Source organism: Calypte anna, chromosome 9, assembly GCF_003957555.1.
Source record: "Calypte anna isolate BGI_N300 chromosome 9, bCalAnn1_v1.p, whole genome shotgun sequence".
Taxonomy (NCBI): domain Eukaryota; kingdom Metazoa; phylum Chordata; class Aves; order Apodiformes; family Trochilidae; genus Calypte; species Calypte anna.
In genome coordinates, this window is record NC_044255.1 from 311,197 (window position 1) to 599,554 (window position 288,358).

Below are 288,358 nucleotides of genomic sequence, written 5' to 3' on the forward strand. Positions count from 1 at the left end.
GGGCTATTAAATCCATCTTGCTTCACTACTGATGGGCATGCAGAATTAATCCTGGGATTAGGTATCTCAAATCTGTGGCAAACTGCTACCTCAATATTGGTCAGTGAAAGGCTTTCTGAAAAGGCTAAGAAAGAATATGGCAAGTGCACCTGGCTGGCAGAAATGTTTACTGAAGTGCTTTATCAAAAAAAAACAGTGAAGTGAGCATAAATCAGTGTGTCTGAGCCTCGCCTTATTTAAGCAGCAGAACTAAGAGTTCAAAACAGGAGAGAGTCACAGTCCTGTTTATAGAAATCATTATTGGTTGTTGAGAGTTTTTGCAAACTAGGGAATTTCACCGCAAGAAACAGTCAGACAAAAATGATTGAATCACAGAATCATGTTTATTTTAAATGACATTTACTATTTCTCACCCCCTGCTTCACCATTAACCCAGTAGAAAAGGTAAATGATCAATAGCCCTCCCTCCCTCCCAGCAGCTGTGGAGGAAACAGACTTCACAATAAAGGCACAGTCACACCAGAATGCACAGGTTAGCAGTGTTTATTCTCTTTAAAATGTTATGTGTTATTAGTGTGACATACACCTCATTCCTTTTGAGTAACGAAGAGTAGCAAGTGATTTTCAGCCAGCACAACAATCCAAGTCTGAGCTCCAAAGCAGAAGGGTTAGCTCTGAGAATGACATGGAAAGAAGTTAACACAGCAGACCAACATCAGAGGTGGTTAAAAAGCCTTATGGATCTCTGCCCTTAGCTAAGAGCAGAACATCAATTGCCAAGAATGCAGCTTCCATTGTAAGTTATCATTTCAATGAGATTCTTGCAGTCATTAGTTTTTCCAAAGTGTTCAAATGGAAAATCTGTATTGAAATTAATCAAGTAGGTAGCATCCTATAGTGAAAAATATTGGTCCTTTTGTCTGAATAAAATCTGTTACCTTCCAGTTGATCTGAGGTCTTCATATTGGTCCTTTTGTCTGAATAAAATCTGTTACCTTCCAGATGATTTGAGGTCTTCCAATGGGAAGGACTGAGATTTCCTGGATGAACCATTAGGTAGCACTTGTTATCCAGTACACCTGCCTCTCTTCATTTTTTCAAGTTTAACTAAACTATTAACATCTTTCTCACAGAAATACTCTCCATGAGATTTCTGTTATTTTTCTTTTCATTAAAGGAAGTATATCCATTGATAAAAAAAATAATTGTTATTGAATTTTAGCTATTCAGAAAGCTGTTCAATTCAGAAGAGCAGGCAGCTGCTATGATACTTACATTGTGCTTACTTAAACAATGATACTTAAATTGTGTTGTTAAGTGTGCTCTTCTGGCTGGACTGGAGCTGCTAGAGCTCCTCAGGAGCCTGTCATGCCAAAACCAGGTGTTTTATTGCCTTAGGATTAGTGAAGTCCCTCAGGCACCTGGCTCAGTGAAGAGCAGACTTTTTTGAGTGAGCCATTTTTGGGTGCAGGATTGTTCCAGCTCCTTCATTTCTAGGGAGGACATTTCAGCAGAATGGTTTCTGTCAAAGCTACAGGAATTGTTCATTTTTACATCCCAGTGAGAGATTTTGATAGTGTTTGAGGCATTATTCTCTTCCTGTTTTCTAGCTTGGTCAGTGATGTTGAAAGTTTATCAAGATTTCAACCTTGTCCCTTTATTTGATACAGTTCTTGAATTTCCATCATGCCTCAAGGGTTTAAGATCATTTTCCAGTTTGTAATCACAGACTAGGTAGTGGAAAGAACATGCCCACGTACACTTGCAGAGAAAGCAAAACATCTGTCTTAGGAATATTGTGTGTGTGTGTGTGAGGTGGGTGTTTTATTTTCAAGTTCATGGTACCTGTATTTTTAGGGTATCTGTTACTGATTTTGGTTTGCATTGCTTTATCTGTTATTCTCTAAGATCCTGTATTTGAATGAGACACTATAAACTGTGCTACAAATCACAGGACTTTTTGTAAAATGATTGTTTCATGCATCCTTGCAGAGGGATGTGCTAGAGGATGGTAAAACCCTTTAAATTGAAAAGGGAGTGCATTCATAATTAGATCCTGTAAACAGCAAGAAAAACTATGGTAAACCATAGCACATTTTACATTTGCTGGAATGGCCCTTGGGGGTGTTAGGGCAGCCTAGAGGCAGAAGAGAGAGGTTGTTGAACTGACTGGAACCTGTACTCAGCCCTGGTGAGGCCACAGCTTGAGTCCTGTGTCCAGTTCTGGGCCCCTCAGGAAGTTCAGGAAGGAGATTGAGGTGCTGGAGCAGGTCCAGAGAAGAGCAAGGAGGCTGTGAAGGGATCCAGCACAAGTGCTGTGAGGTGAGGCTGAGGGAGCTGGGGGTGTTGAGGCTGGAGAAGAGGAGGCTCAGGAAAGACCTCATCACTCTCTCCAACTCCCTGAAAGGAGGTTGGAGCCGGGGGGGGTTGGTCTCTTTTCCCAGGCAACTCTCAGCAAGACAAGAGGGCACAAAGGGTCTCAAGTTGTGCCAGGGGAGGTTTAGGTTGGAGCTGAGAAAGAATTTCTTTCTGGAGAGGGTGATCAGGCATTGGAATGGGCTGCCCAGGGAAGTAGTGGATTCTCCGTGTCTGGAGATCTTTCCAAAGAGCCTGGATGTGGCACTGAGTGCCATGGGCTGGGAACCACGGGGGGAGTGGATCAAGGGTTGGACTTGATGATCTCTGAGGTCCCTTCCAACCCAGCCAATTCTATGATTCTATGAAAGCAAGAAGGAAGCAAACAATATTAGGAGACAAAGAGCTGCAAGACTTACCTCAGTGATGGAAAGACAGTTTAGCTGTGTCTAATTCTTGGTTCTAAATTAGGAGAGACAGTCTAAAAAGACATCCACACCAGCACCAATTCCTGTAGCATTTGGATACTGAAAGTACTAAACCAGGAAATTTTCTCCTGGCTCTCTGAACCACTGAATGTTCACATTCAAGCTTATATAACATAACTTATTTATTGACCTATGAATGAGATTTATATTTAAAACACTGTGTATTTTCAAGATCAGCTCTTCCTTTTCTACTTGATGATGAGCATTTCCTGCCTGTTTTCTGTAAAACTCCCATGGGAATGAAGAGAAGCCTTTGTTCCTCTCCACTGATGAGTTTGAATTATTGATTAGCCAGGCTAATTTGTGGAAACTACTGTCAGTTAGTGCTGTCTTAGGACTGCCTTAGATTTGTCAAAAAGGATTGCAGGTACTTTGGCAAGCTAATTCAGTGAGGGAAACACTATTAAAATAGACAGGAGATCATCTCAACCAGTGTTATTTGCTCAGGTTTTACAAAACTCCTATGTTCTCCTTCAGACTTCTCTAAAATTTTAATTCTTTTAATGAACATCACTTGAAGGCTGCTTTGGGGAACACTACAGCAGAAATAGCTGTTCTTAGCAGGCATCTTTTAGTACTTGTGGCAATTCTGAAGCAGGGTTTACAGCTGGAATCCACATACATTAAAAAAAGGTCCAAAACTCTTAATATAGAAATAAAAAGTTCCAAAAAGAAGGAAAAAGTGGGCTGAGTCTCAGGTGCCAAGACAAGCCACAGAGTACCTATCATGGACTCACTTATCTAAAAGACTGAGATGATAACTCAGAGACTGCAATGTAGTAGTGTTTGAATTTTGCCTGAAAACCAGAGCTTTGTGCAATGCAGTAAACAAACCAGTGAACATAACAGGTATCTAGTGCACTGTTTAGAGTAACTAAAAATTATGGAAACATGAATTTGTATTGGAAGGAGGAGGAAACAGTACCTTGGTGTAAAGCTATGCAGACAGACAGAAAACACAGGAATTTGGGAGCCAGGGCATTCAGCTGTCAGTTAAATAAATAAAGAAATAATAAAGAAAATATGTCCTGTGAATATGGAAAAAAAAAGTTCTTCAGTCACCCTGTTTCTGAAAGAAAGTATTTGGAAGCGGACTACAAAAGGAAACCTGATCCTTCAAATATAGTGTAATGTTTCTCATTAGTGTAATACAGAAATTTGATACAGTGTCATCAAGTTTTCTTCCTTGAATACCTGAGAATTGGTCTTGTCTAAACTGCAACTCCAGTATTCAAGCAGAAGGGAGGAGTTCTGTAGCATTAACAAGCTAAAAATGAGAGCAGTGACAAGATGCACAACATGCAAAAAAAAAAAAATAAAATCTCCCAGAACATAAAAAAAAATCTCCCAGAGAATGTATGAGAGGGCAGCGCAGCTGCAGGGAGTGGATAGGGATAATCCTGGTAGCCACACATATCCTCTTAAGGGAGGTTTCTGCAGGAGAAGCCTAATCTCAACCCATACATGGAAAAAATACTGCTCAACTCCTAACATTTTGGCACGCTCCCTCATGTCATTTCATTTGGAAATAAAAAGACAAACCCTAAAATGCTTCTTTACAATAATTAATTTAACATGAGAAGTAAATCCCCAGGCATTGAGGCCTCCTGGGCATTCTGCTGTTCAGCACCTTAGATTCTTGCCTTGCATTGACTGTTCTTAATGCTTCAAGTCATAGCTACAGATAACAATAACTTCAAGAGTTAAAATTTCTTTCAAGAATGCATTCTCTGGTAAGTGGCAATGACAGGCATGTGTCTTTGAGACAAAATGCATACATTTCAATTGAGAATACAGAACTTGAAAGTATTTGCCAATTGGAAAACATCTTTCTTAACTGGAATAGAAAGAGAGAAAAGCTCCTTTTTAGCTTTTCAGCTTAGTGACAAAAAAAAAACCAGTTGAGATAACAAAGAAGCTTTTTTCATGACATGACAGGAATATTTAATATTTACTGCTTACATGTTTAAATAAATCAAATAAACCTCCCTGAACCCAACACAACAAAACCAAGAAACAAACTAAAAATTATGGCATGACGAGCACAGTATTAGTAATATTCCACATGTATTTTGGGAACTGCAGAGGTACTACTCTGAACTTCACTGCATCCTGACTAGAGCAAAACCTTTTTTTGGGTTTATCTCTTCATTTTGGTTTGTGGACCAGAGAGTTAACAGAAGAGGACAAGGAAACACTCTGAAACAGTACAGTGAGTGAAAAATTTCAGATAGTGTCTACTCACAGGAATCTGAGAAATGAAGCCCCCAATATTTGCAAAGGATTTTTAAACAATTAAAAAAAATAAAAAAAAGCTTAGCATTTCTTACAACTTTGAACTTCTAATCAAGTCTGCTCGTACTGTTACAACTTGTCACACTGTGAGTATAATTTCCTTAGAGCTCCTTAAGTTTATTCTGACTTTATTAAACCATTTGGTGAAACCAAAGGGGGTTTTGCATCCTGCTCCTCTTCGCATGGGGCTGTTCCACACCTCAGGACTTTACTACTTGGAGCCAGCTTTCCAATTTGTCAGCTTCTCTGTGTTCCTCACCAGTTTATAGACATTGCTCTGGGGGCAGAGCCACCTTTCAGTTCCCTTTCCCCCTCCCTGCACCAACCTTTGTGCACACAGATAAGTTCCCAACTGAAGTGCAGACACTTGCAGACAGGAGATAGAGGAGGTGGCTGCCCTTCCTTCCATCAGCTGCCAGACATGTGCCAGGCTGCACAGCTGGCTCTGGGTGCAGGGCCCAGGCCATAACTGTGGTAATTCACAGGGTAATTCACAGTTAGGGTTATCAGTGTAATAAACTGAAATAAAACAAATGAAGCAACTGACTTGTTAACTGAGAAAGGTTTCATAATAATTAATGAAGGTTTCCATTGTTACTGACCTAGAGATTTGCCAGGCTAAAGGCTTGTTTTATACTCCCAGTCTTTCCACCATTGACAGAGATCCCTGAATGAACCCACCTGTCAAAGCATTTAATTTCTATTTCATCCTCATTATAAGCTGGGCACCTAATAGGCAATGAATTTTTAGAGTTTTGACCACAATCTCAGCCTTGCTCTCAAGCACCTGTGGTTTCTATGTCCTAGAGCCTCTTAGCACTGCCAGGCAGTGGCCTCAATTGCCCTCAGTCCTCTCTACAGCCACTTTCATCCCCTTGTATAATGAAATCCAAATAACTGGTTGTCCACACAAACTGGAGTGACACGTTCATGCAGAGAGTGTCTTGTTATCCTTCAAAAATAGAAATTACCTTGGAGAATGAAAAGCATTCGGTGCAGGTCTCAAAAATAATCTGGTAAGAGTCAGGCAATCCAGCAGCAGTTCTGTTGCTAACAGTAAATCCCTTCTGTGCTGGGGGAGGGATTTTCTCTAGAGGGAAAATTTGAAGCTTATTTCAAATTTCAACATGCATCATCATAACTCTTTATTATTAATAATAAAATCTATTATTATTATTATTATTTCATCCCTGATGTTTTTGGTCACTAGGAAATTTTGACTGTGAAACTCGAGTCAAGAACAAAAATATTCAAAGTTGTTATTTTTGAAGTCTCTGTTTTTGTCTCATATGAGGTAAAATACGATCAAACTCAGTCTGGTCATGATCATCCCTAAACCCTTGATCTTACAGCCAAGCTCCCAGTAGGAAGCTGAAACAACCAACTAAAAACTGACAAATTCAACAAGAATAAATAAATTACCTACTCTGAAACCTCACAACAAAGAGTTTTGCTACCAGCCTGGATTTCCAAGAATGGAATCCAAGAAAAGGGATATCCAACAGCCTGCCTGCTGTTCACACACAGACTGAATCAAGGAAATTATCAGAAACTACACTTTGACATCACACCTGAAGTCACAGGGCACTGGGTGTCAGCACAGACTCCCAGCAGCTGGGAGCAAAATAGGTGGTGATGTCAGGGGCCTTGGATTGGAACCATATGGGCAAGTGCATCAAAGGGAAGTTGGCCCTAAAGCAATAATGGCAACAGAAATAACAAATTCTCACTTGGGGATCTGCTAAATGGTAATAATAATGAAATACTGTTCCCCTGCTCCAAGTGCTGTCTGACTGCTTCAGGGATACAGGTTGGTGAACGTGTCTGCCTGACTGAAAACACTGAGGTAACATCACAAGAATCTGAGACAGAAATGAAATATTTAACAGATATATTCCTACTGCCAAAGAAATGTAAAAGCAAAACTGTATTGTGATGTTATAAACAGAAAATGATAGGCAAACCACTCCAATCCAAACCCACTGGATCCAAATAACCATTGGGTGTTACATGCTGAGGTAACATCACATGATATTTGAGACAGAAATGAAATATTTAACAGATATATTCCTGCTGCCAAAGAAATGTAAAAGCAGAACTGTATTGTGATGTTATAAACAGAAAAAGATAGGCAAACCACTCCAATCTAAAACCATTCCAAAGCCTTTACCCCCCCTCATCATGGCAGCCCTATGAAATGATAAAAGCAGCTCTGCTGAGCCCATTGCCAGTGGCTACTTGATGGAGGAGATCTGTGTAATGGAATAATCAACCTTCCGGCACACAAATAAAGCACCAGGGTTTTTTTCTGATGGATTATAAAAAAAATTATTTTGTAAGCACTTTATATTTCTGTAATTTGAAAGTAAAGATAATAATTTTCATTAGCATTCAACTAGCACACTCAACAAATGAAGTCATTTTCTCTCTGGACTATTTCTCTCCTTAAACATTATCTGTCACTGGAGTTATTTCTAGAAATCATTTTGTTAGGTTACCATCCTCAGCACTGGTATTTTTGCTAATAACTTAGAGGGAAAAGCTGTGCTGTAGTTCTTTCTATTGAAACTATTTTAAATGAACCAGATTTCTTGACTGTAGAAAGCCAGAACTTTTAGACAACTTATTGCCATCTTCTGGTGGTGGGAATGCTTCTCCCTGGCTAATCCTCTGCTTTTACAGGACTAGTTCTACAACACTTCCTCAGATTCATTAATATTTTCTTGATTGCACATGTCCCCCTGAAGGAGATACTCCACAAGACCCCCCCACACACACACTGGTTACTGAAGAAGAGAAATAAATCACTGAACATCCCCCCCCCCCTTCCCCTCCTTCTTCCCCCAGCTTTACCTGAGATTTCCCTTTGGTCAATTGGGGTTACCTGTCCCAGCTGTGTCCCCTCCCAGCTGCTTGTGCACCCCCAGCCTCCTGGCTGGTGGGGTGAGAAGCAGAAGAGGCGTTGCCTGTGTCAGCACTGCTCAGCAACCATGGAAACATCTCTGCATTACTGGCACTGCTGCCAGCACCAATCCAAACCACAGCCCCATACCAGCTACTGTGAAGAAAATTCTCTCAGCCAAAACCAGCCCAAAAGTCACAAGGAGCTGCCATAAGCTCAAGCAGAAAAGGATGAGAGTGGTAACATTTCTCCCTAGAGCTGCCCAGCTTCCCAAAGCCCAGCCCCAGGCTCAGGTGCATCATGATTTGCACTGCAGTCAGCTCCTGATTTAAAGGATCACTGACACCTTTCATAGAGTCATGGAATTGGCTGGGTTGGAAGGGACCTCAGAGCTCATCAAGTCCAACCCTTGATCCACTCCCCCCGTGGTTCCCAGCCCATGGCACTCAGTGCCACATCCAGGCTCTTTGGAAAGATCTCCAGACACGGAGAATCCACTACTTCCCTGGGCAGCCCATTCCAATGCCTGAGCACCCTCTCCAGAAAGAAATTCTTTCTCATCTCCAACCTAAACCTCCCCTGGCACAACTTGAGACCCTGCCCTCTTGTCTTGCTGAGAGTTGCCTGGGAAAAGAGACCAACCCCCCCCTGGCTCCAACCTCCTTTCAGGGAGTTGTAGAGAGTGATGAGGTCTCCCCTGAGCCTCCTCTTCTCCAGCCTCAACACCCCCAGCTCCCTCTGATTCTGTCACACAGATCAACAACCTCTGTCCACCACAGAGCTCTGCACTACACCACTGGCAACCACTGACCAGCTGCTGAACACAATCCACAATTTCTTAGACAAGTTTAAAAGGTAGCCACACAAAACTACTGACATTACAATGGTGGCATCAACTTTTAAAGATAAAAGCAATCTGTCCTTAGTTTGCTTCTCTACTCTAAATGCATCTCTTAGCATTACACTTCAAAGCTCAGAAAGAGAACTCCAATAGTTTAGATCCTGTTTAAAGTTTAAGGACAAGGAAAAGTAGGGCTCTGCCAATGTTTCCTGTTCATTGCTCTCCCCTTGCCCTGCAAAACAGAATGACAACACATCTTTTGATGTTTGAGTTCTTTATGGCTTTTTCTGGCAACATAAAACCAGAGCAGCTTATTTAAATTTCTGATTTATCAAAAACAAAAAACAACAAACCCCAACCCAACAACAACAAAAAAAGCAACCAAAAAAGCTTTGGTTAATAAATTTCAAGAAAAGCTTGAACTTTATACCCACAATTTCAAACTTCAATTAAACTTGGCATTAACTGTGAAATGACTCTATTTTCACCTTCTGTCTTTCAATACCAGCAACAGTTAAAACAAGAAGTATTCCTGGACTTCTATTTTTTTTTTTAAGAGAAAATGACAGCAAGATATATGGCTATCAAAAATCAAGTGGCCAAAAAGACAGGAATTAGTTACCTGGACTAAACCAGAAAAGTACAAAAAAGGGAGAGAAAAACCCAAAAAGCTGTAGCTTATCTAACAGCCCAAAAAGCTGCAGCTTATCTAACGGCCTAGCATTAAACATTAAAAAAGAACTCTCTGAATTCTTTGAGGTCAGACCTTTGTGATCCTTATTTTGCTTCTTAAAAAAAACAAAATTAAAAACACAGCCCATTTCAGAGTGTACTCTTACATGAGAAACCAACGTGGATGGCAAATAAGATCTGTGTCACCCACCTGCAAGCAGTGAGATCTCAAAAGTGTCATTTGCAGCTTTTTTTTTAACCAGATCACCAACAGCATCAGTGTCACCAACATCACACCTCACGTTTTCACAAGTCCAGGACAAATGAATCCAGATGCAATCCAAAGCCCAATGTTGTATCCGTATTTCAACCCCCTTATTAACAATCCCCTCAAAACAATCCCCGTGGAAGCACTGATGAGACCTTTTTCTACACAGAGGAGTTTTATCACACATTCTTAAACACCATTAAGACACATGGAAAACCCCAGTCAAAAGCAAAAATTCAGAAACAGGCTCCTTCTGTTTAGGAAGATGAGCAAATACTAAACATTGTGCAAAAGAAAGAGACTTTATTTACTTTAATCCCATATTTAATTTGAAAAATCCAAGCACTTGAGATCAAAACCCAAACTGAACTCTGCTTTCCTAAATGCATCTGTATTAAGCATGGAAGCCACGAATTCTTGAGAGAAAAGAGAAATGGTTTTTATGATCTAATTACTGCTGATTGCTTTTTCAGCTGCCAATCCTTGTTTGGGCTTGGAGTAATCCCAAGGCCTCCTGTTCTCTGTGTACCCATAGAGCTTCCTCAGTGCCACACGGGCAGCTTCTTCCTCTGCAGCAAGCAGGGTTTCACCAGGACCTTCAGCAATGATCTTCTTATCACTTGGGGAAAAAAACAATAAAATTAAAATCATAAAACCCTGAGCAGTAGTGAATGAATACAGGCTGCTGGATTTCTTTTCTCTCCAGTGCCTGTGAACACTGCAAGGAGTTTCCATGTACACACAAACAGTTCTGTGTTGGCCTTTCCTGCAAATATAATATTGTCTCTTCAGCAAGGGAAACTCCACTTAGAAAAGTATCAGTTTCCTGGAATAACACTGTGCATACAGACTCCTAATATATCACCTACTCCTCACAGTGTTCAATTTCTTTCTGGAGAGGGTGCTCAGGCATTGGAATGGGCTGCCCAGGGAAGTAGTGGATTCTCCGTGTCTGGAGATCTTTCCAAAGAGCCTGGATGTGGCACTGAGTGCCATGGGCTGGGAACCACGGGGGGAGTGGATCAAGGGTTGGACTTGATGAGCTCTGAGCTCCCTTCCAACCCAGCCCATTCTGTGATTCTTGTCTGGTTTACACTGCCTGTGACCTGAAAACTGAACAGCTTCTCTGCAGTACAAAGGAAGCCTCTCTTCAGTCCCCCCTGCCTTGCTGGCTGCATCTCTTTGCCCTTCCCTACAGCCTGGGTACAGCTCTGCTCCCTCTGCAGCCTTTTGGTTCTGCTGCTCACAGGTTTCCCCACTCAGGACACACTCAGACCCTTCCAGACCCTTCCTCAGCCTGCAGAGCCCTTTAATCAATCAGAGGCCTGATTTATGTCTCATTACACCAAGCACCTGACAATGCTCAAACAGCTGATTGGATAAGGAAGCCACTGCCAAGTTTCACCTTCCCTCCTCCTCCCCTCTCCCTTAAATCCTGTTCACTTGACATGAACACTACTAACCAGTACAACCCAACAAAGTAGAGTGGCAGAACTGTGCTGACTCCCAGCTGCCTGGTAATTCTTGGTTCTGGAGAGGGGATATTCCTCTTGGTCAGCTCTTTCACAAGTAAGCCCATAGGATTTACAACTTCCCAGATTTCAAAGAGGTCTTTTCCAATCAACTGTGGAATAAAAAAATCCTAGATAAAGATAAGTAGAAGTCAGAATTAGTGGGAGAGGTAAGGAAGGCTCTGGCTTCTGGTATCTGCTAACAAAAGAACAAGATGAAAAGGCATTAAATACAGTTGACAACCAATTGAAAGTGATGAAAGCAGCCCCAGTGCTCCAACACAGCCACACACAGGTACTGGTACTGGTGCTGCTCTGCTCAGCAGTGCCGAACCCAATTCAGCCACTAAGGTGATGAGCACCTTGGGAAACGCCAAGAAACCAACCCTGGACCAAGACCAGCACCAGCCCAAGAGAGGAGTGAGGGCAACACCAGTGCACAGCTCAGGGCACCCAGGGAGCCACTGGGTGCTGCTGCTCCTCAGCAGAGCTCTGCAGCAGGGCTGGAGGGAATCCACCATCCCATGGGAGCTTCCCTTGGGATCATTCTCCTGTCTGATACCTGCTGCTTGCTCCTACAGAGACCTCTGAATGGTCTCACATCAGAAATGAGATTTTAACAAACATTTCTCTGCACAGCTAGAAGTAAGTGAAAAGGATGACTGCAGCTCCTAAAATTACAGCATTAATTAAATTAAATTAAACTAAACTAAATTACATTAAAATTACATCCTAAATGACAGCAGCTCCTAAAATTACTTTGTTACCCTGCATTTTAACTGAACATTATTGTGGGAGATACTTTCTGGTGTTTGCAGTCCTATGTGTACAAATGTATAAGTCTATACTTTATATAAAACGTTTTTTTTCTTTTTAAATTGAAGATACATTTGACTTGACACTGAATTAGTTCATTAGTTGATTGCACAGTACATGGAATACAAGACAGCTGTCACCAAGTGCTAAAACATCCTAATAGCCAAGCAGAAGCACATGATGATTGCATGCACCTGACCAGCCCTGGCTGCTTAAAGAAAAACAAGGAAACAAAACCCCCACCACACCAGACACCCGCAGCCACCACCCAACAGCTCTCATGGTTAAACTCTCTCATTCCAGGTACTTTCCAACTGTTGCCAACCTCCCTGCATCTCAGGCCACTACAGGGCAATATTGAACTTCTTCACCTTTTTCCTTTTTTTTTCCCCTTGTAACTTCTGAGACCCTCAGATCTTGTTTTTGCTGAGTACAACACCACATCACAAATAACAACTTACCCTGACAAAGATCCCTGTTTTCTCAGGCCCACTGCTGCTGAGCAAGGCCCCTATCACAGCAAAGAAGGTTCTCTGGAGCACCTCAGGTGGGACAGGAAACTCCTTGCAAAGAGTCAGGTCCTGGATTGAGAGGTTCCGAGCTATGTAGGCAACGAGTTCTTGACTGCTCAGAAAAGCCACAAGTGCTCGTACCCCCTCTGCAGGTAAATCTGGGTAGGCAGCTTCAAAACACTGGCTCAGGTAAGAACGCACAAAGCAGAGCCCCTGTTCGGCCAGCTGGCTGTTGTCTTGGATGTTAAGAGCAACCATTTCCTTGTCCAGCCCCAGCCCTCGCCGCCTCTCCTCCTCACTTGCGATGTAGCAGGGATTCACAAACGCCGTCTTGAGAACATCCAGAGAGAAATTCTCCTGCAGGCGGTGCCTAAAAGCTTCTATCTCGGCGTGGTAATCCCAGTTGGGCTTCTCTGACCTGCAGGCGACAGACAAAATAAACAAAACAAAACGGACTCAGAACCAGACCGAGTCTGCTGCGGGGATCCCTCCTTTCCCGGGACTGGAAGCAAACACCGAACCGAAGATCCCAAGCTCACGGCCCGGCGGAGCGGTGCCCCCGAACGCCGCCGGTTCCGCACGGCCACGGGAGCCCTCAAACCGGAGCAGCAAAACCCACGTGTGACGAGAAAGTGGCCGAGGGTCTGGGCTTCGCCTGCTTCTCCCCCCCCCGTGACACTGCGGTGGCTCTGCCCTCCCTCAGGCCCCGCCACCGCCACCGCCCCCCCCTCTCCTGACGGCCGCCCCGGCTCTCACCGCCGCTGCGGAGGCGTCTCCAGACGCTGCTGCTCCAGGTAGGCGCGGAGCCACCGCTTCTTCTGGGGAGGCGGCCCAGTGCTGACTGACACCCGCCCGGTCCCGGCCCCAGATCCAGATCCGGTCCCGGTGCCGGTCAGGAGGCGCCGGGAGGCCCTGAGGAGCAGCCGGACGGCCATGAGCGGAGCTGCGGGGGAGGAAGTGCCCCTGAGGAAACACGGACCCCCCGGGAAACGCAGCCGCGCCACACTCGTTCCGGAGCGAAGCGTTCCCAGCCGCGCACGGTAGCGCGAAGATCCGCGGGGGCGGGAGCAGCCCCGCGAGCGCGGTGCGTGCTGGGAGCGGGCGGGAGGCCCCGCACCGGGGGAGGCGGCGGGCGGGGGGACCCCGGAAAAGGCTCTGGGGGTGCAGGAGATCGCAGCTCCCCCCGGTGCGGCCAAACACCGACCCGCGGCACCGGCCCGAGGTGCCGGAAGCTGCGCAGGCGGTGTCGGTGTCGGTGTCACGTACCGGGCGGGACACGGCACTGCCCCGGCCTCTGCCCGGAGCCCCCCTCCCGGTGCCTTGGAGTCCGCTGCTTCTTCCCTTTCCCCCCCCGTAATGAAAATACGGAGCCCCGTGCAGAGCAGGCCTGGCCGCTCCAGGGACGGAAGAACTACAGTAGAAGCCGAGGGCACCTCCCGCATTCGGGGGGCTGAACCCTGCGCAGCGAACGCCCCGCACCCGGCAGAGCTGAGCAGAGCGAACCCTTCCGACGGGCCCGAACCGAGGCAGAGGAGCAGTGCCCGGACAGGACCTGCTCCAGCCCCCGTGGATGGGCCTCGGGGCTCTCCCGCTGGCACCCCTGAGCCCCCCAACCCTCCGAAGTCCCCCCAGCCCCCCTAAGCCCTCCCTGAGCCTCCCAAACCTCCTGACACTCCCAATCCCCGAGCCCCCTGAGCCCCCACCCTCCCTGAGACCCCCCCAACCCTCCGAAGTCCCTCAACCCCCGAGCCCCCCCACCCCCCCTGAGCCCCCCAACCTCCCTAGCCCCCCAACGCCCCCTGAGCCCCCCCAACCACTTTAAGTCCCCCAACCTCCCTGAGCCCCCCAGCCCCCCTGAGACTCCCAACCTCCCTGAGGCTCACAAACCCCCTGAGCCCCCCAACCCCCTGAGGCCTCCCCAGCCTCTCCGGGCGCTGCTCCGAGGCGGGCTCCTGCCCCTGGCTGTGAGGAGATCCTCACCCCTCTGCACAGCCCAGAAACGGCCGCGGGAGGTCCCCTTTGGGGGGTGGCATTGTCGCCACGCGTTCTCCCACGCCCTGAGGGTTGTTTCAGACCCCTCAGGCGATGCTGTGGCTGCTGCAGCACTGCACACACCCCTGGAAGGGGCAGCCACAGCCACACAGGGGCAGAGCCACCAAGGCAGAGGCAAAGGTCCCCTGGGCGATCCCTGGGCAGCTCAGCAGCCACCAAAAACGCAGCAGAGCCCGGGGACTGAGCGCTGCGTGTGGGGACACCGGGGTGGCTCCCCATACCTCTGCACAACCCCACAGAGTGCAGGGGATGAGAGCCTGCAGAGGGCGAGTGGATGCCCAGCTGCTACTTCTGAGTTGCTCAGTACCTCGCTACTTCCAAGGCCAATAGTTTAGATTAAACCTCAGCTAAATTGACTTGAAATAATATTAAATAAGGTCTTGTGATTTGTTGGTTTGTTGGGTTTTGTTTGGTTTTTTTGAGGGAGTTTTATTAAATACACCACATCAGTAGTTTGTACTCCATCATCTTTTGATCACTCACAGACTAATAGTATTTTATAGAAAAAAAAAACAAAATTAAAGCTAAAAAATTACATACTACCTATACACCTCTGGGCAATCTGCATGTTAGCAAAGAATATCTTTTATTTGTTGACCTGAACATGTGTTTAAACAATGAATATATTCATGGAACAGGACACACTCCTTGAATATGGCACACCTCAAACTACTCAGACTGAGGGAAAACAATCGTATGTAATTGCATCTAACAACAGAACAATAAAAACTACTTTTTATTCCTTTGTTCTTCTGGTTTTTTTTCCACACTCACTCCATTCATTCTCTTCCCACTACACCCAGGGGTTATTCCTGCAGATCACTGTCCTCACTTCACGTTGGCTGCCCTGTATTTACACTGAAGCATGCAAAGAAGGATGCTGCAAAAATCTGCAATGCAAATCTATGGGATACATGAGAACTGAACAGCAAGGTGTCCCTTTAACACTGCAACTCTATAGCCTCTGTCTGTCGTGTTCCAGGGTAGGAATTACAAAACAGCATACAAGTCAGAAACAAAGTTTTGCAAAGTGTTTTGTGTTTTCAACTATTAAATCTTTCTGTGCCGTGTCTAACGCCGAAACCAAAGCCAGCTGTTGAGTAGCCAGAAAGCTACAGTAATTGAGTACATGATCATTTCCCTTTTTGCACGTTCTTTGTTCTCCTCTTCCAGGAGCTGCAGGCGGCGGTTAAGTTTGATTATCTAAAAACAGATACAGCCTTTTAATATTTCATTAAAAGTGGCCAGACTTTCTAGAAGCTTCTGAATAGCCAGGTAAAATTAGTCTTGGACAGATGGATTTGAAACTGTTGATAATATGAATTTTTATCCTCAATATCTGGAGATCAGATCTTGCTGTCCCAAGTCAGCAGGGACAGAAATGGAATCTCCAGATTGCCAGAACACTACAGGGTATGTGAGGGCAGTGCAGCAGATGTGCAGAAAGGTTCCCTCACTTTTTAATATTTCATTAAAAGTGGCCAGACTTTCTAGAAGCTTCTGAATAGCCAGGTGAAATTAGTCTTGGACAGATGTGAAACTGTTGATAATATGAATTTCTTTCTTCAATATCTGGAGACCAGATCTTGCTGTCCCAAGTCAGCAGTGACAGAAATGGAGTTGGGCTCTCCAGATCCCCAGAACACTACAGGGTATGTGAGGGCAGATGTGCAGAGAGGTTCCCTCACTGTATCTGTTACGAACCCCTGTGCAGCCATGCAGAAAACCTGCCTTCCACACCCCCTAATTTAACATCACAGCTTTTTCTTATTACCATTATCACGTGCTGTACTTCACATACCTGTCGTCTTAAGGAAGCGGCATCTACCACTGTCATGTCATCTGGTGTTCCCTCAAGTGCAGTATCCAAGTTGGAAAGGCCATATCTGTCAGAGAGAAGAGAGAGCTGAGCTGTCTCACCCACACAAAGATGAGCAGGTAGAGCTGCTACAGGTCAGGAATAACAAAGTGAAGACTCAGAAAGTCTATATCCAGTAATGTGTTGTGAGCATGTAAATGCTACCTCTTAACCAGATTATTTTCCAACAGGTAAAAGTAGTTCCTGGATGCCACCCAGAGGGACCCTGACAGGCTTAAGTGCTGGAAGATCAACAAGTGCAAGGTCCTGCACGTGGGCTGGGGCAATCCCAAGAACAAACACAGGCTGGGCAGAGAATTGACTGAGAACAGCCCCGAGGAGAAGAACTTGGAGATGGTGCTGGTTGATGAGATGATCAACATGATCCAGCAATGTGTGCTTGCAGCCCAGAAAGCCAACTGTATTCTGGATGCATCAGAAGTGTGGCCAAGGGAGGTAATTCTTCTGCTCTGCTCTCTTGAGACCCCACCTGGAGTTCTGTGTCCAGTTCTGGAGGAACTTCCAGCACAGGAAGGACATGAAGCTGCTGCAGCAGCTCTCCTACAAGGACAGGCTGAGAGAGTTGGGCTTGTTGAGCTTGGAGAAGAGAAGGCTTCAAAGAGACCTCAAAGCAGCCTTCAAGTACCTGAAGGGACTACAAGACAACTGGAGAGGGACTTCTTACAAGGGCAGGGAGTGACAGGACAACAATGACAAGTTTCATACTGGAAGAGGGTAGATTTAGATTTGATAAAAGGAGGAAATTCTTCACTGTGAGAGAAGTGAGCCATCAGAGCAGGATGCCCAGGGAAGCTGTGGATGCCTTGGCCCTGGAAGTGTTTCAGGCCAGTTTTGGTCAGCCTGAAATAGTGGGAGGTGTCCCTGCCCATGGAGGGGGGTTGCAACTAGATGATCTTTAAGGTCCTTTCCAACCCAAACCATTCTATGATTCCAAGCTGCATCAGCTGTTGGGTTTCTCACTTCTTATCTTAAAACCTCAGTTTCCAGCATTAGTTCCCCTTGACTTGTCTCCTCATGAGGACATACTAACAACTTCAGAAATGGAACAAAATAGTATCAGAGCTACCACGTTCACAAGAAAATACACCTAAAAGAATGTCTTGCACTTGCTGACAGCTAACAGTGAGCTTCAACTGACATGAATACAAGTAGAATCTCTCAAGTGTGCAGAACGAACCAAAGTATAGATACTACTTTGGCACTCCTGGCTTTTTCACCACTGCCATCACACACCCATGGAATGCCCTGGGCTCAGGCAGGATCTCCCATCTGGAACAACTTGTCAAGTTTCCCTCTGTCACTGCTCATTAACATCTTGTTTATAAATATGAATTGCTCTTTCTAGATGAGAGTTCCATTAGTCTGCACTTAGAGACCAAGGAGATCCCTGAGCACCACTGTACAGAAGACATGAAGTTAATGACATCTTGATCTGTGGGGTTTTTTTCACTGAAGGGAAGAGGGAAAGAGAAGGAAGAGGGAAACCTTATCCAGGTGAGATCAGGAAAAAGACAGCTTTTAATGAGGGAACAGTCAAAAAACTGTCAGCAGTCAGAGGTGTTTTAAAAACACTCTATGGGACACACAAAAAAGTTTTGGCAACTTTATTTCAAATGCTTCTGTTAGAAACAGATTCTCACTAAGGCCATTATTCACTTTTTATTTTAACAATACTTCAAATGCTGAACTATAATTTATGCTATTTATTACTTGTCATTTGTTCCATTTGGGCAATATTAATAGGACTGAAACGTTGGGGGTTTTTTATTTCCTGAGTTCTGTGAAACTCATGGTGCTATCTCAGCCAAATTATTTTGAAATAGAGCTAAGTTCATTATAAAACAATTTGAACGTGTCTACTGTTAGAAGAAGTCTGAAACTTTGCAAACACAAAGAAATCAAGTTTTCTTTACTTCTGCAGGTCCTCTGAAAGACAGATTTCTCAGGATGGTTCTTTTGTAGACATTTTTTAATGTGTAGTAGAGGGGAAAAAAATAAATAAAATCAGAAAACTCTACCCGATTGACTGCATAGCTGTCCCTCACCATCTCTTGGAAAAAGCAGAGAGGGTCATCATTTCACTGAGATGTGCACTCCTCTCTCCCAGGCCACATAAATTTAATATAAAATATCAGTATGTCACTGCAGCTCTACCAACTTCCAAACCATTCAAGGGATTAAATCAAGAGGGCTACGAGCAAAAAATCCTTTGAGATAACCTCTTGGGCTGTCACAAAACCTGAATTCCTGTTAGAGAAGAATCATCTATTTGAATCCAGAGTCTGCTTATGTCTGCATGAATGTACTCTTCGTTTCAGTGAAAAGAGAGAAGTGCAGTGGGAAATGAGAAGAGAGATGGAAGGAACTATTTTTCACTTCATCCTGGCCATGAAATTTCATGTCAATATCCAGATCCACTAAAACTAAATCCATCTGCCAAGTGAATGGCAGTGAAAAGATATTCAGCTACCACTAACAAGCAGGCATGTTACTGAGGACATCTGGAAAACATGAGGTGATCCAAGGCCAAATTTCCTAGCAATAAAAATAAGAAACTCACTACTAAATAGAAAATGCTTGAAGTATGTTGAAGGGTAATTTAGAGTCTCCCCTCATCACCTCCTTCGAGCCAGAACTCTGTAGCACACTGTGTCCATTAGACACTCTTGGCCTCTGTGTATTTTTTTGGCAAGCCAAATTTCACAGATGATGTAGAACCAATCAATACTAACAAATCCATTCTACCCTTCCTGAGAAAAGCCAGAGGCTTGGAGGTAACTGAGAAACACTGCAAGGATCAAAAGTAGAGCACCCTGGGATCTGTGCAAATCAGGAACTTAATTTAAGGACAAGCCACAAACCACACTTCTTTGCTGGTGACTCGGGTGGGTGGGAGAGAAAGGTGTGAAGTACCTCAAGACTTGAGAGGGAAGTTAGAAATGAGCACTGCCTTTTAAAATAAGGACATTAGAAATTGTCTGACTTTTAGGATCTAACTTAGTGGATCATGACTGGCAAAAAACCCCCCAAAAACCAAAACTCTTTACCTGGTGTTGTCATGATGAGGGTTAGAGGAAGTGATAGCAGCTGACCCACCACGTAACACTGGCCTACAGCAGGGTTTTGCAGATAGAAAGGAAAAGACAAAAACAGGAGATGACAAACAGAGATAAGAGGTAAAACACAGAGCAAAGGAACATCAAAATACTTCCACTGATATTGTATAATGCTTCATAAAATAATACCTATTTATTTTGATCCAAGTTCAGTCATTACTGAATGTTTATGCAGCTAAGACATATAGGGAGTTTTTTTTATGTTAGAGCTTCATTTATGGAAGACAAACTGTTGGGATAGAGATTAGGGTGGAGACTATCAACCTTCTAAAATAACCATGGGAAACTTCAAACAAAAAAAAAACAACAACAAACCCACCTAAAAAAACCAAAGCCCCACCCAACAATAATGGAAAAAAAAGTATCTGCACATGCTTACAAAAGCCTTTTCATTCATCCTCTACTCCCTCTAGGGAAAGGGGAGATTTGTATTTTCTCTATTAATCTATGCTAGATGTAATTCAGAAAACTCAGACTAGTTGCCTTAGCACTACATATAGTCTGAACAGAGCTGGATCTTTCCATAAAGGAGTGACTAAAAGCTTCACACATAGGGTATGAACATCCTTGTAAGTCTTGCTCTTTCAATTTCTTTTCCTTTTCTTTCTAGGCCAAAAGAGAGAATAGGCAGAGTTTAAGTTGGTGCAACTATAAAATATACATTACCTTTGCAAGAAACTATTGTGTCCCAATTTACTGAAGACACAAATACCACCAGTCCCCTCTGACAAAGCCAGTACCATGTGCCTGCATCACCTCTAGTAACAAGGCACTGATGCTCCACAGCACTGATGTGGAACAAACTGTTCTAGAGCTTGAAATATTTTTCAGTTTTTTCCATTTTCCCAGCACAAACAGCAGGTGCTTGTACCATGCATTTAACCCATGCACAGTCCAGGCTATAAAATTAAAGACAGAGAGGATCTAAGCATCAAGGCCTTTACAGCAGGTACATGCAGGAGGCAGAGGTTTGGTGCTGAGGTGGCTGGGAGAATACCTGGAAATGAGCAAGAACCATGTGGAAAGATCAGAGCCACCAGATCATTTAGAAGGACAGGATCTAGGAGCCTTCACAAACTCTGCTACCTGGTACACTCCTTACTGGGACCAGGTCCTACTCTCACCAGTGCTGTAAGCACATACCAAAGGGTTTTTCATCCATCACACGAGGTCAGTCAAAGCAGAAAGCCCCATTCCCAAGACATACAATAAAAGCATATTCTTACCTAAATGCATGAGGTCTTGCTGAAAGTTACCAAAAAAGGTACTCCTATTTTTTAATCAGAGAGAATTCAGCTAGCCTAAAGTCTTGCCTGACATGCCAGAACTCAATACTTAAAGAAAGGGCAAGAAATTGAGCAAAAAGCAGCTACAGAACAGGTTGCAGAATTTCTCTGCAGACATCATTCACCTGTAATTAGTGAGCAGATAATGAACACCAGCTGGGCAGTATCCAGCAGGGATTTTCCACATCATCTGACACAGGACAACAGTGTTTGGATTTTGTGTAATGAGACTGGTAGGTCTCAAATGCTCTCTAAACTCTTGGCCTCTGTGTATTTTTTTGGCAAGCCAAATTTCACAGATGATGTAGAACCAATCAATACTAACAAATCCATTCTACCCTTCCTGAGAAAAGCCAGAGGCTTGGAGGTAACTGAGAAACACTGCAAGGATCAAAAGTAGAGCACCTTGGGATCTGTGCAAATCAGGAACTTAATTTAAGGACAAGCCACAAACCACGCTTCCCAACATGGCCAGACTGTTAAAAAGCTGCACATTATTCTTCCTTTTCTTTGCAGTTCACATTTTATTTCTTTACAGGTAGACCCCAAAGGATCACCAGAATATTTGCCTGCCTCTTCCACACTTTTTTTTTTACTTGCTTGGTTTTAAATATATCAACAAAAAAAAAATTATGTAGATGAGAGTGGCTTCATAACTGGGATGACCTTATCCCCAAATCAGCAGCAAGTATCTGGTAAATACAGAATGGCCAAGAATAATACTATCAAGTTATGAAGTCCATAGCCTTCTCTAAAAAGCTGAACCCAAGTACTCTAAAACTTGGCATTTTCTGGCTCCTTCTGTCAAATTCATCCTAAACATTACCAGATAATCAGAAGAAGCCCTAACTCCAAGGCCATGGCCACTCAACACTTAGCTGTTTTGTTGCAAATAAAGTGTCAGCCTGAAACATGAAGGGAATACCCAGTAATACCACTAAATAACAGTGGGAAGGCCACGACCAAATTAATCTGGTTGCTCTAGAGCAGAGCAGGTGATGGAAATACCACAGTGATGACACTCTGGTGTTGGGAGGGAAACCACGAGGTGTGGTGGACAAGCTGGGAACCTGGGCCAACCTTCCACCATTTCTGTGCACACCCAGAGGGGACTGAGGGCAGCACATCCTCTCTGTTCAGCAGAGGGAGGAGCTGTGTTCACCTCTCCCTGCACTTTAAACACCTCTGGAAATCTCAGAAAGGCTCTTAAGAATGGGCACTAGGAATGGGTGTGTTTTGGATGTGAACTGGGTAAGAAGCTCAGCTTCTAAAGGACAGAGAGGATTGGTGCACTGAAGAACCAGTGACTGGGTGAGGCTGCTACCCTTGCTCACCTCAGTACTACAAGTGGTTACTTGCAACCCATTTTATTTCTACCATGTAAATATCATTGTTCAATATAAAAAGTGATCTCCTAACACCTCAGGACATGATTTTTCGTGTGAAGTTTGGCATTTAAGGAGAGTGGCTCTTTAGAAAGGGCTATCCTGAAGACAGGAAATAGTAATAAATTTCCAACTTTTTTTTTTCTCCTTAATACTCCTTTTTTTTCTCCTGTTGACCCAAGCAAGAGATGAAAAAGAGTTCAGATAAGTACAGATTTCAGCACAACTCTACTCAGTTATGTAATTGCCTTTTTCCCTGCATTTCATGCATCACTATAATCTCCTTACATGAAGGCTTTTCTTTGTTTAATTTTTTGTTGTTGTTGCCTAGATCATAAAATATCAGCCCTTAAAAAAGGGTACTAGGTATAGGCAGAATTTGACAGAAACTGAAACAGGAAAATTGTTAGAACTGGAAAACAAAACTGACCTATTTTTCTTGTCCAAGCTGAAGGAACGCAAGAGTAAACAGTGATCATTAAAGTGTTGTCCATTTAAATAAACTGTTATGTGAACAGTGCTGGCTAAACTCTGCATAACTCATTATCTGCAGTAGCACAATCCACATCTACTGTTAGCAGTTTTAGTAGATTGGAAAAGTATTTTGTAAAAAACAAACAAACAAACAAAAACCAAAAAGGAAAAAGCATATAATGAAAAATATTAATAGCACATAGTCAAATCTTGTTCATTTAGAAAGATCTCTTGTAATATTAAGCATAAATTGTTAAAATAGATAAGGTTTTGAGATCAAAAGCACATTACACAGAGCAAAAGAACAGAGTGCAGGTTTGGAGCAGTTTAAAATGAGCATTATTTTGCAACCATGCAAGTGGATTATCCAAATTTCACATTCCTATGCCAGTTGTAGAGGAAGGGTGGGTGGGTATCTAAACACCCAACCAACAAGAATACACTTTCACCTTATTGAAAAGTTCATTATTTTGACACCTATTTGTACACAGGTGACTAGAAACAGTTTCACCTTTTCTTACAGGAATAGTTAATAAGGGCACCTCAAAAATTAACCCAAACCAGGAAGAGTAAAGCATCCCTTGAAGCATTCAGAACCCCAGTAATTTTCTGAGAACTGATATAAGTTGAAAGTGTACATATGCATACGTGTATGTTTTCCAGAATCCAAGAAAACATAAGGAAGAACGTGCCTAGTGGAAGCCAGGAATAAAACTTGTTAGCTTCACTGCAAACTGGGGAAAGGGCTAAAATTCCAGTCAATATTCTAGCAAGGACATTTTGCAAAGCACTGGCAATTGGTGCTATTCACAGAATTCCTGAATTCCTAGAGTTCCTCCTTATCTGGGAGCTTTAATTTGGCAAAACAAAAACAAACATGTCATTCAATTTAGTTTTTAATATTGACAAGTAAAGAAGGTATTGCTGTCCAACTGCTGACAGGCACCACAATTTTAACAATCATAGCCTGAAATTTCATGGTGTTAAGTCAAGGTTAAGCACCTACCTCACAGAATTTAAGGTGAAACTATGCAATTGATGCCTTTTGAAGCTGTTTTCTTGTTAGGTTTGGTTTGTTTTTTTAAGTCCCAGGTTAAGAACATAAAGGCCAGCAAGACTGGAGCTCTGTATGAATCAGAACTGTTAATGTGAGCATTTACATACTGCCAGGTCAGTGGTGAGCTAGAGGAGGGATCAGCTTGGAAAAGTGACTGCAAACACACATTCACAATAAGATTGGTTTGATAGTCACATTTATTACTGAAACAACTGGAAAGCAAACAATTTAACTTCACACTAGAAAGTACTAAGGATGCTGCTGAGATTTTAGCAACCAGAGCAGAACTTCCTAGCACAAGCCACACAGCAGGGCTGCAGGAAGGGTGAACAGTTCCTCCCAAAGCTTTTTCCCATTTCTTCCCATTCCCATTTCTCCAATTTGATGTCCTGGAGGTCTCAACTGGCTCTACCCTAGAGCCTATCAGTGTGCATTTTTTCCCTGATCCTCTGTGCTAGCATATTATGGAAATCAAAATTGCTTTTGGTAAATTAACCCTGCCACTGTTGCTCCTGAGAAACAAGCCATCCTTGCAACATTTAGAAGTGTCAAATCAAAACAGTCCAAGGATAAACCAAGTGGGCAAAACTCTACTGAAGAGAATGATTCCAACATGCAGTGATTGCCATGAGGCTTTTTTTTTTTGGCTCAGTGCATCTCCATAAAAACAGAGACAGGATTCATCAGAGAAGAAAACAGCTTCTCAGTAGACATTGCCTTCCTTGCTCTCAGCATCCAGCAAAGTAGTCACTACCAGCCACACATCAATCAGAGATAATTATCCCAAATGGAAACTGAAACAGCCAAACATCTTGACATATTATCAGAAAGCAGGGTCTGCAATAATACCTTGTATAATATTCCACCCTGTTTTTGCATGATTGTTTTAATGCTTCATGACAACATCAACCCAATCTTATTGATTTGCAAGGCTGCTCACCAACCAAGAGAAGAGCAGAAGGCAAAGCTAATAAATTTGCAGGCTCAGGACCAAGTATTCATCTCAGAAAACACTGAGCATCTGGGAACAGCAAAATGGCTTTTACTCACAAACTAATGTCTCCTATTTTGGTTTTGATTTGTAAGGAAACCTACACAATGCTACATGTGACTTGATTTGTAAGGAAACCTAAAGCAATGCTACATTTGACTGGGATAGAAGCATTTTGAAATGTGAATTTTGGACAAGTAGATTGCTTATGAAGAGTGAAAGCAAAGGAAAACAAAAGCAAATAATTTTCATCTCATCGTTTCGTAAACAGAAATCAAACTCCACTAAAAAAAAGGAGGAAAGAAAAAAATAAAAATAAAAAAAAAGAAGCAGCAAAAAGCTGGCAGAATCAGTGACAACCAATCACCTGCAGTTTTCATCCAGCACATCCAAGACCTGCTGGTAAGCCCTACGAGTGGAAGACTGGATAAACGACAAAATGCCACGAGCAGAGTAAAGATTAGTTCCATCTTCAGGTAACAGATTGGGAGGACAGACACGAGCCTGTTGCAGTGATGGTGTCACACTGTTCATACAAGCACAGTAAACGAAGAGAGAAATAACCATGGTCAGATTTTCAAATCAAAAACACCTTTTCAAATAGATCCCATTCCAAAATGTTGGTTACTTGCTTTTGGTTTACCCTTCTCCCACCACTGTAAGGTAACACACCCAAATTCTAGTGCTGGACTCTTCAGAAACAACTTGAATTAATAATACAAGGCCACAGTTTTTTTGTCTGTTATATAAGTTTTGACAAAGTCCTCACCCAGCTCAATCTGTACCTGTTGAAGTCAGTATTCTGATCCCCACTGACATAAATGAGAAACATTTTTACTAATAGCAGCATTAAAAAAAATATCCTACCCATAATCTCTTTTCAAAGCACAAGTTTTTCCTGTAAGGAGAATCTTGCATAGACCCCTTCAACAAAAACTGTACTTCAGGCTGTGACTAAACAGCAACAGTATTTTGATGTGCACAAGAACAAGGTTTAAAGGCAACTGCAAGAAATGTCAAAACAAGCACAGAATTCATGTCCCAGTAACAACAAATTATATGATCTGGGTTTTGGACTATGATGCAAAAATTGTATTTAAAATATAGAGGACTGAAACTCAAACATGACCACTTGGAGTATACAAACCTCATCTCTATCAGACAGAAAGGAGTTGTGAGAAACTTCTGATTTGCTTGTGTTATTTTACATGCAACCTAACCATTCACATTCTCCTTCACACACCAAGATTTACTTTTTTTTTTTTTAATCAGGAAACCTTGAAAGGCAAGATTGTTTTAAAAGGAAGTGATTAAATTTAACATACTTGCAAATATTAACCCAAGTGCAAAACAAATTTCAAGTCACTGCATCCTTTAGATCTTGAGATAATTTTTATTCCAAGAATACTACCCATATTTAAAGACATTTCCTTTTTTACTACCACTTATGATTTGCTCCAACACTTCTGGAGTTAGAATGTCAATCAGATGACTTTAGGGCATTTTTAAGAAATTAAGCAAAGCATTAGTAGCTGAGTGCTTGCAAGCTGGCTTTATATTTGGATACTCTCTAGATGGGTCATAATTCTACGGATACTCTTACTTTGAACAGAGTTGCTCTGCACCAAAACTACAAAGATGAGCAGGAAAGAAAATGAAATTGAAAAGACAGATCCAAAGCATGTTACAGGGATCAGACTTCACCCACAGAAGAGTTCAGACATCCTGTGCTTCCAGAGACTTGCAAAACACAGCAGTGGCTGATGCTTGACTAACACTGCCATATTTATTTCCTAAACTGGAAATACCTTTTCATGCTGCTGCAGAGGGTACAACTGGACAAGGGAAAGGAAAAAAGAGAAGGAGACATTGATAAACATCTACTTTGTGTTCTTTACGTCTCTCGTTGTTCTCCAAGACTTCCACAATCCATCTTGAGTTCACATTTATAATGACTTCTACTTTGCAATCACTGGTAGGAAGTCCCACCCACACATTTTCCTTTTGAACTGCACTGGAAATGCAAATATTCACTAGCAAAATATCAAGAAACAGAGTCAAGTAGGGAAATACTGCCACTAAAGTGAATTTATGAGCATTCTGACTCCTTTGTGGATTTGCTGACTTGAGGGAAATGAGGGAGGAGCTAAAGGATTGTACTAACAGTGTGGTTTATACAAAAAGTAATGTTTCCTGTTCATCACATCAAATATTTACAGGATAGGCTGAAAGCTTTAAAAAAAGGTAGCAAACATTACATATACTGAAAGCTAGGAGATATTGTCAGATTTCTTTTTTCTGGAGTATGTAATACTACAAAAATGCTATTTGCATACAAAGTCTGCTGTAGATACTGGAAAAAAAAAATATCCCCAAAAGCTGTTTAACTAAAACTGCACAAAATTCTCTTGAAGAAACTGACATTTGCTGATTAAAGAGAAAGTGTATATGTATAGCAACAACAAAAAAAATTAAAAAAATAAAAATCAAGGTGAACTCCAGAATTCTGGACAGATAATTCTGAACCCCATGGTCTAGTCTCTGGACTACTTTATCCTCATTGTTTTATAGGTGGCTTGTAAGAAAAGGCAGTTTTAAGAGATTACTTCATTCATTTTAAGCTATTATTTAATTCTTAGTTTCTTAAATTATTTAGTTAAGAGATTTAAATCTATTTGCTCCTGGATATGAACTAAAGTGTGTAGCTACATAAAATCACTTCAATTCTCCCAATGAAGGCTACTGCTAATTTGGCTCTACCTCCTAAATGCACAGTCTGGGAGAGACTTCTCTCTTACTTTCCCTCTGAAAATGAGAATAATTCTACGAAGGGCTCAAATGGCAGGATGAAGGCATATGTGTGTGTGTGGAGGGGGGGGCAGAGGAGGAGAAGGAAGGAAACAAATACAGATGACAGATTTTTCTTCTATCCTTTTTCAGCATTCAAAATTACTGCCCTCTAAATATGTGGTAGTCCTTTGGACAAAATCAAAGACCATGGAAAAGAATTATTATGAAGCAAATACCTGATATGCAAATGACCCAATATGATAAAAGAAAAAAAAATATTTCTAACATAAGGAAAATCCTCTAACATTTAGTATGACTGCTTACTATTAGACATCATCACTATCCCCATTCTCTCCCTCGTTTCTACTTAAATCCTAGGGTAATTTTGGATCAAATTTCTAAAAAAGAAATTCTGTATATAAGAATTTTATTGTTTGTATAAATTTGTTTACAAATTTATACAGATGTATACAAATATACACTTGTATAAAATTGTATATTTTATTGTTACAAAATAAGTGTAACCACTTATTTTGGTTACAAAACACCCTGGTTACAAACACAGTTCCAGAGTTTGGAACCAAACCAAACAACACGGGATTAGAGACATTGCTGTGGAACAGCCCAGTGACATCCCACTAGAGGCAGAGCTTTGACCTTAGCAGTAACCTCCCCTAAACCTCCTCAAAACATTTATTATGCACACAGGGCTTATTTCAGATATTTCTCTGAATTACAGTTCTGGAAGTATCAGCTGAGAAGTAAACAGATTGAACTAATTAAGGTTACTTTAAATTCAACCACACAGACAGACTGTATTCTCATTAAAGACATGCACACCACCACCTTTTCCCCCCACGGCTTGCATGAAGACCAGAATTTCTCAAACTCTAAAACTGAACTCTCTAGAGAGATGAGTTTTTCTAAGGGAGCAGAAAAAACATTAACCACTGTCCCTGTTTCCATGCTGTCTTGGTGGTTTGTTCAAAGCTGGCTGGCAATGGCCAGTAAAAAGCTTGCTTTTTTTCCAGCTATTGAAAAAAAGCCAAAGAATTAAACAGACCAAAGCTGTTTTGAATTTTTTTTTTCCAAATTGGTTCTTAGTTGAAGCTGTCCCTCTGCTTTTGCAGCCAGGAATTTTTCCCCATGTTGCCTACATAGGGAAATGTTTTGGTGACGTTTGAGAAACCCTGAAACAAAAAATTAGAAACCAGGTTCAGTGTAGTAGCAAAGGTTGTTTCACATTTTATATGCTGAACTACAGGTATTTAGTCAGCAAATTAGTACTGCAGAGCTCTACATAATTAAGCACACTCTTGATTTTCATGTAGCAGGTAACATTTAGGCTTACGTGTAATCCTTAGTCGAAAGAGGTGACTGGACCCGTGGCATTTTATTTCTTGGGACAGTATCTGGTCTGTGCCACCTTGAATAATAATTGTAATCTCTTAAGTCAGTGTCCTTATAGACAGAGGGGTTGCAATTTACAGAGCTGTCATTACTGCTATGCAGACTGGTATTGTACAAGCAGGTGCCTACTTGTTAGTCTCAGTTTTTCTAAAAACAACATTTGAGAATTACTGTTTTTAGTGAAACTCAGCTCCCAAAAGATTCTTGGAACTGTCTCTGCATGCAACTGGATGACAAGAGGAATAACAGAAAAACCCCAATTATTTACACCATGTAGAGAACACTGTGATAGGGAGCTCAGCCAATTCTTCCACTTCAATCTGACAACCTATTAAAAAATGTTTAATTTTGTCACTTTGTAGGTCAAGCACTGGCATTTTGTTCAGTACATTTGAACATTTTGTCCAAGGAGGACAACAGTGTCCCAGATTACAACTTGAGTATCACAGTCCTACTCAGAAAACAAAGGTTTTAAATGGCAGTACTCCATGTGCCTTTTTAATGGGGTCCTTACCACAGCACCTGAGCAGCATTTCGTGTCTATCAGGAAGCTGATTCAAGGAGGCATTTAAAAAAGATTTTTTTTGATAGGAATGAAATACTCAAGTAAAACATGGGCTCTCTTCCCTATTTGAAGATGTGAACCATATTCACACAAAAGAGTTGATCTTTGTCAAGTCAGAGGACCATAGTGTTTGTTACTGCAGAAGTAATCTACTTAAGTATGACATGAAAGTAAAACTGAAGACAGTGTTGATGGAGCAGAAATGTACCATTATAGTATTACAACTCAGATTTTTTTTTTGTTTCAGCCAACATCACTGGAAATAAGAAGTTTAGGAACAGCTTGTTTCTTGTGTCTTCATAACACTGGAGAAAACGTTTGCAGATGGTATGATATAAATGGGGTAACAGGACACAGTTACATTTTCTGTAGTGCAAAGAACACACTTGTAGTAGAAGTTGCCTCCTTAGTTTAATTTATCAACAAGGAAGCTTATCTTAAAGACATGTACAACTTTTCTACAAACCTCTAATAGAAATAGCAGCCTAAGGTGATACCCAGTACCATCTGAGGTAGCAGAACTTACACCAAGCAGGTTTGTTTGCTTGTATCGCAAATACAAACACATCCTCATGGGTAGCTTCTCTAAGTAACTACCAGAGGGAAAACAAAATGCCACAGTATCAATTTCGTTTGTAGCATCCCTACTTCTGGTTTTATTTTCATGAAACTTGCAACTTCTTTCTTTGCAGTTTACAGTATATGTCCAGTGGACCTAAACTGTGAGGAAACAAGAGCCAAGAGAAAGCTTTTTCACTAAGTACAGAAGATTTGGCATCCCTGCAGTTGTGTGAGCCATGCAAGTTCCACTTTGAACATCAGTGCTTTCCAAACTGAATTCATGGAACATTCTCCTGAGAGTTAACCAGACACATTCCCCAGCCTCAGCATCACTGAGAATGCCACAGCATGTTCAAAGTGGTTTCTTTTTTTTGGATTGCACTGAGTCAGAAGAAGGAATGATGACAGAAAAAGGAGCAATTCCTAGAAACCTCAATTATTTAGAAGGAGATGATTGGCCCATTAGGCACAGCATAACTTCTGCCAGAAGAAAAGAAGTACTTAAGAGGACAAGTGAAAATGAAGTTCTACTAAAGTATTATCTGCAGGTCAGCAAGTCTGGAATGCTGCATTGGACAGAGAGCTGCTACCACCTCTAAATGTGTCATAATTTCCTGACTTTTTAAATGATAAACTGAATGATACAAGCTCCCAGCTGTATGTTCATTGGTCCCATCCATTTAACATCCATAGTTCAATTTACAGGATTCCAAATTTGTATCCTATTGCTAAGCTTCTGAAGGACTGCTAATAAATTAATAAGCTGTCACAGCAAATTATATCCAGACCATTTTAAACCAGTAATTCTATTTAGAGCTACTGAGCAGCAACAAAGTGCCATGTGAGCTTTACAGATTTATGATTTTTGGATTCAGCAAGTCCAAACATACATGAGACATCTGACAGCAACTGGATGTATCCAGTCAGAGCTGATCTTGCCAGTTTCTGAGATGGTCTCCATGACTTTTGGAAGACTACACTAACCTGAGGAGCAAGGATAAGGTGATTTCAAGAAATTACACGAATTCATATGCCATCTGTTTGTTTTTTCATTTAAGTCCAATACATAAAATACTGAGGAAGCAGAACTTTTGGGTAAAGTCCCTTCCAGGCAGCTCCCACCACATGAAAACCATCTAATCCAGCATGCATTATGTGCAGACCACATGACTGACAAATAAAGGCCACTCCAGTCTGACCAATCCAACAGGACATCACTGGATGACCAACACCACAGGAAACCTGGGCACTTAGTGGGCTGCTACAACACCTGGAGACCAAGCTGATCAGGAGCTTATGGATAAAAATCTGGTTTTGCCACCTCAGTCAAGAGGTACAACTCTTGAGACTTGTGCTACCTGTAAGCTTGTATGAACCAAATGCCCAGTTAATTAAGATGAGGAAGATATGCAACAGTACTTGCATGAAGGTCTAGAAGAGAAGATTTATAATATGTCTGAAACATCCAAAAGAGTACATCTCACCAGTTTTAGACAAACTAAGAGACATACAGGTAGCACATATAGTACCTCATAGTGCTCCTGCTGTGAACAGAAGAAAACAGACATTTCTAGGACATAATTCACTCGATCTATTTTAGACTGAAAACAGGTAGATCATAAGTAGGTCATGCACTTATTTCTACTTATTGAAAATGAAGTTTATGTTGACTTAGCAATAATGTTATTGATGTTATACAGTCTACACTGGAACAGATTAATCCAATCTTTCCTAAACTGAAGATCCTTTCAACAAGGGAAAGCAATCTTCAAGGTAGCTGTATCTGGAGCCTTGATGAGTTTTAAGTGTTACACACAGTGCAAAAACAGTTGTTTCCAGGTGGAAAGAAGCTGTTATTCATACTAAGCTGTGATTAATCAAAGACTACTATAACTAGTAAAAATACACAGGTGTATGACTTCAGAAAACACCACAAGAATTGCTACCTCAGATGGTATCAATAGATGAAGTTTCCAATTCTAAATGCTACTTGCCACTTTGGTGTTAAAAAGATTGAGATACGTACTCATAAGTTACAAGACATTAGGCACACTAATACCAGAGCAAAAATCACATACTGTAAAATCTGAGAAACACAGAAATATCACCAATGAGAGAAATAGGAATGTTTTGATGCAGAAGGTATTCAGTTTTCAGAAAATTCAGAGGGAAAATAAAAAATTATACCAGCTCAGAAACAAAAACCTCTCGAAGAAATAATTTGTGACAACTGGTGAAACCAGCTGTGGGCCCACAAACACTCCCACCCATCCACTGCAAGAAAACACTTCACAAATGAGTCACCTCACTACACAAAAAGTGTAGAAATTAAGAAAAACGCTGGCCTTGTAATATATAAAATTATGTCCTTGCCCCAGCAATAGAAAAAAACCCCAAGTAATAAGGAGATGAGGACTAAAGGAAACATGTAACAAAGCTGTAGCTGTGCAGCTGCAGCTGCTGCTGTACTCACATGGAATCATTCCTGGCCAGCTGGCCGTTCTGTCTTGTGGCATTTTCACTCATGGAACGTTCCCTCTTCAGTCTCCCCACCGAGCGAACCTGTGTGAAAGGGGAGAAAGGAGGAAATGAAAGACAGAGAACTCCAAGACAGACTTAATTCCACTTACACTGGAGATCTGTAGGTTAGATGTGCCCTCAACTACAAATGCACGTTTCAGGGCTTTCCCAGTAATTAGGAGGAAAAAAACTGATGAGAGGATCTGCTGCTGGTCCATGTAAAACTCAAGGGCAGAGCTTACTGTGGTCCTGTCATTATTTCACCATTGGATCTGATGCCAAAAGTATGAACAAAGAGCACTTTGAATATGCAATAAAGCAATATTATATTTAATATTACTTCCTGTTACCAGAGTTAAATATATGGCTACTGCATCTTGTGATCCTATATAATATGCAGCTTCATAAATATTTTTAATCCAGATGGACATATAACTGGCATCTTAAAACTGAAAACTATTATGTTTATCCTCCTTTCAACCTGGTTTTCAGAGCCTTGTTAAAAGTCACTAATTCTATGTGCTGTTATTATCATCTGGCCACAGATACCAAAGGTTAACTATACAAAATTGTTGTCTTCTGATAACCTGCAAATTAAAAAAAAAAACAAACTTGTGGCTTTCTCTTGAATCAAAAGGATATTTTTTGCTAAAGCTATTTTGAATAGCTTTAATTATGACTTTTATTTTTGTAAGCTTACTTTGCAAGCTTACTGAGCATGCCAAGCCCAAGCCATCTGGCACTTAATGGAACTTCAAAGCTATAATTTGAACTACTAGAGTGGTAATAAAAATATTTTTATATTCTCCCAACATATGTTAGGCACCCAGTATATCTGCACCACAGTAGAGAAAACACTGGTCATTTCACTTTCTTTGGTGGAATGCTCCTCATCTAAGAAAAACCAAAAAAAAAAAATACCAGCCTCTTCATTTTGTGGTGTCTGCTGTGGAGGCTTTTCAAGGTCCAAAAAATCTAGTGGTCGATCACTAAGAGAGATAACACGAGGAGGAGTTTTCAGTGCCAGTGGTTTGAATGGAGTAGACTGAAGAAGGTCAAGGTCTGGTGGTCTGGAAAATGGAATGTCTTCAGTATTACCTGCAAGAACATCAGTTGTCAATAGCAAGCACTCTGTTCTGAGGCCTGATGGCTTCTCCTAAAGCTCAAAAAGACATCACCTGAGTTACTTACCTTTCCCATGCCAGCTAATAAAGTGTATGTTTCTAGAATAGGCCTTATATATTAACAACTACAGCTAAAGCTGTCACACAAACCACAAAAATTTACACATATTGTCTACTGGTTTCTCTGAGACCAATGATCCTGAGTAACCCTAAGCAACATCAACTATTCCTGAGGGCACCTTTGAGCTCAAGACCTAGTCCTGTTAAATGTGAATTTGTTTAGAAATATGGTGAAGATGTCACTCTCTCAAGGGGGAAAATACATCCATGTCACACATTTTGCAAATTTTAAGGCCTTCAGTGGTTACAGGTCTGTCACTGAAAAGCCCATAAGTACTGAAGAAACACTGATAGAGTCCACTCAGTAATAGACAGAACCTTCACATAATTAGCATTCTGATTATGCTTAAACACAAATTGTGTGGCTAATATATTCCTCATCTCCAAACATTTTTATTGTTACTTTAGCTTACAGTTCATAAAGAAACATGAGCTGTACACAAAAAACATTCATTTTTTTCACTACAAAATTATTTACTAAGATGAAAAGTCAGCAATTACATTTTCGGTTGATAATGGATCCACTAACTCTCCCCACTACAAGTAATACCCAAAGTACTCCCAAAACATTATCAGAGTTCAAGCAGCTTCCTCAAAGTTGATGAGCAACACCTGTTTAAAAACCAGGAAGCAGGTTACAGGTCTGTCTTTTAAAAAACAAACCAATACCTGGTTTTGTCCATCCAGAAACTCGGGGAACCAATTTAAATCATAGAATTGGCTGGGTTGGAAGGGACCTCAGAGATCATCAAGTCCAACCCTTGATCCACTCCCCCCGTGGTTCCCAGCCCATGGCACTCAGTGCCACATCCAGGCTCTTTGGAAAGATCTCCAGACACGGAGAATCCACTACTTCCCTGGGCAGCCCATTCCAATGCCTGAGCACCCTCTCCAGAAAGAAATTCTTTCTCATCTCCAACCTAAACCTCCCCTGGCACAACTTGAGACCCTGCCCTCTTGTCTTGCTGAGAGTTGCCTGGGAAAAGAGACCAACCCCCCCCTGGCTCCAACCTCCTTTCAGGGAGTTGTAGAGAGTGATGAGGTCTCCCCTGAGCCTCCTCTTCTCCAGCCTCAACACCCCCAGCTCCCTCAGCCTCTCCTCCTTAAATTTTTTCCCTGGTTTTCTCCTATTGAGATGCAAACCTACCTGCCACTACAATCCGCTCTGGCACCTGCATGGTTACACTGGCATTGGGAAATCCTTCTTGGATGCCTGTGTCAAGGTCAGCATTTTGAGGAGCTACTTTGAGCTTTTCTGGGACCCTCATGCGCTGACTGATGCCCTCTGTGTACTCCATCTCGTACTGCAGGCGACTCATTTCTGCCATCTCAGCAGCTGGAGATGGGAATGCAGCCCCACTCATTCTGCCAAAAGAGAACCAAAAGCTGTGAGAGCAATAGAGGAACCCAGCAGAAAGGAAACTCTTTGTTCTGGTTACTAGGCAAGTGGTAGGTGACCCTAACCGAATGGACTTCAACTTAAAAGAAAGAAATTATGCAATAAAATTCACTGGAAGTATAGTCACAAAGAGCTGAGAGCTGACAGCAACACCCAAAGAAAACAAGTGATGCAGGAGGAAACTTCCAAGGCTGCCCTAAGGGTCCTCAAATTCAACCATGACCAAAATCCCTAGAAATTCTGCATGAAAGGTACCATCCCTGCACTGGCTGGCTGGAAAAAAAAACCCAAAACAAAAAGCCAACAACAACAATTGGTAGGACTGGTAGGAAGTATATTTAGGATTGGCTAGAAGTCTGAAATATTTATCTGTAGTTACACAGATCCAGTGTACTGGTATTGCAGAAAACGGATGAAGTCTGACAAAACTGCCTGTTGAACAAAAGGAAAGGCTCAGCTTGGGCAGCAGCCTCCTGCTCACAGTCAGTCACTGAGGACTCACTCGGTCTGAAAAGAACAAAGTTTCTTACCAAATCAGCTTGAAAACCCAGCATGTGTATAACCCCTTCCCAATCACAAGCAATTCTGTACACTTCTCACTTCTGAATTTCTCAGTAAATGACAAATCTTACTTCTGCAGAACAGGTACAAGATGGGCAGAGAGAACAAGAATTCTTTTACCCTTACAAGGGTTTGCCAATACTTTGTAAATCCATTTTCCTAGAAAAGGAGAGGAATTTCACATAGAATCATAGAATTGGCTGGGTTGGAAGGGTGCCACTGAGTGCCACATGAAGAAGTAGGGGAATTTCTGGGCCATGAGAAACTTGTATCAGTTGCTGAGAGACATATAGAAGACAAAGATCATGATAACTGGGGGTTTTTTTGAAGTTATGTTTAAGGCTGAGAGAAAAAGAAATCCTAGAGTTGCACTTGGAGGTGGACTGGAAAGGAGCTGCACAGGGAATGTGGTGGTTGGAAAAGGAATTGGGATGGCTGAGCATTGTTCACCTGGGCTACTGGACCTTGTTGATGGCTCAGATCAAGACTGGTCAGGGTCCAGGTGAAGGAGTCTTCCTGGTGCTGCAGTTAAGTGGAAAGAAACTCCCAGAGCAAACTCTGAGTGCAGGGAATGCTCAGTTGTGAGAAACTTTTCCATGCAATGGCTGGGGACCTCATCAACAGCTCAGACTGAGATAAGGGTTATATTCAGGGTTAGGATTGAAATACATATTTTTATACACATATGTAAACACACACACTATGTAAAAGCAGTCACCCTGGAAAACCTGCCTGTGGGAAACATAGCTTATTTATTGTATCAAGAAATCTTTTAGTGGTATAGCTCAAAGTAGTTGCCCAAATAAAGTAATTTGTCCTGGCAAAAAGGGACATTTTGCCACTACCAACTGAGGCTGCATTTGTTTATTATTTTTGGCAGCAAGGCTCTGCCTGTTGCTGCCTGTGCACCCTTAACAGGCTGAAGATGCAGAAAGAACTTTGTGAACAAAACACCTCAGTGCAGAGCATCAGCGTGGCAGGTGGGATGGACCACGAGCCATCTCTCCCACCACAACACAGAAGCAAGACTTTTCATATTTATGAATATAACCCTGAACTAGGATTAACCAGCAGAGACCAGAAGGAAGCACACAGAGGATCTGGACTGTGAAACATTGCTTTAAATGCACACTTTCAGTATATTCAAGATGTGATCCACTTGGCAGTCCAATCTGGGAGCCTCAATGTTATTCTGAGGACTTCCAATCACCACAGGACAAATGAGTAACATTGATCTCAAAGTCCTGCTGAAGCACAGTAAGAGAACTGGGGGTCAGGGAGAAGGCAAGAAGGTCAACAGCCTATGCTTAATTTAAAAAAAGTTAACTTAAAAAACAAATTGTTGTAAAGTGGTGCACCTCAAGTGGTGCAGATTTAATCTATATTAATTAATTACTGCTCTTTGTATGATGTGAAAAGAACTGCAGCCACCCATTTCACTAGAAATGAACTCTTTACAGGAGTTCAAGAGGTTTTGAAGCAGCTCTGAGACACCAAAATTCTTAAGATCTCACTTTGGGATTTTTTTTTTGTCCCTGCCCTATGCTCTTACAAGCCAAGACATTGGCTAGATCAAGCAGTGACATGAAAAAAGTACACAGTCTTCTGAGATATCCAGAAAGTGGTTTCATTTCAAAATATGGTCTATGATCAGTAAAGCATTTCTAAACCACCAGGAGTAAAAATCATAATGTCAACAAAAAGACTGAATTTTAAGGAAAACTGAAGTACCCAGAGTATCTGTTTGCAGCAGCTTAAAAAAACAATTATTATTCACAAGACTTCAAAAAGGTGTTTCACTGCTTGTTCACTCCCTACTTTTGAAATACCTGTATGATTTTAACCCTTGCAGTCAGGTATCACAACAGTACAGCAGTGTTTACAGCACAACTTCCCTAAAGTGTGGCACTGCTTGTGCTGTTAAGTCTGCATGACAACTGCCTTCCAGCTGTAAGGTAAACCACAAGCTAAAACACAAACAAAAAAAGGACAGCATCAGAACAGAGACTATTTATAAATTAAATATTGTTGTGTGGGCTTAGCTGTACTTGCCAAAGACCTCTCTAGATGCAACCCCTCGATATCTTCCTACTCTTGCCTACTTCTCATCTACCCCCAGTAACTGTTAATTGTATCTTCTCTCAAAGAAATTTAAATTTTTACCCCTTTTTACAAGGCAACTGCAAAATAAAATGGTGAGAGTTCAGAAAAACTTAAAATATTTAAGTGGAGCTTGCTCACAAAGCCCTCAGCTACTCAAAGAGAACAGAAATAAAAGTTACATTTTCTGTAATGTTTTTGTTGCTCAATGCATTTTACATTAATAATGAATAAGGGAGAAGGAGAATTTTTAAACTGATATTTAAAGAACTAAGTAGCTCTAAAAAGGCATGAGAATAGAAAAGATGTCTGAAAATGATGAGACAATAAAAGTATAATTGCAAACACAGAGAGGACAGAGAGCAGCTGAAGCACAAACGAACACCAGTGGCATTTAACAAAGGAGAAAAATGAAGGGAAAAATCCAGAGGAGGAGAAGGGAAGAGACAGCAAGAGAAATGATACAGGGTGAATCATAGAACCATAGAACTGGCTGGGTTGGAAGGGACCTCAGAGATCATCAAGTCCAACCCTTGATCCACTCCCCCCGTGGTTCCCAGCCCATGGCACTCAGTGCCACATCCAGGCTCTTTGGAAAGATCTCCAGACACGGAGAATCCACTACTTCCCTGGGCAGCCCATTCCAATGCCTGATCACCCTCTCCAGAAAGAAATTCTTTCTCATCTCCAACCTAAACCTCCCCTGGCACAACTTGAGACCCTGCCCTCTTGTCTTGCTGAGAGTTGCCTGGGAAAAGAGACCGACCCCCCCCTGGCTCCAACCTCCTTTCAGGGAGTTGTAGAGAGTGATGAGGTCTCCCCTGAGCCTCCTCTTCTCCAGCCTCAACACCCCCAGCTCCCTCAGCCTCACCTCACAGCACTTGTGCTGGATCCCTTCACAGCCTCCTTGCTCTTCTCTGGACCTGCTCCAGCACCTCAATCTCCTTCCTAAACTGAGGGGCCCAGAACTGGACACAGGACTCGAGGTGTGGCCTCACCAGGGCTGAGCACAGGCGCATGATGTGTGTTCAGAAAGATAGAGGGGTACCTCCTTTCCCCTCTCCAAAACACGTGGCAGCAAGAAGCAACAGCTATGAGCGATGCATGTGAACCTGAAGGATGCCTTTTTGTCAGCTCTCTGGCAATAGCCAGACAATTGGCCACATCTGTGCTGCTACCAGAAAAGTCATGCAGGGCATTACAGGATCCACGCAGACAGGGCTGGTGTCAGAGTTACTGTGACAGGGGAAGATGAGCACTGGTAACAGTATTGCTGTGCCAGCATCCAGATGGGAGCAGGTTTTACACTATTATACCCCCCCCCAAATTTTGTAACTTCTCCATTCCTGTTTGTTCCTGAGTTGGCGACTTCACAGCAAGTCCATCCAAACTGCATGTGGACTATGAAACAGTCCCTTGGCAAGTGGCTGGATACTCTTTGGCAAGTGAAGGGGGACAAGAAGGACTTAAAGCAAAGGTAAGGACACATATTATAGGACCCAAATGACCCTAAAACTGCTGGTACACACATCACAGTGGCAATCAGGACTGAAAGCTATAAATAACAAATCATTAGTGAACAATTTGAGGGGAAAGGGAAATAGGTGTAGGCTAAATGCTGAAAGCTGCTCTACAATAACACAGTTACATGTGTTGAACTTTCAAAATACATTACCCTCTCTCCTTAGTGCAAGGAGGACACCAAAAAACCCCCACTATTTATAATACAGAAACAAGGCTATGGGATCAGAAAACACTTAAAACTGCCTTTTTCCACTTTCCTTTTCCTCCAGCCACAGGTTTTAATGCAGAACCCTTTTTTTTTTCTTTCTTTTTCTTCTCCAAGCAGAAAGAACACAGATAATATTAGCATTAAAAAAACCCAACACATTCAAAGACTGACAACCCTTTGTCTGAAACACCCCAAATATTCACCGTGTCGTGACAGCACAACAAACGAGAAGGCAGAAGGGGAGCTGGGGCCAGGAGAGCAGAGATCCCTCGCCCAGCTCCAGGAACCCTCAGTGCCCTGAAGGTTCGGGTTCCCAGAACACGGCTCAGAACCTGGTCCAGCCCCAAGCCACGGGAAGCGGCTGCTAGAGGTCCTGATCCTCAAACGCGGACAGCGGAGGGAGGGGACGGCACCGAGAAGCGTCTTGGGCAGCCCGGGGAGCCCTGAGGGTGGCAGTGGGGACAAGGCAGCGGAGAAACGAGGCAACCGGGGAGGCAGCGGGGAAAGCGGGGCCTTGGGCCATGGGGGCTGAGACGAGGGTGACACGGCCGGGGGGGCGGCACAGGAGAGACTGAGAAGAGCTCGGGGTGGGGGCCTCAGGCTGAGGGCTGTGATGGGGGGCAGTGAGGGGGGCTGTGAGGGAGATAAGGGGGGCTGTGGGGGAGGCTGTGAGAGGGCTGTGAGGGAGCTAAGGGGGGATATGAGGGAGGACTGCGAGGGGGGCTGTGAGGGAGCTGTGAGGGGGGGCTGCGAGGGAGCTGTGAGGGAGGCGGTGAGGGGGCATGAGGGGGGGGGGGGGATCAGGCCCGCTCCCCTCAGCCGGGGGCAGCCCGCGGCCAGGCTCAGCCCCTTCGGCACTGTCTAAAGACGTTGGCGCCAGGCCCCGGCAGCCCGTACTCACCCTGAGCGGCGGGGAAAGCGGTCGGTGAGCTCCTGCTCGTCCCGTCTCGTCCCGTCCGGGCGGCTCCTGCCGCGCCCCGGCCCCTGGCGCTGCTTCCCTCACCGCGCTCCTCCGGTAACCCTGGGAAAGGGGCCCCTTGTCCCCATCGGGCTCCCGTACGGGCTGCCGGGCCGGGGACCGCGCGTCACGTGACGGAGGGAGGGCGGAAGCGGTCGGTGCCGGTGCGTCAGGCCCGGGGCAGCCCGGGGGCCTCCGTTTGGAGGCAGCGACGGGACAGGGCCCCGCGCAGGCGCTGTCCCCGGCCCGCGGCTCAAGGTCACCCCTGGGCCGTCCCTGCTGCCACCCCCCGCCTCAGGCGTGGCAGCCGGCGGGGCGGGTCCCCGCAGCGGGGGGGACTCGTTCGGAGCTTCTCCCCGAAGCGTCTCCCTGCCAGTCCCGGCCTGCGCGGGGCCGGAGAGAAAGGAGCCCCGGGAGCGGCCCCAGAAGGGCGCGGTATCCGGGCCCTCCGCCCTGCTGCTTCGTGCCGGTCCTGTCGCCCCCCCCCCCGAGCTTGCCGAGTGGGCCCAGCAACGGAGCTTATAGAATCATAAATGGGCTGGGTTGGAAGGGACCTCAGAGATCATCAAGTCCAACCCTTGATCCACTCCCCCCGTGGTTCCCAGCCCATGGCACTCAGTGCCACATCCAGGCTCTTTGGAAAGATCTCCAGACACGGAGAATCCACTCCTTCCCTGGGCAGCCCATTCCAATGCCTGATCACCCTCTCCAGAAAGAAATTCTTTCTCATCTCCAACCTAAACCTCCCCTGGCACAACTTGAGACCCTGCCCTCTTGTCTTGCTGAGAGTTGCCTGGGAAAAGAGACCGACCCCCCCCTGGCTCCAACCTCCTTTCAGGGAGTTGGAGAGAGTGATGAGGTCTCCCCTGAGCCTCCTCTTCTCCAGCCTCAACACCCCCAGCTCCCTCAGCCTCACCTCACAGCACTTGTGCTGGATCCCTTCACAGCCTCCTTGCTCTTCTCTGGACCTGCTCCAGCACCTCAAGCTCCTTCCTGAACTTCCTGAGGGGCCCAGAACTGGACACAGGACTCAAGCTGTGGCCTCACCAGGGCTGAGCACAGGGGCAGAATCCCTTCCCTGGACCTGCTGGCCACGCTGTTCCTGAGCCAGCCCAGGATGCCATTGGCCTTCTTGGCCACCTGGGCACACTGCTGCCTCCTGTTCAGCTTCCTGGCAATCCAGACTCCCAGCTCCCTTTCTGCCTGGCTGCTCTCAGCCACTCTGTGCCCAGCCTGGAGCTCCCCATGGGGTTGTTGTTGAACCTCAGCTTGGTGACCTCTCTGCCTTGCTGGAGCGAGGCGGTGCTGTTGCAATGTGGAAGTGTGGAGATCCGAGGATGTGTTTGTTAAGTGGGTGGAAAACCTGGCTGGGTGTGTGATGAGCCAGTCTGGCTGCTCACATGTGGAAGGGCAGCGTGCCAGGTGCTTCAGGGCACCTTTTCTGAGAGCCAGGGAGCTGCCTCGCCAGCGCTCAGCACCCTGCTGAAAACCCACCCCTGAGTGAAGCTTCACTTCTTACCCCCGGGTGGGCTTCAGAAAGGTTGTCCCATCCAACACTACCTTTTCTACATAAAATTTGTCAGCACATCTGGCTGGCAAAGCCATCTCTTTCCTGTCCCATTGAAACCCAGTTTTTGCACATCACTCCTGCCCAGTCAAGCAGCATCTCCTGCTGGGGGTAGAACACTTCCAGAGCCCCATGAGGTGACCCTGACACTGGCTCACCCCCACACCATAGGCTGCCTAAGAGCAGCTGTTCCCTTGTGGGGTAGGTACCTACCAGTTTTCCAGTGCCATACTGAATAAGAAAATTAAATAGAGTATTACATCCATCAGGTAATCTTTTAAAGGGAGGGAAAATAGCCTCTCAGATCAGAACGAGTAGCAATGCCACAAGTGTTGAAGTGTATTGATCCAAGGCTCACAGCTTGCTAACTCAGTCCTTTCTAAGTACCAACATTGCTGTTTTACAGAAACAAGTGGTCTGAAATATAAGCATTTGATGAAAATAAAAGTTGCATAATGCTCTGGGTTGTACATTGCTGTCTTTAGATACATGATCTTATATATTTGGCCTCCTAGAAACACAAATTGTTGGTCTGAGCACATCTTGCCCTGCAATCCCCATCATTCTTAGGAGAGTCTTCCTCAGTTTTACCACTTCTCCACTTACACACTAACAATAAGAATTTAGTGTTAAAAAAAAAAAAAAAAAGTCTAAAACTCGTTCTTGAAGCACACCAGAAACATGGACCTTCCCCCAGCCAATTGTAATTTTATGTTGAGATCAGCTAAGTAACTGTTTTTGTTCCACTAAATATATCATTTTTGTTCAGAAACTGAGTCTCACACAATATAAGCAGCCACAGACCTGTCATCTGCCTTCTTATAACTGAGGAAATTTTACAGAGTAGCTCTGGTGGTGGTTTCTAGTGTAATACCATGTTGTGACAACTACATCAGCCTTCCCAGGAACTATGTATTCTGTCAGATCTCAAAAAGAATGGCATCAAGCTGTACCCTAGCTGTACCTTCACGCCTCTGGAGATGCTCCATGTCCTCATCGTGTAGCAATCCCAGCAGTTTTATTTGACAGTCTCCAGGTCTCTCTGCAGATGTCCTTGGTTTTCTTCTTCTTCTTCTTTGATTTAAAAGGCCGTCCCTAAGAATGTTGCATACAACACTGTTACATAAAATTGACATTCAGAGAAGTCTTCCTTATTTGAGGAAATAAGGAAACCTTGAAATAACAGGTGTGTCCTTTTCTTTCTGCTTCACACAATCTCCTCCTTTACAGAACTCTTCTGTCTGAGGAAACACTACAAGTCTTACTCTTTTCTACCTTTTAAAGGTGGCCAGTCCTTTCCCTTTGAGAAACTGGATTTATGGTGGTTCCCTAGGCAAGCTGTGACTTAGCAAGCTGCAGGAGGCTTCTTACCCTGGGGGGAGACATCCCCAGCCTAAGCAGGGCACTGATCTCTCTGCAGTCCCCCCAACACTGAGCACAGCAACACCCAGCTGGGCTGGTGACACCAGAAGGTGCTGGTGGCTGTCTTGCAACCATCATGCAAGGTAACAAAGCAGATTCTAGCTCAAAGACAAGAAGCTGGGAGCAGAAGGGGAGAGGGATGGGCACAAGCAGCCCTACAGCAACACTCAGCAAGGCCCAGGATGGAGTGTGAAAGCAGGTCCTGGGTGCTGAGGCAGTGGGCAGTGCAGTCTGGGGGTGCTGGTGTGTTTGGGGCCCCATCAGCCAGCCTTCATCTTCCTACTTCTCCCCCAAGGGTCAGCACAACCCTTTTTCCATGCTACTTCTGTCAACAGACTTGCCACCCACCTCAGCTTCAGGCATATCAATCCAGCAGAAAAAAAGAACAAATGTAGTAGAAGAGCAGAACGTGGCAGAGTTGCTCCAGATCAAAACCACTCTCTGTCTCCAGCCAATCACAGTATCCTGTGTAGAAATACATGTAGAAGAAACACTGGGTGCAGACATCCAGCTTGGGTATCTACACTGAAGTGCCAGACTTCTAGTGTAGTCCAAGTAGAAGACAGCTAACAGCTGAGGGCAAACTCCACCCATTACCTTTTAATAAGGTGACACAGCTTGTTAATTTTTTTTTGTGGTAAATAATATTATGCATAGGTAGTGGAAAAGATCATTAGCACTGGGAAGAACAAAAAAAAAAGTGAAATAGGTCTTTTATTTAGTAAAAATATTTTTATTTTGCTGTCTTTAGCAGAAAGTTTGCTTTCCTTCTATCTCTCCCTCCCTCTCCCCACTGTTTGTTCATTATCTGTTTTCTCATGTTTCCATTCTGTCAGTACAATATATTAACACCTTGCACCTCCTCAGCATTTTCCAGTTAAGGCTCTCAAAGCATTTACAGACATGAGTTAACTAATCCTCACAACAATCATTGGCAATAGGGAAGGAAAATGATCTGCACCTGCAGAGATCAACTCTTTTTTTCTAAGTTTTTCTTTCATATTCAGTGTCTTGATGAAGCTCTTGATGAACACGAGTGTCCCTGCAGTTGTGTTCCATGCTTTTGAAAGAAGGACTGAGTCTAAGCACTAAAAATCTAAAGCTATTTATGAAAATCTCTCATCAGTAACTTGTTGAAGGCCACGCAATAAGTGAGCAGCAGAATCCAAAACTGGAACAAGGCATAACTTCCAGTTATGTGCAATGCAATTGTAACTTACCTTTGGACTTTTAAACCCCAATCCATTCCCTTCTCTTTACACATTATCTTCCACTGATGGTTTCCAGCAGCCTTTAAGTTTAGGTACTTAAACTCTGCAAAATTAGGAAGTTTTACACGTGGGTTTGCACAGTCACCAGTTGTACACAGCATGCAGTGCCTTTGGGTGACTGTACCAAGCCCTAATGGGAAAGAACAACCCAAACCCCAACAACCCAGCAAGCAATGAGTGTGGGCTTTATCTTTGAGTACTTAAAGCAAACTTCAGAGTTTATGGAAAAAACTGAATACGTGTTTTTTTTTAAAGGCAATTGTATGTGGTTGCTTCCTCCCTGGAAGTGTTCGAGTCCAGATCACATGGGGCTTTGACCAGTCTGGTCCCTGCCAATGCATGGGGGTTGGACTACTTGATCTAAAAGGTCCCTTCCAACCCAAACCATTCTGTGATTATAGAATCACTCCCAACCCCAAACCTGGTTCAAATGGAAGACCAAGCATGAACTTGACACTAACACCTTTTCAGATCAGTAGTGCATCTGCAAAGAGATTCTTCATAAAGCCCTGCAACTTTACAGTTACATTTTTGCAAACAGAAATGCTAGGACTGTTGAAGCAAACACTGATTTTAAAGTAATGCATTCATGTCACGTAAATGAGATCTTCACAACAAGTCCATCAGAAGGTACTGGTATGAAACACAGGTTAAACTTGCTCTTAGTTAGGTTAACACTGAAATTCAAACAGTCAGACAAACATAATGCAAGTATTTCAACAGAACCAATATAAAACTCAACTGGCCTAAAAAAAAGATCTAAATGAGAGTTCTTGATTATTTCAATGACTTGCTAGACCCTACATTTAAAATGATGCATTTACAGAACTATTCAGGTGAATTAGGCTTCTTCTATAACACTAAATACTGGAATTCTGGTAGACTGTGCAAGTATTAAAAAAGATTAACATTTTAAATGTCAACAATACATTTTAAATAGCCTTGCAAGTGCAATGTTATAAATATATATATATATAAAACCCCACAAAACTCAGAGCTACAATTTTATATAAGTTATACGAGTAAATGAAAGTGCTTTTCATGTATTTATGTTCATTTATAGCTGGATTCTATTGTGTCAGTCAGTGCTCAGATGGTACAATTTAAGTATCAGTCTCCTAAATTTTGGGTGCATGCATTTAACTGGATGGAATAAATGGTTTCATTTGCAGAAAAGTGTGATAAATACTTAGTACAGAATATAATTTGTGATAAATAAATATGGAATATTATAAAACATATTATAATTCTTGTAATCTGTTAAAAATAAAAAAGAAAGAGATCACATCCTGAAGGGTGTGTGATAATGTGATAATGCCATGGAATCATTCAGCCATACAGGAACTGTTAATTCAATCAAAATCCAAGGTTCTGATACACTAAAAAGTTCTTCAGTAGAGACAAAAGCATGTGATGATAAAAAAGGCCCAATACTGTCAACTTTTGAGAATTTAAAAGATCTCATGATCTGTGTGAAAAGCCATGAAATCTAATTAAATCTTTCCAACACTTTCAGTTAGTCAGCCAGTAGCTGGAGTCACTCTGGGGAGCAAAGCCAGTGCATGTCCTCACTGTGCTGTCTGCCCAGGGCCCAGCCCAGCTCCCTTCCTGGCTGCTCAATGATCATTATTATTATAGTGATGCAGAAAAAAAAAAATTGCATTTCTGTTAGCCAGCCAGAGGAAGGGTGAGGTAAGTGGGGAGATAGCTGTTTATTAGACAAGAAAACCAAAACGAAACAACCCTCAATGAATCAATATATATTTAAAAGTGCATGGAAAATGTTTCCTATTCGAACCCTCTCTCTCAATAAGTGCCAGACTTTAATCTTAAATTATATCCACTTTGAACACTGAGCACAGGTAAGCTGGTATTAGAGCATTGAGTTTGTCTTGCAGTTTGAAAAGCATGACACAAGGCAGCATGAACATCTTTCATTAAAGATCTGGCAATGCCATAGTTTTATCTTGAAGGTGCAGCTTGCAAATGACACAGTTCAGGAGAGTCCCCTGCAGGCTGCCATGACAAACTTTCTCCAACAAAGTGCTTTGTCATTTGACCAAAGTCAAAGGGTTGCCCTACCTCACCACAGCGCTGCACTGGCAATTTAGAATTTTTCTTTCCAGGTGCAGTTGGACTTCAATAAATTATAGCTCTTCAGAGTTAGGCAATTCTTTGTGATAAAAGCAGAGTTTCATGTTCTGTCAAGAGTGGCCACTCTTAGACTGATCTCTTCATGCAGACCTGACAACGGCTGATAATATTTTCCAGTTCTCCTGCTTTCAAAGTCTGTGACAGAGGTTTCCTTAAAGAAAGAAAATGAACATTTTAGTTGATGCAGCTTTGGATATGGAATTACTAACAACACCACTGAAATCCTTGGCTCACTTAAGGCATCTTTGGGCTACAGAGTGACCCTCAACTTAACAAAGGGGGGGTGTCTAAACTTAGGGGGGTGAATAGGGGAGCCCCACATGTTATGCAGGCAGTTATTGTCTCCTCAGTTTCAGCATGGATGTAATATGTAGGGATGCAAGGAAGCTCAGTTTACCTGAACATTCTTCTTGGATTTAATGATGCCAACCAGAAGCTGTAGGAATTTGTGTAGTAGTTGCATGTCCCCCTGCCATGGCACTCTATGAATGGGATGGCTCGAAATTCTTCCAGGCAAGATCCAGGAGATGCCAAAGCTTGGCCAGAAGCTTCTGAGCCTGCACTCGTGTACTGTAACCACCAATACATGTTTTTATGAGAACTTGCCCTTTTAGCAAACTGCAGGCAAAAATAAAAATTCTCTTTCTAAAACATAACCATATATTCTGTGTTGTGTTGGACAAAACAAAATGAGGACAGATTGGTTTTATCAAACTTAGAATGAGGCACAGAAGTTGTATGAACATTCAAGCAGTTATGACTTTTCTGAAATCCCAGCAAAAGGCCTTTTTCTGCCACAAGATGAAGCATGAAACTGTAACCAGGACAAAGCCTGGAAAGTAGCTGTCTTCTGTCCAGTTGAGGGAAACAGTACCAGAGTTACAAATAAGCCAAAGCCCCTACTTTGTGCCTGCTGGTATTTATTGTTACTTTGATGGCCTCTCCAAACACACAGAGCAAAGAAGGCATTTTCTTTCTCTGATGTTGGAAAACGCCTGCAGAAATAGCTCTAAAGTAATTTTTGACAGTTAGAAAATTGGCTAGAAAATATAATTTAAATTTTCTAATGTTGGAAACAAGCAAGTGATTTTAACCAGATGCTGACATTATTCTCTCATTCTCTTCAAAGATGATGATGATGATGATAGTCATTATCATTACTTAGGGCCAAATTCCAGGAGAGACAAGAAATTTCACACTAGACCTAAGAGGGGTTTTTAAGTCTTTTACCCTCATTTGTTGACATCCCTATGATATCCCACAGGCATGGATAATCCAGATGATGTGTTGGTTCCCCTAGTATAGATACTCTCTTATTCCCACAGTCAGTCTTTACTTTGCAGGCACATTATAAACTTTCTCCACTCATATCTCATTATGGCATCAAAATTGTGAGGCAGTAGTGTATTGCATTTGTTTCCAGTTTAGTTTTTGGCAGAACTCAGCCCCAAGATCCAGTTTATGAAAGAACTGCCTGGCATAGGAGTGGTTCAGTTACCTCTGTGTATTTGTGTTCAGGACTGGTTTAACCACTCCATTGCCCAAACCTGTTTCCTAGGTCTTGGCATGCCAGATGAAATGAGAGCATAGAGTTATTTTTGGCAGACTAAAACCCTAGAGTTCTCCTTTAATCATTTCCCCTTTACTGCATGCCTCCTATTTTTGAGGACAGATCAAGGTAGTTGTTCCTATGCTTCTGGCACTGAATAAGAGTTAATAGGATTATTGTCTACTTCTTGGCTAAAGAAAAAAAACCCAACCCAAACAATTATTAAGAAACAAATGACCTATGTGAATTCCAATCAAAGTGACAGGACATAAAATTAATAATTCAAGTCTTTATATCCTTACCATAACAAAAGAAAAGCCCTTCCAGAGAGATGTCCAGCCTTCTGGACAGGTAGGAACTGCAGTTGTTTGACTGTGAACTGCTATTACCATTGCAGCTCCTTCACAGACAACACACCTGTAAGGAGAACACATGTGCATTCAGAGCAGATTTGAGGGAAAACATGAGAGCAGGCATACTTTGTAACTCCTAGGACAGTAGCTACCTTATAGCAGGGACATGATAATTGCTAAACAAAGACAAATTGTGTGAGTTATAACGAGGAGATAACTAAATAAGCCAAATACCTTGCTTTGCAATTGCTTTGCATTCTCAACTAAAATTGGTATAAGATGGGAATTAGTCCCAGAATATTTTAACTTCCTAATTTAGCTTTTACTGAAGTAACAAGCTAAATATTACTTACTTTATGAGCTCACTCTGCTGTTATGGTTTAGATCAAAGCCCTATACCTTACAAAAAGGAGTCTTTACTTCCTAAATGAAGAAAGTATGAAGCTGAGCTACTCCATTGCAACAGCTAGGTAGGGGCAGGCTAGAAGGCATGAGTACAAAGCTTGCCTCTGCATCTTTGATTTAGCTACTCTCCTGCTTTTAGAGCATCCCTTTTTTTTCCTCAGCTGTTTTACAGCAACTAGAAAGGACCAGGTTTGCACAAAAAAGTGAGAACAAATGTGAGAACCCTCAGCCTCAGCTTACAATGTTCTTCACCAAGTGCAGTGAGTGTATCGCACATTATTATTGAAAGCAGAACTTCATTTGTACTGTATACCAAATAATGAAGCTGTCTTTATTTCATTTTATTCAGCCTGTCTTGTACACAGGTTTTCCTAGAGTATCACTGCCATATTCAGGTCACTGATAAAAAAATCAGGTGGTGAAAAACAGTGGGTGAGATGGGCAGGTCTTTGCCATTCAGGATGGCCTCCATCAGCCATTCAAAACAATTTATCCCTTTGTGATCCCAGGCCATAAGAGATATAAATTTTTATACTCTTACCTGCTGATATGGGGCTCTAGTGCCCTGCCAGAAATTGGTGCCATATCTGCTGGCATTACTGTTGCAGTTGACAGCCAGTAGGAATAGTCATTGCGAGAAGCAAAACTGCAAACATCATTGGGATTGCAGAATAGGAATGGCATGGTGGTAAACCTCTGCAAGCAGCTCCCAGCTGTTCCTAAAAGACAGAAGAGAGTTTTGTGACAGATAGGAGCTTCTATTTAGTGACAAACAGAAGGGACACATGATGGCATCCAGTCTACTACAGTGAGAATGAAAACGTTTGGTAATTATAAAAAGAGAATTGTCTGTACAGTGAAATTTTCTGAAAGCAAAATGCTTATGGTACGTATATAAATATATATAAATAAGGGCTAAGAACAAAATGTGTTATAATAATCATGAATAGCATCAGCTGTTGACACAGTGGCAGGGATTCAGCTGCTGAAGCAAAAGCTTCTGGTGCCAACTTAAAGCATCACATTTTGTTTCAGGAAAAGCCAGATTTTCCCTCAGATCCTCTGCTGTTGCTGTCAGCCCTGTGCAGATGTGAACATTCCTACTAGATATGTAGCCACAAGTGAAGAAATTCCTCCTCAAAAAATGTCTAGGGGTAGCAAAAAAGGAATATAGGAGTGCAGGAAGAAGGTGTCTTTTAAGCCACACATTGTGACTGCCTCAGAGCACCACTCTGGTGACCAATGGTTGAAAGGAGTGTTCATCTCAAACACTTACTCTGAGTTTGGTTTCATAAAAACTTGGAATTACTATACTCTAGAGAAAATTATCTGAACTTTTTTACCAATACAGTACCAAGATCTTGTCCATGTGCTCGTTCATTTCCTTGTACAAAAAGCAGTGAATAGCCAACATAGATCTCTGATGTCCCAAGTGGGCATGAAGGAATCTTTGTAGATTGGCTGTGCCGGGTGAAGATAAAACCTCTTCTTTTTGGACCAGAAATGACAGCACCTGGCAGCCCAGGTAACCCCTGTAAACCTGGAAAGCCAATCAGTCCAGGTTGTCCTGTGGAGAGGAAGGAAATATGATTACAAATACTGTAATATTTTTTTACATTTTTGCTTCATCTACATTCATTTACTACATTTACTTCATTTAAATTAATCAAACCACTTGAAAACTAATAAAAAATTATCAGTAAGAAGATACAACTTGAAAATTGTAGTTTTGTTACTGGATGCATTAACTCCTTCCAACCCAGCTCAGGTAGCTTTACATTGCATAGCTTCATGGAACACTGAGTTGTTTTAAAGAACCATGGTCATTTTTAACAAAAAAGTTGTAAAGTGACATTTTATGGTGACTAAATTGGTTCTACTTTGATGTCACAAAAAGGCACACTGATACTTAGGGACTTCAAGCAGATAAATAAATGTGACTAATAACAGAGGAGGAAAATCAAGACATATTTCTGTAAATTATTATTTCAATTCTGACCAGGCATCTGTTAAAAGCTATGAATATCCTTACATGTACTTGTGGCCCTAAGGGTACTGTAAATGGTGCAGCTTCTCAGTACATGCAAGAAAAAGGATTTACAGAAATCAGGAATACTATTTATTTATAAATTCAGAAGTAGTCAAACAGACATCTGCTTCCCTATACCTCTTTGTCCTGGAAAACCCCTGTCACCTTTTGGACCAGGCAGTCCTGGTTGACCTGGATGACCAAAACTTCCTGGTAGACCTTTCACTCCTTTAGGTCCTGAATTGCAACCCAGAAAAAACAAAACAAAACAAAAACACAGAATCATACACCAGTAGTTACTCTAGATTCTAATAACTGCTAATGAATAAAGTTAAGATCTCCATGTAAATGTAGCTGTGTTAAAATAAAAACAGCAGCATCAAGTATTGAGTGTTACTGTCATCACAGTTCCTATCAGGAACATTATGAAGAAATATTGAATGTATTGCAGAAAAATATTATTCTTATAAGAAATTTTTACAGAAGAAAAAAACCCAAAGCACCTATTTTTTTGTTTCAACATTTGTCATGCAACAGAAATATTTCAAAAAGACAGTAATAGGCCATGGTCATCTGGTCACTGTTTGCAGTTTTATAGAGAAACTCTTTTGTAAAACAATGTTAAGGAAAGTTTAAAACAACAACTCTTTAATTCTTTAGTGCCTACTTTGCTGTGCTGGAGGCAACTCATTCCTGAGTGGGATAGGCCTTCTGGCATGCATTCCCCCCCTCAAGGGCCTCTTTGCTGAGGTGGAAAATTGTGGTACTGACTGCACATCCACCTTCTCCTACCTGCTCCTTGCTTCCCCATTCCTCACAGCCATGGAGAAGAAGCCTTTCCTTTTCCTTCCCAGTCTCAGACCATGACAGACACACTGGCTTTGAAACCCCCCCACAGTACTTGTATTGCATGTGGTAATTTCACCTTCAAAATGACAAACATCTTCAGCATGGTTCTGGTTATATAAAAATAATATTTTGTTCCAAGTTTACTTTTTATTCCATTATTTTGCTGAAGCTTACGTTGAAGAAGAAAAGTACTCAGTGACTGCAAGGGTCAAGGGCAGGTGGAGTGGGTGAAGTTACAAATAAAAGGTTGTTACATGAGGTACAAAGAGCTGTTTTTAAAGATAGAGAGGTATTTTAAAGCTACAGCAGTCTTCTATGCAGAAGTATGTTTGCCCACCAAACCAAAAGTTTCCTTCAAGCAACACATGCAAACATACAGAGATAAAAAAAATGAACCACCTTGTAGTCCAGGAATCCCTTGAAGTCCTGGATCACCTGGTGGTCCTGGGATTCCTGGCAGACCAGGAAGACCCTTGCTTCCTGGGATGGAGAAAACTCTTGCAGGGACTCCAGGTGGACCTAGCAGCAAAAAGATAATGAAGAGCTATTAAAAGAAAGCAAACAAACTACACAACAAAGCAAATGAATCAACTTATATCTGCTGGTATTAGAATAAGAAGGGTTGGTTACCACGCTGGCCTTTTGGTCCCCTTGGCCCCGCTTCACCTTGTGGTCCAGGGGGTCCTTGATTACCCTTTTCTCCTAAAAAAGAAGATTGGAGATATGTCTGCCTGATATAAAATGCCAAAACCACTGTCAAAGTCTCAGAGATTTATTCAAGAGTCCTGCATGCTCTGTGCAACCTTCCCTAACAGTTACACATCCTGTAGACTCATGTGAAATGTGGTCCTCCAAATCTCTGCTGTTATTATACAGTTTAGAAGCCAAGAGCAGTCAGTTTATAACATGTCTCCATACCAATTCTATATGACAGCTGGTCCCATAAACCCAGCTGAAAACCTCAACTTGAGACTATGTCCTTTTTATCTTATGTGGTTTAGTCACTGAGTTTGAGTTTGCAGGTCAAGTGCTGCCTTTGGTGATGCTCAGCAATTCAGCTCTATTGCCAGTTATATATATATAATACATCCATATTACTTTCCACAGTTCTGCTGGAAATAATAATAATAAAAAAAAAAAAAGTATTTTTGCCATAAAGTCAGGAGAATTGGTTGACTATGCCATAAAATTAGAGGTTTTTCCTTCAGTATAATTACTGTCTGCGTGGTGATGTTTCAAATGAGAACAAATTTAAAATGCACAATAATTAGCATGGAACTCAAACCAGCAGGTTAAACAGGTAATGAAAATTTTCCAAGTGCAAATCATGTAATTTAAAAATTAGAATACTGGAACAATGCAAGCCTGTAACAGATTTAAATCACTAGAAAATTGTGTAAATTAAAAGGATTTTTAGCCAGCTATCGATCCAAGTAAACCTGAGAAACATCAATTAATGAAGTCTGCCAAAAAATTGGTAAATTAGATTATAATTGGGACTTCTCTTGCAGTAAACAGATAACTCAGTGATCTGTGGTAACTAAGTTGTTGTAGGCAAGCTAAGTTGTGTAGCTAAGAGGATGTAAAAAACTCACACCTTCAAGCAGTGCTGTGACATTTCTGATTAGCAGACTCAGTCAAAGCCCCTCCAGATTATAACTCACTAAGAACTGGCTCGTTTTGAATCTGCCTGGAATGGAGGATATTGGAGTGCCAGCCCTTCCTCACTTTAACATCTTTTTGGTCACACCTGTAACACCTGACTCAAAGAAAATGCTCATTAAGTGAATGTTTTCATTTATAGCTGTTATAACACAACATGGCAATGGTTGTATTTGGCAAAAAGAAGTGTATGTAATAAATACAATAATACCTTTTACACCTGGGAATCCAATAAATCCAGGGTCCCCTCTAGCACCAGGATAACCTGATCGGCCTTCTATTCCCTGCAAATCAGGGAACACCAATAATAAGCAGGAAGCAGCATTTACACACTATGAAGTACATTTTCCTCTTGTTCAGAATATTCAAAGCATTATGTTCACAGAATATGATACAACTAGAATTATTTGGTCCCTTTGTAAGCATGTTACAAACATTCATATCACTGTTAATACTATTCTGTAATACAGAACAGCCAAGAAAATGACATGCCAGAAACTCACAAAAATTTCTTATAATTTTTTTTTTAAATCTATTGAAGTCCATGAAACCTGCTTTTCATACCCATTTTTATTTGTTTTCCCTCCCTTACAAGTTGTTTTTTTTTTGAGTATGTGCAGTTTGTGTTTTAGTTTTGGTTTTCTGTTTTTGTTTTTAGTCAGTCTGTTCGTTTTTTAATTGTTCTGGGTGGTATTTTCACAGTGAAGGCAAAATTAACAATGCATTAAGAAACAAGGAATATTCCTTTCACTTACTTTTGGACCAGGAGGACCAATGTCACCAGATGGGCCTGTTGGCCCTGGTATGCCATCTGCCCCTCTAACACCTTTGCTTCCCTTCATGCTGGGAGTAGGAATACCAGGAGGCCCTGGAAAACCAGGAGCACCTGTACAGAAACATCATGGTAAGTAAAGATTGCTGCCAACAGTATTTCAGATACATCCCCTACATTGCAGTACAACATTCAGTGACTTTGTAATGGTACTCATGCTTATCACCTTGGTGATTGCCAAGGAAATATACACACTACTCAAGAAATCATTTATTTTTCCTAGCCTGCTAATTTCATCTGAGGTCAGAGCCAAGTTCTTGCAGTGCTTTATTGCACTACAGTTTTTCATTAACTTGTAGTTGGCAAGTCACACCTGTAGTCCCACTACAGGTAGTCACACTCATGCTATCCCACCTCTCTGAAGCTGGATCTCAGCTGCCACACAGGCTTGCATGGCAGGAAAGCAAAATAATGTCATCAAGTGGACTGCAAAGCTTAGTGTCACTTCACAACACACTGCACAGACCAACATGATGTTTGCAATGGTAACACATGGCATTAGCTGTCAAAAACCTGTTTAACTATCAAGCTCTCTTGGGGGAAGACCCCTTTCAACCTTAAGTCCTGGACAGGCTGAATTCTGCTGTCAGTTTTAAGTATAAAATTTCAGACTAATAAAGAGTTATAAGAACACACCTGGTCTCCCATCTGCACCAGCAATGCCTCTATTGCCTTTCTGGCCAGGAACTGCGATTCCTCTTGAGCCTTGAAATCCAGGTACTCCCACTAAGCCAGGAGGTCCAATGGGTCCTTGATCCCCCTGATGACCTTTCATACCTGGTGGCCCAGGAAAACCAGGCAGTCCCATGTTCCCTTTGATTCCTGCAAAGGATAGGTATTACATATAGGGAGAGCTGCTGGATGGGAAGCTGATGTATGCAGAGCATGTGCACTGCCCTGCAACGGTGGAATTCACCCTTTGTTTTCAGAATGGAGAAGTCCCAAAGCCACCAGCAAAGCCAAACAGCTGTGAGAGGACAGGACTCACTGCAAAGCAATGTGCACACCACTCTTTGTTTTTCTAATTTTTTTTTTTGTAATTTCTTCAAAAACTCCACTACAGAGACTGCTAGTACAAAGGAGTAAAATTGAGACAAGGGTAGAAAGACTAGAGAATGGAATATTTCCTAATCCTGATGCATATGTAGAACAAATGCTACTTTGAGCACCACAACTGGCAAATTCTTTTAAACTAAATTCCAGCTAAAAGTGTCAAGATGAGTAAAATAAAATAAAAGATTAACCCAAAAGGGTATTGTTCAAAGGCTGATCTTAAAAGGGCATAAGCTATACATGGAGGGTATGAAGAGAGAACTTCAATTTTTTCTTTAAAGTATAGTAAATCAATGGATTTCTACCAGTACTAGAAATACAATGTAAAACCTAAAAAATTGGAAGAGTTCCTTTGATCAACTTTTCATCCCTATGAAAGGGGAGATGAACAAAATTAAAATGCAATCACTGTAGCTTTCTTACAATATGCTCAGTATCCATTATCATAATCTTCTTTCCTAAGAACATACTCTGTTAACCAAATTATCTATGAAAATCAACTTCAAAAGCTCTAGAATGTATATATCACCTTTACAAAACTGCAGAAGCTAGCTTCTTCATTTCCCTTTTACAGAAGCCTTAACTTTACAAGCAACAACTCCTGACATTTAATGTATAGCACCAAATAATCAATCAAAACCACAGAAACACTAAATTTCCTCTTACACTTGGTGCCATTTCAAGAATCCAAAAGCAGGAGGCAACTTAAAGATGATGGTTCTGGTACTTAAAAACCGAGCTGTTGCTTTCTGAAAAGACAACTCACCTCTACGACCAGGAATGCCTCGAAGGCCAGGGATTCCTCTCCCTGGTGGACCTATAAAAAATAGGTCACATTACACTCAAAGTCCTGAATAATTATTAGAAAACATCATAGTTGTCTCATATTTTATACATTTCTTCACAATTAACTGAATCAAAATGTAGATTTTATTTAGATGTGAAACATAATTTATTGGTGGGTTTTACTCCTGGAAAAGCTGTCAGCTCCCAGCTTGGACAGGAGCACCCTGTGCTGGGTTAGGAACTGGCTGGAGGGCCGGGCCCAGAGAGTGGTGCTGAACGGGGCTGCATCAAAATGGCGGCTGTGGTGTCCCCCAGGGATCAGTGTTGGGCCCGGTTCTGTTTAATATCTTTATGGATGATTGAGATGAGGGGATTGAGTCCATCATCAGCAAATGTGCAGATGACACTAAGCTGGGGGGCAGTGTGGATCAGCTGGAAGGCAGGAGGGCTCTGCAGAGGGACCTGGACAGACCGGAGAGTTGGGCTGATTCCAAGGGGATGAGGTTCAAGAAGGCCAAGTGCCGGGTCCTGCACTTTGGCCACAACAACCCCATGGGGAGCTCCAGGCTGGGCACAGAGTGGCTGAGAGCAGCCAGGCAGAAAGGGAGCTGGGAGTCTGGATTGCCAGGAAGCTGAACAGGAGGCAGCAGTGTGCCCAGGTGGCCAAGAAGGCCAATGGCATCCTGGGCTGGCTCAGGAGCAGCGTGGCCAGCAGGTCCAGGGAAGGGATTCTGCCCCTGTGCTCAGCCCTGGGGAGGCCACAGCTTGAGTCCTGTGTCCAGTTCTGGGCCCCTCAGGAAGTTCAGGAAGGAGACTGAGGTGCTGGAGCAGGTCCAGAGAAGAGCAAGGAGGCTGTGAAGGGATCCAGCACAAGTGCTGTGAGGTGAGGCTGAGGGAGCTGGGGGTGTTGAGGCTGGAGAAGAGGAGGCTCAGGGGAGACCTCATCACTCTCTGCAACTCCCTGAAAGGAGGTTGGAGCCAGGGGGGGGTTGGGCTCTTTTCCCAGGCAACTCTCAGCAAGACAAGAGGGCACAAAGGGTCTCAAGTTGTGCCAGGGGAGGTTTAGGTTGGAGATGAGAAAGAATTTCTTTCTGGAGAGGGTGATCAGGCATTGGAATGGGCTGCCCAGGGAAGTAGTGGATTCTCCGTGTCTGGAGATCTTTCCAAAGAGCCTGGATGTGGCACTGAGTGCCATGGGCTGGGAACCACGGGGGGAGTGGATCAAGGGTTGGACTTGATGATCTCTGAGGTCCCTTCCAACCCAGCCAATTCTATGATTCTATGATTTCTTCTTCTCATTCCATAAATGCAAAATAAATTTTTAAGTTTTCCTTCATGGTAGGAAATCCTACTGATCCATACTTCTCTTTTTGTATTTTCTACAGCAATAAGTTTTGTCTTTTTTTTTCAGAGAAAAAAAAAAGATAAGAAAAAAAGATCTGCATTTAAGTTACTACGAGAATAAAGGAGGAAATGTAAATACTTAAAAAAGAAAGTATGTTAATAGGGATGATTTCAAACATAACACAAAAAACTTTTGGAAATATTATGAATGCCTCCTCAGTATTCTCTTTATACAAATATGTAAAGAAACATTTCCACTGTAAAATATGAAAACACTTTCTGTAATAATTCCTTGGAGGACCACCTCTACCTATGGGCTTGATGATGTCAGGAGTGATATTTAAATGAAAGGTTTACAACTTCAGGGTCAGATCATGGAAACCTGCACTCTTTATGTGAGTAAGCACCATGATTCTTTTCATCTTATTCTCACATAAGAGAGCAGACTCCTTTAAAAGCATTTTGGTCCTTTTAATCTCTTTAAGATTAAACACAATACTTTGGCTCTTGCAAACATTAACATCTTAGGGAAAGTTAAATCACATGTAGAATGGAGCAGTGATATCTGTGTTTGGGTTTTTAACAGCATATACAGCAATTATCTAGAAAAAACTGTGAATTATGGGAAAGGGAAAAACCTCTATCTTATAAACTTATCTTTGGTTCCACAGAAGCTCCCTATTAATCTTTCCCAAATAATGCTTTTCAGTTTAACTAGGGAAAAAAACAATTGTCAAATAGAATGTAAATATTTAATTGGTGTTACCTGGTTCTCCCTTTACTCCTGGGGGACCAGGCATACCATCCTGACCTTGATTACCTCTTTCACCAACAAGTCCATTTTTTCCAGGGTATCCAACACCACCTGTAAATTATAATGGACCACAATATCATTTTCACTTCTATTATTTTGCTTTTCAAAGGGAGATATAAGTCCCCTTTATTAAAATTTAAGTAGTTGAGCTACTTCCAAGGTAGATGTAACTCTGTATAATTTTTATTGACCTCACGGGACTTAAACGGATTTAATACTCCTCTTTTTACAAGCAATAGCTTCCTGTCTTTCAAAGACATTTTAGGATCTTGCCTTTGATTTAATCCACACTGGTGTGAATCCATACAGACAGTGTGGTTTCTCTTCCTGGCTCTAATACAAATTCTAGGTATCTCTAAACAGTGAGTAGATTCTGATCTTTGCTAATTCTGCTGTTAAGTCAGTGCAAGCTCACTGGAATCTGCAAAGCCACAGCATCCTAATTTTAATGAAGATCTATGAATAGAAGAGCATTCAATGCTCTTTTTAAAGTCAGTGACTGGCACTCACTTTATTAAAGTCTGCAGTGCATACCTCTCTGTTACTGCATATTTACATACCCCCTCCTCATGTAATCTAAACGTTTTGATCTTTGCTGTTGCTTTAACAAATAACTGCAATTCTGTTCCCTCTTTCCACACCATTTTCTTCTTTTCCACATCTATCTACATCTGAAGTTGCTTATTCTCTTTTAGGAGGTAGAGTTAGTCTTCCTTAAAATTGTGTGGCTATCATATCTTGAGAACCTCTGGATGAAAAAAAAACCCTCTTGACTGAAAATAACAGGCTGTTAAGCTGAAACGAGAGAAGGCAAACAAAACTTGGAACTTCCATAAACAGAGACTGCCACTGAATTACAAATTGAATTATAAAAAGGTCAGAAGAACGAGAACATTACTGCCTTAATACAAAGAAAATAAATCAAGGGACAGATATACCATACCAGGAGGGCCTGAAATTCCCTGTTGTCCTGGACAGCCCTGCTGTCCTTTCACACCAGTATCTCCACGAGGCCCAAGCTTCCCTGCAAGAACAAAGTGTGGGAGAGGAGAAAAGGGTCTGGATCCTGACTCAGATTGAGAATCCTGACTCAGATTTTCTGCTTCAGAGAGCTGCAGAAGATCTCTAGGTGACAACAAGCTAGCCTGGTTGCACTGACTGCCAAGGAGATGTTTAGTCACATCAGCTGCACATAAATGTGCCACCCCACAGGTACCCTGTGCACTCTATTGAGAAATTACCTGCTAGAAACATGTCAACATCTCACCACCCTTCCAAAACAAAACATACCTGGGATTCCTGCACATCCAGTTTCCCCTTGCATCCCATGTGGTCCAGGTAATCCTCTCTGTCCTGGATGACCTTGGGATCCTTTCTCTCCTTTGCTGCCAGGAACTCCTGGGGGGCCTGGGTCTCCCTGTGAAACAGCAGTTGCAAACAAAAAAGAATCACATAACATTAAATACATTACATTCCATATTTCAACAATATCAAACATACTCCAGGGCTCTGCTTATTGCCTAACATGACAATGTTTCTGTTGCCTTTCTACCTTTGGACCAGGTTCTCCTGGAGGTCCAGCAGATGGGTATCCAGGATCTCCTCTGTCACCTTGAAATCCAGCATAACCTGGTGGACCAGGGTCACCTGGTTGTCCTGGAAAGCCTGGAGATCCTTTCTGTCCTTTTGGACCTGGAAAAATACAGATATTGATACTGTTCTTAAAGGGACCACAACTGTATACCCCACTGTTTTGTGAACTACTGCTTATATATCCAGATATTCATTCTTCAGTAAAGATTAAGTAACTTACACAGACTGGTTTTATTTCTAAATACATGAAAAACAAGTTCTGACACATAAAGAAGCTAATTTTATTTAAGAGAGAAGGAGAACTGCATTCTGCAAGTCATGCAAATGCTGGGGTGGCAAGTAGTCTGCAGGTACTGAAAAGAATAAATCCCAGACTAAGTTGTGTAGTCAGCTTACAGCAACTGCTCAGATCTGTGCAAATACTTCTATACAGCTCTTTGAATTTCTAATATAGATTGATGGAAAATGACCTGGAATTCCCATGTCTCCTTTGTTTCCTGGTGCACCTGGGGATCCTTGTTCACCAGGAATTCCTGGAAGACCCATAACTCCTTTGATACCTGCAAGATGAAGAAATAAGTGTCATCTTCACATCTTAACCTTACACACATGCTGGCTGGTACAGCTCTCATGGATACAGCATCTTCTATGACCCACCTTGTCATGGTTTCTTACTATTTTACTAATCAAGTTGCAACAAAAGTGTAAGTCTTCCTCAGACACAGGTAAAGTTATTATTATTGTCAGAAAGTTGAGGAAACAACATGTATTCATATGTTAGTTAAAACTAAGGTTTGTGGGCACAGCACAGAAATACACTTTTGCAAATTTTGATCAAGATCATGAATTTGCATTTACACACTGGACTTCCCATTTGTTGTTTCCCTGCATTCAGTCTGGTTTCTGGGCGTGTTGCAATCATATTATTATATACTCATATTATTATATACACCTGTCAGTATATACTCAGGAGCTTTTTGTACATTGCCTACACACTTTCCCTACCTCACTTATCTTCATCTTAATTTAGCTAAATTTAGTTTAATGACCACAAGACCTATTTGCATCTAGAATGTCCAGATGCCTAAATTTCAAGCTATGCCTGAACAGTTATGCAGGTGAGGTCTTATTTCCTTCCACAAAATGTAAGGGAGTAGTGGGGCATTTTCAGTTTTTCTGTGATGACTTCTCACACTGTGTTCCATAATGTGTTAATGACAGATGTCAGAGTGATGATACATTGACATACAGCAGAGATAACTGAGCCATTTTAATTACAAGTTTAAAATTATTTCTAATTGTCACCATCTAATCATAGTGTCATATGGTTTTCTACAAATAAGTTTTCTCAAAGAGTCAAAAACACAGAGAAGATGTTTTACTAGCATTAATTTGAAAAGAAGAGATGCATTTTCTCACTCAAGGGTCAACAAGTATCATTATGCACAAGGTGATGGTACTGGCAGAGCACAACTTTGTGAAATGGCTTAGATAGGATTTTATTTACACAGGTTCTTTTTAAACTGCTTTTTACTGAAGAAGTGATAACTTTCTAATTATAAACCAAATATGTAGGCTTTGAAAAGGGAAATAGAACAATCCAAACTAAAAAAGCTCTGAAATATTTTTGTGCTTATCTGGAATGTGAGTATTTTAGAATTCTTACCTTTTTGTAATATTGGGAATTCAAACATCACTTTTGTAAGTACCAATTTTCATTTGTTGGCCACATCAACTTTCAGATTTTAATGTTGTTATTATTGAGAACTTATTATTATTTTCTACTCATCACCCCAAACAGTAAGTGGTCAATGGAAGGGAACAAAGAATCACTTGGTCATAGCTTTTATGATTTTCAAAAAGCAGCTTTTGAAAATGCTCAGTTTCAGAATTCTCAGAAAAGCTTCAGGGTTACTACAAAGAATATGTTGCTGCTGCAGCTGGTGTTTATGTGATAGCTCTAAGGTAATATAATATCTATCCTTCATGTAATACAGTAATTTTAAACATAAATATTCTGTACCTGGTCGGCCAGGTATCCCTTCAGACCCATCAAGACCTGGAGGGCCTTGCAAACCAGTATGGCCTTTTTCTCCTCTGAGACCCATTCTTCCTTGGACTCCTAAAACAAAGTTTCATTAAAAAAATATTGCAAATATTCTACATCCTAGAATGTGTTATGTAACCTCTGAAGTTTTGTAAATCTTAAAACTAATGGAACAGAAGGGGAGGATTCTCACAGTTCATGCTTTCTGTATTTCTCATGTGGAAACACAAGGAAGTTTCTAAAAGCTCTGTAGGAAAATATCTACACAAAAAGTCAAATAGCATTAATTAATCATACAACACACGTAGAGAGCCTGTGTTAATACTGCAGAGCAACTCTGACAGTTCAGTATTTCTGAGCATTTTCTTTGCAATCCAGCATCTAGCTGGTAAGTGCACCCGTTCCTATGCCCACAGACTAGTAAATAAATGTGTGAAAACATGAACATATAGCATAAATGTATATAAGTCTCCTAGTATTACTGATTTATTAATACTATTTTAATATTACAGTAAGATTATTTTAAGGACTATGGACTTGTAATGGAAATAAATATTCAGTGTAATATCCAAGTGCTTTATAAATAAAGAGGCAATTGCAGTGTTCAGCAGTAATTATTTCAAAGCCACACGAGTACTGTCAGTCCACAGAAACGACAACACAGATCACAGCCCTAACTAGCTTCAAAATACACAACAATTTACCTTTCAAGCCTTGTTCTCCTTTAGTTCCAATACCAACCAAGGTCTCAGATGGTCCAGGAAAACCTTTATCACCTGGTTCACCTTTTGCTCCCAGAAACCCTTTTCTTCCCTTTTGTCCTGGGAAACCAGAAGAACCTGCAAGAAAAACAGAATTAAATTTTTTTTTAATAAAAAAGTAATAAATCTGACTGGAGAATAGAATAAACGAAGAGATGTAATACCTGTCTGCAGTAGCAGCTATGTATGTAAACATACATTTCAAATCAACAACAAATTAGATTCTTGAATTACTCCAGTCCTCAATAAAACATCTATAAGCACAGATTATGTTAAGAGATGGTAATTTCTTATACTGAATATATGTATAATCTTAGAACTGTTGAATAGGTGTAATTAAGAGATTTGGAACATGAATGAGAGAGAAAACAAAAATGAACAAAAAAAAAAAAAATTCCCTCTTTATTTAGCAAATCACCAGCCATTTTTACAAATACCAATGAAACACAAAAGATGGAGTTCAAAACTGCTAAAAAAATAAATAATGTTGTCATTCTGTCTGTAGACTGCACACATACAGAAGTCAAAGGAATTCTGGTATGAGACATGTACTCAGGAATGGTAACATAAATCACCATGGATCAGAAAACCACTTCAGTGTGGAATTTCCTATATTCTAATTAATGGTGAAAGCAGACACTGTGGCCACTTGCCTCTGATACCCGGGTTGCCTGGTCGTCCAATCATGCCAGGGGGTCCAGGAATTCCTAACAGGCCCCTAAAACCTGGCTCTCCTCTTAAGCCTATGAAATTGAGACAATAGGAACATATTTGTTAGTATTTGATCAGTGCAACAGAATATTACTACATAAAGCTACACATGAGCCTGTCATTTAATTAATTGCTTATTTATTTTTTCTTTCTCTGCTTCTGTAACACACTGGAGAAGCCAATTTTTCAGTCACTTAGCCACATAAACAGCACTTACACAGAAACCTCAAAACTAACCTGAAGATAAGGAGCTGCAACAGCTTCAAACAATGAATGAAGTGATGGCCTGAGGATAATATACCTGAGATATCCACCCAGGGATGAGAGACCTGTCTTGGGATGTTCTGTTTCAGGAGTTGAAGGCCAGCTGGGACATGACAACTCCCCTCAAATGACATCACAAATCTGGGCTTGCACAAGTCAGCCAAGTGCTACACCTTTCACATTAGTTCCAGAGGTCTTGCATATAAAAAGGTACATACCACCTCCCTCCCACAGAAATGAGGCAGGATTTGATACTAATAAAAAGGTCTCTATTAGAGACAGGAAGCATTACATACCTGATGTATAATCATAGAATTTTTTTGGTTGGAAAAGACCTTTAAGGTTAAATTGAACCATTAACTTTACTCAGTCCTGTGCTAAACCACGTCCCTCAAATGCCTTTCATTTTCCAAGTCAAATTTGAACACATTACTGAAAAATAACCAACAGGGATTGCCTACCTTACCTAATGTTAGTTCTAGTTACTGTGTCAGAGTTTGATCTGACTCAACTCTGGCAATGTTTAGATATGAATTTCCTTTTTAAGAAAAAGAAGGGGGCATTAACAAGCTATCTGCTTAAAAGGGATACTGAGTAACATCTGCTCAACACTTGACACTGGAAAGTTGCTTTGAATGTCAACCAGTTCATCTCCTGCTGCAAGGACATTACTGTATAAAAAGCAATGTAAGGCAGCTTTTTGTTCTCAGAACATGCAGTAAAATGCCATGACAGCTTCAAGATATGTTTGCAATTTAGGGGATGATGCTTTATTTGCTTATTGATCTCAATGATATATGAAAGCTGTAGACAAAAAAAAATATTTCAGCATCATCAATTTAGGAAAGCATGACTGGCACCTTTTTGCAGAGAGTGATTTAATTTCCATGTCAAAACAAGTTTGGAGAATGCTTACCTGGCACACCAGAGATTCCTATCCTTCCAGAAGGTCCCCTGGGACCAGGTAATCCAGTGTTTCCCTGAATACCTATTAATCCAGGTTCCCCAGGCTTTCCATAGACTCCTGGGATACTCAAGCCAGGAGGACCTTGTTTTCCTTTGGAACCTTGCAAACCTCTTCCTCCTAACAAAAAAGAATGACAATGTAAAATGGCACATCTGCCTGCAAAATAAACCTACATCTCTATCTTGCACATCATGAGCATGAAACTTCTTGCACTCTGCCTGTTTGAGGGCTAAATATTAGACCTGTAAGACAACAGACATGTTCAGGAAATCTTAAAGTTGTGGTGTTGCTTTTCTCAAGAGAGGGAAAAAAAAAAAAAAAAAGTCAGAATAGATAGTTAATTTCTTCCCCAGGAAAAGAAGAAAAAAAAAAACCAAACATGAAAACCCACCAATTCTGCATCTATTCTAAAAAAATAATTTAAAAAAATAAACACATTTAAGAAAATCATTTTGGGATCAGATCTAGGAGAAGGACTGTGATGAGTACCTGAGTGTCTTTCTCATGGAATAGAAATCATAGACAGTATATGTGGGTACTCCTGAGTCCCTGAACTGCTCTTCTGCCTACCCAAAATCTTTCCCTGTTTTGTTTCTTTATCAGTTGCATTGCACCAACAAACCTCATCTCAGTCCCATACTGGAGACATGACTGAAATACCTCTTTTTCCTGAGGAATTTGGGCCAGTTTGTGATTACTCTTTGTTCTGTACAATGAAACCTGAATCTTAATCCCTCTTAATCAGTGCATGCACATCCTCCCACTGAGGGGGAAAGTGTATCATGGAAATGGGCTCACATTTCCTGACACATTATCCTATAACCAATATCCAAAACCAACTTTCAGCTCCCTCAGGGCCCTGGAAATCAGAAAAAAAACCCCAAAGCCTCCCAACCTAATGGCACATTTGATTCAGAAGGTCCTACCTGGTGGGCCTGTAGCTCCCTGGGCACCTGGCAAACCTGGCAGGCCAATCAGACATTCAGCAGGTTTCCCTGGAAAACCTGGGTCTCCAGGAACTCCAGGTGAGCCACGATCTCCTAAAATAAAGGAGACTCGAGTCACTATGATTTAAGTAGAAGTTTCAGGCTTTGAGTGGCTTCTCTTTTCTGAAAATAATTTGCTGTGCTGTCTGACAACAGTACCTCTCAGGCCATCATCACCATCACGTCCAGCATGCCCTGGTAGGCCTGGAAGTCCTGGAAACCCAGGATCACCTTTTGAGCCAGGAATGCCATGACCTCCTGGTGAACCCAGTCTACCTGGGTCTCCAGGAATAACCATGCCTGGGTCACCCTGCAACACAGAGAGAAATGTTAAAAATCCTGGAGAACTCTATTCTGCAAATTTGCCAAAATATCTTCTCCACTGTGTGATCAATTAACTGCTTTTATTAGGTTAATTTTCTTCATTCCCAGGGGATCTTTCACATTATAAATTTTAATGGCTCCACTTCAGTAGACCACTGGATGCTCCTTATGGAACAGCTGAAGGGTCCATACCAGAGGAGTATTCATCTGGACAACTCTTGGACCCTGTCTCCTAACTCCAAGAAACTGCTACTGGTCAGTGCAAGACACTTCCCTCCATTTGGCCTTTGCTGCATTGTGATGCTTCCTGTAGCTGTAAAAACCCTTGGACCTTTATCTGAAGATCTGGTTGAAGTTTGTGCAAATACAACTTTTCCTTTCTGTGATATGACAGTCAGATTTTTAATAAAAAGTTAATTTAAATAATCAAGGTCATCACCTAGCTGTGTCTCGGAAGAGTCAAAGTCAGTTAATGCTTTTTTTTTTTAATCATTCTTCTGAACATTTTTTTCCAGGAAGACATAGTTTGGGGTTGTTTGGTTTTTTGTTTGTTTGGTTTTGTTTGATTGTTTGTTTGTTTCTTCCTGGCTAAACTGCTGGTTGCTTTGAGGACTACCTGAGTAACAAAAAATCAGTATGTTTGTAAAGCAGACACTCCATACCAACCTATTCTGTGGCAACAATAGTTTAAAAAAATCCACAACCACAACCTCCATGCTGTCATGAAAAAAAAAAAAACCACCACAGAAAAGGATGACACGTAAGCACAAATAAAGATGTCCAGTCTTCAAAATATTACTATAGTTATTAGTGCCATTATTTTGTTCCAATTTGATTCCTGATGAGTGTAATGAACTTATGGATGCAACCAGTTGATTAGCTTCTGTTAATCAGCAGGAGTGGCTGCAGTATTACCTCCAAGCTCCTTCCTCTATACATCAACAGAGCACTTGCTTAAATTAAATGCATCACTTCTCACTGACCTTCATCCAACATGTGCTGAATTGCAGTATCTGAATAGCTCTGGCCTTAACTTTTTGCTGTAAGCAGTGAAATATCCTCCTTGTGCTCTGAAAACTGAAGTATCAAAACATCTCAAATACATGGAGTTCTGAAGTCCTGTACATGAATTCAGAATTTTGGCTTGAGTCCCTTTATATGTAAAGAATATAATTTCATTGGTTGTGGATCACTGGTTAGGAAATATAGGAACTCCTATATTCCTGACACTTCATTTATTGGCTGAGTGTCACACTTAATGAGTGCAACCTATGGAAAAGTCTGTGCTTCATTTTCAAGCAAACCTTTTCTCCTGGTTGTCCTAGGTCTCCAGCTCGGCCTGGATCTCCAGTTTTTCCTTCACAACCTGGTGACCCTCTGGCTCCTGCAAGTCCCTTATCTCCTGCAAAAGGCATTAAAATGGCAGTACAGATCCTATGATTACCACTTGATTTTACAGATGGTAATTTGTATGGATGCAGTTATAAGCTTCTGAAACTGAAGTAGTTCACATGAGCTGAAGACAACATCTTTATTTCAGAGCTGATACCACACACTGCATTTGTTCCTTATTAATTCACTCAGCATCAACTGGAACATGGCTTTCTTACTCACTTCAAATCAGTTATTTAACATGTTATTCTTTTAAAATGAAGCTATTCTGATGCCAGTTCCCCACTGCTTTCTTTTAGCTGTCTGCTTGGAAGCAGTTTCAGTATCAGAGCTTGCTTTCTCCTCCCTCTCAACCCTGACAGGATCATGAGAATAGTTCTTGACATTTCTGGTGTCCAGAGAAAGGTATGACTTTGCTTGGCTAAATTCACATTATTCAAAATGCTTTCTATTGTCTGCACATTAGAGCAGGTGTGGTATTAGCACTTTATTTTTAATCAATTTTGGTTATGTGCAACACTTAGACAGCTCTGACATTCTAACATTTAATCAGGTAAAGAGAATCCACCTGAAGCAAGCATGACACTCGTATGAGCTGCACACTGTCCAGGCCATATTGCAGGAAGCACCAATGTCTTTTAAAATATTTTCCTTATTCCAGCCTTGATACTTGACTCTCCGAGGTACTTCAAAAATTACAAACTTGCAATTTAAAAGACTGGAGGCAGTAAATTTCAATAGTGTTAAAATAGTTGCCTGTCTGACTGATTTTCATTGGGTTTTTTTTTTTTTTTTTTTACTTCATTGCTTGTGGATTAAAAAAAAATATTATTGGGGGTTTTGTGGTTTTTTTCTGGAAAAAGATAAAAAAAACATATTTTACCTTTTGGGCCTGGGTTTCCAGGAAATCCAAGCCCTGGAAATCCTGTGTCACCTGTTGGCCCTGGATGTCCTGAATCACCTGGCTGACCTCTTGCTCCAGCCCTACCTGTACAAAGAAAATAATAAACTGTGATAAACCTTACTTCAGAACATCAGCTTTTAAGATCAGGAGTTTTGTAGTTTATCATTATTAATTAGAACACCAGTCTAGATCATGTTTGAATTTATAAACTATTTCCCCTCCACAGAAGGCTTTCACAATTAAAATGCTAATTGGGTTCACACCATCAAAGCAAGCATGAGCCTGTGACTTGCTTTTTTCCAATCTGCCCAGATTTCAGACACAACATTCTAGAATGGAACGTCTAACTGGACGTTCTAGAAACAACTACATGCAGAAAAAAAATCTTCCACCTCTTGAGAGTATACAAACACAGATGATAGGGATGATGCTCAGTACAGAAGCAACTGTAAGAACAGTAGCTATCAGAAAACTTCCAAGAAAATTTCTTATGCTGTTCAAGGGAGCTTTAAAGGACCCTTGTTCTACAAAACCAAAGAAAAGATGCTTCACAGTTAGCCTGACTTCCACTTACTGTGCTTTAGTGCATTCAAAAATTCAACCAAATTTTAAACACCAGCAACTCAAAAGCCTTCACCTAGAACCCAAGCCCAAAACCCCCACAAAAAAGGAAACTCAGGCTCTTAATATTTTGGAACAATGGTCAGCAACAGTCACCTCAACAAGGAACTGGGAAACTTAGTAACACAGATCCTTTTTTGACCACTATCCTGTAAAACACAAGAAGGCCCAAGGGCTTCAGAAAGATTAGAAATGCTTTAACCTAATTTTGTTCCTTCTCTTCTGAAGGTCGAAGCAGTCCAAGAATAATTTAGGATATGCTTTCATCAAAATCATGCCAGGGGCACATGCATCAGATGTTTCTGATTCTTGGAGGGACCAAGTCATAGTATAGGACTGCTTGGAACCTCTTCCATACTGCACACTATGGTCATGGCCCTGTGTGCCATCCCTATTTGCATCCATTTCCTCTGCATTCCTTGGAAGGGAACATTACAGCTAATTCCATAGTTTCTGTAGCACAGCAATCCTTTTTATAGCTATTTCCAACTAACCCAACAGTCTTCTCTGGCCACAACTGGGAGAGAAATCTCAGTCAGATTATCTCTGATTTTTACTCTGTTTACTGCAGATGCACTCACCAGGCACTCCTGGGGGTCCAGGTAAACCATCTGATCCTTGAGGTCCTGGCAGTGCAGGTAATGGAGTTATCCTACTGGTCTCTCCTTTCAGACCTTTGGCAAACACATAATCAAAGTTTCTAGTTTGGCAACATGCAATCTTAAGCATTTAAAAATATTAGTGATGAATCTCCTGTGTTAAAAATGCAGTCTTCTACAGCTTCTGAATATCTGAAACTCAAGTAGGCTTCATCAAGCAAAAATATTTTATTGACACTCATATCACCTGTAGCCTTCCTCTCAGCCACCCTGCAAGTCTACTGGGTACTCAGAAAAGGAAGCACAAAGTCAGCAGGAGAATTATGCAAGTGAGAAATGTATAATCTGCAATTCCATTTTGAAGAGATTTAATGGTTACTCTCTTTAAGAAACCTTGACTATATCTGCCATTCAGCTGGCAGGTTGTGAAGAACTTTGAGTTCTTCCAGATTGTGCTTTCCTACAAATTTCCTACACTGGTATGATTAAGTCCTTTATATTTTTCCTCCATGACTTAGCTCACACTAAAGATGATGATGACTGGATACATATTTAAAGACTTTTTATTTCCATGATGAGGACAGTAAAACACTGGAACAGGTTGTCCAGAGATGATGTGCTGTCTTGGTCCTCAGAGGTTCTCCAGGCCCAACTAGACAAAGCCTTGAGTAACTTGGTCTGATCTCACAGCTGATTCTGCTCTGTGCAGGAGTTTGGACTAGAGCCCTCACAGGGTTCCTTTCAACCTCAGTTATCTAATGCTAAGACTTCTGCTACTGTCTCCAGTGGGACCAAAGTTGCAACAATGCAGTAGAAATCTCACCCCAAGAAAAACTCCTCTTTCATAAACTTTATCTTTTACTTCACTCTGTGACTTCAACCAAGTGTTCTTTTAACATAGGTAAAACACAGTAAAATGGGATGTTACAAACCAGCTTCTCCAGGTAATCCAGGGGGACCAGGTATTCCTTTAGAACCTTTGAAACCTCTTATTCCTTGTGGTCCATATCCTGGCAGTCCTGGAAGCCCCATCTCTCCAGGAAGCCCATGACTTCCAGGCAGGCCAGGTAGTCCTCTCTCTCCTTTTGAACCAGCCAATCCCTATGATGATTACATGATTTTATATGAAACATGACTTGCTTTCTACACCAGCTTTCATAACAAAATGCCTGATTCCCTGTCTGCCAATAATCTTGCATTACTTCAGCAACAGAGTAGCCCTGCTAATTCAAGAGGAATTTTACCTCTGATTTACGTGTGATTAAAGGAATATAAATTTTAATATCAGTGGCTACAAACAGAGGGCTACCTAAGAGTAAAATGGTACAGATAGAACAGGCTGATTTTTCAGTCACTGTGGCACTATGCTGCACAGTTTTCTTCCTTTTTAAAACAGGCTTGGTAAAAAAAAACACCAGCTCAGATCTGATTCACCTTAAGCAATGTCAAATCAGTTTTAAAGAGTTATATAGGAATCACTTTAATGGTTTCTCAGCCAATAGGAAAAGGGAGTGATTGTTACTTTTTATTTCTGCTTGATCAGAGCTCTGTCCTAACAACTCCAGTTTTATTGTCAGTTCTCCCAGATTTTGTGGTTGTCTGAACAGTCAGTGCCTAAAGACTGAACAGGATCTATAAGAATTATTATTTCCTTTTAAGCATTGTAAAACTAGTCAGGAAAACTGTCTGTTGAAAAAATATCTTGTTCACCATAGGAATCCAAAGCAGTGTTCCATATAAATGTCCTGTCCAAGCTTACATGACAATATTCTGCCAAGTTTTTTCAGCAATATGTATCTACACTACCCTCATCTCTCTAGTATTACACCAAAATACTCTCATTCATCCACGTATATTGGTTATGCTCAACTATAGCAGCCAATATGCATAATACCCCTAAGTCAGGTAGAGGATATTCAGAAAAATCATCTGAACAGATAAAAGAGACTGTTGTACAAGATCTAAACACTGACTTAGGCTTTCATGAATTTTATATTAATTGCAAACAGGGCATACTCACCTCTTCACCTTTAGAACCCTTGGACCCTTTAGAGCCAGGTCTTCCCAGAAATCCACTTGAACCTTTTCTTCCTCTGTCTCCCCTGGCCCCTGGATCTCCTTGCTCACCTTTTGGGCCTTCTGGATAGACATATGCTGGCTCACCTTTGGATCCTTTAAGTCCTTGATCTCCTCTAAAACCTGGAGGTCCCTGGAACAAAGCAATAAAAAAGTTTTAAAACAAATTTAAGTGCTAGACACATGCCAGCTGTTTTCATGCTGCTTTTTTTTTTATTTTTTAAGTAAATACCTAAGAGTGCTTCTCTTTAGTCTCATCTTTATTCGTTGTAATGGCACACTTCGAGGAACAAGGCTTTTTCACTGCTTGGTTGTGGGTTTATTATAATTTCATTTATACTACTACAAGCAGGAATAATGCAGGGCCAATCAGTGGATCAGACTTTTACCTACCTGGTTGTGCTTTGGTGGCATAAAAAAGACAAGAAAGTACCTTAAAATCTAATTATAGAGATTTCTCCTGAACATGGGAATACCTCCCCAGAGACAGCAGACCTGCCACAGATGGCTCTGTTCATAGTTAAGTTCTCATCTCCCTTCTTTCCCCCCTCTGGGCAAAGTGAGGAATCTATCACAGCCAAAACGAGTCCAAGCTGAAAGTACACCAGGCTCTAGGGATTTTGGGCTCATGAACTCTTGGGAGCTTTCTGGAAAAACCTGTTTGCAGACTTTTCCCTCTGCATCTGTATGGCAACAACCACGACGAATACTCCTCTATGACGTTTTTTTATTGCACAGTGCTGACTGTATTTTTCCACAAATAATTATTAGTACAGATCCAAGTCAGTACAGCCAAGTGGTGTGTCTGTGACAGGAGGTGTCAGCCTTCCCTCTTCATAGTGTTTCCTAAGAGGAAATGTCCTTTGCATCCCTGAAGAGGGTGTTATGAGAAGCAAGCTTCCCTGCACAGAGCTTTAGCAAGTCCTGAGTATGCTGGAAACATGAAGTGCAACAAGTCTGGTGATGATCACAGCACACACAGCTCTATATATCCTTTATATCCACTGGTGTTGTTATAAAATAATGTAGATGAACCTAAGTTAACTGTAAACTACCCATACCAGGCAGTAGAAGTAGTCTAGCTATCATGACATACAGGCACAAGTTCATGACACAGTATTTCCCTGCCTCACTGCCTGAGCTCAACTTCTTGCAGCACTGAGGAAAGCAGGCTCATGTCAAGCTAGGTCAGCAAGGTCCACTAAACAATCTCTACCCAGGCCTCCTGTGCAGACATACTCAACTACAAAGAGAAAAACCATTGAAAGGATCCATATGACATTGCATGTCACACCAGCCATGAGGTTTCTCTGAAATTATTTTCATGATATCTGAAAAATAATCTGAAAAACTCAATCTTACTTGAGCTCCTGGAAACCCCGGTGCTCCTGGAGAACCTGGAGAACCTTTTGGACCTGTTGCTCCTTCTCTACCTGCAAAAAACCCAGCATATTTTGTAAAGAAAAATGAAAACAAGAACATAGTTTTGACAAGCTCTAATAAGCATACCCAGTATTGAATGTTTCTGCTTGCTACATTGACTGCATCATCACAGAGTGCTCTGGCTTCAGGCTGCACCTAAGCCTGTCAGCACTCTGACTTCATCACTTCTATGGCTTGTGCTCATATCAGTGAATGGAACTGCATCACTCTATGACATTCATGACAACCTGAGGGCTGAGTCAAGGATTGCATCCTGCAAACACCTGATTGTCATGCTAAAAGGGAAATCCCTGGCATTTCCTACTATCCTGTTAGAAAAAACTAGGTACTAATTTACCAGGCATTCCATCTCGGCCATGTGGCCCAGGAGAACCAGGAAAACCAGGTATCCCAGGAATATAGCTGCATTTGGTACACACAGAAGCTTCATCACCTGGAATGAAAGTAATGCTTTAGTTGTTCCACAGGAAGTAATCCCCAAACTTCACCAATGTGCTTACTTGGTTGTTATAGAGGATGGCTAAGACATTTTGGCCAGAAAGCTGTAGGAATATGGCCTTCATTTTGTTGGCAGATCACTTGCAACACAGGGCAGAATCACCAGTGGTTTGACAGTGAATCAGAAGTATGTTTAATTGACAGTGAAAAAACATTCATTTTTTATCTTGATTTTTTTAAGTCTTCTGTTAGTAATCCATTTGGATATTGTCACTTAACTGGTAAGCCAAATTCTTACAAAAGAAGAAAGGGACATTATTTTCAAACTAACATGGCTGCATGACAGCCTTCTGACTTCAGTGACTGGCAAGTGGCAAAGAGGTTCAGCAGCTCCCATGGAGATATTTGCAGAAGGAACTTCTTCTCAGAAAACAGCTGTTAGCATTCAAAGTAACACTGGGAGAATATGAAAAACTCTACCAAGCTCCAATAACTGTCCCACTGAAGATCTAAACCTTGGCTGCAGTGCTGGACAACTGGTGTGCACATGCACTGCTCTTTTAGTTGCTGTTTACTGGAAGTGGAGGAAGACATCTTGCTATCCCTATTGAATTTTCTTATATCTCTGAACTCAAATGGCTTGAGACAAATTAAAATCAAAATATCACAAGGATCCATGAAGATTACTGGACAGTACCCTCTGCTTCTGAGGGATAATTTTCTGAAACCTACCTTTCATGCCAGTATCTCCTGGAGGTCCTGGAGGTCCAATACATCCTGGCTCTCCAGGAAGTCCTGGCAAGCCTTTCCTAAAAGTTACTCTACCTATTAATGAAATGAACATAGCACCATTAGATCAGCAGATTACTCAGACAATTCTCTATTTACTAAGAGAGAAAAAGCTCCAGGGATGAGCTGGAGACAGTATTCTGATCCTTATGGATCCTTTCCAACTTGATATATTCCATGATCCCTTTAAAAGAGAGAACTATTGGACAAATATAAAAAACCTGTAGCTTGGAAGTACTTGAAAATAAACATGGTTATGCAAACCTGCATCTCAGCCAACTGTTGGATCCATCTGCCTTGCCTTTAAAAAGCATAGTACCTTCTGGGAAGAGTTTTTCCATCTTATTTGAATCAACAGACACATAATTCTTTCTTTTTCCAGAAATGGAAATAAAAACTTTCTTTTAATCTTAAATTATTTGTGCTGCTTTTATATCTTTGACACCATTATTCTGGAGTATTTACTACCAGTGTGGAAAACCAGAACACATACTGAGCTCTTCCTAAGGTAATACACTGAGGGAATGGGTCTATTTGTAAAAGAGAGAGAAAAAAACACCACTACATTGGCACTGGTTCAGAAAAACTCGTTTTGACATACCACACATAAAAGAAATATGATGCTGTTGGCCCTCCTAGTTAACACATTTTCTAGAAGTTTTATAAACTGTTACTGCTTTCTTTTCACTCTGCCAGAACTTTAAACCTGCTCTAGGGCCCACTAAGACCTCTGGAGGCAGGTAAGTGATTTCTCTACCTTTCAGATCAGCCCTTTCTCAATTTAGTTTCACAGATTTTCTACAACTTTTGGAAGAATTAATTTTAAGAACAAATTTTCTCTCATCAGTCTTTCCTGGGTTTATGCAGCAGATTGTTACAGTCACAGCTATAGAACAAGGTGAGAAATCTGTATAATGGGATGTCATTCTGCAAAGAATCTCATCAGCAATGGAGCACAGGCCTTTGCTTCATGAATATTCTAAAGTATTCTAAGACAAAATTTCTAAAACCAAACTCGACCATATTACTAAAAATTTATAAGTAAAATATCCGTATAATCTCATAGACTGGATATTGAGATGACTCTGGATTTGTTCTTGTTCATTACATAGGCAGTATTGAAATGTCACCTGGTTCTCCTGGAGGGCCTGGAAATCCAACAGAACCAGGTCTGCCAGTAATACCAGGCAGCCCTGGAGGGCCTACAACACACAAGCCAGCTTGTCCTTTCACTCCTTTCGCTCCTTTTGGCCCAGGAAATCCTGGGGGACCTCTCAAACCAGGCCTTGACACACCTAACCAAAGAGGAAAAAACAAAAAGGTTGAGTTAAACTAATGGAATTTCAATGCAAACTAAGTATTTAATAAGATGAGTGAGAGACAAACATACTGAGTTTATTCCACAAATCTTTTTTTATCTTATATTAAATTATCACAATGACAACATAAAGATATTTTAAAATTACCCTTAACCACTTTTTAAATAATTGGCCTGTCAAAGCTTTTGGGTGACAATCTTTTACCACTTAAAGACATGTTTAAAGTCATCTGAAGTTAAGATTCTAGAAAGCTGTTTCAGGATAATGGGCAGGAAGAGCAAGTATTTTATTGTTAGTATCATACCATTACACATACCTGGTCTACCAGCACCTCCAGGAGGACCCTGTGGCCCTGCAAAAGCAATGTATTTAGAACTTGAGTTAAACCACTGTATACTCTGTAAATTCACTATTCATTAACACTGACTGCAGACTCTGAGCTTCTACATTTTAAGCTTATTTTATCATTCCAGAGTTTATTTTTACCTGAGTAGGCATCTATTACTTAAGGCAACAGTTGCATAGTGAAAATTCTCACCAACATGTGTTGATATGGATGTGTATCACAGGTAGGAATGGCATCCACCAAATTTACATTAGGTGGGAATGCACTCAATTACTTGAGGATGACTTACAGGCCTGCAAACTTCCTTCTTCTTGCCACTATTATTTGCTCTAGTAAATATGTCACCTGCTAACACTGCATTAGTACTACTGCAAAGCTCAGTTTTCATGCTGCCATCACCTGGAAGTATGTAAGTAGATTTATAATATCAAAGAATATTCACTGAATGCAGCACGATCAGTTGGGTATCTAAATATACATAAAACTAGAACATCAAAACACTGAAGGCAAGGACTTGCTGGATGCTGCCTCAGAGTTCAGGCTACAAGTCCTTGTTATACTGCAAGACATCCCAAATAATAAATCAGTACATTCTAATTTCACATTTTTGGGCAAAATAAGTAAAAAACCCCTTGTAGTTCTTTATTGTTTTGGAAAGTCAGGGAATAAAAATGGCAGAAGGCGAACTATGAAGAAAACCAAAACCAAATACCAAAATCAAACCAAACCAAGCAAAAAAACAAGAGCAACAACAAAACACCCAAAACAACAACAAACAAAGAAAAAAAAAAAGGGAGGGAGAGAGAGAAAGGTACATGACCTTTGACAGGACACTTAAAGCCCTGATGGTCTGTCTAGGGCACATACAAATAACATGCTGATGCAATAATGCCAGTGAGCTTAGGTGTTCAGCTCAACTATGTGTGCAAAGAAATGTGTCAGCTTCCTTATTTTCATGAGGAAACACATCCCAAGTTCAAGTCTGAGAATACATTTCAATTCTGCAATTTGATGGGAGTACTTTGGGAATACTCTTATAAAGGCAGAAGCAGGTTGATGGGCACTGCAAAGCCAAGCCTGTAACAAGCCCTCCAAGGAAACAGCTCTTGTTATAAGATGGAAGTTTTGATGTCCCACTCACCAGGCATTCCACGTTGACCTTTTGGTCCTGGAGGCCCAGGAGGTCCTTCATCTCCTTTTTCACCAACCAAATTATCATAATACTCTGTCTTAAGAGAAAGATAGTAAGAACAGAAAGAATAGTAAGAAGGAAGAGACAAGCACAGTGCCTCATTTTGAACATTTTGGTAGAACAATGTTATAGTCTCATTTATCATTTTGCTTCTGTGACACCATGAAACTCTAATTACAGGCTAATTACAAGCAGTCAGAAATGAAATCCTAATTTTTTATACACAGCTAATTCCAAGAGATCTGTACAAAGAGATGGGACAGGGATTACAGGGATTCTTCAGCTCCCAGAGAACTCCTCTGCCTGCAGATGCAAATGTTTAGGCAAGGTGTAAGATGGAGAACCAAACCTTAATATTAGGGTAGCATAAAATAGAAAATATTCTGGAAAGAAATCTCCAGTCATCACAGCCATTATATTGGTTTAAAGCAGCATCACCAGTATTTAGACTACTCTGACAAATAATCAATTAAACAGATGAAGAAATAGACATATATCAACTAAAAAATCACATGCATTAAAAATTAATTCCTACAAAACCTAACATCCATTAAAGTGCAATATTATGATGTTCCAAAGTTTCTATAAATGACAACTAAAACAAAAATTCAGTGTGCTGTAAAGTATTTTTTCTCTTTTCAGGATTATTTTGCATGGGCAACAATACTAGCAAATCAGTATAGTAAGTGTTGTGCCCTCAGATAAACATGGCACAAAACTTATGTGGACTACTAAAGCATGAATTTTGAAAGGAGTCTAAAAATCCTTACATTTAAAAATCAAAATTTTAATTTTTCTCCAATTGATTTTTTATAAAGCAGTGCTTTTTAGCACTCTGTTAATATAAGAAAGGGTTTAGCTTCTTACAAAGTTATTTCTTCTGAACCATTTAAGCACAAGGTTTCTGTTATGTGTTTAAGGGATCTTCAAGAAAGCCACTGGTGAGTCAAGCATGGCTTAGACAGAAAGACTGCATTCTTAGCACCTCCTGCTTTAAAAGGTCTTAGGATTTTATAATTAACATTTACTGTTCTGTAATTTATTAGACACTAGTTTGAAAATTACTCCTGTGCATTTCTGTAACCTTCTGTGACAGTTCAAACTCAGGCCAAAATTGCTGGAACTGAGTGAGGTTTAACCAGGCCCCAGCCATCAGGGATTTGAGAAAGCCATGCCTCAATCATCTGTTAATGCCTCATAGTCAGTCTAGCTTATTCTTAATTAAAATGGTTTAGAAAAATCATATGATGAAGATAATTTACACTTACTCGACCACAAGCTCCAGGTGGCCCAGGATGTCCTTTCAGCCCCTTCAGAGGACAGAGATGGGTTTGTGTATTAAAACCAGTGCTTGACATGATGACATCTGGTACCCACTGTTACTTCAGCCAATTGCTCATAACATTAAAAAAGAACTCCTCCTGACTCTCACCACCCCCATTCTGTTCCTTACAACTGTTCAGACACACAACAAAAACTACAGCAACACATCAGCAGGCACAGATGGACACTCAAAAACACATTCTAGTTCAGCTGATCCACTCCTTATTTCGTGATATCATTACTTGTCACCTTTTAGGTGAAGTAAAACCTATTGCATAGACAGCAATAAATAAAATAGTATAAAGCCCCCCAAACATACATTATCCCCATTCTCAAAAGCAACAGCAAAACCATCAGACAATACCTTAGCTCCTTGCCTGCCAGCCAGTCCTGGTCTGCCCTGTTCCCCCTTTTGTCCCTGCAGTACACAATGTTAGGAGGATTATTATTTTAGCAGTCATCAGTAAGATCCAAAATTGAAAGCCTTAATATTTCATCATTGTATTATATGGTGAAAACATGACAGTTTTACTACCTACAGTCATCTTGTTTCAGATTGTGACCTTGGCAATAACTTTTCTTTGTAAAAGAACACCTTTGATTGCAGTGATGAAAAATCACTCGTCTTGCTTCTTGATTTATGCTGAAGAAAAGGTATAACTTATGCAAAAATTTCTATGTGACTGAGCAGAACTAAACTCAGCAGATTTAATTTTGCACAACTTGGATCTATTTCACATTAGGCAGCAGCAAGCAACAGGTCTTATACACAGAAGAAACAACATCTGTGAACTGAGCCTCTCTTTCCTGCATAAATCTATGAGGACAGGGTATGTCCCAAGCTTAAGCTGTGGGTACACAAGTGTTTCACAGTGTATGCAAATCAACATTTTCCAACACATCCTGCAATGGGAAAAAGCCTTGACAGGAAGATAGGACCATGATCAAGGGATGACTGCTACTTGGGTGTTTAGAAGGCTTCCTTCATTACCGGTAAGCCAGGTGGACCAGGGGGACCTTCTTTTCCAGGTTTACCCTACAAAGAAAAAACATGAAAAAAATGAAGAAAATCAAAAGAAGAGTCATTTTATTCAGAGTGCAACAACTAAATGCTGTGCACGTAACTGTATTTTATGTCTTGATAAATTCTGAAAAGCCAGTAAGGCTAATTTGAAAATGTTCATTATTTCTAATCATAACTAGTGTTATAAAACTACAAAACAGGGAGTAAGGTATCTCCTAGGCATTCCTCCTTCAGTGGTGCATTAGCTGAGCAGAGTCTTCACCAGCATGAAGTGCCAAGCCAGTGTAGAAAGCCTGGTGCAAAATGAGGTCTTTGCAGAAGCAAGTATAATGACAACACAGAGCATCTAGCAGCCCTTCTAATGGTGAGCATGGAAAATACAATAGGGAAACTTTTATAGGAAATGGGGACTTCAAGAGAAATACTTAATGAAAAAGAACAGGGAGTGCACTTCCAAGGTATTGAAAATAGGGAGAGTAGATGAAAATGTGAAAATGGAAGGAGGCAGCACACCCGAGTTATCTGCCATTTTCTGTGGTGCACAAGACATCAGACAGCCTTCTGCTGAGGTCCTGATATCTGGTGTGGCACCAGTACATGTTAAGCAACTCTTAAAAACAGCAGAAACACAAGGCAAAGGGAAGGAGGGAAATGGGGAGAGAAACAGAAACAAATGAAAACAGAATTCTCAATACAGGTGTCTTTCTTGCCACCTCCTTTCTGTCTTTCTTCTGGAAGACAGAAATTAGGGAAACTTGGTTCACTAAAAATCAGTGATACGCTTTGATTATCTACAAAATGTAGATATAATCAAGTCAACTGTATTTTAATGTGCACTATTTAATAAATAAACATATTATCTTTCCTCATATTATCCTTTTGACAGAGTATCTTGTGATAACTTTCTTCACATCTCCATGGACCTGCTGGTTGAGCATACAAAGTTGGCTACCTTAAGTGAAACCAATGTATTTAATTCTCTTCTACATCATATACACTGGCACTATAAAGTCTGTACATGTTCAGAAAATCACTTGTTATACTAAATTTCAACAGTAGAACCTTTACAGATAAAGAAATAAGCGCATCCACCATGAACTGATCTCTACTTAGTGTACTCAAGGTATCTGAGTCTCTAAGAATAGACATTTTTACTTGCAGCACTCTGAACTGGTTTCCAGGATGAAAAAGCTTTCAAATCTATGAAAATCTGGTCTGAATGGCACAGAAACAAAAACTGGTGAGCAACACAAGTGCAAAACTGCTTTTCAGAAAAGACTAACACACATGTATTCAATTCTTTGTGTATACCTGTGCTCCAGGTTCTCCTTGGTCTCCCTTTTCACTTTGAGAGTCACCAGCCAGCCCCTGTAACAAAAGCACCCTCAAAATACACATATTTTGAGACTCAGATTTTCTAAATTAAATATATCTTACATAATTTTGCTGTTCTTTAAAAAGCATAAAAATACAGTTATTATGCTGTTAATAGGTACTCTATTATTTCCTACTAATTAGGTCTGTTCATTAAAGGCTGGAATAAGTCATGCAAATACTGGAGTCTAAAGAGTAGCATTTATTAGATGATGCTGTCTGAACATCTGGATTTAAGCAATTTACTTCTGGCCACTTACTGCAAGCCCCATTGGCCCTGGAAGTCCTGTTGATCCTTTTTCTCCTTTCTCTCCTTTCAAGTCCTATTACACAGAAAATGAAAAATTAATACAGTCTTCTGGGCTTCTCTGTGCTTATCATGAGTCTCAAGTTTTATAAAGAGGGAATTCCACACCACCAGCAAGTTCCTTCAAGCAGACATAGTTTTACTTAATTGAGTAAAAGAAACAAAAACTTAGTATCAGTGTGCCTGAGTCTATGATGGAAAAAGAAACTCGCTCTGCACGCATTTCTGAACTCAGGGAGTCCCAAAGGACCAACCTGCAATTGCTGCAAGGGGAATGGAGTAAATATCCCCGGAAACAGCAACAAATTGCAAGTGCTGCAGTTACCTCTGACATGTACATGCAGAGGCTGGATGTGATCCTGGCCTCTGTGTGCTCAGGATTAGACTCCCCTGCTGTGTAGTACAATTATGTATCAGGCCACATCCTCAGGTGATTAGGATTGCCTAATTATTACCTGGTTAGAGTCATGTCCCAACCTATTTATTTAAGGAGTTTAGTGGAGTTTTTAACCTTAATGCCCAGTCTCCCTGAGAAAATGACATTTCCCTGTGCTAAACTGCTACAGCTGTGACTGGGGAGTGCTCCAGGTGCTCCCTTGATTTAAATAGGGAAAAGCTGCTGTGCCTAAAAGTTGATTGCTGCTTTTGTGAGCTTTCTCTTCCCTCCTCGACACAATTTTGATGCAAAATTCACATAATGGAGAGAGTTTTGATAACACCATAGATTAGATGCAAATTAAATAAGGAAAGCAGAGTCAAGAACAGGTTAAAGACTTGTTCTGTTGATATGTGAAGTTTTAAAACTGTGTATCAACTACTGCTGTTTATGTATAAGGAGAAACTGCAAGAATTTGAATTCTTAAAGCAATATTTAGAATGATAGATCAATCCAACACTTTCTCCAACACTTTCCATTATTACTCATGTTCCAGCAAAAAAAGATGAGAAAATGAACTATGAAATGTACACGAATAAGCTGTAAGCTTTTTATGAAACTCTGGTAGCTGAGTCCTGGTATTTTCAGCAAGAAGTCAACACAGCTGTGACTTTGATAGCCATTCAGAAAACCCCTGTTGATTTGGTGAAGCTAGGAGTCATTTACTTCTCATGGCCTCAGAGATCCACTGCAGGTGGGTTCATAGTAAGCATTTAGCATTCCACTGGCATTGTGCAGATGTGCATTTTGATTACACAGACCTCAGCTCACCTGGCTGTACAGACACACACTGTAACAACAGCTTAGTATCTAACTAAACAAGTCTGGAAAATGCTGGGATGTATGAGAGCACGTGCTATTGGAAAAGGGAAGAAGAAAATGTCCTCTCAAAGTAAAACTCAGTGAAATGGCTTATTTGAATATGATGTTTAACAGTTTTTCTACCGTCGTGTTGTCGGGTCCACTCAATGTCACAATAACAGTTCCTGGGGGCCCAGGGGGCCCAGTTAATCCAGTGTCACCCTTGAATGAAAAAAAGGAAAGCAGAGCAATTACAAGCAGTGTCTTTTGATTGTTTCAAACTACCATTGATACACTTTCAACATCATGAAAACTGGTCTGTCAAAGCTTTTGTTCTATTCAAAACCTGGGAGGTTTTCTAGCACCATAAAGGCTGACACAGGGAAGATGGTGGCAATAGGAAGTTCTCAGTCTACAGATTTATATACCAATGTTTACATGCTTAGATATGCACTTGAAAAACATGCAAATAGATAAAAGAATTAATGCTATGTGCTAGTAAATATTAACTACTGGCTCTTCTTAGGTTTCTGCCCTTCTATCAGGAAGTTTATACCACTGGCTCTTATGTGAAAGCAACTTGTCCTTAGACATTAATTGCCATGTTTCCATTTTCCAGTAAAGGACTTCCATATATACATTGAAATTTTGTACTTGCTTCCCCAAACACTTCCACAGTGTATCAGAAATGGCAGGAAACAGAAACAAAACTCAAACAATGTTTTAAGTGCTTTATACAATTACCTTTCTTCCTTTGGCTCCTATTACTTTTAGTCCCATAAGACCCTGTAAAAAATGTTATTCTTAAAAGCTTTATACATACCTACAAAATGAATTAATTGATGTTTTGCTTAAGACAAAGGGGTTTTTTTTATTACCAATCTGAGACTACCTTAGGTCCAGGAGGTCCTGCTTTCCCTGGCATCCCCTACAAAAAAAAAAAAAAAAAAAAAAAAAAGAAAAAAAAGTCTTCAATTAAAAAAAATTACAGTCTTCAGTACCAATATGGGTGAAGTGCCCAATTAATACATTCCTATTTTATTCTTTTTTCCACCTTTACAACTTATATTTGTTGTGAGTGGATGACAGAACATCCATGCAGTCTAGTTGCAAACATATAAATACCTCTATTTCTTACAGTTATACACATTAGCATTTAAAGTGGGTTTTCAGGTAATTATTTGAAAACTAAAATTTATGACTACATGGCCAAGGATGCTTCTGAAAAATAATACAAACTGGAGAAAAAACAGACATGTGGAAAACGATAGGTATTTCTCATACATATCTCTAGATCTTAAACAAGTCTTGGAGAGACAGGTTCCTGTATCTGACTAATTCATAGGTTTCTGGGAAAATCAAGGCTTGAACAAGTAAAAAAAATAAGCTCATACTCACTAAAGCACCCGGAGGGCCCTGTGGTCCAGGTTCCCCAGGATATCCTTGAGCACCCTGGACACCCTGCAAATGAAAAAAGAAAGAAGAATAAATCTCCTGGCAATATTTTAAGCAAACCAGATCTCTAAATTCAATGAACTAAATAACAAACACAGAAGCAGCACTATCTCTGGATTTATTTTTCCCTTTTCAGGATAACATAGTAGTATAATGATTCTCACTGATTTTCTGGCTGGCATATGTTTTGAGAACATGAGAAAACATACCTGTTCTAAAACTAAACTGCTCAAGTGAGGATGTATGTCCTGTGTAACTGTGAACATTCTCATAATCCATACAGAACTGCTAGCCCTAATAAGCCTCTAATTTTTCCAAATGCTATGAATTCTATACTTCAAAAGACATGGAAAATTAGAAAACTATTCTTTTAATTTCATGCTGTGCATTTACTGTAACAAATCAAAAGAAATGTCTGCTCTGCCTTCTCCTGTTAGCACCCATTTTAAAAATATGGCTGGTCCTTTGTTAGTACACCTTAGTAGGTGAGCTGGTCTAATCTATTCAGTCTTCATGGGGAATTTTTGCAGCTAACTAGATGGTCACTGTAGGTCCCTTCCAATCAAACTACTGGTAACTATGCAAAGTATAAAATAAAACAAGATTTATTATATTAAAAAATTTTCAATTCACACACATAATATACACAAACTCAATTAATTCTGAGTTACCTGAAGTCCAGGCACTCCTGGTAATCCAGGATCACCTTTTGCACCAGACCCTTGATAGTATCCATCAGCAGGGCAACCCTGAACAATCAGACAGAAGAAGATAAAAAAAGTTTTGCTGTGGAACTCTGTAGTGGGACAAACCTTCTAATCCAGGTTGCAGGGAAATAAGCAACATCAGAACTGCATAATAATGGAAGCTGTCTCCCGTGCATAGTTCTACATTTCAAAAAGATTTTTTAAAACAGAATATGCCTTTTTCAGGCATTCCAGTTCTTCATCAGGAGCAGTCTTGATTTCAGACACAGCTATGTTACTCACTCACAGTCCTGACCTTCAGTTATTTGGAGGTTGCTTTTTTATCCTTTTAAAATACTCTCTACTGAATCTGCAACTTTCCACATGAAACCATAAATTGTTTGGGCTTGGTTCTTTGTGTGCTTGAAAGAGTAAAATTCATTACATTCAAGAACAGTGGTTAAAGGGGAAAAAATAATTATATGAAGTTTTCTAACTTGGGGTAAAGGCAACTAAACCAGATGAAGCACCAAAGTTTGTGATTGCTACTTCCAAGAAGCAGACCACCTGTTTCTCTTGAATGGAGATGTTAAGAACTCATTTCCAGCAGCAAACATACAAACTCTTGGTCCCCAATAAATATTTCATGTCATGTGATGTAAATAACTGACCTTCTCTCCTTTGATGCCAGTGATACCCTAGGAAGAAGATCATATGAAAACAAAAAAGTAAGATATGATGGCAATGTGGCACGTTCTAAGCATTCTCTAAGCTCAGTGCTCTTGAAGTGATTTATTTTCATGGACATGGTGTATAGCCAGATACATGTCTAAGTTGCCAGACTTCAATTTAAAGTTGTTAAAGAATAGTCCATTCTCACTGTTACAACTCTGCAAGTGAAGGGAGAACAACTTTGATGCCTGACCTTAATAATATATATAATATATATACACATATATGTATGTATAGAATATATGTATATGACCTTAATTAATAAATAAACCAATAAATTCAGGAGAGGCAGGAAATTAAAAGTCAAGTTTAGAGGTTTAGACTTGAAGGTACTGGAACTCGATGGACAGCATTCTTTTTCCATTTGTTGTTTAGAAAATTATTTTTATAAATGTTGTTCTGAAGAGGAAAAAACCAATCCTAGGGTTAAAGCAATGCAGCCATAAGGAGAATTTCTGTGTTTAATTACAGTTTTTTATTGCCACATCCTCAAAGATATTTGGGTATGAAATGAAGCTGCAATCAATTAAATATAAATAAGACACCTTAAGAGATACGAGTGGTTAATTTTCACACGGATCCCTTGAGACATTAGAGGCCTAACACCAGTCAATGAATTTGCAGGCACACATTAACTAAGTAGCAGAGGCCCAACATGCAGCAGATGAAGCATTACCTTTATTTTTGGTTTCTTTACCACACAGTTTCCATATTAATGCAATGAGATACCTATATCTTTCAACTGTTGTCAATACCAGCTAATGTGAGACTTTAGAGTCTTCCAGAAAATGGCTGTATATGATAGAAATGCAGACAACCATGAATTCCACAGACACCTACTGGAAAACCTGGAGCACCTCTTCTACCTGGAGGACCTGGAAAACCTCGATCACCCTGAAAGCAGGAAAAAAACAAAAAGAAAAAAAAAAAAACAAAAAACCCCAAAATTAATGCACATTGGTGCTTATTATTTGAATCAATTTTAGTAAATGTGATTTTAAAAAATGAAGTTTTTAATGTTATACCAAGATTGTGGCTGCATTACTACCACATCTATCAGAAGGAGCAATAGCCTGACTGGGTCATGACTTCTGTCCCAGAAATCAGGCTTTATTATCTGTGTCAGATCAGTACACTGTTTCAAGAGAAACATATGATTTCTGTAGTATGCATTCTTCTGACTCTCATTCAGAATGCTGGAAACAAACTAGTACACCTGTAGCTTACAATTAAGCCTTTTTTTGATTGCTTTCAAGTCTTAGGAATTGCCAACTGCAATCCAGATACTGGTGAAATAAAATTAACATATATTTCTATAACCCATTTCAACAGAAGGACAGATTGTACAAAACTGGTAAGGTCTTCTGGATTTAATGAAAAAAATGTCTCATCTAACAAAATATCAAACATTGTTCTTAACTTTTTAGCAAAGGCCATTAACAGGTATTATTCAATTACCTTATACAAAAAGGCAGAACTTTTCCTTTCTCTGGCCTCAAGATTCAAATTTTTCCTAGTTGACAAAGACCCAAACCAAACCAAATCAAACTTATTTGACATAGGGGGGAAAAATTCAGAATGCTTTTTGGCCATCACAGACACAGCTCCATAACCTTGTACCTTTGTGCCGTTGCATCCTGGAATACCCGGGCGCCCAGGAGGACCCACAGCTCCTGGTTCACCCTAAAAAGAAGTGCAAAATAGACACAAGTTTTGTTTTCCCACTCTCATAATTACCCGACAGCAACACTGAAAGAGTTTCACAAGACTTGACAGTTGATGCTGTGTTCTTAGATCATTACAAATGAGTAAGAAGTGCTGATGCTACCTCTGGGCTAATTGACAGAGACAATGCTGATGTTGAGGCTACAGTGAGCACGTTGGGCTGAAAATAATTGTGTACTGAGCACTGTAATAAGAGAGAAATGGTTAAACCAGTTTTGGTTTTACTTACTGGAAGGCCAGGAGGACCTGAAAATCCTGGTATTCCTGGGACTCCCTAATGATATAAAAACAGAGGAATAATATTACAAATACTAAGCAATAGCTCATGATGCAGTTTTCCTTACCACAAGCATTAAAAAAATGAATGTAAGTAACATTCTATCAAAAGATCATTATTTTTCTTAACCCTTCTGACTGTGAACAAAGCATAATAGTAGCTCATGCACTGTCAATAGAGATTGGGTTTGCCACAGAACAAAACCCAAAGAAACTACCAATGGAATTCTAGTCTTTTCCATAGCATTCTCTACTACTAAATACATACAGCATGAGCCTTGTACATCAGAGGCAACAAAAAAGGCAAAGTTCAAAAAAAAGATAATGTACGTGCATATTCTGTGTCATAAATTTTAAAAATACTTTAAAATCTTATATAATGTTTGGGTTTTATTTTTCATGGATTATTGAACAAAGTTGGCATTTAACATGACATTTAATAAATTCAAGTTTGCTTAAGATATACTTACTCGTATACCTTTGGGTCCAGCTAAGCCTGTAAGCCCTGGAGAACCCTAGATGGAAAACAATGAATTTCAATATGACTGAGAAAAAAACATGTATAGGTCAACAGGACATGCAGTATTTTAATATCACTACCATCACATGCACATAAAACTATATAAACAAATAAATAACTTCTCTACTACAGACACTAAAGCAAACATGTATTTATAAAGTTTCCATAAATTTTGGCACCTTGCCCTCCTTTTCACTGTTTAGGGCCCAGGGTACATCTAACCATAGGCTAAAAAGAAAACAGTCAGAACATGTAGAGAAAGCAGTTCATAGAATCATAGAATTGGCTGGGTTGGAAGGGACCTCAGAGATCATCAAGTCCAACCCTTGATCCACTCCCCCCGTGGTTCCCAGCCCATGGCACTCAGTGCCACATCCAGGCTCTTTGGAAAGATCTCCAGACACGGAGAATCCACTCCTTCCCTGGGCAGCCCATTCCAATGCCTGATCACCCTCTCCAGAAAGAAATTCTTTCTAATCTCCAACCTAAACCTCCCCTGGCACAACTTGAGACCCTGCCCTCTTGTCTTGCTGAGAGTTGCCTGGGAAAAGAGACCAACCCCCCCCCTGGCTCCAACCTCCTTTCAGGGAGTTGTAGAGAGTGATGAGGTCTCCCCTGAGCCTCCTCTTCTCCAGCCTCAACACCCCCAGCTCCCTCAGCCCTTCCTCACAGCACTTGTGCTGGATCCCTTCACAGCCTCCTTGCTCTTCTCTGGACCTGCTCCAGCACCTCAAGCTCCTTCCTGAACTTCCTGAGGGGCCCAGAACTGGACACAGGACTCAAGCTGTGGCCTCACCAGGGCTGAGCACAGGGGCAGAATCCCTTCCCTGGACCTGCTGGCCACGCTGTTCCTGAGCCAGCCCAGGATGCCATTGGCCTTCTTGGCCACCTGGGCACACTGCTGCCTCCTGTTCAGCTTCCTGGCAATCCAGACTCCCAGCTCCCTTTCTGCCACTCTGTGCCCAGCCTGGAGCTCCCCATGGGGTTGTTGTGGCCAAAGTGCAGGACCCGGCACTTGGCCTTCTTGAACCTCATCCCCTTGGAATCAGCCCAACTCTCGGGTCTGTCCAGGTCCCTCTGCAGAGCCCTCCTGCCTTCCAGCTGATCCACACTCCCCCCCAGCTTAGTGTCATCTGCACATTTGCTGATGATGGACTCAATCCCCTCATCTCAATCATCAATAAAGATATTAAAGATAACAAAGATATTAAAGATAACAAAGATATTAAAGTTGCTATGGATCTGTTCAAACTGTGAGATCTGGGTATGCTTCCCTGTGAGGAAACATCTGGAAGCCTCACCAGTACTCAGGAGAGCTTCCAGCTCCCAAGCAGGGGTGTTGATCATCTCAGGATCAGCTAACTGTGTGCATGTACCAATCACTAAGGAAAGCAAAGCATGACTGAAAGATTACAGCCAAACTTGCCAGGGCACAGTCTAGAGAGAACCTGCTAGTACTCTTTCAAGACATTTAGAGCTTTATTGATAATAAGAAACTTTTCTCGTTCCCAGAAAGGAAATGGAGAGCACAGAGAACTGTATAGCTCCCAAAATCCCAGACAACATTTCATTTAAGATTATGTACAGGCATTGAATAGGAAAAGCTATCTGGAATATACTACAATAGATGGCATTCAGGCTAACAGAGATGTTATTGCCAGATAAATTATCCTTACTTTTTGCCATTCTGGCAGAAGTTATTATTAGTTATTAAAAGGGAAATGCTCTACTAAACACTTTTCAGTGAGTTCAAATAAATGGCTCATCAACATGTATGAGATCTACCATGAGTATCAGCTCCACAGAGTACTGTGAAAAATGAGACAGGAAAGAATAATGAAAAAACACCTGAACAAAATAACATTATAAAAAGCCGTTCCTGGAGAAACATCAGTGCAGGTCCTACACGTATTGTGACTGTGGCTGAACTTTCCTGATTTATCAATGACAGCAGGAGTCAAGACAAATAAAAATAAAATATTTTTAACGAGCAATTGAATTGTTTTTTCTGCTGATGGAATAGTCATTGAAAATTCATATTTGGCCTCAGTTTAAGTATACAGGAAAGAAAGCCCAAGTCACTGAATTAACTTCTCCATGGTATTTCTAGGTATTTCCTGAACAGACCAAGGTTTATCTTAAAATCTATTGTTCTCTTCCAATTTTCTTAAATCTGTTTTTTGTGTTTGTCTCAGTATCAGCTACTCAGCTATCTGCACAGATACCAGAGTATCCTGCTATGACAAAACTGAGGGAGGTTGTGCTGCTATAATCTATTTAGACCCACAATCCTGGCCTCTGGCAGTTCAGTCCGGGTGCTGCAGTCCTGGCCACCACAAAACTGGCAATAAAGGCTCAAACCAGCTGCCACCACTGATTGCAGTGGGGACCACACAATATCCCTCACCAAATAGGAGACTCTGAAGTTTTGCTTTTGTTTTCTGAAACAGAGATCTCTACCCAGGCATAGTTCACTTCCACAGTCAAGCAAAGTAGGTCTGACTCTTACGTACACACCTACCTACCTTTGGTCCCTGTGGCCCTGGAGGTCCTTCTGGACCAGGAAAGCCTCTCTGACCAGGGGGACCTGGAACACCAGGAAAGCCTTTTTCACCCTGTAAACATTAAGATAAAGAACTTAAAATATCCATAAAATATCTTAAAATATCCTTAAAACAACTAATACCTTAAAATATCCTTAAAATATCCATAAATTCTCCCTTTGATCAGTTATTTCTAAGGCATTCATTACTTTCAGAACCTCTTAACTTCTACATACTTATCTCCTACTCTGGCAGAGGGATTACCTCAATCTCCTCAATCTCCTTCCTGAGCTGAGGGGCCCAGAACTGGACACAGGACTCAAGCTGTGGCCTCACCAGGGCTGAGCAGAGGGGCAGAATCCCTTCCCTGGACCTGCTGGCCACGCTGCTCCTGAGCCAGCCCAGGATGCCATTGGCCTTCTTGGCCACCTGGGCACACTGCTGCCTCCTGTTCAGCTTCCTGGCAATCCATATACATCCATATACATACATAAATATATATATACACATAAATATATCTATACACAGAATATAACATAACCCCTGAATATTGTAACACAAATAAAAATAAGTATTGCATTACGAAGTCTCTGTGACATTTTTACCATAATCAGGCATAGGTTTTTGTGAAAAAATGGCAAGGCTATATACCAAGAAGTGCCACTGGAGGGGGTGTGATACTAACTCACAGCAAAACCGAAGGAAGTCCTTGATAGTCCTGCAGTGAACACGTTACCCTCTGACTGCTGCAAGCCGTGGGGGAGCGCGGAGCCCCCCTGACAGCTCCACTCCACTCCACTCCCCTCCCTCCAGTACACGCAATTTTATCCAAACTCTTCTTGAGAGATCAAGAAGGTCGGAAGATTCTCAGGTTGGAAAAATTCTTAACGTTGAACAGTTATCACTGGATGTTAATTAATGTAATTGTCCTCACTTTCCAAAGCTGTGTGAAAAACTCCATCAGTGTAAACAATGATTAACTCTTGCCTAATTGCTCAGCTGCTTTAACATGGAGCTGATGAAGACAAGTTGTGGGTGTTCGTTCTTGTTAATATTTCTCCTTTAGCAGGCAGCTTGTATTTTAATACTTTTTCCCTTGGTCTCAGTCTTACTGGTGAGGGTAAAGTCAGGTTACACTGACTAAAAACATGAAAAATAAACACCAACATTTTTCTAAGGGCATCAGTACTCTCACACTTATGAAAATAAATTTTAATAATGACCATATTTAATTGGAGAGAACCTTACTGGTGAGGGTAAAGTCAGGTTACACTGACTAAAAACATGAAAAATAAACACCAACATTTTTCTAAGGGCATCAGTACTCTCACACTTATGAAAATAAATTTTAATAATGACCATATTTAATTGGAGAGAACCTTTCTCCACCACTGAAATGCAGCTTCCTAAAGGCACATCTAGCAGTGTTTACTGTGGTGTAATATAACATTTTTTTCTTGTTGATAAAAGTATAGGAGGAAAATTGTAATTCTTTACCAGCCAGATGTCAACAGTGAGATAAATCACAGCCCTAAGCTTATAAAGACATCTGGAATCTACTGATAAGGTTTAGTATCACAATTACTGTGTCCACAGCCTGACTTAAAGCCACGACCTCCTTAATAATGGCCCTTTCATTTGTGAATCAGTTGTTCTTCCAGCTACAAGCAGGAGTTTGAAAGAATTTTTGGCATTTCTGTAATTCAGGTTTGTCTAAAAGCCACCCCAAGTCTCTGCCAAGCTGCTACTGGCAACAGCCAGAGCTGTGACCTTACTTTCCATGGACTTCATGCTGTTCAGTCTCTGCCAGTGAACTGCTTGTGATTAGGACCCAGAAACTCATCACCTGGGTTGGACTGCAGGGTTTATCTGTGTGATCTGAGTGGATGCAGCTTTCCTTTAGGAACTGGAAAAGGAATTAGGGGGAGAGGGACAAGGTCCAAAGGTGGAAAGAAGGAAGCACTGAACGTGACACTTCTGGTAGCATTATAGAATTTGTAACAGGAGAGGTGCTGCTAGGGTGATGGCATCTGCCAGCATTTGTTAGGAGTTTGTGAAAGGGACCTCGTGCTTCAGAGAGTTGCTCTCCTGTTGGCTTTCAAACATCATGAAATGCTGTAAAAACTAATGCATTAAAACAAATAAAATCTAAAAGCCTTCTTAATTAAACAACGTATGTTATTTTAATGGGTATTTTGTAAGGTAATGTAATCCTTTTAAAAGGCCAGCATCCCACCACATAAGAAATCAATAAATTCCTTCACTGTATCAGCTGAAATAATGCATTGATGGTTTGCAGCTATAAACAAACATTTCACATGGAGCATACTGCAAAATGAGCACTCAGCTTTGCCATCTCCATTGTTCAGCTGCATCTCAAATCCTACTTGTTTGGTGCTGGAGCTGTAGCATCTTATCAAATGAGATCAAAATATTTTTACCTGTAATGATATATGTCCTGAGTATACTACTACAGGTCTCTCTAAATACACAAGCACAAAATATTTCAGCCAGCCTTATATATCCTGTTACTACCCAAACACAAATGTTTGAATTAAATACATCTTTAGTGCAATAAACACCAGAATAAACCAGGAATAATGTACTTGTCCTTACCTTACTGCCTTTTATGCTATCACAAAAGCAGGGACTTTTACCTTTGCACACACAGCTCTGAAAAACAAACAACAACAAAAAAAAAAAATCAAACTTTAAATTAATTTTTGTCATTGTAATGTTTGGTGAGGAGCAAATGAGGTCTCAGTGGTTTTAGTAAGGTAATTATTTCACAGATAATACAACTTCAAAATGTCAGTGGACAGACAGCATGACTAAATTAGCAAGCTCACGTAATTAGGTAATTGCAGTGGCAGGGAGCTCCACAGGCAAATTGTATCCCTTTGTTACTATGCATGCTAAAATATCATTGAGGTTACTGAAACCATGTATTTCATGCAGCTGTGGATTAAATATTGTCCTTCTTTGTGCACTTAAATTCTTTACTTCGTTTTTTAAGTTCTTGCTGAATGACTTTTTCAACTGTACCACTGTAAAAAAGTGTTATTTTTTAGTTTATTTTCCCACTTTAGTACATATGTTTATCACAATGATAGATATATTATGATATAGTACAGAGAATAAGAAGGGGACAAATATCAGATATTGGCTACAGAAATATTTTTCTAACTTTCACAAAATTCAGAAAAAAAGGAAGAACTGTATTTCTTCTCATGAGACTGAAGTCCTTTAGATGTTATGATATGAAATTTCTATTAAAATCTTGACAACAGATTAATTATCCCCTACAGTTGGTCATAATACAACAACAGCACTGTTTGAAATTTCTTACTTCCCCAGTGGTCTTCTCAAAACTCAGGAAACAAGACAAAGGGAAAAAACATTATCCATTATATTTTAAAATGTCAGATTGTCAAAGAGTTTAAATTGTCCTGTAGCAATCTGTTCAGGTAAATAATTTTACAGTATTAAAAAGCATCTTTCCATCCCACAAGTAGGATCCTTTTCTTCTTTCTCTATCCTCCAAATCTGAGGTATCCAGTATCAGCAAGCTACCTTTGCTTTTTGCATGGTTCCTGGTATTTGTCTCTTACCACTGAGTACACAAGGAAATTTAACATCTAGTTTGGAACAACTTAGTCTCCTTAGGTGCCTCTTTTACACTGGAATAAAGATGCTGCAAGTAGTTGCTATTCTCTATAGACCAGAGAATTCCTGAGAGCAGTCTTTCAGGTGGCTGAAGTTAGGTGAGATAACACCATGTATTAATTTAAAAATAGATGCAGAAGGTATTCCTCAAGAGACAGACATTTAAAAATTCATTCACAAATTAAAACAGAAAAGAGAATAAGTTGGCCACGAAAAGCAAAGCCTTTAAGACATAATTGTCTGCTTGTGTTCTGTAAACAGATTAATAGGTGATTAATTGATATTTCAAGCTACATTTTTAAAGACTTGAAAATGTTAAATACTTACACCTCTGATATATTAAAAGATAATTTTTTATTTCCCTGAACTGACAGCTAGAATCCAAGTGGTATTGCATTAGACATCTGGAAAACAAAGCTGTCATGTAAAACAGAAACAATCTGACTATGCTGCCTTTACTGCTGTTTTACTCAATAGGGTTGTAGCACCAGAAACACATCAATAAACACTAGAGTAGAATTAGCAGCAAGCAGTATCCTGATTTTTTCTCAGTGAAGTCTATCAGTTTGGCACTGGATAATCTGAATTCACCCACTAAATGATATGGCAGATATTTTATGCCTTTAAGAATAAACACCAAAGTGACAAATGTCTCAAAAGGAATTTGGAGTAGTTGATGAGACAAACAATTTTCTTGTTCCCTATTCAATAACAGTACCTTTCATCCCAAAGTATTCTCTTCCAAACTGGTGACATAGGCTATATCCAAGACCTACTTACTAAGCAATCTCAAAAGCTGAGGTAAGATTTAGCTTACAGATCTAGCAGCCACATGTTTGAGCCCAGAAAAGGTGCCATTTACTGAAAAAGAAATGCTTACAGTATTCCAGTTTCTCAGGATCTCTTCAATGTACCTGGCAGCATACACTGACTGACCATAAAGAGCTTTCCTGAGAAACAGCCACAGCTGGCTTCTAATTTTCCTAATATAGTTATTTACCATTATAATGGTAATTACCTTCTGGCATTGCACCTTGTTTCTACCTGTGAAAGCAAAGCTCAAAGCACAATTTTTATAGTACCTGCATGTAAAACACAGTTTCCAGCACATGTAGATAAATTAAATGAAGTTATTCCATAAAAGGTACCATCTGCAGAAGACTTGATAGGCACAGATAAAGAAGAAACTTTTTAACTTGCAATCACAGATAATCCAATGTGAAGTTAAAAGTGTGAATGTGTAGGTATTATGATGCTACATAACTGACCAAGGGTATTGAAATATTTAAAGAAAAAGACCTTTGCTCTACAAGAAGTCAGAATGCTTAGAATGTGTTTAATTTGCCATTAATAAGCTTTCAGCTCAATTCAGGTCTTTTCATGTACACATATCACTTTAAACTAAACTGAAAAGACCAAAGATGATTTTACATTACACAGTCAGTTAACTGGGTAATACTAAATGTTTTGGCATATGATTTTTACACAAGATTAGATTAAAGGAGCTGTGAACCAAAAAATCATTGCTTACTTATACTACTGGATGTTTCCAGATCCTTGCAAGATGCCTGCAGCTCCTTTATCAAAGGACTATAACAAAACAAGAATATAATGCCAGGTTATAAAATGAGGGAATTTATTTTTTATTATTAATTTAATTTATTAGTTAATAATGTTTTATTCAACATCCTCACAATAAAAGCTATTAAACTATAGGCAAAAACACAGGTTTACTGCATGCTTTTCAGTTTTGTGATTTTACTAGCAATCATCTACATTTATTTCAAATATTTAGATATGGCAGGTGGTATTAGATTTTTCTTGTAAAAATCTAGGCCAAAGGATAAGGCTAGATCATTATATCAGCAACAAAACTGTAGTCATCAATGAACCTTTAAAAACCCACAACACTTTCTCAGGCTAATTTACAGAAGAGCTCCTTTCAGAAGTGCTTAGAGTGATACTAGTAATACTATATGTTCTTTAAATAATTACAATTATTTATTTTAACTGTACAATTATTTAATGTAACTGTAACAATTGTACAATTATTTAATGTAACTGCTGAAAAATTGCTTATGTGGGAGCACCCTCATCTATCAACCAGGATTCCCCTTCCTACACTATAGAACTGGATTCTATGGCACTCTGACCTCTTCCTGCCCCCAGTTCAGAGTTTCAGTCCTTTCCTGCACTGACTCCCCCCCAAAAAAATTACTAAGAAGGAAGGAGGAAACAACATACTGCAGACTATGTTGTCACCTACACAAAACTGAATGTATTTCAGGAGGGTCACCGCTTGTCCCTCCCCTGCACTCACAGCAACCTAACTGGGAGCATCAGAGAGAAGCTCTGGTAGCTGACAGCACTTTGCCAACAGGGCCAACTAGAGCTACATGAAAGAGGGCACAGAATGTATTCAGGGAAGGTCATCAAACCTAAGGATGTCAAAGGACATCACAAATGTCAGGGGAAAAGCATACAATGATCAGTTTTTCTATCAATACAGGCTCCAGTCTTGTCACTCACATTCCTGGGGCAATACAGTCACAGTGGGAATGGCCTGATAGCAGGAAGATGGGGAACAGATAAAAAATGTGTTGATGAGCTACTATTGCTCTGCTCATCTCTTTTTTGGAATGATGTAGGTGATGGCAGAAAAATCAGAGTATTTGCTTGCTTTTCCAGATCCAGAGAAGATCAGATTAGGTTAGCTATTGTTTCAAAATATGTACTTGTATTTAAAATACTGCACCCAGGACAGAGACAGCAGAGTGCTGCAGGCTACAGGCACCACATTTTTTAAGTGTCTTTCAGATAAAAAAAGCACAACAGGATGAGTAATAAAGACATTCAGATTAAAGCCAAGATGAAACTAAACGTATTCTATAGAAATGTAGTCATTTGATTGCAGTGGGGCTTAAGTTTACACTTTTTGCCTAACTTGTCTTCAAGTTCATGGGTGAGCTCCACTGATTCCAGAGGTAAATCCTGGTTAACATAAATGAAAGATGACTGTGCAACATGAGGAATTATAAGTGCAAGTGATACCCATTAATTACTCTGGACAGTAAAAATAGCCCAGGTGTCTTCTCTCAAGTGGGTGGTAAAGCTGTCACTTTCCTTCATTGCTGGTTCTAGCAGCTGATCAGGCTCATTTAAAAAAAAAGGTAAGCCTGATTTTTCATTTAAACTTGATTTTCATTAGCATCTCACCTTCTCTGAAAATTGTTTTTTAGCTTTTAAATTCAAGGATCACAAAATTAGAACCCCATCAAAACAAGGAGTAAGACTTTTTGGACATCTATTTTTCTGTAATGCCACTTTATCTTTCTGCAAATTCATGGTATCCTGAGCCACCTAAAAACACTCAGGTCAACACAATGGTCCTTTCTAAGCAGAAGGAAATTATCAAATGTTTTCCAGTTTATCCTAATTTCTCTTAGGTTCCAGCACTTAATAAAAACCACATATCAGTGAGCCAGCTCCTCTAGGAGTCTGGACTATGAATTTTTAGGGCTGCTGACACACTGAGATTTCTGAATTCTTCCTGAGCTGTCTCTGTGCAGAGCAATCACTTTACACATTCCAGCTATGCCTATAAACCACAACTGAGCACACAAAATAATATTGCTTAAGTTGCTGGTGTTAATATATTGCTTAAAACTGCAAAAAAGCTGATTTCTCCAATGTTCCCTACTACATGCTTTCTATTACATCTAATAAAAGTGGGTGAAATACATTATGATTACAGCAAGTGGAAAATTTAGCTTTAACATTGATTTACACTGCAGATTTGTGTGGGGTAGATATGCTGCAGAGAAACATGAAATGCTGAGCTTTCTGTAGGACACTATAGGGCTACCTAAAGCTTTTAGCTTAGGGACAGTTGCAGTGAAAATTTATCCTAACCTGCTCAAGCAGCTGATCTGAGAGCAAAGCCATATGGAAGAACTTCCACTGTGGAAAAGGCTACCTAAGGACATTTTTCTGAGCCTGATGCACCTGTGCTAGGATGCAGTATTTCCATCTAGACACTGACAGTAATGTGACCTTGGCAGCATATTCCTCATGTTGCACAACTTTAATTGACCACATAGCATACGAGGTACTGGAGAACCAAGTCCCCCCACTCCAAATACTGCTATCAAAACCAAATACCAGTCTCACAATTCCAGTCTGTATTCTAGAAGCTTTTCATGCATTCTAAGCATCAAACATGAATTCATCAAAATTATCTAAGACCACAAAAGAACCTGTGTTTTTTTAGTGATTGCAGGGCCAGTACAACAAAACCAAATTATTAACCCTTCAATAAGTAGAGACAACATAGAGCAGAAATAGGAGATGATGAGACTGAGGAAAAAATGTCAGTTCCCAAACCCCAAAACTCTGTGTAGTCACTTGTGAGCTGGAAGGCAGCCAGACATTCCTACCTCAGAAGACTCCTGTTAACAGCTCTGTATGTGATCAGAATTCACAGAATTTTGCCTACCAGATGAATACCTAGCACCTGACAAAAAACTCATTTGCCTTGCTAAGGAAATACACCTGCAACTTGAAGTAATAAACAACTTGGTCAATAATGCCTAACATAGGGAGACCAGCTCCCAAAGCACACAGCTGAAGATAAGGGTTATGCTACAGACAGCACAGTTGTTGAAAAAACTCCATTAAACCCTTGTAATGGGAACCTTGCTCAGGGAATAACTACTGAATCAGTATCTGGGTGACAGGTCTTCTGTGACTGGTTGTGTGCTGCTTTCAGCATGACATGCAGAAGAGAAGTCCTAAGTATTTATGATTGTAGCAAAACCCCTTCAAAACACTTCACAGAAGCAGGACTTTGTGCCTCACTTAGAGATGTACAGTTTGAGATCCCATAATCTCAACACAAAATCAGTATCTCTCTGAACTCGGGAAGAATTTCCTTACTTTCTATCCTTACTTTTAAATTGTCAGGAGTTCTTTTTGGAAGGGATTTATTTTATGTAATACAAACAAATTTATAAAGGTATTTGCAAACCAACTATGGTAAATGACTGGTATGAAGAAATGGAAGAAGCTGCTGTAGATGACCATTGAAACAACTTTCCACTATGCAAGGGAACAGATGGGTGAAAACCTTTTTCACTTCAGAGACTAAAACCAGTATGAAAACTTTCTCTAGTTTTTAAGCAAATAACTTGTTCATTCAGTAAGAACTCTGTATAATCACAGTTTTGCAGTGCTGGCCAAACATATTCATGGTAACTTGTATCACAATAAAAAGCAGTAACATCAACTTGAAATAAACCAGCATAAAACAGATGGAAACAGAACTCTCACAGAAGTTCTGGTGTGCCTTGCCTATGTTTCAATGGAATAAATTATGTCCCTGGGGAAAAACAACAACAAAAAACCCCAAACTAGGGACACCAATTACCAAAACACCTGGTGATTCTTTGTCATATGCTTACTGTGCTGCATACTTTTTTTTTTTGCTGTGAATGAACTTGTCTGTATGTAAGTTTCAAGAAACTATTGTAACATAACTGCTCATCCACCACTATCATTGTGTTCATGGTTCCACATACAAATTCCATGGTGCCAAGCACATAGAGAACAGTCACTTAAATGGAGCTCCTCCCTTCTTTCCAACTCCCTGACAGATAAGAATTAGGGAGTACGAGAACTCAGCAGCCTCCACTGTGCCTGCATCACTGCATTATAATAAAACAGGTTTGTAATTCAGGGAAAAAAACAAACATTTTGAGTTTTCAGACTCCAGTTGGGAGCTCTGTAGTGATGACCACTAAGGCCATCTACTACTGTGTTGTAGAAGCTGCTTAAAATTACTCATCATCTATGTATGCTGGCATGCTATATGCCCTTTTGGAAAAGTGAAATTTGAGGCCCTCAACTGAATCTCCCTTTTTTTTTTCCTTAATTGTTTTTGATCTACAAAGAGAAGATGCAGAATTACTTCCTCTTTAAGTATAGAGAATGCAAAGAGAAGATGCAGAACTACTTCCTCTTTAAACATGGAGAAAGATGGGTTTATTCCTTCTACTAAAAAGCAGAAAATTTTGATACTTACAATGCCCAATATCTTACCCTACAAATAATCTCACTAGGCTGGAAGTTACTGTGATGAGGACTATCAGAAACTGTACCAAAATGTTCTCTGTATATTGAGACAAAGGCAAACACGTAAACCCCATCTCTGTGGTTGACTTTGATAAGGACATGGGGCCAGCAGAAATAAATATTCTTCCTTCCCCCAAGGAAAGAAAGATTAGGCAATTCAGGCCACAGAATTTTGTTTTGTGTAGTACACTCTTGAGGGTGTTTAATCAGCTTATTCATCCGTGGTCTTGCTTCCTAACAGAGTCATCTCAAAAGAGCAAAGTAACAAAAAATACACACCATTAAACTAGTGGATTTTTGCTGACCTACTACAGTAAGATCAGCAAATTTATAATATTTCTAACTGGTATTTCAAAATTTATAATTTGCAATTCTTCCCAAATGTGGAGTGTGGGAATGTTATTCCTTATAACTGTTGTCTCCTCAGGCCTGTATATTTGTATATTCATAAAATTCCTAGTGTGCATCTTCTGTTAAGTGGTGCAAATAGCAATGAAAGCAACAGTAACTTGCTCAGAGAAAGCTTATTGCACATGCTTTGGTTTCTTTATTTGTGAAAGGCTCTGTGATTTCACAGATTAAGGGAAAAAAAAACAAACCAACAAAAAGTTACTTTTCTTGCAGCTTCCTCCAAAATGATCTGTTGGAAACTGCAGTAGAAAGACCTAGTTAAAAAGCCTTCATCAACCCATGCCAAATGGAAAACCTATAAACCTGTAGGACTTGTACCTTATCACAGAATTGCCAGGTTAAAAAAACCAAACCAAACCAAACAACAAAAATAGAACTAGAAATATACTAGGTGTAGCAAACTGGAACTTCTTCAGTCCATGGAAAAGAGACTGAGGCTGTAAACAGTTAAGAAGAAAAAAAAGCCTTTTTGTATTTCCCCTTCTTCCTAGGCTCCTGTAATACATGCCAACACACTGAGCTTTCTAGTATCACTTTATTAGGCAGAGGGGTGAGAATGTGACAGTAAAACAGATGACCGGACATCCCATACTGGTTGCACTTAATAGCAAAGTATTTTGTTTCACAGACATCTTAGGATAAATCACCTCAGGTATTGCAGAAGAGATTGCTAGCACAGATCTCAAAATAAAATGCTGTTATAGCTGTATGAAATGCAAAGCCATGAAGAAAGAACCAGTGTTTGCCTGCCTGCTTCAACCATTTAAAAATTATATTCATGCAGCAAAGTAACCTGAATTAGAGAATCTTGCTTAAATGTATATTTACCTTGTAGGTTTGTTAGCAAAAGACTACATGTATTGGGTTAACAGTTCAGTTTTCACAGAGGTCTACTACAGAGGTTCATTTTCTTTTAGTTGTCAGGTGCAGCATACACATAGGCACACTCAACATCCCTTAGCCATCAGAGCAAGCCTCCACGTGGCCCCAGACAGAAGAACTCCATAGGTTTAGATGCACAAACATTAGGGCAACTCTGCAAATTTATGCCAACTCTCCTGGCCCACTGCACTGCTTTGCAGTGTCTGACACAGGCTATTTCTCTATGGAGTCAATGTCTGGATTACAACTAATTACAGAGATCAGAAAAGTCCAGTATAAATTGGGCCTAATTATGAGAGCAAGACCTTCGTTGACTTCAGAGCTGGGATCACATTAAGCAAATCAAAGAGAACGTTTCACAAAGGACTTGTTTTTCTAACACGCTCAGTGAACTCTCTTTTGTATATTCAGGTGCACATCTTCTCTTCTCAGCTGCTTATTGTGACAAAGAACCTGGGCCCTTCCAAAGGCCAGCAGAAAACATTCTCACTGTGACAATTTGTCCCTCCAACATTTTGATTCAAAGCAATTCAGCCTGCACCCTGTTCTTACCAGCCTTGGAGATTGTCATGTCTGAGCTAGAACACTTTTTCCCTTCCAGAGCCAGGTATTAAGATCTATTTGTGACAGCAATATAATCTGCATATAATCAGAAAAAAAAAAAAAAAAAAAAAAAAAAAAGACCAGTCTATAAGCATTTGCATGTAAATTCTAACACATGTAAAAAATGGAATTGAGTGGGAAATATGATCACTTGCTTCTAGTCAGATCAAAAAGATCTTGCCAAGTCTTACAGACACAGTTTGTTATTCCCCCCAACCCCTTTCCAGCAGCACATGATTAAAAAAATAGTAAGAGGCAAACACAGGATATCAAACAGTTCAATTTATCTTGTGAGCTAATACAGTGCTGCAATTGTATTGCAATAAGAAACAAAAAAATGGCAGTAACATGAGGTGCAGGTAACTTGCAGTCTAGTAATGTTGTTCAAGTAGAAACCTTCTTTTATCCTGGACACTCACTACCATGATGCCATCATAAAACTGATCAGAGGCTCTAAGAAGCAGTACTGAACCTGGCTGAGGTATTTTTCTAATTAGTGTTACTCAAAGCAGCAAATTTTAGGGAACATTTTTAGATTAGTGATGAATTTCAAGACACAGAAGTAGTACGTGGATAGTATCAAAACAGAGGCCACACTCAGGTGAATTAATGGGATTGCAAACATCCAACTGACAGTATCAGTTTCAGGTGCTGTTAAAAAAAAAAAAAAAAAAAAAAGAAACCATGAAAAAGCAGTTCAATTTCTTTCTGAGAGGAAAAAACAGAAATGAGGAGTGAGAATGATCTTGTTCCTTGCAGAAAAATAACATTATTATTGTTATTGCTATTATTATTGTTATTACTATTATTAAGTGGGAAAATGGAAGAATTATCAGTATTTGGAGTGAAGGAATACATCAAGCAAGCTGAAAAGCCTTTGACGTGGGAAGATGGTACTTCTGCTGAGTTTTCAGAAGATGTGATTAGAATGTACCAGTGGCCAAGAATGCAGATAATAATACTCCCTAGCAGGTGCCAGAAAGTTCAGGCTCCTAAGGGCAGGAAATTCTGGTCCCTGTGAAGGTCTGCAAAGACGAAAATTTGCTGTTTAAACAGCAGCAGGCACAAACTAATTTTTTTTCTTGTCTTTGGGAATAAACTACTTATTTAGCTCTGAGGAGACATTTAGGACTTTTGTTGAAAATTTTTTTAATTTGTGTGAATGACAAAATTATTGCCTGCTGTCCAATAGCAATTTCTTTTCACATGGAAGTGTAGCACAATTTTAAAACACACACAGTACTTATTTATTTGCAATGGACAATCCAGCCAACATGTGATGTTTTATTCATCAATAATTTCTTATAAGTTAAGTGTAGCCACTAATATTTAATTAGGAGTTTAGATAAAACTGTAGTTTTAAAATCCTTATTTGCTCCATCATCTAGAAAATTTCTCTCTTTTGAAAATATCAGCATTTTCATACAATATAAATTGACATTAGAATCTTAAACTGATTTCAGTTATATGTTAATATATATATGTATATATAAAACGTAGTTTAATCTCATAAAACACTTGAGATCTGCTAAATTTTCAGAGCACCACTAAATCAATACATCATGTTTGACTTTGCTCAGATAGCAAGATTGCTGTAGAAGTCACTTCCCACTATCCCAGACCTTGTCTTAAACACCTTAGTGTAAATTAGTGATCTAGTAATGATAAGGCTATAGAATACTGATATCTGAGAACTTCATGATTTACCTTAAGTAGAAAGGCTGATCATGAACTAAGGCATATGACTCTGCAAGACTGGCAAATACCCTAAGACTCTACTGAGGCTGCAAAAAAGTGTTAAAATGCTTCACTGGGCCATATGGTCTTACATGGAGGTCTGTCTTACCTCCTTCTGCCTTCCTTTGTAGGCAAAAACATAAAACAGGAAGAAAAGATCAACACAGAGAGAAAAGAGGGTTGGAAAGAGTGCAAGTGTTGTGTGAGGGGGAGGAGGAAGAGAGGAGTTCCTGGTCCTCAGCTTGCACTTGTTAACAGCCATCCAGAGCCACATGTGACCATGTGCTCTTAGGAGCAACAAGAGAAAAGGATCAGAGCTACCAGCAGAGGAAAATAAATGGAAAAAAGAACAGCCAACAGGGCAGAAGAGAGAGGCAGGTCTTGAGTTTATTCATCCTCCACATTTTTTAGATTAATGGTCAGGTCTAGGTAGAGCTTGTAACAATTCAGCAGAAAGTGGGTACTTGGCGAATAGATTTGGTACCTCTGCTCTACATAAGAACTCTGAGGTATTTTAATTCCATAACAAATCAAACAATTAGATCTTTGTTAAATGACCAAATTTGGACTGCAAGTTTGTTAGAGAGTCATGAAAGAAAACATGTGAGGTGCTTACACTGTTCCGAGATATTTTACCCAGAATGGGTGAGTGAAAGAGCTACAATATTTTAATAGAACCATTATTACTACTTAGTCTGCTTCAGGTAATTACAGCTGAATGTGGCTCTATTTCAGCAACAACAAAGTAGAACAGATTTTTTCCTTATAAAGGCGAACGGCAAAATATTTAGATAAGTAGTAAAGAATTTCTGTCTACTCTGGTAGAGTAGCTTTACTCACACATGTGAAGAGAAAATGACTATTATGTTAGAAACAACTTGAAATTTACTGCAGCTGGCAGTTTCCTGGATTTGATGTCTGTCAGAAGTTTACTAAAACTGACTATTTTCTCTTTGGTAGCAGACAGAAATGTTGAGACCTACATTGACCCATTTACCATCACAGCCAACAATCTAAACGTTATAATAACCAGACAGAGCACCAAGGAACAGCAAAGACTGCAGAATGGTCTAGGAGACTGACCAAACGGTGAATGCACGCTCATCAGTAAAACTAAAAGACAAACCATAAAGTGAGTTTGTAACCAAGGCTGCACAGGTGGCTCAGATGGAAAGCGCCGCTCTGGGAGCCTTTCCCTCAGGGAGCACGCGCACCAGAACCGCTCTGTCCCTCCCGTTCACCTCTCCCGCTTTACAGCCTCGCAGAGGACCTGAGCACCCCCATCCCCTCACGGGGCTCCCCTCAGATGGAGGTGGGAGCAGCCGCCCCGAGACCCACCCGGCTAGGCCACCGACATCTTGTGCTTCTCCTTCGCACCCGGGACAAACGATGAGGTAGTAGTGCCCCAAGGGCTGCGGGGGCCTCCCCGCCTTCCCTAATCCCCGCCGGGCATGGGTATAGGAGTAACGGTACCTCACAGCCCAGCGAGATGGAGCTCGCCTCACCTCACCTCGCCGCGCCCGGCTGCGATGTGCCTGACGCGAGCGAGCCCTATCATTTATATACGCCAAAATACAGAACTTTTCTTCTCAGAACTTGCCAGCGCCGACACGCAAGGTGCTTTCGTTGTAAGTGGCTGAGGGGCTAAGCCCCGCTCTGTCCCTGTGGCCCCATCCCGCCGCGCTGCCCCAGCCCCTCTGCCCCGCGCTCACTCACCTCAGCCGCCGCGAAGCGGCCCGGCCAGAGCAGGGCGAGCAGGAGCAGCGGCGTCAGGCGGCGGGGGCAGCCCCTGGCAGCCATCACCGCCCTCGGCGCTGCCTGCGCGGCGTCCCGCGGAGCTCAGCCCGGAGTACGCGTTTCTGAACCCCGCCCGCCCGCGGCTTTTGGCCTGGGGGCTGCTGCTTTGCACCCGCCTCGGCGCTACCGGCGCCCTGGGGTGGGGACAGGGACCGGGGCAGTCCGGGGCGGGGCTGGTTGGACCACCCCTCTCCTCCCCTCTACTCACCCCCCCACGTCTCCTGCCTCGGGCACCGCCACCAGTCGCCGTCCGTCCTCAGCGGGTGTGGAGTGAACGAGGAGCCGGGGGCTTTCCCGCCTGGGAGCTGAGGTGAGCGCTGCGGACGGGCAGCTTTGGGCGGCGGTACCTGGCGCTCGTCACGGGCCGTCCTGCCTGAGCTGGGCGCCTGCCGGGACTGCGCAACTCTCTGAGGGAACAGCCACGTCCCGGCACAGCTGGAGATGTCCCAGGTTTCTGGACTGACACCGTTCCTCACCCGATTCTCCCGCTCCGCCGTGAGAACGCAGGTGACGGGCTCCATCCGCACGGCCTCGGGGCTGAGCGGCGAAGCGGTGACGGGGATCCACCCGGAGAGCTCCGGGCACCACCCGGCCAAGGAGACGGCCTGGGCTCGCCCAGACGGGGCTCACCTGTAGCGGTCCGGCGGGAAGAAAGGGTTGGTTAAACCGGGACGGGGCCGAGGTGGGAGGAGGCAGCACCGGGTGCATGGGTGAGGCGGTACCGGGGAAGGCCGGCGGCAGCCCGGCCCTCAGCGCCATCCCTTCTTTGGCTTCGTTGGCATCCCTGGCTCTGCTGGGCACTGACGGGAGTGTTTTCCTTTCAGCAACACTCACCTCTCCCTTAAGTGTTTACCTGATGAGACAGCTGAGACCGAGGAGTCTCTGAAGGGACAAAATGCTGCCCACTGCATAAATACAGAGCAGTGGGAAATGAGGGAAAAATGTTTCTCCCCAGATTTTCCACATAGCTTAGTATGATACAAAGGTTTTCTGAATGGAAATTACAAAAATACTGCACATTCAAGGTTACATTTCGCCAAGTAAAGAGACAGTGCAAATGCAGAAAGTATATTTTGCTGTCCACAGCCATGCTACCTTACCTGTCATGTTTGTGAATGCAGTACAGGAACTCTCGTATTACAGGTTTTATTATAAACCCTGCAAGTGATACAGAAAAAGCATCAGTATACAATGATATAACATATGTATATAAAAATGTTCAGGGAGATACAAATCTAAATCCTTTCATGAGCATAAAGCTAACCACAGAGCTTTATAAGCCAGTTTTTCTTGCAGGCACTAGAGTAGATCTGGATCTCCATTCAGTAGACATTACTGTCAAGCCCCTGTGAAGTTTCCTGTGAGAGGTAATTAGTAGAGACCACTTTTCCCAGAAGTTAGATACTAGTACAAAAAGCACATTTCTGGAAGAGCAGAGCAGTATGTTCAGTGTCAAAATCTTGTACATCACCACAAATATTATCACCTTGCCTCTAAAATCTCAAGCAGAAGTGGAAGCAAGCTGGCAGTTATAGAGAGAGAGGGAAGAAATCTTCTATTTTTATGCCAAATTGACTGTTAGCCTGTTAGAGGAAATAGTGTCTTGGGAATAAAACCTGATGCATTTTATTTGCCAGATTCCTAAGCCTGTTAACTGTAACAGTGCTATGTTTTTTTTAGCAGGTGGAGTGTACCAAGGGCAAAACCAGGGCCAACAGTTGTTCAAAAGCCATAGGCACCTATAAAACGAACCCAACCAACGAACCAAACCACCCTAATGACTAACTTCATCAGTGGAATTTAATGTGAGAAGAACTGTTGTTAGGCAGGAGGTAGCAAAAACTGATTTACGCAGAAGAGGAGACAAAATGTGCAAGGCTGTCTAAGACAAGAATGTCAGAGCAAGGGAGATTACAGTGTAAGAGTGCTCAGTCCTTAGAAATTATGCAAATTCAGATGCAGGATAAACTCAGTAAGCAAAGATATTACTTAAAAGGAGAGCTTTTGACTACCAGGCCAAAGAAATACTAGAAGAAGCAAAAGAAAGCAGGCAAACCACTGTTACGAGTAATAAATGAACATGCAAAACACCTAGTAAATTAAATATTGCTATAATAAAGAAGTACTGAGTCAGTTTTAAAATTATGAAAACCCTGTGAGGAAATACCAAAAAAAGAAGTCAGCAAGCTCAAAGCAAAGACAGGAAAGTGCCATTAAGGTAGATGCAAAAGCATTTTTTAAAAGTCCTTTTTGAAAAAGGACTTTTGAAAAAGGACTCTTAAGTCCAGCCTTACACCAGCACCACCTATTTCCCTGACCTTGAGCAGCTGACTGCTGGATGGTAGCTGCATGTTTGTTACAACAGCAAGAAATGATGCATTATGAGATGATCCCATAAATGCACATAAGCCTTTAAGTGAGTTTCTAGGGTGGGTAAGTGACTTCCTAGTAGCATTGAGCTGGAAGGAAGGTAAGATCAGCCAGTGTTCTTTCTGCTGCTTGTTGCTATGATAAATTATGGCATCTATCCAAAGAAAGTCTGTAAAACCTTGTTGCAGAGTGTGTTACTGGTACTGCTGTAGTGCATGGTACCTTTAAAAGCTACAAACTCAGAGACATCTGACTTAACATCACTTGTGTCAAAATGTCTACCTGCAGCTCTAGGTACAAGTATTTTACTCCCCCACCCCCAAAAAAAACCACCCCAAAGAACACCATTGCATCAATAACAGAGAGGTCACCCTTAATACTAGAAAGCCATTTAAAGCTGCAACAAGTTAAATTGTTTTGGGTTTTTTTTTCACAGTAACTGATACTTAATGATTTCAGCTTTGAATTTGTTTTCCTGGTTCTCTGATAAAACAAGGTTAACAGTATTTTCTATTTTTACAGCTAAGGGGTATCTTTGTGGGAAACATTACAGTTATATGAATTTAATATACAATACTGTATGAAGTGAAATTTTCATAGAACACTAAAAATAAAAATAGGGCTTAAGAAAAAGGATAGGAAGTGTATGGAAATATACATAATGGAAGAGGCAGAAATCCTATAAAAATAGCAGATACGTTCTTCATAGAATTCTTGTACTTAAAACAACTATCCTAATCATAAAAGAGCCACATTAAAATTGAGCACACAACTGAGAATACTCTCTTGAAACACTTCTTTAAAGTTCATTGGGTCTGTACAGTAGAGAGGTGCCACTTTATTTCATGCCTTTAGCTGAAATGGTGGGTATAACAGCTTTAAGAAATAATGATGCAAGATGCTCTTTCTTCATTATTTAAACACTTGAGTAAAGAGTATCCCTTTCTAGGCTGAAATCTTGCACCCTTTTGTGCAGCCTCAATAGGAATAATATAATGTAGTGCCAACATATAGCTGTGCAGTATGTAAATGGTTCAGATGCCTTTTGGTTACCCTGTAATTATTCATGTTTGTACTTCAGATGTATATTTTGATATAAACAGGTTCAGAGGGGAAAACACCACTACGGAACAGTGTTTATAAACCATCCACAAGCAGAAGGAAAGAGAAGATCTGCTATTTTTTAAAAAAAGAAAGACAAAAAAGTGCTGCATATACAAATCTTCAATCAGCGTGAATGGCATTGACAAAGGATTCAGTTGTACAGATTAAGTGGCTTACCACAGCTGCATGGTGAGTTTTACAGATCACTACATTTTTTAACTGGAGTCACTGAGGGGTATTCTTAGCTATCAGTTTAACAGTAAGAAGGAATCACCAGTTAAATGATTTGTAGCTCGTCATGAATCTGATAAAACTATACAATAATTTTTTGTACTTGATTTTGATTGCTAGTTTATACATTTATACCATTAAATTTCAGGTACTACACTGTTTAAAGAGTAGGAGACAGGTACTATAATACTGAGTCTGTTTTCAGAGGCATGATACTTCTATGTTTTAGTGGTGAACATATTTGGAGAACAAAAAGTTATGACCAACTCAAACCTGAATGCCTGTCCCAGAACAACTTTACAGATAAGGGAGAATTATTAAAAGACATGAAAAAAACTTTTAGACACTATGATAGAAACACCTGCCAGCAGCTGTGGTAGGAGTTCTTTCTGGAGGAAAATGATCCTTACTGGAACATTAGGATTACCAGGAATTATCAGAGTGGTGAGCTGAATCAGTGATTCCATCTCTATAGTATCTTTTAGGAAAAGTCAAATGAAATTTTCCTTCTTTCTTGAAGTCTTTATAAAACATCATGCACCAGCACCAGTCTCTCAAGGAATGTGAAATTATGCTTTTCTAGTTGGGAATCTGGACCTTGCTTGAACCTGACAGCCTTGCTGCTAGGTTGTCTTGCACTGTGATAATGCACCTGCACTCTCTCCAGTGCCTTTTTCCTGTTTATTTGATTTGTGCATACCCAGGCTGCTTGTTGTATTCAGTTGTTCCCTAATGCAGCCTTCTTTCCAACCTTTTCTTGCCTTTTTTTTTTTTTTCTGTCATTTGTGAATAACTTACCTCTAACAGTCTTGTGCTGACTTGAGTCAATGGATGTCATAAACTTCTCCACCATTCACTGCTGTAGGGGATCATCTTGCAATTTCACATTCTTTAATCAGTCCTCTGTTTCTCATTTAGCATGAGAGAGTATAAACTGCTGTCTTTGGTGACCACTAATGATAATAAAAAAATTTTCTGTCAAATCTGTGTGTCTGAAAAAACGTAGCTGGCAACATAGGCTGAAAAAGTATATGGAATAAATGCACATAAATGCCTAAAATATGTTAGGTATGTCAATAAAGAATTTGTTACAGTGTATGTCACTGCATATCTAGGTTTGTCCCCATCTTTCTTAACAGTAAGTCCCCTTAAGTGTGTAAAGGCCACAATAAGGTCTCCCTGGAACCTTATCTCCAGGCTCTCAGCCTTTCTTCAAAGAGAGTGTTCCAGCCCTCTGATCATTTTTGAGCCTCACCTCTGGACTCAGCACAACAGGTCCACATGTTTCCTTTGTGAGACTCAATAGTGTACACAATTCTGTTTTTTAGAGGCTACATTTTTGTGCAAGTTGGATGCTGGAAGTTTAGTTTTAATTTAGCTTTCTCCTTCTTTTGAATCAGGTGGCTGCTGATTGTTTTTTCAGCACAAGAAATTGATGGGGTAAGTGACATTGCTATTTACATGAGAGACAGGATGGTATAGTTAAATAACAATATATACACCAAAATCACCTACAGGAAAATTGTGATATTTATTTCAGTATTTCTATAACTCTCACTTCCCTTTCTTTGTTGCTCATCTTAATTATTTTGTCACTTTCTCCTAGGGGATTCTTCTAGATGTTAACTTTGGCATTTTTAGATGCTTCTGAAAAGCTGCATGCACTGATGCACTCAGTCTTTCTCCTTTCTCATTAAGTCCCTTCAATGGCTCTAGACTATAGCATACATCAAACACATTCTAGCTTTCCCTTTACATTCCTCTCTCTTTAACCCCAAAATTTCACATATAGTATAGTCTAAATAGCTACTGTATTTTCCTCTCTGTACTGTCCTCCATACTAACCTTGTGCTTGCAATGTCTTCAGTGAAACTCAAGTCCATCCCCTTCATTTCTTTCAAATATTTAAAAGCTCTTTTCTATTGTTCCTCCCCAGTCATCAGTTTCTAGTCGAGCTATTTAAAATTAAAGTATTTTTTAAAAATGAATGTGTTCAACTAAAACAAAGGTTAACAGCTTATGTGTTATTAGAAACATTGACAGCCCAGTAGAGGCAAGTTTTAAGTAACTAGCTGAGAGACTAATGTGGAATAAATCAGTAATTTCATGGGAAATCCAGTGTCTGACAGAAGCAGTCTGTGAGACCATCATACCCTCTTCTCCTGAGAGTTGAGAGAACCAGATATTCTAAAAATATTGCAGATAGAAAGAACAGAATGTTTGCTCCTTATCTAATATTTGTCAGTGTTTTCTCCCTAAAAATTTGAAGTATGATCCTATTGTCTTCTGTTAGTTATTAAAACCAGTAACAAAACAATGTTGACCTTGATAAAAATGAAATCCACACTGACCAAATATTTTCCTATTATCACTGTTTACTTGCTTCATTAATTGTTCTTAACCCTTCCAAATCCTTGTCATCCTTTTCAAAACCACTTAGTTTACACAATTTTGCAAAAAAAATATAAAAAAATAGTGTCACATAGTGGATATTCCAGCCATTTAAGTGAGTACAGAAATATATATGGTGTGTATAATTGATATATATTTAACACTACATTTTGGGAAAGAGAAGAGGGTTATAAAATAATGTTCACTTACCACACAACAAATCTACTGAATTTACATTTTGTTGTGTTTTAGTTTCTTTGAATATGCTTTGATTCCTCATTGCAAGTTGATGGAATAGTCACTTCTTTGCTAGTAAGAAGATTATGATGGAAAGTTTTAATAGGAGAAAAAAGTAAATTAATTGTAGACAATGCATAATTACACCATGCACATGCTTCTTCATTTGATAAGCAAGGATTAAATACTACACTTTAGTAGCTAGGTGGGCTTGTTGCTCCTCAGCTTGTTTTGCCTTTTATCATTTCATCACAGTTAAACAACCTCCTAACCTAATGCAATTGGTTACAAATGTCAAATTTTTAGAAAAATGTAGTATTTAGGATTTCTTATTCTAACTGGTAGGTTTCTGCAGCAATAGCAATAAGCTTTACCTACTTTGCAAGCTTGTTAATGTTGATGAGAGGGCCAAGAAGGTTAGGAGGATTTAAAATGTAGTACTGATATGTGAATTATATTAAGTGAGCATTGGAAATGGTCTGTATTTGTCAAGATTAAGATCTATACAATATTCTGATGTTTCTTGCTGTGCCAGGTTGCTTCATTAGCAAGAAATTGACCTGTGGGCATGCAACTGTAACCTTTGCCTTAAAAATCATTGATTGGACACTATGTCTAGCTGACAATATTTGATGAAGTGGTTGTTGTCTGTTGCAAATTAATAAATCCATCAACTTTTAACTTTTTAGGGAGAATATGCATATGTTAGCCCATGTGGAGGACGGGATTGTTCAGTCTGTCGGTGCTTTCCAGAAAAAGGATCAAGAGTAAGTGATGATTGGAACTACTGATAATTAGTGTTGTAAATACTCCTCATTTTGTGCATAGTGTGGTTCTGCAAAACCAATGTGGTTGACTTGAATAAAAAAATCAATATTCATATATCAGCAAGTCCAAACAGAAAAATAGCATAATTCACAAGTATGAAGTACAGGTATCAATGAAGTTAATATTGTAAAGAGGTGTGCTTGTAAAAATTATATTTGTAATAGTAGTGGTGCCTTTTTTAAGTATTCTCTGAGATTAATCTAGCAGTTAGACATTTTTCATATATATGAAGTTTGGAAATCTGTGCTTCTTTTCTACTAAGAGGTTGGTTAAAACAATGTTTATGCCCTATACTAGGTTTATGAGAATTGAGGTGTTTCTTACTTGGGTTAGGTGATTTTGGAAAAGGTTGCAGACTCTTTATTTTGCTACCTTATGGCACTAAACATACACATTGTTAATGGAAATATGGATCACTGGTGACTAGTTTGTTAACTTGGGTGTTCTTTCTCTAACTCTGTTTCAACATAGTGATAGCAAACAATTTAAAAATCTTATGAGGAAATGACTTTTAGATACATGACTTTAGATACATTCAGTTTCAGAACAACTGAAAAATTTTCAGTTACTGATGGAAATTGTGAAAGTATTAATGCTACAGTTTAGAATGCTTGAACATGGTAGATCAGTTTTAAGAACTGCATAGCCCAGTTGTTTGTGTACAACCCAGAGTTGCAAGAAAGGCAAGACACCTCTTCCTTCCACTGCTTCTGCAATTAGCTGCGTGCTTTGCTGTGTCATGATCACTGCCCTGGTGTCCTTGGATCCTTTCCTAATCCACCAGGATTATGTCTATGTGAAAGTCCCCCCATGCTGTAGGATTTTTCATAATAGGGGCCTCAGATAGGGCTGTCTCTGTAACACTGTTAACAAAAGGGCCCCCCAGGAAAAGTGTTTTGACTAGCAGCATTTTAGTGTCTCTCTGGGCTACTGAATGGACTGTTTGGAATAACAAAATCCTATTCTGAAGTGCCATTTAAAAACAACTGATTCTGAAACTATAGGAAATTTCCCTGGTTCTGGTTCGCCCAGTAGCCTGGAAGTTCTGAATTACATGCCCATAATCAGCCAATAACAAAGTGACTGATAAATCACTGTAGTTGTGGCTCTTCCCTAAGATGTCCTCCCCCCCATAGTTCAGGTAAACTGAACTCTGATTCATGATTTTTCTGTTCATTTTCTAAATAGTTCAAAGATCTGGACCCAAGTGCCAAACAGAAGTGTAATAAACATTTCAAAATAAATTCAGTGTCATTACACAAATGTAAGTCTGTACCATTTACTGAAACAGCTCTGAAATACATACATGGACACTGGTAGATAAATTCTCTCCAATGTAATCTGAATTTATATTTCATGCCATCATTTCTATTAATCAATATGCAAGAAATAAAATTACTTATTACATCCCACATTAAAGATAGCTAAACTAAACACTTCAGACAGACTGATGCAAATATTTTCTGTTCTACTGTATGGTGATGAATTATTTTCTATAGAGTCATAGAATAATTAGTGTTGGAAGGGATGTGTCAAGGATTACTCCATCTTTTTTTCACCCTACAATCTTGTTGATTTCTAAACTTTGCTGTGTTCTCTGTTTACACTCTGACACACTAACTTTGTTTTCCTAGCTTTTGTGGAGTCTAAAATACAAAATAAAACATTTGTTTACCTTTTTGTTAGACTCCTAGAATGCAAAACATCTGCTTTATCTTCCTGTCTGAATTGTGCTCCCAGGCTGGTTCTTCAGAATTTTGTGTCTTTCTCAACCCTGTCTTTAAAGTGCAAGAAATAAATGATCACTGAAAGCCTCTGGCACCGTACAGTATACAAGCCTAAAACTTCAGAAGTGTACAGTTTATTAAATAATCCTGCTCTGTAGCAAAGCTGAGGTAAAGTGTAAATCTGGTTGCCTAACACTGTATTTTTTGCCTTTTTGCTGTTTAGCACAAGCTAGCTGTCAAAGTTAAGGCTGAGCTGGCCACATCAGCAAACATTTTCTGAAAGCACTAAAGACACTAGAAAAGTCATATACTTGCTAGCAAAAGGCAATGGAGCAATAATCTCATCCCAGCTGGAAAGCTGACCTTACAGCAGCCTTTGAAATTGAAAAGTCTTCATTCAACACTGTTAAAGTGACTCCAGTAGTAGGGTTTTTTACAGAGGCTGAGTAAGACAAACAGCATCTAAGTGAGCTACTTCAGTATAAGTATTGAGTTAAAATGATAGATATATATACAGACTAGTCCACCTATTATTATTTTTGTTTCTTTTTTAATCTCTTTTATCACAGGGACTCAGATGTAGGGTGTTCCTATCATGATCTTCCATTGAACATGGTGATCAAAGATTTACAGAGGAGCAAGGGCAAATAAATGGTCTCATGATTGTACTGCTAAGGTATCACCTACACTAGAAACACACAAGTTCAGACCTATTTTGAATTGATTAAACATGCTGTAGTCCTAGACAGATATTCTAAGTCCAACTTAGAAGCAAGCAGTAGTTTAACATCCAAGAATCTTATTAGTTTGTTTTTGATGATGGTGACAGTAGCATGTCATGTGCATCCCTCTCTACACACAAATGGGCAGGAGGTTTCCAGAGAATCCAGTTATCTATCTGCTGATAAAACAGTAGTTGTATAGTGTAGAGTTGTATAGTGTCAGAGTTAAGGTGTGTTCATCTGATAAGAATTTCCCTTTGTCAGCAGACTGAGGAAAAGATTGTTGCTAGTTCCATTTGAGGGATTTTTGTTGACATATAAAATGCTATGACAGGTATTTGATGATGTTGCCATTTTACACATTTTAGCATGTTACCTTCTGGTTTTATACTTTCAGTGGCAGATTGCCCACTGGAAATTTAGCCAGTGAAGTGAAGAAGCAGGTTATTTCTATATTGGGAGCAGACTTATGTTCATAACAAGACTTTCCACTAGAATTAAGGTAGAACAAGAATCCTAGAGCTGATATAAATCAACTTTATTTGTAATCACCAGTGACAAGTGTGTTCACAGTTTGTAAAACTAAAACCATTTTAAGCTATGTATGACATAACTGTAGCCCATATCCTTAACATCTCTCTAGTGAAATAAAAAACTAGGGTAATAAGAGGATAACTAAACTTAAACTCCTAAAAATATTTGGCTTTATGGGTTAAGCAGAATGGGTGTCATGAGTGTGATATTCTCTGAAGTTTCCATAGGAAAGCAGGACCTCAGATCTTGGCCTACTATCTTCAGGATAATGACCTGTCTTTATCCCTTTTACTGAATGCGTTTTAAGTATGATTAGTTAAAGCTGTGGTTACTAGGAGAGTGTAGGAAAACTCTGCAGCTGACTGTGAATCCAATGGGAATTAAGATTTTGCTTTCCAGTTTCCCATCTGAACAACATAGAAAGCTGTCTTCATTGCAAGTGTGCAAGTTAATTGAGGTTTTACCTAGAGAAAAGATGACTATGGGAGTAAGAAAAGGGAACTGCCAAGGCCATACCTGAATGCATTGAAATTGGGCAATTGGAAAAAAAGTAGAAAATAGCTCAACTTTAATATTTAAATAAATAAATTTATGCATTGGTTGCTATATTGGGTTTTAGAAGAGCTTGTGCACCTGTTGTTTTTTTATTTCTCTCAACCACAGATAACTCTGTGCTATAAACAGATTTGCACTAGTATTCACTAGCAAGAAATTGCTGTCTGAAAAACATTCTGGTAATTATTCCTAGTAGTATATCTCATCCTGATATCATTACAGTTGTCCATATCCCAATGAAAGTTCAACTTCTGTTTCATTCCAGTCACTACCACCACTGAAATTAGTTTTACATTATACTGTTTCTCTCATGTCACAACTCAAAAGGACTCTTCTCCATGTAGGACCATTAAACTGTGCTGTTAAATTTCTTTGCTCATATTGTGTGCTGCTATATTAATTCATTTAAGAACTACAGAACGGATAAATGAGATGAGAAAGTCCTTAGTGAAAATAGAAATGGCAGTAAGTGTTCTGCATGATTCCTGGTGCCAGCCCAACAACTGTGACTTTCTCCTTCTTTTCCTTTCCCAGTCAAGATGTATGGTCATGCAATAAGCAGTAGCAGTCAATGTTTTTGATTGATTTAGATTTTTTTTTCCCTTCTTCATCTTTGATCTCCCATAAAGGCCATGATTTTAATTTTCTCCTGATATGTCCATCAGTGAAATCCCTCCTCCATTTCCTCCTCTTTCTTTAACTTGGAAAGTTGTTTCCTTGATAACTCCTGCAGCATTGTATCAGAGGCCTCTAAAATGCTGGTTGCTCCAGCAGATTTTAGATAGTTAAAAAACTGTTTGCAGTTAGCACTGACTGATTAAAAACCTGTCCTGTGCCGACCCTAGAGTTTGATCCCATTCAATTCCTTTGCCTTTGTTTATAGAGCTAAGTAGATTTAGAAAGCAAGCATCTATTCATGACCCAACCTGATCTAGCTTCTATGCAATCATGTGAAATGCCTGGAGCAAAGCAAATAATAAATATAACTCAGCAAGCCTGATGGTCGTTCTCTTGCAGATCAAGCAAGTGGCCTATTTTCATATTAGTCAAGTAAAAAACCTAGCAAAGAGAAATCCTAGAGAGAGGTCTGGCATGTGAGGAGTAAGAATTCACAAGAGCTATTAAGTTAGTTGGTTGTCTCAGGTAAGTTAGAAAGTCAGCAGATATATGCTTAAGGGCATTGGGGTAAGAATGGTGAAATTTAACTGCATAATACCTCTGTCTCCTGGCAAATCATCTCTTGTAACATCCCCCTAGAGAAAACCTTGTGAGTTGCCTGATTTCTCTAATAGATCATGTGGGTTAACTAAGTCCAGTTTATACCAGAGTGCAAATACATTTCAGATTCACTATTTAGGGAACTGCAAATTCTGTTATTTTGGGGCATAAGAAGCATTTATTAAATCACACTTTCTTGCAGGTCAGTGTAGCCTGTCATTCACAGGGAATACCCAGCACTTTTATTTGAATTTTCAAGCTGCACACTTGGACAATAAATATCTAAAATAAACCTGTTTGCTCTCAAAATCCTGTGCTTAGTTGACTCCACTATCAAAGATGTACACATACGAGCATCTAAGAAAACCCAGCTCTCTCCCACTATTTGCCTCATACTTGTTGATACTTTTTCCCCAGTATTTTAACTATGATGCAGTTTTAAACTAGAAGATTCCTGAGGCCAGATATCCATTTCTGTAGAATTTCACTTAGAGTCACTGAGAACCACAGAAAAAACATTCCATTTACAGTTGCTGAGAACCATAGACCTAAAGAAACAAGCCACCTAGATCTACATCTGAAGCAAACCACACATTTTTTTATAACTGGGCAGAGCAGTAGGCTCTGGGGCCAGAAGTTAGGATTTGACCTGGTAAGGAATAGAACCTACTTACCAGAATGTGGAAGAGGAATAGGGCCACTCCATTCTCCTCACTGCATGGTCTCTTTGGGGCTGTTCTTCATGCACAGTGTCCAGCTACAGATCTGTAAATTAGCAGTTTTCATATTAGACATTTTTCCAAATTTTTAGAAAGTTTTGATCTTGTTCACCGATTCTTCTTTTTGTTCATAAGCATCTTTCCTTAATACTTTTGGTTTTCCTGTTCCACTGTATTAAAATTGTGATTTTCACTATTCACTAATTCACTATTTTCACTGTAGTGTTTTTTCATCAGACAAAACCCCTACTAAATCATTCTTTTTCATAGATTTGAATCAACCAAAAGTTAACACACAGGGACTCATTTGAACAAAACGAATCAGAACAAAAGTTAATTTTATTTTATTATCTAGTCTGATGTTAATTATTTGTGGCCTGAAATACTCTACTTGAAGCTCTCAGCTTTCAACCCATTAACAGTATTCCTTAACAAGTTTCACTGCCAAATTACCTCTTGTTCAGTGTGTTTAACACAATAGTGACACCCACTGGATACCTTCTCTGTTCATGGCTGCACAAGGCTAAAACACAGAAGAGATAACACTGTGGAAAATGTTTTCAGTCCCTCATTGTGATTGTTGTGCTTCAGTGAAATATCCCTGTGGATACTAAGCTGCATTAGCAGGAAATATGTTTCTGTAGCATATTGGATCACTGACAAACATGGTAAAAGGGCACAGAATTTTCCAATATTTTGCAGAATGATGCAGATGCTGAGAAAAGTCAAGCAATGGGAGTTTTAATTGGCTCAAAACTTGACTATAAAAAGGAGTTATCAAATACTGAAAAGTCATTATGCTATCCCCTATTTCTGAACAAATTGAGAGCCATATATATGCCATATATAGTCTTTTACTTACTGTTTAACAGTCACAGAAAAAGAAAAATCTATTAAGGACAAGAGAGTGGATTTAATGCCAACTTGTGTGGTTTTATCAGATTTATCTCATCTTTATAAAGATTTAAAAGGCTGATTTTTGGAGCCTTAGCTAACAGTGAAAACAGATTTGGCCTCAGTCCTACACATTTACAGTGGAGGAATTTAAACTTCTCAGAATGGACACCCCTGCAATCCCTGGAAGCTGTGGCTGAGCAGTGTAACAGATGTGGTTTTCCAAAGGAAAAAGGACATGGGTGGAGCTTAGAGTAGCAGCTGATGCTCCCACCTCAGGAAGCAAATTAAAAAAGAAAATCTGTCTGAAAATGTCTTTATGTGCTTTTCTTACCCCCAAACTTCCACCTGTTTTCTGTCCTGCTTCTGGTAAAATGAGAAAGACTGGTTAAAAGCCAGTGTTGTGCAAAACAGAAAAAGGCATTATATTATTTGCCTACAGCCTGATCCTGTTGAGTTGCTAGGCACTTCCATTTTTATTCACTTGAAAGGAAGGTAAATGCATTTCACATACCCCTGGTCTATCCACACAGCTGTAACACAGGGTACTGCACTAACTGAAGGCAATAACTGGTCTTCTTTTGAGATGATATTTAGAAGCAAGACAGAATTTGCTCTAATACCATGATTTATTTTTTTTTTCCCATTCAATACTCCTGTAAAACATTGTGCTTTCAGACAATTGTGTGCTCATGTCACTTTAAATATTGGGTGCCTTTCAGTGTCTCAGGCAACCAAAACCAGGTAATTCCAAGACCTTAGGCATTGCATTTTCCAAACAGTATTAAATGCTTTGCTGAATTATTTTGAAGTATTTGCAGCCTTAGCAAGCACACTTAACTAAAAATATATATAGTCTTGTCTTGTGAAAAGATAGTTTCTTAGTGCAGGTCAAGCCCAAAATATGCTAAAATAACAGACCGTGGTCTTGGCATGGGTAGTTCCTGACCTAGACAATTAACAAGGCATTGAAATCCTAAAGGAATTTATTGGCATCAGATGGCAGAGCAGGCAGAATATTCTGCTCATTTTAACTGAGCTAATTTGTCATTTCCACATGAGCATGACTACCTTCATCCTCTTTATTTGTACAGCTGTCCTGAGACTGTAATGCTGTGGTAGTCACATTGGATGGGCACAAAGAATAGATGTGATAATAGATGTTATGACATGGTATCAGTTTGGTCTTAACAAAGCTCCCAGTCAGTATCAGTCTTTGAGCTGAAAGAAAGGCAGACAATCCACCAGCTTCACATGGCATGCTAAAGTTGTATCAGCTGCCAAACCCATTGTCAGTTCTGGATTCAGTGACTTTGTTTTATGACTTCACTACCTCCTACTGAAGACATAAACCATGGAGTCATTTGCACTTACAGGGTAGCAACTAGCACAGACAGTTTATCACCCTAAAGTACTACATATCTGGAAGTGTTTAGTGGGTAATTATCATGGATAACTAACATAGGATTCATACAGGGTCTCAGCTTTTATCTATCAAAATCATGGTTCTCCCTCTGGCCAAAGGATAAAACATGATTTGAAAAATTTCAACTCTTGAAAGCAAAACAAATACACTGTGGAATTAAAAACACTAAAGTTACTGCAGAAACTTATTGTCAACAATATGCACTGTTAAGACAAAGGCTTTAGAACATTAGTGAGAAATATCTTATGCCTTTTTTTTTTCCCTGCTGCTGAATGTTGCATTTTGTATGGTGACAATAGTTCTGTATACTGAGAAAAACAAACTGCTTGCAGTAGAGTGAATACTTCCAGCAGTTGTGTTTTATTATTAGTCTCATTCATTTCACTTATACTCAGAGTTACAGTTTAATTTAAATGGTCATCCCATCTTATTTTATCAAGTGTTTAAAGAGTGTAAATAGCTGCTTTAATTACTAAAATCAGTTTTACAAGAGAGGATATGCAAGGCACTGCCAATAGGCAGGCTGCAATTGTTCATGCAAGTAAATACTCAAACACCCAGAATCCTGACTGTCCATCCATTGTTAAAAAGGTTGCAGAATCAGCAGGGTTTGATATTAGTAGCCCTTAATTTGCATAACAGTTTACACAACTCAAGTTATAGTACCAAGAAAATAGCAACCCGTGCTGAAGACACCATGCTGAGTTTGCCCTGCAGTTTTTGCCAGTGACTTCACTGGAAGCAAGATCAAAATTTAAGTGAGAGGAGCCAGTAAAGACAAATAGAATATAACTTGGATGAGGTTACTTTTTCAAGTAGTCCTTACCTGTAAATGTAGAACTTCTTTTCCTAGGCTCTGGGTTAAATTCTTGTTCACAGCTTAAGGGCCTGTAGTGATCCAGTTGTGCTCCCAGCACCTGCTACAGCATAACCCTGTCCCTGTTCCAAGCTTGTAGTAAGTTGCTTTCTCATTACTCTTCTTCCCTTACTGATGTGATTGGATGATGCAGACCATACATTTCTTCACTTCATGTCCAACTCTCAAATTACACTGATTTTACTGACATATTTTAAAAGACAAATAGAGAATAAATAAAGTGAGGTTAGGTACCTGATTGAAGTTCAAAAGGTTGTGTTCAGTCAGTATACTGAAATGTTTACCTTGAGAAGCAAGCAGTTCAGTTCTCCTGCTTCAACATAATTTGCCTCCTGAAGCTAAGGAGTATTCTCTCTATTCTTTCTATCACCTTTGATTTTTGTCATTTTGTTTTCCTTCAATCCATAAATAGAAATAAACGTATAGTCTGTCATTTCTTGGTCTGAAATATCTTTTACTGCCCTCAAGTGGTCTTAGAACTTTATGCATTTTCAGGAATGTAAAGGGCTCCATTTTGCTTTCTGTTTTGCTGATGTGGTATAATTGATGAATTCTGAAAAGAAAGAAAAACACTCTTCAGTAAGGAAGAAACCCAAATTTTAGTGGAAGAAAGATAATGATAAAGAAAGAAAAAGATGAGTAAATATAGAATAAAGACCTGTAAATAACAAATTTTGTAGGGTAAATGTATAGACAGGTCACATGAGAAGTCATATTAGAAAGCTTGCTTGATTTGTAATCTATGACCTAATAATTGTTTAGCAGCACCAAAGAAAAACTCCAACAAATCCAAAACAACTCCACACTGATGCTATTGACTGAAAAAATTCCCATTTGGCATGGGAAGTATTTTGCCTTCAAGAAAATGTATCCTACTTTGGAAAAGTTAGTAGAAATACATGGAGGTGGTCTGTATGGTACTGTAAGTAGAGATACTCAATTTAAAGCTGTTTATAGATAAATGACATTCTGCAACCTCCCAAACCATTTAAACACATCTATTTAAATTGATACTTTCTGCAGATCTGTTGGCTAATAATTTTATATATATATATTTTTTTTTATGTAGGAATATCACAACTTTTATATGAGGCATGAGAATGATGATGAAAGACAGAAAAACTTAAGTTAAATAGCATATAGCATGACTTGAGAGAAAGAACTCTCAATTTACTGTAATTGCATACAAAGTCCTCTGTTCAGAATGAGCCATCATTCCTCTGGTGGTGGAAATATGATACTTGGTGGAGTCTTATGCTTGCAGAAGGTGATACTTACATTGGTAGAGTCAGGAAGACTTTCAGGTTATCCCAGGCATCTCAGAGGGGTGGTGCTGTAGACCTGTTGAAGGTGAAAAGAAGTTATCACCTAGAGCAAGCACTTACATTTGAAGGTCACCTTCCTATAGCATCTAATGTATGGAGCAGGTCTACAAGCTGTTTGGAGTCATGAGTCTGTTTTATCCATGCAATCACCTCTGAAATGCTGCTCACTGCTAAGTTCACTGCATTAGTTAATTATATAAACTCTTTTCAGGGTCAGCCTGGTGAGCTGGGACCTCAAGGTCCGATTGGGTCCTTGGGATCTACAGGACCAGCTGGTCTGCCAGGGGAAAAAGGACAGAGAGGTGAGAACGGGCAGCCTGGGCCAGCTGGAGGAAGAGGTGACAAGGTAGGAAATACCACAGACAGGTCTTCTAGGTGTAAACTGTTTGTAATGTTAAATACTGGCAAGTGAATCAGAACCTAATGATCAGAAAGTATCTCCCAAACCACAATCTTGCTCACACAAAATTCTCAAAGAAATTACTTACATCTTTATTTGAAAAAAAAAAAAAAAAAAAGTTTAGAGTTATTTTTGCTATGGATTGCAAAATCAGAATTGTCAGAAGACATAAAATAAAATGAAACAGTCCCAGTCTTTGATTCTGATGTGCCATTTTATCCTTCTCAACCTCAACAAGTGCTATGGGACGAATGTGGATCTGGAGGGAGGAGTATGATGCTTTTATAAATGCTGTATACTACAAAGAATTTTATTGCCACTTATAGAGTATAAATTACAGTTTATAGAGTATAAGTTACAGTTTGGGTCCATATTTTTCATAGCTATACAATCCCTGTGCTTGGCTCCTGGTACTTTATATTAGTTTTAATGGTGTAATTCCACTGATCTCAGTGGATCAATGACTGAAATCACCAATGTCAGTATCTAGGCACACCTGAAATAAAAGCCCTGTAAAGAGAAAATTGCTGCTGGCATTGCCAAACAGGAGCAGGACTGTGAAATTACATACAGAATTATTCTATAAGTAACAGGCAACTTCCCCTTCTCTGTCATTTTATGATCTATAGTGAATGAGTTAGACATTTGTCCTGTCATTTTATAATCTTTGGAGGATGAATTAGAGTGAGACATTTCTCCTGTCATTTTATAATCTTTGGAAAATGAATTTAGACATTTCCACTGCGCTGGGTCACCTGTTGCATGGGTAACTATTGGCACTCATTTCCTGCTGAGCCCATGTAGCTGTTTTTAGATGCTTATTTCTGTCAATTGTGACTTTCAATTATATTTCAAACAAGAGAGTTTCTTATTTCTCACTACATAGAATCACACATTCTTGGTTTTCAGTCTTTTAAGAGTTAATGACCTCAGCAACTTTTTTTATGTCACCTGTTTTTATGTTTTTAGGGCCCAACTGGAGTCCCAGGATTTCCTGGTTTAGATGGTGTTCCTGTACGTATTGAAAAAATATTGTTTTATCAAAATTACAGTTTCTGTGAAGTCACAGCAAGTCCTGTACTAGAATAATACAATCAATGTATTGTTTGGTTGTATACCTATTTTTACTTAATTTTACCTGCAGAATCATGTTTTGCAAAAAGATACAAAATAGCCAGGTTAACTTCAACTGTGTTTACTATTGATAACAAACTCCACAAAATCCCAACAAGGTAAGTGCATAATTTTCATGCAGAAGCAAGGCAATGAAAGTAGAGACTGGCCCATGGGCCAGTGCTAGGATTAAAACCAAATAATTTATTTTCTCAGGCTCTACAGCAGGCTATAGTCTGCTTGCTGCACACTTGACATCTCGAAAGAATCTCAAATGATGTACATTTTCTGCTCAAAAGCTGATTTGGTTGTAGTCCTGTTGTAGAAAAAATGCAACCACTGACTCCTATTTTAATATGAATAGGGACTGAAGAAGCAAAGTGGGCCCCAAATATATCTTTATAAGCATGTTATTATATATTTTTCTGAATGTCTTCTTCAGTGTGGAAATGGATATGGCAAAGGAAAGATTATATCTCATAGTATTTTGCTGTTCAAAATGCTGTTTATTAGAACTAAAGGCCTATTCTGTTATTAGATTGATATAGATCAAACAAAATGTTGAATTTTGATCCTGAAAACAGAACCAGAAACTGAGTGGGTGTTTTAAGCATCTGCTTGTCAGCTGTCTACACTTCACAATGGGACTGTTGCCAGAATGTTTTTGTAGCATGGAGGTCACAAAGCCAAAATTTAGCACAAACAAGAAGCACATCCCAGAAATGCATATTCTTTTTATGAAAAATGTTAATTAAAAACCAGTATCCTCAAACTGGTATGCAGAAACTTAAATACAGAAAGAAGGTAATATCAATAAAAATATTTTGGACAAATGGCAAGGATATTTTCCTGATGATTTCCATTACAACAGTGTTGAATTCTGTGAAAAGAATTCTTTCTCCAATGGAAAGATCATTCCAAGGTAAATCTCACTGTTTCTGTTGCCTGATGTCTAATTTGCAGTAGGATTGACCTTTGTCTGGACTTTGGTTAGTTCTGGCTAGGTTAGAAAACCACTTCTTGAACGCACAGTCAGTCTCTGTGATTAGTGCATGCACAAGCTCTGTCCCTGTTTTTCACTGCTTTATCCTATCAATTAAAAAATGAGTCTGGTTGGGATGATTTTTATGTATTTCTTCAGCTTTTCTTTACAGCCACAAGAAAGATTATTGTTAGAGGGCTAACGTCTGCTTTCTCTGAGAAGATAGCAAGTTACCTTTTGACTCAAATGAGAGCTCAGTCTGATCCTCTTAACCAGTGCTGTCATGGTTATATTTGCTATGCATTAAAGAACAAGATATAAAACACATCATTTGATATACATGGGAGAAAAATTCTATTGATCACAATAGAAAATATTTCCAATGCAAAGTGTATGAAGCTAGGCAAAGCATGGAACTACTTTGAGATGTCTTCTGCTTAATATCTCTTTGTTTCTGAACTGTTCTGTTAATTTAAAAAAGTAATTCCCTATATATCAAGGTGCATCTCCAATAAATATTAAACTGTCTTTCAGGGATTACCAGGAAGTGAAGGACCCAGGGGCAAACATGGTTTAGATGGCTGCAATGGCTCAAGAGGAGATCCAGGATTTCCAGGAGAAAATGGTTATATTGGACCGATAGGTCCTTATGTAGGTGAAAGGCATTCCTACTGTCTGTGAATACTGCATATGGATGTTTCTTCTCCAAGCTAACAGCTCTTAAAATGAAAGGAATTGCATGGCACTAGTTTTACACTGCAGAATGAATTTCCTGGTGTCTTAACAGATTAAGTTTAAGCTTGAAAGGAAATTAAGGTCCTATACTCTTAGAGTATATATATTTACATTAAAAGTTAAATTCTGCCTTGTTCCTCCAGTATGTAATCACTCCAAAGCTAATACCATTTCATGGCAGTAAAACAGGAGGAGTAGCTTGAAACCATTTATAAATACTTGAAATTTCTTAAAAGATTTAATAGTGGGGATAAACCTGAGATTAATTAACTATAAGAGGAAGTTTCAAGAAGTGTAAGTCCTGTAACACTTGAACATTTTCAGTGGCTGGTCACACAAGTGTATTAATAGATGTTTTCCAAAATCATGCTCTTGATTTGAGTTGGATTTGCCACTTTTTACACCTAATTTGCAACTTCTTTGTGAACAGCAAATCTTGCCTGGATATTTATCTTCATACACTTAGGTCATTTCAGTTAAAATGGTTACAATTAGCACTTCATTATAATTTTCTTTTTCTGTTAGAATGGAAAGCATTTTAAAAGTGTTTAAATAGTTATGTTAGCAGTGCTCTTCTAATGAAGAGAAAGCAAAGACTGATGTGAGTATGGGATATAGATTACTGTACCTCCAAAGAAACTTTGCTGAACTGATCTAGTCCTGTCTTGGCCTTTTTGTGGGAATAAGTTTCAGTTCTAAATGATTAATCACTGATTAGTTGGTCTGAGAGTTTCTCTGAAATTTTCCAAATGAAAAAAATGAAAACAAATGGAATGTGTTTAGTAGGAAATAATTAGGATGCTGATTCAGCCATAGGGAATCACAAAGTGTGTAACTGATACCAGAATGAGATGCTATCAAAATACAGCAATTAAAATAAATGTACAGTGTCAGTCTTTGACCTGTAAGAAATGCTCTGAAATGTACCACCTGATAAAAAAATTTGTAACCTCATTTGTTATACCTCTGAAAGTCACCCATTAATCCTTCAAATGGGAAAATGACTCCTCTAGCTCTAATTTTGCCTGTATTTTCATACTCTTTATGCTTTCAAAATAGAGCTTTGCCATTTATAATCAGTCAAGTGACATTAGGAAAAAGGAGACATGGGACAACGTAGAGCATAAATCCTCCCAATTCCAGGAGCATGCTCTCTGGCAGACCTAGAGAGGCATTTGCAACCTACAAGGAATGAAAGACACAATAGGCATGTAGTCTTGGATATGCACAGTGAAATTCCAGTGCAAATTAATTTAGCTACCCAGAAAAAACAAGACACTGTAACTGGGTTTGCTGGTGTAGAATAATGCTATTCCAGCCTCTCCATGAAGACTGCTCATTTAAAAATCAATTTATTGCACCAGGAAACAACTTGATTATATATTATAGCTAACATTTTAATGTTATTCTTATTTACAATTTCCTATATTATGTTATGGAACACTATGTATATCTTTTTCAGTTTTACTTCTGTTATACCTTGTAAAATCAACACATTTACCTCACAAATAACTTGTAAAAGAAAGTAGTTTCTATTTGTAAGCCATTACCTAAGTCATGTAGGATTAACAAACTGAACTGAATAAGGATTTCCTCTTACACAAGAGATCACATGGAAAATAACCAAAGATAAATATAACTTTTGATGTGTTTAATGTGTACTCTAGCAGCTGTTGTTTGACCTGTGATCTGCATGCAGTCTACCGTAGCTATATTCATATGCAGACAGCTGTAATTTTTCTTTTTATTGTACCATTCCAGGCATAAGTATTTGCCCTGTTTTACTCTGTCTTCAGGATTTGAGAAGCCTGCAAATAATATCAGGAAACCAGTGTGGTTTAAAGTGGTTAATTATGTGAAAAAACTACCCCATTTTATTGAAATCAATACTGAAGTGGCTTCAGTTCCATTATATCCAGCACATTTTGATGTGAAATGAAAAAACTTCAGAAATAATGTCTTAATAAATCTGTTTTATGTATATATCATACTCTTAACAGCCAATTTAGCATTACAATTAAAATTGGAAAAGCATTCATCTGTTCCTGGTAAGTTAGATTGATCTTTTGAGGGTGCTAAGATTGGCAGACTATTATAAAGGACTCCACATCAAGTACCAGGGGAATTCATTTTATTTTTATTTTTTTTAGACAGGGTCTTAGTGTAAAATTTATCTTTTTTTCACATATTGTGAAACTTATTTCCTGAGAGATGGAAAGTTTGAAGATGATGCATGTAACAGTCCATACTTTCAGCTTTCTAAATCATAGCATGAACTTCTGGAGAAGGCAGAGTGCTAATATTTAGAGCCACAAAAAATGTCTACTGATATGCTTGGTACTAAAGACAGATTTGTGAAGATTGTAGAATACTGAGGTACCCAGAAGCTCAAAAGAATCTAACAGAACAGGAGTACAGAAGCTGTGAGGAGCTGTTTTGCTCAATGGCACAAGAAGATAACTATATTTTTATGGGTCTCATTAGACTAGAGAACTGCAAAATGCAGTGATGGTTGTTCTGGCAGGTTACCTACTGATGTATGAGCACCAGAAAAACCACTGCCTGGGAAATTATCATGCAGTGTTCATAGAAATGCAGGATAACAGCAAGTTAATCATGTTTTTTAAAGACTTATTTTCTTTAAAGGGAAATCCAGGGCAAAAAGGAGAAAAAGGAAATTCAGTGTATGTTTCACATTTTGGAAAAGGACCACCGGTGAGTATCTGATGGTGGAAACAAAAATTAAAAAATCACATCTAATAGGAAGATATGTACAGCACATGTAATTGGTCTCATAACTCCTCACCAGCTAATAAATCTTGTTGGGGGGGAGAAAAAAAAAAAAAATAAAAAAATTAAAAGCTAATATACAACTGGTGATCTTAGTTGCTGTAAAGCTAGAGAACAGCCACAACCAATTTTTTAATGATTCATTTGCTAAATGATTGTCATTACAGGGAGACAGAGGTGATCCTGGACCCCCTGGCATGCCTGTAAGTACAGTCAGTGGGTTCTCTATATGCTTTTTGTCTTGAAGATGTTGAATTTTCTTATTACAGTATAGAAATATTGGGGTTTCTCCCTGCCTGCCTTAGCAAAATTCCAGAATCAAGTCTAACAACCATTGAGTTCCTGTGGGCTGCCTCCATAACCATGCTGGCTGAAAGGGAGCAGGAACAGCTGCAGGACAACACCTATCTGCATTAGCTGTGCAGTCAGCATTTATTGCCTGGTACTCACAGTCTGCAGAATGTTTTCCTGTGAAATTCAAGATGTGTAGATACATAACACCTTCTTCAGCTGTATCTGGAAGACCTCCCAAGAGCATGTAGTGCACTTCCATCTCTTAGCCATAAAAATACCTAAGAAGAGAGTTTAATTTTGTTGCTAACTCACACTCTTATGCCTTTCTAAAAAGTATCTGCTCATTAACTGTACCAAGTCCTCACTCTGTAGTACAGTTACTGACCAAGTATTCTTTCAGGATAGTAGTAAGGTAGCAATAACAGTCTGTTGGCCAGGATCTGGGGGATTATACAGCACAAACTGGTGCTGAGCTGCTCTAGTGACAATGGGGTCACTAGAAACCATGTTTCTAGTGGGGCTTCACTCATGGTGTAAAGGCCATGGGTGGAACACCGTGTCAGACTGGGTCTAGGAGCAAGGCAAATATTTTTGGAGGAGGAACTAAATTTGTGGAGAAAAGGGTAAGCTCTTTCTATTTTCACAAACAGACCTTTTCCCATCTTTTCCAGGGACCTAGAGGGTCAAGAGGCACAAGAGGCCCAGCTGGATACCCAGGCCAACCAGGCTTGCCTGTAAGATCACCACAGTAACATAGCCTTGCATTTTCAGGATATGCATAAATTATGGTCTACCAATTTTAGAACATGCCTTAGTTTGAATCAAGAAATATTTTTTAAGGTAGATGATAAAAAGAGATTTTTGCCTTACCTTATGGGTTTGGAAGGTCAGCAATTGGAGCATATATTGTTTTTTCCCATGCTGGCATGTTTCATCCTGATAGTCTGTGGTCATGGAGAAATGCTGCTAGTGCTCTCTCCTTATTCCTTTTCCCCAAGAACACCTGGTGTGACACAAGAAAGTGGGAAGCCAGAGTTCAGCCTTTCTAAAAGCAGTGACCAGGTGAAATAAATTGTGCTTTGGAATAGGTACATTCCAAGAGGAAAAAATGCCTCTAGGTGCTACAGGCAAGAGGAGGTAATTTTCAAAGCAAAGCTGTGGCTGAATCAAATGTATTAACTTGTCTTCTTTCTCTTTTAAAGGGTATTCCAGGTTACCCTGGTTTGCCAGGTGAACAGGTAGGCAACAGGGTTGTTTCTGAAGTTGTCAGAGAATAGAGTAATCTGTACAAATATTTGCAGTGTCCCTTATGGTTATCTGTTACCAAGTTTCTCATAGGAGTTACTTGATTAAATTCTAATGTCAGGATTTTCTGATCATCTTCAAACTATGTTTTTTAGTGTTTTGTTTTTTGGGTTTTTTTTTGTCAATTAGGGAAATCCAGGCATTGGAGTGGATGGACAAAAGGGGGAGCCGGTAAGAAAAGCAATATTATTAGAGAAAACAAGTATTATTAAATATATTCTAGTGGCAGAATTAGAAGTGCAATAGAGCCTTTTTGAGTTTTCTGGAACTTATTCATTTGTGGATCTGTGCTCCCACTAATCAGGCTAGAATAGTAAGACAAATAATGCAAGTTACTGAACCAGTTAATTCTATGCAGAAGTGATAACTTCAGTGAGATGCATACAGGACTCAAGAATATTCTGGAGGTTTTGAAAAGCAACAGTTATTATGTTATTTAGGATTTACGTAGCAATCAGCTTCTGTAGAGACACTGCCTAAATAATCACAACAACACCTTCTGTATCAGTGGCTGTTCCAAGCTGGTCACTGAATTTTATCTCTTGCTACCTCCAGCAACAGACTCCAAGGAAAGGGTGTAAGAAGAAGACAAGCATATAATAATTATTCCTCTCCCAGTTTCTACCTGTTAGCATACTTAGGACTTACAGAACCAGTGTGAGCTATTTAATTTTTCTTCTATGAATTTGTCAGGTCACTTAGAATTTGTGGAAGTTTCTAACATGCACAACTTTCCATAGCAAATCAGTACTTTAATCTTTGCATGCAAAAGATTTGTGCTCAAAGGCTTTTGATCTGGGGCACAAGAGATTTGACAACCCTGTGACTATCTCCACAGCAGACTCAGAGCAGAAGTACAGAGTTCTCATTTATTTCCTTAGCCAAAACATTATTTTTAATGACTGAGAATAGGAGGTAAGATTGTCCTCCTTGCTCATCTGGGAACTTGGTAGAGAGGTGGCAGTACATATTCAGTGCCTATAGAAAAATGTAGCTGTAGCACAAAAGGAAAAACATGGTGTCACTGAAAGACTGCATGGAACAGAATGTCTTTGGCTTTCACAGGGTGATGTTGGACTTCCTGGGCCACCTGGGTCACCACTGTTAGTTGGCCCTCCTGGAGCTCAGCTGTTTAAAGGTGACAAGGTATTAATTTGTCTTCACATTTAATTGCTCAGCTCGGCAGTTACAGTCCTGTGATGTAACTTTTGCAAGGATGACATAGGACAATTCTGTCTTTCTGTAATAAACCATCAACTTCAGCAGAAATTGTTGTTCAGCATCCTTCCTACAGGCTTTCAGGGAAGGAGAGCCCATGTAGAACTTTAGCTCATGTCCTTGAAGGAAGACTGTTTTTATGCAGAAAGGAGATATTGCCCTTGCTTTGGTTTTCTTCAGTTTTTGTCACTAGCAAATTAATATGCAGCATATCCTGCATGTAAATATACACAAAAACTTCCCTTGTATGTTTAGGGCCAAAAAGGACTGCCTGGGGTAACAGGATACAGAGGGCCACGGGGACCCAAAGTAAGTAACAGGATTCTTTTTTTTAATTATTATTATTTTTCATGGTGGGGGCAAACTACCTTTGTAGTTATTAAGTTAATCTTGTAAAGCACAAGGTGATGGAAAAACTATCAATATTTATGCTGTGAAATTTAATTGCTACCCAAATCAGTGTGAAAGCAAAAATATTTCAAACCCCTTTATAAAACCTGAGTGTTACATACATACCTATTGTATGTTGCCTGGTAGTGAAAGGTCAGTGTTTCCAGCTGGGCTACTGACACATAACAGACCAGTACTGTAAAGAAAACAGAAGAACAGATTATTTGTTCTTGAGAAATAGAGAAGATCTCTATGTGTTCTTAACGAGGCATGATACATGTTTCCCTAAGTGTGTTAGAAAAAGACTTAACTCAGGACTAGAGAAGGCAGACCTACCTGTATGGAGAAAGAGTTGGTATTTGCTATCTATTTTAGCTTTTCTTTTCTTTCTCTCAGCAGAAAAAAAAAACCAACCTAAGCATTGGAAGGAGTTCCTGAATGCTGAGCAGAAAAAAAGGGAAATGCTGAGCCACAGAAAAAAAGATTCTGGGGGTCTTAATTGCTGGTAGATTGGTAGGAGGAAAATCCACAGGCAGGAAACAACCTGATCTCAGAAAAACAGAAGATAATTAGTGACAGAAGAATGAACCTAGTTTATGTTAAAAACTTGTTTAACATTGCAGACATAAAAGCAGATATAAGCTTTTTTCACATTTCTAAGACTAGCACTTTTTTCAGAAATTAATTTTCCCTCCTGAAAGGACTACTGTTACTTTGCACTGGAGAAGGAGACAAAACAGATAATTTAATATTAGATTTACTATGAAAAAGATGGGCTTTATATGCTTTTTCCAGCAGTAGCAGCCAATGTAGATAATAGTACAATCGTCAGTTATAAGCAAGAACTGAGAAATGGACTGAGGCAGCAGTCTCCAAAAGATACCCACAGCTTTAGAAAAATTAAAATAAAAAGAAAATTAAAAATTAAGTGCTGAGAGCATATTAAGCTTGGAGAAGAGACTCAAGCAGGTTCCTTGAATAACTGAAGCTAGTAGTGTTGTATGAAGTAAGCCCCAGTGACTGAGCCTAGCAAGTCAACAAGAAACACTGACCAAATATATACATAACTTAATAAAAAAAAAGACTAAAATTTATGGTGAATTGCAGTCACCATCTCTTGTTTTAACAATCTGGTTTGAATGCTTCAGGGTGTACCTGGAAGAGGAGAAAAGGGTGAAAAAGGCATTCCTGGATTCCCTGGACTGAGGGTAAGGAAGTTGCTGATTAAATTACTTCACCAATTCACTAAAATTATGTTCATGAGGTTTCTTCCAAGGAAAATTATGGATTTTAAAAACTAATCTACCATACTTTCTGTATAGAGTACTTTAAAGTCCTGCCCTGAGACTCCCCCTGTGTCAGCCTGAAACAAACTCACACAAGCTTTCTGTCCTTGGAGAGAAAGTACATCTATAGGGTTATCCTCTAAATATTTCAAGCTGCACAAGCTCCTCTGGAACAGCCCAGTTCTCACACAGTAATTTTAATGTCCATACCAACCAATAGCTTTTTTTTTTTATATACAGCAGCTTGTCCTTGATTTGCATAACTGTGCTCACCTGGAGGAATGCATCCACTACTCTGCAATAGGATACAAAAATTAAGTGGAGACCTACCTGGTGTACCTTGAGCTATAGTTGAAATTCATTCTCATCTAAAGTCTTTGCAAAAACATTTGTAAAGTTTTTGGGAAATATCCCAAGTAATAATTATCTAAGGAATTTTAGCTGCTCAGCAATTTTGAGTAATATTATTACTGGGAAATATCCCAAGTAATAATTATCTAAGGAACACATTAAACTGCAATTCTGAATAGGTGTAATTTTGATTAAGTTCTCACAATCTGTTTGCTTTTATCAGGGTAATCCTGGTTCTTATGGACGTGCAGGTTTTCCTGGAATGAAGGTAAGAAGACACAAAGTATAAGCAGCTCTAAAAACAGTGGGATCAGTGAGATTTGGTTTTATGTGGATTTGTGCAGATTTTAGATTTCCACAGACTTGCTTGCTCACATTGCATTCCTTCCTTTCTCTCCTACTACTCATTGCCACAGAAGTTACTTGACCTCTTGCTTTTTGTATTTCTGCCACACACTGAAATTTGGCTGAAATTGGCTGATGGGATCTGAAGTTGCAGGCAGGAGGAAGAATCAGTGGGACATGCATAAACAGCAAGATAGAAGCTCCACAGCATGGTAACCTCTGTTGCCATGGTGACACAGTTTTAAATTATGTTTATCTGACCCTTTCCAGGGTGAAACAGGATTTGCTGGTTTTCCTGGACAACCTGGCTATCCAGGGATACAGGTAAAAAGCTACCAGACATATGCTCATCATATAAATGGTAATGATTCCTTCCAAATATACCTGTATATCAGACCATTTCCTCTTCTGCAGCTGTAATTACTTTTAGGATTCAGTGTTTTCATGATGGTCACCAGTAATTTACACAGTGCTGGTAAATAACAGTGGAAATAAACAGGTTTATCCTTTCCTGCCATACAGAAGAGTATTCTGTTATTAGGGAATACAGATTCACATTCCTGTTTAAGGTAGCCAGAGTCAATAGGTCAACAAGAGAGCAGCCAGCAACAGCTCCAGAACTGTTTAAATATTATAAAGATATAATTTTTTAAAAAGCCCATTAAGAGGCATGGGCTCCCTGTTATTACTTATGTAAGAATGGATATATGGCTTTGCAGTCCCAGTTCTGCTCCTCTGTGTCCTAAAAGGCCCTGAACTGCAGCCCCAGGAATGTAACCTCACTACACAGTTCCCACATTCACATTCTTTTCTCAGTTCCCATTTGCTGTAGAGAATAGGGTTGGTCCTTAATCTACAAAGCAAAAAATCTAATACAATTTGCCACACAGAAGACTTCCCTAAAGTCCACTTCACTTGCAATTCTAACTACCAGAATCCAAGCTAATTTAGAAATCCTCCAAGCAGAAGTGATTCTCCTTGCCATTAGTAAGGACTTTTGTTTCCCTGATGCAGATGTTTTAAACTTGTTACAGGAACTTTGAACATCTCTCACCATCAAAAATATCTCTCAGGCTGGGAAACCTCTTTCCTTAATGCTAATGTCATCATAGAAGTAATTTTCAAAGTCTGGTATAGAATTTTAAGGCAAATAATTACAGCATAGTTGTTAAATAAGAACCTCAGTTACATAGGGTACTTATTTACTGTAAGTGATTGGTGTTTATAATTAATGAATTAAATCAAATACAGTAGTCACAAATTCTGAAGAGTCAAATGGGTATGTGTGATACTTATATTACCCTTCAGGCACTGGCATCCTGAAAGATGATGATTATTTTAATTTATTGATGATTATTTTCATAGAATCATAGAATTGGCTGGGTTGGAAGGGACCTCAGAGATCATCAAGTCCAACCCTTGATCCACTCCCCCCGTGGTTCCCAGCCCATGGCACTCAGTGCCACATCCAGGCTCTTTGGAAAGATCTCCAGACACGGAGAATCCACTACTTCCCTGGGCAGCCCATTCCAATGCCTGATCACCCTCTCCAGAAAGAAATTCTTTCTCATCTCCAACCTAAACCTCCCCTGGCACAACTTGAGACCCTGCCCTCTTGTCTTGCTGAGAGTTGCCTGGGAAAAGAGCCCAACCCCCCCCTGGCTCCAACCTCCTTTCAGGGAGTTGGAGAGAGTGATGAGGTCTCCCCTGAGCCTCCTCTTCTCCAGCCTCAACACCCCCAGCTCCCTCAGCCCTTCCTCACAGCAATTCTGCTGGATCCCTTCACAGCCTCCTTGCTCTTCTCTGGACCTGCTCCAGCACCTCAATCTCCTTCCTGAACTGAGGGGCCCAGAACTGGACACAGGACTCAAGCTGTGGCCTCACCAGGGCTGAGCACAGGGGCAGAATCCCTTCCCTGGACCTGCTGGCCACGCTGCTCCTGAGCCAGCCCAGGATGCCATTGGCTTTTTTGGCCACCTGGGCACACTGCTGCCTCCTGTTCAGCTTCCTGTCAATCCACAGAACAATTTTAAATTGTTCTGTCTGGTTGCAAACTCTATGAAAGTTTCAAAATGGAGTTTTCCAGATGATGTGTGTCACAATTTCTGGTTACATGGTAGCATCCTGCATATTTGTATCTTTGACTCTTACAGGGGGATCCAGGAGAAAAAGGGCCCCCAGGTCCTCCTGGAGCTGTTGGAACCCTGCTACTTCCTGTGAAAGGTTATCACTAGTTTTAACTCTCCTTTCTCCTCTATGAAGCATGTAGGACCTATTTTGCTGAGGTGTTTAAAAGTGATCACTAGGGATTCAGGGGACAGGATCATAAAATGTTACCTTCATAGTGACCACATGCTGTTAGTGACTCACTGATCTTACTGGGACTACATTAAAAATACACTTTTCAGATTAAATGTTTGCTTGAAAGAAATGTTTGCTCTGCATAAAGTCACAGATCTGCAGGACTATCCCTAGATACTGAACTAAAACATATCCAGGCAAAAGCTATGAAAAATAAGCCCATGCTGGAAAATGGATGGCAAGTAACAAAACTGGCCTTCTCATTGTGATTTAGAAACCTTGTTTTCAGAATTGCCACAACATGCAGTTTTTAGCTTCCTATTGCATAGCAGGGGTGAAATCCTGGAACTTGTACTCCCAACAGAATATTTTACAATCTTATTACCTTTCCACCAAAACATAAGGCTGGGATTTTTGTGTCCCAACTCCCTTTGTTCCCATCTTTATCATCTAACTGATGGAAAGGTGTGTAGAATTCTTACTTTAGAGCAGGAGGCAGTGGGGAACAGCCAAGCCTGCTGCCCTGAAGGGACCTGTTTTGGCATCTCACACTTGGGGAAACTGTTTTGTAAGAACATTTTAACAGACAACTTCTCATGATAATCCTGAAATGACCTCTCTGTGTGTGCTGACAAGTGGGCATAACCTGAGATGTGTTTTAAGTACTACATGTATTTATATGGGGCAAACACTTCTCTCTGTATTCTGAAATATGTAGCACAAAGTTACTGCTATAGAGTGATGATTAAAAAATGTGCCCACCAAAAGGGCAGGAATCCGTAGAAAAGTAACCAAATCCTCCCACCCCAAAATTAAATTGTTACACATTTTAAAATGTTTCATAAACAAGTTACTCTACCTTACTTTTGTGTTGTTCCCAACTCACAGGTTTTGCTGCAGTTTAATTTCCCTTTAAGCTGTCAATTCCATAAGGTGCTAAATCCATATGATTTTATAATCCTGTGTAGGTTCACGAGGTGATCCTGGAGGGCCAGGTCCTGCTGGAGATGTGGGGTCAGTTGGACCAATTGGTCCTGCAGGCCTGCTAGGAAGACCAGGAGAAGATGGCACAAGTAAGAGAAATAGGGGATAAAATGTGAGCTACACAGCAGTAGGAGAGAAAGCAGCTAAAATAAAACTGATCTTTGTTCTTTCTTGATGCAAGTCACCAACATAAGAATTTGAGCTCCACAAAGATTTCAGTAAATCTGTTAGCTCAGCACTTAATGGACAAAAAGGAACCAAAATTACAACCAAAATGTAATTACTAGAACAAGAAGACAAAGCAGAATACTGTAAATCCATGGTATATCTGTATCTGTAGTGCTGTGCTCAAAAATTCAATTCTCTGTCTCAGTCAGATACAAAAGGAAGGTGATGAGTATGACTTTGATCCATATAGGGAACTAGATTAACTGGGATGTCTGGAAATAAGATAATGGGGGGTGGAGGTGGAAAAGCAGCATCTGAGGGTCTAAAGCAGGAGCCTCTTTTCCTGGGAATACTGGAAAAACCTAAAGATTTATGTATTTGTTATATAGAAACTCATCTTCAGGACAATACTGAATGGTTTGTAATTTCCTCCTTTATACATTGTGTAACTATTACTATGATGCTGTATGGACCATGTACCATTATTTTCTTTATAGGTCTGCCTGGTCTGCCAGGAGTAAGTGGGGCACCAGGACCTCAAGGTTTCCAAGGTGACCCTGGTTTCCCTGGAACAGGTGAATCAATCCCAGGAAGACCTGGATTCCCTGGACCACCAGGTCTACCAGGACAGCCAGGAAGACAAGGCTTACCTGGACCACCCAGTAGGTTCAATTTATGTAGCAAGAATATCATTCTGCATATTAATAGATTAATTGCCTTTGTTGCTCATACAAAAAAACAGAAGTGAAAAGTTCATTCTGGCAAATATATCACATATGTGATGTAGTGTCCTGGTTTGGGCCAGGATAAAGGTGATTTTCTGTCTTGTACTTTTGCTTTCAGCTAAGTCTCTTGTAAGTAGTTGAAAGCAAAAGTACAAGACTGAAAATCACCTTTATCCTGGCCCAAACCAGGACATGTAGAAAACAAGTTTTTTCTCTTAGTTGTCAGTCAGCAACAGGTCAGGATTTTCATAGTTTTCTGGGTGATTTAAACCCACAAATTAAGATATATGAAAAAAGTCCATAAAAATATATCACCAGAAGTTAAAAATAGAGCAAACTGAGGAGGAAGCTCAAATCAGAATCCTTTAAAGAAACAAGAGCTGTAAAATTCTACAGTGGAGAAAGGAAGTAATGGCAGTGAAAAAACAGTGTGTCAGTGGCAGCTCTGGCCAAACTTAACTCTTGTAGCATCTATAAGCAACAAATTGTAAAACATTTCATGAGATCTCTAGCTTTTCACGTGAGGATAAGATGATAAGGGAGAGAACACCATGCCACCTAGGCTGTTGAAACAGTCAACCTGATTTATATGAGCCATACAATTTGTTTTTTCAAAGGTGTGATTTGCACTGACAGAGGAACCCCTGGAGAACCTGGAGCAAAAGGTCAGATAGGCCTGCCAGGTAGAAAAGGTGAAAAAGGAGCAAAAGGTAAGCTTTTCTGGATAGCAACAATCTGCCCTTTGCCAGACAGGGCAGACCTAAGTTTGTGGGTTTATGGTAGCTTGAGCAGGAAGGCCCATCACAGTGTGGAGTGAAGTGGCCTCTTGGCTTTGGGGCTTCCTGCTCAGTTGGAGTCATGTCAGTGTGGTGGTTATTCAGCACTTGTAAAGACAGACTGATAGGCTCCACTCATTTGAAGGACACGGTGAGATAAAATGGTCTGCAGCAAAAAGACAGTGTTATTTTTTGTGTATTAATTTTGCAGCTGTTTCAGTGTCATTTTGATACATTCACACAGGAAATCAAGGGCTCTGCTCATGCACTGCTGGGCCTCCTGGTCCCCGTGGTGTGCAAGGACCTCCAGGTACTCAAGGAAAGAAAGGACAAATGGGATACCCTGGAAGACAAGGAGAAAAGGGTGATCCAGGCTTATCTGGTGCTATGGGATCATCAGGGCTCCCTGTGAGTAGAGTTCATGAGTTCCAGTAAATAAAAAACCCCATTTGCTTAATAGACATAGATGATTTTTTTTTTTTTTTTTTTTTTTTGCAGCTTAGTGGGCTTTCAGTCAGCAAAAAAGTGTCACTTACCTGTGGCCACATTGGGTTCTGTAGGGATGGCCTCAGCCAGCAGTCACCACACTCTGAGATTATTTTCCTGTGTAGCCTCACTAGATTCTCTTTTGAAGTCTGCAACAGGAAGAGTTTGTAAATTGTTTGCATCTTAATATTCCTGCATTTGCAGCCACAGCTGTATGCAGCCATGGGCCTCATTCTCCTAGCATTACCATTTCTCATAGCTGTGCATCTCTGCATTTGGCAGTCAGGCTGAACCTCTGTTTAGACACACACCTCACACACCTCTTTTTAGACATCAAAAGAGCTAAGTCTTTCCTTTTGCTGTGTTACTTTAATTGGTCAGGATTTGGAAAACAATGCAAGAGCAAGAGACAGATAACTGATTTTCCCCAGATTCCCACATTGATTCCTTGCAGGAGAGATCTGACAGGTTGGTTGGTTTGTTTTTGGTTTTTTAATGGTAAGGGAACACCTGGTTCTGCTGGACCACATGGTGAAAAAGGAGAGAAGGGTGATCCAGGAAGAGTTACAATAAAAGGTAAGCACACATTTTATCATTAGGCTTTTTGTTCCCAATACAATGTCTAGGAAATAGCATGAGAAAACTGTATTAATCTACCCTTGAAGTAATGAATTCAGTAAGTTACTGAAGCCTAGAGGTCACACATATCCAAATTGCTTTCTTAGTACCATCTTGTTAATTTTCTTATTGCTCAACATAAGATTTTCTGGCATTTACTCTATATCTCTATACTCTATCTCTGCAAGAGAAATCTAGGGTTCAAAAAAGAAAAAACAGGAAAAACTTTGGGGAATATTGCTGCAAATATTCTCCATCATCTGGCATTGCTACATCCTGATTTCACTGAAACAAAGAACAAAACTCTGCAAAACGTTTTGACAGCAAAATGTTTGCACTCTGTGTGTAGCATGAACAAAAGTCACATTCTGGTGCTGCCTGTTAACACAACTTCTACAGAAAGACCAAGTTGTTCCATCAGGTGTGCCAACCATACACTGCCTTCCTAAGCCTAAAACACATCAATTAAGGAAATACGAATTCAAGATCTGGAAATTACACAGACATGATGAATGCTTAACCAGCACTTAACCTGCTCAGAAATAAATAAATAGAAAAACCCCCAAAATACCCCAAACCAAACCAGAAAAAAACCTCCAGAGAATATACTGCAAATATTATACTTAATGTTTTTTAAAACGTTGTTTTAGGAATAAAGGGTGAAAGAGGTCCTACTGGAGTTCCAGGATTTCCAGGTCCAAGGGGTAATGATGGCAGAGATGGGGAACTAGGATTGCCTGGGGAAAAAGGAGCTCAGGTCTGTTTGACTTTTTTTTTTTTTTTTCCAGTTTACACACTGTCTTATGGAAGAGCTAGCTACTTAAAAGTATTATTTTATTCCAAAATCCAAGGAGATTAATTGCTTTTATGAACTTCTGTCAGCCTAGATTAAAAAAAAATTAAAAATCACAGCTTGTATCTATTGCAAAATTATTTCCCTTGAAGTATTAGTGTTTATTTTGGTATTCCTGAATGTAATTTCTGCATATAAAGTGTGCTAATATTAGGGGTTCAGGAAGAAAAAAAAAAATCTAACAAAACTCTACCCTTTGCTCTGTTGTCTTTGGATATACAAAACTATCATCATCCATGCAGAAGAGTGGTTTCTCCAGATATAAAGACATTTTCTTTAACGTGGCTTTTTATATTCAGAGAAAGGAAAGAAATTGTTATTTTTTACCATTTTTTTCCCCTTAGGGTGATTCTGGAGTACCACTGCCAGGTGATAAAGGATTTCCCGGGGTCCCAGGACTTCCTGGGGTAAAAGGACAGATGGGATTGCCTGGTTTGGGGTTTCCTGGCCCTCCAGGAGTCAGAGGTAGCCCTGGAGACTTTGGTGATACTGGTAGTGTTGGGCCACCTGGCCCAAAGGGCCAAAAAGGTAATTTTGAATGTTTACATTAAGAAACAAATGAAAAAATACATGTTCAATAGTATCCATTACAGTTTCATATGTATTATAAACAGAGTTTATTGATTTATGCTTAATTTATTAATTTATAGGAAAAAAATTTTGGCAAGCTCAGTGGTCATGTGAAGTATGGCCTTTTGCAGCAGACACGAGTGAGGATATGAATTGCTAGGGGCCTTAAACTTGCAAAGTGCCACTTGCAGACTATCAGGGAAATTATTCCTTGAAGTGAAGAGTATTCCTTAAAGATTTGCAAGGCAAAACTTTTTTGCTGAAGGAGCAGGAAAATACAATTTGTACTTAAGGCTTGGCCCATTTCCTTGGTTCTTAAAAAACCCTACCAAAAAAATAAATCTACTCTAAATATATTTTAAGATTGTCCATTAGCCCTTAAGCAATATGGAAATAACACTGTACATAAACAGTCCTTGCCTACCTTTGCACATCTGGTTGGTTCTTTCCATAAAGATATTACAGTGAATTTTTAGACTGCATTCATTCTGAAATCAAACAGGCAAACAGGCCAGTTTTTTCCTCATCTCTTGCTCCAGGTGAGACTGTCTGCTTTACACTGCCATACCCTGGAAATCCAGGTCCTCCAGGTTTTAAAGGTGTTCAAGGTATGTTTACAGATGGGACATTTTTTAACTGAAATGGCATTTTAAGAAGATGCTGATTAAAAAAAAGGAAGCAATCCTAAAAGATACACTAGTCTAATTTTTCAGCAGATGTGTCTCAAACTTTAAAACTGCAAATACACAGTAGTATGCTCATCTAATAAAACTAAGGGCTAGACACCTGCAGTTTGGATGATCAAAGGATTTGTGGGCTGCCTCCACAGAAAGGAATAAGCAAAGGTAGCTTGAAACTCTGTCCTGTCTCAATTAAAATGCAGGAAACTCTGTAAAGAATCCAGGTGGCTGGAGCTGGATAATACTTAGAATATGTACATCTGAATATCAGAAAGAAAAAGGTGTGCAAGGCAAAGATGTTTTGCAGGTCTGTAATTCATAAAATAATACTGCTCATGGCAAGTTGCAGTTGAGACCTAAAATCTGAATACTCATTAACATTACTTCAACTTTTTGGACTTAATTTAAATTCAAAGAACTCATTTAGAAACTGACAAAATGTGTCTTATGATCAAGTCCCAAACATTTGACATGCCACAGAAAACCCTGATCAGAACAAATGAAGATACTGGGTTTTCAAGCTTCTGAATGTGGTATTACACAGCTGCCCAACATCAGTATTGTGGGTGGTAGCCAAAATTTATTCAGACATGAAAGACCAGAGATTAGTGCATGGAGAGCTCCTCTGCACCATTCCAGAGGCAACCACAGAACAATATAAGAATCAGAGTTGAGACCTGTCATTCACTAGGTTAAATACTGCTGTCTTGTAACATTAAAATGTCACAGGATTTCTTCTTTCATCAATTTACTCTGGTGATTTGCAGTCTGATGCTTACAGATAAGGGAACAAGTAAATTTAGAAAAGGAGCAACCATGAACTAGGTTGTGACTTGGGTGGTGCTTCTTGCCCAAAACCTCAGAAGCAGATGAAATCTGCTTGTCTTCGAAATACATTCATTTGCTTGAGGTAAAGATGCAATAACATTTCCTTAGATAACACATTTTAGAGCTCTGTCAGGTTTTTTACATGATTTCTTTCTGTTTCCAGGACCTAAGGGTTTAAAAGGACTCCCTGGTCGTCCTGGACCAAGTGGATTTGATGGGCAGAAAGGCCATCGAGGCAGGCCAGGAGCAGGAATCCCTGGGCCTGAAGGTGAATTGTGCTTCTCTTAATCCAGGAGACCTGCAACTCAAGCTGTAAGGCACGCATGCAGGGTCAGGTAGCTACCACACTAGAACAGGGTAAGCAGCACATTTCATGAAAGCTAATGGAAATCTTGGGATGGAAAGCTAACTGGAATCTTTTCCAGTTTAGCTTTCTTTCCTCCAGCATTGCAGCTGCTGCACTAACCTAAATTTTAGTGTCCAGAGAGGAAGCATTTTTAGAAAACTGAATAATTAGTGTCATTTTAGCAAAGGGATTGAACTGGACAAGAGTGACAGTGACCAAGATAGATGCTGCCCCACAGAAAACTATTCTGGCTTCCCACAGGAGTAATTACAGCCTTCAACTCTTGTAGTGAAATGAGGCAACCAGGTGCCACTAGTTACCAGGCAGTGGGCATGAGCTTGTGTTAAGCCCAACTGTGCCTGATTAGGGCAGGCCCCAACCAAGCATGAGCAGGGTTAGGGGGCCAAGAAAAGGTGAGGCTTGAAGCACAACATGGGCTCATTTCTGAGCAAGCCAGCAGAGAGGTTGGTCAAACCCAGAGCAGTAGCAGCAAGCCAGACTAACCAGTCCTGAGGACAAGAGACTCAGGACACTATTTGTGCACTTCTGCTGGAACACCTGTTGGACCTTAGAGCACCATGCCCCAAGAGAGGTTCATCTTGCAACAAATTCTCATATATCCTTAGCTGTGAATGAAAAACCTGTATGATGTTATTTCTCTTTGCAAAGTGATAATTCTGGTTAAATTTGTTATAGTATTCCACAGTTTGGGGGAAAAAAAAAACAGCCAAAAACCAACAAACAACTTCTGAATTATGCCCTATTTGAATTTAAAAATCCTATCAACAGGCTTTCGGGGACAAGCTGGTGACCCTGGTGATGAAGGTGAAAGAGGATTTGCAGTTGATGGTAAACATGGCCCTCCGGGTCCACCCGGCATAGATGGTCTGAAAGGTGTTCCAGGTGATACTACATATGGTCCTCCAGGAATCCCAGGAAACAGGGGACAGCCAGGACCCCCTGGTGCACAGGGAGCAAGGGGTGATCCAGGCATTCCTGGGCTTCGAGGTATGAGCCAGCTTTTCTGAAACACTTCCATATGTTCAACGGAGAAAAGGCTGAGGAAATCCTGTCCTAAGATAAAACTTACTTTTACTTGGATCCAAAATGCTGACAGTAAATGGTACACCCTATTTTTCCATAGATTCTTACATTTAAGGTTGATCAGCCACTGAGGAACTTTGCAGGGAGAGGAAGATGCCTGTCCCCAGTGCATGGAGTAACAGTGCAGCTTCCTGTTCTTACTACTGTTACTTTTTGCCTTGTTTCAGTCAAAGGCAGAGCTGGAGGCCCTAAGCACAGATAGTCCTTGCCTCAGTCTGCTTACTCTAACCTGAAAAGAGGGGCAAGAGATAGGAGAACACTCAGGGATAGAGGAGTGAATTTCTTTGCCAGGAGATACACAATAAAATCCTCAATATCCTGGCCACTCCACTCTTCACCTCTGCAGGGGAGTTTGGCTGATTGCTGGAGATATCTCCACAGTGCCACTTCCTTCCCACTTCACAGCACATATTGATCTTTCCTTTTATAGGGCTTCCATTTGCCCATCCCTAAGCAGACACATACACTCTTCTGTGTACAGAACACCTATAAAACTGACCCAAATAGCTGGTGCAGGACAATGAGCTCCTCCAACTCTGCTCTTACACATTAGAAATCAGCTTTTTGTGCCATCAAGTTGTCCTCACCCATAGGTGAGAGTTGAATTTGCATTTGTTTCTTCAAGAAGCTCCCCACAACAGACAATTAAAGATTGCAGAGAAGTATCAGTCTTCACAAACTGTGCAAAAATGAGAGGATAAGATATTACAATAACTGAATATGTAAGTTTTAAAATTATAATTAGGAATTCTGAGGGGCGGCGAGTAATGGAAATAAAACATTTTTACACTATTTTGTTGTTTCCAGGACAGCCTGGTACCCCAGGATTTCCAGGTGCCAAAGGTTTTAGAGGCCTGGAAGGTGATATAGGAGCACCAGGCTGCCCAGGATTCCCAGGTCCACCATGTGACACAAGGATACCAGGGCCACCAGGATTCAGAGGTGTCACAGGCCTGCCAGGACCTCAAGGTACACAACATCCATCAGGTTGCTTTGCACCTTTAACCTTTTCATCTCTTTGCTAGCAGATTAAGCACACGATTTTTGGGGCTGGCAGGACAAATATTTCTATGGGAGGTGTTCAGGATTGAGGGTGTACATTATGTTTTACACATTTCTGTAAACTCAAGGAATGTATAATGTGCATCCCAGATATGTCCCAATTTTCCTTCCCTTCCTATACTGTTACTTAACTGCCAAATCACTGTGTTTGCTTTTAGAAGAGCTAGAAACTGAGGAGTTCTCTTACTCTCTTATTCTGTTGTCCTTAACTGAGTCCTCTCATTACTCTGAAACTTTTATCCTCTTTGTTTTTAAACAGAAGTTATTCAGAGACAGCTAGGAGACATATATCAAAACTATTCACTAACTAGGAGGGATTTTTCACAAAGTGCTTCTACTGCTATGTCTCTCACTAATGAAATACAAGAAAACAAATATTCCAAGTGAAAATTTTAGGCAGATAGCAAAGATTCCAAGTTATTTTGCCATGTTTGATGACATTCACATTTATACAAAAATCAATCACTTTCTAGTTTTTTTACATCCAGTTGCTGAACCCTTTTCCTGCATTTGCACACATAAATTAAAGATCTTTTTCTCAGGCTTACCAGGCTTCAAAGGTCAGAGGGGAGACAGGGGCCCAGCTGGGCCACCTGGCACCAAAGGTCTCAAAGGCTTTCCGGGCTCACAAGGTCCTCCAGGTCCTCCAGGCTCACGAGGAATTCCAGGACCTGCAGGCAGTAAAGGACCACCTGGTTTCCCAGGACAAACAGGTAAGTTAAACAGCCTGCAAACCACCTCATCTATAACTTTCTTGCAGAGCAAGATATTTGTACTTCTATTAAAGCTTGGAAGTACTTTACAACCTCCTCCCTTTCCAGCTTCAAGGACAAGACCCTGAATCCAGAAAAAGAGGCAATAACAACAGCATCCCTTGTTCTATCTCTTATAATAAAACCAAAGGGGGGGGGAAATAGTTGGATGCATCTTGGTTAACCCTGATACATTATGGTTGTATTATAATGCTGACATATTTCCATGCATTACTACATCCTGATTATTTGTATAGGTTATCCCTACATGCTATAATAGCAGCAATACACTTTTTATTACATCCAGACTATTTCCTTTACTGATTCAATCTGGTAACATACTGATGAGTAGGTGGAGAAATAGCTCCTCACTGTTTCTAATACTTATAAAAATGCAACCATGGTTCCAAATCATCACTGGCTAATGGGCAAAGGTTCTGAGTAACTCTAGCAAAATTCTCTTCTCCTGTGTCTGTCATCTGGACAGTAGGAGCTGTGATTTCCAGCAGCAATATGCAAAATCTGGTGGCATCTTAGGCAATGCACTGTATTTAAGATGCACAGGGGCACAGCTGCTTTAGCAGTTAAGTGCAGACTAAAACTCTAGGGTGCTGCAGCAGGGAAAAGGAAGATACCTGCTTCAAGGTAATCTGGATTTCAAGACATGCTCTTGGCATGAGCCCATGCTCCAACTACTGGTTCTCTAGTTTTCTGGATTCTTAAAGAGTTCTCCTGAAGTTCCTGTGCCTTTTGCTTTATAGTCTTCCTTAGAATATGACAGCAACAGCATAGCAGACTGAATGTGTAAATAAAGCATTTAATATTACCAGGAAGCAAAGGGATTCAAGGACCGCAAGGCTTTCCAGGACTCCCAGGTACACAAGGCCCAATGGGAATCTCTGGCACAAAAGGTGAAGAAGGAAAAATGGGTTCACCTGGGCCTAGTGGAGAATCTGGGGATATGGGAATAACAGGTTTGTAAAAAATCAATTTCACTCTTTAGTTATGTTATTGCCTTGTTTAGTTTTGTTACTGCTGTGCTAGGAATATATTTACTTTTTCATCTTGTTATAGGGGCATGTTCTGTGTTCAGAGATACTAAGTACTAAATCCAGTTGCCTCACTTACTAATGCATAATGAAAAATAACTAAAAAATTAATCCTTCTCAGATCAATATGTGCATCAAAGAGTAAGATGACTTATTCGTGCCTTGAATTTTGTCTTGTACACATCTTAAGCTTAATATTTTTCAAGTTTTCTATCATATTATCTGTGTTCTTCATTCTGTGTAAACCATACAAGAAATTATCTTGCTAAATATGAATAGAGGAAAGAGAATAACCATCCCCAAGGTGCAGTCACAGACAATACATTCACCCTTTCGTATTCCAGACAAGCAGGGAATAATTCTGCCTTAACATCACCTGGGTTAATACTGAATTAAGCAGGAGAAGGACACTAAATGCTGTTAGCAGTGAGCTTGCTGAAACAACTGAGGTCTGCACTGGTAGTTGAAGGCTTTCTCTGTTAGGGAAGTCTTCACTAAAATTAGTTTTTAGGACATGTGACTCAGGATTCCATATGTTTGGTTCAAAGGTGAAAGAGGGCCTCCAGGAGACAGTGGCTACGTTAGCATCCGTCTTGAGAAAGGACAGAAGGGGGAACCAGGCTCTCCTGGTGAGAATGGAATTAGAGGTGAAAGAGGTAAGTTCATAAAATAAAGCTCTGCACACATGCACATTCCTCTGATACCTTTCAGGGGTGTTTTCCACAGGTTTGGGTTGATTGCTGCAGCAGCAGTCAGCAGCCTTACAGTGTTTATAGATTCTTGAATGAGCTGCTTTCTTTGGGCCATTACTAAGGCAATAGACAAAGCATGAAGGCAAAGCCATATTCAAACTAAATGTCAAGTAGTGGCTTGACTATGTTGGTCATTTTCTTGTTCTGCAATTAACTTCAGGTGACAAAGGCAATGCTGGTTTCAGAGGCACCCCAGGATTTCCAGGGAAGAATGGTGTCCCAGGACTGCCAGGTGACCATGGTGACACTGGACTGATGGGCTTTCCAGGATCACGGGGTTTCCCAGGACCAAAGGGCATTACAGGAATTACAGGTTTTCAAGGACAGCCAGGTGACCAGGTAAATTAAAAGTGGGAGTGAAATATCCTGGACTTTGCAGTTATCTCCTTCCTCCCAGGAAAAATGATGAAGGGTACTGTATTATATTCTCCTTCTGAGAAGAGAGAGGATATAATAGAAAAGGTAAATTCCTTAATGCAACACGTCAGTGATTTGATTACATTTTAGAAGGAACTGCATGTAGGCAAAGGGCTTCCCCCTTCTCCCCTCATTGCATGTCGTAATTTTGTTATTTTGCCACTTGGTGGAATTCTAGGCTGTGCAGCACTAAGAACTGTGCAAAAATGGACACACCATCAAGTCTAAGATTATTCCTAAGAATAAATTGACAGAGTTCACAAATTACTTCCTGCAGAGATCACCTCGAGTCCTGTGTCCAGTTCTGGGCCCCTCAGTTTAGGAAGGATATCGAGGTCCTGGAGCAGGTCCAAAGGAGGCAACTGGGCTGGTGAAGGGACTCGAGCACAGACCCTATGAGGAGAGGCTGAGGGAGCTGGGGGTGTTGAGGCTGGAGAAGAGGAGGCTCAGGGGAGACCTCATCACTCTCTACAACTCCCTGAAAGGAGGTTGGAGCCAGGGGGGGGTTGGTCTCTTTTCCCAGGCAACTCTCAGCAAGACAAGAGGGCAGGGTCTCAAGTTGTGCCAGGGGAGGTTTAGGTTGGAGATGAGAAAGAATTTCTTTCTGGAGAGGGTGATCAGCCATTGGAATGGGCTGCCCAGGGAAGGAGTGGATTCTCCGTGTCTGGAGATCTTTCCAAAGAGCCTGGATGTGGCACTGAGTGCCATGGGCTGGGAACCACGGGGGGAGTGGATCAAGGGTTGGACTTGATGATCTCTGAGGTCCCTTCCAACCCAGCCAGTTCTATGATTCTATGAATCCATGATACTACAGCAGCAGCACAAGCTTGAAATTCATATATAGCTGCTTCTTCATATCATGCTGTGTGGAGAAGCCAAGCTAGGAGGCAAGACAAACCAAGTCTTCTGTGCCCATAATAACAACTTGCACCAAACACAACCCAGGCAAAGAATATTGCTCAAGAAAAAACCCACACAAGACTGAGCATATATCACATATGGATTTAAGTTAAAAATTCTTCCCTGGCTTGCATGCTAAGTAGACAGACAGTGAGATTACAGGCAGTGTGAAGTACAATTGTTTTTTGGGTAAAAGGTCATATCTTTGCTTGACTTACCTTTTATTATATTTCTTTGAAGAGATGATCTGTGTTTTGCTGAGTGCAGATTGTTATTTAAAGGGAAAAATTACAGAAATCTTTAAATTTTTACTGTTACCTCAAAAGATTTCTAACAAATGTTTCTAGCAACTTTGGATAACATACAGCAATATTTGGTACATTTTTATAGTACCTTTTAAATCAAATTACTTAAGCCATCTGTGGGGAATATAAGCTGTTGAAGCCAAGAGTTAGCATAAACTATAAAAGCAAAAATTCTCAATGATTTGATTAGCAAGTCTCATCTACAGTTTCTCAGCAATGTTAATGGTCAGTGTTAGACATGTAACAAAGACAACAATGCTTATGTTTATGCTTAAAATACAGTTTAGCTATTTATATTGATTGCTGGTCTGTTTACCATGTAAGAGAACCAAATGCTCTTACAGATCATTCCTGCTACACATATCATATATGAAATGGGTTTGTTTTGTTTTTAAATCAGGGTGATATTGGCTTACCAGGAATCCCTGGAAATCCAGGACTGACTGGCTCAAAAGGAGCTAAAGGTAATGAGTTTATATAGATGTGCTTCTGAAAAGAGAATATTGTTAGGACATAGTATAGTGCTGAGTACTTATTAGAGAAAACAGGACAAAAGTTTAAAACATCAGTGTCATTAGAAACATGTCTGTCTGATCTGAAGGCAAAATTTGGACTTCAGTGTATTCCTTAATAGTTCATACCTTAAAAAGCAAGTCTTACTAATTTAGAAGATAAATTTGTGTCAGATATCATGGAGTTCACATGCAAAAAACCCTTTCATGGATCTGTAAAATTTGTCAAATCAAAGAAGAGAAAATGCAGTCATGGTATTACTGCAGGGTACCACACATATATAGAGACTTTTTTACATATTCCAATGTGATTTACAGTTTTTATGTCATTTACTTTCCAGTGTTTTCTAGGCTATGATTTTTTTTTATTCATGGACCTTCTGAAATTAGGCAGGATTCATACCCATGCATGCAAAATTGTTCAGTTAAAGATTAAATTTTGCATATTGTTTTTGTATAGGTAGGTATTATTCTGGAAAAAAAAACACACTACAATATTTAGATTTTTTTAAAATGTTTCAAAGAAATACAGACTTGTGTCATCCATGACATTACAAACTTAATTTTTGCTAATAAATAATGAAATCAAACCACTGTCTGGAAAGAAGCATTACAGGGAGAGGAAAAAATATTTTCTTACTCAAGTTTTCCATTACTTAAAAAAGTCAAAGCCTTTTCAGACAGGGAATGTATTCCCCCAAGAAAATCAAAGAACAATATTCAGTATGAAGAGAACTTGAAAAGACTCTTACTGGAAAAGTTATCCTTAAAGCTAAAGCAGGAAATGGCCAGTAAAGGTGGGGATTGCTATGGCAGGGGATTTCCAGCAGCACTTACACTTTATAACTTCTCTTAACCATTCATAGCAAAATCAGACAATGAAGCTGGGGGCAGGATGAATTTGTACAGATAAAGTAAGGCAAAATTGTTCAAAAATAATTGATTCTGTGATGAATAGGAATTTCAGTACAGACAGAAAGAAGGTGTGCTGGCTTAAAGTCACCAGCTAGTCCCTAAAAAGCTCTTTCTAGTGAAATAGACTCACATTGTATTGATTTTGCACAACCTCACAAACCTAAGGAAAAAGTTCTCTTTGTTTGATGAAGTGTTCTAGGGAATTTACACAATGCCTTTTATTTTCAGTGTCAGTATATGCTGGGAAAGTTCTCACAATTTGGGGGATTGTTGAATGCTGCCAGGAGTCACAATAAACACAAACTGAGTTAGTAGATAGTTTGCATGTGCCAAAGCATTTTTCATTCTGTTCTCTCTCTCCCTTCTACTCCTGTCAATATCTATGAGTAAATTATCTGATCTTACAAAACTGCCCAGCTTTGGTTTCTTTGGATGAAAACTAAACTTGTGTGAAATGAAAGTCATTTTCCCTCAACAGGCAAGAGAGGTGACCCAACTCCTCTGCTTGGTACACATGGTCAGAAAGGGCCTTCTGGAGATCCAGGATCACCAGGTACCTCTGTCTGATTAAAGAAAAAGATGGACCTAGCTTATTTTCATTATGTTTTTTTAATGAAGAGGGAGTTTTGCTTCCTGTGCATATGGAGCTGTATTTTCTATAGTTACAAACCCAGGGACTGGAGAGGCATCAGTGTGCAATATTGCTGCCACAAAGTCTACTAATTTCTAGTACAGCACCTATGAACTTAACAAAACTCACCAGAATAAAACCTGGCTTGGCTATAGCTCTGATCTTTCAGGTATCACCCCTGCTCTGAGTAAAATTTCTTGCTAATAAAATGATGCAAGAATCTGAAGTGTATAAAATCCTTTTCTCTACTGAACTTTTATATTTTTAAACTTACCATGAGATGAAGAGCTGGCATCTCTAAAACAAATTAATTGTAGGTTTTCACTGTTTGTTTTTTTTCTTTTTTCTTTTAGGACTTCCTGGATTCCCAGGGGAGAAGGGTTCACCAGGTATCCAAGGGCAACCTGGAAGACCAGGATCCAAGGGTGACCCTGGATCCCCAGGAACACCTGGATTTCCAGGTAATGCCAAAGTTTAAAAAGTAGTGCTATGTAACAGCTCCAAAGAGAGAATGGAACAGGAAAATGCAGCTGAGGATAAACCTCTGTGGAAGAGGCTGGAGAAATCAGAGGTCATATGAAGGCTTGTAATGAAAGCTATTCCAGTACCTAAAGATGTCAGCAATAGTCTGCTCAGTCTCATAGAGCCAGATCTATCAGTTCTTCATAAATTCCCACACACTTTCAGGTACCTTGATTAACTCAGTGTGCTGCATAGCATGAATTTAAAAAAACAAACAAAAACACTCAGTGTAAGACATTTTTATATTCATGGATTTTTTTTTTTTCCACTCTCAGGAGCTACAGGTCCTCAGGGATTGCCAGGAGAACCTGGGGAAAAAGGGAAACATGGAATTTCAGGACCTCCAGGATTGCAAGGATTAGCTGGATCTCAAGGCAGAAAAGGTAAGCAGTATAGAGCACAGTTTTACTGACAACATAACAGCAGTGGAAATTATGTTGTAGTAGTGAGCATGATTTTGATTCTGTACTCTTGTACTACAAGAGGGGTTGGACTTGGAATTAAGGGTTGGACTTAAAGATCTCTGAGGTCCCTTCCAACCCAGCCAATTCCATGATTCTATGATAGAAGGAGAATGAAGCCATTTCCCATCACCTTTGAAAAGTAGCATAAATGACACACCACAAAATTGGGCTACACTCTAAAATGAGTCAGGTAGAAAGAGGATTCTGGTTCAGCTGATGTGACTGACAGCAGAAGTTCAGGAAAGAAAAGGAATTCACAGTAATTCAGACGTTTCACTCACTTCAATTATGCTGCCTTCTACCTTTTCACCATGGAGTGCCACTGTTACTCTACAAAAGCAGCTGATTGCTATGGACAGGTTTGGGGTTTTTTTTTTGATTTAACAAATTGTGCTAAGATAGCTTGGGTTGCATTTTGTTTTGTTTTCTCCAAAACCTAATTTTTGGTGGATTTAATGGAGGAATATTTACTTCAAATCCTAGCTTACATTTCTTGCAGTGATTGTTATGTAGAGATTGAACAGCAGTTAATCTATACAGTTGTTTTTGTTGAAGAATATTATTGATTTTTACTATACTCAAAATGATATATTGAAATTATAAGCTACATTAATGCTTCAGAAAGAAGAGGAATCAACTATGTATTTTGTATCCTCTCTGTTATATTGTGCATTATAATTGGTTCCTGGACAGGAAAAAACAAATGGACCCATAAAAACAAATCACTGTAAAGTAACACTTGGGGCTCTGATAAATGGCTGAAGAGGACAACAGATTCACCTTTCAAAATCAGCCTAAGGAAAATAAAGAAAAGGTTTAGATGAACCTTCTGACAATTTAAACAAAAAATGGAAAACATTTTTGATTGCTTGCAGTAAATAAGTGGTGCTGATTTAAGCTGTCATGACAGATTCCTTGTTGGTGCATAATCTCCAAGAGAACATGTAATTGTGGCAAACTGTATTTGCTGTAAAAAAAGGCAGAGATCTGCAGTGACAGAGATGTCTAAATTGAGAGGAGTGAAAGAATAAAACCAGACTTCCTTCACTGAAAACTTCTTAGTAGCAGATGGACTCTCTGCCTCTTGTTTTAAGTGCAAGACATTTCTTTCCCATAAGTTATCCCAAGTCCTGCACTGAAAATGCCACAAATTAACACACAAGCTACACAGGGAGAAGTTGGGTTCCAAGCCATTAGAGAGCAACTTGCCTGCTAAGCCCTAGGGCTCTCCAGATTGCCAGGAGGGGTGAAAAGAAGATTAACACCTTTGAAATTATACACAGCAATGAGCACTGAATGGGATTTCTGTGCCAGTTCAACAGGAGAATATAGATGGTAATGCAATTTTCAGTAAGTACTGCTGCAAGCATTAGAGATGAAATGGTTAATTGGCTGTTCATAGATAAGTATATGACCTTATTATTCTAATTGCTTCTCATTTCCATTAAATGACTTGTGCCTCAAGATGTAAAAAAAAATTAGTTAACCAACATCTACACAAGTATAATCACATTTTCTTTATTACAGAGATAGTTTTACTAGTTAAGAGCTCAGTCTGGCAAGCCTCACTTGTGTGAGCAATCCTTGATGAATCAAGTAATATTAAGGACATCAGCAAAGTCACTTTTGAATAGAAACTGAATTGGGCTGTAAAATACAGAAAGAATGGTTCATACACAGGTCAGCCAGTTCAGCTGTACCTAGAAATATGGAACTACAGCAATCCAAAATGTACAATTACAAGTGCTGATTTTACAATGGATTGTTGGGAAATATATCAGAAATTCCCTGGAAAGCAAGAATACCAAGCCATCAGCCTTGACTGAAAAAGCTAAAGATGAAAAAAGTTTTAAATGGTATCCTAGGTGCCAAAAATCATTAGGAGTTCATAATTTTTAAATACCAAAGTTAAATTCCCCAAACTGTCATGCAGCTCTTACATAAATCTGAAAATGGTAACATGTCCAAAGCAGAAGCAGGCTGCAGAAAGCAGGACTGAAACTTAGAATGTCATGAGAAGTTAAAGATCACTTTAATTAAGGGCATAGAAGTTATTACAGGTTGGATTATTGGTATCCCAGGTTATAAAGGGGATTACATAGAGACTATGTTATCAATGTCATCCAGGTTTTCAAACAATCTTCTGGATTTAAAATTTTTCCAGACCAGTCTTTGCTACAGGCTGGATTTTTTTTTTCTCTTTTCATTTAATTCTTTTGTTAAATTTTAACTAAAATAATTCTGTTTCTGAGAACAAAGCAATGGGATTATTATTTTTGGTGTGTCTGTCAGGGAACTCCATTGCCCTTTTATTTTTCTCTTCTCAGATGACCCAGCTTTGAACTGGGACCTTTAAATCTAGCAGGTGGAGGAGTTGATGACCACCATATAAATGTAAAAAAAAGAAGAAAAACAAAGGAAAAAAGAATCTATTCATATATATATATCTATAAATTGTCTCATGATTGATGCTCTAGATATACAGCAGACTTGTGTGCTGCAGGACATGCTGGGATGGAGCAAAAGAACTGAAACAGAGCACCTACATCTTCTGTGCCAGGAAATAGCTAGACAGGGAAATGGAGAGACAGACAGAATAATTCAGACTTGTGGAAAAAATGCAACAAAATTGGACTGGGAATCCTTCATGGCAGGGAGAAGAGTTGGTAAGGAAGGAAATCAGGTAGAGATAAGCAGCAAAGGTAGGAAAGGGGAAAGAACATGCACTGAAAGCATTGTTCAGCTTCTTGATGATCAGCATCTGCTCTAACATGACACACTCAAGCAGAATCTCAGGTCTGTTCCTCTGTCTGAATCCTCTTTGAAACCTCTTACCAGTGACCCATCAGTTTTGCCAGATCTGTTCCTGCCTTCCATAAGCATGGTCTTTGCTTTTGATAATTAATCTGCACAATTTAGGAAACTGTAAAGTACTGATCACATGGACTTATTCTTACCCTCTATTATGAATAAACAATCTGAGGCAACTTTGAGGTCAACTTTACAAAATCATTTTAAAATGCCATCTATGCTTCTACTATTTGTATTTTTGCAACTTCTGTTAAAAAGAGCATGGATTATAAAGCAGAAGTTACATCTGACTGCTGTGAAGACTCAGCCTGTGATGCAGCCATCCAGTGAACATGCCCAGTGACAGAGCTGCTCTTTGCAATCACATTTCAGCATGAGTCTCAGTTACCAATTTCTTCTTTTCAAAGATGTTGTGCTGTTCAGTTTAAAGAATTCTCATAATGCAAGAAATTACTGTTTTCTTGTGTGGAATCTGCAGGACCAGAGAAAAAAAAGCTAGGTGAAAATTTAGTTTCCTTCTAGTGCAGCTAGACTGAATTGCATGAACATTTGGAGCAGAAACTGTAGAGAAGTTCCAGCTTCACAGTTATTTTACATAGAGTCTGCATCCCAGTCAGCTGGTCAGGCAGTGATAACACAGAAAACTCTGAACTAGTTAACCAAATGTAGCAGTAATAGTCCAGCCACAGCCACACCACACTGAGCTTCCTGTTGCTAGCTGCAGTATGGAAACACCTGATGGATTAAAAGGTATTTTTTCTGATTGCTTTGATGTGAAACTGGATTATGATTCCTATTTTCAGATTTTTCACATTTTGCATTCAAAACATTCTGCACTCAAGTGCAGTGGGATCTCATCTTCAGTAGCCAATAAAATTCATCATAGACCATCTTGATCCCAAATGTGATGGTAGAAAAAAAAAAATAATCACTTTTAAATGTGACTTCAAAGCATTATTGACACCTAGTCATGCTTGTAATACCTCAGGTCTTCCTGGACTGCCCGGACTGGATGGCTTGGATGGACTAAAAGGCCAAAAAGGTTCTGCAGGAGCTCCAGGTAACAAAGGGAAATAGCTATGTGGAACAGAAAACCTTCTCCTAAATGATGACATGAAATGATGCATGTTATTTTGACACTTGCCTTGCCCAGAAGATATCATTAAGGCTCAGACTGAACTTTCAAACAGAATCTGAGGTATGCCTGCTCACACACCTGCAGTTATTTGTGGAGAAAACAGACTTCTATTACTCACATAGTTTAGTTGGAACTTTTCAAAGTTCCTGTTTATAAAATGGAAATCTTCAGTGCACATGATTCATAGCAAAGCCAAGTCTTCATGTTTTTATGTGTAAAAGATTATCAAATTAAAAAGGAGACTTATGAAATCCCAGCCCCACGCAAGTCCATGGGAGTTGTGCCACAAATTCAAGAGGAGCCTGGATTTCACTCATGCTGATCTATTTACAACCTTTAAAGGTGATTTTGAAGCAGTATTAAAAACAGTGCTCACCAGCTAGCTAGAGATTACAAATTTATGGTGATAGAAAATTAAGTTTAGGTGATGCAGTCAATATTTCAAGTTCCAGACAGTAATGAAACCATATACCATAGCCCCTGAAGAAGAGCATTAAGGCACTTTCTTTGAAAGTGATGAATTAGGGCCAGATTCAACAAAACCCTGTTCAGCTTCCAAGAGAGCACTAGAAAAATAGCACTAGGCAACCCCTACAAGGAGGAACATCTGCAGCTGGTATTTCTATTCTGCACATCTGCATTTGTACTCACTGTGAGCTTTATGTACATAATTGTTTTCCTATAAAGGTCAAAGTGAAACAGGGCCTCCAGGATACCCAGGAGAACTTGGACCAAAAGGAGACAGAGGTGAACCTGGATGGCCTGGTATTTCTATTCCAGGTCCCCCTGGAGAAAGGGGATTCCCAGGATTCCCAGGTAAGAAAGGGTTTTCTCCTTAGTGGTGCCCCATCAAGTGGAGATGGAGGGTTCTTCCTCCAACATGCCCAGAGGATTCCCTCCCTAAAGAACATTTCTGTTGCAATAACATTCTAATGTTTCCTGAGTAGATACAGAGACCCCAGCATTCCTAGTTTATTATGTTACAGGAGAGGAGAGGAAAGAATGAGAATAGAAAATTATAGACTTGGACAGACTCAGGGAGCTTCTTAGGTGGTCTTGCCCTTTGGGAAGAAATTCCTGAAGAAAAGGAATGCAGGAGAGCTGGTAGTCAGAGAAATAGAGTAAATCTATCAGCAATTCTGATGTAAATGCAAGATGGAGCTGTATCACAAGACTGCTGTTATTATTCAAGAGTCTTGGTGGTAGAGGAATAACATAGAAATAGGAATAAGCAAGTGTGTGGGGAGGGCCACTAAGAAGGTGAAGAGACTGATCTGACATTGGAGGAGAGGCTGGGGGAGGAGGAAGTGCAGGAGGGAAGGCTCAGGGAGGTTTTTTCAGTGTCCAGGTACCTGATGGGAAGGACACAGAGGCAGATTCCTCATAGGGGTATTCAGTGACAGGACAAGAGGCAATAGGCACAAACTGATAAATGGGAAATTCTACTGAAATATAAGGAAGATTTTTTATTTACCTGTGACAATGTGGGAACAAAGTGCCCAAAGAAGTTGTGGAGTGTCTGTCCTTGGAGGTGGGGAGGACAAGAGAGTCTCCAGAAGCCAATTCAAGTGTCAGCAATTTTGTGATTATGAAATTGCATATAACACACAGCAGGAAAAAAAGCAGATAGAAATTCTGATGAGGTGAATTATTCTAAGATTAAAACTGTAGTTTTCTCAGTTCACTTACTAGCTCTTGAACTGGGGGGAGTCACAGAATGGCACTATTGAGGAAAAAAGGAAAAGGTTTGGTTCCAAGATGTATTAACACTGCTTGACTGAGGATGAGCAAGGCCTCCTGTGCCATACCGTGTCCAGTATTTGTGAGAACTCACTGAAGAGTAAATGTAGTTGGAAAAAAAAAGACCAAGGAAACTAGAATTGGGGTTTTTTGGCTGAAAAGAGAAGGCAACAGAGAGCAACATGTGCTGACAAGCTGCAACTATTCAAAAGTGTTATGCAGAGGATAATAACCTGTAACTCTTTCTGCCTGTCACTTACTAGAGCATCAATGTGCTATTTTGCAAAAATCTAGATTAAAAATTAGGGAAAAAATACATTTTAGGCTAGTAAATTAATCTTGTTCACTGAGGTTTTTAGGAAACAGCTGAACTCAATTTTGCTGCAAACAATTTGTGAATATTTAACCTTGTGCCAGGCAGAATGATTCTATAGTCCCCACTCATCTTAGATTTTTACCATTTCTACCATCTTTAGAATTCAGGAGATGGTTGATATTTGTGGCATCTGCCAGTGGGTGATAGTGCATTCTTTAGTTTAAGTAGATTTTATGGAAATAACTTAAAACTTGTAAAGATAACAAACAAGATGTCTCCATTAGCCTAATCCCTGGTATGTTCAGTACACAAGTGAGAGCATACATTCCCTCCATGACATCACGTGTCAACATTCTTTTTGTTAGTAACTTATTTCTGTAACCTAAAAAACCTCAAGTTTTTGGTTTTGTTTTTTGTAAAATATGATCCCTTAGGTAGAAGAGGACCTGTTGGACCCCCTGGACCTATGGGAAGATCTCCTGATAGTGCTTCTCCTGGTCCTCCAGGTGATCAAGGACCACCTGGATTAGATGGCATCAGAGGTATTAAAACCCAAATTACAAATTTTATCATGTAAAAATCCCCTCTGAGACTACCAGGAGTCACTGTGTTAACTGTCTGTGAAACAAGATATAAAAACGTGTAGGGAACAACGAAACCAACCAGTACTTCAGTGGATACACAGAGAACTGAACACTGGGGAGATCACCACAGCAGCTTCTGGGCCCCTGTGGTGATTCCAAACGAGTCCTGCTGCTACAACATCTCCATTTCCACAGAACAAAAAAACCCCAACAAAACCTGGCCTCTGTTTCTAGCAAGAAGGATAAAACACATTGCTCAGGGCACTGCCATTGTTGGTAAACCCACAAAAAGTTTTCCAGTCTAAATCCAGATGTGGAAAAGCTAACTCTGGCAACTCTTTTGTAAGCATCTATGTAGCCCTGGCTTCTATTACAGGCATGGATTGCCAAGGGATCCAGTCAATTCCTGTACATTTTGGCAGTCAAATGAAGCCCTTCCAACTTGTTCTGACTCCTTAAGTATTACCTGAGCCCTTCCTTCCCCTGTAGGAGGGCTTACTTCCTATTGGGAAATAGGTGATGGAGCTGGGAAGGGCAGAAGAACAATGTCTCAGTGCACATAACATTAACTTGCTGCCTTTTGCTTGCTTGCAAAAATCTATGTATTTTGGGGGAGCTGTTCCTATTACTGCTCTGCCTTAAAATGCCCTAGACAAACTCTAATGCTACTATTTCCAAAGGCAAGACTATTGCCCTGTCCTACATCCCAGAAAAAACAAAACAAAACCAAACCAAAACCAAATGCCAGAAGCAAAACAGCTACTGGAACATGGCTATTTTTAGATGTTTATGCTTCCTGCATATATTAAGAACTGTTCTTTTACCATAGGTCACCCTGGGAATCCTGGTCCTCCTGGAGAGACTGTCTTTGTGCCAGGAGATCCAGGTGATACTGGTATTCAAGGATCACCAGGAAATCCTGGGCAGCGAGGGCAACGAGGAGCTAGAGGTCCTTCAGGAAGCCCAGGAAGAGGAGGCCCAAAGGGTATGATCTGTGATAGTTTTAACTATACATTTATGCCCATCCCTATGGAACTGAGCCCTGAGAGCACAACTGATTGGCACTGGAGACTGAGCCAGACAGAAAGGGATAGGCTCTCACCTTCAGATAAGATAGGGCTGGAGTAGAGTAGAGCCAGATTCTCATCTACTGCATCCAACAACTTGCTGGAAGACTCTCCTACCAACCTGGAGTAGAGTAGAGCCAGATTCTCATCTACTGCATCCAACAACTTGCTGGAAGACTCTCCTACCAACCTGAGAATTAGGGAGTAAAATTTTTGACTCTGCCACATCAAGCAAACTTTGACATCTCTGCAGAAGTCTTGAAAAACTATGGAAGGTGCAGTTGTGTTTGAGCACAGTCTCAAGTCTATACCATGTCAGTAGCTTTGGGCTTTAGACAGATCCTTTAGTTTGAAAAGCAGGATCTAGACACTCTGTTTCTTTCACATCCTGTAGAGAAGTCCTACCTACACCAAACCCTTCCTATCTATAAAAAAAAAAAAGTCACACCTTCTAATTTGGTTCAAACCCAGTTCAAGACCAAGAAGAGGAAAAGCTGTGTTTTTTATCTAAGAGACAACAGAGTTGAGCTGTCCCAAGCATTTATTTTTTTTGTGACTCAAGCAGCCAAGACTTAATCTTATTTATGTGTACACCTTACAACTGCATGTAGTGACACAACTGTTTTCTTTCCAGGTCCTATGGGAATCCATGGCCCACAGGGCCCACCTGGTGCTCCAGGAGAACCAGGAGACCAAGGTTTCCAAGGCAGACCTGGTCCCAGAGGTCCCACAGGTACTCATGAACCTGTTCCTCACTGACACTCCATTGTAACCATGATCCTTCTATTCAGATGTCATCTTAGTATGTTTATTTACATCTAAAACAATTTAAACAAGCTCAGGAAAAAAAAAACCAAAAACACAACTTGATTTCTCATTTGAGTTGTGCAAAAATTTCTAAACTTTGTATTTGTTTCTAGTGTCATGCTATGTAAATGATTTCAGTTCTCATTCCATTCTTTCCTCTAATTTACATGCCTGAAACTTGTTTCCACCTGCACCACAATGGCTGTGATCTGGTTTTCATGTTTAAAATCTTCCAGGTTTCATAGGTAAGTTCATGACTCTATTATTGTTCTTTTCATGTGGGCTTCCTTCTATATAGATCCATTCCACCCTGAATAGAAGGCATTCTTGGCTTGGCTGCTAGAGTAGTGGATACTGCTGCTACAGTAGAGTTCTAGTAGATTTATCCCATAAAAAGCTGGCACTTCAAAGCAGACCAATATCATGGTAATGCTACACTGAGGTGCCTAATGAAAGATGCCAATTAGACTTGTAAAATACTTTTGCTGGGCTTGTTTTTCACACGAAAGCTATAAACCAATCTTCTGTCTAATTTAGTTCAATTTACATATTCTAGGTGACCCTGGTGAACCAGGAAAAAGAGATGATTCATGCCCTGAAATTCCTGGACCTCCTGGGGAAGCAGGACAGAGAGGACATGATGGCTCTGTAGGATTACCAGGGCCAATTGGCCACCCTGGACCACAAGGTAACCTTGTGTTTTGAGAGCTTGGATGTCTCTTTCAGCTAGGTAGACAACAGATGGGAAAGATTCAGAGTATCACTGTTACTTCTCTATTTTTTACTCTCTCTCCTCCCTTTATACACCAGCAGTGTCCAGAAAGATGCAGTGCTGAAGGTGATGGATCAGCATAGCTGACCCAGGCTACATGAGGTTGCCCACACTGCACTCCCTCCTTCCTAGGCCAGGGAGGGCAAAAACCTTGAGAAAATAATTCTTCAAACAGAGTCTTTCCTTTTTACCAACAAATGAAAAAGCAGTGCCTTAGACCACTCCTATGGTTCTGTTTGGAAGATGTTAAAAATATACAGGTGCTTTAAAATTCAGCAGTAATAATCACAAAGCTCAGCTAACTAAAATCCTAAAAGGACACTGAAGTCAGAGAGGTGGCTACCATGGCATTTTTTTATCTATGAGAGCATGAAAAAGTTATCACAGGAAAAACTAGCCAAAGAGAGCTTAAAATAAATTATGAAAGACTGAAAGATTCTTCTGATAAGTAAGAAAACAAGGGTCATGCTGGCACTGATGATTCCAACAGTGGCTGTCTTCATAGCAATGCAGTGTAACATATTTCTACAGCATCTGCAGCTTGGGTTGTGTCTAATTGTGGTGTCTTTAGATAATGGAATCCCTACTTGGGAAACCCAAGTTTATTGTGGTGGCTGGAGATCCAGTGTCACCAGAGAAATAAAAAGATCTGTGATTTTGTCCCAGTTGTTGTCATTCCCCTCATGACAGTGCACACAAGGCAATTTTCAGCAAATGATCTGGTTTTACACATCTTGATTGATTTGCCAACTAGAGAGAGACGTTTTTCTGACGCTGAATTACTGTGTTTCCATTTTATAGAGTATTAAAACAGCTTCTGTAAAACCAGACAATACAATGATACTGGCAGTGGTTTTATGAAAGAAATAACACTTTTCCTTTCACTGAGATAGCAGAATTCCAGTTTTCTTCTGGCTTGGAAGGCAAACTGGAGGTTTTACTGACAAAAACAACGTGTATTACTAAAACTTTGGTATACTTGAGCTTTGCAAAATAGGGATGCAGCCAACATTAAAAAGCTGTTAAATTGTTTTGACTGGTTTCAGTTTTCTTATTGAACCTAGTAAAAAAGCAGCATTGACAAATGTTGGATGTTGTGAGACAACCCTGAATTACTCAGCCTGCAGGTTAAGCAGCAAAGTTTGCAAGGAATGAATCACACACCATTAATGAGAAACCACTGTAGTACTAGAGAAAGCCACTCATCTGAAAACTGCTTATAACTAAAAGAAGCAACTCTGCTGAGTTAAGCAATACCTGACAAGTGTAATTTCATTCAGTTCTGGTTATGCTTAAAGTTGCCAGTGAAAGGACCAGCACTGGCTGTGCCATCTCTACAAACCTCTCTTTTACTTCCATGGTCACACCTCACCATCTGCTAATGTATAAAAATGCCTGTACACATAAGATGTATAAAAAGGGGAGGCTGCCAGGAGCCTAAAATCCACCTTGAGTGTACTCCAGTATAGGCTTTACTTCACAGGAAGTTTAAAGACTTGGCTGAATTGGATCCTAAAGATGAGGACCTGATAAAGGATGAGTTATAGCTCATTACACAGCTCAGACACTGGTGGGAATTCTGCAAGAGGCTTGTCATGAAAATGTTTGTTAGTGGCTTGAATTCAACTGTAAATCACACAAGCTCTGCAGAGAGGACACAGAACTTTACCAGCAATTGCTAAAGTTATGCTGAAGTCACACCTCTGAGCCACTTCTGTGGTCTCAAGGAGAAGAGGTAAAGAGAACACCCAGAAGAAGGTAGTTCTGCACCTCCCTGTCCTGAAGCATTTTTTTGGTGGTGTCAGTTCTGCTGATTGTCCCTTTGCAGGTGGTGTATGTTGGGACATTGTGTGACCTGTAAATACAACAATATGAAGGGAAAGTGCACACTTTGTATTTATCTAGGAAGAAAAGGTGAAGAAGGGTCATGTGGCCTGCCAGGTCAAGATGGCTTACCTGGAGCAACTGGACCACCTGGTGACCAAGGGCATATGGGAGAGCAAGGATACACTGGGCCTCAAGGTAAGAATAACATGATATTTTTGGAGAGAGATGTGTGAGGTGACACAGACCAAGTTTTGTCCCATAATTCATCCATGGGATCCATCCACCTTGAGCCTGAGGTGTCATGACAATTCTTTCACCTCTCAGTTCTGAGGACTGATAGTGACATTTGTGAATTATTTAAAACACAGAAAAAGACATATTGGAAGAAAATTTATCTCAGCATCCATTATTAACCAGAAAGACAAAGATAATCAACCACACATGCTCAAACACCAAATATCAATAGGTAAGCTTATGGTGGAACTGTCTGTAATTAAAATTGTATTTTAACTGTGACTGCTGTTTAAAAAATTAATGGTTTAATACATAAGAAAGGAAAGGGCATCAACTGTTACTGCAGGGATTCAAATTCAGTCCAGACAACTCATTCTATTGAGTAAGTCTGGGAAATCGTTGCCCACCTCAGTTTGGTTTTTAATCCATACAAAACAGGACAGAGGCACAACAGAAGAGCCACTGTCAGGAATTCAGTGGCAGTCCAGTTACTTTCTCATCCAGAAGAAGGGAAACCTGAGTCTCCTGGTGTATTGCCCAGGACAGCCTCTGAAGCTGTATTCAGTCAAGTGCCCCTTAATAAACACTGAAATGTAGCAAAAGATTAAAAGTTGACACTAGCTATGTGTTCATACAAGTAAATTTCCTTTACCTTTTCTTTTACATATAAGGTCCACCTGGCCAGACTGGGATTCCAGGACCTCCAGGCCCCCATAGTAGATCTGAGAGTGGATTCTTGCTCGTCCTCCACAGTCAGTCAGACAGAGAACCACTCTGTCCACAGGGGATGCCCAAATTGTGGACTGGCTACAGTTTGCTGTACCTGGAAGGACAAGAGAAAGCTCATAATCAAGATCTTGGTCTGTATTGCAGTACATGATTGCTCTCTAGTTAAGGTCTGATATGGTGTGATCTATACAACGAAAGACAAGTCAAATGGAGCACATTACAGAATCATCAATTTCTTATTTTCTACAGACTTGGAATTAATTTACATTAATCATAATGAACTTGCTTATCCTGCCCTGTTATGTGACCCAATTAAAATGGGTTGCTGCTGATCTGCAATTGAGTGGGAAAGGTGTTGCTTCCTAAGTAATTCCAAAGAGAAGTTGGAGAGATGGGTTATTATTTCACTCATCCTGGCTACTAGTTTTGGACAGGTTTTGAACTTGTTAGAGGGATACTTCTAGCTCAGGTTGTCATTTGGCCACTCAACTCCCTGGAGGACTGTAGAGGCAGCTTGGGAAAAAGAGCTGATAAAGCTAGATGGTTACAGTTAAATAGTATAAAAACTTTTTAAAAAAAAGCATCATGGGTACAGCAGAACAGTGTGCTTTCCAGAGTCAGAAGCTAGTATTTTCTTTTAAAGGCAGAGCCAAATTCCTCCCAAAGACACTCCTTTTGCTGTCCTGTGTAGTTTCTTTTAAGTCTTCTACAATCCTGACTAAAATTAGCTGTCTAATTAAGTTGCCTGACTTGCAGCCCAAGAAACTGATGGGCTGCAATTTGCACTGAAGAAATTTCCTGAATTCCTGTTGCCTTACGATGCAAAAGAGGCAGAGGAGTCTCCTAGAAGGAAAGATCAAGGACCTAATAAGCTTGACAAAAAACAAGTGTTTAGATGAGTAATAAGAGCTATTTTTAGTACAGCAGTGTTGTTTTGAAATGTTTTCAGTATTTGGCATTCCCCACGAGACCCAGTTGGTAAGAATGCCTTATAACAGCAATGAAAATAAGATCCCAAGAAAAGAAATTCCTTGTTTTCTGTGACCAGTGTGGTGTTTTTGCAGGCATTTTCCTTACTCAAGCTACTCCAGATCCTTCATTATTACTGGAGCAGAACATTATCAGTGATAAAACAAAGCTTGACTCCTGTATAATAACATCACACCTTTAAAGAAGGCAAAAGGTTTTGGGGGCATTACAGAAATATTTTGCACAAAGTTCAAGGCAGAACGTAGGTGCAGTGATTATTATTGTTAACTAAATAGGTCACCATAAAACTGTTCTAAACTCAGTCCTGAGGGAAGAGCTTCCTCTCTGAAGTACACTGAAGAATGCAACAGCCATTTCTAAATTACCACCACCATCTGCACGATGAGAATTTTGTAGGATTTTCCAAAATCCCTCAGCCCTTTTACTTTGAGAGTCTGTGAAACCTTCCTGGAAGGCACCAGAACAGCTGCTGAGATTTCAGGTTAATGCACTGGTAGCAACAGCTTACCATAACATACAAAAATTGTTTTGTTTATCAGCATTGGCATTTGGGTTTTTTGTTTGTATGTAGCTCATCTCCTTTTAAACCAGCCACCACCTCTTGCCTAATTTATTTTTCAGTGTTGGCAAAGCTAAGGAATTTGTTATCACAACTGTTTCCCATGGTGACAGACTACAACCTGCTTAAATACTGTGATTGAGACACAAGTATTATTGGTGGAAGAAAGATATTTATGAAAAAAAGCTACTGGTTTCAGTTTAGCCCTTTTGGTAAAGAACCTGGGAGGTCTGGGATCCGTGATTACGTAGACAGTTTTGTGGCAACATTGGCCAGAACATTGTTTTCAACTTCCCTAGAAAGAAGCAGACTCATTTTCACCATTTATTATTTTCAGGCCTGGCAGGATCTTGCCTTCCTGTGTTTAACACCATGCCCTTTGCTTACTGCAACATCAACCAAGTCTGTTACTATGCCAGTCGTAATGACAAGTCCTACTGGCTGTCCAGTGCTGCCCCCCTGCCCGTGGCACCTCTCTCAGAGGAGGAGATCCAGCCCTACATCAGCAGATGTGCAGTCTGTGAGGCCCCTGCCCAAGCTGTGGCAGTTCACAGCCAGGATCAGTCAATTCCTCCCTGCCCAGCCAACTGGAGAAGTCTTTGGATAGGATACTCCTTTTTGATGGTAAGACTCTGGGCACATGAGCACACACACACACAAGTGTTTCAGACAGCTTTTTTTTTGTTCTAAAGGTTCAAGGACTTTTAGTTCTGAAAAGTGAACTGATGTCTAGCAAACATTAAAGAGGAAAATGCACAGAAAACAACAAGACAAAGGTTAGTTCCAGATTGCAGAACCTGGCTTTGGATATATGTACTACAGTCATAGCCTTAAGCTATTTCTTTACATTTCTTAAAATTACAAAGATTTTGCTTGCTTGGCTTTAATAAACAATAGGATTTTCACACACAAAGACACACTTCTCATAATTAGAGCTCCTTTTTAGTGTCATCCTAAAGTGACATTTGCAGCAGTTTAGATAACACCTTCATTTAGAATCCACCTGGATTACTATTCAGTTTGATAAATACCAGAAAAATAAGTGAGCTTGCTCTAGGCTTTTGAGATTAACTCATTACTGAGCAAGTTAAGACTTTCCTTTAGCAAAGGAAGCTTACTCCAACTTGAGATCACCAAAAAATCATCCAGCTAAAAGCAAATAAAGTCAGAAAAAGGCAGGTGAACATATTTTACCTTTACATATTACTCATGCAGTTATCAAGTTGTTTCTTTTTTTTTTCCCAGCACACTGGATCTGGTGATCAGGGGGGAGGCCAGTCCCTTATGTCACCTGGAAGTTGCCTGGAAGACTTCAGATCAGCACCATTCATTGAATGCCAGGGGCAGAGGGGAACATGTCAGTTTTTTGCTAATGAATACAGTTTCTGGCTAACAACAGTGATGCCTGAACTGCAGTTTGCATCAGCCCCCCTGTCAGGAACTCTTAAAGAAGGACAAGAGCAGAGGAAAATAATCAGTAGATGCCAGGTGTGCCTGAGGCATGGCTAACAAGCCAAAGAAGAATCAAGAGCTAGAGTGAGACCTGTGTAAAGATGAAAAAACATTACTAAAGCTTTTAACAGTATTTAATATTTTAATATATTCAGAAGTGTTCTTTTTGTTCAAATGGACATAGAAAGAGTGCAAGATGAAAGATCTGTTGAACCTCATCCACCCACCTACAAGTCTACTACAGGCAGTAAAATCTCATGTAAAGGACTTCAAGCATGAATATGAAACTGTCACACTGGAGTCCAGCAGGTAACAAGGTGAGCTTGGAGGGTTGGTTGGAAATACCCAGGAAACCATCCCTGCTGAGCAAGGCAATGGATTTCCTGTGGAAAGGAAAAAGGGGAAGAACATGTGCATGTATACAGCACATCAGAAATATTTATCCTTATAAATGTGCAAATTTCCACATTATTTGAAGCCCTACAGTTGAATTTCCCAAGCTAAAGAAACCTGCACGTGCTGTTTCTGAGGGAAGGGGAAAATTGTTAAAAACCCTCCTAATAAAAGCAATGAAGATCAAAGTCTTTTACTACTGCAGGCTGAACCAAACTGTAAAAGAACTGTTAGCTGGGCTTTCATCAGCAACAAAAAGTTGCAGACCCATTTAGCAGCATATTATATAATATAGAAAATAAAATTAGCTGAGATAATGAATCCTTAAAAAGCTATATTTATAATGATAATTAATTTCTAAGAGCAATTAAGTTATTGAGTTCCAGTCTAAGCATCTGAAGAAAAAAAAGTTGCTAATAGAAATCTAAATGAAATAGTAGTATGGTGATAAAATGGATGAACTTATCTAAGTGCTGAATATAAGAAGTGTTAGGACAAGTGCCTTAAACCTGGAGCTAAATGGTTTTTTTTTTCCTAAATACAACACCAAAAAAGAACTTTCACCCTCAAGATCCTTATGGCATCCTCGCTCTAGAGACATTTTTTAGTTTTTAAAACACTGAATTTTAAAAAGATTATAAGCTAAAGCATGAACCACTTTCTTGAAGAAGTTAGAACACATTTATACCTCCTTCATTCATCTATAAAACCAGAACTGTTAAATGCATATTTTAATCATGCTGAAACTCCTGTAAACACAGATTGCAAGTGGAGAATTCATCATGTGCAGAAGTGCCACAGAAGCTCCTTTTACCACTTAAATAAGCTACATTTTTATTAGAATGGAGTAAAACGGGTTTTTTTCCCTGCACTTTTAATTCATGGTCACTAAGTGAGGTTCCCCCAGCAATATTCTTTTCAAGGAAACAGATCCATATCCAGGAGTCCCAACTCAGAGAAAACTCTTTCTGAAGCTATCACAAGTACAACAGGCTGATAAGCCAACTTAAAAGTTGGATAAACAAGCTCAAAGAGGAGGAAAGACAGACATTGCAGCCTTGGCCAGAAGAAAATGAAATTATCAGAGGGTACAATTCCATTCAAGTGTAAATACAGACACAGCAATGTCCTTCTGTCCAAGCCAAACCTCACTGATCTGCTGTGCTGACTTGATGGGCAACCAACTCCCCTCCTTTCACCTGGGAAAGGCTCATAAAAATAAATACAAATAAATAAATAAAACCAATTATTTTCTGCTCCCAGGGGTCCTCTGGGGCACATCCCAGTCCCCCTCTGCCCCTGGAACCATTAATTTTCTGCTCCCAGGGGTCCTCTGAGTTCACTCCTCAGTGATCCCAGCTCCATGCTTTACCCCTGGCATGGCACAGAGGCTTCTGAGGAGGGAATAATCCCTACCCTAGCTCTACCTGAAATAATTTAATCCCCTCCTGCTTCAGACAGCATCCCCCACACAGGAGAGCCAGGATTCTTCTCCAGGATTCTCCCCAGGGGCTGAGCAGCTTCAGAGCTTACTCAAAGCAAGAAGAAAAGCAGCAGAGCACCACACCTCAGTCACCTGCACTGTATGGGGTGCTAACTGGAGTGCTAGAAAAGGCCAGAGATAAAATAATTAAGGCAGTGGTAGCTCCTGCTACATCAGGAGTAGACTCATACCTCACTTCTTCTGGTGGTGTCTCCATTTCCTGTGGATTTGGGTCTCATTCAGGAGCTTTTGCTGACAGTAAAGCCCACCAGCACCTCCATTGCTCATTTGCAGCCTTTTTTCCAGGTTTGAAACTGTGGAGAAAGGCTGGAAATATTTCCAGTGAGGCTTTTAGTATAAACTGCACTTAGGTAAACAAGGAAAAAAAAACCAAACCCAAACTTGTACATGATGTTACTGCAAGCTTTGCCATAAGATACAATGAAGACAAAAAAGATGGAACAAAATGGGATTTTGGAGTTGGTTCTGTATTCACCTAACTTGAACAAGCACACAGAAAAATCTTGAAAACATCTGAGGATCAACAACAACAACAACAAAAGACCTGTTTATCTAAATAAGCCATTTTCTGGCATTTCACCTTCTTGCCCTTTTGTTTGATTTAAAACATCATGTAAAGCAGTCAGTTTTGATGCAGTTGTTGCACCTGTGCCAACTACATTTTGTTATATTCTATAAAGACATTCTGTAGGAGATGCACTTTTAAGCTACCACTGATTGGTTAAATATTTAAGAGGTGTGTAAATTCCCATTTCATGCCTAGCTGACTCTGTAGGGCATTTTGTCAGAGATGTTGCACTAATTCAAAATGAAATTTCAGATAAATTGCTTAATACTACAAAGCAAGGAAGGCAGACCAAAGTATAAAGCTGCATGCACTTTAATTCTGCAATCATGTGTCCAGTCACACTGTAAGCAGAAAACATAATTGGTAAATTGTTCATAGGGGACCTAATTATGAAATTAGGTGTGAAAAGAAATAGTTGAAACTGTTCAGGAGTGGAAACAGTCCTAAAGGCAACAGCCTTGTGCTGGTCCTTATAGACCACATCACCCATCCTATTGCATCCAAGTGTTCTGGATCTTGTGCAGGCCCAGAAAAAAAGGGAATTTTAAGCTAAGGAGCAGGCAGGCTACTAAGAGCAAGAGAGAAAATGATGCTGGCTGGGTTCAGAGGCCACTGGCATGAGAGCCATCTGGGGTGGATTGCCCTGGAAACAAATTCAGGACCCGTGGTGTATGACAAGGAGATCCCCACAAAGCCACCTCACCTCTGGGGAACTGGGAAGGTTCTGGCTCAAACTCACAGCAAATCCTCTGGGCAGCTCTCTGATCTTTCTCTCTCGTCCTCCCCATCCCTCCACATCTGCATTTCTGGAAGAGTGGAAGAGAAATACTGCAGAGCCTGAGCTGTGACTGGGAAACATGGCCTTTTTTGCTTCATTTGCTGTTTTTCATAAGAAAAGCAAAATGCTGCTCAAGGCCAACACTGAAAAAGTCTTTGGAGCTGTATTTCATCTTCTGGTGTACACAGAGCATGTCAAAAGGGAGAGACTCAAGCAAAACTGCAAGGAGGTGTCACTCGTTTTATCACAAGGCTGCTGTATTGGAAAAAGTGTATTTTTAAAGTGTACTTCAAATTATTTTGTGTACAGTGGAATGTCTGGATTTGAAGTCCACAACTCATGTGCTAAAAACAGGTATCAGAATGAGATGTAAGATGCTTAAACTCCATAATGAGAAGGTATTTAGCTGGGGCCATACCTGCTGTTCCAAGTCCCCTCCTGTCACTTGCTGTCACATTTGCACCATCACTTGCTTGGGAGCTGCACCTGCCCATGAGCTTTCCCTGCCCCAAATACAACAGGAGAGAAAACAAAAAGAGCAAGAAAACTCATGGATTGAAATACAGCCAGGGAAACCAGATACCAAGGACTGCTGTGGGGTAAACAGAGGCAACTTAGGAAATGTAACTTCATTTATTGCATAAATATTTAACTACTGGTCTAGGTTTGGGAAAACAAGTTGATAAACCTTGTAACACCTTTTCTGTGACATCCCAGGCTCTGCTTCACTCCAGACTCCTCTCTGCTGCCTTCTTACTGCTGCAGGTGACATTCAGTGTCCTCAGGGAAGCCAGAGGTGGGGTGAGGCACAATACAGGTACAAAGCAGTTTCTCTGTGCTGCATCTTTCTTCTTCCTCTTTTCTGACCTTGGTCCTCCAGGGGCTGCAGTCCTCTGGAAGGAGTACCTGCTCCAGGATGGATCCTCCCAGCACTCCAGTCCCTTCAGGATTGTGCCTGTTCTGCCATGGAGCACCTCCTCCACACCTTGGATTCCTCAGATTAGGAAACTGCTTGAAGGCTCCTTCCCAGAATTGCATAGTTATGTTCACTAGTTTAATCAAAACTGTTCCAGGAATTCTTCCTGGGTAAACACTTCACCAAACAACTCTTTCCTACTTTCAGTGCTCAGAACCAAGAGAATTCTTACAGTCTGTACGTGTTTTGCTTGTGTTTAAGGCAAATTCAACAAAGACCTTTATCCTTCAACACAAGTTTTAGTTTGCACATGTGAAAAAAACTCTCCTGAAGTTTTAAAACATCCTATTGAGTGTGACTGAACTTGTTCTGCATTCTGTCTCCTGCTCCTGCACACAGCTGAAGATTGCCAGTCTACAAGGACTGTGCAAGTGACCACAACATCAACCCTTGGGAATTCTTACATTACCATGATCCAAATTGAGGAAATAACCATAATCCAGCTGGAAAACCACCTGTCTGTTGTTACACACACCACTACACAATGTCATTTTACACTGATGTCCCAGACTGAAGCCTTTTGAGGTCTTACAGCAATGCTTAAATAGCTTGTCATTTAATTCAGTGTGGAATACTGCAAATATGACTGCTACTCAAATGCTTAAAAAGCATTAGAACTGTCTCAGCAAGAAAGAGAAGAAACGTTCAAAGCCAGGGCAAAGATTTGAAAGAGGAAACACTTGTTTGCCAGGAAAAGGATTGCTCAAAAACCTGCTGTGAAGAGGAGCAGTCAGGCAAGGACAGAGCTATTCTGTCTGCAGACTGAAACAAAAAAATTCTGGTAAAAACTCTGCAGCAGGTGAAGCAATTGCTTTGTCAAAACTATCTGTTTCATGACTGGATTGTATTTCAGAAATCAGCATTTTAAAACAACCAAGTAACAAAAACAGCTGATGAAATTCTGCCTACCTCAGCCAGCTGGAGGAAAAAAAATGAAAAAATCACCAGCTGCAAACAGATACTGCTCCATATTGATACATAACAGCTCTCCCCTTTTCTAGTCACTTCATCCAGATGTTCCAGAAGGTACTGTTAGTTCAATTAGAGGTGATATTTTAGAAGTGTAAAGTAAAAAACAACTCCATATTTATCATTCTAGAATGAATTAAACAACCATGGTTCCACAACACAGCTCAGACAACCATCAGCACTGAGCACCACCTCACAGCCAGTCTCACCTGGTGTTGGACCACACACTGCTTCACAAAATATGACACAAAATATGACAAAATAGGCTTGAGCTTCATGGTATTTGAATTTCCACATATTTTTCTGTTTTCAACAGATTCAGTGAAGCAGAAATACAAAACATGAAACAAAATTTTAACTATTTTTTCCCCAAGAATCATACCTACTAAAGTCCTAATGAATCTCCTACACAGTTAGCTTTCTATCAGAAAAAGGCTGCTGTCTATTACTCTGTCAGTTTATAGAAAAATGTGGAATGAAGCAGTCAAGCCTCAAACTGACATCATGTTCAGCCTGGTAAAATGAAGTTTCACTAAACAGAAAGGCAAGATCTTTTTTCAGAGTTTAGTCTTTCATGCTCTGATTACCAAGAACATTCCTATTGTAGCTGGGTGCTCCTTACACAATTCAGCATGATGAAGACAGTGGTGTTTTCATTAAAGTGGAGATTAAACTTTCTCAGAGGCAGAAAACAATTAATTCTGATGGAAATTTCAAGAATCTACATTAGCATTAATTATTCTAGGGGAGCTGCAACTGTAGCTTGTTAGATTCTGCACACCAGATTTAAAAAAAAAAACCAAACCAAACTTAAGTGAATTAGTATTTCCAAATACTTTAATTTTGTTGTGATTGAATATTTAAGATGCATTTAAAAATGGAAAGGCATGCAATAAGTAGCATCCCAGTGTTACAGAACTTTTGGTCAAGCATGGATAGGTTGTATCTGTGCATATATAATGTATGCTTCTTTATGATTATGCATAGAAGCTGCCTTGAAAAGTGCTTTATCACCACAGTGCCTTCCAAATTAAATGCACCCCTGATCATTTACTCTCTTACTCATTTCACTGATCTAATCCAACTCAAAACCACGTTTTTATAAGCCAGCAGCTCATTCTGGATCTCAGGTCTGGAGATACACCTAGCAGTGAAAACAGACTGAATGGAGAATTTTGAATACAACCAGAAGCCTCAGCTCTGCACAGCAGCAAAACCATCCCCTTGATTCCTCCAGGAGACATCCTACAACCCACAGGTGCCTCCAACACCCTTGGCCCCTGCAGAGGAAAAGGTTGTGTTCACCTCAGCTTGTGCTCCAGAGCTGCTTCCAGAATCAAGGCCTCTCTGATCTAAGCTTTATGAGTGACAAAATGAGGGACAAAACGAAAGAGGGCAGTTTGACCCTTGGGCACCAGATCTTTTTAGGGCTTTCATCAGAAGTTGCTTAGTTACATTTGTAATGTAACTGAAAGATTTTACTAAAAGCAGCCAATCTAAGACCACCACAATGCACCTCTTAATTGGGCTGAATGATGGGATGCAGAACCTAACACATAGATACTTAGTTTAAAAAGCCAACAAAAAGGTCATTCCCCCCTTACTATTATGGTAAAGATTTAGGAGCAATTCTGTAACTTGTTACTGGAGTGAGAAAACAGGGATTCACAGGAGTGGCCACCCCCCACCAGCTGTGAGACCCTGAGGAAAAAGCTTGGAAGGACCTCAGCTAATTCAACTCTTCACTAAGACAAGAACAATTCATGCTCATCTCCTCCCTTCAACAGCCCTAAAGAGGTATCAGTTTGAACTGCTCCAAAAAGTCAACAGAAGGAAATCTGGACTCTTGCATGTCTGTTAAAAAAGGTCACTATCTACATGTCCACTCATCCTTTGCTTACATTCATTTGCATGCAAATCAGGCCAATTGCTCCTTGTCACTGGACAAAAGAGATTAACACATCACTGTTTCCATCCAGCAGAAGGCTGTGCCATGTATACTCAATCTTCTCTTTTATTAACCCAACTGCTTTACCATTTTGAGCACAAGTCATACAAATAAAAATACCCAAACCAGCTGAAATTTCCATGACAAAATTGTCTATCTCCAATTTCAACAGCTCCTGAAAAGGAAATGGGTGTCACTCTTGCAAGATTTAGAACCTCTAAAAGCATCATATTCCTTTAGAAATGGTTCTACAAATGAAAGCTGAGAACTGTTAAGTCTTTCCTTGCCCTCTGAAATCTGGTAACAAGTAAGAAATCACCAAACTTTTTTTTTTTTTTTCCTATACATAAGAAACAATTAATAGCTTACCACAACACCATGAAATGGGCTGTCCAGGGAAGGAGTGGATTCTCTGTGTCTGGAGATCTTTCCAAAGAGCCTGGATGTGGCACTGAGTGCCATGGGCTGGGAACCACGGGGGGAGTGGATCAAGGGTTGGACTTGATGATCTCTGAGGTCCCTTCCAACTCAGCCAGTTCTATGATTCTGTGATTCTATGAAATAATTTGGTTCATGTCTGCACACCCCTTCAGGAAGCTACAGCACATGAACAAGAGGATCTGTTTGCCAGCTCTTACACCAAAGTGGGATCCACTCTGCAGTTGTTCAGCCCTAAGGAAATGGTTGCAGTTCCCCTGTTAGAGAATCAGGAATGGAACTGAAGGGCAACGCCCGTTCCCAGAGCATCACAACAGAAACAGCAGCTGCACCTCACCTGCTTTGCAGGGCATTGATTCCAGTGCCACTCAGTGTGGTTTTCAGATGCTGTAAATCTGTTGAGTTCCGTGGTCTAGATGCCAGGGGTTTTTTAAAGGTTCAAGAGTTCTTTATTCTTTTATTTAACACTATGTGGCCTTATCATACCATAATGAGAGGCACCAATCTGTAACAAAGCAAAGTTACATCTGTCACGTGGGCATTTTCAGTCACACAAATTATTAGTCAGGTGAAGAGGCATTTTGCCTCTGTTTGGTCATAATAACTACATTGGACTAACCATGTTTACAGCTGCTTTGCTCTACCACCTGCAATTTAAGCTCCTTAATGTATATATAATAATAAAAACTAAGATGTCTGCCATAAAGACTGTCAATACAAAGACGACTTTTATCAGCTATGACTTCCTTCATAGCCATCAAAATAATTCCCTAACAAGGTATTTTAATAACAAATTTCTCTCCTGGTACACCATAATTTGACAGACTTTTATATATATTACTGATATAGTGAACCAAGATTTAGGTTCTTGTCCCCTTAGCTACATATCCACGTTATGAACAAATGATATCTAATGAACAAGAGTCCGATCACCTTCAAACCAAGCAAAATCAAAACACTCTAAGACAAGACTTTTCCAAACCTTCACCAGTCCTACACCTTTTTCACAGGTGGAGTTGAAATGATTTCATAAGCACGTGTGAAAATAAAATTTTCACCTAGTGAAAAAAGTAAAATTTTTGGAAAAGCAGACTGTGAAAATTCTGGTTTTGATTTTCACCAAACAAGTGAGCAAACCTTGTTTGAAAGGCAACCATGGAAAACAAAGGCTCAGGCAGAAAGACTTATTTCAAAGGAGGCTGGGTACAGCAGCATCAACATTCCCAACCCCCAAAGACTTCTTTCTGACAGCAAAACATCAGTTTAAGAGGAGCAGGACAGATCTTGTTCATAGCTTGTATCAAGAACGCCAGTGCCATCAGCAGTCAGCCAGCAGAGTCTTGTCTGCTGTGGCGTGGGACACACGAGGACTCTTTACTCAGTATTTTAGAGGACATTTTTTTTACCCCTCAGGAGAAGTGGTACTGCCAGGAGAAAGCACACATGCACAGGAATATATAATTTGCCTGCACTTGAGAACAAAAAGGAAAGGAAAAAGGAATTTTCAAAGTTAAACACACTGTTCTTTCACACATCTTAATTCTGGAATGCAAGAAACCTCTTTTTATGAGCAGCAATATGTTAGGTCATTCAGCCATTAAATTTCAAGAATGTTCCTGTTAACAAGTCTGCTGATTAGGATTAATTAGGGGGGTGGAATTTTTTACATGGAACCTGATCACAGGCTTTAGAGGAAGCATGAAAAACACACAAGAAAAATCGCAGCCCCTGCAACAAAGGAACCAAACTTTTGATGCTAAAATATTTTAAACAAAACTACTTTTTCATAAAGAATCCTTACTTTCCGTGGAGTCACACCGATGTGGAAGAGAGTCAAGAGCATATGCAACATGGAATGCTCATCCAGGTACACTGCCCTTAATTTCTGTCCCTGAAGAGATGAAGTGCAACAGAGCATATGTTAGGAACTTACCTGCAACTTACATCTGTCACCACCAGTGTCCTGAAACCTAAAATGACAGGGTGTTTTTAAGCAGTAAAAACCTTACTAAACAATCATTCTTCTAACAAACTCTACAAAAGACTATAAATACAGGCACTTTGCCAAAATCCAGACCCAAAACTTCCACAAAATTCAAAAGCAACAGAATAGAAGCAATCTGCCCCTTAGTGTCACAAGTCACCACTTCTAACAGTACAGTGGCAGCTCTGTAATTTGAAAGATGCCTTATTAATTACTACGATGAAAAAGAAACAGTTTAAATGTAAAAAAATATTTATTTCAGTTTTGTATACAAAAATTCCAAACGGCTGAACAATTATTAGTAATGACTACTTTTGTGACTACATAATAGCAAGTATTTCTAACATCACTTGACAAAACTGAGTGCATTTATCATTGTAATCATGTTCTTCATTTTACTTATGTTTTCAACTGACTAGTGGCTAATCCAGTGGCTTTAAATAATTGAAACAGAGTTTAACAGACACAATAACTTACACTAAGTTTTGACTGGAGCCTGGTTAGTCCGAGTTCCTCACTGACATAGAATTATTACTAAGATATGAAAACTCTAGGCAGTTTTTGGATACATATTTTTAGTGAGCAAAGTTAACTGGGAGTACCTGCTCTTCTGTTCTGTGGCTACTGCACATCTACAAAAAACAACCAAGACCAAGAACACACCAACCACTGGCATTCCTGAAAGGTCTTACAATCTGCCAGAAAATTCTACATGAAACCAACATTGTTCTTGTGCTACCTGAAGGAGTTCATCCAAAGTTACCCTGAGTGCAGCCCTGTCAAGGCAGCCTGTATGTAGGCAAGAGCTCAACAAGTCTGCAGACTCTTACTGCTGCTACTGGACACCAAATGAGAGAAACACCAACAGGAGAATCTCTAAAGCTGCATGAACAGCAAATAGATGGCACAATTTCCAAGCCTGCTTAAAAAGAGAAACAAATGCTTTACAAACACAATAAGCTACTAAATAAATACATTCTTTGTATGGCATGTCCACCTCCCATTCATTGAAGCTCCTAAGAATCTCAGCTCTATGAAGGGAAGTATTTTATTTAAAATAGAAATATTAAGAAAGGTTTAGAAAATAGTAAGTAATTACAACTCATTTTTTTTTCACCCATAGAAGTTCTAGATAAAACAGCATGTTTTAAGGAAGACTGCAAAACTCAAGGCTATATTTAATAACTTCAGAGTAAGGAGTACTTAGGGTAACTATTTTTAACACAGTCTGCAAGACTGCTGAAAAAGCCTAAACTTACACTCTTATGATCTTGGTGTTGTCATCAAAGCAATCTTTTCCAGTGACCTTTCACATGCTGATTCTCAGATTCTCTAGCTCAGCATAGGTAAACAGAGACAAGTGTGTCAGGGAAAACTGCATAGTTTTACAGTAAGTTAAAAAAAAAAAAAAAAAAAGTAATGCTTTTTTCATCTGTTATTAAGAAAACCTGTTTTCTGAGAATACCAGTAGTAAAAAAGCAAAGGAATTCTTGAAGATACACAAAAGGTCTTAGGGAAAAAGATAGTTTGTTAAAACCATCAGTGCATTTAGTATGGAGAGTGCCTGAGACCACATTGAGATTCCAGCCTCACACTTCTTTTGCAAGTTACAATTTTGTGCCTGAACTCGGAAAATCTGCAGTTTTTCAACTAGTAGTAAAAAAAATGGGAAAATATTACAAACTAATCTGCAGATTACAGATAAATCTGCAAATATTTTGGTAACTCTGGAGAGCACTTTATAATTTACACTAACACCTGCCAGTTCCATCATCTCTGAAACCTACGAAGCCTTTGCCTTCTTATTTCCTCTTCTGAATGCTGCTCATGTGGAAGCCAAAAGCCAAAGGGTCGCCGTGCATGACTGTATGCTGCTCCACCCAAATCTACAAGACACAATGAAAAAGAGAGTTTGATTCTCTAACTTGAGAAAAATGGAAATGTATCCTGTAATCCAAAGCATCACACAATGCAAATGAAACAGGGAGTTGTTATGTTTCCAGTTCTGATGGTTCCAGGGCAATCGTGACTTTCAGAAGTAGCTCTTAAAGATACTAGGGAAAAAAGGGGAAAGGAGAAGGGGAAAGGAGAAGGGGAAAGGAGAAGGGGAAAGGAGAAGGGGAAAGGAGAAGGGGAAAGGAGAAAGGGGGAAAGGAGAAGGGGAAAGGAGAAGGGGAAAGGAGAAGGGGAAAGGAGAAGGGGAAAGGAGAAGGGGAAAGGAGAAGGGGAAAGGAGAAGGGGAAAGGAGAAGGGGAAAGGAGAAGGGGAAAGGGAAGGAAGGGGAAAGGAGAAGGGGAAAGGAGAAGGGAAGGAGAAGGGAGAGAAGGGGAAAGGAGAAGGGGAAAGGAGAAGGGAAGGAGAAGGGGAAAGGAGAAGGGGAAAGGAGAAGGGGAAAGGAGAAGGGGAAAGGAGAAGGGGAAAGGAGAAGGGGAAAGGAGAAGGGGAAAGGAGAAGGGGAAAGGAGAAGGGGAAAGGAGAAGGGGAAAGGAGAAGGGGAAAGGAGAAGGGGAAAGGAGAAGGGGAAAGGAGAAGGGGAAAGGAGAAGGGGAAAGGAGAAGGGGAAAGGAGAAGGGGAAAGGAGAAGGGGAAAGGAGAAGGGGAAAGGAGAAGGGGAAAGGAGAAGGGGAAAGGAGAAGGGGAAAGGAGAAGGGGAAAGGAGAAGGGGAAAGGAGAAGGGGAAAAAAGGGGAAAAGGGGAAAGAGAAAAGGGAATAGGGAAAAAAAACCACACCAAACAAGAAAACAAAAAAAAAAACCAAACCAGAACCTAAAGAACACTGAAGAATCTAACAAGTATTAACTTGGTAACTCACATTTTTTGTGATCTCTACTTTATACAGTAAACTCCAGATTTTTAAACTATTTAAATGTCCTCAGTAGTTACTTCTGGCAAAATAAGCTTTTTTTTTCCCTTTTAGTATTGGATTCCCACACGTGCTGACCCAGACCAGATGCACATCCAACTCCCACCCGTAGTTGGCAGCAACCAATTTCAGAAATAAACTACACGTGGCAGCTCAGCTCGAGAGAACTGTAAGAGAACAAGTTAATCTGAGCAGAAATAGCAGACCAAGAGCCAAGGTTCTTTGCTGTGGCACTCCAAGAAAAGAACAGGCTACTCCAGCAGCTCTTCAGAATTCCTGTAGTCTCTGAGGAAAGCAAGAGTTAAAAGGTTGTGGTTAAAAACCTAAATATTACCTCAGCTGGGGGAACAGAAATGAGAGGCTGCCTCATGAGCACAGGTACAGCAGTAAGGAGAAGCAAGTTAGCTTTAAAGGACACACAACAGCCTTTAAAACAGTCAGTGTTTTTTTGAAATTTAACCACAGGATCTCATTTAAGTTCACAAAAGGGAATATGGATGACCAGAAGTTCCTATGAGGTTCATTTCAGGGTGGATTTCAAACCCAGCTGTGTCCTGTGTCAGCAGCTCTGTGGCAAACAAGAGCTGTCTGCAGGACACAAAGTCAGGGAGTCCACTTTATGGAGCCTCCCTGTTGGTGTCTGAACCCATTAGAAAGCATCTTAGTTTGCAGAGCACCTGCCAATAGATGTATGATTTTGTTGAAATATTACAACACGTTGCTAATTTTCCTTCAGTGTTTGCCAAGTCAAACTCTTGGAAAATGCTTCCAGTTAAGTAGAGCTCCTCAAACTCTGATAGGAGAGTTAAAATTAAAATGCCTGCCTGATCATAAACACTGATCTTCCATTTCATGGCTTAGTTGATGCTGAATAATTCACCTCACTTGTTACAAGCCATTTGCAAGTAGAAGATTTCAAATCATAGCAAGTACTTTTATAAAATACAGAAATAGGCTGTTATTCTTCTTCATTCTTCAATTAAATAACATTTATTTTGTTAAATCATAAAGTTGATGAAAATTAGTATTAAAAAAAATTGGCTTCTGCTGCCATACCTACCTGCATGATCTGTTTGAAAGAAACAAGGCCTAATTACAAAACAAAATCTGAGACTTTCCTACATGCTCTGAATGTTAAAGCATGAGCAGATACCACTATTGGACAAAGAGCAGGAGTTTTTGAGCAGAACACTGACAGCTCATGCTACACCAAATGACCAACATGGTTAATCTCCAAAAGTGTCCTACCCACCAGAAACTAATTCCAATCCCAAAACCAAACATCAGAAAGAGAAGTCAGCAAAGAGGCATGAGTTGATCCTATCAATGTTTAAGCCTCAGTTTTAAGAGAGCTTCACATTTGTATCATGAATTTGAAAGATCTGATAATCTTGTAGTCAAAGCACAGAAGGTAGAGACTATTAACATGCTGAATTGCTTTAAGCATTCTGGAAACAGATGCTTGAGGAGCAATTTGATAGTCAAATGATACAGCTTATAGCCCATGCAGATCCCTAGGTTTTAGTAAAAGATGCCCAAGACAACAGCTGCAACTGGGCCAACGTTTCTCTCCTCCTTCAAGAAATGAAACCAACAGGAGATAGGGAAGATATTGGCTTGCAATATTAAATTTGCACTTTTAATTGTGCAAATAAAACTCCGTTAGCCAGCAAGGTGATTACATAAAAATCACTCAGCTCCTTGCACTGCACCTTAGAGGGGAGGCAGCAGGCACTGGGCCAGTGCTGTGGCAGGGCCTGGGGACATGGGGTGCTCACCCAGCAGATGGCACAGGAACCACAGGGCTGCCAGGGGAAGGAGTGCAGACTCCAGCCAACAAAGCATTCCGCCTGGTAAGCAGAATTAGGGTTATTTTGAAACAGATGGGCTCTAGAGAAGCTGCTGCACTGAATATTATCGAGTTGTTTATTGTCTGGCTGGTTTGAAACCCAGGGATTATTTGCCAGCATCTAGCAGTTTCTCTGTCACATCAGGTTTCATCAAAGGGAAAGCAGAGTGAAAGCCACTGGAATACAGACACTTTGTTCTTTACTACAAGTCCTAAATGCAGAACTTAATTTGCTGTTGTGTGCAGTGCTTTGCAGCACAATGTATGTCCTGATGAGACCACCTGCATCTTAGCCCTAAAGCTGAACACTTCGCAGTCATCTTGTAGGCAAAATTGAGAGGATTCTTATCTATCTTGTTATCAATCAGAATTTGCCTGGTGTTCTTCTCATGTTATGCATCTGCAATACAATGCTGTCACCCTTGGACAAGCACAGCACACTCTGAAGCTTTACACAGCAACAGAGATCAGCTCAAAGCCTCCTGTCCCAAATCTTTTTCAGACTCATCAATTCCAATACCAAAACACTGTTGTCAGATACATGATCTAGAAGAGCAGACAAGAAGAGGTGAAAAACAAGAGGTTAGTGACAATAATCATTCTATAATATTTTAGTGAATATTAAAAAAAAAAAAAAAAAAAAAAAAGAGACCAATCATTTCCCCAAGGAAGCACACAGGTGAAAAGACACACTGGATATAATTGGAATTAGAAGTTCCAGCTACAGCAGTTCAACAGATAATTCAAAACTGCTCTGTTGCATACAACACATGAACCTCCAGCCAAACTCACTGCAAACACAAGCAGACCACTCCACAAAGCAGCATAAAGTGTTACACAGGAACACCAGAGATTGATCTGTCAGTGGCCCAGCAAGCCTTGTTGGACAGCAAAGCAAAACTTCTGCAGCCAGCTGGCAGTGCAAATGAGCCTTCTATTTACTCTTCACTTGTACACTGCCCTCTGAGCACCAAGGTCAGATGTAAGGACAGTTTGAAACATGCCACCCTGACAGTGTAATCCTTATACCTGTAAAATGTGTGTGAAGTGTGTATTGTTTGCTCCTCTGCATGAAATCTGGCACAAGGAAGAAAAACCAACTGATCATTTTTCAGGGTGAGCCAAACAGACGAAAACTCCACGTGGGGTTTCAGTTCTGCTTGTAGTCCAAGCCACAGAAGTGGTACATCAAATACACTCTTGATTTTACCTTGAAGAAGAGTTGTTTTAAGGTTCAGGAAGAGTTTATCAAGCTACCAAACTGTGAAAGTCTGACTGGTAGAAATATTGTATCAGGTCTGTGGTGAATACTGATGTCTAGGTAAACAGTGAGGGTAGCAAACAAGCAGCACTGCTCTATTTATTTTTCCTGCTACCTTCCCTTGTGTTAAGGAGAATCCAGAATATTTTGTGAAACCTTTGCCTGCAAGAGTTTTAAGGTTAAACAGAGCTGACTGTGCCATAAAGATAGGCTTTAATAAATAAAGAAAAAATAAAGAATATTTTGGTTTGAATAACCTATGATATTCACTAACTGCCCTGGTATTAGTGAATGTGATACCCATACAAAAACCACATACAATGCAAAGAAAAAACCCCACACTTTCCATTTCAAAACAACTCATTTTCATAGAAGCTTTGCTGTAGAAGATAATCAGAGAAAAGCAGTAGGCACTTTGCATAAAGCTAACCTGTCTGCTCACCTGTGCCAAGAGGAAAGCCCTCAGGGAGTGACTCAGATATAACTATTTCTGTTATTATCAGTCTCTGAAAGGTGGAAAAGCCAAGTCTGCACTGAGCAGAGGCAAGGTTCAGGTTTTATGTTGCAGTTTGTAGCAAATTCCTTGTGGAATTTCCTCTTTTTCTCAAAACAGTGTTTCCTGAAGCTCCTCACAAAGACAGACCCTGAGGATCACCTCAGGTAGACAACACCATTTTATACAGGTTAATTTCTCCACTCCATCTTCTGTACTCTCATGTCATCTGGTTACTTAAAATTTTGCCAGCATCTCTACATGTGTCATTTTCAGAGGAGTGAGTATTCATTGGCATAAGAACTCACTGATCTTCTCATCCTACAGATGGCACAGAGCTCCCCCAAAAAGGTCACTTGTCTCCTAAAATAAGAGAATGGAAATATGAAAGAATGGATAGGAAGATGACCCCAAACAGAGCCCTCCAGTTCAGACCTCCTCAAGAGAAGTGCTGCTGATGTCCTCTGGGGGCCCCAGAATGACATGGTTCAAGAAACAGCTCAGGATTATTAAAATACCTGTGAAAAAAATTATAGTTTAATTGTTGATGCTACTGAACAGGAGTGATTTGAAATTATTTGATCAAATGTCACAACAACTTAGAACACTTGCTTGGCTTTAATTGATACCAGTTTCATATAATGTATTTCTTCCATAAATAGCATGGCCCAGCTAATTATGTTATAATGCCAGGATATAATTCAAGTTCACAAACTGCTCTTGAACACACTGCAGATTACATAGAATGTACTACATTACATCATCTGTGGCATATACCTGACTTACCTCACTTTTAAACACAAAATAGCAACATTTAAAATGTCTTGCTTGAGAAAAAGGGGGTTCTCTCAATTAATAAACATCAACCATATAGTTTTTATGCATAATCAAGGTATTTTTATGCATATGGAATTGTGAGAAGTAAGCTGGAGAGCAGGAGGAAGATAGAGTTAAATGCCCAAAGTTGCTGCAGTGCTTTCATATAGTCAAGTCTTCAGGTTAGTTTAACAAACAACTTTCTGATTTATTGAACTGTACAGAGAATCCTAAGGAAAGGAATAATTTTTCTTCCTCTCCTACTTCAGAAGGACTACAAAGGCTCCAGAAAGAGTTGAGGCAAAACCACTCACAGCAGCCTTGTTATTGGTTTATGTTGCACTGCAAGCCAGAGAGCAACTACAATAAAAAAACCCAAAAGTATGAAATGGCAAATATTGCTTTTATTCCCTCATCTCCTTCCTTCTGCAAAATGCAGACATGCTCTATAGTCTGAAAGATTTGGCTTTCAGCACTAATCACTGCCCAATTTTGCCCTCCTCAGCTCTGAGCAGACCCCATTTAAATAGCCAACACCACTGTTTCTAACACTGCCCTTTCAGTTTCTGTCTTTATGAAAGAATTTTGTCATGCTAGGAGGCAAACTTCCCTTCCTGGTGCTGATGCCAACATTCCTCATCTACAGACTTGAACATAAACTGGTGAAGAAGAAAAAAGGAAGTCTAACTACTGTTTCTGTGCTGGGCTTTTGGAATGACCAACAAATGAAAAATAAAATTAAAAGGATTTGAGTTGTGGTTAATGAAATGATAAGGAAAATAATATACAATGAATCCAGATACAACTAACTAGATAGCTAGAAGAGTGAGACTGATCTTGAGCATAGAGTGTCTCTCTCTTGGTTTTAAATTAAGAGACTATAAAACTGAGAAGAACACAAAACTACTCCCTCAAAAGCTCTAATAATTTACTTCAGGTAGGAGAAGAGATGGCTAAGACTTAAGATGGGTATCTTAATTTCTTCAAACATGGGGATTTTACATTTTTTTTTTTATTTTATCTTTTTATCCATACTGCCAGAATAACACTCTTATTAATAAAAGTAACAAAAGTCACTAGTCCTCTCTGGATGCTAAAAACAAGACCAAAACAAACACAAAGCTCCCTCCCTCAATGATCACCTAGCCTATCTTTATGGAACAGTCAGCTCTGTTTAACCTTCAAACTCTTGCAGACAAAGGCTGCACAAAATTCTTTGTCAATTTATTCAATTTATCATTATTAGCATGTAACATATTTCCACTGATGACATAACACCTTTCTTTCTTGTTTTATAGACTGTAATAACTGTATATTCCTTTCTACTTTGCAGATACTGTTCATGTATTTGAATATTTATGTATTACCAGGTATCTTCTATGGATGGCTCATATGTCTAAAAGTTTGCACAGTCAGATTAGATTGAACATGAAAGACAAAACTGCCCCATAGCTTCCATCTGAGCACAATCTTAAAACCTACTGCTGCAGACTGACAACAGGAGGCAATCTATGTAATGCTCAAAATAATGACAGGTTTATTTTTAAACTCAACTAGAGACACCAGATAGGAAGTAAAGACAATACAAGAGAAAGAAACCAGAACAGAGCTGGCCATAGGATCACGAGAAGCTACAATGTTAGCCAACAAGACATAATATGGAGATAAAGTTTTTGTGAAACTACAGGAAATGACTAATTTATCCAGTCAGACATCAGAAAAAAAGTACAAAAGGTAATTTTTAAGATAGTCCCGATGAACAAAATACAAACTATACACAGCCTATAAAATTAATCCAATGATAGAGTTAAAACAGTAAATCATGGATCAATCCAAGATCAGGAATATTCACTGACCTTAATCTACCACTAAAATGATCCCCAGACTAAGCTTGTTAACATCCATGAGGACCTTGGAATACTTCAAATCCCATTTGGAAAAAGACACACTTGGTTTTTCCTTTGCTGCATTTCTTCTTGCCTAACAAAATGATATGCAACAATAAAGAAACCCCAGGCAGTACCCATTTCCCAGTGCCAAGACTAAGAAACCCAGATGGAGAGATGGCTGAAGACACCAACACAGGCTGGAGCCACTCCACAGCACCTACCACTTCTTCAGAAAAGCAGGAGAGTGCTTTTATGTAGCCCACACACAGCTTCTTCTCATTATGCTTACAGCTGTTCAGCAGAACTGCCTGTTCTCCAGCAAGGTGACCCTGCCAAACCCACTGTGAAAGGAACAACATTTGTTCCTTTAAGAAAAACTTCAAGTTTCTGAAGGGAAAAAAAAAAAAAAAATATAAGTTCCAGAGACAGCTGAAATGGGTGAAAAGACTCCCAATTTGTATCACAGTCGTAAATCAAAACCCAAGAACAGCTTCTAGCTCTGTATGCAAACCATGCTTTCAAAAGAGATGTGGTATGAATGTAAGAATGTCTGGTTACAAAGATTTAACTATTTCTTTAGAGTGATTTCTTCCTATTTTAATTTTCTTTGCAATCAAAACTTTTGCAATAATAAAAATCAGGCAGAAGAAGGCTGCATTAGCAATACCTTCAAAAATATTTGCATAAATCAGAAGTCACAGAAAAATATAAACAGCAACCTGTATATATTTCAGCATTAAAATCTCAATAATTAGACTTTGTGTCAGCACTATATGCTTTGACAATGCAAAAACAAGTAATTAATGAAATTCTTACTACAAAATCTTGTGGCAATAAGCAGAACCTAAGAACAACTATGTCACTTGTTGCCTGAAGACCAAAGGAAGTTAACCCTTCAGGCAGTGTTTCCAAAATAACCAGATACAGTACCAGGCATTTGACAGAAGGAATGAAATATGTGCTGCAGAGCAAGAAAGCACCTCCAGATTGTTAAATACTGAATACAGTCTTCTCAGTGCAGGGCCATAACAAAGGAGAAACAAAGGACAAAACACAGAGCAAAACAGCCTTGAAAGGGTGTCAAACAACCTGAAACTGTGTTCTAAACTGTTCTCAGTTTACTTGCATCACAATGCTTCCATTTTTTTTCTGTTTTCCTAACTTTTCACACAAGTGAGCAGTGCAAATGCTGCATCATTTGTGGAATGAATATCCACTTCTAAATGAGCAGCATCTGTCTTTTTGTCCCTATACAATGCAACTCAGGAATGCTCAAAACCTTAGGCAATATTTTAGGCAGCAATGGACAGAGTTTTCCCAGGAAAGGCAGATGAGAGCAATGGCAAACAGTCTGATAAACTTGCATAACCAACTTAAATGTACTTTGGATCAAAACCCAGTTAATGATATTTTAACAGAACACAGCTCTTCCAGTTTGCTAAAAAAATGTTGATCTACCTTCTGTATGTCATTTTTTTTCAAAGGCAGGCAGAAAAGGATCACAGAATCACAGAATTGTCAAAGAGTTGGAAGGGACCTCAAGAGATCATCTAGTCCAGCTCTCCCACTAAAGCAGGATCTCCACCAGCACATTACACAGGACTGCATCCAGGTGGGTTCTGAATATCTCCAGAGAAGGGGACACAACACAACCTCCCTGGGCAGCCTGAGCCTTGGCACCCTCAGAGTAAGGAAGTTTTTTCTCATTAAGTATATATGAGCTATAATCTAAGAACAGACAGGTAAGACTTTTTTTCCTGTGTAGAAACGTATCTGGACATGGGTATTATTCTTTCCAGAAGAGAATTTCCTAGAAAAACAGCAGTTATTACACATAAACACACACAAAGCCTTGACAGATGAATCTAAAAAGATGCCACAACTGCTCCTCTCAAAACCAGTTCCACTTGATCTGGCCTTCCAGTACCTCAGTAATTAGCCAAGATTAAGATGGTTGTGCTTGCAAGAAGTAGTCAATGGCCTCACAGTGCAGTGCTCTTTCTGCTTAGTCTCACATTTACAAAAAAACAGGATGGTCACTGTTCAGGTGAGACTCCAACTATTTGTTAAATACATTTCATTAACAAAACTGGCAAAAAAAAACCAAAACCCAAGTTTAATCATTTTAAGCCCATTTTCTCAGGGCTGAAAATAAGTAGCGTTAATCTAAGAAATTACAGCATACTCATCTTCAACCATCCCAGAGTATTTTAATCTACCCTAGATGTAAGAGATCACGCAGTATTTTGCTTCTCTCAATACAACATTCTGTAGTTACTGCACACAGAACTCCTGAATACTGAGCAGGAAGGAAGGTAGAGAAGTCCAAAAGCCAAACTACTGAAGACCAGAGTAGCACAACATTTTCTAGAGCTGATTTGCCCATCAAAAGCACTCTCTTCAGTTTTCCCCCAGATATCTGAAGGAATCCCCTCCACACAGTACTCCTGAAAGGAAATGATGCCTCTTGCAGTAGACTGCCAGGTGTTCTGTGTGGATTTAGATACATAAAAATCCTAAAGACATGAAGAAAAATATCTAATACTGAGGACAAAAAGAGGAGACAGTGGAAATGAAGAGAATAATTCCCCCAGTTATGCTAATTCTGTGGAAGTCTACAAAGCCTACAATCCAGAATCTTAAACACATTGAAGCAAGCATGACTGGTCCTAAACTGTTTATTAACCAAGTTTTACTCTCTGAACCCAATTAGCATTGCTTTAAAAAGTGAAAAACCTCATGAAAATACTCAAAACTTAAGACATGAGTGAATTTGTTTTTTAAGGACAGAGACTAAAGGAGACAAGTCTAAACTTATTATTTCCAAGGTACACAATGAAGATATATAGGAGAGTCTTTAACAGTAAAGTGTGTGTGAAGCTTGAACCAATACTACCACGTGTACTGCAGCACTTGAGAGAAAACTTTGTTGAGGAGTTTTGGGTTTTTTCCTTCTAAATTAAAACAATATACGGTTTCACTATAAAATATTAAGAGCATATTATAAATATTAAGAGTATAAATGTGGATATTAAATATACATGTTTGAAGAAGTCTGAAAAGGAAAATTCCTTTGTGCAGAGACATGAGCTTGCAAGGCACTCTTAACATTACTGAGACTGAAAGGCAGTGACTTAGAAGTTTGACCCAAAATACTGCAACACCACAACAAAAATCTGTATCCACAACCCACACTAACCAAGATCTTCTAAGCAGCACAGCAAGTAAACAATGGATAAGAGATACTGGGGTTACAGTAAGGATGGTTGCCAATACTCATATGTTTAAAAAATGGCAGATATATTTCAACTTCATCATAAAACCATATAGTTTGATACTAAGTACCAAAGGCTATAATACTTCTTTTAAAATCCAAAATTGTTTTTCTAACTGAAGGCAGAATTTTTGCAGTTTGCAATCAGAGATTTATGAGATTAAGAATGAATGCTAAAAAACAACCTGGTGAAAAAAAATATTGCTGTTTAATTCAAATCTTGTTTGAGACAACAATGTATCTAAAACTGAAAAGAATATAATTAACAATTCCTTTCAGTAAATGGACCCAAATCATTATAGCAGTTTGATAGTCTTAAAACTGATGCCTATATAAATCCCATAAGCAACCCCAGCAATTTATTTTGCCACATTAGACACTAATTATTGTCATTAAGAAATTAGCATAGAAACAGAATTGTGGTTCCAGAATGCCTGAGTATGAGGAAATGCAGCACTTTTGTGGTGGATTTAGACTAACAATGTATGAGATTTTCAGAAAAGTTTAATTAGAGTTAAATAGTGAGCTTAAATTCAGTATGTCTTAATACAAATTAGGTTATAGATGGGGACAACTGATCCCAGGAAATTATGTAGTATGCCACTGATTCTTTAAATAACTTAGTAGGATACTAACACTGTGATTTATAAGGATGGATAAAGATTCCAAATCTGTAACAGACCACATTTTTGGCTTAAAATGCCTCAATAAATGTATTTGTCCAACTGTGAAAAAAAGAAAAATGTATTAGAGCAATGCTTTTTTATCCCAGCTCCAGAGCAACTCTCATGGTTTAAATGTCATAGTTGGGAAAAAAGACTCATATGGTAAGAGAGCCCTCAATTTTCACTGAGGTACCTGTTTTTACATTCATTTAGCTATTTCAAATTATTTTATGTAGTTTTTACTCAGGTTAAGTACCCGTTTCATCATCCATGCAATTGCAAGCACCTGTGAATGTCATGCTTAAAGGAGAACTGTATTGTGTTCAAAGGACAGTGCTCATTGAAGCTAATTATTTTTCCAACTAACTGACAGGGAAGAGTATGCTAATTGCTCCTTCACACCACAAATTTCATCTCATGCTTTGTGTCAGTAAAACAGCCATGATCAATTACCTGCCTTATATTACTTCTTTGTGAAATAAAGCATCTGCCTATAGGCAAGCTTAACCTTTCAGCACCTTATTTAAGAAAAGATTTAAGAGTTCAGCTCCAAGATCTTGCTTTTCCAGACTCATGTTCTCCAGCAGGCAGGAGGAAGAGATGCAAAATTAAATGGGCCATCTACAAATAAGAATATATTCCCTTTTACAGCTGAAAACTTTGTCCAAAGACAACCACCTGACAAAAACACATACACTGATGTAGACAATGCTACAAATGAAAGCCAGTGTTCCACATCATTACATGAGAGCATTTAAAATGTATACTTCTCTAGTTACTTAACCTATCATGATTTCTCCATGTTAATTTTATTCTTTTTCCTTGATAGCTTAAAAAAAAAACAAAACACAAAAACATTGCTCATCCTTGCCAACAACATTTCAAAATGCTTAATATCAAAAGCTTTGGATGATTTTTCAAACTTAGTGTTAAAAGTTAGGTAAAATGTCATACAAAAGCCAGGCAATGTTAGATCAATTTGTTCCCCAAATCTAGTACTAACATAAGGCAACACACATATGACTTGGTACATTTTTAAAAAGTCCCAAGAGAGCATTAACAGAGAACAACTAATTCACTATCTTTTACTGACAAACCACATGGATTAAATGCTATTTTGATGATTTTTTTTTAAATCAGATTCTATTTTCTAAGGTTTTCAATAGTTTGATTAAAGTGGGATTGTTCAGACTGCAGTAATTTCCAGGACAAACAGACGGATGTTGGGGGACAAACAGACAGAACTAAGCTTGAAGAGGAAATGTGAACACAAAAATTAAGATAACTAGAAAAAAAGAAAATTACTTGAAAAAGCCCTTATTCCCCTAAACATCTGAACTTAAATAAAATTTTCAAACTGGAAAAGCCTTTTCTTTTTACAGCCTCCAGCCATCTGCTGCCTTTTTAAAAACATGTTGTAGGTAACACATGTGCTTTGTAATAAAAAACAAGATCCCAGAAGGTGTGGAAGGGATGATGATTTGTCACCATATTAATTTCACAATTTTCCTTGGAATTTCTTTGGCATAACACAGTGGTGTAAATTAATTTTCCAAGCAGAGATTTATGAATGGTGCTCTGCATTTTAAGGGCTGCAGTTACAAGTAGAGGTTTCTCTCTTTTTCCTAATGAATGTTTCCTGGCACCCAGGAAGACAGAGTACCAAGATTATAAAAAAGGAAAGTGACATTGATAAACTATTCAGACAGATTATTATTAAGATTAAATATTACAGATTAAAAAATTAAAAAAAATAAAATCTATCCAGTCTCTTCAGTGAAGGAGGGCCAAAATCCTTTGGCTGAATTCCCAGAAGAATCCACATTGACATGCAACAGATTAAAGAGGAATCAATGTTTAAATAATCAATAAATAAATCTCAATACCAGACAACATATACTACCTGTTAATTTCTGCCCTTTGTTTTATCACTTCAATATAAAAGATTTTCATAACCAATGTAAATCTTATGTGATGCTCTAATAATTTGCTCTCAGTCCAACTAAACAAATTTTCCATCAAGTCTTGAAGTTTTCAGAAGCTGAGAAACATTCTGCACATTATACTTGCCCTTCTTGATTTCACTTGCATTAGAGGAAGATAAAATATATCCTGATAGATGTATTTTATACCAATTTAATTAATTTCAGTTAAACCCAAACATTGTTATTTATAAACATTTCTATTGGTTCTTTTTAAGTTTTTCAGCTAGCTAGAATGTAGAGGTGGAAAGTAAGAAAACAGTACATTGCTTGTCAAATTTTTAGCAAAAATATACAAATTTTAAAGACTGGCAACACCAGTTCTATTATACCCCTTTATACTGCTTTTTAGAGTATTCTAAGACTTTTTTTTTTTAACATGGAAATTTAGTTCACTTAGGGATATTTTGTTATAAAAGCATTTGTTCTACTATAAGAGTAGCAGGGTAATTAAAGAGTTAGCAATCACAAATTACACTAAGAGAATGCATCCTCACACCACATTCTCTGAAGAATTCTACCAAGAAACTTTCATCTGCTTCTGAAGATATAACCAAAATGCTGGTGGGGGTGTGGGGATTAACAATACATCTTCCCCCCACCTCCCCTTTCAGTATGAATCATAACTTAAAATATAAAATGCAGTAACAATCCTACCTCTCTCATTAAGGCTGTTTAGCACTGCCCTCTCAAGCTGTTCTTCTTCAGTAAGTCCACCTGTATACTCATAATAGTTCCTGGGTGTTCTGTATTGATATCCTGAATAGCCGTAATGCTCTGTAATGAGAAATAAAGAAAATCAACTACTCCTACCAAGCAGAAGACCCTGAAATCAATTATTACCTTTATGCTGTCTTTCTTCCACAAATTATTTACCTTGGGAAAGCAAAAAACTATTAGGATTTAATAACTTCTACAATACATGTCACGAATCCATTTCTATGATTCTACGCTTCTACTCTAGAGAGTCAGACTATGGTAAAAGAAGAGAGAAAAAAACAGAAAAAAAATGTCTGTTTTTTTATAATGGTCATGAATAATTGTCACAGAATTGCCATTTGATATTATTCTCCGGCACTCTAAAATTCTGCCATTTCTCAAATAACTTCTAGTTAGAAAAGATTTTTGTTTTTCATAATCGGTATTAGTCATTTTTCACACACTTTAAATGCCTTGAAGTCACAGTGGTTACACTTCAGAGATGTAATTCTGCAGAAAAATGAAACTGCAGGACACTATTTAGCTGTTATATGTATTTATATATACACACTCTGGATGCAATCTTCATGTATTCCCCTCATTCCCCTCTGCATTAAGTTAATATGAATGAACAGTTCCTCAGCTGTAATTTTTTTCCTGTAGACTGTAAAACTGAAGACTAAAAGAATTCTAGTACAAAACCCATGAAGTTACCTGATTAAAAAAAAGGATGTCATATTTCATGTTTGTTCTACTACTGGAAATTTTTGTTTGATGTTTTATACTGTCATCAAGTTGCAAGTGCTCAGAATCAAAAATGTTTTATTTTATGAGAAAAAGTTTGGTAATACCAACATGTCCAAGGGGCTCCTATTAATCTATGCACTTTATTCATGAACTGCATTTTGAAAAAAACTAATTCAGTTACTAAATATTTTTAAATTCCACTTAAAATATTTTGTTCTTCTGGTGTTGTTTCCTTGTACTGTTTCATAAAATCTGATTGCAAGTTCAGCTATTTTTCTATTTAAATTGGTATTTAAAAGTGGACAGTAATAAATCAGCACTACCAGAAAATGAAAAATTAATCAAGGTTAGGATGCAGTGTATATGCAACATTAACCTATGACTCTAGAGAGAGCTTCCTTAATCCCAGATGGCCACATTTATTACATGTATCATACACCCAGCAAATGGCTGCATCTGCCATAGAGACTTCTGCAAATAGAATGACAAAGTATATGCACATGAAACAAACAAACACAACTTTAAAAAAATTCTGGTTCTAAGTTATTTTAGATAAATGAACTTAGTACACACAAAAAAAATTAGTTACCTCTAAAGCCAAGCTTGGAAGGCAGGAAAATTCAGGTTAACCCTCTCCTATACCTCCTTTTTGTCCCCAACTCCAAGAAACAGCATGGCTACTTTGGAGACTGCCCAAGACATGCAAAAACCCCCAGACTTTCTGGTTGTCAACACACTATAAAGTTTGTTTTTTTTCCTCAAGTGCTGTGTAGTCCCCCATCAAGCCAGATTAATTACATGAACTCTCTTCCCTTTTCCCTGCTTAGGAAGAGCTGTGAAAAAAAAAAAATAGAGTAAGGGTTTATTCAGAATCTGTTCCTATTCTACAAGGGTGGTCTTTCACACTCACCCAAGCTCCAAGCAGCTGGTGTTTGCATTTGCTCACCCACTAGACTATACTGGAATGCTGATGGAAGATCTGGTCTCCCTGAATATGGAATACAGAGGAATGCAAGCAGAACACCTGGGCCCTGGGGGACTGAACAGTGCCTGTATTTAGGTGAACATCTCCAACTGGGTCATGAGGACAGGCAGCTCCTGCTCACTACAGAGTCTCTGTTGACATATTTTTTCATTTCATTATAAATTTTGTTTTATTTTTTAGCTGGGCTTTGGTTTTTGGCCTTCTCAAGTTTTTTTACTTGAGAACTGGAACAATGGAAATTTTGGATAAACGTACTCCAAGTTACAACAGTCCTTGTTGCTTTTGGTATGGAAAGTAGGTTCAGATCGTTTTTTTAGGAGCTGCCAAGCAAATGCTGCAAATATATTCAAGGGCCCATAACTTCCCTTATGGGAATTATTTAATGTAATAAAAAGAGAGCTAGATCATAGAAGACAAAATGTGTCACAGAGAATAAAAGCAGGACTAACTCTGGCTCAGTGTGGCTCCAGCAGAAGCACATCTCACAAAAGACTTTAAAAAAAACCAACCCTGCATCACTAAACATCAGAGAACCATAACAATGATCAAACATATGAAATAGTTGTCATATAAGTAGCCATAAGACTACAACTTCTCAACCAGAGAAGACCATGGTGATTATAGGAGTGAAGTCTATAGACTATAGAACCATAAAGAATATGAAGACTGTACATAAAGAATGAAGGTTTGGTTTCCCTTCCCAGAGAATAATTAATGTGCACCAAATGAAATTTGCAGCTAGCAGGTTCCAAACAAAAAAAACCTGACAGATTTTACACTAGAAAGTAAACTGTGAAAATCTTCTGTGATGTTTTAGGTGTTAAAAGAGTTCATACCAACTCAAAGAGTTTCTGACAAATTTGTGGAAGGAGAAAACATCACAGGCTATCAAAGCCAAAATTCTCCCATAAAACTTTCAAGTAAAAAAACAAACAAAGAACTAAAACTTTCTGCTGAGAACATTCTTAAGCCACAAGCCACTACACACTGACAGGTGTTTGAGGGAGTTATCACTATATATTTATCCTGTTCTCACAGCAGATGCCTTGGAAAGATTATAATGAAAAAAACTGCAGGAAAGAAGATCCACAAGGCTATAGATCCCTTAGCTTTAGTCCAACTCATTGCCCTTCTCTCAGCTGGCTTCCCTTCTGCCCTTCCCAGACAAGGCCTCCACCTATTATTTCCATACATTCCACATATAATTACTCAATGTTCTGCATAAGAAGTAAATCAAACATGCTACATACAAAGTATGTCAGTATTCCAACTATCCAGCTATATACTGTGAAGATACCCTAAATATATTCTGATGGAGAGTGAGGTTTCTTTAATGTAAATTACTTGATTTACAGGAAGTGTGCAAAGGAAGTTCCTTGTCAAAGGAAAGGAAAAAAACCCTTTCTAGGATGGAACAGATCAAATTGCCAGATTAGGGCAGATTTGCCAAGGTAAAAAAAGGCTGCTTTCAATAGGCACAATTTCCAGCTGCACTTTCTGCAAAAGAGGTGCTAGGTCTGCATGAAGTCATGACCTTAATTTGAGGTTTTTAGGCTCTTGTAAAAAATAGATCACCTTCCTTAAGAAGGAAAGGTGAGATATAGCCATAGAAGTAATAAGTTTAGCAAATAAATAAATGTTTAGAATATTTTGAATATGTTTCCATTTAACTAGCTCTGCTATAGGTTCTCCATCATTAGGAAGAAGGATTTTTCTCTTTTAAAGCTAAAATAAGTTTTGAGATAAGAGGGCAAGAGTATTTACCTGAAAAGTAGTCCCTTGGCCTGGCAGGATCAGTGAATGAAGAAATGCCACCTAAGAATAATATATGTATCATTAGAACAAAATAGGTTGTCTTTAGAAAATACAAGATCAAATTTCAAGTAATTCCAGAGTCTGTTTCGTAAGATAAAAGTATGGTACAATGGGTATCTATGAAACTTTTTTGTATCATTGAGAGAATTGGTAAGCTTGTATGTTCTAGATTTTAGAGAGTAGTGAGGCATGTTTAAGCAACATTAGAAACCTGCAGACCAACTTAAATGCTCTCCAGAAAACAATTTCTCCAGTGAGGCTGAACATTGGTAAAAATAGGTTAAAGCACAGAAAACTGAGGACTGGAATAACTCTCAGCAAGACAAGAGGGCAGGGTCTCAAGTTGTGCCAGGGGAGGTTTAGGTTGGAGATGAGAAAGAATTTCTTTCTAGAGAGGGTGATCAGGCATTGGAATGGGCTGCCCAGGGAAGTAGTGGATTCTCTGTGTCTGGAGATATTTCCAAAGAGCCTGGATGTGGCACTGAGTGCCATGGGCTGGGAACCACGGGGGGAGTGGATCAAGGGTTGGACTTGATGGTCTCTGAGGTCCCTTCCAAACCAAACAAATCTATCATTCTATGATTCTGTCATGCTACACAGGAGAAAACTATGACTTATGGAGTGGAACACTCCAGGTCTGTCACACAGCAGCTTTCACACCAGCAGGATCCCCATAATATGTGTCACTAACAGTCCCATGGGTTTATTCAGACAATTCTAGAATTTGGTTTGGAAGGGACTTGAGAAGATCCCTAGTCCAGTTGCCACTCAGAGCAGGGTTACTTTATGAGATCAGGTTACCCAATTAGGACTTTATATTAATCTTGTCAAATTAGGACTTTTATCTTATCTTTGAAAACATCCAAAGAGGGAGACTGCAGACCCTCTCTTGGCAGTGTTGACAGTCATAAGAGTCATCAGGTTTATGCACACACCTGCCCTTGTGCCACAGAAACATCCAATATTGACATTTAATTGATGTGGCACCACATCTGTTCACTCCAGTGGGGTAGGAAATCTGATGCTTTGGTCTCTATTTTTCCATCTGAACCTGCTAAGCAAGACTTATTATGCTCTGGCATGTTTTTTCAGATTCATCACCTTTCATTTAAAATGACATTTTCATTGACATCCCCCACAAAACATTTTACTCTAAACAAACATTAAAAAGATAGGTTTAAAGTTATTCCTCTAAATAAAAACAGAGAGACACAGTTATATCATCCATACTTCAGAATTTGTTCTTTTGTGCTTACTTTGTGCTAACCAGATACTCTGGTTATTCAAATAACCAGAGTATCTTTAATTGCCTGAAAATTTGCTCTAATGGTTTAAATTTCTAGATTCAAGACTCAGTGAATTTAAAAAATAAGTGTCTAATACAGATTTTACAAATTAACCAAAATCTTATACCTGCACAGGCTTTCATGATCTTTTTCAGAGGTCCCATAGTGTACATCAGTCCAACAAGAATCCCTGACAGATGCCCAGCAAAAGAAGTCCTGTAAGAAAAGGAAAATCTTGTGATAAAAAGGAAGGCTTTTTTGTAGGCATTCTGTGGAGAGTGCAGAATTTGTTGTAACACAGGAAGTCCCTGACTGAGACAAAGCATAGTGAAATTATCTGACTCCAAGAACATAGTCCTAAGTTTTGGTTCCTCATAACTACCCTAAAATTGGTAGATAGAGGTAGTTACAGAAAAGTAACTAGCAAATAGCCTGAAGAAGCTGGAACATAATTGGAACATAACTGGTGAGAGCATTTTAATTGCTTGTTTAAAGGACAGAATACTGTTTCCCTAAAAGCATTTAAAGAGTGAGGTAGGACACTGGTTTTAATCTATAAAAAAGTAAAGCCACAGAATCTACATCTAGGTAGGGTCTACCAAAACCATTCAGTTCCAAGTACTTCATACTGGATGATGAACAGAATCCTACAGTAAGTCTAAGATAAGCATGAATATAGATGTGTTGCATTACTTGTAAGAGTGCCTTTAAAATTAAAAGTACAGTGGGTGAAATGAATCTTTTCTATACATACTAAATTTCTTTTTGATGACCACATGTGCATTAGAATGAAAATGCTCTAAAATCTTTGGGAAATCATCAATATGGAAGCACACGTTCACAGGACAATAAGGAGATTTGCCCCAAGTACTCTGGGAGTACTTTGTAAATTCATAAAACAATTTTCAACAAGCAGACTAAGGACTAGGATTAAACTTGTATGTCTAACCAGGTTTAAAAATTAATTAAGAGTAAAGTCTTTTGGGTTTAGCCAGGTTTAAATATTATTTCTAAATGGTTCAACTTCAATGAAGTTAGACAAACTGATAGACTAAAACATGAAGATTTCCTACTATATGCCATTAAAAATAACTCAGACCACAGAATTTATACTGACTGTCCAAAGATTCAACTAACTGGAAGCTTTTTGCCTTTATAAAGCAGAAATTAAACCTCTCTAACATAAAAATAGATTTAAACATTGCACCTCTTACATTCATCAGAAACTGAGAAGAGTGACACAGATGACAGAATATATGCTCATGACAACACAGCTTCCAGGCATCCCTGGTAAAAGTGTGTCACCAGAGGGAGATGAACATTAAATCTACATTCATTCTTTTGCCACCTACTTAACCACAAAATTGTATTCTGTTAGGCAGACCTACAGTTCTCTCCTGTAAATAACCTTCAATTTAAAGCAACTTCTATTATCAACATATGCCAAAATAGGTTTTTTACACTATTCATAAGAATAGCAATGAGTTAACTAGGTAAGAAGTGATTGCTCCTTTTTAGCTAAATTAGTTAAGAAACATTCTCATGATTGCAACATGATGAACTACTGCCCTTTTCCTTCTAGTTAATAACGAAAAAAAATAGCATTTTTTTCCACAGTACAATTCTCAGTTATATAACACAACCTGAACTTCAAATGGAAATAAAAGCATAGTTCTTGAGGTTTTAAATGACATTGTTTTCCTAAATGTCAATGAGCTTTATCAATATTAACTAATGTTCTCTCTGGTACAAAGAAATTCAAATGGTGTCTCACTTAATTTTTTGTTTGAACATGTAGATATTCCCAGAGATCTTATCTCAGCCACTAACTTTGTACTAGCAATAATCATACAGCTTGCATAAATACTGTTTCCTGAACACAATTTCCATCAAACTGATGTGTACATTACCTCAGAAAAATCTTCTAAGCAGATTTCATTTTTCTTTTTCATTTGTCTGTGTAAATTCCATGAGCACTGGTATCACTAGAAGGAAAACCACTTGGACTGCATCTGCCTTTCATGTACGAGAAATTCTGACCCAATCTTTCCAAGTTTCTCAGTATTAATTTTTATATTAATATCATTCCAATATCCTTACATAAATAAAAATCAGTTCTCCACTGTTGGTATAGATATCCTGAACTGCTTTTACACTGTTGTGTCAATCACCTGACTCAACAAATGCAAACTGATCAAGAAAGTCTACACCTATGACCTAACTTGCATAACCTCTTCAGAAAAGCCCAAAGTCTGGCAGACTTTATTATTTATACATGCAATTATACCATAAGACATAGCAATTACTTAGCAACAGAACTATGTCTTAAGCTTGAGCCACTGCTGAAGTATTCTGTGGTAAAATCTTATTTCTATGCATCTCCTGCTCTAAGACTAGACTGGGAAGCACACTTTCACCAAACAAGCAAACAGGAATAATATCAGTGACATACTACAAGAATCTAGACCATTTTTATTTTTAAAAACAATTTTTGATACCATAGGAATCAAATCTCATACATTTATAATGAAGTTTATTTCAAAATTAAGAAACCCAGGCATAACTAATATTTGAATTTTAACTCTAGGAAATGTTCTATCTGCTACATCACAGTATCTGTTTTGCAACTTAAGTCTTTCTGAAACGTGGGACATTGTATACCATGGGATTTGGTAGCTTGTAAGTTTGGTGTATGTACTTTGCATATATTCTGTAATAAGATAGATACTTATAGTATATTATACAAGAAAATTACAGATTTGCAGCTCCAGAAGAGAACAGCACTGCTCGCAGAGGTAGGGGGAGATGAACTGTGCTGCCAGAACTGAGCACACAGGAAAACTGCAGGAGGTGATTGGCAAGACTGCAAGATGGTAACACTGCACAAAGTTTGCAGAACACTGGGTGAGAGCTTGATCAGAAATTAGAGGAGTGGCTACAACAAACTGGCAAAGGGACTAGGACAGAAATAGCAAGCAAACAGTGAAATGCTGCTTTGCTAACGAAGCCCTTGGTACTACTGTGTATTAGTTCAGTTACTTTGTTGAAAACACGCGTCCCTTTTTTGCTTGTCCATCAGCTTTTTTTACCTTTCCTCAAATACTCAAGTAATACCTTCTGGGCACAATATTCCAGGCAGTTGAGGTTTATTAAAATTTTCTTTTGAAATGTGGTCAAAGCAGAAGTTGTTAAGGAAAAAAGCAGACTCCAGCCTCAACACTACATCTGGATAGCAGCTAACACTACACATCCTTCATAATATATTTCAAATTACTTCAGCCAGCCCAAATATCTGTGAAATATTAAATACACTTACCCTGGGGAGATTAAATGAATTGCCACCAGCTCCACCCAACAAGCATATTTACTGGGTATTGGCCATCCAAAGACAGTGCTGACTCTTCCTGGGTTGTAATGGTTGTTGAGAACTTTCAAAGCAAACAGAACTCCTGCAAACAAGAAGACATGACATAGAGGACTACTGGTAGCCAAATAATAAAGAAATTCAACAACTTAACTGAAATTGAAGTACCATGCAGTTTCACAGCACCACGAAGCTGTTTTTCCCATGATACCTCTCAGTGACTTAAAAAAAAGAATTAAAAAACTCCTTTAAGTTGCTTTTCAATGTCTGCTCACCGTAGCCACTCAGGTATGCAAACCAACACAAACATAATTTTAATATGGGAGTTCTAGTTGACATAATAGACAAGATTGACATCAAAACTATTCTGTCAGCTGAGAAAAACCATTACTGAAAACAAGATAAACATATGCACATGAAGCGTAACAGAAAGCTCTAATTCTGTATTAAGAGAAAATCAGCTTATATGTATTTCAGAATTTTTTGTTGCTGAAAAGTACATAAAATCACCCTTAATCACAGTAATCATTCTATTCTAATTGACTGAGGCTGTTTTATCATGCAAGCAATAGCTGATATGACAGAATGAATTTGTATAATTTATAGGAACTTGCAAAATGTTTTGAAGAAGCTCCTCTTAGAAAAGCTCACACTGTTGTTTAAACATGTATATATATATATACATATTTGAAAATTGTCAAGGAACAGATATGACATAGAAAAGACAGAGCTGAACATCAATACAGGTACACCAAATAAAAATGTTAAAAATGTTTCCTTCACCCTCTTAACAGCATAGAGAACAAGAGACAAAACTCCTGTATCTATCCAGTGATGTAAATATTATTATTCTAGGGTCAAATATAAGCAGGAACGTGTGAATGCATATAAACACATTTAAACTATTTGCTGCTGATAAAAACTAGACTGGTTCAGAATCTAAATATACTAAACTATGCTGCTGCTGCTATTGGAGTCATCTCCATCCAACCCATCCTTGGCTCACTGGAATCCTGCCTGTACAGTTTTTTGTTTTTTGGGTTTTTTTCCATAGGTTTAAGTGTCCAATGGAACTGACCTGGTGTAATGTCAGGTTCTATCCTGGGTGACAAAGGGCAGGTCTGTTTCATCATATAGAAAAAAAGAAATCAAGGCATCCTAAAACTGTTAAAACCTGGTATAGTCAATAGGTCATAAGTATACTTGCAGGCCAGCTCTTAAAGAAACAGTGATCAGAAAAATACACATTTTCTTTAACATTTGTTCCATATACATGATACTTGTCTCAATGGAAGAGAAATTACCTTTCCTGAAGGTCGTGTTGAGAATGTTGAAGGTTTAGAAAGATAACTATAAATCCTGTCAGAGCTACTTTCATCTGCTGCCCTAGTAATGTAATAATGATCAATTGCATGTGCCTATATGGTGCAGTCACACATTTCCAAGCTTGGAATACTGAAAAGGTGCTGCAGAAGCTAAGTCACATCAGAACACGTTGCAATCTTGATGCTCGATCTGAAGTATCTTGCAGAACATGTAAATTAAAATCCATTTAAATAATCCTTAATGAGACAAAAAGCTTGACTTTATGTCTTCTGCACAAATGGCTTGGTTCATCAGAGGCTGAGTCCCACTTTCTTTCTATATATATAAAAAAAAATAATAATTCTATTCTCCAGCCAATATTGTAGTATTGCTCAAGAGTCTCTTGTAAGGAATGAAATGGGGACCCAACCTGGCTCATTACCAGTGCTTGCCCTGGCTGCCAGCACCACTGCTGCTCAGTAGCTTAGTCCCTTCTGCTGTCTTGGGAAGTCATAAACTTGCAACACCTAGATACCTGTATGGCTAAATTCAATTTGCCTTCAGCAGGTTCAGGGAAAGGAACATGGAAGTTGCTAACTAAGAAAGAAACTGGAGACCAATCTGGTGAAAAGTACTGCATAAGAATTAAACCTAGAGAAGTCCAGCTGGGACTAGACTTAGTACAGATATTTTGGTCATTTTGCCACTAACAATAAAAATTCAGTAGAGCTCTGCAGCCACTGTTGGGGAGCAGCAGGAGATAACTCCTCCACAAAGGAATATTCCAAGGGAACAGAGCAGCAGGCAGGTACAGTCCCTGAGAAATCGTGCAGAGGGATGGTAAATGAAGCTGGCCAGGAGCCCAGATCTCCAGACACATCCTGGAGACAAAGCAGGGCCCAAAGAAGTCAGGAAGAGAAGTGCAGTAAAGAACAGATGCAGTGCTGCTCAGACAGGGACAAAGCTTGTGCTTCAAAGCAGCTGCTGAGTAATGGGGGGAAAAAGCTCCCAGGGAGGCTTCTCTCAGCCAGCTCACACACCTCTTCTCCCACTGGTCTGGGGTGGGTTGCAGCTGCGCCACACCAGAGCTGTCCTCAAGCACAAGGGTTGGACTTGATGATCTCTGAGGTCCCTTCCAACCCAGCCAATTCTATGATTGTATGATTCACGGGCACCCAAACCCCTGAGGAGGGAAGGTTGCACTCAGGGCCCTACAACAACCATAAAGACCCATCTTAGAACTGGGATGTCTCATTACCAGAGAGTTTAAGAAGCTCCATCCAAATGAGCAACTACCAGGATGCTCCAGCTAGTACCAATTCAAACACCATTAAGAATCCCCAGAGGTGCTGAAACACCTTTCTCATGAGGCTGAAAAGCAGGGCCTGCCTTCTAATGTTAGGTCTCAGTTGCAGTGCTTGAAGTATAAGCTTTAGATCACCACATACATGCACTTGGATGTACACCTATCCATTCTCTGTACTCAACAAATACTGATATGTAATACCTATAAATATTTACATACAGAAGTTGGACTGTGGATCTTACCTGAAAAACCTACAGCACAATTCATTTCATATGAAGGATCATCCAGAATTTTCACGAGCATGAATTCCAGCACCATGTATACAACTCCAATCAGCACTGAAAATACTGCAATTATATATGCAAACCACATGCTCTTAAGCTTTCTTTCCAGCATAATTCCCTTCCAAAGCATGGAAATCATGTTATAATATAAATGCCAGTCATCTGCATGGTGGACAGGAGAAAGCAGTAAACGTTGCCAGTTCTTTTTGTAGAAACCTTCATGGACACTGATACACACTTCAGGCAGTGGCCTCACAGGATTCAGAAAAAGAAAAATATTCAGTGCAAGCACCGCAAGGGTAACAGAAGGAATGTTCTGGAGTCCAATTTGAGAAATTTGATAAAGCAGCAAAAGCAACCCAGCACTGACTCTTCCCTCTCTTCGCTGCATTATTTGTATTCAGAGAAATGTGAAGATTATTCCAATTTTGAGTCTTTTGCCTGAATTCAAAACCATGCAAGTTTGGGAAATTCTGAAAGAAAAAAAGATAGCTCCATTATTATATTTATACAGGGGTGTTTTCAACATCGTGGCTATTTTTTTTTTCTTTTTATACAAAGCAAACTATACAAGGTAATCAGCCAAGACCTCTTTTGAGACCTTTGATTTTAAAGTGAACACATGGGAAAACAAGAAATCACCTTTGAATGGTGTCATCATTTAGCAAAATTATGAAACTTGCACAGGGATGAACATCAAACATGATCAACCAACTCTAAAATTTAAGTGAAGCTTACTTCCATCCAAGTTCACACACATAATTTAATTAATACCAGTTCGAATAGTAAAGTTTAAGTTATTCTACTATCTGGATTTCTCTTTAAAGTGCATTTATACTTATTATAGCACTTTAGGGAAAAAAGTGCCTATCATCCCTAAAACAACTGTAGCAGAACAGAATGCAATTAAGTGTATTTGCTACATTAAAAGGAAATTCACTAACTACACAGGTGCCTTTTAACAGGTTTCTAATTCTCAGATTTTAATTAGAGACCTCAGCTGTATTGTCTACAAAGTTCAAATGAGCTAAGATCTCTTAAAGTATAAATTGATTGCTACAGATAATTGACATTGTTGGCCTTTTCAGTTTGAAAATCAGTGTTCCAAAAAGTACTTACCAAAGGCTGTAACTCTCTTTTCCCTCACTACATGCCCTGATACAAGGTAAACCAACATCCCCACACTGTTCTCACATGCATCTATCTGCCCAAACCTCTGTCTTTTCTTGTACCACTGACACATTTTTTCCCCACCACAAAAAAAGCTGACATTAAAACTGTCAGAATTGAAAAGTCAACATCACTTAAACCTAAATCGTGTGGAAACCTCAAAATTTTGTCATACCATGTTCAAATTGCCAGAAACTAATGTCTTACTACTTAAAACCCTTCCCTCCTACCATTTTTGATACCCTCTAATTTCCAATTCAAATACTTTTAACATATATGCACCTAGGAGAAGAAATCATCTTACAGCACATATAACATGCTACATGTAACAATCATGGAACATGACTGGGAACAGCTTACACCAGAATTACAGTAATGTCATGGCTTATACATCCTCCCCATTATTGGGAGCAAAAAATGTCAGCCAAGACACATTACATGTTTGATTATAAAGGAAAAAGATAAAATAAAACTAATTACTTAAGAGCCTTCTGGAATGTCACTCACTTAGAATACATAGGGCTTTCAACTGAACATTTTTTCTCAGTCTCTTACTCTGTTTCTTAAATTCTAATGAGGCTTGAAACAATGAAGCATTTACTCCTCAGTCTTTTTTGAAAACATGCCACCCAATTCATATTGCACAAATTTCTAGAACAGACTTGAAATGGACATTTGTCTTGCATCTAGGCTGCCATGTGTCCACATATTTGTCACCTACTCAAGATAAATGTCTGAACTAAACATTCCTGGAATTTGTTTTGTACTAACCAAGTGCAAAGCATTTCAATTTTACTTTGATAACCTCCCCCCCTCGCTCACCTGGCAACCATAAAATATGATGACTTCATATTACTGAAAAATCATGTAATAAAATTAACATCTTGGTAAACACCAGTTAAATGTTACACTATTTTCCCTGTAGCTGCAATTTGAAGTGAGGAAAAGAATCTCCCTTGCTTCCTTCAAAATTGACAGAACTACTTTGAAATTTAATGTTCATGTGAAGAAAAGGCCAGCCCATGCCATTCTCCTCAAAATAAAATAAAAAATAACCACACCATTAAGTAAAAACAGATTTTTATGAATACACAAAGACATCTCACTCCCACCACGACCTACAGATCTTGCTGTTATCTGCACAGCACATCCTGATTTTCAGAACTCTCATCAACCTTCTCCCTATAGCTGCTTTGCAAAAACCATTTGTAATGGAGGTAACCTTAGCATGATGCAACACTCAAAAAAAAACAACCCACAAACCTCAGGGTTACTCTTTTAGTTTCAAGGAGTGTAGTTTTTTAAGGTAATTTCTCCATTGCCCCCACCAATATGACTGCAGTTCCTGTCACAGAGTGGCCTGAGGGTGCATGAACTCTTTTCAGATTGAACTAAACCAGAGGATGTAATTCCACAAAGAATCCTGTGCACTCCATAAAAAGAAATTGTCATTGAGCCTTGGTGCTCAGATTAGAACTAGACCATGGTAAAAAACACTTGAAACATATAAAGGGTGAATATTAGATCCTGAGCATAAACTATTTCACACTACAGACAAGTATTAACATAGTACTTGTCTGTGAAGATGCAGTTCCAGGGTACCAAGACTTATCCAAGTAAAGACTGAAACAGAAATGGTGCTTTCAGGGCAAGGGAAGAGTCATACAAGAGAAACATAAGCAAACTGTAAACCCTTTTACTATTGCCCTCAAACTTTGCAAGGGAAGGAAGGCAGGCATGACAGGGAAAAGAAGAAAAAAAGAAAAAAATTGAAACATAATGAATCATCCAGTTACAATAAGCTTTGAAATCTACAGTCAATTACATAGTTCATAACAAAAGACAAGGTTTGACATAATTACAAAAGTAATTACTTGGTAAAGAATGACTTTTGGAGGACTCAAATGTGCCTTTAAAGGGCATAACGTGCTTTCATTCACAAAGGAATACTGAACTTCAAACAAAAAACCACAATGCTTCAGAAATTTGTATGAGAAACCATAAATCTGTAACACAAATGTTTTGAAATAATTTAGGGCAGTGACTACCTTGCTGGAAAGGAAAACAGCATGAAGTTAAATATCAACATTAATCAACTGTATAAAAGGCTACATCAGTCTTTTTTTTTAAATAATCCACAATTTAAATGTCTTTCAAAAAGTCTTCCATGGTAATAAGGAAGTTCTTCTGCCTCATGTCTACTTCGGTATGACAAATGAAAATGTTTTAAGAGGTCTTTAATATTCTTAAGTTCTACTAAAAAGAAGCCTTTAACAAAATAAGCTTTTAAGCTTCCAACTTCAGCTTAAAACTGAAAATTCTGAACGGTGTGACAATCACTGCTCACAATAAAATACATACCAAAAATACTTTTGGACACCTTATCCCAAAATAAATGGCACATCTTTTAGAGGAAGGAATGGAAAAGGACAAGGTCAAATGTCCTGCTCTGCTTCCCATCTTAAGTATAAACACCTGAGGCACTAGGAATTGAGGTTTTTCATTGCCTCATTAATTTCACTACTCTTTGATCTAAAGAGAACATACTTAAAGGCTGCAACCTGTCCATCCTTCAATTAAACCACGGAGTTATTCAAGTTGTTTTACTATAGTTATTAATTTGCAGTATCACTGAAAGCCTTACCAACTTCAGACTTCACAAAAGAGAAAATCATACAGCTGAAGCTAACTAGAATCAATATAAAAACCTAAACACCAGAAGGAGCATCCACTGGGCTTTTCTAAGGCTCATCATCTAATTCAAAGTCTTCAAATCATTCACTCAGCTGCAATAACAACAAAACCATAGCAAGCAACACTTCCTTAGGCCACACAAGGACAGTGTGTAGGCCCTTCTTTATGCCACTCTCAAGCAGCTATAAACTGGAAAGTTTTAATTCTAGCAGAGCTCAGCCTGACTGTCCAAACAATTCTTTGGTTCTAGAGATGCTACTGTAGCACCATGAACCAGCTGCACATTCATTCTGTTCAAACTTCCCTCAGCACCAACAAAGTTGACTGAGCAGAGACTGGGTGATTTACTCTGGAAATGAAGACCCTGCATGTCACCCACCATCTTGGCTCTCAAGCTGACACAACACACTACAGGCAATGCACATGTTGGGCATGATACTTAGGCAGCCAGAATCAGAGCAAAACCAGTGATCCCAAGCTGCAAGGAGAAAAAGAAAAAGAAAAGAAGCTTAAAAAAAGCCCCCGCTCAAAAAATCCTGATTTAAGGAAGCCTTCAAAATTCTTGTGGAAAAGCAAAACAGTTACTGAAAACTTCCTTACATTGTGATCCAGGAAATTATTGAAAAGATATTAATTCTGTGGCTCATCTACCACTAAACTCAATCCTTATCTTTCACTTTCTCTATTATCTTTGGCAGGCAACCCCTGTGGAAGTGGTTTGCTCACATGCCTCAAAAATGAGCCCCCACCTGTGGTGAGCAGGATTTATTTATAACATGCATACTAGTGATACTCCCCATTACTAGTGATACTCTCCTTTAGTGAGAAAAGATCACACCAGGGTTTTCACAGTGAAATATAAATCAGCTCCCAAAATGTAACAATCTAATAAAAAGCCTTTTCATTATTATAACTTCTTCTAGTCAATAAGCTGATTATAAATACACTATCAAAAGGAGTATGTTTGGATCATATAATAGAAATTCTCCTGCAATTGCCTATAAGTCATTTTAATGTAAAACAGAAAGGAAAAGCAGGAATCCTCATAGATTTTAATAGTTTACACTTACAAAAGCTTGTGTTTTAGCAACTTCACTTAGAAATTACTAAGTTTTCCTTAACTGGAAAAACAAACAAACAAAACAAAGAAAAAACACAAGAACAAAACCCAACAAACACCTATTCAGGATCCATACAGGAGCCTCAACTGCAATATATTACCATTGTTTGGTATTTTTTAGCTCAGCAAAAACTAAAAATAGAGATTGCAATCTCTATTCCTAAACTTATATGCCACACATAAGAAAACAGATACAGCATTTTTTATCAAGTTAGAATTAAAATGACTGTGTCAATAATTCCTTTCTTCCAAACATCAGCTTTTGCTGAGCCTCTGTGCTTGGTTATTCAAAATTACCTGATCAGAGTATTTTGAGAGTAGACAACAGACCTATTATTACCCTTCCCAGTTTTATGGAAGGGACATAGAAAAGCAGTACAAATATTCCCACCTCCTAATAGATAGTAATCAGTAACTACCTCTCAAAACGCAAGAATGCATCTACACGTATATATATCACTGTGGTGGTGAAGGTGAGGGGCTGTCAAACTCTGAAAAAGAAATATAATGCATTAGAACAACAGTGGACTTCAGATTAGGCCAGAGTTAAGAGCTTTAACTTCCCAGATGTTTATTCTCATTAGGGTCAGGAACGTGGGGATTGTTATTTCACTAGATTGCAAAATGCATGCTGGTATAATGCTAAAACTGAGTAATTATATCAGAAGAACATAATCCTTTATTTGGCTCAACAACTTGGTAATATAATTAAAATCCAACAATCCTTCCCTGCCTCCAGAAGGGTGAAGCACAATGTTTACAGGCTTAGTATTAGTTTGTATTGCTTTGAGGGAAAGTTTGTCTCCAGTTGGTAGGAGAAAGGAAGGACAGGAAGTTTACCTTCTAAATAACGTTGGTTAAATATACAAACAATTCAGAAATATATACTTTCTAGTACTGATGTTAAGTAAACGCTTGTGAAGACCTGAAATCTCTTTGAATTAATAAAACGCTGCTTCAGGAAGAACCTCCCCGCACAATCTGAGGAAAATAAACTAACTCAAGTATCAAATTTAAGTCATTTTATAAACACCTGAATTACCTGAACTCGGTAACTACCTAAGAAAAATTACCAAGTGCCGTCGAGGTGCACCTGTCACTGCTTCCCCTCTGACAGCTGTGCAAGGTACTTGGACACTTCCATTTTAACAAGGAAAAGATATAGATGATTCTTTACATAATCCGTATAAATACTGCTGTAGAGAGACGGAGTAAACAAGGACATACTAAGGGAGTTAAGGAGTCGGAGCGTTCCCCGAGCCCTTGAGGCCGCTACGGACCGAACCGAACCGAGGCGCCAGGGAGCCGGCACCACCGCCTCGCTGTTCCGGACACTGCTCCCTATTGCCGCCCCAAGCAGCATTTTGCAAGAGAAAAATCCTACAAACAGGGGAGGGGAACACCGAGAGTTAAGGGGGAATTATGAGGTATTTTTCCCCTTTCTGAAACTCACTTCCAACCCATAAACTCCGCTCCCCCTCAGCTGTGCTCCCCGCGGCGGCGGGAGGGGGGGGGGGGACGCGTGCTACGGGACAGCTCAGAGACCTCGGGGCTTAAGGGGACATCTTCCCCGGGGCGGGAAGGCACCTCCCAAGTGCTTTTCTCTCACCGTACCGGCTCAGGAGGGCGGCGGCCCGCAGAGGACCACAGATAAAGCCCCGGCTGCGCCCTTCACGCCTGTCTCCGGCCCTCACCCCAGCCCGCCGGGTCCCGCCGCAGGCCGAGCCCAAGCCGGGAGGGGGGGGTGAGGGTGAGGCCGGGGTCTGAGGGAGCTCGTGGGGGGAGGAGGGCGGGAACCTGAAGCGGCGGCAGCCGGGAGGGGGCGGCACGAGGCCGCGTGCAGACGGCAGCTCCGCGCCCCCCCTCCCCTCCCCTCCCCTCCGCGCGGCACTCACGTTCTCCGGCGCGCGCAGCGGCGGCGGCACCAGCACCAGCCCAGGCCCTCGCGCCATTATCACGTGACGCGGCCGCCACTCCGAGGGGGGGGGAGGGAGCGAGGGGAAGGGCGGGCTCCAGCCCCGCCCGCGGCCCCGTGCGGGACCTGCGAGGCTGAGGGAGGCGGCGGGAGCGGTGGTGGCTGCGGGGTCTGTGAGGGGACAGGGACCTGGAGGGGTGAGGAAGGGACACGGCTGTGAGCGGAGCGAGGCCGCACAACGACCCTTGCCGGTCTCCCAGCGCCATGTTGCGCCCTGGCTGTGGCGTCGCTCGGGAGGGTTCCGTCCAGAATCTGAGGCGATTCCTGAGGCGATTCCTGAGGAGAAAGAGAGAGGAAAGAGCCTCCTGGTAACTTTATCTGCACTGCAGGCGGGGAGGGCGGTGTTAAGGCGAATACAAATTAGCGAAGATAAGGGAGTGTTTAAGAGTGGGCGTGGAACACAGCGGATCTGAAGCAAAAACCTCTCGGCAAAGTAGCTCCTGGTGAGGTACCAGCTCCAGGTGGTAAAAGGTGCACAACTTCCCAGTCAGAAGGCTTTGAATTGTATTTATTCTAATAATGTCTGTGAAAATATCAGTTACTGCTACTACTTTCCATTAAAATACATAATTCGGTTCCCTTTGAAAATGTGCATATGCAAACCAGTAACTGCTGTTCAGTCTAATAGTCTGCATTCATGTTTTTCCAGCACTGAAGGCAATTAGATGAACACATTAGTTTCACCTGTAGAGAGTACCCATCACAGGTGTTGTGTTATTCCCCAAATTTGATACAGATCTTAAGAGGGGACAGGGAAATGAGAACTCTACAAAATAAAACTCTAAAAACATAGTGTGCTCTTTCAGCCAACAGCAAAAGAAGCTGATGTACATGGTCCAGTGCTTACCAATGCAATCCTCTGGGCTAGGTGGGCACAAAGAGTCTTCTGCATCTGTCTGCCAGGCTCGTTTAAAGCAACCAGTGCCTTTGCAGCTTCTTGCAGGTCATGGTGGTCGTTGGTTGAGCTGTTACCTGAAATGAGAACATCCTTGGTGTCTTTCCTTGTAGGGAAATTTTTAGAGTGCCCAGGCAAGGCCAGTTTTGGACCTCACAACTAATTCAGCTAGAACATTGCTGGTGTAGCTATCCCAGTTGCCACTAAAAGGTCAAAGGAATTAAGGTTGAAAACTCAGTTTCAGTTGATCACATGGAGCAGTCAGCTGAAGGCTGAATAAAAGCTCAGATGTTGAAGGATGAGAAGGCATAAAGCAAGCTTTGGTTTGAAAAAGCCTAGGTTGGATTTCTCATTTTCTACCAGAGTAGTGGAGGGACTTATTGCATAGGCAAGTTTCCTTGGCCTCTGTTTTTCATCCATCTAGCACAATATATGCAAATTTCCCCAGCTAAGATATTCTTTCTACCCTCCAAACTGATACTCTCCAAACTGGCTAATATTCACATGAGTAGTGCTCCCACAGTGGCCCATTTGTCAGTAAGCTAAGCTCTGTGGAGTAAACCCCTGTAGTTTTAAGAAGATAAGAACAGTTCTTCCTCTGTTCGTTCTTTGCAGAACATCCAGCTTGCCTTGTCTCTTTGCACCTATTTCATCTGTCTTAAGCAGGTATGACAGAGACTCCTGACATTGTTGCCTAGTAGCGTGTTGCTCTGAATATGCTGAAGCAGAAATGGGATGGTTGAGGTTCCTTCAGCTCAGCAGAAGCTCTGGAGCCTTCCAGAAAATATTGCAGTGAATCTGAGGTGATGGGTGGAAGAAGGCAGCAAGGTTGGGCAGGAAAGAAAGACTTTTTTTGTTGTCGTTATTTTAAACACATGAACACGTGTTGACTCATAATGGGAATCTGGGTGGGAAGCACAGCTGGGAGAGGCTTATTTTTATTATGAAAATATGTGCTAATTGCAGCTCTTAAAGCAGGGAGAGGGGGTGGGACAGTTTATGATGAAGCCACCTGCAATGGAGGTGGGGAAGAGAAAAGGGGCAAAAGGATACTACATTTTTCATACCTGTCCATTGAAAATATACCTGTTTCTTCTCCAGTGACTGAGCTCTAGCTTACCAGGCAGCCTCAGAACAATGAGTAACTCAGATTCAGCTCTGCTTCTGGCAAGAGCTTTTATGGATTCATTCTAGCACCTTTTATTTAGGCTTGTGTGAACAATTGTTTTTGGGTGGAATGAAATGTTTCAGCTGACCCAAAAGTGACATTTGTTTTTATTCAGTCCTCTAAAGAGCATATTCTTTCCCTTTCAGGCAGCAATTTGTATTATGTTTGTGTTTGTTTAAAGCCAAGTCATGGAAATGAAGACAGGCATGATTTATACATGCAAGCAACTGGGAAAAGTTCTCTTCTTTCTCAGCAATGAAAAATCTAGGAATGCCCACATAAGTCTCCCATGTTATAAGAGAACTCTCTTTGAGCCTTTCACTTGCTGAAACTTTTAATCCCCAGGCTATGGGTGATTCTGGGCAGCAGGGTATCTGGCCAGGACTCTATTAAATGCCTGACTATGTGCTGGTATTGATGTTGATAAAGAATTGGGCACCCAGTTGTTCCACATAGTTGGTAAATGTCCAGATGGTCTTTTTCTCAATGGCCACAGCAGAGCACTATTCAAAATAGCATAACTTCATCAGGAGAGACTCATAGCATGGTGTTAATTAATCTCAAACTATTTGGCATATAGTTTGGCAGCAACTTAGCATTATTTTAATTAATAGACTAATTGTTGCTGGTTTGGATTTTTTTGAGCCTTACTTTATTAAAGCCCAGAACATAACTGTGGGTCTCTAGCACAACCCTGTGAGCCTGAGATGCAGGGTTGTTGAGATTTGCTGCAGGGGTTCTACCACAACTGTCAAGAGATACATCTTGTTCTGCAGAATACAGTATAAACTCCAAGGGGCCTGTTACCTCACCCAAAACAGCAGAACAAGTTCCACTGCTTCCAGTTACTATTCTAGTTTCCTCTTAACCTAAATGATTCAGCCCTTCTCCCCTGGAAATGGCTCTTGGCCAGTGACCCTTCAAGAGTAAATACAGCCCAATCTTTTTCATTCTGTTTCTTTAAAGTCTTTTGGGCAGCTATAGAAAGCAGAAGGGTTCATAATTTCTGTTGAGTGCCTTCTGCTTTCAACTTTGAAAAATCCTGCTGTGATCCTAACTGCCTTGCTTAGGTGTCTGATACCATTTGTAACTACTCCTGAAACACTTCATCCTTTATGCAGCAAACTGCAATACTTTATGCCTGGTTGGATGAGGAAAAAGGCACATTAAGGAAGAGATGAAAAGTTAAAATTTGGATTGCTATTCTTTCCAAGAACCAAGAGTGAGGTGAGGGAGGAAAGAAGGAAAAGAAAAAAGCTAGGTATATACACTATATACATACTGAAAGTCTATGGCCAAGTTTACCTGCTCTCCCACTCAAAGAAGTACTGATTGTCTGGTGCTTTATGTGAATTATCATTAACCACAACTTCACTGCTCTATTCTGCTTACCCAATAAGAACTCTCAACAGGCCCTGACAACACTCACAGCTTGTCTGTGTCTACAGGGAAAAATTCAGTATGAAAAACAGGACGTAAAAATCAAACTCTTCTAGAGGTCTTCAGATGCTGTGTGTCATGAAAGCACAGCAAACAGACAGGTCTAGCTGGAATTAACACAAAAAGTCTCATAGAAAAAAACATGTTTCTTAGGCTAATATTCTTAATTCTTCACACCCAAAAGTTGGCCAGGAGGTGCCCTAGAGAAGAGCTCCATGCATGAAGCAATATAGAGGGTGAGACAACTAGAAAATCATCCGTGTCATGTGATGCAGGAAGCTATGTGGCTGGTATATATACTATGGTATTCCCATAAATAGAAGTGAGGAAATTGTTGCTTTAAAACTTGAATGTGTAGCTAATTTGAGCATGATCTCACAGAGGGCTGTTGTGGAGTTCCTATTTGTTATTATTTGGTTATTAAGTATAGCTTGTACATCTGAAACTCTTTGTCTGTTCATTCCACTTTTAGACTTGCAGCAGCAGATGCCATACCAATTCACAAGAGAAGATTATTCAAATCGAATAAATTTCTCTCTATTTTGGGGATTTACAAAGACTTCCTCAGCCCTCATAATTCTGCTCATTAATTCCTTGGCTGCTGTCATAAATCTTGTATTTTGATAACTCACTCATTAGCCCAGACAAGCAACATGCAACCCTTGGCAGAGCTCAGGACCCATTTTCTATAGAGCAGATGATAGAAAGCAACGAAACATCTGGCTTCTTCACTGGAAATTTAACCCTGATACATCTGCACTGTGCTTTTCAATGCCCAGAAAAAAAGGTTATTGCTTGGATTTCCTAGGCTCAGTTCTTTTCCTTAGTCAGGCTACATTTTACTCTGATGTACTGTCATTTCACGTAATGAGAGTTACTGTTTTCCACTGACTAGAGAACCATTAATCATACATTGTATCTCCAAACAAAATCTTGTTTTTTGGTTTTTTTTTTCCTTTTCTTGTCTTACTCTAAAGGACACCCTCCCTCCTCCCCTCAAGTCCCATATTTCACAAAAGGTTTCCCACTACCAGGAGACAAACCAGTGCTGGAAATCTGGGTCTCCAAAGGCAATGGGCTCAAGAAAATAAATAATTAGGCTGCCGCCAGCTGCTTAAGTTTCAAGTGATGTAATTGTTGAGATTTGTGTTTCCATACACACAAACGAGATAAGCAATGGTCAGGAAGGAATTTTTGCTAAGTACCAAGTTATTTGACGTACTTAAATAAGAATTTTTAGTCAAGAAAATACACAAAAAAATATTTGCCAGCATGAATAAATATTAAAAGATTGATCTTTGGTGTATAATCTGTAGCAGACATGCAGCAACTGGTAGTAATTTATGAGATTACTTCATTTTAAATTACAATGCATGTATGATGAGAGCATGGTTAGCTGGAAATAGCATCAGTAAAGGCCAGATATTTTGTAGTGCTAAAGAGTAAGTGTTAACCTATTTATCGACTACTAAACTTATTTTTCTTTCATCTATTCACAGATAAAACAAAATAGGATTGTGTACATCCTTGCAGCCCTCAAAGCCTTCCTAAATCTCAAAGTTACTGTGCAGAAGGAGTGACTTAAAAGGAGCAGACAGTCAGCAAGGCCTTCACTGTCAAGCTGCAAGTGAACAAGGTATGTGCAGGCTAAGAGTTATATGCTAATGTCAGTATTTCCAGTCACTGTGATAAGCAATATGCTTTGACTTGGCCACTGCCATATTATCTGTTCCACTGGGGTTAATGTATGCAGCTAAATGATTGCAATAGAACCAACATTTTGAAGGATGATGAGTCTCAGAATAAAATTATATAGTGAGTGCTGATGGTGAATTGCCAGGGTTAAAAAAGCAGGTGTCTAATGCTGTTCAGTTACACACAGCACCATGAGATACACTTGGAAATACAAGCCTTGATGATGAAAGGCCATCTTTACCCTTTATTTTAGGTCAAATTAAAGTACTACTGAAAGCACTGGGGTACCTGTTCTGACAATAGAAATTCAATGACCCCCAGGACTGTCCTAAGATTTTTCCATGTCTTAGATTTTATGACTGAAAAAGCAATGACAGCTGCATTCTTTTTAATTTCTTTAAGGAATGCAGCTAACACCATTCAGAAGGACAAACAGCCAGGAGAGAGCTTGAATAGTTCAGGAAAACAAGCAGTGTAAAAGCTTTAAACTAAAATATAATTACTAAAGCAGCCTTGAAAGGAGGGAGTTAAATTACTGAGTGTGGTTGTGATCATTCTCATAGTTTAAATTAGTCCAGTGTAAAAGAAATTAAATAGGACTTTGACTCTGCTAATTAACCACCCTACCCACAGGTGATCACAATATGTGCCACGTAAGATCCCTGTGAAAGATTTATACACCTAGAAAAGACAAGTGTGTATATTAAAACTATTTTTGTAGTTTACAAGAATAGCAAAGTCCTTTGATAGCTAAGCAGGAAAATTATAGTGGGCGGTAGGGAGGGTGGGGAGGAAATTCTGCATACATTTATAAGTAATGATTTGGACAACATTTCCCTTGAATCAATTCATTTTAAAAGAGAACAAAGAGTTTGTCCTGCTGGGTAGCTTTTCAGCAGGGATGCCCTGCCTGCCTTCATTCAGATCTGCAACATTATGTGGTTGCAATTAGTGGTAGCACTTGCAAAACTAGAAACACAGACATTTTGGCATGAAATCTGACTCTAAGGCAGTGAAGGGTACTTAGGATCTACTCAGGGATGGGTGGAGAAATACAGTGTATTTGAAACAGTGTTGATCATTTGTCAAAATGGTGTCATTTCTAAAAAACCTTGCAGTGCTTCTATAGGCTTGGCTGTTGAGCTCTTCATTGCCTCCCTGTTTAGTTTGCTTTCCACTTATCCCTATTTCTTGTCTCTTTTGTCACCTAGCTACTTACTGGGCCCTCAGTTAAGTATTTCAGCCTTTTAGGGCAGCCAAGGGTCCTCGCTAAACATGCTCAAAATAATATACTGCTCACAATGGTTACCATTTACAGAATCCTCTTCATTTCCAAAGTCCTTTGCAAACACTAGTTACAGTAAGAACAATCTAAAATTGTGAGGGATCGACTGGTTTAATAGTCTGTCCATTCCCTTAATGTTGTCAAGCAATTACTAAAATATTCTTTTAAGGTAAATATTAATTCCTTGAAGTTTGCAGTCAGGAAAGCTGACTTCTCTTGCTATTCCACATCAATATAAGTGGCTCTTGTAGTACATCTGCTGGCAGAAAAAAAGCCTGTGCATGATTCAGCAAAGTTTCACAGTCCTACTTATCCTAGGTATCTTGATAGGCAGGTGACATTTTGATGAGGGAAATAACAAATATCACTGCTGTGATTATAGATAATTCAAACTATTCCAAATATTCACTGAGTGAGATGTGTTTAATACAGGAACGAAAGAGGCAACTGCTTCACAGGATTTAAATATGTATAACTAGAATATTGTTATCAATATAGTCAATAAGTTGTCTCAATAGCATATATATCATGATATTAAAGCAATTTTACCAAGACTTCCTGGTATACTACTCTACTGTGGTGACTGTCAACAAATTCAGCACAGCTGAAAGGAGACTATAGCACACCCAAGAGGACACTTTTTCCAAGAGCTGCATTCCTGATCTCCACTAAATGACTTAGATTTGTTTCAGTGGTGCTGAAGGACCAAAAATATTGCCCCCATGCATTTGTTTTGCTCACCTAATGCTGGTAATAGACCTTATAAAACACTGTTTAAAAATAAAAATGATCACACATTTGGCAACGTTTCATTTTGATACTTGGGGTTGCTCTCAAGCTGAAACAAAATTTAGGGGCTGCAAATGGAAATAAAGTGTGGATGTACTGCTCATGTCAACTCCTGATGGCATTCATCTGTGGGGTTATTCATGTGTCTGCTCAGCTGAATGTATTTTTTCAGTGCTTACCTCAACCTTGCTTGCAAATCCATCTCACTTTACTCTCACTAGGAAGCAGCATCCTCAACAAAGAAGCAGAGGAGGGAGCAGAAGTATGGGACTTTCTCTTTTCCATCCACCTAAAAGAAGTGTTCAGAGAACATAAATGAGTAGTTAGGCCTGTGACCAAGCTCCTATCCAGTGTAGTTCACTTGATTTGGAGCTAGAATCCCACATTCATCCCACACTTCTTCAAAGACTCTCCAATGGGAGTGTTTTATTTTGCTAACAGTCTTCCTTTTTACCTGACAGGTAATCCACAATGATCCACAATCATGCAAGCAGGCTTTCCCCACTTCCATTCAGACTGCTAAACAGCTTTATTGCAATTCTAGGAATAAAGACCATCACATTTCACTGACTTAGAGTAGGTTTAATGCACTGTGCCATTTGCCACCATCCTGACAGGCCTTTTTTGTGTGCATGATCAATACATGTATTAATGCTAATAAAACACAGAGTTTCCCAGACATAGACATGGCCCCTTAATCCTTCCCTGTACTGCTGGGGATAATCATTTTTACAACATGAGATCACTTGCACCAGTGAAGTGCATTTTAACACCTTTCACTGTTATCTATATGAACTGATGATCCTAATAGAATCCCAGCAGTGCATTTAAACTTTATTTCCTAGGTTAATCAGGCTAAAAGACAGTTAACCAAGTTTCCCAAAGGGGGCCTTCTTTACATTAAGAAAAAAAAATGCTCATTGAGAGAAGAAAGGCAGTAACACTATAAAAAGAAAGGGTGTTTTTGTCTTATAGTGGACAGCATGGCACACACACACACACACAAAAGTGAAATATTTTCTGAACAAAGAAGTCAGGCCAGTCCCCCTCTTTTTTTTTTTTGATCTTTAATCCCTTCTCTCCCAAGTAGAATGGCAAAGGAGCCCTTCTCCCTTTCTGATAAATAGCTACCAAAGGAAGGCATTCAATGCTATATCCCTTTGATCAGCACAAAGCTGTCAGCTCCTGCCATTTGTTTTTTTCTTTTTTTCTTGTTCCTGGTTAAAAGTGGAAGTAATACCCTCTGAAAGAAATACCCTAGGTGTTCTGCAAATCATCAGCCCTATTTTTTTCCTTGTTTTTCAGTGGCCCACCCTCCTGGCCCAAGCAACCTCCTTACTAACCCCCCTCTTCCTCTTTCCAGCCTTTTTCCAGAATACCCGTTTCATTTGATACACAATTCAATGTGCCAGTCTGACCTACTGGGACCTTGCTGTCTGAGACTCTACCACTACACAGACAGGGGAAACCTTCCTCTTAGCAATAAACAATGTTTACTTCTATACATCTATCCTGCTGTAAAGAAATTAAAAAACACTTCATAGGGACAGCAAAGGGACTTGTGTAAATTAGCTTTTAGTAATTTATAATGCAGCTCTGAGTTTTAAAAAAGCACAACCCAAACACCACATTAAAAAAAAATTACAGGTTGTGACTGACCGTGTGTCTGAGATCCCATTTTCTCCAATCTTCAAGCTGCTGCATTTCAGATCACATCATCACATCTCAGCAGTAAACAGTTTGCAAACATTGCTGCTTTCAGACAGGTCACTCTGTGCATTTTAAAGCAGGCTTCTTGTTTACTGCTGAGATTATCTGCAATCTGCATTTCTGCTCCTCAGTGTCAGGACCTGATACACAGCTTGCAAATATTATGCAAAGGAAATGATTCAAAAAGGCAAACAATTACAACCAAGTGTAGAACACGAGCCTGGCTGGTAATGGGAGAGCAGGGCAGAGGCTTTGGTGTCTGCCCGCGTGTATAGGAAGAGTCAGAGGGGGGGGAGGAACAAGAGAGTAAGGAAAAGCAGCTGTATGAAAGATCATTATTAGTAGACAATGCCATATTCTTTGTGACATGTAATGGTGTTTAAATACCTTTGCCATTTCCCCCTGGTGATTACTGCACTGGGTGTATTCTGTCTGCCTCTAGAGATATGTTTTTCAAAAATCGGGATGGAGTGAATGCTGCTCGTTGTTCTGGCTGCAAAATGTCAAACTGCAGTGGAAAGAAATACAGCATTGCAGTGGTGGTGCACTGAGGCCCCCGGTAGGAAAGCAGGAGCTATTAAGTGGAAAATTCCTGTAGAGGACGTGTTTCCATTTCTAATGCGAAGAAAGAGGGTGTTGTTTGAGGCTGGCAGGTCTGTGGAAAATACAGAAAACACAGGGAAGATGAGAAAATGACTTCACTGAACTCTGAGAACTTAAGCAAACAAACAGCTTCAGCCAATATATCACATTCCTGCAGCTTCTGCCCGAACAACAAATTGACCTGTAAGTTATATAATCACCCACAAGCTCCCAAGTCAGCCTGGGGAGGGGAAGGGGCTTTTCATTACAGGCAGAGTGAGGAAGGGGTGTAAAGAACATATGGCAGTGAGCTGCCTGTCCCCCCACAGCACAACATTCCCACCCCAAGTGGAGTACTCACGTGAGGTTCAGGTTTAATTATGCTCTGAATACCAGCAGAATGATGGCACTCGTTTTTTATTATCATATGAACTATTTCAGTGCAGCATAAATTTTCCATTTCAAAGGATCCTGAATGCCTGCAGGGTAGGGACTAGGTTTTGTGAGCAGAAGGTGGCCTCTCTAAAACTTGGTGAGGGTTTCATCTTAGGTGTGGTTAAAATTGCATTCTTTGAACCTGACCGGGGTGGGAGGAGACCTCTGGGGAGCATGTTTAAGGTCTCTGTTTACCCTTACAGAGGGCCCCTATACTATTTACTCGGACTGCCCAAGTTACCATTTTATATCAGCTGAATAAAAGTGTAAAAATGCAGGGGCTAACCTAAGGCCATGGGTTCTTCTGTGGTGGTGGTGGTGGTTCTACATAGCTACAGCCTGGCAGAAAAGGAAGATGAATGCCAGCATCCTCAGTATATGAATGTGCTGGAAGGTTTGAGTATATGCATGCTTGCTTCAGTGTTTTTCAGTAATTAACTGAACAAACAGAAAGCAATTTATTAATTGGCAGAACAGCAAAGAAACCATACTTCATAGTTTACCAGAGTATTACTTAATCAGAAAAGGGCTTTTCTGGTAACTTATAGTACATTTGCTGTGGAATACGTTCTTTACTACTATGTAATTTCAACATGCACTTCTAATGGGCAGGGCAGTTCTCTGTCTTGCTTCCAGTGTTAAAATCCTGTTGTCTCCCAGTTGCAGGTTATCCTGTGCACAACCAAAACCTGCTCTACCATCCAGCATTTTGCACGGACTTTGCCTGTGATAGGTGTGTTAGTTTTGAAAAGTCCTTGCAACTTTTAAGATTGCATTTAAGGAGAAGCCAGATAAAAGGTGTTTCATCTTCAAGGTGCATATTTGAAGCATGTGAGTAGGAATGGGCAAGGTTCAAATATTAGCAGCAAAGGAAAGGCAGCTGACCCAAATCTCAAGCTACAGATACATATTCAAATTTCATGTAAGCTGCTATTTAGACCCAGTGGTTTGACCCATTCTGTCATTTGGTTAGGGACCACTAGCCATGAATAAACTGAGCTATAATTCAGAAAACCCAAGGAACTGCAAGAAACTGACTAGATTCAGTGCTCAGCTACCCTCACCACAACGTTTTAGACCAAGATAAAGTGAATCCAAGATGGTTGCTGAGGACAAAGTGAGACCATCCCAAACTTGATCCAAAAAATGCAACTCTTGCAGGGTTTAAAAAAATATGACAGTTTTGTTCCTTTCCAGTTTTACATGTCCCTGAATATCTAGAACACAAGGCAAAAAGTGACAGCATTACATACAACAAAAAAACTCTATACATACAAGACTTTCAGCATGATTTTTGAGCCATACTTTCAGTTGTTTCAACATGGATCAAAAAAGGTGAGTGAAGATAGGGGGACGTGGCTGAATCAAAATGAGAGTCTCAAACAGCTGTTAAGTATTGTTTTTCAAGGCTCCAAATCCCACTTATTTCAGGCATGAGGGAGATGGTGGTGTAGTTACTCAGTAGGGAAAAGATTCCAATGTATAGATGTAGCTCAGACCTGAAAAACAATTTGCCCAGAATCTAGTACTTTTTCAGTTTAACCCTAACTGCCTGCATTTGGCCTTTTGAATGGCCAAAAGACATTCAAGAGACCTGCAGCATTATGTTATTCCCTTTCTGGGAATGTTTAACCAGGGCAAACTATATAGTGCAGCATTTCTGCATGATGCCATGGATTCTGTTTCTCTTTTCCTTGTGCTGTGTAACTAAGGGGCACTGTAAGGGGTGCATAACTTACAGAGGAGAACAGCTTTCTCCTCCACACTCTGACAGGAAATAAAATTAGCTCCCAAAAAACCTGAGAGAAAAACAAACTTTGTGTATGACAAAAAGAAGCAATGCCAAAACAGGAGAGTTTTCTGCACCTAATGAAAGGAAAAAAAGCAGTTTTTTTCTCCTCTTGACCTTGTGGCTGCATATGGTAAAAAACCAAAACAAAACCAAAAACAACAAAGAAAGATGTAAGGAGTGCCTGGTGTCCTTTTAGAGTTCTGGAGTTTAGCACACAGTGAAGAATTAACCCTTCTGAGGTATGCAGGGCTTTGGGTACACTTTCCTTCTGCTTTTTATAGGTGGTTCTTTTATGTAGTGGACTCAGCTCGTATCAGAGCCTCTGCTTTGTATTCAGGTTAGAAGACTTTAAACATCTAAAGAGACTCCTAAGAGACTATTTAAAATAGATCTGGGTGATGAAGTACTCATCTGAGCCAAGGAGATGGCAGGCAAGCTCCTCAGCCCCTCTATGTTATGCTTTCAGAAGTGTGCAGAAATGTCTGGTCAGACTAACCTGTGCATGAGTTTCATGGAGCACAAAAACAGGTAATAGGATAAACCAAAAAAATAAAGCTTTTTGAGTGTCCTTCTTTGATTCTTTTATACAAAGGTATTTTGGCCTGTGTAAAAGGAGCAAAAGAGCCACAGAAATAATTGATCAAGACCTGGTCTTAGTTCCTTTTTTCTTTTATTTTAAATTATCTGATTCATCACAGTTGGGAAATGTGGGCTCCTAGCATGCCCCAGCTAGCTTCAGCACTGTCCACTTGTTCTGACCATAGTGGAAATAGGACACTTGGCTGTGACCACTGGCAGAAGCACTGAATAACCAGGATTTTGCTCTCACTGAGATAATGGGTCTGGTTTCCTACCTTTTATAATTTTAAGACATTGACAGAAGTTTTGAGATCATTGCCTGTAGAAGACCTGAATGTGAATCAGTCTCCCTTCTTTTTTTTGCATTTCAGATGACTCCCAGTTTGGCCAAGTGGAGGACAAGGACGCCAGCACATGCTGACAAGTAAGTTTTTTGTTTTATCTGGATGCAGAAAGAAAGTCTGGTGGTCCTGGGCTTCATACTGAGGCAGGAACAAAAAAAGAAACTTCACAGTGGGACATATACACAAGACTTTCACAAATAATTCTGTGGTAATTCAGCATTCATTCTGTCCCAGCACTGACAAAATAGAGACCTTAATTTGTCTCAGAAGCTACAGCTCAAGATGTGGCTCCTGCTTAGGAGCCATAGAAGGCAACAAGAATCATTAGGTGTTTAGAAACCAGGTCTTGGGAAAGCATTGCACTTTCAAGTGCTTGCAGGTCAGCTGCAAAGGAGTAGCTAATCTGTATTTTCCATGTCCATTGGAACAAAACTGGCTCAAAGAATATTAAGACAGAATTATCTTGGACTGTATTAAAAACCTCACATTGAATGATGGGAGGAGGTAACAGGACAAAACTGAAAGCATTCCTCTGGATGCTCCCTCACACCAGAAGAAATACTTAAAGCAGCGAAAGTGTTGGTCAGTTCACACTTGGAAAAAGGTTTGATACAACCAGGGGCTGAATGCTGCTCAGCTACATTTGACTCAACTGGGTGCTGCTTATGAAAAACCACCATGGTGTAACAGTCCCAACATTTGAGAGTGATGGAAGTGATGGAAGACTTTGGGAGGGCTTAGACCTCATTGCTTTTTCTAGCTTCTTGAAAGATTTCAGTCACAGCTGGCCTCTTCAAATACACAGATGAGTATTTTCCTTACAGCAATTGATCTGGCAGTGAGGAGCACTTGATTAAACTTTTCTGCAGACTGATCTGTTTGCAGTGCAAGAGCCCAACCATTAAAATGTAAACAAAGGTTAAAATTTGGCTGCTCTGTTGAAACAGTTTCAACAGAACTTCCCCCAGTTTCACACCAGTGAAGCTAAGTTAAATAGCATGCAAGGCAAGACAGTACAGAAATTATGGATCTGAGTCAAGATCACTAAAACTCATGATTTCTCTTACTTGAGTCTTAAGAAGACCCCTCCTTGGAGATCATTAGTTTCTATACTATATTAGTATAATTTCTTCAAATTAATTTCTGTATTAATAAAAGGACTTACATAACAAAGTCCATGAGGTTCAAGGAGAAGCAATAGGGGAGGCTCTTCACATACTCCATTTTCTTCTTTGGTTGTGATTCACATGAGTATGACATTAAACTCACTCCATCCAACATGGTGGGAATATTACCCAGTGTCACTAACAAGTATTTAGTCTGATTCAGCCCCATAAGCCCACCACATAGAAGCTAATTCTGAGGATTAGGGCACACCAAGACACACAAGCTCCACTCCCGTGGTTTTGGGGAGAAACAGCACATTTAAACATTCCAGCTACAGTTCCCATGGCAACATACATAACAACAACTCTGTAAAACTATGGGCTTCTGTTTTCTTAACCCTTCAGAACATTGACTGAATAAATACTTCCTTGAGGAAACAGTTCAGTCAACCAGATATACTCAAACACTCTTAAATAAATCCAGCAGGCCTTTTCTCCTTACAAAAACAACAGCAGTTGAATTCCATGTCAAACTGATCTCCTCCCCTGGCATTAAAAGCTTTAATTCAAACACACACAAATACCATTAGCAAATGTTCCACAGAAGTCTGCATGAAAAAGACAGTGAAAACCAATCCCAAATCATCAGCTTTCAAATCACTTTACAGTTCCTGTCGAGCAGAAGACACAGAAAAAGATACACAAGAAATTCTATAAAGTACATAAGTACTCCTAAGAAACAAAATATCAGCATTTTGGTAGATTATGTAGCACATCATTCCTGTCCGTTATAATAATAATAATGTCTATAGAAACTTCAAAATTATTGCTCTGGGAATTGAAGATACTTTTAAAATATTAACTAATCCTATGAAATAATAAGATTTACAACATCTTTGTGAAATGCATGAAATCTGCCCCCAAGTTCATTCCACTGCCAAACAAACTGGATTTCTTGTCATGTTACACACATGCAGTGGCCTTTCCTATCACACAACAGTCTGAAAGAGGAACCCCCAGCTGAATGAATGTACAGAGTAGTGAAAATCCCCAGACCTCACCTGCACCTGAAAAATTTGGGACTGTCATTAGTAGGTAGAATCAATGAATATGCTAACAGGGCCTCAGTTAATTGCTACAACAGCAATGGTATTCTGCAGATTTATTGAAGATAATGATCTGCTCCTCCTTGTCTTCTTCAGAAGTTAGGATTTATGAAAGCATTAAGACCTTTACCCTAGGGTGGGGTCATCAAGTGATGTGGAGTGATTGTCTGAAAAGAACTTAGCTTGCTTCCTCAGAGTACATGAGGTGACCTGATCTAGCTTTTAAGGAGAGCAAGAGAAACCATCAGGACCTATGACAAACCTGTAAATATTCCTTAGCTACTGATGGACTCATGCACACTTACTCACATAAAGGAAGAGATCGAAGTTACTAAATCAGAGATCAAACACATCAGTGCACTTTAAAGCAACTACAGTTCATAACCCAGCTTTTCCCCCTTTCCTCTAAGCTTTAATTTTTGTAATTTTCAAGAGGGGACTGCAAGATCTTCCACCCTATGATGACAAGGCACCTTGTCACATTTTGTAGCTTTCAGCAGATACAAGAAAGAGTAAGTACACCTGCAAAACTGGTGAAGGCACTTTAGCCTTAAATATCTAAGGCTCCATTGCTCCACCTTCTCTTCTCCGTGGATGAAGAGCTCATCTTCTCTGCAGCAGCTCCTCTGTAAATCACTGGAACTCAGACCTCCCCCTGCCTCCACCTTCAGCCTTAGCACACTACAGTTTGTTACAGATTATGCAGCATCCTCACTAACGTGTGGTTGCCAGGGCATCCTTGTTCCCCAGCCAACTACTATACTGAGGCTTTACTGGCAGCCATCCAGCTGTGCTTCATTTAGGAACCTCTGCAGCAGTAAAGGATGTGTTTTCCCAATTTACTGGAGAAATAAATCAGCTTGTTGCCTTTCTCCTAAAGACCGTAAGCGTTTGGGGAAGCAGTAACTTTTCACAGAGGACTGTAAGACAGGGAGCCTCTCTTCTTATTCTCTACAAACCAGAATTAAAATCTTACTGCAGAGAGCTTGGATTTCACACTTAAACACAGCTAGTGTGGGTCCTAGACACATCAGTGTGGCACCATGCCCAGATTAGCACAGGCACAGAGCCACACATGGCAATACCTTCCACAAATGTACTGGTAGTTCTTAGTTTTGTTTTGTGAGATATGGCACTATTGCCTTGCTTGGGGAGAGAGAGGGTGTTTGAGCATGTGCTGCTGTTTCTGCATATCCCATTTTGCTAAAGGTTTTACAGCATCATAGCAACAGAAATCACAGGTAACAGTGCTGTAATGTTGAGTTTTCTTGGGCTAACTGCATTTCAGATGGAAGGGGTCTGATGGCACTACGTAGCTATGAGAGTACCTTGCTTGCCACGTCCATTCATGTTGGTGACACCCCAAGATGCAGCAGTGCTATGGCTACTTTTAGGTTGGACATCTCCCCAGTGGCTTGAATGGGCTTTGGTTACAGGTGCTGATAGCAGGAGCTGTGCTGCCAGCAGCATAAACCATTCCCATGTCAGAAGCTCATGTCCAGAGAGAGCCCAGTGCACAGCCCACATGAAAAGTCAGAAGGAGGGTCACACCAAGAGGACAGCTTGACAGCTTTTTGTTGCTCATGCCATAATTCTTCTGTCCTTTAAAGACTCCAGGGTGTCACTGCTGTTGAATTTCTCATTCCTAGAGCAATTAATGAGGTGTATTTATGCCCTTAGCACTATCTCATGGTAACTTTTAGCAGTATTCATGCAATATGTGCCAGATAAAGGAAAGTGGTATCCAGATAGATAGCAAAGTGGAATAGTATTCCACACTACAAAAAGGATGGTTTAGACTAAAAAAATAAAAATCAATAAAAGGCAGATGCCACCATCACTTAAGCTGTCACTGGTACACCTAACAACTGCTGTATATGTCAGTCCTTAATCTGAGAATTAATCCAACCTAAACTACATATACACCTGAACAGGCAAGCGGGGTGCACCAGGACAATCTTCTTTTTTAAGCTCTTTATTTTGAAAAGGCAAGCAACAGAACCACGAGATCTGCACAGATTCAAGTTTTGGTGGCCTCTTTACAACCTTAGGCAACTTGTTATAATGGCATCAATACAATTTTGCTACTTTGGGCAGCAATTTAAAGTCAAATCCTGACACCCTTTTAATCCATACTATTTATTTTACCCTAACCCTAACACTCAGACTTCAGCCTGGGAGGAGCCAGCCAGGTTCTCTAGACAGGGAAGTCAGGACAAATTAAAGTTTCCTCTTGCAGAATGGGTAAGCCTCACTTAAATCACTGCTCTGAGACTGGAAGCACAGCTACTGAAGACAAACCAGGTCAAATTCCTTAATTCCACAGAATGGATTAAGAGGTATGATTGCATATCTGGCCAGGGAAACTTTAACATAGCTTGTAAAAGATGAACTAAGAATGATATGATGTACTATCACAAAAGCAGAGGTTTTTTTGCTCACTAAGGCTGCCCTAGCTACCACTTGAATGTGCTAAATAATAGAAGTGGCTGATCCCAAAGACATAGATCAGTTAATGTACTATGGTACATTGTCAGTGGACTACATATATATATTTATGTATATTTATATATGTGTGTGTACGTATAGACACACACAAAGATAAGAATTATACATATATTTGTGTGCAGTGCTTTTGTATGTGAACTATTTATGGTCTAGTTTTGATAGACAAGAACATTGTATTTGCAATTCATTAGGTCTACAAAGAAATAGTAGACTCTGTATCTGTGCTATTGAGTAAACACATAAAAGGCCAGAATAGCAATGTAATAGCAAAAGAAAAGATAACAGATGAATTATAGAGCAACATCAAGCCTTAGCCTGATACCACCCAGGAAGGCCTGATCATCAGTATTCAGCTCTCCAGTATGGCACCTATGGCTTTCACATTTCAGACCTCTTCTTTTTTTTTTTTTTTTTTTTTTAAAAAAAAAAGGCAAGAATTTGGCTTTTGTTCACTGTGTGAAAGGGGAGTGTGTGGATACTCACAGAGTCCCACAGGACATGCAGAATTCAGTGGCTCGTTCCAGGCAGCCTTTCACTGGAGGAATGCACAGGCAGCAAAAGTATTTGTGATACTAATTAAAGATTAGAAAGCTCTCATTTAGGAAAATGCCCCTTGGCAGGTTATTTCAAAATAAACTAAATATATATTTCTGTCCAAAGTGATGGAAAGGGATGTATTTCTCAACTTAGAGAAAAAGGGGTTAAAAATGCACCCTGGTTGGGGTGAAAAGGGTTATAAAAATGAAAATGAGACATAAAGCATTTTACTATTATATTACTAAAGAATGGTCCTTTCATCAAAGGACTGAAAAAAACTCCAGCCAAATAAATAGAATAAATTAATATAAATTAATTTTATATATTCAAGCCTCATTTAATATTACAATATAACATTTAAAATTTAATATAATAATTTTGAAAAGCTCGTATACCTCTTCAATGAAAAAATGTCAAATTTTTGTCACAAAAAAGAAGTAAAAATGTTGGCACAGTTATGGCTCAGGAGAACATAACTTATAGTTACAGAACCAAGTTTTACCATAAAAAAACCCAACAAACAAAACCTATGAAACTGAGAAAATATACTGTATGTATCTTGTCAGAGTAGGGAAAAAAAATCAAAGGTAAATTATGTTATCAGGAATGACTTGCATAACTCATAGTTTTACTGATTAAATATTAGCAGCATGGACTGATATTAATAAGTGTATAAAATAATGTGTTATTACCCATGGTACGTGTAGATGTTGGCTATAGTAATGGTCTTTTTGGAATCCTGTTGTCATGATGACCATTCAGCTGTCCTAATGTTTAAATATGCCCTGTTTTGTAAGTTTGAGGTTCAATTTAAGTTCACATGAAGCAAATCAACTGAAGTTTTCAGACGTGTTCTCATTTAATGTGCATCATTTTCTGAGAAGCCAAATTGAAATACTTTTAGCATGATTTTAAGAGATGTGAAGCACCTTCAGAATCAGCAGAAGTCAAGGCCCTACATGCAGTGACTGAATCATGAATAATCTGCCAAACAGCATAGTCCATAACAGCCTTACTATAAAAGCTATACAAGTATCTCAGGATAGGGAATGCTCCTGTACTCCTACAGACTGAACATAAGACATGACATGAACAATGTGCCATTCTCTCAGCAGCATTTTTTAAATTAACTGAAGCAATAGGAATGCTTGACTTCAATGTTGTAAAGCAAACTTAATTCCTATGTGCAATTTCAATTATCCATTTTATCAATTACTTTTGGTCCATTGAAACAGAAAACTCCATTTCTGTTTTCCTTTTGCATATTTCTTCATGGGCAAACGTTGAGGGGGTTGAAAGGCATTTTGCCTTTTGTTGTTCATTAAAAAGCTTGAGGTTCAAACCAAAATACTGGGACCCAGCACTAAACACAAAAGCTCCTGGACAGGCAGGGGATTAGCTCAGGTTACTCTGTGCCTCTCTGCTTTGCTGTGTTTCCTTAACAAAACAGTCCTTGGGGACACCCCTCTGCAGTGGGGTGACACAGAAGCATCTCTTTTCAGATTGTGTCAACTCATTCATACAGCTTACAAGTACATAGGATGCCAAAAAAAAAAATTAAAAAAAAAAAATATATTTAATATTTATATTTATATTTTTTTTCTTGCCCTTTCTAACAGCTCCAGAAGATTTCTGAGGCACTAATGCAATCAAAAAGGAAAATTCAAAGTGTAGAACACAAAATGCACAAAACATGCAGCAGAAACCACAGGAAGAACCAGGTCAGCATTTGTTATATGAGTATGTGCAACATCACCCAGGTGCCTGTGTGCACGTACACAGCTCTGTGTGTGTCACCTGTGATATTGACAGAGACACATAAGAAATGTTAACTTAAACTATAGGAAACACATTCCCACCCCCTCACCTGCACATTAGATATTAAATTAATTCATTCTTCTATTATTTGATTTCAGAGAGTACATTCTTTTTGGCTCTTCACCTATTTTGATACTAAATGGGCCAGTAAATTATAAGCTTTATCTCCTAAGCAAAAAAGATTGAAGGAAGGGTCTGTGGCCCCTGTTTCCAACTGTAATGTATGTTCAAAGCAGAAAATATTTGCTGCTTACCTCAATCCAGAGCTTCCAGTTCACTGCACAAGTGATACATTTCCATACACTTGATGATGTGGTCTGTGATCTATGGAAAAAGAAAGACAGAGTTCCAAGATGAACTCCAGATGCACCTATTTGTTATGCTGGGGGCTCTGGAGTCCTGCAACCATGCAAAATAGAATTTCAGAAGTCACTTTCTAGGCCATAGCATGAGATGGTAGTGACAACATCTCTGAACAGGCTGCCTCTGCCTCAGAGAAGGGGTCACCTGCTTTATCACTCTGTTTCTGAACTGATCAAGATTGTCTGGCATTGCAGGGCAAGCTCCTCTGGTGAGGCCATTTGCAGTACAGAAGTGTGAGGATATTTTTATCACAAACCCATGCTTTTAAACAGGTTATTAGCAAACCACTAGCAGGGGGGGCCAGAACAACAAAGACTACTTTTTGATTTGTTCATTAACATAAAATAATTATTTAGAGTCTAACTGATCAAACTCTGTACTTAAAAAAAAAAATCAACGTTCTGCTTGCTGTTAAATGCTAGAACAGAACATGAGTGAAAATATCCTTGAGCCCTCTATCATCTTCATTATCTTCATTGGTGAAGTGAGTGAGTGAGTGGAGAGGTGTGAAATTCCAGCAGAGAGGAACATGCTGTTTTAAGAGGAAGTGCTGACATGCAGGCTACAATTAGACAAAAAAATGACTGCTGACATTTTAAAATCATTACAGAGAGGAAATTGTGAGTGTAATTATGTCATCATTGACACTGCTCAAGTGTGCTGATGCATTTTTGCTGATCAAAATCAAGTGTTTATATTTGTAAATAGAATGTACTTAGTGGCTATCAATGGAAATGTTCTTGCCAAAAACTTAGAAAAATGGAGACAAGTCACTTTGACAAAAACTCCTGTTTTTCCTTTTAGCAGCTTTTCAATACTTCGATTTCAGAATAATTTCTTGCTAACAAAATTGTTTCTTGATATTTATTATTTTGGATCAGTTTGATTGGCTTTTGTTTGTAGCTAAGTCCATTTTGCCAATAAGTATCCCAGCACCAGCAGCTGACACCTACAGGAGGCTGTAAGACAGCTCTAAGCACAATATCAGCCAGGCTCTCAGCTTCCAGAAAATGCTGCTAAGGGACCTTCACAGACTGCCCAAAAACATCAGAACAATGAAGTTTCTCTAACTGGCTTCTGAAATATTCTGATAGCAGAGTCAGTGCAAGGGGAGACAGGATGTCAGCAGGTGGTAAATATGTAATTTCATCATTTTCTTGGAGAAGAGGAGCTTGTTGACTTTGCTAATACAGAACTCTTGTCACTGCACTATTTAACAGAGTTCTGCCTTAAGCTATGTCATAATTCCTTACCTATAACATATTATCACCCCATGACAAGGTAAAAATGACCAGTCTATGTTACATAAAAATGCTCAGTTTGGAAGGTTCAAAATATGTGAAAACCTGATTCCAAAAGCAGATATTTTTTTTAATCTTGGAGATGTGTAAGATTTAAATTTAGAAGCAGAAGTGTTTACAAAGGCTCTTGATGGATGTCAGAAAAGGTTTTGGATTCTGCAATGAAGTGTCCATGACAAAGAATGTCTACAAGTGCTGGTCTTCTTGAGCATGACATTTTGTTCATAGCATTCTGGAAGACATTTATGGTGTAAATTAATAAAAAAGACAAAAATATGGGCAAGATATGTTTAATAATGAGATACTCCACAGTTATTCTTGAAGGCTGTGGTAGAAACAGAAATATGAATATTGAATGACAACTGTTCAGATTAAAACTAACTTATTTTCAGCCTGCATCCAACTGAGCTCTAAAATTCCCCTCAGTATCTCTTTTTATAAGAAAGAAATATAAGAATTGGTTTGTCTTCCCTTTTCTTGCTATTTTTTCAATCCTCTGTTTATTGACTTTGCCCCTTGGGAATGGGATTTTTTTACAATCCAAGTATTAATTTTCTGAGTGTCCTCCTGCAGCCAGTTTTTCTTCTTAGGACATTGGGTCCATCAGTTTCCATCAGTGCCCCTGTTTCCTGGATGTCAAACCATATATCCAGTCAAATTGTGTTACCAGAATAACATCAAGCAACTCTACATTCATCACATCAGCAAAAGGGCTGCTTTCATAACCTTATTTTATGATTGGATGAATACTGTAATTCATTTTTAGAGTGATAAAGATTTCCATGTCAAAACACAGACTTCTTTGTGCCATTAAAGCAGCAGAAATCAGGATTTAGGAAACCACTCCTGTGGGTGTCTTGGGAGAAGCCAGTCCCACAGGTATTTCCAATGACTGCTTATTGCAATGGGGGGTACTGAAGAACCCATGAAAGAGTGGGCCACTCTATAGGTAATAAGGCTTTAAGGTGTATAAAAATATGACAAAGAATAATATTATGTTACTCTGTCCTAGGTTATAATACTTGCTTATAAAGCTACTTTCATCTTTATCTCCCTTTGCACTAGTTCATACCTTTCGAGATTTATTTTCTCTGTGCAATCAGGGTTGTCCATATATTATCTTAGTGGAAAGCTTATTTAATTACTGCTTGTGACAAGCTAAAGAAAACACATTTTTCCTGCTCTCTGCTTATTTTTGAAAGACAGAAGTTGAAAAAACCCCATGTTTTCCTGCACAGTAAACTGGTGCCACACACTCTTTTTAAATACATCATTCCAGAACAGATGAACTTTGAAACTTGGCAACATATAAGATATTTTTTCAGTACTCTAAGTGTACTTGGAAAAAACCCTACTTTGACTGAAATTTTAATAAAAATGAGATTTATCACTAACCATCAGGACTACGATCAGGTAGTTAAAGCTCCATTCCTTCCAAAGATGTAAAAACAAACCAGTACTAATGGACAGCTTTGTATAGTGCAGCCAGCACCAGTTCAAGATCTGACCCTGAAAACAGAATTAGAAGGGACTGTGAGAGATCCTGTTGTGCACCCAGTCAAATCTACATGTTGTCTTTATAATTAGCTTAATTATGATTGACTGTGTTTTGTGGGAGATCTTAATCGTTTATTTTTAATTTTATTTAAGACAATGATGAGCATTTCACAACTCCCCTGAGAAAATGTATTCATCTTCACTTTACCTAAAGTCTCACCTGAATCTTCCTTAAACACCTAGCATGGAGTTCTTTCTGCAGGGTGAATCTTTCAGTCTGGGAGGTCAGCCCCTTACAAGAGTTCTGGCTTCTGTAACACCACAGCCTGTAGTTTTTTCTTTTCTGCTGGGTGCTTTGGATTAGACAGAAGGAAATAAGTACTTCCCCAAACCAAACATTGTTTCAACACTGAAATTAGAAAAAAAAAAACCTGCAAGCAATCAAAAAATGCAAGTCCTTGGAGACAGAATGGTGTCTCCTAATATTTTTTGCATTAAACAATAATCTGCACAGTTTATGCTTTTAATGCAGAACAATTTGTGAATCTCTCCTTTGCCAACATATAGAGTAAGTCCTATAGCCCAGCCCTACAAGCTGTCTCATTTAGGCACAACAGTCCCTTTCAACAAGAAGTCTATTTTGCCAGTCTTCCCACTAGCCACTCAGCACAATGAGACTCAGAATTTACACCCAGATGAGTAAATGCTAACACTGAAAGACACCTGCAGTACAGTTTTCTCTCACTGTGTATTATCAGCAAATCCAGTGCAAGGAGCAAGTGTAGAAACACTTTTCATAAGAGAGATTCTACTAAAGGACCTTGGGTGCAGCAGTAGGAGAGACTATGTAGCATTTACAGTAATCAATGCAATTCATATTAGTTTGTTTTGAAGTTATATCCCCTGTCAACTTTCAGACAGGGATCAAATTTAAGCCCTCTCATCTTTTAAGCCCTCGCTGTGAATAATTATCTATCCAGGCTGTCTTTTCACATCAGAACACCAAGGCAGCAGATTTACCAATACACCTAAACAAGGCAGCATAATCATTAAAACAATGATTTTGTTTTCTTGATGCTAGTGCTATATAAATGTTAATAACAGTAGCAGAAAAGACTGATACCTGATGCTAGAAAAACATGCTGTAGTAAGAATTCCTCTTCCTTAGTCCATTCCAGTTAGAAAAGCTTCAGATGAGTCTGCAATCAAGTGACAGTGTCATAACTGAGACTGTAGCAGTTCACAAACTTAAATCTTTCCATTCCATTAATATGCTGTTTGTGCTGTACCAAGTATATCAACATCCAAACACGGTGTAGATAGAAACATGCAGCAGCAACTCTGAAGATGACCCTGGATAAAATAAGAACAATTTAAAATGGAATAACATAATTTATCAAATGTCTGATTTTCAGCTATTATAAAACCTCATCCTCTTCCCCAGCAGTCAAGTCCAAACAAAAAGGTCAGCAAATCTGAAAACATAGAATAACACTCCAGCAAAAAATGGTATGAGAGAAAAAAGATACAAGCCAAATTTAATTGTTAAAACATGGTTCTTCTGAAAATACTGCTAATTAGCACAATTTAATCAGGTTTCATTTGTTATATGAGTGAAATAAATAATGGAACTTGTAAACCATAATTACATTGTTACTTGGGACAATTTTATGATCACGCCCCAAATCAGAGAAAATGTTTTTCTATTTTAGTGTTGACCAGATCTGATGACACTTTGAATAGAATGTGCTGTTGGTGTACTTTGATATAATTGAACTCATTAGTGATGATTTCCCATTACTGAGTTTTAAACATTAGTATCCCTAGACCAAAAAATACAGCAGTATTTAGATGTAGCATGATTTTAATCCTTCATGCTGCAATTGCTTCTGGTTAAACAATTGGTATTAATTATGCAAGCATGAATCATTCATACACCAGGGGTTTGTGTGTGTCCATCACAACAGGGAAGCAGATTTAGATATAGTAACATACAGAGGAGATATTTTAATTCCAGGGCATTTGTAAACTGGGTTGGTTCTCCTGCTCTGACAATGTCCACCAGTATTGTTTGTAGGTGTTTGTTACAACACTGCATCAGCTCATAGCAGCTGAATGCCTGGCTTCTCTTAGTATCAGTTTATCTTCTTTTCCTATTAATTAACAATTGAAAGAAGACATTGGCATTGCTGGTAAAATCTCTCCTACTCACCCACTCTCCTACCAGAGGGACTGAAACAACCATAAACGAGCTGTATGACAAGGTGATGGCCACTGGTAAGGCTTCAACCTCAGCATCAGGTCCAGTGGTGGGCACACACTTGCCAGATAGCTGTTGAGTGACAGGAGAGAGTGGCATTAGATATGAGCTCTGAGAAGAACGAAAAATCTAGAAAATACAACTTCAAAGGAAAGATTGAGTAATTGAAGATAATTAGTTCACAGAAGATATGACTGGGATAACAGGCTGGACACAGAGAAAAGACTGGTATGAAAATGAAGTGTGCTTAGCAAATAGGGAGAAAAGTGAGAGCAGAACTGGCAGCAAGAAAGATTCATACAGGGCATCAGGAAAACTTCCTAATGCTAACAGCCAACTTAGACACAGCTTGCCTTTTGGAAGCTAGAGAGGTTATAAGAACAAGCTGGGCAATCAGAAAATAAGCAGATGTGACTGGTGCAGTCCTTCAATGACCTCATATCTCCTCAGTATTTTAAGCTTTCTAGGGTGCAGAAATTGCTCCAAACTCCTGCTAATCTACATCTTCTTGCAAGAGCTGGCATTCAGTAATTCCCTGATGCTCTACACCCTAGGAAGAGGTAATACATCTGTTGGGACAATACACAGCTCCCCGATGATTTTTTTGAATTGAGGCACTTCCTGGCCAGTGTGCTGCTGTCATTGATCTCTCAGCTATACCCAGTGTGCAGCTATGGATTACATTATTAAGCAGTACTCACCTTTAAAACACCTATATGCTAATTAACTGTGATGTGTAAGCCTGAACTTACAAATACCAAAAATTCTTTTTTCTGTTGGCTTCAGGGAGATGTTCCACAAAAGCTGAAATATTTCCAAAGTGAATGAGGTGTGAGAAAGCTACATTTCCCTCTCCTCAAAGACAGACAACTCACAAGTTATGCCACACAAAAGGGTGCTGTCCTACACCAAGGCAAAGGTGGCCTGGGTTCATGATCTTCACTAGAACCTATTTCCCACAGTAAAAGGGTGGGATGCTTCAGATCTTTTCCAGCACTGGTTCTGGTTGTCTCAAAAGCAGTCTCCAGAAAGCAAAGTTCACACTGTGTATCAGGGTAATCCTGGAAGTTGATTTATGTACTGTGCCTTGTGTCTGTTTTGAGACCAGGCTCTTCCCTGGCCTTTCTTGTAAAACTGAACCAAATTCCCCTCAGAGCTACATTAAGACAGTGCTGTCCCTTGGGCTACTGGTTCTAGTAATAAGTGAACTTTTAAAAAAATATTTTTTCTTAGATGAATAAGAAAGCCAAAAAATTATAAATGTCTTTATTTTTTCCCTCTACACTTAATTATATTAGTGGATCAAGGGTTGGACTTGATGATCTCTGAGGTCCCTTCCAACCCAGCCAATTCTATGATTCTATGAAATATTTCCAGGGGATAAAAATCAAGATTTGTGGAACAAAGTTCATAGGTGGCATAAATAATACCCTGGCATCTCTATTTTTCCTTCTTTAAGAGAATGCCTGACTTCCTGGCAAGTAGAACAAGTCTAGAACTGATTACAGGAGGGACCCACCAACCTACTCCTGTTGCTGTTTGAGTGACACAGTGCTTTATTTCACTGCAGCTGAACATCTCTCCCTTTGACAGTCTGTTGTCAGCAGTCATTTAGTACTTGAGGTTTTAGAAAAGCTTTTCAGATCATTGTAGAATAAGTAGGAATCTGCCACAAGCATACTTATTATAGGTAAAACTAAGAAATATTCTGGTTTGATCCTGCAAGGTTGGCTACGAGCCCTGCAGCTGAACTTTTCAAAATATGCTTTCAAAATAAAAAAATGCCTCTTGAAAAAGTAAACAGCTCAAGGCTTTGCTTCTGTGCTTCATTTGCACCAGTTATCTGACCCAGCCTCACACCTCCCAGCCTCTAACTCTGGAACAGGTCACCAACGTAGCATTACATGCTGTAAGTTTGCCCTGCCATTCAGGCTTCATGTGGTCATGGCTTGATTTCTTGTGGCATGCTGGGACTCCTGGCCAAATTTCATTGCTAACAGGGGAAAAAGTCACCCTGACAAACTGGATGTTTCCAGTGTAAGCAAAGGAAGACAGCACTGTTTTTTCCTCCAAGTATATATAGAGACATGCACATGTATATTGTATATATGTTTATATAGACACACATATATATTTCTGTGTACAATCTTGTGCTGTGTGGAGGCTCCTTTATGTTGTATTTAAGACTTACCAGTGTTCTTCTGAGAGAAAAGCAGAATTCCCCTTGTTAGAGAGCTGTAACTCAGCCAGTCAGTTCAGTGTGAGAACGCTGAGTGAGCCATTTGAGACGTGTGATCTTTCAGCTGCACAGCATCCCATTCATCATATGCTTCAGAAACATAATATGTAAAGCTAGAAAAAACCAGAAGCTGCAGAAGCAAGAAAAATCAATTAGCAGGAAAGGCTAGCTACTAAAAGGGGCCTGCCTAGAATTCCATTTTGAATGGAATTTGCCTGCATTTCCATTTTGAATTTTCCTCAAGCTACCTTCTCCCTCCTTCAGGATAATGTTAGGACACATTCTCTTCTACTAGAATACAAGGATAGGAGTCTTCTAGTCCTCTAATTAGGCACTGATAATTTAGCAGAGCACTGCAGGATTCAAAGTCTCCAAGGTAGCACTCAGCACAAACTTGGCTTTTTTTTTTCCCCACACCACTGCCCCACCAAAAATCTCAGATATGTCAAGGCTCAGTGTTAGGAAGGAGGCTGTTATAGTTTGCAAATAGTTTCCATCCTGGAAGAATGTGCACCAAACAGAATTTAAACAATGCAAGCTGCAATATCATCTCTAGCAGCATAAATTAGGATAAATTCCACTGAGGTCAGAACAGTTATATCAGTGTGATACACATGAAGATCAAACCCAATTAACTGCAGTGGAGTTAATTCTCATCTGCTTTCCCCTAAGTCAGAGCAGAATCTAACACCTAGCTCTCAGCTGGACTCTGTCTACATCATAGACCGAATCTGGCCAAATCAAGAGAATGAATGCAGAGATGCTGATTTACTGGAGCAGTTCCCAGTGACAGTAGTGCAAATTCCAGCCCAGAGACTACTTAGAGCCCAGTGCACAGTGGGCAGCAGCTGAGGTGCCAGCCTCCTTTAGCCTAGGTAGACTAGAACATTCAGAGTGCAGGCTGCAGAACTATTTTTGATTGATTTGGGGTATTGTAGATCAGACCTATGTTTGATCACAATTATTTCTCACGTGGACGAAGGCAGCAGTTCCAGAAATAAAGTGGACATGTGCAATGCACTTGTCTACCTAGTTCCTCTCTCACTCCAGGGAATATTTTTTGACGTGTTAACTACTGGAACCTGATCCTCATATACTATAGGAAACGTGTAACAGTAATGCCAATGACCTTAAAGTGCAAGCTGGGAACAGTCCCAGTAAAGCTGAGTGGCTCAAGAAGACAGAAAGGTTGCTATGCCAGCTGCTTACTTCTAATGCAGGTGAATGGCTTTTAGAAATATTAAAAGCAATTGAAAGTATACTCAACCCAGTCTCCATTAACAGGAAAATGGAAAGAAGAAATACAGTCAAACATAAGAAGAGCAACAGCCACTTACAATAACTTGAACACCAAGATTCTTCCTTCAGTGGCAGGAGCAAAGGCTACAGAAACACTGGTGCAAACCACAGGATGTGAATGGCATTCAAGGAGGAGGAACACTATCCTGATGATGGAGAGGAGGAAGCAGCACCAGCTCAGGGTGCTGGAGGTTGCCCACCAGCTCTTCTTCCTGCAGTGGCTCCACGCAGCTGAGTGCTCTCCATTAGGACAGTAATGATCAGGTGAGTGAGAAATGTGGCTCTACACAATCCATTCCCTCAGCTTTAGCCAGCAGATGAGAAATAAAAATTACTTCAAATTAATGCTTGTACTAAGCTCATTTATAACAATTAAATTACAGCTTCAGAAATGAATGTCAGAATGAGCTTGCACTGTGCTTCACTGTTACTGTTGTATTAAAATTCATGGTGTTAGGCCTCACCACTGGTTAACCTTGTACAACAGACACACAATACCTCTCCATCAGCAGATGAGTTATTTGGGCACCTGCTGAGATTCACAGGGAACTCCAGAATATTGCCTCAAAACAATCTCTATGGATTGACTTCCTGAAGTGAAGGGCAGTGATGAATGCTCCATTACACCAGAGGCAAAGATTTTTTGGTGAAAAAGATATGAAAACAAATGGCTGCTCAGTTTTCTACATGGACAGGCATAGAGAGTCTCCTTACACTGTTTTTCAAGAAGAGCTTGTTACGTGTGAAAATGGTTTCATGCTTTTTCCTTATGCCTTTTCTATTTGAGAACTGAGGACTAATACTAATATTCTTTTCAGTCTTTAATGAATAAATAAGTTACTACTGGAGGAGAATGCTGAAGTAAATAGCACTGAAGTAAGTAAAATACTTGCAGGTCACCACATTCGTTTTGTTTTAATGAAAATATGGGTAAGAAACATTGCAGGCAGATTAACTGCAATATATCTCTGGTAAAATAATGATCAATACTCAAAGTTACTGAATTAAAAATGCCAGAACTCAAACTAAAAGTTACTCATAACAAATGGCTGAGGCTAGCTGAATCCATGGTGTGACAGTGACAGCTAAAATGACAATCAGCAATGCTATGTTGTTGTTCTTTGCCTTTCAGAGAATTCAGAATGTGTTTCTAATTAGAGGGAATCCAGTTTTCAGTCACTATGAGACACTGCTGTGTAATGAGAAATGCTGCTCAGTCCACCAGCAGGAATTAACCATTAAAGGTGTGCTTGTGTCCTAGGGCCTCAAACCCCTAGGAAGGGGGTAACTTCAACACCAACACTGCAGGTTTCTCTGGGGAAAATAATAAAATAATTTAAAAAAAAAAAGTTTGGTAGACTGTAAATGAAAAGGTCTAAATTATGGTCTAAAATACTACAAACACTGAAAAGTGAGGGAAGTGCAGGCTTGGAGCTGAACTGCAAGTTTATAATGCAAATGTTTGTAAGAATTGTCATTTTTGTCCTCAGAACTGAAGGACAGCAGGGGTTCAATATTTTCACTTAATCCCTGCTTAGATGAAATGGACATCCAAAAGTTAAGCTTCAGTTTTAAACTGCCAGTGAAACAGAAAAAAGTGAGAAGGGAAGAGTTTTTTAACAAAAGATGCATAAAGCTGCCAAAGCTGTGCAGTGAAATGGCAAGGTACATTAAAAAGTTAAGTGAATAAGTCCATTTCTTGGCTGAAGGGTTTCCATTCAAAGGCAACTGACTCTTCTTTTGATTTCTGTGCTCCTGCAGCCTAAGACAGTGCAGGGAGCAAGGGAAAGAATGCAAACTGCAGCCTTCTGCTCATCAAAGTTTTACAGAGCATAGAAGCTCACCTGACCACAGAAATAGCTGTAAAAGTGATTTACACTCAGATAAGCAATATCTCAAAAAATGCTAAGAGATTTGCATCATAATACATAAACTAATTTGGAATAGGTAAAAGCAATTCAAGCTTGATTCTAAATTTTAGTCTGTTTTCCTTATTTTACAGTTGAAACTCATTTTGCCCACAACCACAAGCCTTCAACACCTATGTAAAAACCCAGGGGAAGCATTAGACCTTAGAAAGGTATAGAGCTCTGGGCTGGTGGTTCCCAAACAAAGAAAGGACCCAAGTGGAATCAGAGTCTCTACCTCTTTTTTTAAAAAGTACAGAGATAAATGTTTCCAAGCAAGATTTGTACCTGGCAATCTTTAACAGTGACTTTGATACCACTGATTTGCTATAACTGAACAGACTTTCTCTCCTAAAAATGTGATTTTGTTAAAAATTCATCAATACACACAAGCAGAGCAGTAAAACTGAATGTAATAGATCACTTCAATTATAAAAAAATTAGAGAATGTAACTGAGATGTTTTTCAGAGGAGTGTTCATTTACGTCAGTGCTACACTTTGCTCTGATAAGGGTTCAGAGGATCAGGTTTTTCTAACAACCATCTGTGCTCCTTAGGTTTTATCCTCAGATAACATTATTCTCTAGCAACAGAAAGAAAGTGTCACGTTGACAGGTAACCCAACCTATTTCCAAGCAGCATGCCAAGCTCCTGACTGCTTGGGTGTGACATTTGACTGCAGTTGCTTTTACAGTTTGATTTCTTCTGCTGCTCTCACCAGTGCCCTGTTTCCCCTGTGCAAATTCCTGCAGACACATCAGCATAAAGACTGTCACACTGCTTGTCCACTTGTCACAGCTGAGCTCTGAGCTATTCAGCCAGCACTCTGAGTTTGACCCCAACCAAGGTGGTGGCTCTACATGCTACCTTCTGCATGGAGAAACATGGCGAGATGACCCTTAGCACTGTAGTGGTACAGAAGACACTACAAACCTGCTAATTGTTACTGTGAAAAAATATCCATTTGGACTTTATGATATTAAAGGGCTTTTGCAACCTAAAGGATTCTAAAATCCCTACATAAGACACCAAATGTTGAGCCTTCTGAAAATATCTCAAGTTATGCAAAATAAACTTCACTGCAGTATTACTGCTATTATTAAACTTAATGAATCAATTTTAAAGATTTTCCCTAATGAGTGTTCAAAGGGAGACTCAGACCAGACTTGAGGATTTAATATTTCCCTGTAGCCTCAAGTTTGCATTTTTTTTTAGGCAATATTCTGTCCATATAATAGGAGTTCACTGTAAGAATTTATAATCTGATCCTAATCAAAGTATTGCAACATCATGATGCAGTAAATCAATTCTTTCTGACACAAGGTGTCAAGTTTTATTTCAGTTGTATTTTCTAACAGTTTAACTTGCAAATCAGAGAGGCAAAACCTGACCTTTTGCAATGAGGAGCACAGAAGAAAGATAAGAAAGCTTACCATCAATATTTGCAAAATTATTTTAGGGTCAGGATCATAGAATCTGGCTTATTAAATGTCCCCATGAACCTGTACATAGAACTAGATTTCTAGACAAGTGCACCAAAGGGAATAGCTAAGAAGTGGGATGCCAAAGGGGGAAGCAGGGGCTTAGGTACCTCTGTGCTTTTGTCCCCAGGTTGTCCAAGTTCTTGAATGAGAACTTTCTCATAGAGTCTCATGTCTGATGAGGTGGGAGAGGATTTCATAATCAGCAGATTCAGAACAAGAACTTCTTCACCAGCTGAGTACTCCAGGCAGCTGGTCCCTGGCTGCCATGCATGGAGAGACAGAGTCTCTTCCTGCTGGGGCATTTCAGCCTGCTCTGAGCAGCAAAATAGTTGCTGAACCAGAAAAAGCAGCATTGCCAACCTGCCTGGTACTGGCCAAGGCACTCCCTGGCATCTGGGAAATTGTGATTCAATATCTGTTCCAGAGTGGAGTGGAGAATGTCTAAGGAACAGAAAAACAAAGAGAATAAAATAGTGTGGAGCCAACTCCCACCACACAGAAGCTTCATTTTGAATTAGGGTGCCCACAGGTCAGTTTGGTGATGGGCAGGTTTAAAGCCTGATCCAAAGGAACCACAAGAAAAAATCAGAAAAACAGAGTTACCTGTGAATCCTCAGCAGTGTCATGCTGACATAAATCCTTATCTCTTGCAGGAGGATTCCTGCTATTTCCCAAAGTGACTTAAAGAAAAAGGTTTATCCAGGAGATTAAGCAGCCAAGCTGAGTCTAGAGAAGAAGACTTCATCACCCAGTGATGTCAGCTCTGCCTAGGAAGCTGCAAGACAAACGTGGGCAGAAACGTGGTAATTAGTTTTTTGATTATGTTTAGTGGCACTATAATATCACATGATATTTCAAGTAGCTTTGGATTAGCATAAATACAAGGTTATCAGAGACAACCACTGCTGTGAATCTTCACAGTTTAGCGGTGTAACATTCTTCCTGTTGCCTCCTATGAACAATGTGATGCAGCACAGGGCTTGCTGTTGGAATGAGATAACTCCAGCTCATGCATGCACAAAGACTGGGCTTTCACTGTCTTGTCTCTGTGGTACATAAGAAGGAAAAAAAAAATCACTAAAAATGGCAACATTGACTTTCAGAGCTAAGCCAGGAAGATTTGCTAGAACTGGATAGGCTGGACCTAGAACTGTGTGAAGCTCACAGCTTTCCCTATGCTTCCTCAAGTTTACCAGTAGGCTGCTTTGCTCTTCTTGATTCCCCAGCAACAAATTTCAGATTTACATCCTTTGGAAAATCAGACCTAGTGCTATTTGCTAGACAAATTTTGCCATATTCTCTTTGCACATTATCATCTCACTGGTAATCTCCTGCTGTCTCTGACAGCGCAGGGGAACAGGAGTATCATATATGCTCCAAATCATACAAAATGTTTCAAGAGAAAACAAGGAGAAAGACCTAGTGCTGACCCACTGCCACAGCACTTCCACACTCATTCACCTGTGTCTGGAGAGAAGAGAAGGTGTTTTCTGGATGAAGGATTTGCATGGGTGAAGGGATCTTGAAGGCTGCATATCCATGCCAGCCAGCCATGAGCTTTGCTTTGTAAATCCTTTCCCTGCTCCAAAAGTGGTGGAAATCATCACACCTGAGCGCCTGACAGTCCTGGTTACTACTTCCAGAGATTTCAGGGTAGGTTTATTTAATTGTCAACTTGTTCTTTGCCTTCTAGAAAAAGCACCTTACACATATGCACAGTCCTGCAGGTGTGAGGGGCTTTCCCCTCCCTGCTGGAAGTGACAGGAACCAGCTAGCTGTGGGACTATGATTCTTTGATATGGAAATATTACAAAGTACTGGGGGCTTCCTTGGTACTCCCCAGCACTTTGACATATACTAGCTAAGGAAACCACAGTTTGGATATGGGTTGATACTTAAAACTGCAACAAATTGCTGTCAATAATAATTTTTAAATGGGGCAATTAAATCCACAGTATGAATGGGAAATAAGATTAGAGATGACACTTGGATCAGGAGACCTTCTTCAGGCTGGGGAAAAAAATAGAACACAGTTATTTTTCCCACAGCCTGGAGAAGGCTTCATGTCCTAAATGTCATCTCTAATCTTGTTTTCTATTCCTAGTGCATATTACAGTGCACTGCTAGTATCACTATAGTTAAAACAGTCTCAGTATTTCTATTATAAACCCCTATTTTCAGGGGTTTGTAACTCAGACATAAAAATTTTGCTCTGGGCTGAAACATTAAAAAACAAATTATAGAAACAAAACATACTTACATCTTTTTATCCCATAAATAAATAAATTCAAAATTAAAACAAATTTCTGCAAGCCATTAGGCTGTAAGAGAAGTGCACAATGTGTGGAGTTTGAAATTACAGCAAAAGAACTATTAACCGTTTATTAAAATACTTCTAAGCTGCCTCCCCCCCTTTTTTAATTCCAAATACAGATTGACTACAGTGGCATTTTGTTTTTTAACAGTTAATAGTTATACATGAGGTCATATCATGTGAATTTTAAAATAGTGAGTAAATATTTATAGGACTGGGTCAATAATCTTCATTCTATAGCCTTCTAAGTACGTATTTAGATGATAAAATGTAGCACTGCATCACAGACAAAGAAATCAATAATGTGCCTTTAGAAAACTTCATAAATGTAGTAGCACGAGCCAGTAATATGCAAGTTTTTGTTGTTTTTTTTTTTTCACCAGCAAATAGCCTCTATTTAGGTAAGAAAGCCTTATTCATGCAGAAATAACCACATCTGGGTCAGAATTTTTCTTACCTTTCCTTTTTCTTTGTGTTATGGTAATGAAAGAGTTGTCCATATAGCTTGGCTAAGACAGGAGAGATGTGTTTATGGTTAAAGAGGTTTGCAGAGCATACTGTAAGACTGGGAAAGAACTACTGACAGTGAGAGTTCTGGCAAGGCTTTCAGTAATATCTTACAACTGTGACTGCTAGAAAATAACAGGCAAGAAATCTTCACAGATGACTGAGGAGCTGACAAACATGGGAAAACCCCGTGATCTGGAACATGAGAAACAACACTGAAGCAAACAAGATAATGTATTTTTATACATACATTTTTATATACAATATACAATTGATATACAATACATTTTTATATTTATTTTTTTGACAGGAAGGTGTTACTATTTAATGCTTACATGCACTTTTTACTTCCTTGTTGTGCTGAAAGACACCACTCTTCAGTAGGCTAAGCCTTGGATTTTGCAGATGGATCTTGTGAATGGTAATCCCATTGGGAGTAGTGCAAAAGGAGCTGAAGGGCCAGCCCAGAAGTGCTAATAAAATCAGATAAATTTCTCTCCATACCAAGCTAAACAAAGGTGTTTGTGGCCATCTGTATAATCTGTTGAACTCTAACACAAAGACAATTATACTCCTATTTACTAATAAGGAAGAGAGCTAATTGTACTGCTCTTTCCACAGCCTCAATTATTTTGTTGCAAATCTCAGTATCAGGTATTCTCCCTATTTTAGTTGACAATTTTCTAATAATGCTACTGTAGCTTCACTTAAGTTCATTTTTTCAGTTTTAGAACCCAAATTTAAACATGATGGGCTATGCTTTTATAGTCCCTAGAACAAAGTCCACAAAAATCACTAGGAATCACTTGAAACCTTGTCCAAGTCCTGCTGAGGTGATGCTTATCTTGAAGTTAATTGATTGGCAATGTTTTTTTTACTAAAGCTCGAATGAAATCTCCATTAATGTTTATAGGAATTGTATGCATGTATTCCCTTTATTTAAAAGGCTAAATCAATTTTCACATCTCAAATTACAAGATAAAAACTCCTGTTCTATGTTTGTTTAGTTTTTTGGTAAGTTCTATTCATCATAAAGACTCAAGAGTCTTGGCACTGGCAGGTGTTGGAACATTGCTCCTCTTGTGCACCTCCTTAATCTCCAAGGTGTTCTATTAAATTCAGTGAAATTCCTGGAGTAAGGTACAACAGGGACAACAATATCAGAATTTGATCCTTGAAGGGCATTAAAAAAAAAAATAAATGGGGTGGGTGATATTCCTCTTTTCATCTATTAAGGGAACACTTATTTAATGTCAGCTGCATTCCTGTCTCTTCCAGGAAATGTCCTATCTTCCATAACTGACCTGGCTTGTAATGCTAGGAAAAAAAAATGTGACTGAAAGGTTATTTCTTTGAGAAAAAAAATGGAAGGCTCTAATTCTAATATGGTACAGAGTGAAGGAACAATCTGGGAGATTTCCCTGTTTTAACATGCTAAATCAGAGGGAAGCACTCACACACTTCAGCCCAAATTCTAGTCATCTTTCTCATGCAAGAAATATCCTTGAGTTTAAAAGGAAAGGACCAAAAAATTTGGTCATCTTTTTTTTTAAAATAACTTAACTAAATATACTTAATATTATTAATACTTAAATACTTAAATTAATACTTAATACTTAAAATAACTAAAAATAACTTATTTTAAAATAACTTTTAAAATAACATAGTTACAATCTTAGCATTATACATCTCTGGGTTTAGTCAGCTTTCAGGAAGAACCTCTCAGTCTTTCAACATTTAAGCATGTAGTTGTCTAAATTTATGATTGTTGCTTTGCCAAGAGGTAGGAGACAAATGGAGACAAATCTGGGCCCAGAAGGAAGATGGATCCCTCCAAACACCCAGTAAACACTCAGTGTATGAAAAGGCACATGACACCACATTTTGTTTAGGAATTTACAGCAGGTGACCTGCCCCTTTTCACCGTGGCAGTAACTGTATTATTCACTCCACATAATTAATGGGTAGGTTATGCTAATCTGAAGAGGGAAGCTATTAATTGTGTATGTCCAGACCATCTCTCCCATTGATTTTGTAACTAATGATGAATGTACATTTGGGGAGGGAGAGATTGCTGAGGAGGGAACTTCATGAGCAGAATAAAAATGTTACAGTGGCCTAATCAATTAGGAATGGTTGACAGATGGGTACAGGATAACACTGCAGAGTACTGTGCTTTAGCAGTGGCCAAAGAGTCTGAGAGAAGATGTCACATGAGTGTTACATTAATCTTTCTATGGATTAAATGTGATCCACTGCATCAGCAGTACCATGAGAGAACTCTTTGGTATCTCAAAATGATGCATCTCTCATGCTAGCTTGAAACCTCTTTGCTTCCTTCACCACTAAAAACATTGTGATATGCACTCTGTGCCAAGAAGATAGTTTGTAGCAGCATTGGATGCCATAGAGAATATTATTTTAAGTAACAAATAGCACACTTTGCACATAGATTTAACCATTCTCAAGCCTTTGGAAGCAGGTGGTGCATCCTCTCTTTGGACCAGGCCTTCCAGCCTCTTGCTACAACAAAGTCCCCACAGGGTGAAGTGACAATGCCTGTCATCAACTTAAATACTCAGCTTCAGCTACACAGTGCCATTTGGACAGACAGTGCATGCAGAAAGCTGCAATACATCTGCCCATCAAACCTAGCAGTCTATTGCAAAAATGCAGCATTTAATTCCCCAAATCTGAGTCATGAAATGACTGCTCCCTATACACAGCTCTCCAGTGTAACCACTCATGAGAGAGATGACAGGGGCTGGTGCCACTGGGTCAGGCCTATGGCAACATCTCCATGGCACACCACACCAGACAGCAGACAACACTACTGCATTTTCAGGAATTTTTTCCTTATGTTGAAGGGCTTACACGTTTTTGTGGAGTTTCTAGCTGTAGAACACACACTTTTGTTTCCCTCTTTTGACATCTTTGGAAATACAAAGCAAAACAAGGCATTCAGAGTGACTAAAAATGAGTAGGTAAGAGATGTAGCAGTTCTTATTTGAAGGATGGCAAGAACTAAATTCTTACAAAAATTTATTTCCTTGCAATGGTTCACCAAAACTAATCGTGCAACAAAAGGTCAAATGCAAAGATGGGTATTCTTATCTAGGCAGGACTGACTTAATGAAGGGACTTTTGCCTCAATGCAAATTAAAATCCAACTCAGCACAATGTGAAGATGACAAATCACTTATTTCAGTATAAATCAGGGTTCGCTTGCCCAATATCCAGAATATGCTAAAAAAAGTCCTCACATATTTCACAGCTCCTTTTGGAGAACCTCTGCCACCTCTACTGCCCGTGAAAATCAAAGCAATTTTGTGTTTACACACAGTGCCAATGCTTTGCAAACTGTACAGACATGCTCATCAGTGAGTTCATGCAGGAAAAACACAAACACTGGGAACACTTCAGGGAATCATAGAACTGGCTGGGTTGGAAGGGACCTCAGAGATCATCAAGTCCAACCCTTGATCCACTCCCCCCGTGGTTCCCAGCCCATGGCACTCAGTGCCACATCCAGGCTCTTTGGAAAGATCTCCAGACACGGAGAATCCACTACTTCCCTGGGCAGCCCATTCCAATGCCTGATCACCCTCTCCAGAAAGAAATTCTTTCTCATCTCCAACCTAAACCTCCCCTGGCACAACTTGAGACCCTGCCCTCTTGTCTTGCTGAGAGTTGCCTGGGAAAAGAGACCAACCCCCCCCTGGCTCCAACCTCCTTTCAGGGAGTTGGAGAGAGTGATGAGGTCTCCCCTGAGCCTCCTCTTCTCCAGCCTCAACACCCCCAGCTCCCTCAGCCTCTCCTCACAGCACTTGTGCTGGATCCCTTCACAGCCTCCTTGCTCTTCTCTGGACCTGCTCCAGCACCTCAATCTCCTTCCTGAACTTCCTGAGGGGCCCAGAACTGGACACAGGACTCAAGCTGTGGCCTCACCAGGGCTGAGCACAGGGACAGAATCCCTTCCCTGGACCTGCTGGCCACGCTGCTCCTGAGCCAGCCCAGGATGCCATTGGCCTTCTTGGCCACCTGGGCACACTGCTGCCTCCTGTTCAGCTTCCTGGCAATCCAGACTCCCAGCTCCCTTTCTGCCTGGAAGGAGAACAGGTCCATGGAAACCCCAGCAATCAGCTGCAGTGCTTTGTTTTACATACTTGTTAGGGGTGCACTAAAATTATGACTGCTTTTAGGATGCTGTTTACCCTCACTTTGGATCAAGGAGCTCTGTACAGTTTATTCAGGATACCACCAGCCGCAGGCACAATATAAAAATCTGGCTTTCATTAACTGGAAGCAGTAAGCACACTGGTGATATCTTCTGAAAGGAAGTGGTACTGCTTAATATAAAAATTCCCCTGACTTAATGCAAATCAAGAGTAATTAATTTCAAGACAGTGCAATTGCACTGATTAAGAACTACCATTAAAAGGTAATAGAAAGGAGTTATGGGGCTCCATGTGCCCTATGACAATGTCATGTAGCCTCAGTTTGGCATAAAGTAACATGGCATTCTATTTATTGTTATCTCCAGCTGGGAACAGCAAGCTCTTAATTACAGGCAATCAGATTCTTGAAAAGGTATTTTTACCTTCTGGGAGGACATACAAATTGTATCAGTGATTCTTACCAGCAAAAATGGTCAGAAATGTTACTCATTGCAGCTTTAAGAATAGATACAACGCTGGATTTGCCTATGTGTAACAGGCAAAGGCTCTATTAACTTCAGGACTTGCATTAAACTGTGTGTTTGTCAACTGGAGCTGAATGGGAACTGAACTGAAAGGTTTTTTGTTTCCACAGTCCTAATTCTGTACTACATCCTCGGGGTCACTGAACACAGGTAGTCTGGGGAATGCAAGTGTTCTCAGTCTTTCTCAAAGTACTGATATCCCTGTTTCCTGGCACATACCACAGGCTGGGGTTAGTAGAGTGGGTTCCAGAGAAATGAAAGAAAATTTAAATGTCATACTGAAGGCTGGAAGCCTGTAAGGCAGGAGGTGCTCCACTACAGGATCAAACTCTAGAAAAACCCTTAACTGATACTCAAAAGTACACAACAAGAAATGCAAGATGTCCTCTCTTTATATGCATAGATATTTGTCCTCTGAGGTGGTATAACAACAGCTACAGGACTTATTTTCATAAAGCAGATTCAAATAAAAATTAAGCTTTATATGGAGAGAAATAATAAAACAGTAAAGATTAATTCCATCAGAAAACAGAAGGACCTGTAACCAGTGGTGCATCTTTTCACCTGGGAATTTGAGCACGGGTGGAAGGACTTTTATTATTACAGCTTTACCTCTTTAGCTATTTCACAAACAAACTCCCATAAGATTACAGCACCAGCCTTAGCTGGCACTGTAAATAAACCTGTATTTTTTAATTTAAAAAAACCTTTATTTAAGAGTTTCACAAGAGCTCTATGCTATTTAGGTTTCCCTAACATATTTATTAAGTTAGATAAGTCCATTCTTGACTTCTGAATTCCAGTAGTGAAGTGTGCAGGAGTCTCAACTTTCACTACAACTTATTTCAGATTTGGGCTGCAGGGTCTGGGGTTAATTCTCCAGTGGATCCCTGTATTTAAGCAAAGGAAATGAGCATATTTCCGAGAAGGGGTAAAAGGCAGGGTCAAGGCAACCACCTCAGGTAATACTATACAGAGGGAGAGAATCCTTGGGAATATGCCATGCACTTTTCTCTAATGGTAACACTTTATTGGCAAAAACTACAGACAGCTGAAGTCACCATTTAAAAAACAAACAAACAAAACCCCCCAACAATGGATTGGGCCTTTTAAAGATGTATTTTTAATATTATTTTTGCATGTCCTTAATGCTTCAAATCTAAGTGTCAAATATTGTGCAGAGATTATATTTTGTTGGTGTTTTGAGACACTACTGTTCAAGACTGGGCACATTTCCAAAAGCTACACCACAGTTTGTGGCTTGAATAATTTTGTGAATTGCTATTCATAGGGTCAGAACAGATGATTATAGTCATCTCTTTTGGTCTTTAAAGCTAAACAACCCTACACGTGTGATGACCACGCTTTGGGGCATTTACTGCTGTGGGCAAAGCAGCACAACCATTTCTATGATTCAAACCCAGCATGCCCTGAATTAAGTGTGCAGTGGCAAAGAGGAATCCTCAGACAAGCAGCTCTGCACACAGCAATCTCTCACATGCTTACAGCTTACCACTTGCACACACCAGCTTCTGTCTTAGATCAGCCAGACACACAGAGCATCTTCCTGTCCTACACTTGCAGCATGTTTACAGGGAAGCAGTCTCTTTTCCAAGGCTGGAGCTTCTCAAAATGCTGTTCTACCACTTCTGGTTTTCATATTGTAAGCATGAAAACACACGTTGGCTCCTGGGAACCAAAGCCCAGGCAGACCCATATGAGGCAGGTTAATTATAAATGAATACAGAACCTCATCCTGACTCTCTCAGTATTTTTTGTCTTATTTTTGTAGTAACTATTGCACAGATGCAACCTATTGAATTCTTCATCTTTGTGAAGAGTTCTTGCACTCAGGTTTTGAGATGCTACAAGTATTTTTCTAGGTAGTGCTATGCAGCAGACAACAAATTCCTTTTCTCATCAGAAACCCAAAGAATAGTAAATAGTGTAAAAAACATCTAAAAGTAAAAATTACTAGCAAATTCCAACTTTTGGAGTAGTTTTTTCTGGGTACTTATTTGCATAATCCTTTTTTCTTATTATTTCTCTTCAAGTCACTGTGTAACCCAGGGCTAACGTGAGACATTTAACACACACGTTCACTTATCAAAAAACAAATACATTACTGGGTTGTTGGAATATGTTGCAGTATGTGCTCTGCAGCAGAGATAAAGTCTAACCTTGGCCTGCAGATCACAGGACAGCTCAACAAACTGCTGCTTTGTACCTTATCTGCCTCTGGTACCCACAGAGTCCCCCAGCCTCAAGCCAGCTTTCTAACTTTTCAGCCATTACAGAAAAGAAGAACATTTGAGGCTTGAGGCAAGTGCTCAGTCATCATTAGGGTGATCCCTCCAGTCAAAACACCCCCTGCTTTAATATTCAGCCTAATTATAAACCTTTGTGGACTGATGTGACAATGGGAAAGGGGATAGAAGGTCTTAGATACATCTTTGCAGACACATTTACATTACATTTGAGCTCTCATGTATAGGCTATCAGTCTGTCTCAGTCCTACTCACAGAGTGGCTAGAATCCAGTGAAAATTATAAAAGATGGAAAAAATGGCCTTTTTTTAAAATTGGTTGGAAACAGAAGTGCTGAGGTACTAAAAGGCTGACCCCTGTTCTTACCTCTGCTGTCAGAGTGGTTCCAAAGAATGTTAATCAATATGGTGATAGGCGCTTGATATATATAAATATAAGTAGTTATATATACTTAGCTATATATAGTTATGTATAGTTATATAGTTTGGCAAATGCTCATTATTGTGTTGCCAGCAGAGAACAGAGACCCAGTTCCCACACCAACCTGAGGCCAACATAGGGCAGTGATGCAACCAGCTTCCTTTTAAGCAAAACCTAAGAGGAGCTTTTTATGCTCCCAGCCCCTGAGAAAAAGGCAGCAGGGCAGGAACAGAGACTTTCTTGCAGGCACAGAAACCTCTTTTTGAAACACACAGAGCAAGCCCCCACTCTGGGGTTGCCAAGTACCTGATTTCAGGGTTCATTCTGTTACTGCAGATGAATTTCTGTGGTGTACGTTTGGCACGCCATGGTTTCCTAGACTGATCATATGTTCACAGATTGTGGAGAGTTGTGTGAAAGCCTTTTTTGGTGTAGTTATTGGGCGAAGTCACGTCTGTTACCTGGTACTCATGCAGGGAAATCTGTAATCTGGGAACAGATGGTCTGACTGAGGAGTGAGTGAGTGAAAGAGAGAGAGAGAGAGAGAGAGACTGTCTGGAAGACTGCAGAGTTTTTCACTCAGAGGAGATGAAAGAGGAATGAACAAACTCACCACAGCATGACAAAAACATGAAAATATAGAAGAACGTCAGTCCTGAAGGTCATTCCTTTAAAATTCACCAACTGTCTATGTACCATATGTGCACATCAACACACCAAAAAGAGCCCACCATCCTGTTGCACAGAGCAGGAGGCAGCTTAGGCAGCCAAAAACTGCAGGGTTGTAGACTTACCATTTAGAAAAGTGACACACTCCATAGTCTAAGCATGCAGTCTGAAAAGACTCTGAACAAAATAGAGAGCAACTTCTGCTCTGTTTGGGTGTTTTTTTTTACGAAATTCAGTAGGAATGAACAAGAACAAAACCATTCACATCCTAGGCTTTGAGCACTGCATTTGCAGGACATATTTTCACTCAAGACATTTCCAGCAACTTGAGAGATGTAGACCAAGCCTGTCTTAGGAGTCCAGGTGGACTGCCATCAGGACAAGCCCATCCTTCCTAATTCCCTGAAATTGTCTATCATTACCAAAACACAGCATTATGTTTATTATATATATATATATTATTTATCCAAATTAATTGGATGTAACCTGTCATAAAACCTCATTCAGCCTTCCTGACAGTGGGAGTTCTGTTAATCAACAGCCTAACCAAAGCTAGAACCTGCTGCCCTGCTCAGATGAGCACCCACATCTCTGGGTGGGAGCTCTGATGGCTTGAGGGGCTGTAGCTCTCCCAAGGACAGGAGCACACCCCAATAACACAGACCATGCTGTAGCTGTGACAGCATCAAAGTTGCCAGGGGGCAATTAACCCAGCTGAAGGTGTCACAGAGTCCTAAAGCAGCAGAGTGGCACCTCGAATACATCCCTCTTGTCACTCACTGCAGACAGTTCAGTGCATCTCTGCTCTGCCCCCACCTTTGCCATTGCATCTTTGTCCACAGTGGAGACATGAAAAATAAACAAGGCTCTTGCATTGCAGTAAAAACTGGTGACTATCCCGAGCCCCGTGTTTCCAAAGGCATTGCTGGGGCTGTCTCAGCTAGAGCAAAACCAAACCAAAGCCCAGGGATGTGAGAAATCTGCATTGCAGCCATGGCAGCGTGAGGTATGGAGAGAGGTGCTGGGGCTGCAGGGCCCTGGCACGGGCAGGCTGTGCAGGGCAGATGGGGTGGGAGGAGCAGAGGGGAACTAAAATGCCTGTGTCTGACAGGTATTTAGGGAAAGCTGGACCCAGTGACAAAACCCCTCAAGACCTGTGAATTACACACTGCAGGGACCCTCAGCATGTGCCCTGCTAAAAGCTTCTCACATAATACCTGCCCGCAGGAGCAGGAAAGAGAGGAGAATCAAGACATTTCCAAAGTGTAAATCACTGGATGAAATCAGTGGTATTACCCTCACATAAAACCGATTCAATGAAGATAATAATGCCCTAACTGAAGAGGATGATTTCTCCAGAAAGGTGAGGACTTGCAATCTCACCAAATTACAGTCTGAATGAGACTGAATTTTTAGCCCTTTGAGATTACAGCTGAAGACTCTACTTGTAACACAGGAGATGAAGCCAATTTTAAGAACACTTGAAGTTCTTTAGGCAGCACAAGATTTTACACTTGGGTGCTATCCAGTACTTCAAACAGTTTTTCAGAAGAAATCCACATTGTCAGATATAGACAAGCAACCCTGTATTTTAATATTTATTCTTCCAGTAACATGTCACTCAATTTCCAGAGTTAATTTACAAATGGGACCGAACTTCTTTTCATCTCAAAAGAACTGAATGACTTCACGCAAACATTAAAAGGCAAAAATTCCTCTCCCCTCTGCTCTTTCTGTCACAGTGAAAGGCAGAGCAGAGGAACAAGTTCCAGGATTAAACATGTTGCCAATGGAGTGAAAACACCCATTTCTTGCCAGCAATGAAGTGATGTATCATAACTTATGCCTGAATTACTGAAGAAGACAACGTTCTTTTGGTCAGTCTCAGTTACTAAAAGTCATTGCTTGGAATCAAAAGCTGGCTAAGATGCTCTGGAAAAGTATAAAGTAGAAAGAGAGAAATAAGGTACATCATCTCACTGAGCAATATAAAACAAAGGCTTTGACTACAACTTTATGCGCCTGCCAAGTCAGTTATTTAGAAGGTGATTCTGCAGACATATAAAAAGGGCAAATATGAACTAAAAATTCCAGAACAAGCATCTCTGCTCTCTCTCTTACTTTTTTAAGGGGTATTTTTACCCCTGTCTGAGTCAGGATGAATTCATATCACAAGGAGATTAGAAGGACTGTGATACCTTTCTTTTCCTTCTCCATAGTTGTAGAAGAGAGTGCTCTGTCTTTAGGAACAAGTTTTCCAGCCTCTAGAGGTCTGGTGAGAGTACAGGGAAGTTTGTGCTACAAACAACCAAGCAAAACCGGACACAGATCTCTAGCAAGCAGTTTTAAACACTGCACATCATCTCTGAACACAGCACATGGAGCTGAGAGTAGAAACTGTCTTGGCTGTCTCCTAAGTGAGAGACAAGAGCTTCTGAAGCTTCACAGGAGCTGCAGCTTTCAGAGATGAGAAAATGACTGAGTTTACACCTTGGGGGTATTCACACACTTCTCTAATGGCTTCCACCATCCCCTAAACTCCTGAGGCCCTTAATTCAGACAGTTGTGCAATGTTTGCCTTCTACCTGAATGCAGAGGGTGTCAGCAGACAGAAAACACTCACGTGACAGAAAAACGCAGAAAAATGGTCGATTCAGAAGCACTGTAATATTCTTGGTAATTTGCTGTCAAGTAGGCAGTGGGATTACAGACACACAAGTGTTGCATGCTGCAAAAGGCTTGGTTCTTAAACAAAAAGAACAAGGAAGCAGAAGAACCATTGCAGCTAAAGCTGAACATCCCTGGTGATGGGATGAGCTGGTGACTGGGATCTAGGAAAAGACACAAAGGGAGAAAAAAACCAAAAGGACCCCAAATTAACTCTTGAGATGCTATCACAATTTGACAGATGCAGTTCCCTCAGCTTGTGCCACTAAGGATGTCAGGACTCCCTAGGACAGAGAAGAGGGAGGACAGCCCTCCAAGGATGTGTTTGGACTGCAGAAGCAAACACAAGCAGAGGCTTATAGTTGGACACTGGTGCAAAAGCCAGTGAGTTCCAGTTATGAGAATGAAGAAGCACTGGAATTAAATAAGTAAATAAGTAAAACACAGTCTTTTTATAAAAGCAAACAGATGAAAGACACAAAGTATCTCTCTGTATTTGTCATGCAGGTCAGCAAGCTTCTTGCCTTTCGAACCCTGCAGAGACAAGGTCTCAGGCAGGACTGGAAGTTTCATCACTCTCCCATGGCAGCTTTACTGAAATGGGGAATGAAGAAACACAGTTTCACCAAAGAGGAAAGAAGCAAAAGATTTCTGAAGATCCTTGTCTGAAAGCAAAAAATGCTAATGGGATCTATTCCCCACAAACGGTTTAAGTAGGAAGCTACACCAGGGCTGGTTACTTATTAAAGTGAGTAATTTGCATTTGAGAATAGGACAGAAGGGAATTATTTTGTGTCATACAAACAGTGTCAGTAAAGCCAGGAGACGCTGGAAGAGGAAGGAGCTGGAGGGACTGGTACTCTCTGCAATGCAGCACAGAGCTTTTGATGATGTTGGTGATGTTCCCCGAGTGTTGGGACCAGACAGCACATGATGCCACTGAAATCTTTCTGGTTTTACCCAGTTACACCAAGTGACTGCCTGGCCTCTCACTCCTGCCATACACAAATTACTCCTCTGGAAATACAGCAAAGCCTGAGATTCTTAGAAAACCTCAGTTCTTTCCACACTCAAACCTTCTGCATCAGGAAGGTGATCCTTCAAGGGTTAGGCAGCAGCACTGCAACACCTGGTGTATGTACAGAGGCCAAAAGAATACAATAACCATTCCTTCCTAGTACTTTCCCAAGCCTTTACCTAAAATACTAAATAATTCCTGGACTCTGTTAAGAGATGGCACCTGGGTAACCTCTCAGATGCTGTCTGGTTTTACCTGACAGTGCAACTTTGGTAGCAGTTCTGATAGATCCAACTGCAAATAGACCAGCAGGATCTAAAGCTCCTCACTGCTGGGACCAGCTGGGCACACAAACACCCTGCAAGGACAGACACCCTTGTTGAGCTTAATACTGGCTGTTTATAATAAATTACTTGGCTCAGAGAGCATAATGCCAGCTCTTGGCAAGGTTCTGGTGAGCCTGGAATCTGTAGAGGTTTCATTTATTGGTGCTGATGAGAGAGATGAGTTAAATTACAGAAACTGGAATTGCTTTTAACATTATTCAAAGGGAACGTTTCCAAAGAGCCAACTGTTGGGAAAGCAGACACAGTCACATCTCTTCCAAACGTTTGCCATTTCAGAGAACTCCAAGCTGCCAATGTCTAAAGTGCAACAGTTTCATTAAGAGAAAAGAACCTGTGCTTCCTATTGAGCAATTCCTGCAGCTCCTCCCTGTGCTCAGCACCTTGCAGGGCCAAGCCCTACACAAGTCGAGCACAGTTCGAATGAGACCAAAGAACCAAATTTCTGTCCAAGTATCATTTCCTGTATTTTTTGCACTGGGGGCTAAATTAAACCCATCAACAAGGTTTTCTTTCCTGAACCCCTTTTATTTGTGTGCTGTGAGCTCCTCAGACATCCAATTTAGGAAGCAATTATTCCAGATGCTGTATGAACACAGAGATGATCCCACCCCAAAAAGTTCTTTTGAATATCTCCCAGAAGAGCAAAATCAGGGAACATCATAAGCAAACATTTAATCATAGACTCTGGTCCTCAGCACTTACATGCTGGTGAGTTTATGGGAATGTTTTATGGCTAGTGCTGGATTTCACGGGGTACTTCAAGATGTTTCAAGCCTTTATAGAACAAGTCCAAGTCTATATTCCTTACCTAAATTAATTCCATTTAATTCAATATAACACAAAGGAGATTTAGTGTTGTTGTAGAAATCTTGAAGTATAAATACATGTTTAAGTAACAGGAATTGCCTCCAATTTAGCAAAAGCTACCATTTTTTACAGTATGAGAAAATTAGCACTAAGACTTCCTGATATTTCCAAGAAATGCACAGAAGAATCCATTATTCAGACAAAATCCAAGACCCTACAGATTATAAATGTTCTTATAACAGTGCTACATGGTAACTGTTTTCTGAAACATGCCAAACTGATCATGATAATTCATTTAATACATAGGATCTGAGCTACTCAAGAACAGGCAACGAATCCTCATCTAACTTTGTGGGATGACACGTCAATAGCAACTGAGAAACTAAAACCTGGGGTGAAATATTTGATGGTGATAATGAAGGAAAAATGAGACTTACTTAAAAGCAAAATGATGGTAAAATGAGAGTAATTAAAGGCAAATTATTCAATACATCAAGTGTGAATGTGCTCCTAGGAGACAGGATGGGACACTTTCCTCAGTCATAAAGAGGACTCTGGGGTTCTTGTGGCTGGCAGGAACTCGCAATAAAACAAATCAGTTTTCACTATAAATTTGCACCATGTTCAGAGTCCAGCCCTCCACCACCCCCAGGATATGCTCTCCAGTGTTTGCTTTCACTGAGGCCTTCCCAGGGTTCATACAAAACTCAACAGAATAGAGAAAAAGCTATTCAGGTGTCCTGTTAGTCATAAACTCTCTCCACTAAGCAGAGGCAGACACAGAACTTTTTTCTTTTCCCTGAACAGGAGGAGGCAACAAAGTTTTGTGTCTTTGAGGACACTGCCCTGAGTGAGAGCAAGTACAGAACTGCACCAGAGAGAACAAGGTGGGACCTTACTTCTGCAGCTATGAAAGGCAAAATCCCCACAGACATAGGAATTTTGTGTTACTGAGAAGACCCCTCTTCCTAAGGTACTGTAAGCAGACGTTAGACTCTCCACATTCAGGTAACAAGTCATTTCTAGCAGGAGCAAACTTCAAAGCATGATACTTGCTCCTTTTCCAAGCTGACCCAGTAAAACTCCATTTACCCTCCTCCTTTCCTCACATCTCTTGGTGTCTGCTACTTTCCCAGCCCTTTCATAGAGGTGGCTCATTAAAAGCCCCCACAATTACAGAATGTACTGGTAGGAAAATACGGAGCATGTGAAGGGTATGGAATGGGTCATACAGGGCAGCTTTTGCTCAAAAACATTGTAAGGATGAGGAGCTACAGACACACATTAGAGGCAGATGTATTCTCATCAAATTTGTCCAAGTCAGAACAGGTCTTACACAGAGAATATTGCACCTGTTGTAGCTGCACATGGAGCCATCTTTTACATCTTCTGTTTGCTTGTTTACTCTTGCTTAAGCAACTTATCTTGAGCCTTTAGAGTACTGCACTTCTAACACCTTACTGTAGTTTTTAATATTACAAAAAGCTAGTTTTAGAAGACCCAAAACCCACTTTTTTTCTGCAAGGAGACAACTAAGCTGGGCTGAGTTTGGGTGTAACAAACTCAAGTTCAAGTTCCAGCTCTGCCAGTATCTAAGGCACTAACACCCCTTCCTTGGCTAGTGGGACTGTGTGTTCTCCAGCAAGTGTAAAAAAAAAAAAAAAATACATGTTTGCATAACTCCTGAGAAACTCTCATAATAACAGCAATGCTCATTAGCTTAAGAAAACACGAGGCATTCAAAGGAAAAGAACAGAATTTTTGCTACAAGCAGGATTTCACTTGACTCTTCAAGAACAAAGCCCAGCTTTGCTTCAAGGGAATTGCACCTTCTGAAATCAGGTGATTTTTCTTCCCTGCTACATTGTTCCCTCCAGGCTGATTTGTATTGCAGGAGTATTGTGAAATTGCTGCTTCTCTAGCCAGCATAGTTTACCACTCATCTTGTTGAAAAGTCTGTCACTGACATGGCTTCAATCTTAGAAGTTACTCTCTACAAACCTCCACGGCTGAGCAACACGACACAAGCTTTTCCTGAGCTAAGGATGTGTTTGTCCTTTTACTGGTTAGCTTTATTCCTATCACCTATCTGAAAGCCCTCAGTTATGCATATTGAAATATGGTGTGGCTTAATAGATCTGCCAGTCCATGGCTCAGGACATAGAGCAATTCCTCCTGATCACAGCCCAAAAAGATATTTCCATAGCCTTTTGCCACCCTGGCTAGCAGCAGTGGGTATGTGCCAGTGAGTCCCAGCAGGGCTGATTTCACAGGAAAGCAATCACATATTCAGCAACATTTGAAAAGTTGAAAGGCATATTGAAAAAGTTTTTTAATTAACCACTTTAGAGTGACAGTCTTTTCAGGAATATTCCTCTGACTATATTTGTGTTCTGAAAATAGTCTGGAGTGGGTTTGATCTAAATTGTCAGATTGCTAGATCAGCTGTAGATACATAATTCACCTCTACCCCCTTGACATTCCCATCAGAAGGAAGCAAGACTCCAGTCCTGCTCAGAGGAGGGCCACTGGGTAATTCAGTCTCTGAGCACATCCAGCCCATGATGTTTCTGATGAGCTTGCCAGCAAGCAGAGCAGTTGTGAAAAGAGGTGTTTAACCCAAGTGATGTAACCTGCTACAGTTCACTCGGTGTCTTGCAGAACCACGGCTTCCATTCAAAGCATGGCAACCTCTATTCCCAAATCAATTCAGCCCAAAGAAAGAAAGAGTTGTACCAACAACCCAAACGGTGCCAGGATTGCACAGAAGGCTCCAACACATTATTATTTTTATTGCTATAGCTCAGCAAGAGCCACTGCAGAGACACATGGGGACCCAACTCTGATTTCATCCATACCAGTAAGAGTCAATGTAGCAAACTGCCACTGCAAGATAAACTGGGATAACTGGTAACTGCAGTGACATGACCATAATTTTATACCCAGGTAGAACCTCAAAGCCCCAGCCAAGACTGAAGCCCTGCTAGCTTGCCATTAGACAAACACCACAAGGTCAATCCTTGTCCAGGCATGCTTACAAACTAAACAGCCCCGACAGGCTGTGTGCAATAGGGAAACAAAACCACCAAGGAATTAAATGTCTGGCCAAGGGTTACACCAGCAAGGCCAAAAATAGGATCCAAGTTGTTTCTTAGTCTACTAGATGTGGCAATGGGAACTATGTGACCCATCAAGGGCCTGATTAGTCCACTGTCTCCAGGAAGACTTGAGGTCCTTCACTAATATATAGGGACATGATTTGTACTCTGCTCTGTTTTGCTTGCCTGCTTGTTCCTCAGAATGGAAACTTTCTGGGAAGGAACCTGGAAGGAACAACCTCACATGACTGGAAGAGTTTGACTGCTATAGGCTGAGACAGATGAGTAATTAACAAAAACCTGTAATAAACCCCTCCTTCTAATGCAACACATTACCCCTCCCAATGTTCATAATTGTAACTGTCAGTTATCAAAATTGGGTCAAACTGAGATCACTAAATGACACAGAAACAACAAAAAGATCTGTATACCTACTACATGAGGATTTACCAAACCTCAAGATATTGCTTTAAAACATAATAGGTAGTATCATAATTATTATCAGAGAATATTTCCTTTATCTGTGGTTAATGTCTCAAATAAACCCATGTGCATTATATGGGAACTGAAAAATCAGACCCCTTCTCCCTGTATTCTACTTACTTATAAGAAACCCTTCCACACCTTCTGGTTGCTGGCCATTTATGGCAAATGAGATCTGAATTCCAGGTTTTGGAGCTCAGCGATTTGCAGCATTGCAAACTATTTTCCATGGTGAAATCTCCAATGATTTTAAGATACCTCACATTATCCTGAAGCAATTTATTGGTGTAAAACGCTCTAAACTACTGACATATCTGATCAAAGAAAATACTAATCCAATACTAGGATTATAGTCATTCTACTGTGGTGAGAACTGATTTTTGACAAAGTATCTTATTCTAATTTTTGGTAGAGAGAAGCTGAGAGATACAACCAGCCTCAATTACACAATTAGCCACTCAATTTCAATGAGCAAAAACTCAGATGTCTGAGATTTGTGCAGCCAACAGGTTTCTCCTACCCAAAAGGAAAGCTTATATGTGCTCAGATGATGCAAGGAATTCAAGTTAATGCAAATCAGCTGAGCGATGGTAACTGTCTGGATGGATTCACAGACTCACTGCAAGTTTAATTCAATTAAACTTAGCCTGCTATCAGAAGAGGTTTATCCAACACACATTATATTGCCTTTGCTGTGACTTAATAACAGTCAAAAAAAAATATCATAATTTGGATGATGCATAGTATCTTGTAAAGCTACCTAAATGCATTTTCAGTTCAATTTCTGATCCTATGTTCATGTAGAGGTGCCACACATTTACAACAAGATGATAAAACCTTGTAGAAAAACCTCTCCGGGATTTTGTTTGAAATCCAAATCCAGAAATGCAAACAGATTCTAATGTTGCTTCAGCTCATATCTGATGTTTAATGAGTCTTGTATTTCCCACAAAGCTGAAAACAACTCCCTTATCAGTGGAAAGAATTTAACCACATTTCACATTCTCATAAGCTGTATATTTTCTGATGCTCTGACACCACTTCCTTTACTGGCTGCTGCATTCCGTGATGGGACTTTGGAGAAGATCACAGATTTTATTCCTCTTTTAGAGGGTTCATTCCCAGGGAAAAATCCTTGTGTCTTTCAGAGACAAGGCTGTTCTGATTCATCTGTAAATACCTTTGCATCAGTAACAAGAAGGAGACCCTTTTAGTGCAAAACTCAAGATTGAAGTAGACCCAGTATAGAATGCACCTACAGGAAACAAGTGAATCTCTTGGCCTCAAAGATTCTTGCACACATTCTTATGCTGTCAGAGACCTGGAAGAAGGCAGTAAATGAAAACTGAGCCTCAAGATTGGTCTTGCCACCATTTCACAACACAGTAGGGTCAGAGGCTCATAGGGTTCGGTATATTAATGAAGCATGGCCACACATATTGAAAATTGATAGTTTTCTGTATTTTATGTGCACCAAAAGCTACAGAATGATTTTCTCCCTTTCTAAACTCTGTTTAGACAGATCTCTGCCAGGTTGTAATACCAGATATGGGTTGAGTGGCTGAGAGAAAGTCAATGTAGACTGTTAAGTAATCTTCAAAATTATGTTAACTGATGGATAAACCATTAGCAGATTGAGCCATTTTCACTAACTAAAAGGATTTAAAGCTCTGGGTTGGTTTTCATTTCAGTTGTCATTTCTTCTTTGTTAGAGAATTTGTCTTTCTCTGAGAAATAATCTGGTCCTAAAATGCATTACTCTATGTTACCTGTAGATCACAGCAGGTGTACACGATGCCATATAGACAAGCATGAGGAAATTATCATGGCAGAGAATTTTTTACTTCAATCAGACATTAAATTTAACACTGAAGGTATACAATAGTGCTGGAAGCAGGAAGATGATATGTATTTCACTGAAAACAAGTCAAGAAACTAGTCTGAAGTTTGGACTGGGTCTTGCTGCCCTTCCTTATTTTTCTTCCAGATCCCTGAGCACAACAACAGAAATAGTCCCTCATTCACATAGCCCAATGACTGCAGCAGTTTAGACCCAACACACAGGTAACAGGCATGCAAAATAGATACTTGGTGAGAAGTGCAATGAGAGCTCACGTGTTTTTACACATAGGTAAAAAAATCCTGTATTTCTTTATGATAGGGAAGCAGAGTCTGAGTGTGCCATATCCAAACTTCAGGCTTCTGCAGAATCTGCAGCATGGTGCTGGCAGTGCTAAGTGGACTGGAAAGATAAATGCCCAATGTCTGTGATCTCTGCAGTTATCTTCATGAGTGGGGTTTCCAGTTTGGCTTAGTCTCTTGGAGACCAAATGAAAACATGGCAAACAAGCAGTTAAGAGCATTCTGACCAAAACCCCCAGCTCCATTCCATCTGAATCAGAGCTTTTTCCAAGCTTATAAACTTTACTTATTCCTTTCATTCAGGACTTGTCAGGATGTTAGTGAAGTTAAAAGACCTAGTAGAGGGAGAAGCAAAAAGAAAAGGAGAGTAACACCTGTCTTTGCAGCTGGTCAACAGGCAGACCTTTTATGTGCTTTCTGCTGGGAAACAGGGCTGGTCTCATGTTACACTGAGCCTTCAGCAAAGGATGGAGTTTGCAGAAAAGAATCCTGCAACTAGAAGATGTGAGGCTTGGGCTTCAGCCAAAACCAATGGAGAACTGCATTAAATTGAAAGTTCCAGAAGTACAAAGGCATTCAATCATGGAACAACACACAGCTTTGTGGTTTGAAAGAATTGAATAACAAAATTCGAATCATCACTTCAGAGCTACCTGTTGTTTCCAGTTCTGAAGACCAATCACTGTTTTACCCTACCACTAAATGTTTCCCACATTGACCCAAAAAAACACTGAATATCTTCATTTAGGAAGAACAGACCAAGTATGATAAAAGCTGATAATGCTAGACTGCAAATTGCTTTAGTGCCTGAAGCAGAAATTCATCTTTCATAGAGTAAATTTACCCTATTAAGTGGTACCAGTTTTGCTTAAGGTTGCACCTGTAGAAGCTCATGGACAACAACAGAAAAGTCATTGAAGAAGAGTGATACCAAATATCTAGAGAAATACATGAATTGATATTATAGTACAGCTTTAGAGAGTATAGTGTTAAGAACAGCAAAGAAAGGTTACAGCAGAAAGCAATACAGTAAAATAAAAAATACAATTTGAGTCTGAAAATCATAAAGGTTCTGTCTCTGGAACGAAACTGTGGGGCAGAGAGGGCAGAACAACAGAACATCTCACAAAAACAATGAAATATTACATAACCAGGGAATCAAATCACATATTAGAAGTCAAAATATGCTTTTCTCCCCCATATTCTCAGTAATACCAACTGAGATAAAGGGATGCAGAGGTACCTAAGGACCAATGACCTGCATTTTCATCAGTTACCTCTAATTTTGGTTTCATAGGATGAAACAAAGAAAAATCTTTCTTCTGAGTGACCTAAAGCATCTTAAACTCTCCCTGATTTTGGCAGGAAATGAGGGGACAGCAAACTTCCCTGATGAGGAAGTCAGTGTGGGACATACCACCCCCAAAACATTGCTGAGAAGTGGACTCTTGGAATGACAATTTCGGTACCTTGAGAAGGTGGGATTTAAGAGAAATTGAAGTCTCTACAGTATTTGAAAGGGACTTGTTGGATGAGGTACTGATTGATGAGCTAGGCTTTGAAAGATTAGTAAATATTTTAAGATTATACACAGATTCAGTTTATACTAACCAGTTCAAGGGAGGGATGGGCTTAACATTAACAAGGCTATTTGCTTTTTGGGCTTTCTTATTTTATAGAAGTCAAAAATTATCCTTTGGAGAAAAAAAAAACCATAAACTGTATTTCAACTCTTTGTTTTCAGGTTCATTGCTAGAAATTTAATGACCTAAAATTCCTTTAATCTTCATTTTATGATTCTGTTAAACAACCAATACATAAAAATTTTCTCTAGACGCACAAGGGGGGAGAAAGCAGCAAAATATTGGAAAAGGACCTAGGCTTTCAGTCAAGTGAAACCTCCTTAATTGGCTGGCATGTTTTTCTGCACTTATTAAAGTGAATGTTGCCATCTGTTTCTTACTTCAAAAGGAAGAGTCAAAATGATAAGCAAGCTAACAGATATGTAAGTCTTATCATGCACACAGAGTATTTTAAAAAGTACAGTATCCACTAGCTCTCTTGGGACAGAATATTTTCAGTCTTGACACAATTACTGACAGAAAAATTGTGCCAGGCAAATATTCATCCAGTTTCCATTCATGACAATGGGGAATGTAGAGATGAGTTAATTTTGACTTCAGGTTTCCCATTACTCCAAGTTTTTTACCTTTTGAGTATCACCATAAGCATTCTGCTTTGGGATCAGCCAGCCCGTGCACTGCCCAGCCACTAAATCATAGAATCATAGAATGGGCTGGGTTGGAAGGGACCTCAGAGATCATCAAGTCCAACCCTTGATCCACTCCCCCCGTGGTTCCCAGCCCATGGCACTCAGTGCCACATCCAGGCTCTTTGGAAAGATCTCCAGACACGGAGAATCCACTACTTCCCTGGGCAGCCCATTCCAATGCCTGATCACCCTCTCCAGAAAGAAATTCTTTCTCATCTCCAACCTAAACCTCCCCTGGCACAACTTAAGACCATGTCCTCTTGTCTTGCACATGTTGTTGACTGATGCATCACGTTGATAATGAAAAATTTACTAATGTAAGGTTTTTTTTCTTTACTCGCCCAAAAGGAAGCCTCATAACAATAAGAAGAGAATTAAAGGCACACACAATGTTAGGGTAAAGACAAACACACATGAGAGAGAATATAGACTCACTAGACAGCTCACTTATCATCACCATGTCATCATCCCTCCTGATTTCACAGCTGATCAAATATTCATCACACTTGCTTCTTCCTAACTGTTAAACATCATGACTGCTGACATTTGACACTTCAGCATTTAATTCCATCAATTGCTGCTAAACCTGAAGACTCCAATATTGATGCTTGAAAAAAAAACAGTAGTGTCAAAGATGCCTTACCTACACATTAATGTTGGACGTGCACTTTTTTAAGTGATTGCAGAATATGCAGTGGAATATAGCCCATTATGGGTGCAAACTAAAGGCAGATTCCTGTGCCCACCAGTACAGGAACAGCCACAATCTGAAAAGTCATGGAAAGGAACCTGTAGCATGCAGGATGTGAAACAAGCTATGGCAGCAACTACAGTCAAGAAATGAGAATAGCATAAGTATGAAATACAAGGGAGGGTTTCAGTCACATTGAGCCTTATATTATCATTTCACCCTAACTGTGCACTGGAGAGTAGCAAGATTCACAGCTTCTCTCCATCCCATTCTTTTCCCATTTGACCATGGAAATACAAATCTGGATGTGAACAGGTTTCCATGAGACTGGGAGAAATAACAGCTTTCAGCCCTCTGCATGACATGGCAGGAAACAACAGATGCCATTGCTACAGGGAACAAAAATAATTTTCAACAAAACTGTTGTTTTATCTTTCTTTTTTTTTTTCCATGAAGGGCTATATTAATTCACCTGCAGGCTTTGCATTTGCTTCATAGTCCATGACAGTACCATAGTATTTCATAGTTTTACCACTAACCAAACAACAGAAGCAAGAGAGTCAGGGGCCAGAGCTGAGACATAGCCACCAATAGTTCTTCTCCCTTCTATCTGTAGGCCATGTACAGAAAAAGGAAGGAACAGGATGACAACATCAATCTCTGCCACAGGATGTTCAGGCTGTAGAGGCACCTGCAGTAGCAAAAGAATTAACATAAAACAACACAGAAGGGGAGGGGGGGCAAAGGGAAAAAGAATTAACCAATCAAAAAAAAAAACCAAACCAAAAAAACCAATCAAAAATCCAAAGAGGTAACTAAGAGGTGATCCATGAACATTTGCTATCAAAGCCTTTGGACCACAAAAGGTACAGAAAAAGAAAAATACAAGCCTCAGACCAAAAAAAGAATCTTGTCTTGACAACATCATAGCTCAGCTTACAAGTGTGACTGATGACTGCAGTTTGTGTTTTTCATCCACTTCCTCAAAAAGCCAGAAGCTGTACTCTAACACACACAGAGTGCAAGAAACAGGAGACTGGCTTGAGCTGGGGGGAGAGCTGCTGGCTCTTGCTACCTTAAAAAGGAAACCTGAGAAAGTGCAAGAACAGCAGCACTTAAATCACAGAGGCAAAGGAGGTGTCAGTGCTATTGCACTGCAGGGTACTGCTGGAGCTGGGAATTCTGCACAGCTCACGGGCAGATGGACCTTTGGAAAATCAGAGGAGACAATTGACATCTGTAAACAGGACATAAAAACATGGGAATATTCAGTCAGCTCCTCTGTGAGCTTTAGCATCTATTGCACAAGCTTGATTTGTCTTAGGAGACTGTTCACTAGAATGCCTACTACAAACAGATCTTAAATAAATAAGTAAACCATAACAATCATGTCTTGAATTAAAATATCTCTTGATTCTGAAAGAATCTTCTTTTGCCAAAATACTTATCTCTTATGATCAATAGGCAAACCTTAATTTGGGCACAGCTGCCTGACTTCACTTGTCACAAATGTCTTAAGTGCTACCAGAACTGGGTTGTGGGTTTTTTTGTTTTTGGTTTTGTTTTGCTTTTTTTTTTTTTTAATTAAAGTTGTAGGAAAGCAGCCTGTTTCTACTGAATAATAAACTGTGTGTAACATGCAACAGATACCTGCCACAGAATGCTATCCCCTCTCCATGACAGTCACTGAGGAAACTTGTTGGACAAAGACTCTACAATTTCTGATGGAAGAAATGTCATTTAAGGTAATGTGTACAACCAGTCAAATCAGCACTGACAAATACATTTGCTGACAACTTCAGTCCTTTTTCCAATTACCAGCTCTTTGCAAACAGACTGCTGTTATGATTGTTATTGTCATTATAGAAGAGACAATGGAAGTGCCTGAGCCAAAGACCCAAATTGTAATCAGCTTCTCTATGTTATGGGAAAGGAACATAACCTATGTTACGGGTAGATGAACCAGCTTTACCCAAAGCATTTACAAAGTGCTCATTTGGACTCTTTGCCATTTGATATTTGCTAACTGGTCATTCATATCACACAGATTTTTTTTTCTTCCAGACTAAATATATGAAATCTTTTATTAATAATATAATAGGCTAAAACAATGTGAAGAACAGTCATCATCCAAATGCTTATGGGTTGTACAAGCTTTCACAAGTGGTTGATACCAAAAGGTTGAAATAGGTCTGTGATGTTCAGAATTTAAGGCAATGTTTGCAGCTGCAGTTTCAGCCCATCCAAGAAGCTACTACATGGATCATGAGTCTGCAGGAGAAGTTGCAGAACAGATTGCACTACAAGCTGATGCACTAAAAGTTGAAATCACCAATTAATCCATCCTTCCCATGAATAAAGAGGAAATCAGACACTGGGCTTAAACATGTAGCTGCTTCATTTTACAGGATCTGGAATTATATTGTCTGCCTCTACAGTGGGAAGTAGTTGTCTTTATACATCAGCCCTACTGTAGCCTGCTCTAGTTTACAATAGTAATAACATATCTGTTCCAGAGGACTCTAGGAAAAATCCAGCTGAGGATTTACCATTTAATAGTGAGATTACAATACACTACCTTTATAGAATAACATCCTCTCTTCCTAATCCAGCTGGCTTTTAATAGATTTGTTTGAGGACTCATGGGACATACCAGCTCCAGAAGGATATCATCATTTCATCCTTAGATTCTTCTAAATGTCTGAAGCAGTATGGATCCTACTTGCCTCTCATTTGAACATACAAGAAAGTTTCTCCTTGATATTCAGTCATTAAAAAAAATATTTGCATACATATATTTATATACATAGTATAAATATATACCAGATGCAGATCAGATATTCTATTTATGTGTTATCTTGCACTGAAATCCCTTTCCAAAAAACACCCCCCTTCAAAGGCACTTTAATGACCCAGAAATCTGTGAAGAATTGGTTGAAGCAAGTCTTGTGCCCCAGGACACTTGGTGGCAAATCACAGAGATGTTTTCCATCTCTTGATTCTGATGTTTAGTTTCCAGATCATGAATTATAACAACATTTACTGCAAGGAGCAAACAGACACAATAAAGCCAGTCATCTCTTTAACATAATAAAGATTCTTGCACTATAGATTTAATTTACATTAGTTGGTTCTTTCTTGATACTATCTTTGTAGCAGCAAGTTATGAATGTGAAGAAAATAACATTGGCTTGAGTGTTCACTGTGACACAGAGAAATATTTTTATAAACTACCCCAAAAAGGAAAAGGGAACTGGCAAATAACGTAGGGTATGATGAGCTGAGCCAAGAATGTGATTTTGGATTCCTTCCATTGCCACTTTCACTTCAGAGTAATTTGTACAGTTTGGAAAGGCAGCAGTGTAACTGTGTAGGGATGGGTTATCCAAGGTAACCTCTGTGTTTAAAGGATGGGGTATTTTTATAGCCATGGACCTAAAATGAGGTCACATGCTACAGCTACCCAGAGCTAGGAAGGAAGACAGAGAATACAGTGTTTTAAATCTCTTGCATTATATTCTTCTGAACAGAGACATGTATTCTACAATTCTTAAAATACATAGCTAGTAATGTGCTAAGGGAATAGAGAGAAAACCAGCCAAACCTAATAAAATATCCTTCTAGCAGAAATACTAACTTTTCATATTCTTTAAGGCCAGTGTTGACACTGAATTCTTTAAGAAATGCAGTCAAGTGGAAACACGAGTGTGCTAGTTCAAACTGTGAACATCTATTGAATTTTAATACATTCCTAGTTCATGTGGCAACCCAGCCTCTCTACTACTAGAGTTGTATGTGATAAGTCTTGTGCTCATTTCTAGAAAATAGTTACAAATTTTTAAGCTGCTAAAAGCTGTGGTCTGTATATAAAAACCCAGCCACTCAGTCCTCTGAGTTTACCATTCCCCACTTTTAAGATTTCAGATACTCATATTCAGATTGGAGTCAATAAGTACATAAATGTAAGCCCTACCATCACTTGACATACATAGACATGAACAATACTCTGTCTAGCACAGAGAAATTAAAAGATGAAAATGTCGAACTCCCCAGAGAACCTTGAAATCAGCCACTCATAGAAGTTCTACAGTGGCCCACTTGTCCCTCTGCCAGTGCTCCTCAATATGGTACTTTTGCTCTTGTTTCAAGGAGCTGGAGAGCACTGATGAGTCTTAATACCTCCATTAACTCCTTAACAGGGAACCAGGCTGTTCTAATTTTAAACAGTCATCTTTGAGTAAGCAATTTCAGTTGAAGTGTGTAAAGTGAAAACTGGCAATGCAGCAAAACTCAATAGCAAAAATAAATATTTGCAAAAAAAGGCATAAAAGACAGAGGAAACAAGTTCCAAAGAGAACAGTATCTTTCCACAAAGTATTTCACTAGGCATTTGAATGCTGTTTTCTGGCACTGTGGTCTCTGTGAAAATGCTGATTAGGATTTCCATTTTTCTGTGTTTAAATTCAGAATTAGTCTGTTTGGGGTGCGATTTGGGTCCAAGGGTGGTCAGAGACAACCTGTACGTGATGAGGGTACATGATGAACCAACCCAGTCAATCAAAGCCACTTTCTCCATATGTTGCCTATTTGGTCAGCTCACAAAATATCCACAAGTGGCCTGGCTCTGGGTAGGTGGTGGTGACATTCTGGTGTCAATCCCTAGCTCAGTAAGCAGCTGAGGGGCAATGTAGCAGGCTGCTAGAAGCTTAGTTTATGGAATATGGATTTAATTTCCTCATCCCCCCTCTTTATACCCTTTAAAGAGTAGTGCTGTCTCATTGTATGTTCATAATTTCTTCTTACCATTAACATTCCCCGTTTAATTCCTCAGAAACCAGTTAACTACTTTAACAGCCCAAGTGCCACCTCCTAATGAAAACAGACTTTTCTGTTCCTTGACATAAAGCATCCTCTGCCTATGCTGGCTTTGATCAGATCCCCTTTCAAAAAAAAAAAAAAAAAAAAAAGTTGCCTAAACAAATCCAATGGGCTTATTTCTTCTGCTAAGGCTAATTAAGAAAAAAGTAACAAGCCTTTTTGAAACCTCAGGCCACAGGCATTTCAGCTATTCACTATGGCAAATAGCAGTTGACATATATTGTAAAAATTTACACCATAGGAGAAAACTCACATGACAGGAACTGCAAGACCCCATGCAAATCATTAGGCCTCATATGCCTTATTCAAAGAGAAAAAGTGAATGGGATATATAATGAGAAAGAGCCAAAATTCAGTTTAGGTATGTCAGAATATGGAATCATGACATGAAGGATGAAATATTTGTGTTTTACCTCTTCACTGCTTATAGCAACTTCAACATTACTTAAAATTCATCCTTAAACTTTGTATTTTAATGGCCCTGCCTTGTACAGAATTACTGGAAAAAACTACAAGGTGTATGTGACCAAACTTAATTTATAATGTGTCAATTACTGAATAATATTTGTACAATCCAGTAAAACAGTCTGAGTGGTATTGGCTCTTATGTTCACTGCTCACTTAAAAGTACAACTTCCCCACAAAAAATAAGCAGAAGGCTCCAAAACCTTATTGGAATGTATAAATCTGTGCTCACGTTTGGGTATGTAAGCAGCATGGAAACTGTGTAGCCACCTATAGGAATCCTACAGACCTTAGCTTGGTTAAGAGCAGGAGTCAAGGACCAGAAAGAAGGACATGGTGACTTAACGAATGTGGCAAGGAAAGAGATCTGCTGACTAAACACTTAAATCAACAGGGCAAGAAAATAGCCCAAAAGCAACCAAAACACTGCAATGTGTCCACAGAATACATTGGTTAAATAAGGGACAAACTTAACCACAGCTTACAAGTCACTAACGGGAAGACCCAGCAAATTCAGTGTTCTTCATTGGTGCACACTTCACCTCCTTAGAGAAATCCACAATAGAAAACCAAACCAGCAAAGAAGTGCCCTAATTTACAGGTTAAATCACATTTGCAAAACATTTTCCCAGGACAAGAAGGGCTTCAAATCAAATCTGTTGCTGAACAGTGCACAGTAAACACAAAGTGCTAGCAAGGTTGCAGGTTCACCAAAAAGGATTAAAAAGTGCCTCTGGTTCTGTGTCAAGAGGAGAGAGTGGGTGTCAGAGTCCTCTGAAACCAGGGGACTGAAACCACACCAAAAAACACACAACTTTGTAGAATGAATTTCCTATTAGGAATATTTCATCTTCCATGAGCACCACAAAGGCATTTCCTACCAGTCATGTCAATGAGACTACAGATTATTCCTAGGAACATGAACTTGAGAAAGTCCTGAAAACTAAAAAAAAAACCCAAAAAACCCCAAACCAGGGCACCTCAGGAAGGCAACTCTAGTACATGAACACCTCCTTGCAGGTGCTTTTCTACTCCAACTTTGGGTAAGAACTCAGATGACCGGTTTTCAGATGGTTAAAGGCAGCAAAGAGAAACCTCAGCTTCAGAACCTTCTGAAGACTTCATTTGCAGCAGCACTGCATCACACCTTCATGGCTTATGACCATGTACTTTTTAGTACTATTATTATATACAGTATAATATAGAATGTATATATTATAAATTCTTATCTACATTACTATTATTATTACAAAACTTGAGAGCCTTAAACCTTAGTTGAGATCAAGCACAATTTAGAAAATGCTGCTCCTTAATAATGAGATTCCTTCTTCATTGTCTGTGAACAGCAGGAATAGGTTTTATTGAATGGGATCTCCACACATTGCCAGTCATGAAGGCTTTGGTTTGGGCATTTTTTGTGGGATTTTTTTGGTGGTTTCTTCTTCAAAATTTATGCACAGCTTAGAATTCTCTTTGGCTTAGTGCACACTAATGCTCAAAGAAAAATCCAATTGAAATCGAACAAAGAAAATCCAATTGAAAAAAAATCTCACTGCCTTTAAGACTTAGTTTTCAGGTGATTCTGTTCAGATGCATTGTTCCAGAATAAAACTACTTTGCAAGAGGAAAAGAATGAGAAATAGAAAAGTTATTTGCAGAATTCTAATTCACCTATGAGGATGATGCTATTAATCAGCCTTCATATTGTTCCCAGTGACCTTTTTCTTCTTGTCATACTATTACTGCCCTACTGCTGCTTTTAAATCTTCCTTTCTGCATCACTGAATAGGAAGAAAATAAGTTAGTTGAGAACAGGCCATGACCCCAAGTACATGAGAGACAAGTGCTGATTAATGTTGATTAATTTCCTCTGAGTCATGTTAACATCACTCTTCAGCCTCCATCATTGCACTGATGTGGTGATATAAGCACTGACTGCAAGCACAAACTGGTAAAAATAACTACAGTGGAAAACCAAGGCCTTTGTAACTGCATTCTTAAACCAAAATCCACACAACTTTGGGGGATGAATTTCCTGTTAGGAATATTTCATCTTCCATGAGCACCACAAAGGCATTTCCTAACAGTCGTGTCAATGAGACTACAGATTATTCCTAGGAACATGAACTTGAGAAAGTCCTGAAAACTAAAAAAAACCAAACAAACCCCAAACCAAACCAAACAAACACAAAACAAAACCAACCAAACAAAATAAAACCAAAAAACCAAACAAAACCCCCAAACTGCTAATGAGGAGCTTATACACCCTCAATTGTTTGAAATTAATTACATCTGTCTCACTCAAGTTTTGCATCTGCTGGTCTCATTTGCATGACCTGTATAGAGACATGACACCACAAAGACCACTGGTGAAACAGATCAATTGAAAACAAAAAAAAACCCCTAATGATTTTAAAATTACTTCTGACTACCTAAACAGAGTGTTTAGAACTGCAATAGTTACCTCATCTCAGTCATCTTTGTGTTCAAAAGGAAAAGATGCAACGTTTTCTTTCAGCTGAGATTTACAGTATGGTTCATTTTCCTTTTTTTCCTCACCTCAGTATCAGAAGCTGAAAATACACCTGAATGGGACCAGAAATTCTTTTTCTCCTGATACTCTGCAACAGATCGAGTTGAGGATTCTACACAGAATTTATTTCATGTCCTGCTGGACTACAATTAGAACTCTTACATTACAAGTTTTCAGGATTCAAATCCATTTTCCTTTGTAGATGTGACCAAAACTTCTGAAGAAACCTTCCAAAAGTGAAGGACTCTGAAGTTTTCACCACAACAAAGGTATTACAAACCCAGTTGCTTAAACTGCATTTGGATTGCTGTTTCTAATGCCTGAAGTCCCACTGAAGGCACAATACCTCAGTAAATCTGGTAAAAATTAGTTTACTCTTAACAATTCAGACTTCTGTTACTTTTAATGATTGTCTTATTTTATTTGCACCTCCCTCCTTCCCTAGTTCTGTAGCTAAAAGTCACACCAGTGCAATGGAAAGGAAAGAAGAATAAAGAACCTTGGCTTAGAGACCACATGGACCTCTATTACGTGAGGGCCATTTTCACACTGAAAAACTTGGTAGACTGCAAGGTATTCTTGTCCTCAAGACGATATCTTGTGTTTTAACTGGGCATCACTTAGAGAATAAAAGACTGATAACTGTGAGGAAAAGTGCCAGCACTACATCTTGATTCCAAATAAACCTGAAAAAATTCAGTTTTGACAATGCCAGAGACTAAGTTGCCATTCCCATTATTTCCTTATGGCCACATTTCCAACAACAGACCTAGAAAGCCCAAGCCTGACACAATTTTTTTTCTGTTTCCCTTGGCAAATGCACTTCAGCCTCAGCTAATTAATCTTACAGAGCAGGATAAACTGGGTATCAGTAACTTTGGCTTCTGGGATTTTTGACCCATGTAGAGACTGCTGTAAGTAAATGAGTATTTGGGGTGCCTGAGCTGACTAAACCTACTGCAAAAACATTTGATTCCAAGCAAACTCAATATGAATTTTGGTCTTACAAATCTGGATCTGAGCTGTAATTGTTCCTCACATCAGCCTTTTTTTTATCACTTGCACTGAGTGGCTGCAGTACCAGGCATGTCCCAGAACTCCCGTGCCAGACCAACGTGGGATATGTTCACTGGGTATACTCAGACTTCTCCTTTTTTCTTAATTGGGTTATCCAAATGAGCAGCACCTACTTTCCTATCCTACAGGCTTGCAGAAATTAATGATTCTTAAGTCTATCTAAACTAAAAAAGATTTGATGATTAATTACAGCTTCAGAATCCATATTTTGAAGAGATGTCAAGTTAGAGTATAGAGTTGTACCTATGATTTTACCTCCACAGCTTTGTTCCAAAGGTGCTAAGAGCTGAGCATTAATCAAATTCTACAGTTTTACATCAGATAGGTAGAAGTCTTTGATTCTGCAACTATTAGGATGTGTCAAGGTGCATTTGAAGGACCAGAACTGACAAAAGAAATCAACATCAGTTAACACCCATTACCTTTCATGCCTAGTCCAAAATTCAACCCACAATGCAGCATGAATCACCTACACTCATTACATGTGCATGTAAAAAGGGAGGTGCCACAACATTAAACAGGAAAAAAATCTCATGCACTCAATAGAATGCACTCACCAGTTCCTTGCAAAAACTGGTGAACTTAAGAAAATACTTCTCTTTACTACAACCTACAGACTGAAGGCTTCTTTCTTGGGTACTAATATCAGATCCTTCAGATAATTTATAAACAAACACAATTTTCTGCTAGACTTCAGCCAATGAGGGAGAAATCCCCATTTGCTACCTCAAAACCAGCTCAGGCCAGCAGGTTTTAAGTGCAGATGGACAGAGACACATGGACTGAAACAGCCCATGCAAAGAAATAGGATCACAGTGAGGAAGGAAACTCAGGATTCCTGAGCTGGCTTGAAGCAGTTCCAGATAAGCAAAATGGAAAATATTTGAAGCATATTAGAGGCATTAAAATCTCAGAGAAAATTATCTCAGTTATGAAGAGATCTTAATGATCCCAGGATCAACCATCTTCCTCGTAATTCCATTAGTGTCATTAGACAGCAAACACCCAAATTCCAAAAGACATCATAATTTTCAAACTTCAGGACTGTTTAGTACCAATTCACCTGCAGATCCCATTATCTTTACTGTGAATTGACACTTCTGCTTACCTCTGAAAATCAGATTACTTAGTTAGGCTCATACCTTTAAAATTTCATGATTTCTGTGTGTTGCCCATCAGGCTTCTCATCAGGATCAGTCTTATTCCCACTGAGTTTCATGATAAATGGCTCAATCAATTAACTCCATGATTCTGAACAACTGATGATATACAAGATCATTCTAATCCTGTTATTTGATACAGAAACTTCTTACACAAACAAGGAACACTATCACATAATGCAGAGCATGGCTCTGCATCTCTTGTAGCTCCTTGATATTTACCTTGTTAAACCTCACAAGGCTTGATCCAGTTCAGGAACACATACAAACCAATCCTACAGATTTACACAGGAACATTGAAGTGAAAACCTGTCTTATGTTGGAAGGGTTTTGCAAAAAGGGATCTCTTGGCAAGGTTTGATGAAATGATAAAAGCACAGATGGGCACCCCCATCTGCAGCCCAGTCTAGTGTGGGGCTTTTCTGGTTGGGAAGGACGAGCTCCATATTTACATAGTTTTTTAATACATTTGTAATTCACTGGTACTACTTTATTAAACCTGCCCTAGTTTTTCATTCCAGCCTTAAAGTCTCTTTCCCTTATACCCTTCTTCATCTTCCCACAGTTACTGTCTGCAACTGTGACACCATGTCTGTCACTCTGCAGGAAAATCTTCTGTACAAATCAGTTTCTACTTTGGAATTTATATGATCTTCCTCTCTGAATTCACACTTCATTTTTCCTTTCTAGATCTGCTTCTTCACATCCCCAAGAGCGACAGCCAAAATCAATATACATATACCTGGTTTTGTTTGCAACTATGTGTTTGTATCTTTTTATGAATGTACATATACACACAAGTATATGCCCTTATATGTGAACACAAATACATCAACTACGAGATAATAATCCACCAGAATCAACATCATCCTGAGTACCAGTTATGCCTCTAAAAATGCAGGGAAACCCTTCTGGTAGAAGCCATGGTACAATACATTTATATGTAACACTTCTTCAAAGTGCTGCTGTACCAGTAGTAACTTCATTACATAGTAGTCAGGTCCAAGGAAATTAGAGCTATTTTAATGTGTCATGAAAAACAAGTATCACTTTCAAACTAAAAAAGCCACCATATATACTTATTGGTATATAAAAATATGCTAAAAAAGGCCTTTTGAAAAAAAACCAAAACCAAACCAAAAAAAAGAAAGCTCATACAGACCAGAACTGCTGCGTCTTTAACTCTCTGCCTTTAGTTGTCCATGCTCTTGAGCTTTTGTACCTGGCTTATACCACTGGTGTCTCAGGTGTTGCTGGAAGGAGCTCTATTTCTGACCCAAGAAGAGGAAATGAGGCTGGAGGTAGCAGCCAGGGTACCCTGCTTGCTGAGGTCTGGGGAACGAGGCCCCATGGTCCAAAAAAAAATCTCTCTGAGATGGAGGGGACCCCAGGAGCTCCTCCAGCTTATCATGCTTCCACCCCTGGGAAGGAACCAGTTTTAAATTCCCTGCCTGTGGAGGGAACTTGCTAAATCTTCCATCATGGGACTCTTGTTTTAAAACAGCAGTGCTACATTTTCACCTGTAAAAAGAGATGCTCAGGCACTATTGGAAATCTCTAGCAAAAAATAGGTTCCACTTTTAAATATCTACCTGCATGGTAGCCCAGGAGCCAACTTGCAGCATGCTGATGTCCCAGACCCCATCAAATGTGGTTCATTTTTATCAGCCCTACTGTCCTATCAGAGCTTTTTGTTTTCCTTTAATCACTTTATCACTACTTTCATAGCAACACAAAGCTTTAATTGCTGATGCAGTCCATAGCAGCTGCTATGGGCTTATCACATCCATGTCAACAACTCTTACCTGTTCATTATTTATGGAGCAAATTTTGCCTAAAGTGTCACAAAGCTACTCTAGATTTAGCTTGCCAGCATGTCAAAGTCTGGTGTCCATGTGTCAAAGCTATCTACCAGAGAAGACTGTTATTAAAAACGTATCAATAATAGTTTCTGAATATACATGATGTTAAATAACTTGTGGAAGCCTTTTTTTTTTTTTTTTTTTAATTTATAATTGCAAAGGGCATACAGCAAATCTGCCATGTGCAAATGCAATCATAAAATCTTCACAGATACTGTAAGTAAAGGATTAATCCAGGGGGATTAGTGTGATTATTTTGGCAAATAGTATGCTGCAAAAACCAGTTTTTAAATACAAGCTCAATATAGCAAACTTTTCCAACTGTAAAAAGGGAATAAAAAAGAAACCACTTAGTCTTTTTGTTTCAAATGACATTCCCTTAAAAAGTTTTTAAAGGGTAAAGGAATATGAAGATGGAATTAAATATTTAGTTACATGACAAATCAAGTGTTTCAAGTCAGCTCAAAACATTTCCAGGCCAGAAACCAAACAGAACTATCCAGTAATCCCATAACACTCATGAATAATTCTGAAACGGGTATGGGTTATAAATAAGAATAAATTTGCAAAATGTGACACCATGTTATTCTGAGTACATTATCTTGATTTACAAATTGTAAACCTGGATTAGTGTTCTACCCAGACTGTTGTGTACTTCAAGTCTAATGCTGTTACACGTCTATTGCCATTGAAGTATATGAAGAGCTTATTATAGCATAACACAGAAAGCAAAGAGCCAAGCCTGAGTGGCAGGAAATTATTTTTAGAGCAAATCAGGCTAATGGTTTATGATAGCCTGAAAGACAATTCTGTCTGGCCCTCTGACTGCCTGTTATGGCTTTACTCCGGACTCCTATTGAGAAGTGTTACTATTACCACCCACTCAGGACACAGAACACACTTAGCTCCAGAAGATACCACGTTTCATAGCCTTGAAGAGCTATAAAATAGCATCAAATCCACTCACAGCCTACCTGCTGCTAACTAAAAACCTTTGAGGGGAAGCACTGAGGTGTCTGTAATGGCTGAAAGACCCTAGAGCAAGACAAGGATTGATTAGAAGCACAGACAACTGAGGGCTGTAAATACAGGAGGAAATCCACCTTCCTGTGCCCTGAGAACGGACACTTTATTTCACACTATTGAAGGTGCAAGCTCTTGCTCATGCACATCAAGAATACAGAATATAGGAAAAGAGTCCTATTTCAGGAGTGGCTGGCTAAATGATAGGAACAAAGAAACTAATGAAAAGAAGAAAAAAGAAGAAAGAAAAGCCAGCCTCCAGTCATGTGAACCTATCAATGGCAAAATAGTAGTATAAGGATGGTAAAAAGAAGGAGCTTAATGCAAACTAAATGCTGTCAGGAACCAAATGGATTACCTAGGGACCAGCAGTCTGGACTCCTCTATAATAAGTTGTGATGCACCAGCATGAAGCTGATGTCTGAAGATCTCCAGACCCATGCAACACTAATTCAGTGCTTTAAAAAGTATGAAAAATAAACTCTTTTCAGTGTAAAAATCCTAAACAAATGTTGTGTGCATATTTCAAGGGTATCATACATCAGAGGAGGAAAAGTGGACTTGAAAGACAGAAATCTGTGAGTGAATTTCACTTCAACACCACTACAAAATTATTCAAGTGAAGGTGCAATCCTGCCTGGGGGTTCTCAAGTCCATCACCCACTTCCCAAAGAGAGACCGAAACCTTCCCTGACTCAGCTCACAGCATGGGTTGGGACTCTTCCCTCTGCAGTCTGTCCCTACAGTGGAATAAGGTGAGAAATCATTTCACCTGCCATTTTTCTGTCCAGAATACTTTCAGACCTATGTCCTGCTTAGCCAAACCTACCCCAAAACTCATGGAGACCTGAACTGATGCCTAGTTTCACCATTGGCTTCAGGAGGTGGCAGAAGCTCCCGATTTCTTTCTATGATTTCATGTCTTCTCTAGGTGTGTCCAGTGCAGTTCTATTCCACCTTCCTGGAAATCACAGTCATTTTGTTGGAAAGCAAATGCCATTCTAAGAAGTAAATGCTATCTTGTAAAATACTGCAATGCATGCACTGGCCATTGGATGGCTGTTAAAGATATTTTCAAGAAACACTGTGACCTAAGATCCCAATGTTATTTTGCCCCTGAACAGCTCGTTTAGAAATAAGAAAAGCAAAACTCAAATGGTTTGGTCTTACTGTGAGACAAATCAATTCCATAAAAGCTTTTGCCTGCCTGGGAATGAGGAGACCAAGAAAAACAAATACCATAGGTAGCCTGGAAACTGGAGAGCCTCCAGGGAGCTGCTGAGGTGGAGTGTCATCTGACAAGGCAGCAGGAGAGCTCGGGGGCTGTAAACACGTACCAAAAAAGTTGGGAAACAATTGAACTGAATTCCAGGCACCCATGGAGAGCGTGAAGTAATGGGAACCTCAGAAGGTTATCTAGCTAGGAATGGCAAACAGCAGCAAAACAGAGCTATGGCAACAGAGCCCAAGGGTGTGAGATGGGGGCTCACCAGAAATGTCACACTGTAAGGACACACACGGGCCAACGGGGAAGCAGCTTTGTCCAAAATGAATTATTGCATACAGGGGGCTGGGATCACTCTGTGGGTTCTGCCAGTGAAACTCAGGCTTACAGTTTCACTCCCATCTCTTAGGGCATGTCTACATTGCATATTTGGCCTGAAGCCTGAGCTCAGGGCCTTTGGCCTGGCAAATTGCCTGACTGATTGCTGCTAGAGTCCAAATTAGCACACAGCCAGCATGCCTCTGCTGACAGGAGGCAACTGAGAGCCCAGAGGCAGTAAGGAACAACTCCTTAACCCACTTTGGAGCTGGGATCCAAATCCAAACGTATGAGTGCTCCTCCTCAGCTCCAAGGCAAAGTCAGTCTGGGTTAACCCAAATCTTCATGGCCTGTGGCAGGGCAGAGGGAGTGCTTTCCTTCCATCAGGTAGAGCTGAAAAGCACTCAGGAGCCTGGCTCTCAGCTGTTGCTTTATGTTCTTAATGCAAGCTTCTGTGTCGACACTGCAGCAAAGCATCTGAGTACACTTGACGTCCAGGAAGGCTGGATCGTTGCTTCTCAGAAAAAAAACCACGTCAGTGTCACTGACCAGGATGAGGGCAATGCCACTTTTTATTTAACAGTGTGGATAGTTGGTAAATGGCAACATAAACATTGATTCAGGCCCAAGGCAAACACAGAATGCAAACCTGAACACAGTGAGGGACCAGCTTCCCAGTTATTTTATCTGTGCCAAGAAAGCAAAAGAGCAATTAAAGAGGGTTGAGCTGGCAGTGGAAAAGCACAGCTCAACAAAGGGACACTGGCCTACAGCACACCATTCCTGCTACAAGACAGGTAGTACCAAGCAAGCCTACAAATTATCCTCATATCATGAAGATGCTGCTTGGGAAGGGATATTTAACTCATAGGACCAGCTGCTTCCACCAACTATTTCATTAGGTATGGGGCACAGCAGCAAAACTGCACAACTCAGCTTTCACAAGAGCCCTCTCCAGCCTCCTGTGCAATCCCCTTACCTTTGGGTGCTTTACTGAACAAGTTAGCAAGCAACAAGAAAAAAACACCCACAACATTTAAATGTTTCCAAGAAAAAAACCCCACGACATTTACATGTTGGAAGAAGGCTGAAACAAAGTAGATGTCACATCAGTGATCCTAAACATTTTGAAAAAAACCTCCCTTCCAAAACACATAGTGCTACAAAAGGGGGTTATTTAGGTACACATGACCATGAAAACATTTCAATCTGTTTTAAGGGGCTGTAATAACTGTGTGTTGAGTATTTACTGACCAAGAATAACTCGGTGAATACCAGTGAAATAACAACCAATTTCAGAAAATCATGATGTTTGCATAGGATTAATGAACAGAAAAGAGACCAAAGTCATCAAATAGGTTATTTTTCAGAAATTCCTCACTCGGGTCTAGCCATGATAATTCATTACAAAATTAACAGGCATGTGACAAGAGGCTGGCTAGTTTATAACGTGCCCCTACTGAAATACAATTAAGTAAAGACAATAGTTATAATAAGCAGCTGAGCTGTAAAATATAATTAGATCTTGTCTTTTAATTAAAAGATCTCACTAGTTGTTCCAATCACTACACTGTAAAAGACACAACACACCTGGGCTAAAAAGGGTAGAAAAAATAAAACTCTTTGACAAAGAATACACACAGAACCTACAAATACTCTATGTCACCTCCTCTGGCCCTGAAGCCTGAGTATTGAGTACAGGTATTACAGATCTATAACTGTATTTTAAGAAGAAAGAAAACACTACATGCAAAGCTAGAAACTTGATGTCCACTTGCTACCCTCAAAACAGTCTACAGGGAAGCGTAGTATGGATGAGAAATGTATCTGATGGAAATTAAATCTGCTGTTATTAACTAATATACAATATATAATGTCTCAGTACTAGTTAAACGATAAACAGGAAGCAAGCTATAGCCTGATGGTTTCTCTTGACAGAATAAAATGCCTTTACTAATTTCATATGAGATCTTGGAAACTTGGCTTGACTTTCTTTTAAGACTGACCCAGAGAAATCTTTCTCTGAAGATGAGGGAAACACAAATAAGAACAAGCAGCGTGACATCAGACCTAGGAAATCAGACTTTGGCAGCTGGATTCTGCAAGCTCATACAGAAAAGTTTGCAGTGTTTGGGTCATTTATGAACTCTTTCTCCCAGGTGGACACCATGGATGAACTCAGCGTGTAGAGTTTGGCATTTATAGAAAACTACAGTGCAATCTCACAAGCTTTATTTCCCTAGGACAGCAGATAACAGAGAGGCATTCAGATTAATGTGCTTCTGAAATTCTCACTCTATCCATATTTCAAGCACTTCAGTTCATTCCTGCGGTCTTAGACAACTTGGATATTTACTTGAAAACCAGGGTTTTGAGGTTCTGGCTACATCAGATGAGTGGAAATAATCACAAAGCTTCAGAGTTTCAATGAAAGTTTCAGATTCAATGAAAACACAACGCTATGAAGCAAAGCAAGCATTTGAAATGATATCACTAAAAACTCTACTACCAAAATATCCCAATATATTTTTGAGTTGGTGCCATTTCTATGTTGCAAATTCACAACTATCTTAGGTTTATTGTTTAGTTTTTTGTTTTGTTTTGTTTTTCTTCCTTCAAGGCTATCAACTGAATAATTTTTCAGGGGGATTTGCTCATCTTTATTTTTTTTTTTAATGCATCTGCCTTTATACAAATGTAGAATATCTCAGTTTTGCTTACACGTTTATCACTTGGATGATTTGCTCCAATGATGCCACTAACCTGTGAAACTGAAAAAAGCAACAAAAAGCTCATGCAAAAGCCATTCAGAAATCAATGTGAAAAGTGGAACCAAGGCAAGGGATGATGAACTATGTCCACTTCAAACAAACACAGAAAATTAACTTTGTTGGTTTATCAGCACTTGTGTGCAACGTATGTGAGATAGTTTATAGTTTAATCTTACCCATTTTGCCCAGCAGCCTCTATGGGTTAAAGGGGATCCAAAATTAGAAAAGAGGAAGACTAAAGGCAACAGCAATACTAGAACAGCTGGTGCAAAAAGCTTCTGCATTTCAAAAGAGCACAGAAAACAAATTATCTTCCTTTTCTGGAAGGATAGAGGAGGATAGGGAATAAAATCAAAATCCAAGAAATGTTCATTAATAAAAGACAATGTGCAAAAATCTAAGCAGCTCAGATTACACTGTGTCTGGAGTTGGCTTTCTGGAAAGCCAAGATCTTCAAAATCATCCCACTTCTAAAACGAAGGCACTGAAAAGATGCCTGTATATTTGGTTTTTGTGTGATTTTCACTTCAAACATCATTAAATTGAGAAATGGGTCATTTAGACACTGATGAATGGACATGACATTAATGAAAGAGTGCACCTCATTTTTATTTTTCAGTCTTTCAACATTAAGTGCCTTGTGACAACCATCAAGAGACAGTGTGCACTCAGTCAATATTATCTGCTGATTATGATCCTTTGATAAATGCATGAACTGAGAGGTTTAGGTATTTCCATGGCAACTTTAAGTCTTTGTTTGTCTAGTAAAGAAAAGAATCATCAGGGATATCAATGACAGATCAGTTTCTTGCACAATGGAAGAAAGAGGGATAGACACAGAGTGACAAATCTGAGGGCTGTCACACTTGAGATACACGTTTTATCAGCACTACAAATTGATTTCTAGCTGCTCTAAGTACAACAGTTCCACGCTCTCTGTTATTTGCAATTTACAACTCCCATCCATTCCCTGATCACAAATGTAGAAATTAAAGATATGTGACATCTCTTCAGTCTTGATTTGCTTGTACACACTCCAATATAGCTTCAAGATTCAAAATGCTAAGTGCTTAAGAGCATAAGGATTTTGGTATCATTAACTGCACACCAGCTCCCTGAAAATCCCCTCGTGTCATGATTCATTAGCTGCAGCAGTGAAGATGCAGATTACTGGTTTCACTGTGCTTATGTAAAGGTAAATGACAAATATTTTCTATGAAGGAATGCCAAGGCTGAGAGGGAGAGGCTGAGAGTCAGAATAAGTCAAACAGAAATTACTGGGTATTAGAAACTATACAGGCCTTGCTTTAACAAGGTCTTTGTTGTTTTTTTTTTTTTTTTTTTAGACCCAATATTTACTAAATAAGCCAGTTAGAGGGTGAGTGTAAGAGTGCAATGGGGCTGGAGGTACAGATGGAAGGGTACTATCCGCATTGACAGCACACAGACTAAACCTGATCATGCCCCACAGTACAGGCTTTCATCTTCCCATGTACAGCAAGAGTCATGGGTCAACTGGAAAAGAATGCCTTGCCATAAGCAAAATGATTACTTTAGTGACTAAAATAATCCAGCATTTCTCATTCTTTCTGTGGTAACATTCTGTACATGTACAGAACAGGTTTTACCTGAAAAAATAGTCCAGCACATTTTAATTAACTTCCTGTTGCTGTCTGATGAGCATGTTCAGATAATTCTATTAAGTGTTGTCTTCAATTTTATAAAGGAGATGTATAATAGGTAGATTTAATTTTTTAATGCTATTTTCTCATAGTTTGCCTTATGAGCAGTTGTAGGCTTGGACTAGAACCTACTTCCCTTCAGATGTTCAGTCCTGCTTCCCATTTCATTTGTTTAAAAACCTGATTTGTTGAGTGGACTCTCAAGGATATACTTTGTGACTCTTACTAGTTGTTGTGGTTTTTTTTTGTAAGAGTGATATAATTTTTTTGAGCACTTAAGTTAAATGGCACCAAGCTTTTTGGTGGCTTATGCTGGCATCATTCTGCTAGGCTTCAACAGAACAGCAATGATTTTAACTAATTGCTGATTTAGTTCCTGAAAGATCTTGAACACCAAGTAGAAGTATTAATTACTCGTTGGGACAAATTAAAATCAAATCCAAGAACTCAAACCCTTTTCTTTAGGTCCAATAAAAAGGGAACTTCCTTCAGATACATTTTATGAATGATGACTTAAGCAGGCTGGGGCACTGTTGGGGATGATCAAAAAAAGTATGTTATCCATGGAAAAAACCCCAAAACATCACCATACTCTCTATATAGCATATAATAATACATTAGAGGAGGCAGTCTCGGGTTTGGTGAAGGAGGAATTCCCTCATTTCAACTCATGGTTTGGGCATTCTGTACTACCTGGTGCCAAAAATGCACAAATCATTTCTGGAGCAACAGATCTCTCTTCCTGTGTGAATATCCAGATTCCAGAATATCTGGAAGAACTTAAGAGCTGTCTTTTCTCTCTGATCTAAGGAATACAAAGCAGAACACTTCTGAAAAGAGGGAGTGACCACTGATCCTCAGCTTCCCTGCACCAAAATAGGTTAAGAGCCTGCTGGGCAGAGCAGCTGAGGGAATACACTTTGAACTGTATATAGACAGGATCTGATTTCACAGTTTGCAACACAAGGCAAGAGCTCCATCCAGGACAGATTTACAAGGAAAATCAAACAGGTGATGTCCTTACTACCACTCACCATTGGAGCCTGCAATAGCCATGCAGTTTGTTTGTGCTCACGTGCATCACTGAAGCTGCATCTTTCCCCTTGTTACTGCAGAGGTAACTGATTTTGGGGAAGGATTTACAGACCGCCAATAGTTTGAGCAGAGGCTTCAGTTTGTTGAGTTTTCTTGCAGATCACCAGGTGTTTCATTTCTATCCAAGGACAAGCACCAGGCAAATTTCTGACTACCTTGCAGCAGCAGAACTCAATGTAATGTA

General features: G+C 39.8%; 5 protein-coding genes across 13 annotated transcripts; 1 reads left to right on the forward strand and 4 right to left on the reverse strand.

The window, feature by feature from the left end:
- Nucleotides 1-10,102: 10,102 nt before the first annotated feature.
- MRPL44 (mitochondrial ribosomal protein L44) lies at nt 10,103-13,978 on the reverse strand. Its single transcript, XM_030456544.1, has 4 exons — nt 13,417-13,978; nt 12,610-13,078; nt 11,285-11,463; nt 10,103-10,440 (listed from the first exon to the last, which is right to left on the reverse strand). The coding sequence occupies exons 1-4, from the start codon at nt 13,593-13,595 to the stop codon at nt 10,269-10,271; spliced, it is 999 nt and encodes a 332-aa protein (XP_030312404.1). The 5' UTR covers nt 13,596-13,978; the 3' UTR covers nt 10,103-10,268.
- A 1,208-nt stretch (nt 13,979-15,186) lies between these two features.
- Nucleotides 15,187-40,970, reverse strand: MFF (mitochondrial fission factor). 5 transcript variants are annotated; one of them, XM_030456367.1, is made up of 9 exons: nt 40,684-40,970; nt 35,138-35,355; nt 33,672-33,844; nt 32,700-32,788; nt 29,042-29,116; nt 25,268-25,426; nt 19,639-19,701; nt 16,514-16,598; nt 15,187-15,915 (listed from the first exon to the last, which is right to left on the reverse strand). In XM_030456367.1, exons 2-9 carry the CDS (start codon nt 35,352-35,354, stop codon nt 15,784-15,786), a joined length of 993 nt encoding a protein of 330 aa, XP_030312227.1. In that variant the 5' UTR covers nt 35,355; nt 40,684-40,970; the 3' UTR covers nt 15,187-15,783. The 5 variants fall into 5 exon arrangements, with proteins under 5 accessions (XP_030312227.1, XP_030312228.1, XP_030312229.1 ...); XM_030456368.1 differs by lacking the exon at nt 29,042-29,116; XM_030456369.1 differs by lacking the exon at nt 25,268-25,426.
- Nucleotides 40,971-47,220: 6,250 nt separating this feature from the next.
- Nucleotides 47,221-106,032, reverse strand: COL4A3 (collagen type IV alpha 3 chain). Its single transcript, XM_030456293.1, has 52 exons — nt 105,949-106,032; nt 93,421-93,477; nt 90,787-90,876; nt 88,212-88,256; nt 87,695-87,739; nt 87,361-87,423; nt 86,581-86,634; nt 85,680-85,706; nt 84,994-85,071; nt 84,266-84,328; nt 83,760-83,795; nt 83,612-83,653; nt 83,012-83,089; nt 81,584-81,646; nt 81,261-81,317; nt 79,917-79,961; nt 79,290-79,343; nt 78,871-78,912; nt 77,552-77,639; nt 76,381-76,416; nt 75,876-76,040; nt 74,689-74,781; nt 73,856-73,951; nt 73,438-73,508; nt 72,020-72,208; nt 70,932-71,100; nt 69,982-70,074; nt 68,759-68,863; nt 67,788-67,885; nt 66,319-66,469; nt 66,100-66,213; nt 65,123-65,290; nt 63,885-63,974; nt 63,175-63,309; nt 62,447-62,545; nt 60,894-60,983; nt 60,383-60,522; nt 60,121-60,247; nt 59,774-59,854; nt 58,783-58,881; nt 56,653-56,703; nt 55,470-55,655; nt 54,757-54,887; nt 54,213-54,285; nt 52,970-53,041; nt 52,739-52,858; nt 51,629-51,727; nt 50,816-51,028; nt 50,003-50,180; nt 49,006-49,120; nt 47,552-47,724; nt 47,221-47,305 (listed from the first exon to the last, which is right to left on the reverse strand). The coding sequence occupies exons 1-52, from the start codon at nt 106,030-106,032 to the stop codon at nt 47,221-47,223; spliced, it is 5,016 nt and encodes a 1,671-aa protein (XP_030312153.1).
- Nucleotides 106,033-109,428: 3,396 nt separating this feature from the next.
- Nucleotides 109,429-168,199, forward strand: COL4A4 (collagen type IV alpha 4 chain). The gene is made up of 48 exons (XM_030456294.1): nt 109,429-109,482; nt 109,637-109,692; nt 111,135-111,174; nt 113,052-113,129; nt 123,399-123,533; nt 124,557-124,601; nt 126,217-126,333; nt 129,064-129,132; nt 129,375-129,410; nt 130,173-130,235; nt 130,704-130,739; nt 130,936-130,977; nt 131,872-131,952; nt 132,280-132,333; nt 133,563-133,622; nt 134,275-134,319; nt 134,667-134,720; nt 136,550-136,619; nt 137,666-137,770; nt 138,347-138,511; nt 139,192-139,284; nt 139,595-139,758; nt 140,340-140,412; nt 141,105-141,211; nt 141,652-141,835; nt 142,417-142,485; nt 143,549-143,653; nt 144,521-144,739; nt 145,643-145,804; nt 146,440-146,610; nt 147,480-147,623; nt 148,247-148,354; nt 148,611-148,789; nt 150,473-150,536; nt 151,978-152,052; nt 152,484-152,591; nt 152,928-153,035; nt 156,916-156,987; nt 157,753-157,881; nt 159,556-159,663; nt 160,535-160,690; nt 161,407-161,505; nt 161,816-161,824; nt 162,136-162,267; nt 164,257-164,373; nt 165,084-165,272; nt 167,028-167,314; nt 167,936-168,199. The coding sequence occupies exons 1-48, from the start codon at nt 109,429-109,431 to the stop codon at nt 168,197-168,199; spliced, it is 5,100 nt and encodes a 1,699-aa protein (XP_030312154.1).
- A 9,793-nt stretch (nt 168,200-177,992) lies between these two features.
- RHBDD1 (rhomboid domain containing 1) lies at nt 177,993-211,550 on the reverse strand. Of its 5 annotated transcripts, none has more exons than XM_030456576.1 (8): nt 211,463-211,550; nt 207,017-207,176; nt 204,542-205,056; nt 201,641-201,773; nt 198,452-198,540; nt 196,988-197,038; nt 193,450-193,569; nt 177,993-179,586 (listed from the first exon to the last, which is right to left on the reverse strand). In XM_030456576.1, the coding sequence occupies exons 3-8, from the start codon at nt 204,972-204,974 to the stop codon at nt 179,471-179,473; spliced, it is 942 nt and encodes a 313-aa protein (XP_030312436.1). In that variant the 5' UTR covers nt 204,975-205,056; nt 207,017-207,176; nt 211,463-211,550; the 3' UTR covers nt 177,993-179,470. The 5 variants fall into 5 exon arrangements, with proteins under 5 accessions (XP_030312436.1, XP_030312438.1, XP_030312434.1 ...); XM_030456578.1 differs by lacking the exon at nt 211,463-211,550 and adding an exon at nt 209,987-210,051; XM_030456574.1 differs by lacking the exon at nt 207,017-207,176.
- Between the last annotated feature and the right edge of the window lie 76,808 nt (nt 211,551-288,358).

What these genes read in the sequence shown, in the direction of transcription:
- COL4A3 (XM_030456293.1), bottom strand. Translation starts at nt 106,032, where the DNA reads ATGGCTGCCAGGGGCTGCCCCCGCCGCCTGACGCCGCTGCTCCTGCTC. An exon ending in TAGGACAACCAGGAGAAAAG is followed by an intron (nt 66,470 to 67,787) that starts GTTTGCTTGAAA and finishes TCTGTGTTGCAG; the next exon opens with GGTGACCCAGGCATGGTTAT. An exon ending in AGGGATACCTGGCCGACCAG is followed by an intron (nt 60,984 to 62,446) that starts GTACAGAATATT and finishes TTCATCTTGCAG; the next exon opens with GTATCAAAGGAGTTATGGGT.
- MFF (XM_030456367.1), bottom strand. Translation starts at nt 35,354, where the DNA reads ATGAGTGGGGCTGCATTCCCATCTCCAGCTGCTGAGATGGCAGAAATG. An exon ending in AGAGCGGATTGTAGTGGCAG is followed by an intron (nt 33,845 to 35,137) that starts GTAGGTTTGCAT and finishes ATGTTCTTGCAG; the next exon opens with GTAATACTGAAGACATTCCA. An exon ending in CCGCTTCCTTAAGACGACAG is followed by an intron (nt 15,916 to 16,513) that starts GTATGTGAAGTA and finishes ATCTGTTTTTAG; the next exon opens with ATAATCAAACTTAACCGCCG.
- MRPL44 (XM_030456544.1), bottom strand. Translation starts at nt 13,595, where the DNA reads ATGGCCGTCCGGCTGCTCCTCAGGGCCTCCCGGCGCCTCCTGACCGGC. An exon ending in GAGACGCCTCCGCAGCGGCG is followed by an intron (nt 13,079 to 13,416) that starts GTGAGAGCCGGG and finishes TGTCGCCTGCAG; the next exon opens with GTCAGAGAAGCCCAACTGGG. An exon ending in AAACAGGGATCTTTGTCAGG is followed by an intron (nt 11,464 to 12,609) that starts GTAAGTTGTTAT and finishes ATCTTTATCTAG; the next exon opens with GATTTTTTTATTCCACAGTT.
- RHBDD1 (XM_030456574.1), bottom strand. Translation starts at nt 204,974, where the DNA reads ATGCAGCGAAGAGAGGGAAGAGTCAGTGCTGGGTTGCTTTTGCTGCTT. An exon ending in GCCAAGGGACTACTTTTCAG is followed by an intron (nt 193,570 to 196,987) that starts GTAAATACTCTT and finishes TTCTCATTACAG; the next exon opens with AGCATTACGGCTATTCAGGA. An exon ending in AAACAGCCTTAATGAGAGAG is followed by an intron (nt 179,587 to 193,449) that starts GTAGGATTGTTA and finishes TGTGTCTTGTAG; the next exon opens with ATTTGGGTGGAGCAGCATAC.
- COL4A4 (XM_030456294.1), top strand. Translation starts at nt 109,429, where the DNA reads ATGGTTCAGATGCCTTTTGGTTACCCTGTAATTATTCATGTTTGTACT. An exon ending in TTCCAGAAAAAGGATCAAGA is followed by an intron (nt 113,130 to 123,398) that starts GTAAGTGATGAT and finishes AACTCTTTTCAG; the next exon opens with GGTCAGCCTGGTGAGCTGGG. An exon ending in TGGAGATCCAGGATCACCAG is followed by an intron (nt 152,053 to 152,483) that starts GTACCTCTGTCT and finishes TTTTTCTTTTAG; the next exon opens with GACTTCCTGGATTCCCAGGG.